This window comes from Chironomus tepperi, unplaced genomic scaffold (assembly GCF_022539635.2).
Source record: "Chironomus tepperi strain 1889 unplaced genomic scaffold, CSIRO-AGI_Ctep_v1 contig_199, whole genome shotgun sequence".
Classification (NCBI taxonomy): Eukaryota; Metazoa; Arthropoda; class Insecta; order Diptera; family Chironomidae; genus Chironomus; species Chironomus tepperi.
Window position 1 is genome coordinate 1 of NW_027226321.1, and position 277,535 is coordinate 277,535.

Consider the following 277,535-nt stretch of genomic DNA (forward strand, 5'->3'; position numbering starts at 1 on the left):
TAACAAAAGGGATGAGATGTGATTTTTTGGTTATGTAAGCACTGCTGCCATATTGACTGTTAATATTTAACAGATTGGATTTTTAATTATTTTGCTTAGTTTTTTTTGGGGATGGTTTAGAGATGACAATTGGAAGGAAGTTTTTGTGTTGGAACTAGAAGTTTGGTAGGAATTCTATTGTTGAAGCTGTTCATACTTTCTGGCAGGCAAAGAACGTAGTTTCGAGAGCAGAGTACTTGCTTAATTACTTGGCTGGTACTCACGATGATCCACTGCCGCATACTGTAGAGCAGGCAAACATCAAACTTTCAAGAGCAGAGTACTTACCTACTTTTATGGCTGGGGCGCTTATTGCTCCATCGCCGCGAATATATGACGACTAAAGCCGGCTGAATCCTTCGAGAACTTCTGCCTGCTAAAAACTTACGTCCATAACATTCACGTCCAATTCAGGGATTCTTTGGGTCTTCCTTGAGATCTCTTGCCATCTACAAAGACCGTTACTGTCACCCTATATACTGGGGCATCTTATGAGTGTCTGTATTCATGTCCAGCTCATCTTAAACGATTTACTCAGAGAACTCAATGAGCAGAGAAAGCTGAAAGCAGCACTCACGTTCATGCTCATTTAGTATAGCTCTTCGTCTGTAAGAGCAGTGATGGGCAGCTTTGAGTTTTTTGATTCACATCTTGGTGTTAAGTCTCGACTGAAATCACATACGGCATGCGGATCATAGCATTTTCAAAATTTTTTGGCGGCATAATAGAGCAGAGTTACAAAGCAGGCACCTATGACAGGCATAAACCGAAAAAATTGTTGAAAATTTATGTGATTTTTCTTACAAAACCATACAAATTATCAAGAATTTGTATGGTTTTTGCCTTTCACAGGTGCTATACTAGAGTGCCGTTACACTCAAGATACCCACCACTGTGTTAGGGACTAATATCCTGACTGCTTTCTTCTTTAATTTCCCAACCCTCTTAATACCCCCCAAAAAACAGAAAATCCCATTCAAACTTGCAATACATGACTCTTATTTGCGTCTATAAGCAGTTTTTATTTATAGAATATGCTGTGCTGTGCGACAAAAAAAGGGCGTTTTATAGCCCCAACAATTTTTTTTTTATTTTTTTTACGTTTCTGTGCTCATTGTGCACAAAATATCTATAAAAAGTATATATTTGCATTTTTTGGTGGAGATGATAATAATATTGGATGTATTTATATTTAAAAATAGGAACAACACACTTCATCCAAGTGGGTACTTTTGGGTATCCTTTTTTTTGTGTGCTGCATCTTGTTGTTCGTCCAATTTCTATCGATATTTCTTCTCAATAACTGAACAAAGCTATTTACCGCATTGTTTGTTGATTGAATTGCGATCTCTGGATTCGCGGAGCTATTTGTTGATTTATGGTGTTGTTTTTTTTAGGGGGATAAGATATAATATTGTTATGGTACAGTGTTAGGAACAAATAAAATAGACATTGAGAAGGCAATTTTGCTGTTATTTGCTATTATCGACATTTTCAGACAAAAACAAGAAAAGGGAAGAAAACGATTTCCATTTTCATTTCTATTGTACTTAACATATTGGGAAGGGTTGCTCAAACTAAGGGCTGCGACACGCTAATGCGTCATTTGAACATTCAGGTTTGTTGTAAAATGCATGACAAGATTCACTAGCCTGAGTAGATCAACTAATCATATAGCATTAACCAAGTTCTGGACAGGATACGTGTCGGCGTAAAAAAAAGTGTTCAGAAACACTGACAAAGATGACAAATTTATTTAAAATAGACAACAATACATTTGAATGTGAACTGAATAGAATTGAATGGGTCCTTTGTTCCTGAATTTAGAGCGATTGTGACGTTTGAAAAGCATTTGAAGACATTGCAATTGTGGACCGTTCACTTATTATGTGATGTTCTTCAAGGTGATGATTGCTATACGAATTCGGTTTTGCGTTGCTTTTGAAGTGTAGGCTACTAAATTTATTGTAGATGAGCTCGATTGTTTTGCAATTTCGTCTTTTGTGACTAAATGTATTATGACTTCTTAGAGCATTGTGCTGAAAATGAAGCTGTTATTTTGTAGATTAGAGAGTAATGCCAACAATTGAGTTGTAAGACCATTTGAGCATAGTTCCAAATTTAAGACTAGCTTCAAATGTGTTACTTACTTACTTCCATGGCAAAGGCGCACGAAGGCCCATTGGCGCTTTTAGAGTTAGTCGAGAGCTGGATCTGTATTTACATAACTTTTTACTTACTTATTTACTTACTGGAAAGTTTGGTTGCTACCTAGGTTGCTACCTAGGTTGCTACAAAATGCTTTCCATCTGACTCTGTTGCTGGATGTATTACAAAGCTTGTACAAATTCTCAGTTTTAAAATCTAACTGGCATTCCTTCTGGACATAACCTTACGTAACTTCTGCCATTTGCTAATTTCCGGAACTTTTTCATCGTTGCCCACTTTGTGATCTCATGAGCTATTCGGTCTTCCTCGTGATCACATTCATCCAGCAAGTCAGTACTTGTTAATTTAAATATTAAGGCATCATTTGGTCTTCTGTGTCATGATCTTCTGTGTCATGATTAGCGCATTTTGACCCATTTTTCACAGCACTTCTTCTATATCAGCATGATCCAACTCATAAACTGTTATTTCGGCTCAAACAAGTTATTTTTTTGAAATAGCTAATAATTGAGTACATTTAGTCTTAGTTTGGCAATAATTTGACAAGTTCTCAAGTTCATGCTTCTATCCCATATCCAAATCAGCTTATCCTAATTTCTTCCCATCCATCGCATCCTCATAAATCATAAACACAAGCAAAATTGTGTTAAACTAAAACAATTCTTGACAAAACCACGAAAATGATAAGGCATTCGTTAGCACAACCGCATTCAAAATATATTTTCCATCTCCAAACTAACGCCTAATCCTTTCTATTACATAGCATTATATTCAATATCGTGAATTGACAACAACGTGAACAAAATGAACAATATGAATTGCTTACTATCAGGCAGTTGTATTTATTTAACTAAATTGAATGGCATAAATGGGTAGTAAATTATCGAAAATTGCTGGATTATAACCATCAATTTTAGTATTATATGATGCATAGATGAAAAGTTTAGTCAGCAGCAACCAACAACAACAACAAAGGCATTCCCTTAACAATACAAATTTGAGTTTTATTGTTCTTTAAACATTCCGTCCTTTTTTTGGCTCCAGAGTTGCAAAACAGGCAAAAACCTTACAAATTCTTGATAATTTGTATGGTTTTGTAAGAAAAACAGGCAAAAACCGTACAAATTCTTGATAATTTGTATGGTTTTGTAAGAAAAACTGGCAAAAACAGTACAAATTCTTGATAATTTGTATGGTTTTGTAAGAAAAACAAGCAAAAACCGTACAAATTCTTGATAGTCTGTATGGTTTTGTAAGAAAAAACCGACAAAAACTGTACAAATTCTTGATAATTTTTATGGTTTTGTAAGAAAAACGGACAAAAACTGTACAAATTCTTGATAATTTGTTAGTTTTGTAAGAAAACAAGCAAAAGCCGTACAAATTCTTGATAATTTTTATGGTTTTGTAAGAAAAACAGGCAAAAAACCGTACAAATTCTTGATAATTTGTATCGTTTCTCTTACAAAACCATACAAATTATCAGGATTTTGTACGGTTTTTGCAACTCTGGCTCATGTCAGCGAACCTCACTCAACTTACACAATAATTTTCTCGGTGTGCTTCTTATAAGTAACTTATTCCATTCGTACATTTTTCGACAGTTTGAGCTTTTTTTTTTGTGAGATGTCACATGTGACGGTAGCAAGTGAATTTCAAGGAAAAACAACAAAAAAAGGAATTCCATCAGAAACAGATGTGGTTCCATATCAAATGGACTCATATCCCGTTAGGCATATTTTAAACCATTTTTGCCATTTCATTTTCTATGAATGTTAGTCGGAGGCTATTTACTTCATATGTGGAACATGTGACAGCTGAAATAAATACGGGAAGGAACAAAAAAGTATCTAAAAATAAATAGAGGGACTGTTCAGAATAAGTTTTGGGAATTGTATCATAGTGAATTAAGTTTTGATAGACCATTGGATTGTTAGGGGTTAATATTGAGGAATTGAGGATGCTATTGATGTTTAGGATGAAAATTGAAATTTGAATGAGAAGAATAAATTGATCGGAATTAAGGGGTCATCACTTTGTATTGGCAACTGTAACATAAGGGAATATACTCAATGAGCATCTTATCGCAAAATGGATATTAACTTGCCATAAGCTAGATATATGGTAGTCACTGGGTATGGTATTTAAGATCATGCTCACTAGGAATCGTAAGATGCTCATTGAGCAGATGCTCATATCGGGTCGACTTGAGACGTCGTTATGCTTCAAACTTTGCTTCAAACTTGAAAAAAATCAGGACACTTCTAAGTTTGGCACTTTTGGGGGGATTATTCTGAGTCTAAATATTCAAAGAATTAGTTAAATTACGTTAGATACTTGCAAAAAAGTGCAGAAAATAATTGATATGGAGTTTTCGATTTGTTGAAAAATCGGGACATTATGAGGCTTTATCGGGACACAGCAAGGTTGAAAAGTACAGCAGTCTTCTGGCAAAAATACAGCAGTACGGCTGCCCTAATTTAAACGTTTAGGATGGAGGGTTGTCAAAAAGTCGATTTTTTAAGGCCGTTAACTTGATACGTAATGTTCTTAAGATTTAAGAGAGGAAGAGGGTCGGGAGGCGCTGTGAGTCGAGATTTTGTTGCTCCTCAACAATGAATGCATACAAATTTTTATATGAAGGAAAGAGATGATCAAAAAGTAGATTATTTCGTGATACGCAATAATGGAGCTATTCACGTATTACATAACGCTCTTGGGGAGCAGGGGAGGAGCTAAAAGAGCGCTATAAAGGATCGATGATTCAAAGAATCAAGGAATCCTAAATGTTGCTTGGATAAATTTAAGAAGTTTCAAGCTAAATTAGAGACTTTGTATTAGCAATTTGTAAAGGGCAGCAGGCGATAGTGTAGTTTTCGATGTCAACTAAGAGTTGCCATGGATCACAGCTGATCTGTTTGATCAACACAGTACGCAATGAGTGCTAAGCTGCTTTTAAAGTTGTATTATAAATTGTCACAGTGGCACATGTATTTTGAACTTTAGCACATCATTGCTGTAGAACCAACACATTGCACCCATGTTCGAATCTCAATAATAACTGACACATTGACAATTTTTACATCCAAATTTCCCCTCCATCCATCGATATGCTCTTAAAAAAATCACAGCATTTTTTCAGTTGTTTTTATGTCTGTTGCCGTCTTATCGTTTGATACACACATGCATATAATACCAGCAGAATAAGAATAAGAATCGAAAATAAAAAGCATATATCCCCATTTTCTTTTCCATTTTATTTCGGGTCAAATCAAATGGCGAATATACACATGGAAGAGAGAGCGGATTGAATTCATGAATTTATATGAGGATGAATAAGATAGCAGCAGCAAAAAAAAATGGATACAGACAGAATGGGAAAGAAAGAGTAAAATGGAGAGTGACAGAAGAAAATCCACTTGTGAATTTATTACTGGTGATGAATTCTATTTTTATAGCATTTATGCTGGATTTTTTATTTTTTTTTTTTGGTTTATTAATTTAAATTAAGCATTTTTGGATGAATACGAATCGAGGGATGAAGACGTATTTTGTGAAGAATCATTGAATCTTGAAAAGCTTTTACGCATTTGAGACGATATTTTTTACATCGTCACATGATCACTCTCAAAGAGTTGAAGGACTTTTGAGATTTTTCTGTATATCCTCTGTAGATAGATGTGAGAGTGTCGTAGAGATATGAGATGTTGTGGATGAATGGAAGTGTGTGATGGGGATAATTGAGAAGTATTGAAAGGATTTGATGTTTGAAAAATTATGCTTGATTTATTTTGAATTGAGGAGTTGGATTCAAGAGTTTCCTGATTTATATCAATTTTATTGATACAAAGACTAACAGACTAGGATGAATGCAATTCTAGGTACCAAAGGAAAGGGCTCTATTTGACTAATTGCGTGTCTAGTTCTAAGCAGACCTTTAAGTCGACTCTGAATTTTGGTGAAGGAGAGTTGACTTTCCCAAACAAAATCAGATTTGGCTTTTAAATCTAATTCTAAGGATAATTTTAGCTGTTTCTAAGGATGACATCAGCTGCTTTGACCCCAAAATCCCTCGAGGTTGGTTAGACCCTCACCAACTCTCCTTTGTGGATAAATTTCTAAGTGTTTTGGATAAAACCCAAAAACTCCACTAAATCACTTCACAATCACAAATTACACTATGACATTAGGGTTAAGTAGGGATTTCAGTTTCGAAATTAATTTACTCTGAATCCTGAGATTAATTCCAGGATCACATGCAATTCCGGGATTAAAATTCCCAGTGTAATTGGAATTAAGGCAATTGAGATGCTTGTGCTGCTTTAAGGGTTGCAGATTATGACTTATTGAATATCTATCCAGGTTCGGCTATGCTTCTTTACCTTAACGGCATCAAACTTTCTAATACTGATTAAACATGTTTAAATTAATTTGATTCATTTTAGAATATTGAAATGCGTTCTAATATTTCGACCGAAAAAAACAAGAATCTTACAAGAATCTTACAATTCTCAGGTTTAAATGGAAAAGTTCAGTTCTCACAACATAGCCCAAGTAGGATTCGAACACAATAAGCTTCATAGTCGATTATATGCCTAGTGCTCTAATCTACTGAGCTATCGGAGGTTGTAAGGTAGCGTGGCAGAAAACACATTTGAACATTCTTCTCTATAACTCTTCAGTATTCATTGCTCATCTTTTATCGTTATGTTGAAAACAACTCCAATCTGGAAATCTAGCAATTAGTAAACCTCAATACTAAACATCCGATAGATGAGATCAAATTCTATCCAATTCAGAAGATATTGTAGAAATATTGAACTTTTTTCCTGTTTCTACAATATTCAATCGCCAAGGTCAATGTCGGCCTTTCGACCTTTCAGACAACATCCACTATTCCCATTCCACCTAGCAAATAAGAATTCAAATTCATGAAAAAGCTACTTAAGCTATAAATAGCTATCACAATATCATCAATAAAGCCCCATATTTAATACTAATCCAAACAACCTTCAAATTCATACCAACTTCCATAACTTTACTGATTACTTCCTTCTTTATATACTTGATACTACTTATAAATTTATGACCATCTGCAAGTATTGATTATTGCGCAATAAATTTCCTACCCCAAAAAAACCAATCATGAATATTATCTTCACGTTTGTGCCATAACTGACAGTCAACTGTCTTTAATTTATCTTACCATAAAATATATACATATGGACATATTTGGACTGTAATGATGTTGTCCAGTGATAAGAAGGAAATTTTGGTTGGAATATCTGAGTTTGTTGGGAGATGGGGTTGATATTGAAGGTAGGATAAGTGACTCACCTACCTTGTTAGGCAAGAAACTGTGAATTTTATAAGAAAGTCACACAATACTGATCTAGATCTATGATAAAAGGTTAACAGCTCTAATGTATCTTAGTAGCACATAATAGATGATCATGACAGAAGTGTATTCAGGGTGGGAAGGGGTTTGGGGTTTTATGGAGGTAGAAAAAAGTGGGGTTTTTGAGGTTATCCAACCCACAGCCATATTGATCTGGCTGTTCCTGCCATATTGATCTGACTAAAATGTTGCCATATTGATTTGGACAAGTTCTTGGTATATTTATCTGACTACATTCCTGCCATATTTATCTGGCTAAGTTCCTACCATATTGATCTGGCTACATTTCTGCCATATTGATCTGGCAATATTCTTGCCATATTGATCTGGCTATATTCCTGTCATATTGATCTGGCTAAGTTCCTGCCATATTTATCTGGCTAAGTTCCTGCCATATTGATCTGGCTACATTTCTGCCATATTGATCTGGCTATATTCTTGCCATATTTATCTGGCTAAGTTCCTGCCATATTGATCTGGCTATATTCATGCCACATTGATCTGGCTATATTCCAGCCATATTAATCTGGCTACATTCCTGCCACATTTATCTGGCTATATTCCTGCCACATTAATCTGACTACATTCCTGCCATATTTATCTGGCTAAGTTCCTACCATATTGATCTGGCTACATTTCTGCCATATTGATCTGGCAATATTCTTGCCATATTGATCTGACAACATTTCAGCCATATTGATCTGGCTACATTTCTGCCATATTGATCTGGCTATATTCTTGCCATATTTATCTGGCTAAGTTCCTGCCATATTGATCTGGCTATATTCATGCCACATTGATCTGGCTATATTCCTGCTATATTGATCTGCCTACATCCCTGCAATATTGATCTGGCTACATTCCTGCCATATTTATCTGGCTAAGTTCCTGCCATATTGATCTGGCTCCATTGCTGCCATATTGATCTGGCAATATTCTTGCCATATTGATCTGGCTACATTTCAGCCATATTGATCTGGCTACATTTCAGCCATATTGATCTGGCTACATTCCTGCCATATTAATCTGACTACATTCATGCCATATTTATCTGGCTAAGTTCCTGCCATATTGATCTGGCTATGCTTCTGGCATATCAATCTGGCTATGTTCATACCTACATCCCTGCAATATTGATTTTATAAAGGCATCAACTTTACTATACATCAAACTTTTACTACAGATTCTGTAGTTTGTCTCAAATTTCATCTCCAAATTGAGAGTGATCTAAAACATCTGCTTGAAAAGAGGATGTAAAATAAGGAATGGAACATGAAACCATCAATTTCAATGTTGGTATATGTGCTATTTATAAAAAATTAAAGCTCGCTTCTTTTAAGCACATTTTCTTGCTATTTTCATTCACAACCAACAGCATAACTCGATAAAAATGAAAATATTGTTTACTTAGCCATTTTTGTAAGTTGATTCCATTCTTATAATATCCTTTACGCTCTCTTCCCTTCAATAGCTTATTTTTTGCTCATTCTTTACTTTAGCCATTTTTTCTTGTGCCAAGTTTGTCGTGTTATTGACTGTATCGTGTAACAAGGCAAAGAAGAAAAAAATAGAAAAAAAAAATTATGGATGGATGGAATAATAAGAAGAAGTGAAGAAGACGCCGTTTCCTCTTCTTTTTATTGCATAGCTCATCTTCATCCATGATTAAGCATATTGGTTGCAAGTGGATGAAAGCGAGAAACAAATGAAAAATTGATGATATGGAATGAAATGTCCGAATGATGCGGAAGAGACTTTAAGGATGTGACTGGAATTTTAACGTTTTTTTTAGATATTTTTAAAAATCGCTTAAAGTTTAAAATTCCTTAAAAATAGAATTTATAACTCAATAATTCGCATTTAGAATATACAACTCAGGGACGTACCCAGGGGGTAGGGGTTCCTTGCTTACTTAGCTTGCCGTACAGATCAATTGTGGTTCACAATCTTCCTTAGATAACGCCTAATGCTGTCTGTATGGCTGGCTTTCGTCCCCAACCCAGGAGTGCAGCCAGAGGGTTGGGGTACTTAATTACTATGCTTGTTGTACAGATCAATTGTGATCCATGGTATCCATCGAATGACGCCCAAACCCATCAAATGGCTCCATGACTCTAAGACTGGCTTTTTCGCTTTATTGCTCCATCGCTTGCTCTATAGCTTTTGCCTGTCAATTGCCCATAATATAGCTTCTAAAAGTGGCTGTTTAGTTATATCGCTGACTCTATGGCTGTATTGCCTCTTTTCCGTCTGTTAATCGCCAAAACCACAGCTTCTTTCCAAGAGGAGCTGTATAACTCTATGACTGGCTATTTAACTCTATGGCTGGCAATTTAGCTATATCGTTGATTCTATGGCTCTAACGCTTCCGTCTGTTGATCACCAAAATCACAGCTTCCTTCCAAGAGTACTTTGGTGTATGTGGGAGGGGTATGCGGGTCACTTTTTAATGGATCACCAAAATTTACGGAATGTCTTGTGATTTTTGTCACAAAAAACCCTAAAAAATTGACGAGATTTCCCAAAAAATGGGGTCTTCCCCCTGAATACACCCCTGATAGCTCCAACCCCACTCAGACGACGCTCCACAGTCTATCTTCCTCTAAACGGCGACAAGACAAGACAGAACGTTTAGAATCTATGTAAATTGAGTAGTGCTGAGGCATGAATATTGTTGATTAATTATATCACATAGCAGTTAACAATTTATGTTCATAGATGTGTGTATGAAAAAAAAGGCAGCATGGAAACATTATCAAAAACAGATGCGATCTTATGTACATAATAATAATGTATTTAAAAATATTCCGGTTATAAAATCGTTCCATCATCAAAGTTTGTGTGGAAAATGGAAGTATCTCATTCTTATCAGTAAATATGTACGAGGAATGAAAAGGGTTTGAGTGTACGAAAAAAAAAGAAGATAAAATGAATAATTTGTACAATTCTAATTACTATCTGACACTCAATTACATTCATTTCGCTATCATCCATAAAATTCTTGCTTTCTCTCTTTTGTGCTTTGTTCTTTATGGAAGGCAGGGTTGATTTTTGGGTAGATTTGAGGGAATTTGGTAAGGTTTGTCAAAATTAGATGCGCATAGATGCACAGATGCAGAAAAATGCAGGCCTGCGCATCTGGGCGAACCCTAGAATTTTGTGTCATTGGAAGGTGAAACCAGAGTGTAAAGTCGACTCAGATTTTGGATGGAATGTCGAGTTGAGTTCATATAAGATTCAGATTGACTTGAATCTCAACTGAACCTCAATGTCCTATTCAATTAATTTCTTGATAATTTTCTTCAATCTTCACTTGAGTAGCTGTCAATCGAGGTTATTCCAATCGAATATTATAGAATCAATACCCTGAAGCTAGTTGTTCAGCATAGAGATATCTAGAGCATTTACATGGGTATAATCAAGAATTTATCAATCCATCGGCCCCTAAGTATGATTTCCTTGGATTGCGCTCTTATAGGGGTGTACCCAAAAGAAGACGATTTGGGGCAGACTCTCCATTTCCTTGGTGGACTAAATTCATTGATTTAATTGAGTTTTTCGACGCAAAAATCCTAAAACCCCTAAATTATTGCATTCCAAACCAACTCTCGACCTTAAAATATTTCTGGCTTCAACTTTGATCTCGAGCTTATCTTAGATGTTGACTAGAATCTAACCTCTGAGCACTTAATATAGTGTTTCTCATCTTATACTTTACGATTATACCGATTTATTGCATCTGCTTCTTATTGTCTCACTCGATCAACACAGCGTGTTCGCTCCATCGGCATATTAATGGTAAAACGCGATGTTGTTCTGAGTATCCATTCTCGAAATCCCGGTCCCGATAAATTTTCGGGATCGGAATCGGAATTGAGATTTTCAAAATTTCCCGGAATTTTTCGATCGGGAAATCTCGGGAATCCCAATCCCGATAGCGAGAAAGCATAGTTCTGACGGCAGCATGATAGCTGACTTTGACACATTTTTGTATGAAAAAATGCACTTTTTTTAGTTTCTAAAATCATAACACCCTAACAGACAAAGAGCATACTCTGAGTATACTCACTTTTGTGAGCATGCTCATTTGTATGAAAAAAGCATGCTTTGAGTATACTCATTAATGTGAGGATGATCTTTGTATGTTAGGGACAGCTGTTAATTAAGGTTTCCTAAAGTCTCGATTTCAAGACTACCCAAGGAGTCTCAGTCTTGGTCTCGGCATCAGGAACATATTCTGTCATTCTTATTGTCGACACATTCTAAACTGCTCTATTTGACATCTTCATCAACTTCATAATTATGTTGAATATTATGCCAACTCTGCTCATCTGTACACAAAGCAACGACAATGACGAAATACTGTAATATTTGCGTCAGACAGCAGACTCTCAAGCTCATTCGAGTAATAAATGTTTTATTCATTTTATATCATTTCTCCTATTGTCTATTTTTCTGCTTTAACGAATATATCTCCTCTTTTTTTTGTGTGTACATGTGCACAAGGGGCTGATGCTGTGAATTAGAGACTGAACCCTATCTCGTTACGACAGTAATTAATTGTTTCATATTCCATTGTGTATATTTCATTTCTATAGACTAAAAAATTCTTATTTTTAATCAAAGTTTTGGTTTTTTGGCTGTGCTTGGTGCGTTTAATTTTCTGTGTGACTGACTGTATAAAGCGTGATGTTTAATTCCATTTGTACATAATGTTTATTATTGATATGAAAAAGAGGCAGCTTCCGAGAATTTGGAATTGAGTTTTTGAAAATGAAAATTTTAATTGCCTTTTGGCAATAACCACAAATGGGATGCCTTGATGCTGTTTGCTGTTTTTCCATTGAAGTTTTTTGCTTTTTTTAGATGAAAATTGTGAAACATTTGTTGAGTTAATTAATTTTTTGTGGAACAAAATTTGCGGGGGGATGATTGTGATGGATTTTTGAATGAGTTTTGAGTTTACTATTTTTGGGGATAATTTAATGAATTTTGTGTTTTCGTCTAAGTAAAATGGAATTGGAGATTAATGTTGATTTTTAAAGAATATAACGACGTTGTATATTTAGAATATTGAAGACTATTGCTGAGTGGAGTGGATCAAACTCAAAATTTGTATGATTTGAGGTCGTTTAGCATAAGCAGTCTCCAAGGACTTATATTCTCCAATTATGTTGGTGATAAAGCATATAGGGAAGACAAACAAAATTAGGCGACTGTCTATGCTACAGCCATACACTTTTGCAAATGCGATGTCGTGAATTGCTGCTTTGAAGATTACTTACTTATTCTGACCATATGTGGAATCATGTCAAGTCTCGAAACCGATGATCACTGGGCCATTGTATAATAACTAAATCCATCCAGATGCGTAATGAAGCCATATTGCAACCTAGTCACTGCAATTCACTTATGAATGTGGTAACTTTTATCAAAGCAAATTGCTTGGTACAGTGGATTCCCTTACTAATACATTCTCACTGATATTCCATTCACTGTTGATGGAGTATTGCAGGAATACCATTCCAATATTAGGCTGACAACCTTTTATCACTGTTTTACTTCGTGTAACTTTTGCAGCTTCTAGAATGCATTCATAGCTTGCCAAAATTGCTAGAATATTAATATTAGATTTTTGAAAGTTCTGAACAGAATTTTTGGCATCATTATTGATGCGGCTTCACTAGGGAATAGTCTACAAAAGAGGTTGTCTCAGGGTAATAGAGCTAGTGGTTTTCACAAGTATGGGTATTTACGAATTTTCGAGACTGACACCGAGACTGAGACCAAGACCTAGTCTGGCTAAAAAATAATTTTTCGAAGTCTCAATCTCAAAATTTGTCAACTTCTCAGTCTCTAAGACTAAGCCACAGCCTCCAGAGCCCTTGAATGGAATATCCACGACTCCTATTTTGACATTTTTAAAGAATTATTAAATCATCTCAACCTTTTTTGACCCATCTTCTATAAAACAGGACATCATAATGTCCTACATGACCAAATTAAAACTTCAAGGTGCTAAATATACTCCAACACCACCAACTCAACTTCATTAATTTACTTTCACATTCCAAAGCCAACAATTATGTTCCGAAACTACAATAAATTAAAATTTTTACAGTACATCCACTTGGATAATTTAACCATAAAAATAAAAGTTTTTTTTTGTTACATTTTTCAACACTTTCCATGTTCAGTACATTTTTGAATGCCTGTGTAAAGCAACAAAAGTAAGTGCACTTAATTCTATATATCCAGAACATTCCTGAACATTCGTGACATTCATACAAACCTGAAAATATTTTTGGAGATATGTTTCTGAGGAACATAGGGAGTTCAATGGGGAATCCGCTATATCCCGTGAGATATACATGAAGAAGAATCTGAAATGGAGCTTCTAAGGCTTATTTTTGGCAGCCATATGGATGCTTAACGAAGCCGTTTGGCTTAACGGAGCCATTGGGCGTCCGTATGGCTGTCTATAATTAGCTTTAAAAGGAAGCTTAACGGAGCCATTGGACGTCTATATGGCTGTCAAAACAAGCCATAAAAGGAAGCTTAATGGCTCCGTTAAATGTCCATATGTTTGCCTAGAATTAGAACAGAGCCGTTGGAAGTCCTTATGTGGCTGCCTAAAAATAGCCTTAAAAGGAAGTTTTAACGGAAACGTAAATTTGGATGTTAAAAATAAGCCTTAAAAGCTCCGTGGCGGTGCCTTCTTCATTTGTGTCGCTCGGGTGTCGGTGCTTCTAATGGAAAGATGCTCCTTAATGGCATCATGCCGGCTGATTTTGACTCATCTTTACGGCATAAAATGCGGTTCACTGTATTATATTGCCAGGAGCTCACATCATTGTGTTGCTCGGGCTCAATACCCTTTGATCCACCTGCTATATTTTTTAAGCTGTAAATTTTTGAATTTTCCTCATCATAGCCGATTAGTTCACACTTCGATCCATCAGCCATCCATAATGATGTCACGAATATATTCACATAAGCATTGCTGCTCCCTCTTCCATTCATCTACACATGATGTAACGGAACAAAAAGGAAAGCAAATAAAATAAGAATTTTCAACAGCTTTGAACTTGTAACCATTAAAAGTAAATTTGAGGTTTCGTATATTGCATGACAATGTACACATATTCTAAGGTATAAAAAGGAGAATTGTAGCAGAAAATGACAGAAACTTTCTTTTTTCAATTTTTTCCTTTCATTTCCACACACAAAGCGAGAAGGAAAAGTTTTTCTATTTACTTCTCTTTTTTTTTCGCTTGTCTCGAGGCACTTTTCATTTGCCTAAAAATAGAACATTTTCTTGTTTTTTTACTCTGAACAGAACATTTTCTCGGTTCTTCTGCATAAGGCATTATGCTAATAAAAAAATATGTCACGTGTAGCAATGTTGTTCGTTAGGGGGCATCTGCAGGATGAACAAAATATACAGACTGTATATATCATTATGCGGGATAACAGGATGAATGTGTTGTAAGGTGAAAAAGTGGATGGAGTTGAAGGTATGATATGAGATGAAAGAGCAATGGCATCAGGGGGGCAGGCAGTGACGGATTATGGTGAAATTGTATTGCGTGGATGGAATTAAGGATGAGTTTTATCTTGAAAGGCAGTTGCTTGGTATACCTGAATAGCACAAGTCGGTTGATTGATCCAAAATTCGGCACCAGACCGACATGAATCTGGAATGGTGACGGATCTAAACTAAATATGATACCAAGTCAGAATTTTACGGGTTTGAGGCTGGATTTTTGATCAACTAGTCGATATGTGCTATTCGTGATCATTTTCTCTACTGAGTGAGACTCGAACTCATGCTTTCTTAATGCTCGGTAAGTGAGACATTAAACCCATGCTCCAGGTGCTCTTATCTACTGAGCTACTGGGGATGTTAGTGAGTGTGGCATAATCCTGACTTAAACTATATTTTTCTATGCAATCCTCATTGCTCAGCTCTAATTATTTTATTGGATCAAGGTCCAAAATCGATCAGATAACCCCAAAAAATTGGAATAAGTTTCAGGAATTCGATTTGACACCCCAATTTTATGGAAAACATTCGGATCGTTTCTAAAATTTGAATATACATTTTAATCTACATGCTCTTAGCTGATTCAATTCAATACACATTTGGGGAGTCGGTTTCCGACATGCTCTTAACCCAATATCTACTCCTACACCTACTCCTAAGCTCAACCATACGTTTACCCAACGCATACCTCTACACTTGCCTCTATCCAAGGTATGCACCTACTCTAATCCCTATCCTAAGGTATACCAAAGAATATGCATCACCTGTTTGTATAGGGGTACATGTAAGTGTAACTGTATACCTAAAATCCTTCCCCTTACCAGATTCCACACCTACCTTAATATCATCCCATAAAGTACACATTTTAATGCGACACATTTAGTACCGCGAAGGATATAAAAAAAATATATAAAATTCATTTCACATAAATAAAAAAAATTTAAAATATTATTTTTTTTCGTGTCCCCTTCTCATTTAGCTGGATTGCCATGCCAAGCTTATGAAGGCATCATGACATTTTTATATTATTATAAATTTACAAAGAACAGGATGAAAAGTTTATATTCATATCTGTTGTGCAGGCACGGTGCACATGACAATCCATATGCAAATTCATGAATATTTTACGTGAACTTTTAGCTTTTTTTTTGGGACATAACCTCACTTTTTGGGTTCAAGCAGCATGAAAATGACTAGAAAAATGTAAAGTACATCCACTAAAGTACATCCACAACAATCCCAAAACTTTAAATATTTTCGATCCAAATACCAAATAAATTCCTACTCAAAATATGATAATTGAACAAATCAACGCCTTCACACCTCCTGCTCATCCATCCTCACTCCCAAAAAACTCCACAAACTAGGTCACTTGTTCCACTGCCAATGACGTCATTGCATTTTCGCCATTTCAATTTTTGTTGTTGTTGGATTTTTTTTTATCACAGCTTGTCTGGCTGTTTATTCGACTGCCAAAAGTTCTGCAACTGCTCATTCTCATTCCATGGCTCTTTGTGTACAGTATTGTCTCTCCATTACCATTTCCGTTTTATGTACTTACTATCTACATTTATTTATTTTGTATTTTATTCAATTACTGCTTTTGTTTTTTTTGGATGTTTTTTGTAATGCTTTCTGTTTTTAAGGGAGGAATTCTTTTTTTTTTTGGGAGAATTAATTGAATTTGTTGTTTTTATTTGGAGATAGTTTGAATCACTTTGAAGGCTGGGTAGGATGGTGTTTAATTAGGTTTATTATCTGTTTGGTGAAAAGCAATTGAAAAGTTTTGAAGCTTTAACTATTTATTTTACTGATTGGCTTAAGATCCTGCTGTAAGGTCCATCAAATCGTGATCCATGACCTTACTTAGGTATCTCCTGAAGCTAGAGTGTTTACCTATCGATTTTCAATGAATTGTGAAAAGTCAAAAATCCAAAAATCTCTCTAGACATTCATAGAGAAAATCAGCGCCTAGATTCTTAAATAATTTCCTGATAATCCACCTCGCAAAATCAAACATGCTTACATAAAAGATTCTTCAGTCAAGGTTTGGTATCGAAGTACTATGAGAGTCAAAACCTACTCTCGAGGTTATTCTTAATTTATTCGGGATACACTGCTAGGGATATCCTAAGGCACCCACATAAAATACCTACCTAAGCTATCCTAGGATGTCCACCTGAACACCTACTTTGACTTTTCTAGGATATCAACATAAAATACCTACCTAGACTATTTAAGAAACCCATTTAGAATACCAACCAAGGTTGTCCTAGAATGCATGCTAAGAATACCTATCTAGGCTATCTTAGGATACCTTTCTGGATCCATTCTCAGGCTTTAATAGGACACACATCTAGAATACCTATCTAGGCAATTCTAGGATGCCTATCTAGAACACTTTTCTAAGCATCCTACGATACTTCACCTATCCTAAAATTGCTCCGTACTTAGAGTACCTAGGAAAGAGTTTAGTAGAGTAATTTAGGACATCTAGAGTAGGCGGAGTATCCTTATACAGCTCTGTCTATTCAGGTAAGATACGGTAGAGTAAAACATCCCGGGTAAGCTGAGAAATCGATCCACGATCAGCTTTTATTAGAATTTTGCCAACTACGATGACGAGTTGGCAGTACAGTTAGAATTAAGTTAGTTTCACATGACACAAATAGCTAAATTCGCCACTTAGCAGTCATTTGAATCTAAATTTACTCGTCGCCGTGTTTGCAACATTTCAATATGGGTCAACCGTAACTGTATCGAAATTTATTCAAATTTGAATAAAAGAATTTTCAACAACTTCTAAAATAAACATTCTGTTCTTGGCAGTTCCTTTCCTTTTTCTCAGTCAATTCATTTCCAATTCCCTTCAGTCGCATCCACAAAAAAAATAACAACATTCTTTTGCATCACTCTGTTGCAATATCGCTTAAAGCTATCGCTCTATAAAAGAGCACATTTGTACATAAGTTCATCTTGTTGTGTTTGTGCTTGTTGTTAATGTCACAGTTGGTTATTGTTGAAGTTGGCATGTATCGAATGATCTGATAATCTATTGTTCAATAAATTGAGAACATTTCGTATCAGCGTTGATTGATTCCATTTTTGTGAATGGATATAGTATTCAATAGAATTAACAGAATCGTGTATGTTGAGTATGAGGATGTTATGTCGTGCATATAAATAGACAAACACACAAATAAAAAAAGTTTTCATTTCCTTTTTTTTTGTGTGCTGCTTATTTACCGAGAGTTGCTGACCTAATTGATCCCATTTGGGAATATTTAATGTTATGACATTCATTTTTGGAGCCAAAATGTATCATAATTTGTCTAAGTTTTAGTTCCACTATAGCTTATGACCCTATGAGCATCATTAGTATTAATAATATTGTGGATTGTAGACAAAAATCTTCAGACATTCCAAATTAGTTTAATGATATGAAATATATTCTACTCTAAATAGTATCTAGGTTAAGGGATATAAATGCTTACTCATTGTCTTCGTTTGAGCTAATGGAAGTTATGCATTTTTTAAGATGATTTCTGGGAAGATGGGAAAAGCTTTTAAAGGATTATTTTGGATAGATTTTTATTAAATTTTAAGAAATTTTTGGGGGAAGTTCAGTTGTTAAGTAACGTAGAAAAATTGACTTTTTGACACTGCCCCCTCCCTCAAAATCTCCAATGGAAACAATTCATTGCTTGAAGTCTAACAGCATCTTAAAGCCCCTCTACTTCCCAGTGATTGACATCATATGTGTCGTTAAATTTCTTAGAAAATGTCATGATTGAAATGCCCCGATCGTGGCTTATCATCATAGATAACCTTGAAATATGAAAGGTTGCCCACCACTGCGCAAGGCATGCAGGATGGAATGAGTCAACGAGTCCATATCTTGTTTCTATGAAATTTGAATTTGGAAGATGTCAGTTTTGAGCTATTGTTAAGATATTGTTGCTTATTGGGCTGTTCACAAATAGTATTGAGATTTACTCAATAGGTCCAAAAATGACACAAACTCCTTATATAATGAACAATATCTTCAATACGTTATGATTATTGCATTACTAGACAATTAGCATACTCATCTAAATGAATATGTAAATGAGTATGCTCAATCAATAAAATGGAGTATACTCAATTTTACGAGCGTACTCTCAAACATGGTTCTTGTCTGTTTGGGTAACATAGCCACATTCGAATTGTCACTGTCAAAATGCGTAGTTCGGGGTTACAAAACCGACAGAAAATTACATTATAACTTGTTAATGGCAAGTTAATATCTAGTTCTAATATATGTTCTTGTCTACAAATTAATTGCGCATTGCAAGAATTCTCGGCATCTCCTGACTGTTTTGATTGAATATGTTCCTGATTCATGGAGAAAAAGAGAAAGAGAGAAGGAAGAATAGAATGGGGTACAAGGGGAAAAGAGCGGTCAAAAAACAGTGGAAGATATGGTTGGGAAGAGAAATAGAAGAGGGAGAGAGGTATTATGAGGAGGGGTAGGGAGATGGAGCAATGGGGTAGGGAGATGGAGCAATGGGGTAGGGAGAAGAGAGGGGAAGGAAAGGTTGGTTTGGCAGTCAAGGATCCCCTTCTTTTTTGAAAATAATCTTCCCAAATCCTTCTAAACTTTGGCAATTCACACAAAAAAGTATCAAAACTCCAGCTTAAGAAATTATTGGCTATATCTCCTGGATCTCGATCTCCAAAAATTGTCAAAACCGAAAATTTCAGAAACCCAATTTTTTAAATCCCTTTCAATCCCAGTAAGCCAAATGTTTCAACCTATCCCACATCATAGCAATCATAGTAATCAAAGTCAAACAACTCGTCCAAAAATATTCAACAGTTTTCAAAAAATTTTACTGTGCATCCTTTCGTGAATGTACTTCAATTTCCTCTATTGTTCCGAGCATTAAATGATTACAGTAGTAGATTAAAATTCCACGGACCATAAATTTCATGCATATAAGCATTCATACAAGTTAATTGTCTGTAAAACAATAATTGAAATGTGCTTCAAAATGAACAAAAAAAGGGCAATCCACAGCAGCAGCAACAACAACACGAGATGAGGTTTATAGGATCAAAAAAAAAAAAAATTGAGATGAATCAACAATCCGCGTAAATAAATATTGAGCATCACTGCGGTGCCTGTATTTGAATAATAAAATAAAGTTCCTGTTGATTAATTCAATTATGCTTTATATTTTGCAGTTAGCGCCATTATGTCAACAGCCAAAAGGCTGGTGTTATCATTAGCTGGTCGTAAAGATTCAAATCAAGCAACAGGCGCATCATCAACACGTCTTGTAGGCAATAGTCTTTCACCAGGACATGAATTAGATGAGATTGCAGTTGTATCAAATAGTGGCACAGAAGCGTGTGGTCGTGTATCATATGGAAGTCTATCGTTGAATGGTCCTCGCTATATACCTGGTAAGTGCAGACAATCAACAAATTCTCAAAAATAAGAAAATGCTAAGCATTACTCTGGCAAATGATTTATCTGTAAATTATCTTATAAGGAACTCACTCGTTCCTACATCTCTAGGCTTAAGTGTATATATCATCATTGTTGCAATGATTTTCGTGTTCATTGTAATGAATCATTCCTCCCTATGTTCTATTTCGATGTAATTTTACTTGCTTTTATCATGTCTGCGTGTGTGTGAATCTCTTCCTGATACAACCGAACAATTCTCTCTCATGTACAGTCTTGTGAATGATGAGGATGATGGAAACCATTAAATATGATTGCTGTTTTGTTTCATTTTATTCACATTTATCTTCTCTTTTTTTTTGATCCCTTCTTCCTTGCTGCTATTGTATCAACTCTACTTACGATTTTTCTTCTACTTTACATTTTGTTTTATTTGGTTTTTATCTCTTTCTTGCCATATATACTTACCTAGACTAGATTGAGGGTGATTCTGTAGATAGATCTACTTGTCATCTGTTAAGTGGAGGCTTTGGCCTTGGTGTGCTTTTATGTTGTTGTTTTGATGGAGAGTATTTCGTGGTTTGATGGATTTTGAATATTGAGACACTGTTTAGGGACATATGGAGGAAAAATCCTTTTTTTATAAGGGATACATCCTCGCTTTATAAGGGATCAAGTCTATCTTCAATTCAAATGTTGTATTGATTAATATTTACTACAAAGGCACTTCTAAGAGAGGGTATCCAAGAGGAGGGGGTCAAGGTGGAATATTAGGGTCAAGTCTTCGTCTTCCATCTTTCTAATTGAAACTCCAGGAAATCACACGCTGGAAAACGGACTCCAGGCCGACTTGAATTTAGTCTGAGGACAGATCACATCGAATGTGGCCAAGTGTCAGTGACATGGCAACATGGGGTTAGATTCTTGTTCATTTCTACAGTATCTTCCTAAATTCTTTAATTTACTAGGGCGTATTGGGTCAAAAATCTTAATTAAATTGTAAAATTGTCATGTGTTTTTCCACGGTTTGCTGAATTAGTAGCTACTAGCTAGAGTATCTTAGGTGCGTAATCAATAGCTCAAGGGTTCGATTCTCATTTAAGTACAGAATTATAAATTATTTTTATAACTGTAGCTACAACAATCTATATAAAATGGACATAATAGGAATCGAACCTATGCCTTTAAGAAAATGTATAAGACTCTGACTACGCCATTGCATGTATACACCTGTGGTGGACAACCTATCTATTACGGCACATTGGTGTAAAACTCAAGCGCTGGTTGAATTTATATGAAAATACAGTAAGTATAGTAAGGACAGTACTCTTTATTGTAGTGTCTGAAGTGTCAGTGTCACTGAGGTGTGTCGTGGCTAAAAAAAGTTGCCCTCTACTGCCATACACTATTGATTCACTATTGATAAATATCACTAAATAACCCAAGAATCGACTCTGCCAAATTTCTACATCATCCACAATTCATGAATTAATCTTGTCAATCATTCTTTCAAGTCTCCCCTCCAACAAAAAAACTTTTTCATCTCTTCCATCATCAAATCCAATCAGTTCCGCCCCATAAAAAACAAATACTCACTTTATCTCTAAAATCACCCAAAATGATAGACTAAACTAAGATGATGATATATGGAAAAGGTGTGAAGTTGCGTTGAATGGAACCAAAAGTTTATCTATGTGACAAATAGTTTTTTGATGTCATTTACTAAGTGAGAAAAATTGGATGGATGTATATCCCCATTGCCCTTCAATTTGCCAAAAAAAAAAAATCATCATTTTTCTTATACAGTTCCTTTGTTCTGTCTTTTCATTCCATGACGGAAGTTGAAGAAAGAAAATTTATTGAAGAAAAGTTTGCAGCTTTTTCGACACTGAATTTTTCATTCAGTTTCTGTTATTTCTATTTGTGGATTGAGATTAATTAGGGCACTCAATTTATCTTAAATGTTCTTTTTGTTCAAGCAAAAAAAGTTGGAAAAAAGTTGCAGACTTGAACAGAGAGAAGAAAAAAACAGAATGAAAGAGGTTAAAGCTTCAGAATAAAGTTTTGAATTGGGAAAATAAAACTTTGTAATTTTGCTGATCAGAGTTGGGGCTTATCGCTTGTCAGTCCACGTTCCACAGGTGGATGCCTACCTTAGATGATCACATTCGAAGGTGGCCTTTCAGAGCTTTTGCTGATGACATTTTAATTAACCTGTGAAATGGGGCAATTGGGGGAAGGTGACAACCACTCGAGCTGTCCATCGATGGAATGGCTGTCAGTGGAAGGTGGTACCTGTGGAAGGCGCCATCGACGAAAAATGCCAATCTGCGGAAGGATGTTTCCGAAGAAATGAAGAAACCGACAAAAGGGGCATGTTGATTGTGAAAACCTGAGGAAGGGGTCAACGGTGGTAGGGACAACTTCGTTTGGGATCATCTGCAGAAAATTGAAATCTGCAAAAGGGGACATCGGCGAAAGGTCTTTCCCAGCGAATATGGCCATCGAAGGGAGATGAGACCCTTCAAAAAGAGACCATTTTTGAAAAGTAACATCCAGTAGAAGGGGCAATCGGCAGAAGAAAGTTACCTGCAGATGACCTCTGTAGTGCCAATCTGAACGAAGGGGGGCCATAATCCAAGGTTACAAACTAGGGATGGGTTCATCGGCGGAAGGTGACAACCTACAAAAGGGTCATTGGCAGAATATGACAATCTGCATAAAGAGTCACTTGCAGAACCTTTGACTCCGAATCCTTCCACAGATCATTCCCACCTGCATCCCAACCCTTCTATAAATTGATGATACTAAATATCCCTCTATACATATTAGTATAAATTTGAATAGAAATGGAAATAAAATGACTTAAATCAGATTATTATGCTGAATTGTTCGTTTTTGGGTAAAAAGTTTTTGGGGATGTTGAATCATACTCAATCTTTAAATGTTGATACAAGTGATGAAACAATGCAGAAGTTTGTGTTTGCAGTTCTTCTATGTTTTGTACTGTATTTGCACCTACTATGCTTAATTAAAAGTGAATTAAAATTAGATTGAAATGCAGAACTTATCTGGAAAGCACGTGGCGTAAAAATGGCTGAAAATCTGGAATCAGGCTGACTTGTCGTTATGTTGAAGTCGAGTTTCATCGAGTCAGGCATGAGACAAGAGTCATTCTAGACTGAGATTCAATTTTTGACCATTTATACACCATGTGCCTTCTGGATTATACTGTTCATTAAAAAAGCATCTAAACACAATTCAAATTTCAAATTTCCGTTACAAAAACTCATCATTCCTAAACATCCAAAATCCAATTTTTAAGACAAATTCCAGCAATAATTCACAACAGAGTTGACAAATAAAATTCTTCATTACTTCCATTATGCCATGTTATTACAGACCCAATTTTTTGCCATTTCATATACAAATTGCCTCGTGTATGTGATTTCCGATAATACTACGTGCTATACAGCACAGTTTATGAGACATCTAAGACTTTGTGGCAGCATAAAAAGTAAAATCTATTTTTAAATACGATGAAGATTAACTACAAATAAAATGAAAGAAATTGAAAATTTTTACTTGAGGAAATGATTGATTATTTTAATTTAATTTTATTTAATGGATGACTTGATATTTTATGCTATTTAATGTAGATGAAAAAGGGAAATAATGTGGAGTAGTCGTAGTTAAATTATGTAAAGTTGTGCTTATTTTTGGAATTTTTATAGTTAGGAGTAGAGTTGGTAGGACTTTAGGAGTCCGGATTCCAAAAATCTAAAAAGTCCAGACTACATGGAGTCCAACTTCACTTTTTTGGGAATCCGGACTTTAATGGAGTCGACTGGACTTTGAAATCTTGCCAACTTTAGATTAGAGTCGATTCCTTCGATGGTGGTATGGTAGGGGATAGTATAGATTTCATTTGTGCCTCAATACTGTCCCATCGTCCCATTATTACTGTCCCGAACCAATGATGCACGAATACTTACTTACTTACTTCCTTGGCTGGGGCCCGCAGATTGCTGTGTTTAAAGAACGTCTGTAGGTAGCTCTATCTTTCGATAACTTCTGCTAATTAGGGATGTTGAGAAATCTAGCTGGTTTGATCATTTTAGTAGGGTTTGGCCAAGAATCGCAAGCTTGCATTTCCTGCATTTTAGATGCACAGGTCTCTAGTATTTGACTGTACATTATAGTTCGTCCAAAACTGCAAATCTTCATTTTTGTATGCAGCTCTGCAATTTTGCACAAATCATACATCTTAGTCGTTCATAAATGACGTCATATATTCATAAATACTCTAATAGACAATGAGCATACTCGCCAAAATGAGCATGCTGTTGAGTATATCAATCAATTTTATTGTATATGTTCAATTTTGAGAACATATTCTAGGGTGTGCTCCTTGACTGCTCAGGAATCCACACAATTTTAATACAAATTCCCAACATTATTTACTATAAATTTTTTTAAAATCCATCCATAAAATACCTTAACTTTATGACAATCAGGATTGTTTTTTTTTTTCATCGAATTATACATTGACATTATATTCTATTAAGCTTATCATTATTATTATCATACGATTATATTTAATTCCATAATTTTATTAATCGATGTTGAATATTCAATTTACAAGTCCTTTTTTTCATGTCCAATTGCGGACGTTCTGGATTTATGGATAATTAATTGAATTGAGGATGATAAAAAAAATAATTATTTATGAAAAAGTTTTCGATTAATTAATAACTGAAATTATGACAATGTATTATGGATATAATATTAATTATTTTTTTGGATAAATTTGAAATTTGACCAGACAATGATAATAATAATTCGAACTAAGGGGTCGGGGTGTAGCCAGAAACATTTTGAATGGATTGCAAAATTTTTGGGATATTATTCACGAAAAACCCTAAAAAATTGAAGAATTTTCTTCTAAAAATTCGGAACGGGTTTGGAGGTTGAACTCTACTAACTCCTTTGCTTTCCTGAAATCCCGGCCCAGGAAGATTTTCGAAAATAACATTAAAATATTGTCCTTTTCATCACATATTTTTTACCCAGTCCCAGTATCAAGAAAGCATACTAACCCCTGTTCCTCTTTCTTGAATACACTCCTGATGAATGTTGATAGTATAGCGGATACTTCAAAAGCACTATTAAAGCAATATTCCAAAAATCCGGCTACAGATCAGTATTACTCTGACTCCAAGCAAAATTAAAAGAAATCTGGCACCAGGTCAGAATTTATTTGGCCTTAGACTGGATTTTTAGGCTATTTTTGCACCGTGTATTGTAGAATTTGATTCGAAAAGGAAGATTCAATCCCTAGATATGTTCTAGAATGTGCAATAATAACATCGAAAATCTCATATTGTTGATTGTATCATGTATTCCAACTCCACTTGAGATATTCCAATTATTTCAAAGCATCCTCGTTCATTTTAGATACCCGATAGACATATGGTGTGAATAAGTCGGGATATTGTGTCCATAGGTTGGTCTGACACTGTCTTCGAGCATTTACTAGTAAAATTCGTTAAAATCCGGTACTAACTTAGAGTCATGTCGATCTGAGGACACTATTTTTAAACCTTTTCCCGTCGTCATGCCTTTCAGAATATTGCAATAGCTTTCAATCCTTGAATTCAATAATCCCTCCTTCTAAACTGCATACATTGTCCCAGTTATTCCCCATAAAACATCCACTCCATAATCTGATGATTCTATATTTGCTTAACTTATGCAGACTATATTTACTTATCTCCTCACAATCTTTAATACTTCGATAATAAAACTAACAAAAGATCTCAAAAGCAAAACTATTAATTTATGGCAGCACATACATCCTTTATATTCCATAGATAAACTTTTATTCTCACCAAAAAAAAGAATCATAAATTAAATTTATAAACTTTTTCAAGATCTTCTTTTTTGGACTTTTTTTTATTCGGTTCATAAAGCTTCTTGTGCCTTTCTTTTCTCCTTATCTATGTCTAAATAAATTTTTAAGCAATTCCGTATCAAGGAAACACGTCGAAGAAATTGGATAAAATGTGAAAATTTTATTTGCTATCTATTAACACTTTTTATTACTTGTTGTTGTAAAATACGATTTTTTTGGGAAGGTTAAGGCAGCGAAGATTCTTCTTTTGAGTCTTATGGTCCCTTTCAACCATTTTTCATCATCACTCACCATGATACGCAGTGAAACGTTGCCTTTTTTTCGAGTTAATAAAGATTTTTGTTGTTGGGGATGTGTGAAGGTTTAAACTTCCATGCTTGATATATAAATGATAAATTGATGGTCGTTACAGCTATTCATGAATGAAGTAAGACTAAGGATTGTGACAAACTAATGGTTATGAGATTGAGGGAAAGTTTTTTTTTGGGATTTTTTTAGGCATTTTTCTTCATTTGTCTTTTTTGGTGATATTTGGAGTGACATGGAAACTTTATGATGGAAATTTATGGGAATATTCTGTTGATTTGATGTGGTTGAAAGGAGATTTTGATGATTTGAGGAATTTTTGATGAATTTTGTTTGGTGATTTTGTAGCTGATTGAATTAGGTTGCTATTAATATCTCTTTTAAAGAAATTTAGTAAGGCTTGTCATTTATAAGAATTGTACAAAAAATACTTTCTTATATTTTCCCAAAATCTCGATCAGGAAGATATTCGAGATCGGGAACGGACGTCTGAAGTTGATTCGAAGTCGAAAAAATGAAGTGCCAAACTAATGCGAAACCGATGTAATGTCATATAAAATGTGCGTAGACCGTGCACCAAGTTCGTATAATACACTGTTGTAAGAATTTAGACAGGACTGACTTTTGATCTCCTAAAACCCTTGCAAATTGAAGAACTGTTTCCAAATTATGGTGGTTATTTGATTCCTAATCCGTCACCTTCCTGAATTTGTCCTTGCACTGTCTAAAGGCCACACATTCGGCTAATTTAGTACTGTGTTGCATTTGGAAGGTTCTGCAATCTAGATTGTCGATAGGGTCTATTGTAACATTTTGTCAGTTTGGGGAAAGAGCAGAGTTGCTGTGCATTTGGGAGGTTCTCGGTATTCCGTTCAGAATTATGTAACAATAATTACCCCAATAACAGCACAACGTATTCGCTAGGGCACCTAACCGATAAGGCTACATCGTTCTTTTAAGGAGATGACGTGATTTTGTCTTCTCGTTACGGCTGAGTCCGATCCAGCCGAATCCTGAGTTGTTAAAAACAGAATCTGGTGTGTTTTGAAAATGCCTCACATGTAAAAATGTGGATAAGTGTAGTTCGACCCATGTTTTGACAATAAAAATTGAGTTTCCCGCTTAGTGACGTTCGAGTACCTAGACTGTACTTGTAGTCATTCTAAAAATCGACTGTTAATATCTAATTATCCAGAACTTGAAGTTAACTCGAATTTTATAAGAAATCAAATCAACTTTCGAAACAAAATCCGAGTCGACTTCGAACTCTGAAATTATCTAATTTTTCATATTTTCGAAAAAGTAGAAATTAATTTTGAAGTAATTTCGAAATTTTCGAACTAAAATATCGATAATCTATACCATGATGATGCTTCCTTTTGCTTACAACCAAATAAATATTCTAAAAATACCATACACAACTAAGACACATCATTCACAACCCTCATTAAATAAATTATTCATCAACTTAATATTTCAACAATCAAAAACTAACAAGAATAAGGAGTACGCGGAAGTCAACAGCAAGCAAAGAAGTAAAAAAAAATCTGTTTTAAGCATCAGAAGGCGTGTGAAACACAAAATAAGAGCTTAACATCATGAAAGACTGAATGAAGTGAAGGAGATAAATATTCTTCTTTACATATTTAATCTCCATACATTCAACTTATGAACTTTCTCATCGCAAAAATACTTTGTTGTTGCTGCTTTTCTTTTAGTTATTTATTTCACTTCCTTTTTTTTTTTACATTTCTATCAAAAACATAATTTCACTTACTTAATTGACTTTCTTATAAAAAAAGACTTGAATACATAACCTTGGAGACGCGAAACATTAGAGGGCAACCTTGGTGCCGTTGCACATTAGTGGGAAATCTTGGTGCCGTTGCACATTAGTGGGAAATCTTGGAGGTGGGACACATTAGTGAACAACGTTGGTGCCACGGCACATCGACACATTAGAGTGGACAACCTTGATACCTCGGCACATTAGTGGGTAACCTTAGAGCTAAGGGAAATTAGTGGGCAACCTTGGTGTCGTGTTACATTAGTGGACAACCTTGTTACCATGGCACATTAGTGGACAACTTTAGTGTCGCGGCAAATTAGTGGACAACCTTGGTGCTACAGCACATTATAGGGCAACCTTGTCGCGGCACATTTTTCGGCAACGTTGGTGCTGCGACACATTACTGATCAACCTCATGTCTGCGACATCCTTGGTGCACATTAGTGCGCCGCCTACAATTTTTCGGAACAGCCTTATACAGTATGTCCTATACGGTTTCGATCGTGCCTCACCACCAAGGTGTGCCCTTTAAAAATCCAAGGTTGCCCACTCCTGATCTACAAAATTATAATAATATGTATATGTATACATACCAAACATTCAGTTATAATGTTTGTTTAATCTAAATATTGTACATGATTTTACTGAAAAATAAAATGTCGGCATTCGGTGATGAATGAGTATAAGGATTTTGGATGATATGTATAAAAATAAAAAGAATTATTGTAAACAATTTTATGCTCTAAAGAAGCGAAACATCCCTGCTAATCAAATATTTCGGGATGTCTTGATGAAATTTGGAGTGGTGGGGATTAAAAATTTGAAGAGTTGTAGGATATTGAGGAAGAGATGAGATTTTGGTGATTTATCTGAGCAGTACATTGGGGAGAATTGCATTGATTGCCATAAAAATGAGTAGAAATCAGACGTCATGGCAATTTTGTGTCTTATCGTTAATTGGTCGACTCGGTAGAGGTGCTTGAATGAATACGTTGTATTGTTCAGCTTAAGGAAGTAGTTGGAAAAAAGATTTAAACAAAATCTGTCTTAATTTCCAATTAATGACTCGAACAGCATGAGCCGGTTAATCAATCTAAAATCAGGCATCAGAGCTGCATAATTCTGCCATGGTGCCAGATTTTAATCGAATCTAAGTAAATAGGACCGCCAAAAAACAACACTTTTGCTTGCTATCGCTTACCAGTTCTCGATTCTTAGTGCAATATTGTCTCAATCGAAAGTCCATGGTCTATTGCAGAGGTCGAAGTTGGTGAAGTGAAGTCGACTTCACTTCACTTCACTTCACTTGACTCGGTTTCAAGTCGACTAAAGTGAACACGAAATAACGGATTCGGTTTCGCCTCGGTTAAAGTGAACACGTTTTTTTCGTGTTCACTCGAGCTGACTTGAAACCGATTGAAATTTTAGCGAAGTGAAGTGAACTTTTCGCAACGACTTCGACCTCTGGTCTATTGCCATGAGTTCCGGCTATGGTACCTAAGCATTAATTCGCAGAGCTCAAAATTGTCTCGGATTTTGGATAGAAAAGTTGACTTGAGTTCTGGCAATTTCTGCATAGTCTCCCAAACTATGAATCCAAGAATATCCAATTCCATACACTTAATAATCCACGTTTCAGCTATCATTATGAAAATTACATCCAAAACTACCACAAAATACCACAAAATTTTCCCCAAATGATTCATCCAAAACTGACTGCCAGGATACAATCCATTATGGAATAGGCGTATAAGAGCACTAAATGTATACATCCATTCATATTCTTATTTTTAGACATTTCTATAAAGCACATAGGAATTTTCAAGTAATTTGATGAACTTCTTCTATTTTTTTTGTGGATGTAGTTTTGTGCCTTCATCTTCATTCATATTTATGTTTTTATTATTAAAATTATTTTCACTCTATTTTATGTTCAGACATACATAAATCAACAAACTTATTATGGAAGCATAAAATTTCTGTCTTTCGCATCATCCTTCCGTCTTTCATCATTATCATGCATGTTCTGTGGATATATGTATGTACATACGCTCTTTGATACAAGATTGAATATATATATATATATATATAAATTATTTATTTAATAACTGTAGTTCATTTCTTGCTGAAATTCCATAAAGAAGAGTTACTGCCGCTTACTGTTTGTTTTCCTTTCATTATTTTCATTTCATCTGAGAGCTTTTTTAGCTCATTTTACAGGAAAAGTCGGTTTTGTCCACACTTTGTCTGACTGTCTGTCTGACTGTCTGTCTGACTGTCTGTCTGACTGTCTGTCTGACTGTCTGTCTGTCTGACTGTCTGTCTGTCTGACTGTCTGTCTATCTGACTGTCCGACTGTATGACTGTCTGTCTATCTGACTGTCCGACTGTCTGACTGTCCGACTGTCTGTCTGTCCGACTGTCTGTCTGTCTGACTGTCTGTCTATCTGACTGTCCGACTGTATGACTGTCTGTCTGACTGTCTGTACTGACTGTCTGTCTGACTGTCTGGTCTGACTGTCTGGTCTGACTGTCTGTCTGTCTGCCTGGGAAAAATGCTTCCGCCGGTCACGAGTCACAACATCCTTACTAGTTTTTAGTCGTTTGTAAGTTTTGTGCCTCATTCTCATCCTCAAGGGGACATAAAAATGTTCGTAATTTTCTCGCTAATTTTCCATCATCTTGTTGTTCTGTTTACCTTACCCTCCTGTACACCCAACCCACCCAATTTAACTAAAAGTCACGTAAAATTTTCGACTTCTTAAATGATGATTATTATCTTTCGTTGCCTAGTTTGTTGCCACTCGCAACATTGACTCACTTGACGGTTAAATGTATGGCAATTATGAACTCATAATTCAATTTAATCAAAATGATAATGAGATGAGTTTCAGTCTTAAGTGTCACACGACAGTTTTTGATTATTTCCCTTGAGATCGTTAAAAAATTTTTTGTTTATTTTTTTGTGTAGGAACTGACGGTTTTCCATGTTGGGGTTAGGAAAAAACTTTTATATCAGATAAATATGCAAATTTCTTCGTACCTTCTTCTGAACACTTCTATTATCATCTACTAAAAATAAATCTCGCTGTTCCTTTCATGACATAGTTTATTAGTCAACTTTATGTACCTTTGGTGTTGGAGTTGAGATAGTGTTACGAAGAGATTGGTCAACTGTCGATAAGATTGGAAATTATAGTGAAAGTTTGGAACTTGATATTGCTGATTCTTTGTTAATTATTGTGGTTTAAGTATGCTTTCTCGAAATCCAGATGCTGACTTTTGAAATTTTAGGGATTCCAGGATTTTTCGAGATATCTCGGGAAATTCCGATTCCGATAACAAGAAAGTATAAATTTAACTGGTGTTTATAATTCAAAGCTGAAAGCATCAGCAGTGGCGTAGTGGTTAGAGTGTCGGACAATCGATCCTAACAACCCGGGTTCAATTCCAGGGAAATTCAATTTTAATTGAGGATGCTCCTTCGCTTTGATATTTACCAATAGATCGGGTTCGAATCTCAGTAGGAAAACTTGTTCTTTTTCGAATTATATTGAGTCAAAACTTGGTGTAAAAACGGCTCTGAGCATTTTTGAGCTAGTGATGGTAATGTAATCAAAAGAGTGGTTTTGATCCTACATTTGAACACACAAAAAGCATTTATTAGTATAGTCACAAAATTGAATCTAAATAGACAAAAAATGCTTTATAATAGGATGAATGGCATGTTATAATGCCTAACTGATGACTGATTCTGATGAAGCACGCCTCGTTAAAAATGTCCAAGCAAAAAAAAACTTTTGGTTTAGTTTGTTACAAAATCATACACCCCCTTCCCTCCTAAAAAGCGAACGTAATAAGCGAATGGGCCGTTTAAGGTCTTAAAACACGCTTAATTAAGTGAGTATCGAACAATTCGAACTCAACCTGTTATGGCTTTTAAACTGTAAGTCTACTGAATAAGGAATGACAATCATTTTTGTTTAGACCAGATATAGACCAGATACAGCATAGCAACATGACATAAGCATGATTCTCAACTATATTTATGACCTAATTATGCATTTGAGTTAAAACACTAAAAAACTTCATCATTAAAACTTGCTAAGCTATTAAAAATGAAGCTATCAATTAAATTTTAGTAAAGAATTTTAAATGCAAATATTTAAAAAATTTATAAATTTACACATCATCATCATGATGCAGGAAGTAAAACTATTTATGCTCATAATATGAATTTCAATTAAGGACTCTCATAAACTATTCAATAAACAACAAGATTTATGAATCTCATTCCAAAAAAAGGAAGAAAAACTTTTACTTAATTTCATGCAATAATTTTTCACTTGCGGAAAGTTTTTCTTGTATAAATAGCTTTAAGCTTAATTGAATGAAAAATTCTCAGAAAAGCATGAAAAATCTTTTCATCTATCAAATTTCCCCCTCGATGCAGCACCAACTCAATGCCTGTAATTTCATAAAATATTTATCCAAAAAATCTCATTTCTCTTTGTACATCAGAAGCTGCTCATTTAACGGTAAAAAATTTGTACAAATTTTTCACCGTAAATGAGCAGATCAGAAGAGAAATGAGATTTTTTGGATAAATATTTTATGAAATTACAAACTTGAGTTTTGGTGCATCGAGGGGGAAATTTGATAGATCCTTTAAGATTTTTCATGCTTTTTTCGTGTCTACATTCTTTTTTTCATTTTAATTATACAAGAAAAACCATTTCCGCAAGTGAAAAATTATTGCATGAATATTCAACGTAAAAGTTTTTCCATTCTTTTTTCTTCCTGTTTTTGGAATGAGATTCATAAATCTTGTTGTTTATTGAATAGTTTATGAGAGTCCTTAATTGAAATTCATATTATGAGCATAAATAGTTTTACTTCCTGCATCATGATGATGATGATGGAAATTTATAAATTTTTTAAATATTTGCATTTAAAATTCTTTGCTGAAATTTAATTGATAGCTTCATTTTTAATAGCTTGGGAAGTTTTAATGATGAAGTTTTTTCAAAAATTTAAAATTCAATTTTTAGAAATTTTTAAGGTAAAATTTATTAAAAATTAAAAATTTAAAAAAAATTAATATTTTTAAAAGTTTTAAAATTGAAATTTCTAGTTTTAAAAATTAAATAGATTGCTAAAATAGAATTTTTTAAAACTTAAAAAATAAATTTTGAAGTTAAAAATTAAAACTTTCTAAGAGTTTTAAAATTGAAATTTTAAGAAGCTTTAAATTTAATTTTTTTAAAGGTTTTAAATTTAAATTTTTGAAAATTTTTGAAATGCTTTAAAATTGAATTTTTAAAAAGATTTAAAATTGAATTTTTTAATAGATTTAAAATTTAACTTTTTAATACTTTTAAATCAAATTTCCAAAAGTTTTTGAATTACATTTTTCAACAATTTTTAAAACTTTATTTTTTAAAAGTTTAGAAATTAAATTTTTTAAAACTTTTCAAATTGAAATTTTTAAAAATTAAATTTTTTAGGAATTTTAAAATTTAATTTTTGAAAAGTTTTAAGATTTAAGATTTTAAATTCCTTAAAAATTGAATTTTCCAAAATTCAATTCATTTTTAAGAGTTTTAAAATTGAATTTTGAAAAGTTTTAAGATTTAGTTTTTCAAAAAATTTAAAATTGAATTATTCAAAAAATATAAAATTGAATTTTTCAAAAAATTAAAAATTGAATTTTGAAAAGTTTTAAAATTTAGTTTTTCAAAAAAGTTTTAAGAGTGAATTTTGTAAAAAATTAAAATTGAATTTTAAAAAGATTTTCAATCTTTTCAATTTTTTCAAATTTTAAAATTGAATTTTTTTAAAGTTTTAATGAAAAAACTCAAAGGATATTCTTCCTACAAACCGAATTTTTATTCCAATTTCCTCAAAACTGACGAATTACTCTTTTTCTAATTTTCAAGAAAAATCACTTCCATCACACATAAATCCAAAAAATTGAAGCATTTTTCTTCCAACGACGATAAAAACTTTCTAGATATTTAGATTAAATGATTTAATGTAATTTCTCACTCACCATTCAACATCACCTTCCATTTTTCACTTAACTCATTTTCCTACATCCTACATCTTCTTTTTCCTCTCTCTTTTTTATCGTATTGCCTAATTCAATTAACCGAAAATAAATTAATTTTTGCGTTTGCTAAAAGTTGTTTGTTTGCTGAAGGTGGATAGATGTAAAGTGTAAGAAAATAGAAACGAAAGAGCAAAAACACAAAAAAAGAGGAAGAAATTGAGCAAGTTGGAAATAAGTTTGTGTGGCGCAATATCATTATGATATCATCTACTGTTTGTATACGTGAGTTTATGTGTATATTTATTGAATGTAAATTGAGGCAGTAAAGGAATATTTTTATGAATATTTTGTTGTTGTTGTGTGTTGCTGGCTGGCCTTGCGGTGTCCAAACTTTTTTGTGTTGAGGTGTTTGGAAGGAAAAAGTTTTTTTTTGTTAAAGTTTCGATGAGGTTGAATAAGTGGTTGGGATATAGTTTGTATGTGATCATGTAGGATTAAAGGATTTTTAATTTTGAAATAATTTGAAGCTTGAAAGCTTTGAAATTTGAAAGTTAAGAAAAAAAAGTTTTGACAAAATTATGAAAAAAGTTTTGAAAAAATTATGAAAAAAGTTTTGGAAAATTGAAATTTGATTGAAACCGTTCAGGTTTTTTTAAATTTAAAATTTTAACATTTTTTGAATTTTCCCACTTTTTTTTAATTTTCAAAAACTATAATTTTTAAAAAAGTTTAAATTTTTTTACTTTTTAAAGTAAAATCTATTTTCAAAATTTTGAACATTTCTCAAAAAATTAATTTTTAGAGTTTCTTTAAAAATTTAAATTCTAAATAGTTTTCTAAAATTTCAAATTTCAAATTTTTAAGAATTTTTGTTAATCTTCAAAATTACTAATTCAAAAATTTTAAATATTGCTTTAAATTCAAAATTTTAAATATTTCTTTTAAATTCAAAATTCTAAATATTTCCACAAAGTCTAAATTTTACCGATTTTTATAATTCAAATTTTATTTTCAAATTTTAAAAATTTATAATTTTAATGCTTTAAGAATTTAAACTTTTAAAATTTTGAATGTTTTAAAATCATTTAGTTGCTTTAAAAATTGGAATTCTCAACAGTTTTCAAAAATTTGAATTTTTTAAAATAAAAAGTTCATATTTTTTTTAAAATAGTTTTATAAATTTCAAAAATTTTCAAAAATCTCAATAATTTCAATAATGAAAGCAAAAACTATTATAATTTCAATTTCAAAATCAAATGTTTCACAAAATCCATCAAAATTAAATTTCAATATATTAATAATTTGTCTAAATATTTTCATTACAATATAATTCTTTATAAAATGTACACAAAACATCTCAATTTTGAGTAAACAAAGCACCCACATTCATGTAATTATGATAAGAGCCTTGTCATGTCTCAAAAATCAATTTATATTGAATAAAGTTTTCTTATCATGCAAAAAGCTCTTAATTATTAAACAGAAGTTATGACAAACAAGTCCTCATCTTCTTCATATTACATGAATTCCTTTCTACTCTTATTTCCTATCCTAAATCAATTAGTCATGTTTTGCACGACTATACATCCTTACATAATCACATAAACTTACATGCTCATAATGTAAATATAACCAACAAAAAAAAAAAAGAAAACAAAGAAGAAGAATGGAAGCTGTCACATGAGACATCATGAAAATTTTTGTCATGAGAAGAAAAGTTTCAATGAGACAACAAAAATAACAACAAACAAGACTTCCTTTCGGTCGTTCAAATATTTTCACTTTTTAGCGCATTTTTGAAATTTTTTTTCAAAAAGGTAGCTTAATAAGACACTTTGTTCGGTCGTTCGGTCGGCTGGAACGCGAGATCTCGAAAACTAGACATCGTAGAGAGCTCTGGTTTGTTTTAATAACTTCGTTCTATCAAGTTATTGGGTTATCGGTCATTTAGAAGTTTCAAATCAACGCATAAATACTATAATTAACAGTTTTTCATTTTCATTTACAACAACAACAAAAACAACAACACGTTTTTTCATTGTTTTACAGTGTTTTTCAATGTTTGTCGATGTTTTTACAGTGTTTACTGAACAATGTTTGAATTTTTTTTTGACCGTTATGAGATATGAATTATGAAAATCCGTTAAATGATGAAGTTCTTAAATTTGTGGAAGTTTTGTATAAATCTTGTTTTTAAGATCTGGAAGTGACTTGGATCTTACTGGATCTTATTTTAGGCCTGGAAGTGACCTGGATCTTACTGGATCTTGTGTTTTAGTTCTGGAAGTGACCTGGATCTTACTGGATCTTGTGTTTTACTTCTGGAAGTGACCTGGATCCTTCTGGATTTTGTTTTTGAGGTCTGGAAGTGACTTATTAATCAATTACTGATCGCTGGGACAAAAATGCGCTTAAGTCCCTCGATCAATAACACGAGGACTTTTGTAATTTTTTTCTTCTTCTTCTTCTTCTTCTTCTTCTTTATTTTGTCAAATAACAAAACTTAGTTTATGATTTTGGAATGTTGATGAGATTGTTTTTGGGTCATTTTAAGGACGATTTTAGAAATTTGAATTTTTAACGATTTTCAAAATTTAAAAATTTTTTTTATGGTTTTTTGAATCTCAAATATTCTAAAAAGTTTTTCAAATTCAGAAATTTTTCAAAAATAATTTGAAATTCTATTTTTAAATTTGTTTTGAACTTCAAAATTTAAATTTTTTTTAAGAATCTTAAAATTTTTTTGAATGTTTTTTCAATTATTAAATGCAGAACTATTAACAATTTTTTCAAGATTAGAAATTTAAATTGTTTAATATTGTTCAATGTTTAATCAATTTTTAATAAATTTAAAATTCAATCAAATTTTAAAACTTAAAAATTTTTTTGAATTTCTAAAAGTTTTGCTAAATTTTTAAAAACTGAATTTGGAAGTTTAATATGTAAAATTCTTTTTAAAAAATAACTTAATTCTTCAAATCTAATTTATTTTAAAAAACTGAAACAAAGTTTTAGAAATTTAAAGCTTTTCCAAAACTTTAAATTTGAAATTTTTAAAGAATGTTTCCAATTTAAAGTCATTGTTTTCCAAAATTTAAAATTTGTTTAGAATTTTATTTTCTTTTAATAATTCTCCAAACAATTTTCAAATTTTTAGGGTAAAAAATGTAATTTTTGGTCACTTTTTTTTTGGTCATTTTTGAAAAAGGCATTTCCAAGCATTTTCAGACCATAGTTTGTATAGAAGAGTCGTAAAAGATCAGAAAATAAGAACTTTTGCATTAAAACTTTTGACTTTTGGACTTCCTGTTACTTAAAATTTCCAAAAGAAAATATTGGAAAAATGACCAAAATTTGGCCATTTTTTGATACAGTTGCTTGCGCTAAAGGATTTGCTTTTCTTAAACTAATAAGTATCCAAAAAGTTGCCTTTTACATGTCTCTATTATTCCTCATATTAATCTTTTCAAATGAATCAAGCACTTCCTCAGATTTCTTCATAAAAAATGACCCATTTTCAAATGTAATTTTTGGTCAAAAAAAATGTTATTTTTGGTCACTTTTTTTTCGCAGGATGCATTGAAAAAGAAATTTTTGGATAAGTTTAATGAATGATTTAATGCCTTTCTACTGCAGCTACATCCATAAAATTTGAATCACACTTTATTTAGACCTAAATCTTTAAATTTGCATCAAAAAAGTTAAGATTAAGGGAAAAAAATTTTACAAATTTTAAACGCTTACTTTTGTAAAAAGTGACCAAAAATTACATTTTTTTTCCTTCCATACAAATTTTTCAATGCATCCTGCGAAAAAAAAGTGACCAAAAATTACATTTTTTTTGACCAAAAATTACATTTTTTTGACCAAAAATTACATTTGACTTTAAAGTTGGTATATCTCGGATATGACAAGTCCAAAAGTTCTGAATTTTTTTATGGTGAAAATATTCACAATATATGATAGTTTAAACCAGTATCAAATAATTTTAGACAAAACAGCGAAGAGAAATATGCATTTAAAGTGTCCAAAAATGAAAAATGACCAAAAATTACATTTTTTACCCTAATTCATTTCAAATTTAAAATGTTTAAAATTTTTCACAATAAAATTTAAATTTATGTCTTTTCAAATTATAATTAAATTTTTTTTTTTTTGAAATAAAAATTCACAATAAAATTTTTAATAAATTTTCAAATTTGAAATTTTTACTAAATTTTCAAATTTAAAATTTTTAATAAATTTTCAAATTTAAAATTTTTAATAAATTTTCAAATTTAAAATTTTCGATAAACTTTTAAATTTTAAATTTTTTTAAAATTTGTTTTAAATTTTTAATTAATTTTTTAAATGAAAAATTTCACAAATTTTCAAATGTAAAATGTTTTAAATTTTAATTCCCTAAGATCTTTATTAAATTCAAGCAATTATTTCCAAAATTATTTTAGTCTAAAAAAGAAAACTTTCTAAATCCTTCAAGTGAAAAGCACAAGCTTTAAGGCAAATGAAACAAGACAACTTGATAAGTAAAATAATTTTTCGTGACGTTAACCATTTCCAAAAATAAAGCACGAAAAACTTTTCCGCTTCCTTAAACCAAAAATTTTCTAATTCCAACATTGTGCATTTAGCTGTAGAATTTTAGTTATTATGTATATATGTATGTAACCACGCAACAGCCATCAAGAATAAGAAAAAGCTCCGGATATAACAGCAGTAAAGTGTTTAAAATAAACTTTCAACAACGAACTTCATCTCCGTGTTGTTTTATGCTGCTTTTAATAATTTATTTATTTATTAATTTGAATAGACAAACTTTTTGGTTCGCTTGGTGTCGAACATGGAAAAAAATATTATTTAAGCTTTTTGCACTCAAAAGTTTCAAATTTATTAATTTATATTTGCACAGGGAAAGTTATTTTGTGGTTAAATACATGCGCTGTTATGCTGGTTGTGGAAGAACATGAACTCTTATGTTAGTGGAAAATTTCAAAATTAACTGAATTTTTTTGTAGATTAAACTTAAGGAATCTGAGAATCAGGACTCAATTTGTATAAGAATTGTTCGGTTGGGAATTTTACCATCCCTAATCTGATTTAGGGGCTGTCACTCTTCAAATAAGGTGGTTTAGCTAGTCTTTTGCTCTATCCTATAATTTACTAATACAGGCACATATCTTGGATTACTAGAGCCTTGCTCCAACTTGGAGTCTTAGTTATTTGAAAAGGCTTTCCATTTGGCTCTATTGCTACCCACATCCCGAAGCTTGTATAAATTCTTTGTTTTGAAATAGCTCGGATGCCAACAATGTATGTAGTGAGAAAGAGTTATATCGTATCATTTGATCAGTTTCAGAGTCAGACTTGGACTTCCCGAATCTCCCCAAAAAAACGGACGTATTCGTTAAAAACGCACTCATTTGATTATCAGCTCTAACTCATTTAAAATGTTTGAAGGTTTCGATGCCATTTGTTGTATTATGACTCGAAAGAGGATATCAAAGATGAACGAGGAGCTGGTGATATCACGTATATCGATGAACCCCTTTCGTTATGGAAAAACGTTTTTAATTTTATATGGTTTTTCGTGAAAATATCCAAAAACCAGGTAATTTATGCCAATGGTGAGCAATCTGTGCGGCGAATAAAGTAAAAGGTTGACCACTATGCTTTCTCGAAATTCCGGTCCATATAAATTTTCTGGATCAGGATCAGGATAGGGATTGAAATTTTCAGGCTTTGCCGCCATTGCAATTTGCTACGGTTTTGGAAACAAAATCTAAATTTTTGGGTTCTATAACGCATTTATCCTCCTGGTTGCTATCCTAAAGATTCGTCTTGACAATCCGACCAAGACTTGACATCGTCTTGATGCTGAATTATTCTCACTTATGCTTCCCATATATCCTTGATTCTAGATTATTTCTTAATTCATTCAACTTAATCAAAGTTTTAATGTATTTTAATTCAACGTTTAATTTAATTTCGCATACATAATGCTTAGAGGCATTAATCAAATAACAATCTCTTCATCATTGTGTTTTTTTCTGATGGCAAACAGATGAATAAGAAGGAAAAAAAGTTTTCCTTCATTTATGAAGTTTAAACTTACATATGCAATGTCATCAACATCATCACAATTTTATAATTGCAGGAAAATAAGAAGCAAAAAAAAAAACTTAATTTTCACATCTTTCATAACGTAATTAAATTTTTTAAAATGAGTAAGAATAGAAATTTGTATGAAAAAATGATTGAAATATTCTTTGTATGGTATATGTTGAGTAGAAAGTTTTTCATATTTATGAAAAGGTATGAAGTTGGAAAAAATTGTTACAAAGAGAGTTTAATGGACTTTATTTTGCTGTATTTTATTGTACACCTCAATTTAAGTTCATAGTTCATTCAATTTACGGGTGAAATTTGCTTTTACTTTAGGAGTCGTTGACTTATTATGTATGCTTTTTATGGAGGAAGGTGCTTGATGGTTATCAATAAAATGAATTAATTCTAAGGACTTTTTAAAGGTAGAAATAGATGATTTGGTATAGTTGTCTCCAAAAACACTTGGAAGTTGGTGAATTTGGCCTCAACCTTCAGTTTTGGACTCATCTCTAGGGGTTCCAAATCTGATGATTTTGAGTATCGATAGTGCGATTTTTTGATTGTTTTAGTTCAGTTGTGGGCATCTTGTGTACCGCGTCATACTAGTGAATCATCAAAAAAATTTAGAAATGCCATGAACCGTACACCATGTGCAGTTTTGGTCAAGCCTTCCCGTCAAGGTATGCTGTGTAAAATAAAAGATTGGTAACTACTTCTTCAGTTGATGGTTTAAGTTAAAACCAAGCAACTCAAATGAGAAAAGCTTTATTCAGCTGCATTATTAATCTGCCAATGATACATTCCCGAAAGGAAGAGGCTGCGAAAGGCTGCTAACGTTTGTTTAGTTATTATTTGCATGTCAAGTTTAGAACAAGCTTTATGGTCGATTAACACACAGCTTGTTCTTTTAGTCACCATGTAGACTTCATACATACATAACTCGAATAGCACAATTCAAGTCTTTACTGTCGTGATTCTGATATAATCCTGGATTTATACCAAAAGCGATAAGTAGAGATACACAAAGAGATTTTGAAAATTATGAAGTGTTGAGACTTCTTTGGGATGTTAGTGAGTTTATACGTCTTGATGAGTGTCAAGACGAAGCTTTGCTGTACTTTTTGCTGTTTTGGGGAAAAGCCGGAGAGGCATAAAAATCAGAGCTCGAAATCGACTCGGATTATGTATGAAAAAGTCGACTTAAGGCTACCTGACTTCATATAAAGTTCAATTCGATTTCAAACTCTGATAAAAATTGATGCATTTTGTTCAATTTTTCCAAGAAATTTTGCAGTGAATATGCCAAGAATTAACTATGTAAAGCTCTATAAAATCAACTTAATTCCCGCAACCAAAAAAAATAGAATCATTCTTCATTTCACATCCAATCCACAAAAAGCACCAAAAATCTTTGCCAGAGACATTGAAAAATCCTTTATTTTGTTTATACATGCAACATAATAATACATCATCCATTCTACCTCCTTCTTTTTGTTCTTCTGCATCTATGAGTTTATAATATGTGATGCATATTAATGCCTTTCAAATCTTTCTGTTTATGCTGTTTGCATTGGGAAAATTATCCCATCTTCTGACTCCGCTCACTTTCCTATCAGACAAATAATTTATATTTCTTGCAAAAAAAGAAGGAGAATTTCCATTTTTCATACGTCGTCGTGTATATGTACTGAATATGCATCATAAGATATTTTTGTGTTCAAGCCAGAGTTGCAAAACAGGAAAAACCATACAAATTCTTGATAATTTATGATTTTTTTTCTCCAAAACCATACAAATTATCAAGAATTTGTACGGTTTTTGCCTGATTTTCCTACAAAACCACACAAATTATCAGGAATTTGTACAGTTTTTGCCTGATTTTCCTGCAAAACCACACAAATTATCAAGAATTTGTACGGTTTTAGTCTATGTGAAAAACCATACAAATTATCAAGAATTTGTACGGTTTTTGTCTAAATTCGAAAGAAAAAACCATACAAATTATCAAGAATTTGTACGGTTTTAACATGTCACAGTCACCTGTTCTACAACTCTGGTTCATGCAATCACGAACTACAGACTTTTTTATTTTTAGTACAACTTTTTTCATATTAAAATGCTCATTCAAGAGTTTGAAGGAGGAGAAGCAGCAGCAAAAAAAATGAATTCAATATTGTTCTTCCTTCCTGCACTTTTCATTGCTTATTTCTTTCTATTCTTTCTCCTTTTTTTTCAGCAGGAGTATATTTTGCATTGTTCATTTCTATTTATCTTCTTATTGCTGTTGCCTTGTTATAGTTTTCTTCATTTCATATAATATATTGCAGTAATATTTTTTTCAAATCTAATGTAGGATTCACATAAAGAAACTGATTAAAATAGATAAGTTCATTTGAAATGCTGAAATTGCATGATACATGCATGGTTGCTATGTTATACAATGAATTCTGAGATTATATGAGGAATATCTTGAATATCTTGAGGATTTTTATACATTTTTACAAAAATTTACTGGATGACCCTTTAATAAATATAGCCACTCTCGGAGATTTTCAAATTTCTGTGAGTTGCGATATCCCTATCGTTTTAGAATGAATTTAGAATGATTACATAGAATACAGTTCAGAATTCAATTATTCGAACACCCGAAATTCACAGCGTCTATCGCTAGTACCGTCCAGATGTATAGGTCGCCATAGTGTCAAAAAGGCGCGAAGTTCCCTAGACAGCACCGTTTTACCTGATTTCGATTCATTGCATTGTACTGCTTGGGAGGGACACTGTGATATTTACAATTAGTTGATCTCTTGCAATATACATCTATAATGTTTTATCAACGAAATATGATTGAATACTCATTGGAAGTAGTAATGGGGATACAGAAATTGTATAATAAAATGGCATTTTTCCATATAATAGCTCATGCCCCAATAGAACAGCAGTAGAAACATGCGACTGGAAAGCTTATGAACATGAGTTCAAATCTCACTCAATGTCTTCTATTTAGATTCATATTCACAATCAACATGATCTGTTGTATCATCATCATTTGTTCTTTTATTATATATAATTTTTGATGACCCTTGGGCTTATGAGTTTGAGACACTTTTTCCAATAATTTATTGAATTATACTCTTTAGATCATTCAGTTTATAGTGGGATCTAAATAGCTAGCTCTGCACATTACAAGAACAAAAGTACCATCCTATAAGACCAAATGTACCTTTTTATTTACTTAGTTAAAATTAGTAGTTTTCGCAGGATTCCTTTAAAAAATCATCCAGATAACTAGCATATCTTTATGGATAGCATATCCTTATATCAATAGGGACACATTATGTGTCAAAGATTTCATAACTGAATCCAACAATCAAACCAAATTTCATACCAAGATCGTCGTAATGGAAAAAGGGCTTCGAAAAATTAGATTTGATCTGGAATCGAACCCAGGACCTTTGATATGTAACGCCCTTTGTCACGTAAGGCCAACGATCTACCACTTAATTCATTGATACCATTTCCAAGTTTAAACTATTCTAAATTTTAGCACTAAACATTGAGAGTTTAGAAGCTCTTAAAATACCAGATTCTCTCTATGTGCAGCTCATTCTGCTGTATCTCATCTATTTTAGTGTGCGTTATTTAATTTTCCACTATTAAAAAATATTCAACTCATCTTACAAAAAAGTTATTCCCTCTTTTAGCACACACAAAAATTTAACTCGTGAGTGTTTCTCTGTGTGTGCATATACACAAAACAACAGTAAATGTAAACACACGAAACGTCATAAAATGTTGCAAACAAAGACTATATATATCTTTTATGTATACGTATGTAGATTTTTTGGCTTTTTTTAGTTTAACTCTATCATGCTTAGTCTCTCTACCCCCAAACTCATACATTTAAATTGAAATCCCTGCATGTCAGAATATTCAAGTAAACAATTCATCTCGTAAAATGCTTTTAATGCTACAATAATATAAACTTGCTTGGTATTCTTTAAGTGGCAAACAAAAAAACAAAAAAAAAAAGCGGCAAATGTTGTGTGCATGAAGTTTATGTACATAACATAATTTTTTTTTTTTTTTTGAGTGAGAATTTGCAAAATTGTTCAGATATTTTTTTATATTTTTTTGGTGCTGTTCTTTCTTTGTGTTTGTTTGCCTTTATGTGGATGTTAAAAAAATGAAATTTTTTGATTTTTTAGCAACAAAAAAGTTAGGTAAGTTTATTATTGGTTTGTGACGTGGAAGAATTGCAAATGAGAGAAAAAAAGTTTTTGTTTTTGTGCTTTTGTGATGTGCTCTAGAGTGCGGTGACTTTGGACTGTCTAGTGAATATTTCTCGATTCTTAGATACTAAATGATCATATTTCGGATTATGGAATCTTTTCTAAAGATCTGAGGTCCTAGGGTCGAATTTTTAACCTACCTTACGCTACCATATACTACTAAGGTAGGCAGGGTTGTCCTTGGGTACAGCACCTCCTCTAATTCAGCTGCCATTGGTTTTCCTATTCCACCTTGTTTTAAATACCCTTGGGCTGCTCAGATAGAGAAGATGCCTATCATAAGAGCATAAGGTATCCGGGGTAACCCGGGTAGGGTATTTTATGGTATCCTGGATAAGGTAGTATAAGGTATCTTGGTCCTCTCCGAGAAAGGTGTAATGTAAGATATCTCGAGCACAATCTAGTTAGAGTAGTGTAAAGTTTTCCGAGAACAACCCATATAGGGTAGTGTAAGGTATCCCGAATACAACCCGAGTAGGGAAGTGTTAGATATCCCGAGCCTAATCATGTAGGGTGGTTTAGAGTTATTCAGATCTGCATAGTCCGAGTAGTGCAAAATATCAAGAGTTTGGCCATTTAGGATAGTGTGGGGTATTTTGGGCAGATTGAGAAACCGGTCTTTAACTAAGTGATAATCCAGATATTCCATCTTGGTTACATCCCAGAACCAGAATCATCTTCCAAGTCTTCCTATTCTATCCTATTACTTCCAATTTCCTTCGAATTCCCAATTGATTTTTCCATATTTAATCGACTCAATTCCATGCAACACATTCAATCATCTACTAAATATGCCATAAAAAGTGATCAAATGGCACAAAGAAAAAAAAAACTTTTTTTGTTCCCTTTAGTCAATGACTTTTTAATGCGATTTTCGATCCAATGATGTTTTTTTTTCTTGCATCTACTCACCCATTTTTTTAATGCTACGGGATTCTCCAAAGAGAAATGTTTTTTTTCATCCATACATAAACTTGTCAGTGCGACAGCAAACAAAGAAACTTTTTTTTTTTTGTTACGTCTTAAATCCGCATTTTGCATTCATGGAAATGAAAATTATAGCACATTGAATTTGTGTTGGATGTACCGTTCACATATAACATATCGCGAGAGACAGACAAAGACAGCACAAGATTCTGTTTTTGGATCGTTATCGTAAATTCTTTCCATGTGAAAGCACTGTAAGCGATTTAAGTGTATGGAGATATGTACGCGGCATTTTATGTAACAAGAATAATGCCGTGATGCGGCTGTAAAATATTAATAAAATCAAATTGAATTCCCCTTTTCCTTTTTGCTTTGGATATCTTGTGATATATTCTTGTTGTCGTCGTAGGAAGGATTGGAGTAAATGTTGTAGAGATTGAGTTGAGGTTGTCTCGAGGAATAGTTAGGGTATATCAAATGGGGCAGATTGTTGGACTAGGAACGTAAATGAATTCAATCTAACTACACTGTTGCATGTTAAGCCTTAATATTGACACATTTATAACTTTACAGAATCGAATGACTCAAGGCATATAAATTCTACGTACCAAACCACAACTTGGGATTCGTGGAATCACTCAAACTGAGTGAACGTAGCTAGAAGAGCGGAAATGTATCCAAATTTTATTAGACTATTCCTGGGACCAAACACGGGTTGCTAGAGTTAGTTTGCCGATACTCTAATCAAAATGCTTTGCTTATACTTCCACTAAATGCTCCAACGCTAAGCACAACGTCACTACTGATTAAAAATTACTATTTTACCGGGTCTTGCCTTACAGTAATAAATGATAAGCTGCCAAATTAGCATGAACATAATTTTATAATTTTCTAATCAAGGTTCAAGTAACATCACTCAAGCTTTTAGAGATGTGCCTTATTAAAAGACTTTGGTTCAATTCCTACCTGCCTTAAAGGGATCATCAAAATCGATCTTGTAAAAAATGCATTTAAAGCATCTTGTAGGCTGATATTAGACTCATTTAGCTCTAAGGACAACTAATGTTGTTGTGTTGCGAGTTAAGAGCCCTAAAACTAGACTTATAGCAGTTCACATGAAACCTGTCCATTTTAGAACACCCATTTTGAATTCCGAATAACTCAATCAATGTCCTGAGAATCCAAATCAGAATCAAACTGACCTAAGACTAGATTTTGGATTGATTAACCGATTTGTGTGCTTTTGAGCTTTTTCAGCATAAAAATTACCATATGCGTACCAATAACCCCTTACTTACTTAATTCCTTGGCGAAGGCTCACGGGGGCTCATTGTCACATTTAGAATTCGTCAAAAGCTGGATAAGGGGACCAATAACCCCTACATACCAATAACCCCAAAAAAACCAAATTCACAACTCCCTTTTTTATTCATTCTTCATCTCACAAAAAGAAATCACAAGGAACGAATATGTACAAATAAAATAAACGATGGCATTCATCGTCTATACCATGTAAGGTAGAAAATGACATTTCACATGGGAGAAATTTTTGCTGAATTAACTCTATCAAATCTAGGGTTTCTGAGAGCGGTTTTCCGAAAACCGCATAACCGCACTTTTTGACCCTAAAATGCGGTTTTTAAAAAACCGCGGTTTTGAAAGAAAAAACCGCAGTTTTAGAACTTTGTATGGAAAAATTCACATAAATCCACAAAATGTAAATTTTTGAAGAAAATTTTTTAAAAATAAATTTAAATTTTCTATTAAATTAAATTAATTGGACTAAAATCTTACAATCTGGTAAGAACAACTTTAATTTTTAAAGTTTTTATAACAAATAATTTTTCGGACTATTTAATCAACCAATTTGAAACTGAATCTAAATAAAATGGCGGAAAATAGAAAAATTTAATACTTTTATGTATAAAACTCCAAATTTAAATTTTTTCAAAAAATTTCATACATTTGTATGGAAATTGAAAACCGCAAAAAAAACCGCATAACCGCGGTTTTTGCAATTTCGGAAAACCGCAAAACCGCGGTTTTCAAAAAACGCGGTTTTTCAGAAACCCTAATCACATCCCACGTTAAGGAATAAAATATGTATGCACATAGACGATGAAATAAACCTCTGACAATACACAAAAAAAGAGAAAGGAATCAGTGCGCTATTAACATCAAATGTCTTAGCTGCTACACACACAAAGAAGGAAGCATATAGAACGTTTAATGCTGCAATAAAAACAAAAAAAAAACTTTTTTATCTCATTTTAAGAAAAAAGATTTCTTTTGAGTTCATCCTCAACTCTGTTGCTTTACTTCCATTGATGTCGGATGGTGGATATAAAGGAACTTTGAGTGGGAAGGAACTGAATGAAATGAAATGAGAGTTTTTTTAATAATTTTGGCAATCACTAAAATGAGGGTAATAATCACGGCATTTTGCTTTAGTTGCCATTGTCGTTATTGTTTCTGTGCTTGCTTTTAAGTGCCTTTTTACCTAAATATTCTTAAAAGTTCCAACATTTTTTGAGAGCTTTTTAAGAATTTTAAAGTGAAAAGTTGATGGAAGTTTGAGATTGTTGAGCTTTTGTGTATGTCGCTGGTCTAGACGACTGTAGAATAAGAAGGAATCATTAATCTTACTGGAGATAATGCAGAATTTGTTAAGAATTTTTTTGGCAATATATCGTCTGGGAGTTGACATAGTTTAATTGGATATGAATATGGAGATTTATTTCTATAAATTTGTCTTAATTTATGTATTGAAAAATTTCAAATGACATCTGGAAGGCACATTGCGTAGAAATGGCTAGTAATCCAAATCAAGGCCGGCTTGACTCTTGCTTGAAGCTTAGGTATATAGATGCAGCATACCTAGCCACAATTTATGTGTCGCAAATACATAAACCGAGTTGGTGTGACTAGAACATCGAAAAAGCAGCCGAAATTATACTAAACTTTCCGTGGGATTGAACCTGGGACTTTGGAGTCAATTACCTGACTTCCTAAGCAACCAGATAATTCCCGATTTTAAGCTGATCTTGCCTGAAGCCACATTCCTTTAAATCTGGTCTGTAACTAGAGTCACGCTGAATTTTTGTTCATTTTTAGTCTAATTGAACAATTTTTGTGTGCTGATGCAAGATTATTGTAATCTAAAGCTGTTCTAAGGCATTATTAGGTTTCTGTCCTTCTATTAATTATTAATGAGATGACCTTAGGTTAAAGTAACGCTCATGAGTATGCTCACCTACTACATTTAAGAAGAGGAAGCTCTCGAGTGCTCGTTCATTGCCTGACATGATTGATTTAATAAATCTTTAATATTCAAATGGAAGCCAAATTTTGCAGATCAAGAAAACAGGATGTCAGCTAATGCAATAAGCAAGTGTTTAGTACCATTAATATCTACCAAACAAACCCCTCGTTTTTATCTCAATTCCTCCCTTGTTTCATCTACAAATATTTATTAAAGAAAATTTGCTTCCACTAAACTTCAGAGAAGTGAAATTCTTCATCTTCCTGTTTCCATACCTTCCGTTAATAAACATTAAAGCTCCCTGGTAATAAAGCATCATCCATTATCGTAGTCCTTAAATTTTTATCACATTAAATTTTGATCAAAGAAAGATTTTTTCTTAAAAAATGTTTAAGGCTCTTAATCTGCCTGCCACATTCCCATATTCTTTCAATTAGCATTTTCTGTGGAATTTTATTTCAATTTTTCCCGACCTTAAAAAAATGAATTTTTAATTTGAAAATGTTTGTTTGAACTTTTTCGGGAACATTCTCAAAATTGAGGATTTAAATTAATTTATGGAAATCCAAAAAAGTTCAAATTTGTTCAAATTTACCAATTAATTTCATGCATATTGGCAAAGCTATGCATAATAATTTTGTAATAAAATTTTAATCCTCTTTAGTTCATTGAGTTGGATTATTGACACTCCTTATAAGTAATTATTGACATAATAACCATTCAATATGATTAAATTCCTTACATCATTTGAATATTGAATGCTTTTTGCAAGTTTTTGTGGAATTTTTATTGGGGAATTATAAGTTTGGATTATATTTGCTTAGTAGATGTGAATCCAAGGAGGTAATCTGACATCCCACCCCATAATCCCTCATTAAAAGACCTCATAACCCCTATCCTTGCTCTCATGCCCTTAAACAGACAAAATTCGTGGCTTTGACTTAATACCAGATTCATACTTAAATCCAATATCATGCCAAGGATCTAAACCAATTTTACTACGCCAGAGTCACTTAAGATATTCAGGATTGAGCAAAAAAGTGAAAAATCATCATAATTGATCGAATACTGACCAGGGCAAAATATCAGAGGTCGAGTCGAGTCGAGTAGACTTCAACCATATTGACTTCGAGCTCTGAAAAATATCATTGAGTCAAATCTTAAATTTTGAGCTCTTCATGCTTTTTAATTGCAAAAAACCAGAGAAAATACTCTAAAATGTCGTCAGACATCCAGACTGTTCCAAATATTCCCAAATGACACTAAAAACAATTCTTACCATTGACAACTATTCAGAAGGCCTTACTCAATAACTTCACATACCCACAAATCCAACAAAATATAACATATAATTCCCAATTCCAAAAACAAGCACATAAAAGTAAAGCATGAAAAATCATTGATTGATATAAGCTTCCTATCTCCTTTTGTGCCACATACATGTGTGATAACAACAGATTAAATGGCAAAATGAAGGAATTCAAAAGCAAAAAAAAAAAAAAGTTGAATTGAATACGTAAATAAGGATGTATCAAAATAGCTGACATATGAGCATGATCAATAATAATAGATGGAATCAGTGTAAGTCTCACAAAAAGCGTTGCATAACGAATTAACCCGAAAGGTATATGGTGGGAATAAGTGGGGAAGAGTGTCGGTTGGGCGGTGTGACTTAGAAATTGGGTCGGATTTTGGTGAATTTGACTTGAAGCTTTAGTGGTCGTGGATAGGTCCAGTCCGATTCTTTGTTTTGGTATCTTAGCTTGTAGTTAAGATGGTGACTTGCTAGACTACGCACCCATCTTTCAGCCAACCATGATTGAACCTAGAGCCACAGCGACCTAAGAACCCTTAATCCCATCATTTCCCCACCATGTGCATCCCGGGAACAATCGAGCAAGTCAAGAGAAAAGGTAAAAAAGTCATAAAAAGTCTCATAAGAAATTCAATCGTTGTCGCAATTTTTTTTTTTGATTTAATGAGCAATTTGCAACAGCAGTGACATACATACAACAATAACTCACGCACATGTTGCCATGGAAATCCATATGAATGTTATAGATAGGGATGGAAAGATGAAATTTACATCACAATAATCAATTTTTTTTGTTGTTGTTGTTGATGCTGTTCTCACATATACAGGCAATTTATTTATTTTCATATTGAACGTAAATTTGATGTTGAAGGGGGTTGTTTGGATGTTAGGGGATGTTGGAAGTTGTAGATTTTGTCGTTGTTGGTGGGATTTTTGGTATTATTGATCCAAAGCAGCACAATGAGGCAAATAGCACATGTTGCCATGAAAATGGGTCTAAATTCGCAGTCACGGGGCTGTCAGGGCAACTTTCTGTCTTACCGTTAATACCCTAGCGGACACGGGGTCCCTACCAGGTAAAGACCGTGCTCTTAAGAACAGACCACCGTGCTCTTAAGAACAGACCACCGTGCTCTTTAAGAACAGACCACCGTGCTCTTTAAGAACAGACCACCGTGCTCTTTAAGAACAGACCACCGTGCTCTTTAAGAACAGACCACCGTGCTCTTTAAGAACAGACCACCGTGCTCTTAAGAACAGACCCGTGCTGCACCGAAGGGTGTTCTGGGGACAAAAGTGGTTTATGAGTCAATTTTCAACCCCTACCACTTATCTTTCAAGAAAAGTCTGGCTATACCCCTGATAATACCTGCATCATCCATATATCTCTCAATATACCATTCCCCTAACATCCACTCAACCCCCTTTTACGTCACTAAATGCTCCATAGAATTTCTACCATAGTTAACCTTTTGGATGAGATCCAAACTCTACGCAATAGTCTATGAATATTCAAACTAAATTAGTTTACTATGCATATATCCAGTAGAGATATGCACTCTTTCTAAAAAACTACTCAATAAATTTTTCTGTGGCAACTCCATTCATGACTCTATCATGTTACAATGTTTAATGTTAAAATTAAATGATTTAAAATTGAAATTGAATTTAATTACGTTTCAGCCACAAAATGAATTTTCAATTTTTGAGCTTATTCATTGATTTTTAAGCTAAATGAAAAGCTTTATTCAGGTGAAATTTTATTTCAAAAGACACTAATTGATAATAAATGTGCTCATTATATTTGAATTAATCCTTATTTTTATAAAATAGTAGAAATTTGGAGCTGAATTGCAGTAATTAGATTGATTTAAATAAAATTGGGTTTTGGGTGGTATAGGAGTGAGGGATGCAGGGGTGGGTAAGATTTTGCTGTTCGTGGGGCACTATTTACTTACTTCGATGGCTATAAAGATCAGCGGTGATCCATGGTCTCTCTCAGTTAACGTCTAAAACTGGATTTATTGCTGACTCCCTTTTGCCAACTGTCAATTGCTAATACCAAGTGCTACACTGTCTTAAGGTATCAACAGCCTTCTTCCAAGAGTCCTATCGCGGGACATCTTCTTGGGACGTCTTCTTGGGACACACCATCTTGGGGCACCTTCTTGGGACACAGCTTCTTGGGACACCTTCTTAGGACACCTTCTTGGGACACAGCTTCTTGGGACAACTTCTTGGGACACCTTCTTGGGACAGCTTCTTGGGACATCTTCTTGAGACTCCTTTTTGGGACGCCTTCTTGGGACAACTTCTTGGGACACCTTCTTGGGACAGCTTCTTGGGACATCTTCTTGAGACTCCTTTTTGGGACGCCTTCTTGGTAAATCTCAACTAAAACTCCACACAGCATACGGTTAATATCATTTCCAAACACAAGAGGCAACATATGCTTTCCTGATTTTCCGGTCCCAGAACGGGACTTTCCCGGGAATGTTCGCCTAAAATGTTTGGAAATTCCACTTTTCCCGGGAAAATCCCGATCTCTTTCTCGATATCTAGAAAGCATTTTAGCATCACACTAATGTCCCACATCACACAGGTTGCCCACCACAGCAGCAATGGCACATGACAGTATTCATTGATATTCAATTCGATTTCAAATTCCTCAATACATCTAAAAAGTTAATACCAACCCATTAAATTGCTTAAAAATTATTCATTTCAATGCCATTCAGTTCAAATTCCATCAAATTACTCAATTAATAAAATGATTCTGCAGTCAATTATGTGAAAAAAGAAGAAGTTACCATAGTAACACAATTAATGATAATTAGTATCTAATTTTTGATAAATATTTCTATTTTCACTTCCATGAGCACAATTAATATTAATAGGTATGCATGGAGACATGTCCAATGATGTAAACTTTTTTTCATATCATCATAATCGTCGTAATAGCTTGGAAAATGCTCAGATACTTGGTTGTAATTAATGAGCTAAAAATAAACTTAAATATGTGAATTAATTATGTCTAACGATGATTGGATGATTATTTATAAAATATATCATATGAAATTATGGGTAGTTTTATTATACGAGAAAAAAGGATGTAAGGCACAATCATTAAAATAGAGATGAAAACCAAAAAATTGCTTTCTGTTTTTATGAGGTATTTGATGTGGTTGAAGGGTGGCAAAGCTTGTATGGGATCTCTTTACATCTGACAAATTTAAGCGTCGTCCATCATCAAGGAGAAAGGGTTATTGAACTCTGTGGTATTCATTGAGTATCTTTTAACAGAGGAAAAGCATTCTTTGATGGTACAATAAGGATTACGGTACCTAAAAACCGTCTTTTTGCCTCTTAGAGATCGGAGCCGAGTTGAATATAGAGTATCTAGTCATATATAAGCGGATATGCCAGTTGCGAGAGGTGGCTCGAGTGGTTAGGCAACAGACCGAATATCTGTATTACAAATTTGTGAGGACATGGATTCGATTCAAACCAGAAACTGATTTATTTATCTTTAAGTAGATTGTTGTCGATATGACAAGGATTAGAACATTGCTCATGACATTACCAGAGCTCTTATAATTCCCATTAATCTTCAGAATACCCTGAGCAACACAAATTAAATAGGCTTTGTTACGAAGTCAGCTTCAGTGTGGTTTCAATATGTAGAGTTTCTGAAAAATCGCGTTTATTTCAAAATTTAATTTAATGGATTCGCAATCCATATAACAACGATTTTCATGGAAATAGATGCGCCTTCTTTGGTGTTTATCAAACTTGAAGTCGATTAAAAATATAATGCTTGAAAGGACCAGGCTTATAAGCTACAGGCAATACTGCGATTTAAATCTGTTGTTCTACACCCTTTAGACCAACAGTTTATAGTAGGATCCGAACCATTTGCCCTGTACACTCATACTTTGTATGGGGTCGACTTTTTCATACAAAATTCGAGTCAAATTTGAGCTCTAGTGCTAATAAAAGAGCTTTAGCAAAGTCTTGAAGCTTTGTGTAACGGAGACTTTTTACATTCTTGTCGCTAGAATACCCCCTAATTGTGCAACAGAATCATAGCACAAGCTTCCCACCCATAAACATCCAAAAAAGCCAGACACCGAGAACGCCATTAGGTCAAATATATTTCATATTATTAAATATAAATGAATTCATAAAAGTCATGATCTAGAATTATTAAGCAGGACCATAAATTATGCAACATACTTAACAATTCTTATATATTTTTTGCTGTTTTAATTTAAGTCAACTGTTGACGATAATTGTCACTCAAGGACTCGTTCAAAAATAAATAAACATTTAATATTGCTTTAAAAACTCCCTTAAAAAGTCATAAAATAAAAATAATGTTTAGCAATAGATCCCAAAGGCACATTGCTTGTTTGGTTGTAAATGAGAAACTGGTATGGTGTTATGGTAAGGCACATAAATGTCATAAATATAACAAATATACAATTTGTTTCATTTAATTGACCTTACAACAAGGCTTCTTAAATACAGTGCTGGATATTATTAATACTGACTTGACTGCAAAGGACATTAGCACATTATTGCTTTGAACTTTGCTTTTATAGCTTTATAAAAAAAGTGAAAGCATATGGCAATGTGCAAAAATTCACTACATCATGGAATACATAATATAGGAATATATAAACATGATATACATTATGCTGAGCACGATGATGAAAATGGAAAAAGACAGCCTATGCAAAAAAAAAATCAATATATAGTCATGCTTTCAATTTTTTTTCTTGGCATTTTCCAAGAGTTTAATAAATGTTACATATTTTTTTATATCTGGAAATCATCTATGAGTCTAGTATATGGATTATGAACACATAATGCGGTTCAATATTGCCAATAACGATGTTTTAATAAATATTTATTTTCTATGCATGAGAAAAGCTTGGATAGCTTTATTTTAAGAGATAGTAATGTTTGAGGATAATTTTTGAATGGAATTAGGATGGATTATGTTCAATTTATACCTCAATTGTCTAATTTTAAGTTTTTTTTCTTCAATTTATGAATAGATTTTTTAGTAGGCAATGTTTTCTCAAAACATTCATTTTATTGATTTTGCTTCAAAACATTATTTTATTTATTTTGCTTTGATGCAAAGTTTTTGCTTCAAAACATTTATGTTATTGATTTTTACTTCAACTTATGAAATGCTTTTGTTACAAAACATTGAAATTTGCCATATTTGACACGAAACATTTAAAATTTCAAAGTATGTTTCAACTAATGCAAAATGTTTGTCTAAAAACTGAATATAAACATTTAAAATTACAAATTTCGCTTCAATTGAAGCAAAGTTTCTACTTTAAAACATTCAAAATTACAATTTTTACTTGAATTGATGTGAAGCAATTGCTACAAAACATTCATATTTACAATTTTTCTTCAACTAATGTAATTTTTTAGCCTCAAAGCTTTCTTATTACTAATTTTTGCATCAATCGATGTGCAAATTTTGTTGCAACATTAAAATTTAGCAATATTTGCCTTGAAACAATCAAAATTTCAAAATTTCAAAATTTATTTCAATGAATGAGAAGTTGTTGCTTCAAAACATTCAAAATTTTAACGTTTGCTTCTAAGAACGCAAGGTTTTTGCCTCAAAACATTAAAAATCTCAAGTTTCGCTTCAATTTCGCAGTTTTGCTACAATGTTTTCATCTTGAAACATTTAAAATCCCATTTTCTGCTTCAATTGATTCTAAATTTTTGTCTCAAAACATTCAAATTGATTGTTTTTGGCTCTATTGATGCAAAGTTTTGTTAGAAAAACATAGAAATTTGATGTTTTAGCTTCTAACGATGCAACGTTTTTGCTACAAAATATTGTAATTTGCAATTTTTACTACAAAACATTCATATTTGCCATTTCTGTTTTAATTGATGCAAAGTTTATGTCCCAAACATTCTAATTGGTTGTTTCTGCTTCAAAAAGTGCAATGCTTTTGATAAAAAACATTTAAAATTGTTGTTTTGACTACAAAACATAGAAATTTACCATTTTTGCCTTTAACTACCTTTAATTGATGCAAAGTTTGGCTCAAAAAATTCAAATTTGCAGTTTTTTAAAATTGAATCTTCATGGCTACATCAAACCTAGCAAAAACTACAAATCCCTATTAAACTCATCAAAATCAGAACTAATTCATTCTCAGGAATCCACAAAATTTGCCATTTTCCAAAATCCCTAAAGTATTTCAAACGAAAACGAGCTTTAACAGCTTCGCATTCTAGCTGTTAAAACATCCCTTTTCTTGGAAATTTTCCTTTCATTTCTGTTCAATCAGTTTTCCTCTTAATTTCCTTATAGATACATATTTATTACAAAGAATTGAAAGGAAGCAGATTTATCCTCTCACTCACTTTATTCCACAAACCATTTTTATTCAGAAAGAAAACAAACTCTTTAGGAGGAAAAAGAAGAAGGAACAAGCATGCAAGATAATCTTAGATTAGAGGATTGCTCTATCGATTTATGAGAATTTCACTAGAATTTCTGTTCTCGTTATGCCTTTTTATTTTCAAGTGGGTGTTTGATATGATATGGGATTTATTTTGATTTGTCAATGGAATAAAAATCGTTACATTTACAGAATGAATGTTGAAGATTGTTAATTATTTCGCACGTACGGGGTAGAAATAACTGATTTTTGTTAATGAAAAACGAGAAATTGAGGAGGCGAGGTTGTGTGCTTGTGGGCTTTTGGGAACTTCTTAAAGCTTTCATTCATTGAATATATCTTTCATTGAATGATGTGGAAGAGATGCTTTAACGGGAATTTGAAATTTAAAATTTGTTGTGCTTAAAGCTTTGCTTTAAATGATGCGAAAAAGTATGATTCAAATGATGCAAAATAATTTGCTTCAACTGATGCAAAAATGCTTGCTTCTAGAAATATTAAAAAATTTATTTAAAATGATGCAAAAATGCTTGATTCAAATGATGCAGAAAAGTTTGCTTCAAAGTTCAAAAAATTTGGCTCAAATGATGTATAAAAGTTTTGTGTCATATGATGCGAATAAGCACAATTGATGATGCAAAATATGCAAAAAGGGTTATTTTAGTTAATGTGAATAAGTTTTTCCTTTAATGACGCGAGACAATTTGTCTCAACTGATGCGAAGAGTTTGTTTCAAATGATTCAAAGAAGATTTGCTTTTAATGATGTAAAAATGTTTGCTTTGAACGATGCTTCAAATGATGCGAAAATGTAAAGACAGCGAAAAGCAGTAGTGTCTTAATGGTTAGAGTGTCGGCTTAATATTCTAATGATCCGGGTTCAATCTCAGGAAAATTTAGTTGAATTTTGAGTGCTTTTTCGCTGTTTGTAGTCACACCAACTCAGTTTGTGTATTTGCGACACAAGTTGTATATCCTGAGTCATGCAATTATGCAGAGTTGGAATAACTCTAAAAAAAAAAAAGATGCAAAAATTTTAATTCAAATGATGCAAAATGGTTTGTTTAAATGATGCGAAAATGATTTTAATAAAATGATGCAAAGAAATTTGCCTCAAATGATGCAAAAGTTTTTTTAAATACGCTAAAAATTGGCTTGAAATGACGCTAAAAATTTATTGCCTCAAGTGATGCGAGATAGGTTTGCTTCAATTTGCAATTTTAATTTATCTTCAACTGATTCAAAACAGTCTGCTTCAATTAATGGTAAACATGGCTATTTTAAATGATGCGAAAGCTGTGCAAAAGATGCAAAAATTGAGTAAAGCCAACTGACAGACGGACAAAGAAGTATTGTTTGATCAAAATTAAATAAATACGTTACAAAAAGCTTCATTATTACTAATTAATAAGTTTGATTCAGCAAAAAGCAAGTAAAAAACTTCAGCAGACCCAAATCCAACATCCTTAAAGTGCGAAATAAGCAATAAATTTCCCAGAAAAAAGACATCATAAACTTAACAACCAAAACTTTTTTTATTTTATGTCTCTTGATATAAATAGAAAAATGAGAGACATAATAAATTAAAAAATAATCGAAAAAAAGAACTGAGCAGCTTCCTGACATAAATGAACAAAAATCCATTAAAATGATGATCACATAGAACCAAAAAAGAAACTTTTCAATCTACATTAATCTCATTCAATGCATCGTCATAAAAAAAAGGCAACAAATTGTAAATTGCCAAAACTTTTAACATTATTCATTGTCAATTATTATTAATATGAAAAAATTTTCCCACTCAAATGCAGAAGGAAATGAAAGGAAAAGAAAAAAATCAACAGATTTTTTGTGCCAATTACTCGGCAGAATATAAATTGAGTTTTTAATAGAAACAGAAGAAGAAAAATAAAAAATCTTAATAATGCCTATAAGCCAAAATTTGTTTCATGAAAATTCGATACGCCCTCAATTTTCCTTTGTAATTTTTTGGAAGCATTTGTATGAGGATAAAAGTCTCTAATCTGTGCATTTTGTTTCACTGTTCCATAAGTCCACTTATTCATTGTTATTTATCAATTTGTCCACTTATGAACCCATTGATCTGACTGTCCATTCTTACATCTTTGAATCTGTCTTGTGGACTGTCTGCTCGTTGGTCCACTTATAAGTTACCCAACTTCTCATTTAGCTGTGCACCTGGCCACTATTTATCAAATTATCTGTCAATGTGCCTACTGATCTCCATGTTCATCCATACATCTTTAGTTTGTCTCCCTGACTGTCTGTTCGTTAGTCTAACATTAAATTATCTCATTTTGGATATTATTTTATCACGTTTCGCTAAAAATCGATTTTTTGATTACCAACCCCGACTTCCTTCCATGTCCCTGATATATATTAATCATCCTCAGATAGTATTGTAATAATTGTCTTACTTACTGACTGCCACTATGTTTGCCGAGCTTAAGTTGCATTAACAAGCTTTCGATCTGAATCAGTTGTTTACTGACTTGCTTCTGTAGCAAGCTTCTCATTTAAATGCTAATCTTCTTGATTCATTCAATAAACCTTGAGAATCCTTCAGTAGCAGTGTAGCTTTTAGTGTAAACTTAAATGAGGATGCTTATTTGTCTGAGTCATGAGGATGCTCTTTGTCTGTTAGGTTCTATATTTAAGTCGAATTCAACACATTTACATATTACCATGCATAAGTGGCTTAAGAATTAAGAATGATTTGAACTATAAACTTCCTCAACCATTTGAGTAGGACTCTAGTAAATAATTGTTTGAAGAATAGCATAATCTTCCAAGTAGTCCTCTCTGGCTTTGCCGTCTACTTTTGACAATCCTCTCATACAAACCAGAGAAACTGTCGCTTGCAAAGTATAAGATTTCATACAAACATTCTGAAAATTTCAATTATTTTCTTAGGAATGAAAAGGTTTCGAACTTAGTCAAATTTTACTTTTTTAACTAATTCTTATGCAAGAGTTTCGTTACAAATCTCCGAGTGGACAAAATTGGCACAATTTCTAGTTAAAACGTTTTCTCAGATAAATTCCGTAAAATTAGCCAATAGTCGACCTTAGGTCTAGTTATTAACTCGACATTGTGTCAAATTGTCAACTAGGGATCGAAGCTAGTGAATAGAGTTCCCGAAGCCGTTAATGGTGTCCAAAATTGAAAACGCTGTTTTTCACAAGCAGTACTAGTGTAGGACGCTTTTTCCCTCATACTCACCATTTTCACAACTGGCATAATTCCTTTAATTCCATCTAAATCAAGACGAGATGAACATTTTTTTTTATTCGACACGCTAAGAAAGTCATTAGAGAGATAAATTTAAAGAAAAAAAGAAGAAAAAAACAAAAAAAAAAATTCTTTTATTTTTCTAAGCATAAATTATGATGAGTCATGAAGAAATATTAATGGTATTGGAAGTAGCGTAAGAAAAAAAAGTTTTCCTCTTTATTATTGTTATTTCTACGCCTCATCTTGTCGAACATCGAGAGATAAAAATGATGTAATAATTATTTCTGGAATTTATCTTTGAGATGTGAATTTTGCAAAATGAAGGAAATGCCTTAATGGCAATCGTAATGATTTGAGTAAATTAGGTATTTGTTTGTTTGAGTTTTGAAGATAAATTATAATTTTAGCCATCTTGTTTGGCAAATGAAGCATAATTATGAGAATTTTCCAATTTTGTAATTGGATGCTTGAAAGTTTAATGAGAGTTTATGGCTTGATTTTATGTGTAATTAGGGGGTGGTGTGTGATGGATTAAGACTTCAAAAATCATGATATAGGTCTGTGGTTCTCAAAGTTTTGGTAAGTGCAAGTGTAGAGGTGTGGGGTGAAAGTGGGGTCCAAGAGAACGTTCTGCCTATGTCTATTACACAAGCCATCTGGGAGGCTAGTTTTCGGCGATATCTGAGGGAGACTTTGGATCAAAATTGATCTGTACGGTCAGCAAAGTAAGTTAATTAGCTTCTCAAATTGTACTCTGTGATACACTTGATTAGGAATTCCTAGAGTCTCAGTCTTGACAAATTCTTGAGACCGAGGCTGAGACCGAGACCCTGGGAGTCATTAAGTGACATCGGGTACCCTTATCAATGGGGGCAACTAGACCAGTGTTGAGCAACCTTTTATTTTCCGCCTCGACTGAAACTGCACACGGACTACGGTTCATAAGCATTTCCAATAATTTTTGGGAACATACCAGCATGTCGTGGCACACTGGCTGCGTCCCACTGCACTAAACATTGCAAAAATAATGGAAATGCATCAAATTCACACTAGAAATGTGGTTTATACTGTGTTACACTCAGAGAAGTTTTGAAAAATGCTGACATAAGCAGACACTAAGCTACGACTTTTCTCCCTTCTGCTACAGATGACTTTCATCGACCATTTTAAATTCAAAGTTGTAAGCATTTTGCAAATAGTTCCTTGTCATATCGAGCAACAGTGTCTGTAATGGAAATGGGTTATTCCCAGGAAAACAGACAAAATGACACCTTTAAGTTCCTTCCTTCCATGAAAATCACCCTAAAAAAATCACATAATCCCCCCATCCACCATCCACCATCAATAGAAATATCTCAATTTATCCCAGACAGCCTATAGCATAATACAACACCTCAGGTGCAAGCCAAAACACTCATCACTTACAAATTCTAATCCAGTCTTAATAATATTCCAACATAAAACCGACAAAGACTGCAAATTATCAAAGCTTATCATTTATTATTCATCAATAATGTCAAATTATTGACTTTTATTATTCCCAATGACATACAAAAGTTCTATTCAATGATTTTCTATAAAATGCACAAAATGTCTCAAGCATAATTTTTTTTATTTATAATGCCTGAACCTTAACATTTTTCTCGTTTCATTTCTGCTCACGTTTGATTCTTTCTCATATTTTTGCATAAATATATTTATACATGACTAAATGTGTATGTGTGATTCAAACTTATTTATATTACAATCTATAGGTCGTGATGCATTGAAAAATCGGTTTTATGAAAAAAATATCTCAATGTCTATTGGTAACATGTCTGACGCTTATTATGATTGCACCCTGGGGGTGAATTTTGGATAGATTGTTCTTGGAGATCGTGTTGAGTTTTAAATATTGGAGTCTGGATTAATGTTTGTGGGAGAATGTTTGAGATGAATTATGGAAATTGTGCATGGATAATTGGATTTGGATGGGATTTTGATGGAGATTCTTGGGATGTAAAGGGGTAAGTGTTAATGGATCGTTCTGTTGTAAACTTGATTTTGACACTTAATTGCTGAAGTCTTGACTGTTAAGGTTGAGAAAAGTACATTTTTCCAACATCTTGTTTCAAATGGGAATCGAACCCAGATCCTTCACTTTCTCGTGTAATGCTCTTACCACTAAGCAATCCTGGGTTGTTTGAAGTCCTTGACAATATGCCAATTTGAACTATTGTTCTACTTTGATGACTAAGACAGTGTCCCGAATATCATAAGTCGGGTTATCGATTCAAAATCTGGCACCATACCATGCATAAATCCGGCATATTCCTGAAATTAAATTGGATCCGGCGCCAAGTAAGAAACATGCCTTTTTGGGGCAGGATTTTTGACCGATTAACCAATTTATGCTATTAGGGTCCATATTCCCGTTCATGACTCGTACCGACGTCTAACAATTTCCGGGTGCACGTTCCTTCCAATGAGCTAATAAAGGTTGTTAAGAACCACATCACAAAGCATACTTTAACCTTCTTTCTCAATCCAGTCCTCATTACACAGCTCTAATCGTTGTATTAGACCACAGCAACGTCCAAAAATAGTGGTAAGGGAGATCAGTAGCTGTATATTATCTTTCTTACTTCCTTGACTGGAGCTCATTCTATTTTCTAATAGAATATAATTTGGTAGACAATCTTGATATATTTGAGACTACAGCTTCTGTCAGTCTTTAAAATTCTTAAACATCTCCCAAAAAAATCCACAATTTTAAAGCTAAAAATCCCAAATTCACTAAAAAATCTGCTAAAATTTCTCTAAGGCGACACATTCTAAACGACAATCCACAAATTGAGGAAAAAATTAAATTTTCGCGGCACGAAAAGATGTATATACACATATATATATAGTATGAAGCAAAATAAAAAAACGACGCAGAAAAAAAGGAAGTTCAATTTACAAGTAAGGGATGAGAAGCTTTACATGACAGATTATTTCAATACATTTCAGCTTAAAATTTAATTATTTCTCGTCTTCTTCCTTACATTTCCTAGAAATTTTTATTTTCTGATGCCTACATTACCATACAGAATGAACTGAAATATTCCCTTTAATATACACGCATTTATACACATTCAGGGATGTAGAGCTGAGGGGAGGGAGGGGTGAGGATGTGGCCTTGAGTGTCGTGAACTGGAATCTTTGCTTACAGGGGTGTAGTTAAGGAGGTGCTTTTGCTAAATTCCAGCTTCCAGAGATTGGACCTTCCAAGTCTTCCACAGGTTGGCACCTTCCAGATTCCATAGATAAGCATCTTCCAGATTCCATAGGTTGGCACCTTGCAGTGTCCATAGGTTGGCACCTTCCAGATTCCATAGGTTGGCACCTTCTAGCTTCTTTAGGATGGCTCCTTCCAGCTTCTATAGGTTGGCACCTTCCAGCTTCCATAGGTTGGCACCTTCCAGATTCCATAGGTTGCCACCTTCCAGCTTCCACAGGTTGGCACCTTCCAGCTTCCATAGGTTGGCACCTTCCAGCTTCCATAGGTTGGCACCTTCCAGCTTCCACAGGTTGGCACCTTCCAGATTCCATAGATAAGCATCTTCCAGATTCCATAGGTTGGCACCTTGCAGTGTCCATAGGTTGAATCCTTCCAGCTTAACCAGTCTGGCACCTTCCAGCTTCCATAGGTTGGCCATCTTCCACCTCCCACAACCATGCCACATCTACCCGCATCTACTTATGCCTCCTACACCCCCAACATCCACCAAATCCGCCCCTGTACACATGTATATATGAGAATATTTAAGTTATGCTATGCTATAAACATACAAGCATGCAGGCACTCGAGCTTTCACTGAAAGCGAGAAAAAAAAATTTCATCCATTTGAATTACAATTTCATTTTGCTGTTCCTTAATACAACATTCTATGTTAGCAATAGGCAGAGCGTGGAGAAGAAGAAGAAAAAAATCTCCAAAGTAGCTGTTTCTGACGTGTTCCTTTTGAACAATTTGCGGTTTTTTTTCGGCATATTCATTTTGACTGACTGAATTGGGGTTTTTGGCTGGAAGTGATGTTTAGAAGCACAACAGCACAAAAAAAGGAGGAAACGAAAGCAATTATCTTAAGCTGTAAAGCGTATAACATGCTACTTTTTTCTGTGGCTATGTAATAGAAATAGGGTTTATGTTTAATTTGAAAATTGAAATGGATTGGGGAAGTTTAAGGGAGTTTGTTCGGGATTAAATGTTGTAAAGAAAGAGGAATTTAAGGAACATTTTAATTGGATTGTTGGATGATAGAATTTTGTTGGCTTTAAAGGTCAATATTGGATCATATCCGAATAGCACAAGTCGTTAACTAATCCAGAATCTGGACCAAACTGGAGTCACTTTGACTCTGGTGCCTGATTTGATTTATTATTAGATTATTAGATTTACACATACCAGAGTCACACCGGCCTGGAACTGGATTTTTGATGGATTAACCAATTTGTGCTATTTGGGATGGACTCTCAAAATTAGAAATTCTCTTTCTGATTTGCTCAGAAAATTAAGAATCATTAGAAATGAAGATGTGGAATTTTGGCATTCCTGGACATTATTGCAGGCAAAATCAGAATTGAGTTTGAGGATTTTATTGTAGAGTACCTTGGTAAAGATTCTGAACAACCCCGTAGGTTTTATGACTCTTTGAGCCAGAACTTCCTCAAAGTCCTGTTAAACTCATGATTTAAATGATATAAAACGCATTAAGTAATTGCTATTATGACGTACTCGTGTCCATGTTACAATGCCCAGAGCTTACAAGCGGATTGTGAGTCAAACTATAAACTACAGATCTAAAAGGCATGTGAAACAATTTTATATAAATCACAGTCCCTCTGACTCATTATGCCCTTCAAGCATTATAAACACTCTTATGATAATGACGGCATGAACTAGATTTCTCGGTTCTTAAGAATTGTAGTAATCAATCATAATAATGAGCTCAAGTTTTAATAAGCCAATACTGTCATATTTTGATAAAATAGCAGCTTCTTAACGTCATCTAATTAATGAAACACTTGGTAGTGACTCCCGAGCGTCATGGATATTTTTACTATGTTAACAAAAGTAAACAGGATTAGCCTTTTGGATCCATGCTGGACCAATGCTCATTTGTAGCGTTTATACTACATATATTTGCAAATTTTCCTCCTCTTAAAGCACTATGTAGTTCCGAACGTACCCTTAAAATTTTTCTATAAGATATAGGATCTACATTAGGATCCTAATTTTCTTGGTTATTGCGATTCCTTATTCAATCCAGAATGCGCCATAGAATTTCAATTATTGCCAAAAAAGCACTCCTTTATTCACTCATCTTCATCATTATATTACATATTTTTTCTTCTATGAAAGTGAGAAGGTAATAGAGGGTGGAAAATATCATAAGCAATAGCTAAAAGCCTATGATTTTTTTTTCTTAGGCAATTCTGTCATGTATTGTACATGTTATATACGTGTGTTGATATCATGGGATTTTTGTCAATTGTAAAGACGACTGTTGGATGTAATGAATATTTTTTTTGGTGCCGTTGTTAATGGAATGAGAAGCAAATAAATTGGATGATGATGATGATTGTTGTATATAAGCATGTAGCATGTAGACATGTATATAAAAAATGTTAGGTTTCTATTGGATGTTAAGGCATAAAGGGGATGGAAAATATAAATAAAATTCTTTCATTTTCCTTTACATTTCCTTTCTTATTATCATTATCGTACATGAACGTGTTTTAATCTACAATCATTTAAATATGTCTATATATACCCAGTCACTTGTCACATGAAGCACATCGACTACTTGTTTCTTGTTACATAAGCTGTCATGAATTCATTACATAACATTGAACAGCTTGAATGCAGCACATTTTCTTTAATTCATCCTTAGTCTACATCCATTGTTCATTGTACCAGAGTGTGGCTGTCTCAAAAACGACAGTTAATTTTTTTCAAAAAAAAATTTTTGTTAAAATTCAAATTTTTTTTGACCGTTTCTTATATTTTTCTTCGTAACGTAAATTTTTATTTTAAAATAAGTTGGGTTCGAAAAGTTCGAATTTTTCGACAATCTAATGTCGAATAACTCGATTTTGAGACGGCCACACTCTGCATTGTACATTTATTGACATGCTGCCTTTCTTCTGGTTCTCAATATTTTTTCATTGATACAAATTTTTTTACACACATTTCTTGATCATCTTCAATGTGTCACAATATGTTGCTGCTGTTTTAGATAAAGTCATAAATTTTCTCATCATCAATTACGTTTAAAGTGTTTGACATGCTACGGGATTCCTTTACGTGCTTTTTGTTTGCTTTTTAGATTATTTTTCGACATTTTTCTTCACTTCTTTTGTTGTTGAGAATCAAGATTGATGCAGGTGCTGTGAAAATATTTGCAGGAGATTTTTGATGAGATTTGCAAGTTTTCTTTTCACTGTTTCGTGTGCTTTTATTGATACTTAAATTTTATCGGATTTAAAAGAAGTTTTAGTCAATTTTGCTGAAATGTCATGATTTTTTTTATGGGAGAGTCAATTTGAATTTTGTTATGTTGTATAGCTTTGAAATTTGTAGGGAAATCATTATTTGGAGTTGTCCACTTATTAAGTAACGCTCTAAGGAAGGGAGGGTCTTCGTTAATCCAGTACAGTTTACCTCTTGTAGACTTCTTTGTATAATTAATTTCAGGAAAAGTAAGCTTGCTATTCCAATTCTGTTTGTGGGGCTGTTATCCCATGTAGCATATCTCTACATTCTCGTCCCTAATTCCTACACATACATAAGAGGTCCTTGAATACTCTTTTAATATATTCTTTAAGTACATATCCCGGCAATGCTCGGTTGAAAGCGGTATTTTCAGTGATAACAAGGAACACTACGTCAAAGTAAACACTTGACATTTGGTCCATTGACGAATCAGATTGATAGCTTCCATAACCATCCAGGAGGGGAGGGTAGTTGTGTCTCAAAGTCGATATACCGTGCTACATAATAAACCAGTAGTAAGTGAATGGTCCGGATTAGGAATAAGTCTAAAAATTATTGAAGCATGAACTCAGTGTGGAGAAGGGACTAAAAATTGTAGAGGAGAATCTATGAATTGCAAATTTTTGGATTTTTATCGAGAAAACTCCAAGAAAATTGAAAAACCAGGAATATGAGCATATTGAGAGTCAGAGTTGGTAGGGAGCTTGTGGGTCAACTCCCTTTTTACATCCGAATTGAACTATAATTTTTCCTGCGATGAAACCCTGGACCTTTTAGTCGATTGCCCGATTTCCTAACAAACTTGACCAGTTCTGCTTTTTCGCTGCTAAGGATTACATTCTTTAATTTGCTAGGATTTTTTGAGGAAAATTCAAAATTCTCCTAAAACTTTTGAATAATTCAAAAAATAATTTAACCCTCTTCAGTGACTAGAACTTCACTCATTATCCCTGCATCATCCCCTGCATCATGAATTTCTAAAACTTCCATTAACTTTCCATCAAAAAACACTTTTTTTTTCCTAACATTTCAGTGAACCTTAGTAAAATCTGTAAAATTCACATGAAAGAAGAAATGAATCCAAATATTTGCCTTGTGGAAACAACAGAATATAAAAAAAACATCGTTTTTATTTTAATTAAGGAATTGTAAAACATGAATATTTACATGAGTGATAATATGAGATAAAATTAATTATAATTTCAATGAATGTATATATGAATATCAATAATAATGAGATGCTGAAACGCTCTGCATAATGAGTGAACTGTTTTCAGAATGGAAATTGTAGCTTTAAAGGTGAGAAAGTTGATTTAATTGAGTGTCTGCATATACATAGGTTGTTTGTGCTTATCACGTGACTTGATAATGTGAATTTTACAAATTTAATGGATTCTGGGAAGGTGTACTTGCTTAATAACTTCACTGGCCGTGCAGATCAATTGCGATTTATGGCCTCCCTCAGATGGCGTATAAAGGTGACTCTGTTGCTTGCTTCCGAAGAAACACAACAAAGAAATATCCGTAAATCTGGTCCAGACTCTGGTTTTAAGCCAAATTAGATGAAATCCTGCCTCGAGCTAGAGTCAAGTCGGTCTAAACTTAGATTTTTAGATTTTAAATTCTCGATAAGACCGAGTTCGTGTTCATTATCCTTACTTACTTACTTCTATGTATCAATTACATATCAATTGTGACTAATGGCCTCCCTAAGAAGCAGATTAAAGCGGGTTCTATCGCCGGCTTCCGCTTGGCAATTGTGTTCATTATCCAGAATGATTAAAAGTTGGCTTTAATTTGGCAATAATCCAATATTATGCCGGATTATTGACTTTTAAACAAAGCAATCCTCTAGATCAGTAGTGGCCAACCCGTGTGCCACGAAACAAGTTGTCGAAGTGTGTCACGAAAGTTTTTCTAGGGTTGAGATCTGCGGTGACACAAAAAAGGGCTCTAGTAGCAATGGTGAGCAGCCTATATGCCGCGGTACTCTGGAAAATGCCATGAACCGTAAACCGTATGCGGTTATGGTCTAGGCTTATATCCAAAAAGGTGTCGTGACACAAAAAGGTTGGAAACCAATGCTCTTGATCAGTTATGGGTTATCTGAGCGCCACCGCACACTAGTGAGCCGTTGATTATTGTTTGAAATGCCAGAAATTATTAAACGTGCTCCGTTTTGGTCAAAGCTTACAACCAAGGTGTGCAGCAGAAAAAAAGGTTGCCAACCACTGCTCTTAATCCACCAATGTCTAAATATATCCCCCAAAAATCAAAAACTTTTCAATAACATTTCAATAACACTCGCATAAATTCATATAAAGACAAGAAGTCCTCTAAACATCCCCCAAAAATTTTAAACAACATCATTAATAATTTATGACGATTCTTCATTTATTTCACAAAATAAGAAAATAAAGTGAAGGCAGTAAGGATGCCAAGTAATTTTATTAATTACTGCTTTAATTTACATTCTTCGTAAGTACTGTTAAGGTAAATAAGATTAATGATTAATGATGAAAAGTAGTTAAATATTGTGAAATTGAAAAGTAACATCAAAATATTTAAATTTTTTTATTTCTTTTTGCAGGCATTGCCTTCATTAAAAATTTTGAAATAATTGAGTTATATTTTATTAATGACGTAGATTGCTATACACAGACAGGATACGGTAGATAATCATAATTAATTTATGTTAATTTAGTCATATAATATGAACACACAAGTTCTTCTTGATTTTGGATCAGTTTCGCATAATAATCAGTGAATGGAAGTTGTTACTGTGTAAAAATGACAAAATTTATATTTTTAAGCTTGTTGATGATTAAAGCTTATTACTAATTGGGGAATTGAGGTGGATTTTGTTAGAAATTTTTTGAAGGGGTAGACATTTGATGTTACTTAAATTTGACTTTGTTGTGGGATGCAAGTCAGAGTTGGTATGCAGGTAGATATATGTAATCAACGAAAGCCCTTCCATTCGGAATCCAAAGCTTCTATGGCTTCCTCAAGTCGACCTTTAAAAAGATTTAAAAAGATTCCACAGGTTGTCAAATTTTGATGTAGATGATCCCTGCGGGGCTTTCACTGATTTCAGAAAACCTGAAAAAGATAAACTGGTAAGCGACAAAACCTGACTTTTGATAATTCTGGTGGATGTAGAACTTGAGGCCGACTCGATTTCATACAAAATTCATGTCGACTTCGAGCTCTGTTTGAGCTTTGAGCAGTAGTTAATATGGTTTACTGAAGGTGGGCTCTATGGAGCTTCAGTTAATATAAGCCAACCTACGGAAGGTAGCAACCTGAAGACGGAACCTTAAGGCGGAAGATGAGTTGGGAAGCGACATAACCCGGCTTTTGCCAACTCTGGTGAAAGCAAGAAATGTGCTTTGGGATTAAAAAAGTCTATAAATGTCACATATATGTCAGTAATTGAAATATATAAGGATCGGTTCGGCAGCTTAATAGATTAGTACTTAGATATCTAATCATTGACAACATCGAACCTGCAATTATGAGTTCAAAACTCGTGTCTGTTCCTTTTCGAATCATATGCATTGGAAAGGAGGTTTACAGCTTCCTATTGTAAACTATAGGCAGGATTTCATATAAAGTGTGGTTTATGTCCCATTTAAACTGTTGATAATGGACGTTATGGAGGAAATTTGAGGGGAGGGTGTTGGTGTTTGGGACTAAAACCTTCAAAAACTTTTGGACGAATTTTATCCGAAAAGGAGGTAGGGTGTGGTTTGACCTATTAATTTTCTCCTGCCTTTCCTTTTTTCTGAATTAGTATTTGCAACAGGTCATGAAGGAATTAAAAAAATTAAAAATCCATTCCTCTTACAATACAAAATTCAAAAATTACCTCCCCAAAATGCCTTTTAATCTTTCAACATTTTCCATCTTATCTACCCTCAATTCCACTAACAACAGCACATCCTCCGCTCACAATAAATTGAATAGAACTTTCAAGAGGTATAACAGAGAAAATTGATTGTTTGAGATTATGTGAGGAAATGGAGGGCATCAACAACAGACAACACAATATAAATAAAGGCAACAACAGCACATGACTCACTTCTGACGGATGTTCTCATTTTTGTGCAACATTAGCCTCAATAGCATTAATTAAAATTAATTAATTATCATCACATTGGAGAGGAATGAATGTTGTATTACAATATGATGAGATTTTTTTGGCTTGTTATGCATGATGAGGCTAGTTAATATGGATAGACTTCGTTATGGACATAAAAAGTGATTTTTTTTTCTGTGGCTTCCATCAATTTTTTTTTTTGCGGTAAAATCCTCTAATTTAATACTGTGGTTTGGTGACGCTGTTGCGTTCGTGGATGTGATTGTGTTTGTTGATTCAGGCTTTGTAAAGAGGATTTAGATTGTAAAGGATTTACACGAGTCTTAAGCTTTTTTGTAAGATCTTGAACCAATGTGATAGGCTTTTAATGTTGATCATTAATTGCTTTTTTTTGGGATTTTACTTAATGTTGCTTGATGAAAATTGGAATTAGGCGTTAATTGAGTTTAAATCTTGTTAGATTTATTGAATTATGTACCCACCCTCCTCTCTCCTCATTAGTAGAATATTCATAATGAATAACAGGAATTTGACATAAATATCGATTTTATAGATTGCAATCTAATCTAATTAAAGTTTTGTCATTTGATTTAGATCAAAACCATGACAATTCATACGTAGCCAATACTATAATCCAAATCTAATATCACACACCAGTGGTTTGCAACCTTTTATTTTTCGTGGCATACCTCGGTGATAATCAGCAACTGAAACCGCACACAGCATACGGTTCATGACATTTCCAAAAGTTTCTTGGCACACTAGGTGTGCCGCGGCACACAAGTTGTCTACCACAGTCACACATGTTGCCCAATATTGTCACATAGGTTGCCCACTCCTGTTCCAATTTAATTCTAATTTTTAAATTCACATTCCTCAATTTGCCACCCCAATCAGTCCTCATTAAACGACTTTCCCATGTCTCACACATAACCAATTTAATGCGGCAATAGATATGACAAACTGATAAATTTGTTCCACTTTTTGTCTTCTTGCACAATTTACTGCGGTACAACTCAAATCTCAATTAACATTTTAAAACACAATTGTAATTTTGTACCTGGGCTTAGCCGCAAATAACGTTCCATTTTTTTTCAAAATTTCAACGGAAAAAAATAATTTTTTTCAAAAACAGATTGCTAATTATGTTAATTAAACTAATTTAAAGCATGATTTGCTTCCGTAGAGCAAACTTATTTTAAAAAGGAACATAAAATCTTTATGCTCCCACAATTTAAATTATAATAAATGCATGAATTAAGCGATTTTTATTAATTTTTCTGAAAAATTTTAAAAAATGTCACAAAAATTCACAATCAGTAATTGAGATATTTTTTTTTTTTGAATTTTTGCATTAATTACAGCACTAATCATATCAAGTTACATGCCAAAATGTTGGTTTTATAAATTTCTACAACAATCACTATCAAAAGTGATCCTAAAAAGTCAAATTAAAGAGAAAAATGCCTCTAACTTCAAATTACTGAGTGTGAATTTCTAAACGGCCATGCCCACTTAAATATTTACATTGATAGACCAAAATTTCAATTTCCTCTCATGCGGAAGCTTTTGGTTATGCAACATTTTGACTGTAACATATATATTAAAATTTGTTTTTAATAACCAGATTATTTGCAATTATTTATAATGGAATTGTCAACATAATATTTACATTTTTGATTTAGGCGATTTATTTGTGTATTTATGGCTGCTTTTTAATTAAAATTCAATAAATTTTGCGTCGGTAAGCATTACAAAAAAAAAGAGTTTCATTAAAATCCTCAAATTTACTATTTTGACGATGCATTTAAATGTATGTAAAGTTATGCTTAATGTCGGTATTGGTTTGATTTAATCTGATAACTTAATGGTGAATTTTGTCAATTTTTCTAATATTTTTTAATAATTTTTGAGTGCTTTACCTGAAACAGAAGCTTTAATCAGAGGGTTATTAAGGGAGAGCGAGGCAAGAGGAGGTTTAGGGATCAAGCTGGGGATTGGGAGGAGTCTGAACTCTCAGCGTCATGGCGAGAATGGGTCCGAGAAGGAAACCACCGAAATGGGAGAACGAAACCAAGACTGTGAATCGTGACAGAGATAGGAATCGAAACTGGAATCGATATAGAGACTAGAATGGAAACCAAAACTGGAATGGACACCGAGATGGGGATAGGAACCGAGACCGGGGTAGGAACTAATGGGAATGAAAACCGAGATGGGGTTGAGAACTGGGAACGGAAATGGAACTGAGAATGGAACGGGAATTGAGATCGGAATGGGAACCGAGACCTAAATGAGAACCGTTACTGGGATGAGAATCGAGACTGAAATGGGAATCGAGACCGAAATGAGAAACGAAACCTGGATAGAAACCTAGACTGGGATGGGAATCGAGAAACAGATTGGAATGGGAACCGTAACGAAGACTGAGACTTCAAGGGAATTTTTCGACAAATCTCAAAATTGAGAAAGGGAAGTCCTGGTACAGTCTTAATATCGATAACTCTTAAGCCTCATTTCTTTTGTTAATATGCTGCATACCATTACTAAACTCCTCTCGCTCTCAAATTGCCTCCATCTGATTCTGATACTTCATAATTTTTAAAAAGTACAAAAAGGCATCAAAAAAATGCCGCAAATGCAGTCTGCAGGAAGCAAATCAATCTTCAGTATTGATTACAGTTCATATTTTTCATGTATCGATGCGGAAAGAATGAAAAATTAATTATGAATTGAATAATTCAGCTTGATGACAGTGCTGAAATGAAAGGAACAGGAAGGGACAGAACAAAAAATATTGATGGATGTCAGGGATGGATTGGGGTTTAAGAAGGAAAAATCTTCAATTTTGAGTGAATTGCTACATTTTTCTGCGGATGGATACAAAAATATGGGGTTGGAAGTTTCATGTTGCATCAGTGGTGGACAACCTTTGTGTCACGGCACAATAGTGCTTCCAGTTCTATGGACAATGCCACAAAGCACATGCAGTGTGCGGTTTAGGTCGTGCCTTCCTACCAAAATGTCCCGTAGACCAAAAAAGGTTGTCCACCCCTGACCCACATGCTCTACATCCCTTAAAAAATACCCCAATATTTTTTACGACCGACTGTACATTTCTCATGAATAATCTGTTTAATTCATCAATTCGATTAATATCTGAAAAAAAGTAAGGTAAATGATCAACGAGAAGCGATAGGTCAAGAATTTTTGAAGAGTATGAAAAATGATGAGGGAACGTGAACTGTATCCCACATTAATCTTTTATAAGCATCATGAAAGATATGAGATATGGCAAATTGAAAGCATTTTTATGTATGAAGTTATGCGGATCAGAAACAGTGTATGGGAATGGGTCAGATTTTTTAAGGGAATTGATGGAAAGGATTCATATGTTTTTTGATGGAGAAGGTTGTGGAGGTTACCCGAGTGATACAAATGAAGATGGTAAAGGCATGAAGCTTTTAAGGTTTTGTTAAAGCTCTTTTGTTAAGACAAAAAGGATGTAGCGTCCATATGGCATTCAAATGGTTGCCAAATTCAGTAAGCTGCTTCCGTATGGCCTTTATCAAATCATGTGCCCTCCATGAGACGGTTTGTTATTCATATGGTCGCCAAATTCAAGAAGCTATCTGCTTGTGACTTTCATCAGGACGGTTGAGCTCCATGAGATGGATTGAGGACTCATTTGACCTCCATGAGACGTATTGAGGTCCCTATGACTTCCATGAGACAGATTGAGACCCTCATAGAGATCATACGGCCTGCTTAAGGCTACATGGATGCTGCTTCCTGAATTTGACAATTATTTGAATGCCAAATGAATGAGTCTTCCTCATTTGTGTCGCTCGGGGCTGAGATTAGAATCAAAATTTAGCCATTATGTCCAAAAATTCAGGATTTTGCCAATTTCGGTTCAAAATTTTATCAATTTTTAAGCTACTTCCTCCCCATATCTAATAATTCCTATCAAAAATCCACATTTTTTCATCGATTTCCATCCAAAATCTTATCAAAAAAGCCCCATCCGGTCATTGAGAATATAAAGATGTTATGGAAGCTGGAAAAAGGGAAGGAAATAAAGTTTTGCATTCAAAAAGAGCTTTTATTTATGTTGAAATCGAATTGGAATCTCGGGAGGTTTGGAGAATATGCTTGTTGTAGAATGATGACGGGTGTGAAAATGAAAAGGATTCGATTTGCTCTTTAAAATTCTCTATTCATATGCATGTACAAGTGTTTGCATCGAACAGATAATTTTTCATCCATATGGAGCAGGGGTGTCTAAACTGTTTTGAGGCATAGCACATGTTGGTGGGAATTTACGGTCGGGATTGCATACGACGTACGGTTTACGTCATCAACATCATACGCACACGAAATCCAGTCTTAAGTGAACTGCTATGTACACGTTGAGCATGGAAATGGTCGATTGTAAGCCTTACCGTCCCCAGTATGATTCCTTAGTCTGATCTCTAGACTACCACCCTTCAGACAAGGTGCATTGCCCTAACAGGCAATGATCATGATCACTAGTTTGTGATTGCAATCGCATTACAATCACAAAGTGTTTTTTCATGATCACAACTTGTGATCACAATCATTATCGTATCTGATCGTGATCACTCTGAAAAAATGTTATCATCACCGTATCATAATCACTGAACATAGTCACTGAGCGTAATCAGATGTCATCTGAGTACGATCACTCCAAAAATATCTGAGCATGTTCACTGATCGTGATCAATGAGCGCAATCAGATGTGACCTTATCATAATCACTACTGGAAATTTTCATTTTCAAATTATCATGTTCACTGATTGTAATTAGTGAGCGTAATCAGAGCATAATCACTTCCAAAAATTTTCGAAATTTTTCAAAGTCATATGACCATGTTCACTGATTGTAATCAATGAACATAATCAAATGTGTTCTGAGCATGATCACTTCAATCAGGGGAAGATTACTTGGCGTGAAACATATACGTAAAATTGGCGTGAATTCACGAAATTGGAAGTGACTTTGACCTTACTGGATCTTGGTATTTAGTTCGTGGAAGTGACTTTGACCTTACTGGATCTTGTTATTTAATCGGGAAAGTAACTTTTACCTTACTGGATCTTGATTTTAGTTCGTGGAAGTGACTTTGACCTTACTGGATCTTGGTATTTGATCGTAAAAGCTACTTAGATTCTACTGGATCTTGATTTTAGTTCGTGGAAATGACTTTGATTCTACTGGATCTGGAGTTTTGTTTTTAGAAATGACTTTGACCTGACTAGATCTTGTTTTTAGCTCGTTTAAGTAACTTTAAGATCCAGAAAGTCCAAAGTCATGTCCACGAACTAAAAACAAGATCCAGTAAGGTCAAAGTTACTTCCACGAACTAAAATCAAGATCCAGTAAGGAAAAAACTACTTTCTCAATCAAATAACATGATCCAGTAAGGTCATGCAAGATCCAGAAAGACATTAAAGCAAGATCCAGAAAGATTTAATTAATGAAAGTCATTTTCAAGGAACTATCATTAAAAAAAACTTGAAAAAATGTGATTTTTTGAAAAGATTTTCGCAAGATTTTCATTAGGATGAAAAACGATTGAAAATTCATTTTTGATATCGATTTTCCCAAGATTTTCCTATGTTTGGATAAAAACCCTTCGAAAAGTGATTTTTCGCCTTAATTTTCAGAAGTTCAAATGAAAACCCTATAAAATGTAATGTTTTGTAGTTTTTTTAAAAATTGGAATGAAAATCTTAATAAATCCATTTTCCGCGGAATTTTAATGAAATTAGGATGAAAAACTCAGGAAAATTTGATTTCCATCTTCAATTTTTTTTATCATATTGAATAATAATTTTTAACGAATCACAAATTTGTCGAAACCTACTTTTTTCATAATCACATGATTATGTTCACTGATCATGATCAGTGAGTATGAAAAGAAAAAAAGTTAATTAAGTTAATTAATAAAAACAAAATGGTGTCCGAAATGATAGAGTAACATTACTTCCTGAAGTTTGCATCATCAAAAAATATAATAATTTAAATATGTCTTTTGCCATATTTTTATTATTATATATTTACAGATGGTGGCTTCAAGGAAAAACGTGAGATCTCGAAAGTTAAGCAACGCAGCAATAAGATGGGTGACCGAAAAAAAATTCTAAGTTTAAAATTTTCAAAAAAAAAAATTAATAATTCCTACTAACACACATACAAAAAAATACTTTAAAAAATTCAACTAACACCAAAAAAAAATTTTTAACTTAATTAATTTTTTTGTTTTTTCATGATCACTAACCCGAAGTGATCATGATCACTGATCACGCTCAGTGATTGCAATCACTGATCATGATCATGATTGCGTCTGATTATGATCAGTGACTATGAAAGTGAAAAAATTGCATGCAAGTTTGCACTTGCATACAAGTTATGATCATAATCAGACGCAATAATGATCATGATCAGTGATCATAGTCACAAAAGCGCGATCGCGTCGGTACCGTACCGTCATCAAATAATGTATGGAGTGATGATGAAAATTCATCATGATCACAACTCCATTTCATCATCACAAATATCGTATCTGATCATGCTCATTGCCTGTTAGGGTTGCATACGCCTTGTTTACTCTATCCTTTATTGTACTTATCTAGGCACAAAGCTCGGTCGGCAGCGGTTTATTAAGTCAGTTATCAGGTAAAACCACGAGAAGCTATACACTTGACATTTGGACAGCTTATGATATAAGAGATCATTGATTGTAGTGCCGATTTTGCTATAAGCAACTCCAACATTTTATTCAGCTTCGGAGCCTCAATTCCTAGCATCAACAGTCATCGGCTTCCCCAATTCCCAATTAAACATACCGGTGTGGCTTCCCCACATACGGTTCATGGCATACAGCACACATTGCAGGGCCACGACACACAGTTTGGCCAACACTGCCACATAATGAAATATTTAGTTCCGAGTAGGATGTTCAATCCTCATTCTAATGCTGATGCTGGATAGAATTGAAGGATTGAGTTGCAAAAAGATCGAAAATTACATGATGTGAATTTTTACACATGATTATTTCAACATAAATTGATGTTAATAAATTCAAATAATTTTCGACCGTTATTTCCAACCCCTTATTTTTCTGTCAAATTTAATAATGAAAATGTCACCGAAATCTCATTCAGCATCCTACACACTTACTCATAAAATCAAGATAAATTGTTTTGTGTGAAATTCATAAGAAAAGGTTTTTTTTGTTGTCCTTGACATGAAATCACAGACCACCTGTTTACTACTCCCCATAGAACATTCCACCTCCTTCCCCACATCACTAAAGCCAGAAATCTGTGATGAGATTTTGTGTATCTAGAAGCAAAACTTACATTCTATCTGATTTTTTTGTTGTACATAGATTGTGTTAGGAACTGAAGCATGAGAAACCCGAAAAAAAAGGCTAGATGGCAGTCATAAATTAAATGAGATTTTTTTTTTTCTCCTTCATTTTCCTTTTACTACAGATCTCGCAGCATATAACTAAATAAAATGACGAAAATTCTCTTACTAGTTCTTGCTTACATGTTTATGCCTTACTTTTTTTTGTTGTTGTTTGAGTCAAATCCCCACAATACATTTGAGTATTAAGATATATACACAGAAATGAAGCACTAAATTTTTACGTAGAAGCGTATACAGCTCGGAAGCATTTATAACCTGATAACATCATAATAGTTTAGACCTTAAATTCTTCTTACTTATGTTCAGCCGTGAAAAGGTACAATTCACATATTGTTGGGCTGTGCTGTGGTGGGGTAGGGAGGATGGGTTTTGTGTTTAAAGCTACAAGAAATTACTGAGAAAATCTGGAAATTTGTACTAGATTTTTGAATGAATCTTGAATTTTGTACTAGAATTCTAATTAAATATGAAATTTTGTACTAGATTTATGAAAAAAAAAAAATAGAATTTTGTACTTGATTTTTTAATAAATCTGAAATTTTGTCCTAGATTTTTGAATAATTCTAAATTTTGTGCTAGATTTCTGAATAAATCTGGAATTTTGTACTAGATTTCTGAATAAATCTGGAATTTTGTACTAGATTTCTGAATAAATCTGGAATTTTGTACTTGATTTTTTAATAAATCTGAAATTTTGTCCTAGATTTTTAAATTAATCTCAAATTTTGAACTAGATTATTGAATATTTCTCGAATTTGGACTAGATTTCTGAATAAATTTGTAACTTTTCTCTATATTTCTGAAATAATTTGGAATTTTGAACTGGATTTTTGAAAAAAATCTTGAATTTTGTACTAGATTTTGGAATAACTGTAATATTTTGTACTAGATTTTTGAATGAATGTGAAATTTTTTAAGCTAACCTAGAATTTTGTACAAGATTTCAAAAAAATTCTAGAATTTTGTATCAGATTTCTGAATAATTCTAAAATTATGTACTAGATTTTTTCAACAAATCCATCAAATTCTCCACATTTCTCTCAAACTCATCACCAGGATCATTCCATCCACAAGTTCATTTCATCTCGCAAATGTTAAAGCGTATAAAGTCCATTAAATGTGATTGAATGCCTTTGTGCTACGGGGCGTCAATGCCTGCTCCCACCACCGCTCTTAAACTTCAATGTCATTCTCCATTTTAATTTAATCGTGTACGTTGTATGTATGTGGATGTTTGTGAGGAAAAAATTATTTGCGATAGTACGTGAAAAAAAAGGCAAAAGAAGGAGTGAAAAGTTTTGCGTGTGATGGCAATTATTGTATTGTTGTGGAAAATTTAATGTGTTATATGTCACCATTTCACTTTATCCACTGGGCTATAAAAAGATTGAAACGTATTTTTTTTTCACTCTCTGTGATATTGCTGCTGCTGCTGCTATTACGCTTTAGTATTTTTTTTTGTTTATTTATTTATGTATACGTATATGTGAATGTGCTTATATAAATGGCATTAAAGTGAAAATAAGGGAACGTTTGGATGTTGTGTAACGGTTCTTCTTTACCTGGGTAGATCAAAGATACTCAACTCTACCATACCTAGGTAGACCAGAGATACTCAACTCTACCATACCTAGCTAGACCAGAGATACTCAACTCTACCATACCCCAGAGATACTCAACTACCATATCTAGGTAGACCCGGGATGTTCTACTCTACTCAGCCGTGTAGACCCAAGGATGTTCTACTTTACCCTGCCCAGGTCAGCAGGACTATCCTAGGATACCCATCTCCTCTATCTTAGCTACCCTAAGGTATCTATGATAAGGTGGCACCAGGTTAACATTAGATAGGGGACATGGTGAGGCAGGGTAACCTGAGATAGTAACATAGTACCTCCACCTCCTTCTAATCGTTACTTCACATCCAAACCTTCCCTAAAATAAAGAATTTGATGAAAGTGGAACCGAAGAGATCTTGATAATCCAAAGGCACGACAATTTCTCGCATTTGTTTCATCCTTTGTTATCCATTGTGTAATTTTGTAAAGTATATTGTTCTGTAAAATGAACAGGCATGGAGATTTCATCCTTAAAAAGTCCTCCAAACAAATGGATTCAAAAATAATGAATATAAAAAATATGCAAATAAATATGCTCAAAATGTCGTAAATTATGTAAGATATTAAATTACATTCATTAAAATTTATTTGGGTTTTATCAACTTTTGAATCAGTTTTTATTCCACTTGAAAGAATTTTTTTTGTACATTTTGCAATCTCAATGATTTATAAATCGTGGGAAAAATTCTCATATTTATGCACATGAAGCTTTAATTCTTAGAACTACTTTAAACTAAATCAAATTTTAGCATGGGAAAGCATCTTATTTTCATTTGAATGGATATAATTCTTACGTTATTTGATGAAATTTATGTTCAAATTTTGAATAAGGAAGTACTTCGGGGGTGTACACCGTGACGATACATAGTCGACAACGTGACAATTACCCAATTGACACTGTCACAATTACCCAATTGACATTGTCACAATTGCCCAATTGACATTGTCACAATTGCCCAATTGACATTGTCACAATTGCCCAATTGACATTGTCACAATTGCCCAATTGACATTGACAATTACCCAATTGACATTGCCCAATTGTGACAATTACCCAATTGACATTGACAATTGCCCAATTGACATTGTCACAACAATTACCCAATTTACATTGTGACAATTGCCCACTGTGACAATTACCCAATTGACATGTGATAATTGCCCACTGTGACAATTGACATTACCCAATTGACACTGTGACAATTACCCAATTGACACTGTGACAATTACCCAATTGACACTGTGAAAATTACCCAATTGACACTGTGACAATTACCCAATCGACACCGTGACAATTGCCCAATTGACACTGTGACAATTACCCAATTGACACTGTGACAATTACCCAATTGACACTGTGACAATTACCAATTGACAATGTGACAATTACCCAATTGACATTGTGACAATTACCCAATTGACACTGTGACAATTACCCAATTGACACTGTGACAATTCCCCAATTGACACTGTGACAGTTACCCAATTTACATGGTGACAATTCCCCAATTGACACCGTGACAGTTACCCAATTGCACCGTGACAATATCCTATCGACACCCAAATTTGGCCAAAACCCTTCAAGATCCCCAAACCCCTTCTCTTTTATAAAATATTACAATCAGCACTCTCTTCCACCCCTAACTTCCACCCATTCAATGACATAATCAAATTATACAATTTATTTTTTTCTAATGCTCATCGGAAGAGTGATAAGTGAAGCTGCATAGCAAAAAATATTGTTGAAGAGCTTTTATCCTGATGGGAATTTTCCAAATTGAAATGAGAAGTTTTTTTTTTTTTGCTTTTCTCAAATGCACTTAACTATGCAGTATTCATCTGACCGTATCAATAAACATGCCAGAATGAATTTATAACAGAATTTGTAGTAATTTTTTTTGAATGGGATATGAAAGCATGAGCATCAATTTTTCGAGCATTAAAAAAATATCGAAAATTGGTAGACAAGTTGGTCGATGATGTATTTATGGGGTAGTAAAAATAGTAAAATTTGTGGTCCCGAGCCACATAAATGAAGAAGAGTCTGCCAGGGAGCTTTGAAAGCTCAGCAAAAGCTCATTATATGGGACACACAAATGACATTTTGTCACGTCGTCCAAATTTATGTGACTTCCATGTGGTCTTGATTAACGAGGTTCAGAGGAGCCTTATAGTGTCCGTAGCGAAGTCTCCTTCATTTGTGTCGCTCGGGTTACAATCACCAAATGGAACTTGTCCTCATGTAGCATCCATATGACAGCCATTTGGCCTCTATCTTGGCCTCGGGCTTCAACCCTATCCCAATCTACAAAACACACCCCTAGCATAATCCAATATCTATAAATATCAAAATACAAAGCTTCACATTTAACCCCCAATATAATCGCTTACACGAAAATCAATTTAAGCCAAAAAGTAAAGAGTACAAAAAGAAAAATTTAATGTGAATTTGCTTACATGATAGACATAAGATTGAAATGCTTAACGTCAATTGCTGGCAGTATGACAGACATCTGAAAATTAGAATTGAATGTATATATATGGATAGAATTGCGTAATCTTTTCAAATTGTGTTCGAGTATTTACAAATTTATATCGTGAAATGAGAACATGGATGTGATCCTTTGATGCAGGGGTTGGTAAACTGTGTAACGTGGGACAATTAATTATGTCACGGTAATCAGTGATTTGAGGTGTGCCGTGACATAAATGCAGTGTGGTGTGTGATATAATGAACTGTGTCATGTGGTGTATCGTGACATAAAGCAATGTGCCGTGTAGTATGCCGTGACATAATGCCATGTGGTGTGCCTTGACATGGTGCAGTGTGGCGTGCCGTGTGGTGCAGTGTACCGTGTGGTGTACCGTGTGGTGTACCTTGATATGGTGCAACATGCCGTGTGGTGTGTCTCGACATTAATACAGTGTTCTGTGTTTTGTGTCTTGACATAATGTAGCATACCATGTGGTGTATCTTGACATAAATGAAGTGTGTCGTGTAATGCACCTTGACATAATACAGTGTGCCGTGTGGTGTGCCTTTACATAATGTATTGTGCCTTGTAGTGTGACATGCCATAATTCACTGTTTCGTGTGGATTTCCTTGAAATAATGCAGTGTGTCGTGTAGTGTCTTGCCATAATGCAGTGTGTTGTGTGGTATGACTTGACCAAATGCAGTGAAACATGTGGTATTCCTTGACCTAAGGAAGTTCGCCGTGTTGTGTGTCATGTGGTGTGCTTTCATATAATGTATTATGCCGTGATATCTTGAAGTGTGTCGTGTGGTGTGCCTTGACATAATGCAATGTGTCGTGTGGTGTCTAACTAATGTAGTTGTCTTGACAAAATGCAGTATGTCGCATCACACAGGTTGTCTACCTCTGCTATAAGTATTACCAAAAGTTTATTTTAAATTTTAATCCTATATTGAAAACTATAATCCATTGATGCATCTCCATTAAAACAAGATGATGTTAAAATTAGAGCATACACGTACAATATCAAGTTTCTATAAACTTATACTACCTTTTAAAGCAATCTATAGACAAAACAAATACGATACATGTCACAAAAAAAAAAATCAGTTTAATGTTTAACTTTTCACCGACACATTTACCCATCAAGTAATGTCGGGATGATGTTAAAATAAATCCAGCAACAGAAGGGATGCAATGGAAAGAAAATCACTGTCTACATGTCCATAAAACTTGATAGTTTAAACAATTTCATTTCTTTATTTTCATGCAGTCATTAAAGTTTGAGGAAAGAAGAAAAGTTTTTTATTTCTATTTACAAAAAAATAGCAAATGGAAGTGGAAGAATTGAGGGGATGGAATAGATGACGATACGACTGTGAGCATTTAATATTAAATATTTGATGAGGTGTTTAATGCCATTCGACAATCATCACTTTAAGATACTTAATGTTTCTTATGTCTCGTGACATTTTATGGAGTTTTGAGTTTTGTTATGGGGTGGTCAGTGCCGTTGGGGGGTCGATCACTGTTTTGTTGTGGAATTTTGAGTTGATTTTGGAGGGAATTTAAGGTTTGAGGCCAGAGCCATTGGGGTCAGTGCCGTTGGGAAGTCTGAATTGTGGAATTTGAAGTCGATTTAGGGGAATTTGAGGTTTACTTACTTAAGCCAAAAGCAGGACAGGTCAATTATGGTCTATAGCCTCTTATAGATGGCCCATTAAATTGACTGTATCGCTGGTTACTTCTTGTCAATTGCAAGGCTTCGCGTCACTTGGAGACCACCGTACGGCTACTAAAAAGTCGTAAAATTGTCGCTTATGTCTCCTGACATTTTGTGGAATTTTCATTTAAATTTAGTTGTGGGGTGGTCAGAGCCATTGAGAGTCATTCACTGCTAAATAGTGGAATTTTGAGTCGATTTAGGAGGAATTTGAGGCTTTACTTACTTAATTCACTAGAGGTCAGGTCAATTATTGTCCATAGTCTCTCATAGCTGGCGTCCTATAGTTGGCTGCATCGCTGGCTGCCACTTGCCAATGACAAGGTTTTGCGTCACTTAAGGACCATTGTACGGCTATTAAGGATTTTTCAATATGTGAACATCCTCAAACTCATCAAGAGAAGCTGTTGATAGCGACAATATGGCATTTGGTTCGGCAATTGGCAGACGGAAGCCAACGAAAGAGTCAGCTTTAGGAGACGTCTAAAGAAGTCCTCTTACTTACTCTGGACGTTAGATCAATTGTGATCCTTGGCCTCCTCAGATTCCGTCTAAAACTAGCTTCATCACCGGCTACCGCTTGCCAATTTCCTAAACAGTCATGGACCCCAATCGACCTAAATGACCAATAAAGTAACTAAAAGTAAGAACATCCCATTGATTAATGTCATTTGTTAATGATCCTTCAAAAATTTCAAACATGCTGTTGATCCAAAAACGATACAGACACAGTACATTAATAGCCTCAACCCCCCATGAATCCATTATAAACTTTTTCGAAATTAATTTATCTCCAACACATTACAACAAACCACACAATTTCAAGCAATAAACTTCAAGATATTCATTCCATTTAATGCAGCTCGAAAACAGAAATATAGCCACTACTTTAATTAATTACACTATACTGAACTGTCACGATACATAAATAGAAGTGAAATTGACTGCAATAAAGTCAGTTGCCCTTTTTTTTTGTTGTGTAGTAGACTCTAGACTATTTATTGTGCGCAATGTGTCAGTGGGAAAGCTAATGTCATTTACTGTTGCCCATTTTCATTTATCTGTACATGTCCCGCTGCTTTACTTATAAAACTTTCTATTTAATGTGTCTTTTAGCTTGCTTTTATATGGAATGTTGATGATTGTTGGATGAGTGTCTGGGTGATGGTGTTGGATGGAATGTTTGTGGGGGTGTTGGTCAAGAATTTGATGAAAAAGTCTCGGGTGGACAAAATTGTTTTAGGACTAATTGATGACAAGTTTATAATGATGGGCAGGTCATGAGCTGAGACAAGAATGTGGGTGATAAGCGACACAAGCGACACACATCGTATGTCAACACATGTGACAGTCAACACATGTGACAGTCAACACATGTGACAGTCAACACATGTGACAGTCAACACATGTGACAGTCAACACATGTGACAGTCAACACATGTGACAGTCAACACATGTGACAGTCAACACATGTGACAGTCAATACATGTGACAGTCATCACATATGACAATCAACACATTTGACAGTCTACACATGTGACAGTCAATTCATGTAACAGTCAACACATGTGATAGTCCACACATGTGACAGTAGACACATGCGGCAGTTAACACATGTGACAGATGACACATATGAAATTCAACACATGTGACAAGCGACACATGTGACAGTCAATACATGTGACAGTCGATTAATGTGACATACGACTCGTATGACAGTCGACACATGTGACAGCCGAAACATTTTATAAGTGGCACATGTGACAGTCGATTCATCTACAAGAGACACATGTGACAGGTGACACTTGTGACCTGCAACACTTGTGACAAATCACATTTGACAGAATCTGTACCTTCATCGCAATTTAGCTCTCCATGTTAATGCGCCTCATTCATCCATTTCTAATAACTTCATATCATCCCTTTTTATGCACAGTCTCTGTGTACACTCACTGAACATCATGTCCTGTAATTGAATTTAAAATTTCATCCTTTTACTACAAAAACTCTAAAAACCATAAATGTGTGCTAAATAAATAAATGTGACTGTGCTCAATTTTTAATGATCCAAATCCTTTTCCCGTTCCCTTGTTTTTGTTCTTCCTATTCACGTTCACATTCTTATCTATCTTTTTAAACTGTCCATATATGTACAATAAAATAAAACTTTTTCCTATTCTCGACTATTCTCTATCGTATCTGTCACTGACCATTCACCATTGTCATTCTGCTTTTTTTATCATCATTTCGTTCGATTGTGAATGAATGTTGAACGACGAGAAGTTTGAAAATGATTCTAATGGAAGTGAACCTTTATTAATTATTAATCGTATTAAGTCAATGGAGAGTTTGTAAAGTTTTGATACTTTTGAGACAAAATCCTCAGATGAGGATGGCTTTGAAGTTTCGCAGTGTGTGAAATTTTATGGCATTTTTAGATCGAGCTGATTATTGTTGTGACTGGATATTCTTGGGTATGGTATGTGGTATCTGAGTAGAGCGCAATCTAGGGTATCGAGCTATACATAGGCAAATCTGCCAGTGTCAAGAGTAAGGTCTCTATGGTCGAGTGGCTAGGCAACAGACTGAATATTTTTATCACTTTGTGATGAAGACGTAGGTTCGATTCCCAATAGAGACCGATCTATCAATCATTATATAGAGTAGTGTTGTCAGGACGACAAGGATTTGCACAGTGCTAACGAAATTACAAAATTGTTTGTTTTCTGGGATTGATACTAGTATGTATATATGTACAGCTTACTATTGAGTCACCATGGTTGCTTACTTGGTGACTCTTTGAACAGCACAAATTTGTTGATCGATCATGTGTCAGATTTGGCTTGAGCCAACCACCATGCCAAGGTCATGCAGGTGTGTTGTCAGTTTCAACTTTAATCCAGCACTACGCTAGGGTTATGTCGATATGGTTCTAGATTCGGTTTAATCCAGTACCATGCAAGGGTCATGCTGGTTTAGTGCTAGATTCAGTTCAAGTCCAGCATCATGCCAAGGTCGTGCTGGTGTGGTACCAGATTCAGCTTTAGCCCAATACCATGTTTAGGTCATGCCAGCCTGGTGTCAGAATCATCTCAATCTCAACACCATCATGCCGGTTTGATTCCAGATTTAGAATCGATTATTAAACTAGTGCTATACAGATTAGTATGTGTATTTACGTACAGCATGTAGATAAATTAAAAAAATATTAAAAATAAATTCGTACTTTTTGAAAAATAACTGTCTAAAATATCATGCAAATTACATAGATACTATTAGCTCATAACCTGTCTATCTCATCTCAGAGATTGTGACAATTAAGTTTACATCCAAAAAACCACTCAAAAGCGCATATTTATGCTGTTATGCTAAAAGCAAATATGGGAATCAGTATCCATTAAGAAGCATTTCAAATGTTAAGGATAAATTAAACAAGATTATAATCATAAAGAGATTTCTATTTACCATTTCAAAAAATGGTAAGCATTAAGCTTTAAAATTATGTGCTTCATTAGTGAAGCTTTGCCATTTAATGATCACATTCCCACATTTAGATCTACCCCGAAAAAAAAAAAAAAATCAATTCTGTCTCTTCCTCATTCAGTGTTTTTTTATTTCCCGCAATGCCTCAATGGTTTTTTTTATTTTTAAATGCTGTGTGCTTTCTCTGTCTCTTATGCTTGTGCTCTATCTCTTCGTATGCAATTAAAAAATATATAATTCCACAGCATTCTTAATTCCATTCTCATTCTCATATAACAATTCTATTTTTGGTTCTTTCTGTCTTTTTTCTCTAAATCGTCCCGGGTTTTTTAATTTGTGCTACAATCACGTCCTATAGCATACAATTTCTGCGTTCCAAATGACAATAATAACCTTAGGTCAACACATGAATGTCATTTTATTGAGTCTAAGAGTCCATCGTTAATGCATTTACATCATAAACAGCAACAACAGCGGAAGCAACATCAACTTCAATTACGTAATCGTATTAAGTCAAGTGATTTTGATGATGCTAATACAATGCACTTTACTGCACCATCAAAGTGCAGCATCAATACAAATTTTACTAATATAAATATAACGAATGATACAAATTGTGAGACGACATTTAGTCGACAGAGCTTAATAGGTGAGTTGTTACGGATTCATCGTCACATGATTAATTATTAATGAATTAATTGTTTCTCAACTTACTCAATTTATTAATGTAACGCATTCTCTGCTTAAATTTGAATTGATGCATAATATTTTTAGTGTAAAACCCCTTTTCTTTACATATTTTTCATTCATTTTTTGAGACGACTCGAAATAACAAATTTTAAAAAGAAAATACTTAATAAATTAGCAGAGAAGCATTATTTGAATTAGAAACGGTCGAGTTTCGTTCTTAGTTAAGTTTATTTCTTTCAGAAAGTATTAAAGTCGTCACAAAAAAGTTTTAAAATTTGTTTTTGAATTTTCCACGTGAAAATTCTCTGTCTAAGCTTTTCACACTTTATGAAATTAAACTAAGATCGATTAGTTTAATTATATGTTCTTACGAATAGTTAGGTCGATAGCTATTCTAGAAACGGGATTGAGGTCGATCAATCCTGTAAAACTTATATTTCAGAAAACACATGTTTTTTCTGTTCAGAGAATTAGGGTCGACTAATTCTCAACTGATTAATTAGGCAAGTGCGATCGAGCAGCCTAAGCACTATAACGAGCTAGACAGTATAGAACTGTCAGTACTAGTCTAATAACTTCTTGAAGGAGATCCAGCTGAAATCTAGTGAAGATCCAGCGAAGAACGTACCATACAAGAGGTCGTCGGCAATTTTTCTACGCTATAGAAATTGTCGTATTCAGTTCCTTATAGCTAGACGGTCGAGTCTAGCTATCTTGCTTTCCGTTCGAGGAAAATCATTCGTGGAATTAGTATTTTAGCCATTTCAACATGTCAGATAGAGATCCGGATGTCTTCGCTAGCGATGGTAGCATAAACCCGCTATGGCTCCAGCACGTCAATAACAAGGATCCTGCTGTGTCGGAAATATCGGCTTATTTTATTCCTGGGGAAGATTTGAATCCTGAGACGAGGTGCTGCGTGCTGGAATGTGTGATGCCCAACAAATCTGGTAAAGTTACGACGCCTGCTGGAACAGAGCATAATCCAATGTTATTGTGCTACTTTTGCAACCGCCTGTGTCACGCTGGTTGTATGGATCTTGACGCTCATTTAATTCGAGAGGAACCAGTACCGTGGAAGTGTGCAGACTGCAAAAACGATCTAGCTAATCAGTTTTGCCAAACGTACTATAGACAGACTGGCTATAAAGCCAGCTTGATCGTCAGAAGAGCTACATTCCTGAGATCTAACGTCAAAGAAACTAATGAGAAGTTCCAGTCTGAATTGGAATTTAGAAAGAGTGATTTGGAATCGTTCAACAGACGAGCCAAACAAATATTGGTGGAAGAAGACCCGGAAATAGCCCAAAATCCAGCTTTCATCAACGCTTATGTGCTGAAACAAGTCATGCAATCAAGAGCTGACAAAAAACGCTCCCTAGAAGTCAGCGAACGCTTCAGAAAAGAACTTGAGATAGCTCAAGCCAAAATTCGTGAAGCCGAAATAAGTTTAAAACAACAACAGGGATCAGCTTTACAGGCCGTTAATGCTGATCATTCTATGAGCTTCAATGTCCCATCGTCGTCTACCTTTATGCAAAATACACCGACTAATCTAGCTACTAACGCCTTATCGAGCATTTATACTAGAGGCAATACTATGGCCGAGATAGAAATTAATCGGACTATAGCTAATACCTCATCTAGCAATAATCCAGAGGATTTAAATGTGCCAAATTTAGACGAAACAGTTCACAACAATGATACTCAGGCTTCAGTTAATGCAGCCGATTTCACCTCATTATTGCAAAGGCTTACATTCTCACAAGAAAGGGATGAAAGAAGGAATCTAGAGAATTTGAGACGAAGAGCATTGCCGAAAATTGCCGAGTTTAAAGGCGAAGAGAATAAATGGCTCGCCTTTAAACAAGACGTTGACCGATATCGTGAGCACCTAGGAGGTGATGAAGTGTCGCTAAAGTATTTCGTGAAAGGAGCATTAAAAGGAGAAGCGTTCGAAATTGTTCGGGATCTTTTTGAAGCCGAGTCGTTGGAAGTGATTATGGCTACTTTGAAAATAGCCTACGGCGATGAGATGAGAATGGTACGAAATAGAGGAGAGGAGTTGAGAAACTTTAAATTCAGCTCAAATCTATATAAAATGGAAGCTATTAAACTTCAGTCATCGATACAAGCCTATTTCGCTGCTTGCCGTTATGCAAACATAGGATATATAAATACTAATGCAATTGCCGAAGCTTTATTTAGTCAATTCAGTCATGAAGATAGGTTGAGGTGCAAAGATTTTTATCGTGAAAAATATCCAGCAGCTGCTACTATCGTTATGGATGTACAAACGATTTATGATTACCTGCTCAAACGAATTCCGCTACTAGACGATGCCCCTATGAAGAAAAAGGTCGTCGAACCCGAAAATAAATCTAAGCTTAAAGCATATCAGACTTACAATGTCTCAGTTACAAACCCGAAGTATAATGACAATTATAAGTTCGAGATTAGAGATAAATCCACCGCTCCTTACCTGGGATACGACTTGGAAAAAGTAGCTACTACCATAAAATTATGTTCCTTCTGCGATAGTCCTGAACATTATTCCATTCAATGCCCACGGTACAAAGAAAAGAACGAGTACGAAAGATTAAAGTGGGTTCTCGATAAAGGTTTATGTAAAAATTGTATCCTTACTTCCGCACATCGTGCTACCGAATGCGAAATGAAGGCTAATTGTGGCCTCAAAGTGGATAAGACGAGCAGATGCTGTTCGAAGCATCATGTCTCTATACACGATGCGTCTAATAAAGCAGAACGATCGAGTCGAGCTTCTAATTTTAGAAAAAGACGTTCCAACACTAGAAACAACACATTTAGAGCTAATCAAAGGGTGAATGAGGCTCGAAATTCGGTACAAAGAGCTGTTCCTCAAACTTCTGCTAACGCTAGCGCCGCTTTTCACACCATGGACCCAAGAGAAGTTAGGCTAACTTATAAATTAAACGTGGGCGCTATTACAGACGTGAAACACGAAGACGAAACACCTAAAACCGTGAAAGTTTTTAGAGTAAAACTTTGGGGACCCAAAGGATACATCAAAGCCTTAGTTATCGGCGACAGTGGCAGCGAAGTTACACTTGTACGTAATGACCTTCGTGAAGCATTAGGTATCAAAGGCGATCCACATACTCTTCATCTGCAGTGGGCGGATAAGTCAACAAGAACGTGTAACTCTCTACAATTCGATTTGCTGATCCAGAGTACTGACGACAATGCTAGGAAATTTGAATTGAACAACTGTTTCGCGCTGGATGATTTATATCTCCCTGAGAGGACGCTGGATATGTCGATTTTACGCAGAAACTTTCCGCATTTGCAAAATATTCCGTTCGAGGGATATTTTAATGAACATCCAGTTATGTTAATAGGAGCACCTCACGCACACCTGATCGAAGGATGTGAATTAGTTGAAGGTAAAGGAAACGGTCCTATCGCAGTAAGAACTCGCATTGGATGGTCGGTTTACGGAGGAACTACACATATTAGTACCTTGAAAGAGGAAAATAGCAATGTTAATTGTCTAGCACAAGCTGAAAATGAAATTGAAGATCTGGTCGAAGATCCGGAGAGCGAGAATAAATTCACCAATAAAAAGTTACATAATCTGTTAGTTGAACATTTTTCAGTAGAGTCCTTGGGCGTTCGAGCCACTCAGACTCAGTTAACTGAAAATGAACGCAGAGCCGTTGAAATCCTTGATGAGGAAGTAAAATTTGTGGAAGGAAATTACGTAGAAGCTCCTCTTGTATGGAATAGAGAAAATAAAATAATTCCTAGAATGCCCAATAATTATACAGCTGTATTGCAACGTCAATTAGCGGAGGAAAGAAAGTTACTGAAAAATCCGATACATCATGAAGCTTTTAACAATAACGTGAAGGAAATGCTAAATCTGAATTTTCTAAGAGAGGCTGACGAACAAGATATGAAAGGTGAATGGCCTAACGTTTGGTATCTTCCTATGTCTTTGGTCATTAACGAAAATAAACATCCGCCAAAGATGCGCAACGTTTACGACGCTTCTGCAATTTACAAAGGGACGTCATTAAATTCTAATTTATTAAAAGGTCCTGACTTATTGATTAACATCCTTAACCCTCTTATACGGATGAGAATGAATCAAATCGCCTTCACGGCTGACGTTAAGGCTATGTTTAACATGATCAAAATATGCCCTCGTGACCAGCAATGCCAACGTGTGTTATTCCGAGTATCTCCTACCGAACCGATGAAAACTTTTATAGCTACTGTAATGCTTTTTGGTCCTACTAGCAGCCCATTCACGTCCCAATACATAAAGAATAAAAACGCAGAGAAGTGGATAGCTAAATATCCTGATGCAGCGGATACCTTAATTAACTCTACATATATGGATGATGTATTAACGTCAGAACCTACTTTAGAAAAGGCAATAAATATAGCCAAGCAATGCATTGAAATTTGTGACTCTATTAAATGGAAACTGATAGCCTTTCAAAGTAACAGCAAGGAGCTATTGGACTATTAATAGTGCAATTAAACAATCGTCTATCCCGTTGATTGAAAGCGAGAATGAAAGTCAAATAGCTAAGGTACTGGGATGTCAGTGGAACACAACGGAAGATTGCTTTCAATTCAGATTAGAGAATAATCTGTTCGTCAAATTAGTAAACGATTTTAACCAGAAACCTACTAAAAGGGATCAAGCTAGCACTTTAGCTAGAATTTACGATATCCTCGGTTTAATATCGCACTTTACTATACGAGGAAAGATACTTCTTCAACGTAGCTGGGAGAGTAGAATCGGATGGGATGATCCTATTCCAGATAAAGCAGTAAAAGATTGGAAAATGTGGCTGGAACAAATCAAAGACATCGCTAAATTGAAGTTTCCCCGCAGATTCACTACTTTGAATGCTCTAAGTGAAGGTAAAGAAATTCACTTACATATCTTCGCAGATGCTGGTGCTGAAGCGTTCGGTACGGTCGCATATTTAACGATCAGTTCAGATACAGGAGTAGAATCATCAATCGTAATGGCGAAAGCTAAAGTAACACCTTTAAGATTAAAAACCGAAACAGCAATAAAGGAAATGCCTCGTCTGGAACTGATGGCCGCACTGTTAGCAGCGAGATTAAGTAGGACAATTACGGTCGCGTTAAAAGGTATCAATCTGCAACGTTCGTTTTGGTGTGACTCAGAAATAGTATTAAGATGGATATTGAACCCTAATCAAAAATTGGTCAAGTATGCAATAGGTCCGGTCGAGGAAATATTGGAGATTACCGAACGTAGAGAATGGAATTACGTTCCCACAGATTTAAATGTCGCTGACTTATGCACTAAAATGAAGAGGGTCGACTTTTCATGTAACAATTCTATCTGGATGAAAGGACCAAGCTTTATCTCTCTAGACAAAGAATATTGGCCGAAATTACCAGACAAACTATTAAGCGAAAATATTGTCTGTGCTCATAACATCTACTTACAAAAATATAAGTACGCTACTCACATCCTTCCTCCTGTCAACTGTCCTATAGCCAGCGATGATGCTATTGATCGCTTGAGTGCACCGATTAGAGCCAAATGGACTAAATTGACCAGAGCTGTAGCCAGAGCATTAAAATTATACATGGATATTTTCATTCCATTAATTCGTACTAAACAGTTTAATAATGTTTCTATTATTAAAGAGCTAAAGAAACTAACAAATAACGTTGAGTTGATTCAGGCTGGAGATATCGAACGTGCAGAACATTTCATCTTTAGAAAAATTCAACGTGAAGAATTCGCTATGGAATATAAAGCACTGGCTGAAGGTAAACCGGTTAGAAATCCCCTGATGCAGCAATTAAATGTATTTCTTGATCCACAAGGGATTATCAGAATTAATGCGAGAACCAACTTAAATAAGGAAAGTCATCCTCAACAGTTCGTGCCCTTGCTCCCCAGGAAAAATGTTTTAGTAACAAATTTACTAGCGTTTTATCATTACAAGTATGAACATGTAGCTACGGAAACTCAAATTGCAGAACTACGATCTAAAGTATGGATTCCACAACTGAGAACTGCCTTCAGGTCTATCAAATCTAGATGCAACTGGTGCATAATTAAAAGAGCTATTCCTTACTCGCCACAAATGGCACCATTACCTAACGACAGAGTTAATGCCGATTTAAAACCGTTCGAGGTTACAGGTATAGACATTGCAGGACCCTTAAGACCCACAGTTAATGGGAATATTAAGAAAGTCTACATTCTCATTTTTGTATGTACACTTACTCGGTACATACACTTACATATACTAGATTCTATGGAATCTCTGCGTGTTTTAGAAGCCATAGTGACATTCTGGACCGCGTACGGTCCAGTTAGAAAGTTCGTTAGTGATAACGGCTCCAACTTCAAAAGGACGGCAAAAACGTTAGAAGAGGATTATCAGCGAGAAAAGGTATTCAACTCGCAAATCAGTGCTATAGGACCTAAACTTTCTGAGCTATTCCGCGTTGAATGGCAATTTATTCCAGTGCACGCGCCCTGGTTCGGAGCTGTGTATGAAAGGCTGATTAAAGAAGTGAAAAGAGCATTGTCAACTACTTTGGAGAAAAGGAAAGTCAATCGTGTAGAGCTTAATATCGCAGTTCAAGAGGCGGCTCACCGCATCAACTGCCGTCCTCTAACCGAGAATGCCATCGACGCTACGGAGAGTGAAATACTTACTCCACATCACCTTGTCAAAAATAAGAGTGGATGGCCGCTTCTGCCCGGAATTCACAAAAACGTATATTCAGTCGTTCCCGACCGGTCGATTTATAGAAGAGGAAGAGCTGTTGCAGACGAATTGATGAGAAAATTTACATCACGATACCTACCGGAGTTAACTAAGCAAACTAAGTGGCATAAAAGGGAGCCTCCTCCTAAAGTGGGAGACTTAGTTTTAATTATTGAACCGAATCAAACGCGCAAAGAATGGAAAAGAGGAAGAATTAAACGCATTCATTTAGGCAAAGATGGAGTCGCTAGAGTCGCAGACGTTATATTGGCTAATGGAGTCATCAGGAAGAATCGTGCATTGCGAAATTTAGCAAAACTTTGCTTAACAGACGGCTTTCATGAGGAGAAACCTAAAAGTGATGGTAAGAACGATTCAACGGTCGCAAATATTTCAAAAGTAAACGTAAGTTCAATATTTGAACTTCGCAATTTTACAGCAAAAGGGGTAAGAAACTTTAGTTCGTCCATTATTCGCAAATTTTCACGCTGCTCGAAGCGAAATATTAAATTAAAAATTAATAATTGTTTCCTTAGCTGGTCGAAGCAGGAAATTGAGTTCTTTATAAGTAGCTGCTCGAAGCTCTTAATCCATTTTTTTAACATGAAAAGAAACTCTTCTTTTGTAGGAAATAATTCCTTAATTATCCAAGTAGACGGTGCATCAAAAAGTATGCCGTTAAGCAAGATCGTGGACCAACTGGAAGCTGAAATTAAGTCCATCGTAGGAATAGCGCGAGTGTACGATTATGTAGCTAAAGTTCCGTTCGACTGCATTTACTTGTTCCTTCTTGATCGTGACGAATATAACACACTATTAAAAAAGCATCGAAATGTGAAACTTCGCGAAAACATCGTGATTACCTTTCCTAATTTATCATTAGGTAATGCCTACTTTAAGCCTTCGTTCCTGACAGCAACTGAGGATAGCATCGGTAAGGTACCTAAACCCTTGGCCTTATTTAATCTACCCCAAATGAAGTTCAACACAACTAAATACGTCGCAACATTATTGAAAACATTCGAAGTTTTAACTGAGGTTAGGTGCTTCAGATGGTGTCTTTCTGAAAGTAGACAAATGACACGCTCTTTCGGATTTCTTCTACTGCCGACCCGTCAACAAGTACTGAAGCTAGCCGGTACTGATTTCTGCTGTGCTGACGGCTTATTGGAATCTAATATTAGTGATTCAGCCACTATACTTTATCACAATATCGATTCCAACCTAGTGAATGGCCGTCATAAAGCTATCCTCACTGACAGCATAGCCAATATTAATTTGCTTCATCGTAACAGTGTTCCTAAGTGGCAATTAGAGCCTCAAATCTCCGTCACGGTTCATCAGAAGCCTCTTCAATCAGTGATTATGCGTCCTATTGTTTCACAGGCCTCTAATTCCATTAAAAGCGTGGTAAGCCAAATCACGTCAGTTGAAGATGTTCCTGAGATTCCATCGCTTCCTGAACCTACCTTACAAGTTTCGGAGGTCCCTGATGATTGTATTACATTGACGTTGAATGAAAATGAGAAATTTGATGAGGAACCGTGCTGCTCTAAAACGTTATTAAATTCCGTTCCTGCTACTGATCAAGAATTAAAGGAATATCCGACAGTCGCTTTAAGTGATGACAACAAGCGGAAGAACAAGAAGGAAAAGAAGAAACTTACGCGCTTTGTTAAATTTAGAGTGGTCGGGTCGTATCCTTTCCGCGAATTCGGAACGAAGGTAATGTGCTACATCAAACATCATTTAAACATTCTTTTTATTCAAGGGGGACTAGGATCCACTGCGTTTATAGAATTTTCACTGGAGAAAGATGCCATCAAATTCAAGAAAATAGTTGATGGCATAAAGGAAGATGGACTATGTTCCGTTAAATTATCCGACGATTCCGTTCGCAGGAAGATTGAAAAGGCTAAAGCTAAGAAGCTTAAACCCATTCTGTCTGATGAAACCTTGTTCTTAATTGATAAGGATATGGATGTCGTTCAATGCAGCTATGGCAACGAATGGGGTAAAGTCACATTTGGGCCCCCGAAGATTGTTACGGATTCATCGTCACATGATTAATTATTAATGAATTAATTGTTTCTCAACTTACTCAATTTATTAATGTAACGCATTCTCTGCTTAAATTTGAATTGATGCATAATATTTTTAGTGTAAAACCCCTTTTCTTTACATATTTTTCATTCATTTTTTGAGACGACTCGAAATAACAAATTTTAAAAAGAAAATACTTAATAAATTAGCAGAGAAGCATTATTTGAATTAGAAACGGTCGAGTTTCGTTCTTAGTTAAGTTTATTTCTTTCAGAAAGTATTAAAGTCGTCACAGTGAGTAAAGTGGCTGTGGTTGATAAAAAAAAGGCCAACTTGATGGATATAAAAATGCTTTTGATTTACTTTCCAATGTGCATAATATGTCTTTGATGTTTATCCTCCCTTCTTCCTTTTTTTGATAAACTTCACACATGTTGATGACTTTGCGGTTTGTTGTTGTTCTTTTTACCACACTTTTTTATCCGACTTTTTCCTTTAGATTATATCATTTTTATGGTATTCGCAGTGTGAGATACTAATTTAATATGTGCAAAACATGGAGAGTGTATTGACATTTTTCATGGGCACATGCCTTTTTCTGTCAAAGCAGGAAATGAGTTGATGTAGATGTGATCAATATCAGCTGAAGCGCATTTTTCAGATAAACAGAGACAGATAGAGAACAGATACACAACAAATAGATGACAGACACGCGAAATATATATGACAAATAAACGAAAGATACATGACAGATACACGAAAGATTGACGACAGATACATGACAGATATATGACAGATACACGACAGATACACGAGAGATGTACTACAGAAACACTAAATATACACGACAGACACATGGCAGATGCAAAACAGATACATAACAAATGCACAACCGACACATGACAGATGCGCAACAGATACATGACATTTAAACGACTGATGCACAACAGATACATGACAGATAAATGACTGATACATAACAGATTTAAGTTACATACATGACAGATACATGACAGAAACATGATTGATAGAGACGACAGATACATGACAGATGCACAACAACTATATGACAGACACATGACGGATATCTGATAGATACACGACAGATACACTACAGATACGTAATAGATACATGACAGATTCATGAAAGATTCATGAAAAATCCACGACAGAGATTGATGACAGATCCGCGACAGCTAGTCCACAGGTAGACGACAAATACCTGACAAATACACAACAAATTGACAGACAGGTCAAGTGGACAAATTAATGACAATCACATCCAATATCTCCAACCATAAACCCCAAAAAGTATATTTGACATTTGAAATGATTTTATTGCATTTTTTTTCTATCCTAAATCTCCCATCTCAGTTGCGTGTGTCATTTGGATACACACAAATAACAAAAAAATTTCCATCAATTTCCTGTGAACTACTGTTTTATATCATGCTGGCTTGACTGCGCCCCTATGGCTGAAAGAAATAAGATTAAACTTTTTTTTTGTTTACTTTCATTCTTGTTGCTATTATTCCAGTTCCATTTGTGTGTGTTTTCATTCCTGCATATCCATATTCATTCATACATTCAGTTATTTGCTGTTTCCAGTTGAAATTGTAATTGAAAAAAAAATTCTAATGGGAAATTTTTGAAGGTAAAATCGATTGAAATTCATCACATTTTTGATTGAATTAAGCATCAAAATTCCTAAACTCGTTTGCTGAATCAATAAACTGTAGTGGTCAATGAGTGATGTCCTGTTGAATTGTTTGAAGTTATTTAAATGGAACAAATTGTTTTTTTTTGAAGGTTTAAAGGCTTGTTCAGTTTGACTGTTTAAATGGTGTTTAAAGGTGAACTGGTTTGAAAATTTAGTGGGTTTTTGGGGATTTTTGTCTCGAAAATCCTTAACAAAATGAAGAATCTTTAACAAAATGGAGGGCGGCTATATTGGTTGACCTACCCTAGCCCGTCCCTGAATAAGTTCAAAACCACCCCCTCATTACATCCAAGTTTATTATAAGGAATCAATGACATGTCCAAAAGTCATGTGCTATTCAGAATTGTACAAATCGAATAATTGATCCGAAATCCGGCACCGGGGTCGGCGTAACTCTGACATGGTGTCACATGGACCACATCAGAGTCATTCAGGTTGAGGACTAGATTTAAATCGAATCCATCATCAGGTCAAAGTCATCTCGGCCTGGGGCCAGAAATAAATCGAGTCTGGTTCCAAGTTAGAGTCATGTCGACCTTGAACTAGATTTAAAATCAAATCCAAACCCAAGTCAGAGTCATGCCTATCAGGGATTAGATTTAAATCGAGTCCGGCACTGAGTCATACCGACTTGGAACATTCAAAATTTAATCTGGCACTTAGTAAGATTCATGCCTACCTGAGGTCAAATTTAAAATTGAATCCGGTACTAAATAAGAGTCATGCCGGCCTTAAGCCAGGTTTAAATTGAATCCGGCACTTAGTCAGAGTCATGCTGTCTTGGCACCTGATTTAGAATCGAAACCGGCACCAAGTCAGAGTCATTTTATCCTGGAGTCAGATTTAAAATCAAATCTGGAACGAATTCAAAGTCATGCCTGCTTTGGAATCAAATTTTAATCAAAAGGGATTCAAGCCAGAGTCATGGCGGTCGGGAATAAGATTTAAGTCGAATTCGACACCAAGTCTGAATCATCTCGCCCTTGTGCCGTCCTGGTGTCGGATTTTTGATCGATTGTGCTATTACTTTTAATAGCCTTTAATTAAATATCAAGTAATTCCAAAAAAAAGCTACCAATTTTAAAAAGTTCAAAATACAGACCAATTAAAAATAATAAAAGTGAACTGCTGAATATTATTTTTATTTTTCAGAAAATAATTGAAGTCAAAGGCTTGTACAGTCATGATTCTAAGCTACTTATTTTCAGAAACTTATTTAAATTAATTTTGTAAAAATTTAATTGGCTTATGAACTTCCCAATAACAGTCATTTATGGAATTCCATTCCCATAGCAACATGAAAGTTCATAGTGCCTTCAACCTCCTGTCCATGATGTTTATTAACCTCAAATAATGCCTTATAACTTTATCTCACCAAAATTTCTTTTTTTATCCATTTACAGACATTGTTAATTCAAAGATTGGAATGCAAAGACCCCAAATTGGTCAAAGCATTAGTCAGCAAGGATTTTTTTCATCACGTGATAGCTTGTCAGTACCATGCGTATCACATCCATTACATTCCTATTCAGCAACAACGTCTGATATGGATTTATCGCGTAAGAATGAGAGCAAAAGTAGTAGTAAACTAAAAGCAGGTGAACAGCCATTACTTGGCTCATGGAATCCGTCAACAGGACAGCGTGAATCGCTTGCACATCCGACTGCCACATCAGCATCGACCAATCATTTAACTAGCAATAATGGAAATGGTGTCAATAGTAATAATAATGCAGATAGGTGAGTGTAAACTTGATTATTGTCGGACAGCATTTACATCCTACATATTAACTGTGTCTGTATGTGCTGCAGTGCGGTTAAAAAATGTAGCCATTCATGATGATAATCAAATTGGAATGGACAAAAGAAGAAACTTTTGTAAAAAAAAAAATATAATTGAATTTGCCGATTGGGCTTTCCATTCATTAGCTATTAAGGCATACATACGATGTACAACATGAATGGGTCATTGCTTGTTGAATATCTCGAATACACAACAAAGTTGTAACTTTTCTACAATGGACCAATGGTTAAATGAAAAGGATATGCTTGCGGCTAGTTTGCTGAACAGAACAAAAAAAAAAATGGAAGTAAATAAATATAAAAGCTCATGTTCGTGACATGTTCAATTTGCTACATTGAAGAAATTTTTAAGTAGTCTAATCAAATTTGTTTGGATATAAAAGGGTTTTATTGGTAATATAAATTTGTATTGTCAACAGTCGATTTGTGATATTTTTGGATAGAGCTTGTGTCTTGTTGGTCATTGCTGTTTCGATTGCAACTATGCAGATTCAATTTAATTTAGATTTTTGGGTTATTTTTTGAAATGTTCATTTGAGTAGATATTTGCATTAAGTTTAAAATAATTAAAATACAAGAAAAATTCAAATATGTCTTTACAAATGTTTTGGTCTGGGATCGTTATCCAGCCCTTCTCCTTAAGAGTTCTACGTAATAAATGAACGGTTCTCCTGAAGACTTTGACATTGTATTTCTTGATTCATAAATTGTAAGCAGAAAACTAACGATTTTCCAAAAATTCAGAAATTGTTAATTATTTCAAAATGTGTTCATATTCACAGACTTTGTTTCTCATTTAAAGTTTTAAACTCGTAATTTACTGATTACCGATGGGTTTTTAATTTCCGACCTACAATATTCGCTGAGCCGTTCAATAAGACGAACCGATTTTTTTGCAATAGAAACCGATTATTTGCCATAAAATTCGGTTAAAATAAGAATGATCAGAAGATTTACGCTAAATATCGGGACACTTTTGGAAAAAATTGATCATTTCTAAGTTTGGGCTTGAAATGGGCTTTGATTCCGATATTTAAAGGAAATGTGCATAATATCTTCGAATTTTTATTGAGTTCTCATTGTCTTGAAAAATTGGGACATTTTAAAGCTTTGTCAGGACACAGCAGCAAGGAAAATTACAGCGTACCGTCTAAAATATAGCAGATCACGTCTTTTCATTAAAATGGCAATGAATTTTTCGCTATAAAAATGGTGCCAATTCTCAGAAAGTAGAACGGAGCAGGTTTCCATGCTCCAAATGAAACCCACACAGTACCACTTAGCTACGCCTCCGTCACTGAGTAAGCTCAAAAAGAAGTAACAACGATTTTGTGTATTTCAAAATAATTTTTCAAATTTTTATTATTCACTCATCAAAAGTGCTATATCAAAAACCTTAAGAGCTGGAGACACTGCGATTTAAATTTCATTGTACCAATTCAGACATACAGACTGCATAGTGCGATCCGAAACTTAAAGATTGACAAAGTTTAAATTCATGTTCTTAAAAATTAAAATGCCTTGCAATTGACAGTAAATTTTAACATGATTAAGCATACTTATTAGGATTTCACAAAATTGAATAAACTCAAATAAATTGATTGCTGTTTTTATGTCATGGGATACATGCTCATTTAAGTGAGTAACTCACTGTCATTATAAATTTGCTTCCACTTAGTTCAAATTATTTCACAAACTGAATCACATACATCAAAAATGAATAAGCAGCTTGCATTACATCAGTAAATAATTCCATATTCACATTCCCGATAATCGGTACGGATATACAATTAGTACATTGACAGACGCAAAGGAACTGCAAAAATATTTTCTTTTGGACACTATCCAGCTCAAACCATGGAAATTCTTGAACTGAAGTCAATAGCTTCCCATTTTGAATAGACACTAATGTTCCTTCTACACAATGCATGAACACTTGAAGGGTAAAAACCATTCCAGCTGCAATTCCAAATGATATTGATGAGAACTTGATAATCACCAAAGAAAGTCCAATTCCAATGAAATTCAGGTATAATGTCGTGAACGTTATAAGTTCTCTAAACGACAGCATTTGCGATATGTAGTCATTGAAGCTGCTGTGCTCCTTTATTAAGCTTATAAATTCCCGATTTATCTGAATTTTCATGATTCTCAGCTTATTCAAATTGGAACTGATTGTCGACTTTAAAATATTTTGAGCTTCCTGTGGATAAAGCTGGTCAGATTTGGTCTTCATCTTTTTGGACAGTGACATATCATTTTGAATTTCCAGTTCCATTTCCCGAACTTTCATTAAATCTTTTCCAAGGAACTGCAGCTTAAGCATGAATATATCCACCATTGTGATTGTCTGTAGACTAAGATAAAGGTTGAGCGTATCTCCAGCTGCAATAATGAGGAATAATGTTGTGGACACTAGTGCTATAAATGCTTGATAGAATATATAGCCGAATATTGTATTGGAATCGATGTATGGAAACTTAATTGGCACCGGCAATACAAATTCTCCAGTCATTAAAGTCATTAGCCATCCTGATGTGACTGGCAAGTGATAAAATATGTAGCAGGCTATCAAATACGATATGATGACTTTCCTGAAATACCTGACATTCGATACCAAATTTGGACAAAATTTCTCATTTTTTTCATTTTCATTAAAAAATCTGTCAATAATTCCGAACATTTCCTTCAATGCCTTCTCATCATCTCTTGTGAATCTACTTATGCCTCGAATGACTGATTGAGTACTCAATAGATAAATAGCTGTTGATCTACATAATTCAGCTGGATTTGGCCATAAATGAACAAGTCCGTACACTTGACTTAAGAGTGCTATAAGTTGAATGATTGTTTCAACTATCTGTGGAACTGACAGGAGCGTTCCATCTGGTGAATATGCGCCAATGAGACGGAGCATTATGACAATTACTCCTTTGAGTGCTGGAATAGAGAAATATTTTTTAAATTTTGGAAAGTTTAAAATTAACGGTCAAATTAAATTCGAATTTCGGATATTGACCTAGACTTGAAATCGATTTGGTTCGTTTGAAACCGATTAAAATCTGAATAGAACTTTTTTCTGCTGGCCCTTGTGAAGTATAACATTTCCAGTTAGTCATCCTGCCAGTCAGTCAGCCAGTTGCAATGTCAGTCAGTCAGTCCGCCTCCCCGCCAGTCAGTCAGCCAACCACCCTGCTAGTCAGTCATTCAGTTAACCCTACCAGTTAGTCAGTCAGTCACACTGCAAGTCAGTCAGTCAGTCAGCCAGCCCTCTTCTCTGCCAGTCAGCCAGTCACTCTTCCAGTCAGCCAACAAGCCACACTACCAGTCAGTCAGCCAGCCACTTTACTAGTCAGCTAACCAGCCAGTCAGTTGCACTCCCAATCTGCCAGACAGCCAGCCACGCTTCCAGTCTGCCAGCAAGTCACCCTGTCAGTTAGTCAGTCAGGCCCCGTCAGTCATTCTAGATGCTGCTAAAATCTTCCGAAGCTAACAAATCCATGTCATATCCAAACTAGTCCAGCTTCAACTCCATATGAACTGTTCCTTAAAAATGCAATCAACACAAAACTTCAACTTACAGTCTTTCTCTATCGATGGCTGCCCCATTTTCAATGTCTTGCTTCCAAAAGACTCAATATTGAACTAATTTGACTAACAATGCCAATTCATTGAATTACTCAATATTACAAAATATGTTTATGTTCACAAGATAATTTACATTGAACAATAATAATACCTCATGGGCATGTAATCATGCATACAGAATAATTAGCAATTTTTGAACAAGATATTATTTTATGTTCTAAATTTTGTGTAACATGATATGTAATTAGTAATCAAATTAAAATGATGTTTTGTGAAATTCCTAGACAGCTCTAATAGGTCAGTGTTTTTATAGCTTTATTGTGGAACTGCACATCTTGGGAGTACAGAATGAAAGTTGCCATATAAAGCATAAGGTTCATGACATTTTGGAAAAATTTCGCTTACATTCTAGTGTACCGTGGCACAAAGATTTAGCAACACTGTAGTAGACAATGAAATTGAGCAGATTCGATATAAGTTCGGCAACATGTCGAGTAATATTCGGCACCAAAACAGAGTGGTTCCGGTCGATCGATTAATCAATCAACTCAGTATGATCCAAGCTGTGTGCCGCGGTACACTAGTGTGTCGTGAACCGCATGTGTGCTGTTTCAATTGTTGCTTACTACCTAGAATGTCGGAACAAAAGATTGGACAACACTGGATTAACTTGGGATTAACCAGTTTGTGCTATTCGGGATCAGTGTATTAAAAAGCATATGAATGGTGCCATACAGACATCAAAATATGGAATTATAACGATAAGGGGTCAAAGGTTGTAGGATAAAGGATCCATGACATAGCTGTCTCTAAATTCCCGAGTAGAACTGGCTTCGATTAGTCAACCATGTGTGACACAGGCTGTGTCTACTATAATTCTTGACATAAAATTCTAACCACAAGGATGAATACAGGGCCCGTTAAAATACGGCTTAAATTGTTCAACCAAATAATTTTTTGTAAAATTTTGAATAGTTCGTAAGTTAACTAGACTTTATGACTATTAATTGCAGTCTGTTCCATTTGAGCTTGTTTGGACAAACCCCCAAGATTAATTCTTCAACCCAAAAAGCCTTTCAGACAACAGATCTCGAAGACAACTCGGATATTGTATGCAATTGTCGACTCAAGTCAACTCGATGCTATAAAAAATCTAAGTCAACTTCAAGTTCTGCCTTAAAATAGTCTAACTTTTGATTATCATCGCCGCACACATTTAATTTAATTTCACATATATTTTAATGCATTCCCATTTTTTCCCTACAGACAAATACGTCGCTCAGTATGTGCCACAACAACATCACATCGAAAGTCTTCACCAAAATGGACATTTGTGTTCGATCCCGCGGGACGTCTTTGCTATTACTGGTCAATGGTTGTGTCATTAGCATTTTTATATAATTTTTGGGTCATCATCTTTCGTTTTGCATTTCAAGAGATTAACGGCGAAACGCTACTTATGTGGTTCTGTCTTGACTACTTTTCCGACTTTTTATATTTACTCGATATTCTATTTCACTTTCGTACGGGATATCTTGAGGATGGCGTACTACAAACGGATTCATCGAAAATGCGTCAACATTATATGAATTCGACGACCTTTTATATCGATTGTCTGTGCTTGTTACCATTAGATTTTTTATATTTGAGCATCGGATTCAATTCAATATTAAGGTCATTTCGATTAGTCAAAATTTATCGATTTTGGGCGTTCATGGATCGTACGGAACGTCATACAAATTATCCAAATCTTTTTCGTTCGACATCGCTCATACACTATTTACTGGTGATATTCCATTGGAATGGATGCTTGTATCATATAATTAATAAGAATAATGGATTCGGTTCAAAGAATTGGGTCTTTAGCGATTCAGAATCAGTTGATGTTGTTAAACAATATCTACAAAGTTATTACTGGTGTACGCTTGCTTTAACGACAATTGGTGATTTACCAAGACCCCGATCAAAAGCTGAATATGTTTACGTGATATGTCAATTATTGTTTGGATTGATGCTGTTTGCAACGGTTCTTGGGCATGTTGCTAATATTGTCACGTCGGTTAGTGCTGCTCGGAAGGAGTTTCAGGGTGAGTTGATGGTTTTTGACTTAATTTAAGCTTTTTGAAGAAAATTGAGCTTTTTGAAAATTATTAAGCTTTTTGATAATCATTGAGCTTTTTGAAAAAAGTTAAGCTTTTTGAAAAAAGTCAAGCTTTTTGAAGAAATTCTTTTTGAAGAAAGTTAAGCTTTTTGAAGCTTTTTGACGAAAGCTTTTTGAAGAAAGTCAAGCTTTTGAAGAAAATCAAGTTTTTTTCAAGCTTTTTGAAGAAATATAAGCTTTTTGAAGAAAGTCAAACTTTTTGAAGGAAGTCGAGCTTTTTGAAGAAAGTCAAGCTTTTTGAAGAAAATCAAGCTTTTTGAAGAAAGTCAAGCTTTTTGAAGAAAGTCGAGCTTATTGAAGAAAGTCAAGCTTTTTGAAGAAAGTCAAGCTTTTTGAAGAAAGTCGAGCTTTTTGAAGAAAGTCAAGCTTTTTGAAGAAAGTCAAACTTTTTGAAAAAAGTCAAGCTTTTTGAAGAATGTCAAGCTTTTTGACGAAAGCCGAGCTTTTTTAAGAAAGTGAAGATTTTTGAAGAAAGTCGAGCTTTTTGAAGAAAGTTAAGCTTTTTGAAGGAAGTTTTTTAAGAAAGTGAAGATTTTTGAAGAAAGTCGAGCTTTTTGAAGAAAGTTAAGCTTTTTGAAGAAAGTCAAACTTTTTGAAAAAAGCCAAGCTTTTTGAAGAAAGTCAAGCTTTTTGAAGAAAGTCGAGCTTTTTGAAGAAAGTCAAGCTTTTTGAAGAAAGTCGAGCTTTTTGAAGAAAGTCAAGCTTTTTGAAGAAAGTCGAACTTTTTGAAGAAAGTCGAACTTTTTGAAGAAAGTCGAACTTTTTGAAGAAAGTCGAGCTTTTTGAAGAAAGTCAAGCTTTTTGAAAGTTTAGCTTTTTGACGAAAGTCGAGATTTTTGAAGAAAGTCAAGCTTTTTGAAGCTTTTGAAAAAAGTCAAGCTTTTGAAGAAGTGAAGCTTTTTGAAGAAAATCTTTTTGAAGAAAGCTTTTTGAGCAAATTTAAGAATCAAATCTAATTCAAACTTATTTTAATTCCAGCAAAACTCGACGGCGTGAAAACCTACATGCGAATGCGTCGCGTTCCAAATCATTTACAAGTGAAAGTCATCAAGTGGTTTGATTATTTATGGCTCACCCAAAAATGTTCCGATGAAGAGAGAGCAGTCTCTTGTCTTCCTGATAAACTTAAGGTAAAATTACTCATCTAACCTTATCATCATGACATCAAATGACCCAAAAACCGCAATATGATAATATTTTGTTGTTGTTCCTCTCATTACAGGCTGAAATAGCTATAAATGTTCATTTAGATACACTCAAACGAGTGGAAATATTTCAAAATACCGAAGCTGGTTTCTTGTGTGAACTTGTGCTGAGGTTACGACCGGTGCTCTTTTCACCCGGTGACTATATATGTCGGAAGGGTAATAAATAATCACATACATTGAGTTATAAGCTCCTCATTTTTGCCATCTCATGATTTCTCAATTTTCCTCCTTTTTTTATACTTGATGCTGATTATGACATTTTTTTTTCTGTGCCTTTTTTTTTACATTCTCGTTCCTATATACTCGGCAATATGTCAACTCATACAGGTGAAGTGGGTAAGGAGATGTACATAGTAAATCGAGGACGTTTACAAGTGGTTGGTGATAATGGTAAAACAGTCATGGCATCACTTAAAGCTGGCTCGTATTTTGGCGAAATTAGTATACTGAATATGGGAACAGCAGGTAAAGCTCTTGGTAAATATCGCGGCCAAGCAAACATTAATGATATTAATCAGCATATTCTTTTTTTTATTCTATATATTTTATGTATAAAATCATGAAAAAAAAAAAAAAAAATCCATAAAATTCACATATTGCATCATCAATTGTATATACAACATATATATTTTGATTCAAATGTATGCAAGACTGCGCATATTGATTGACAGTAACATATATGATCAATCAGAATCGTTCTTTCTGTGTTTGTATTGCTGACAAAATGTGTAAAATCACCAAAAACAACTTGCAATAAAATTGTTGTGACTGACATGAGAGCACAGATATGAAAAAAATAAGGCAGTTCAAGATAACCTACAAATAAATTTTGAAATTGAACTTTCTATGTTATTAGATGTACTTTTTTGGTTATTGATTAATTTTTTTAAAGGTTTGAAATTTTTAAAGCTTTTTTAATTTTTTAAAGAATTTTTTTGAACTATTCTGGAGTTCTGATGGTTTGTAAATGTATGAACGTAGTTAGAACAGGAGGTTTTTTTAAGAAATGCTAACAAATAGCCAACTTAGGATCAGATACTATTGTAAAGATCGTAGAATTCGTGACTTACGAAAGTATCAAACCCTAGTTGCCAATCGCTTTTTATGGTCATGATATACTTTGACTCAAGGATGTCTTTGTATGGAATGGAAAATTTAGGGGAATTTAAGATAATTGTAACGAAAAACCCAAAAAAATTGAAGAATTTTGTCCAAAAACGGGCGTTTTCGGTCCCTAAATCAAACCTCCAATTCTCCTCACCCTCCTGGAGTAAAGTCTCCTCGTGTCACTAACACAATTTCCACTTGACTTTGAGCTCTTGATTTTAGTTTTGGTAAGAGTAAATGTTCAAGTTCGAGACAATCCAGAGTCTAAGCTTTTCCAAGACTTTTCATTAGGTCGGAGTCCCCAAAGTCCTGCCAACTCCGATTTTGGATACCTAATTGAGTTTGATAAGCTAAATAATTTTGATTTCTAATGTGAAAAACTGGCCATTTTGTCAATTTTTAAGTATTTAACCATGGCATACAAGAGCCTTTCCTTTAATAAGCTATGGCAAACATATTGCACACGAAATGCTCAAAACACCTCTAGTTACGCCCTTGGATAAATTAGAAGAAATAGTATAAATTCCGTAATTTTACAGTCCTTAACGTCCCTTTTTAAAACTTAATATGCTTGTTTAAAGAGTTGGCATGTCGGTCCTGTTGGGCGATGCTTTCCGTGGAGAATGGTCGCTGTTAGATATCGGTGACAGAAGGTAGCAATGGGCAGTTGTTTTTTTAACTCTGCTCTCTTGCTTGTAAAGTCAATGAATAATCACCGATCTCATTAAAAAGTAAATAATTAATGCAACAAATTATCAGAACCTCAGAATCAAACATTTCTATTCAGGCAAGAGCATGCTTTCATGGTTCAGAAATACAACTACGGTACCTAAAAGCTGTCTCAATGTTAGGATTTTCAGCTGCTTATAATTTTCTGTTCTACATGTGGCTTTAAGTAATTAAATTTGACATTTTGAGTGTAAATGAATCTAAAAATAAAAGCTTTTAATGATATAAAAATATACTTCCTACAAAGTTTGACATTTAATAAAATTGAATAGAACAGCGCTTAATTTTAATAAAGCAATAAACAGCTTGATTTTCAATTTTAAATATCAGCATGTCAAGATAGATTGAAAAATCAAAGTAGATTGATAAAAGTGTTTTATTAATATTTTGTAAATTGGATTTGAAAGAAAAAGTTTTCTATTTTTATATGAAATTAAAATTTAGCTAAACTTTTTTTTTATTAAATTTTTCTAATTTTAAATTTTCCTACTCAATTTGAGAATTTTTTAAAATTTATTTAAAAGTAAATTAAATGTCCGTAATTAGTTACAATTAATTGCTTATTAAAATTTTAAATTCAGATATTTTTTTATTAACTTTTTGATGTATTTGTGTAACAGTTGTTAAGGCCTTATAAAGAATAAATTAAAGTAATTAATGTTAGGCTGCCTCTTCGATATTTCAATAAATTCTACCTGCTGTCTACTTCCTTACTTCCTTCTTATATTCTTATTAATATATTATGTGTTTCAAATATTTAATGTTGTCGTATTTAATTTGTGATTTTTTGTGCATTCTTTGAGAATTAAGATTGAATATCATAAAAATTGAAATTACTAAAATTTCTAAAAAATTTAATTTTTGAATTTAAAAAAATTTGAAAAATTTAACTTTAAAAACTAGAAAATTTAACTTTTTAAATTTCAAAATTTATTTTTTTAAGATTTAAAATTCAATTTGCTGAAATTTAAATTTTTAAAATTTAATTTTTTTAATTTCTAAAATTCAACTTTCTAATTATTCAAAATTGAATTTTTTAATTTTTTGAAATTCAACTCTTAAATTTTCAAAATTCAGTTATTTAGTTTTTTAAATTCAATTTTTAATTTTTTTAAAATTACCTAATTTTTTTATTTTCAAAATTCAATTTTTCAATTTTTTAACTTTTTTTTTTTTTTAAAATTCATTTTTCAATTTTTTTTTTTTAAAATTTTGAAAATTCATTAAATAAATTATTTTTTTACTTTTAAAAATCAATTTTTTAATTTTGAAAATTAAATCATATACATTTTAAAATTCAATTTTTATTTTAAATTTAAAATCACTGAAATTTTAAATCAAATTCCTTAAAGAATGTACAAAAATTCACAAAATTTTCCATTATATTTCTCAATTTTTAATTAAAATTCAAATTTCTAATTCAGTGTCACAATTCAATATCACCTAGTAGATTAGAAAAATCATTACATTTTTCACCATACACACATCCTTTTTATTCCTCTATTCATTTATTTCATGTTATGAATGACATTTTCAACTAACAAAATCGCTTTGCTTGGCTCGATAATTATCCTATATAAAAATAAATCTATAAAATATATATTTAACATCTCTATCAATAAATCTATCCAAAAAAAAGAATCTAATATAAATCATCAACAAAAAAATATTCACACTGCCACAAAATGACTACTTGTGCTGATTGAACTTTCTGCACGAATGAATTGCAACATTTCTTTCTCATACTCGAGTCCGTACATCAATATTGTATGTTCAGATATGCGGAAAATTCTATCAGCAGAGAGCATAGCAGATAAATAAAAATTGAAAAAGAATTTTTCATCTTTTTTTTCACTTTTTTTGATCTGGTTACATAATGGATATCTGATGATGATTCAGTCATTCATGAGAATGGGGGGAGGAAATTGATATATAAAATTTAAACAGTTAGGAATAAAGCAGGGGTATAGCCATGGGGGGAGGGGGGTTTCCTCAATGACCTCTACTCCTCCAAGAAATGGATAGCCGATTATTTTATAACATTTTTTCAATTTTTAAAATTTTAAAAAAAAGACGGTTGGACCCCTATGGAGGGGAGGTAGGGGGACATTTCGACACGTCCCTCTCCGAAAAATGGATAGCCGATTATTTTATAAAATAAATAAAAAATAAACATTAGCTTTGCAGACCTTAAGGTCCATAGCTGCGCGTTTATATGCGTTTCATGGCTACTGGGAGTTTAACGAGGGAGGATTCGCCAGATCTCTCGCTCAAACCTAGACCTACAGTTTATAGTGGAATCCGAACCACTTCTTTGATGACATTACTGCCTGTAGCCTTCAAAGGGAGGCTGTGAGCCGCGTTTCCACTACATATGATTCGAAAAAGGGTCATTTTGCCGGCGAACCCATGATCGCTAGATCGGTGATGCAAAAAATGGATAGCCGATTACTTTTACGATTCTTTTATAACGTATTTTTATTTCTAAATTTTTTTGTTTTAATTATTACAAATTTCAAAAAAATTGGGGGTCATTTCGGAACGTCTCTTTCCAAAAAATGGATAGCCGATTATTTTGTAACGTTTTTTAATTTTTAAAATTTTTGTTTGCTTTTTTAAAAAAAAGTCAAAATAAAACAGTTGACCCTTTTGGACCCCTGGCTACCTCTCTGGAATAAAGACTTTTGTTAAAAATCTACAGGAATCTGAAAATATTATGACAAAAGAGAGCAAAAATAAAATAAATTTTTTTATGTCAACCACTTGAATTAATTCAATTTTATACGAGAATGTTTTATGACTTTTATGATTCATTGACGTTGCCAATTATTCTAAGAATTTTTTAATATAAATGCAACAATGTTTAAAGAAGAAGATGATTGTGACCTAAAATGTGTGTCTCAAATGCATTGACATAGAAATAAAGTGGTTGTGGAAATTGTTGAAAGACTTATGAGTTATGGGAGGGTGTAAAAATATTTTATTTTTTTATTGGGTAGGAATGGTGCATAAAAATGAGTTTTTATTTGGAAAAATATTGACATCAAAGTACGATGATGTGTATGAAATTGAGTCAGAATTGAGGTATTTATTTTGATGTGTAAATTTTGTATTTTCACATATTAAATTTAAATCATTAGAATTATTCGGAAATTTGAGTTTTCAACGTACGTATTTTGAATTAGTGAATTTTAAACACCACATGTTTTCCAATGATACGTGTGATAATAAACATTCATACATTTGTACGCATTTTCATATGTCACCCACAAAATATTTACGTACGTATTTTGATATGTACAAAATTTGGTGTACATATTTTGTATTATTTATTTATGTTTCAAGCCTAGATTTTTAAAAAATCGAAATTAAATTTTTGAGCCCTCAAGGGGAAGCCCTCAAGTAAAAAGTATGGCTGGATAAGTCATACGCTTCGTAAGTGGGATGGTCCTTATTCTTAAACTTATTTCCCATGCTTGGGTGGAAACAAGAAAAAAAATCAAAAACTAGGCGTATCGGTGGAATTTTTGGATACGTACATTTTTGATATGTAAAATATTTAACGTAATACGTATTTCGGAGTGTGTAAAACTTCATAGTACATTTTTTAATATGTAAATTCATTAGCGTACATATTTTAATATATACGAAAGATTTAGGAAATCGCATCTTTAAAACGTAATTCAATTAAGTTTATCTTTGAAACAATACATTATTAATCTCTATGTCAATGCAAAATAAGTCAAATCCATCTTAAAACTACATTTCATACCTTAAGTATCCATAAAAATCAGAGATTTTAACTACGAAAATCTATCAAATCTCAACATCAGGCTGCGATCAATGACCATAAAGTTGTTCATTTTACGATTCTCAACATTAAAGTAGAATCCCATATTAAAGATTCAGACGTTGAAAATTAAAGGGGACGATTACGTGTTATATAGCTCTCAAAAATACAGAAAGTGCTAAAATAGCAAGACAAAAAAATATATAAACTTGAATCTTTTCACACCTTTATTTTAAACTTAAGAAAAAAAAATTATTCGCATCCTTTTGTTGGCTCGTAAATCAAGTATTTTATTTCTACATCGGATACCCTTTTTCTCACACCTCTCCTATTATTTTATCTTCTTCTTCCATTTTTCGCTCTCTATAATTTTTGGAAATTTTTTTTAACTCTACAATAAATTAGATCGTAGCGCATAAAGTCTCTGGAAGGAAACTTTTTAATTAATTATACATTTTTTTCTCTCACTTTTCCTTTCCTTTCCCTTTTTTTAAAAAACCATTTCTATATATACTATTGAGTCGTGAGATATATAAAACATTTACACACATACGTACAGTTGAAATAATAAATTTTCCATTATTATAAAGTATTCTTAATGTATTATTAGAGCTTTAAATGTCAATAATTCTACGTGTACTTTTAACCTTCTTCAATTTTTTTCTTAGTGAGAACTTTTGTTTTAGCTTATTTAAATGATGCGCTTATTTGATTCAACTTTGGTTGTTCATTTTACGATTCTCAACATTAAAGTAGAATCCCATATTAAAGATTCAGACGTTGAAAATTATAGGGGACGATTGACGTGTTATATAGCTCTCAAAAATACAGAAAGTGCTAAAATAGCAAGACAAAAAAAATATATAAACTTGAATCTCTGTCACACCTTTATTTTAAACTTAAAAAAATTATTCGCATCCTTTTGTTGGCTCGTAAATCAAGTATCTGTATTTCTATCGGATACCCTTTTGTCTCACACCTCTCCTATTATTTTATCTTCTTCTTCCATTTTTCGCTCTCTATAATTTTTCCATTTTTTTTTAACTCAGTACAATAAAGTGATCGTAGCGCATATAGTCACTGGAAGGAAACTTTTTAATTAATTATACATTTTTTTTTCTTCTCACTTTTCCTTTCCTTTCCCTTTTTTTTAACCATTTCTATATATACTATTGAGTCGTGAGATATATATATACACATATACACACATACGAAGTTGAAATAATAAATTCGGCCATTATTATAACAGTATTCTTAATGTATGAGCTTTAAATGTCAATAATTCTACGTGTACTTTTACCTTCTTCCCTTTTTTTCTTAGATGAGAACTTTTTGTTTTCTAGTTTAAATGATGCGCTTATTTGATTCACTTTGGGTTTATTGGTTGTGTTGGCGGGGTAGAGTAGGATTTAGTTTCTATTGAAGCATTTAAAAATCAGGAAGAGCAAGAATGTCTATGGTCGAAGTTAGGCAACAGACCAGGATATCGGCATTGGCATAGAAAGTTACCAATATTTAAATGGTTTGCAAAAATGCTCAAAACATTCCCGAGAATACACAAAAAATGCTAAAACTATGGTTCGGCCGAGAACAGCCAGGCTTCGATTTCGTGAATTTTAGATGCGCATGTCTGCAATTTTAGACAATTTTCGTTAAAAAAGTTAAGGCAAGTCAATATCCAGTCGATGTCTAACTCTAACGAATCTATGTCTAGTCAGTATCAAACCAATTTACCAGATAGCGATAAGAAGTAATGAAGTGTTGGGTATAATAACACATGCAGCTGATAATCAGGCTTTACAGTGCCTGGCATCAATACCTGGCTCATTGCATCAAGTAGCATTGCATTATATTGTTAATAGAACCAGAGCTCAGAGTTGACCTCTATTTTAGATGAAAAATTTAATTGACTTGGAACCAACTTGGAACTCTGGTAAGAATTAAAGGTAGGAAAGACAGAAGTATAGAAGGGATAGAAGAAATAGGGGGACAATGGAATAGGAAAAGCAGTAAGTTTATCATAGTTTAGTTTGTGTTTCAAGAAAGCAGCAAAAAAGCGGCATTGGTCAAGTAGTGAGTCGTTTTTTTATGTACCAAGTAGTCCTATGGACAGAAATGAAAATGCTTCGTGGAACTTTTAGGGCCCACTAAAACTTTTTATTAACATCAAATTGATGTCTATTTCCTCTTGTATCCATATGAATGCCAAATTTAGCCGAATTTCGATGTCAATAGAAGAGCTTTAGTGGATCCTTAAATGCCATTGACGGAACCATCTTCATTCTCATAAAACTGACGTCTAAAATAAAATCGTGTATTTCCTATATAAATAAGATACATTTCTTCAATTTGATATCTACAGGTGGCTAACTGATTGACGAATTACCTGAGTCATTGAATCTTTCAATAATTCTATTGTTCATCCTAATTGCTGATCGGAAACAAATGCGCTTCAATAGATTGATCATAAAAATGAACAAACGACAGTTGTTTACTAGTTCCATTCTTCGTCCTATAAAGAAAAGAAAAGAAAATCCTTTTATTCTCCTTCATTGCTCGATTTCTCTTTTATATTTCCGATTTCAATTCCTTTTCCTTTATTTGCTTTCGGTGTGTATAATATCTAGATATATATATATATAGAACTCTAATATGACCCAATAAAAAATAAAGTATAATGTGGAGAGGTTTTTAAGCATGCGGTATACAATTTTTTTTAAACCATTACCATATATAGCAATTGTACAATATTTCCTTGTCAGATCCAGTAAACTGCAAAGAAATAAAATAGAAATTTTTTTTATACTTAATTTAGCTATCAAGAATTTTCCCCCTTAAGTGCATTTTTATGGCTTTTTTTAAAATGAAATGAAAAATTCTTTGCATCTTGAAAATAAATTGGATAATTTTTTTTATATATCCTTTAAATTTTTCTATATCCTCCTCTGTTTAAAAATTTAAAAAAATGAATTTTATATTAACAACAATTTTAAATAATTTATGCGAAATAATATCGATTGAATGAAGGTTTCTCAAGGCATTTTAGAATTTTATAAAATTTTTTTGTGATGAGGTTGATGAAGCCTGAATTTTGCAAGTGCGAGAGTAAGTGAAAATCTATTTTTTAAGGGTCATTCACGCCATTCAATATTTTGATCCACTATGGAGCCCGACTGATTTATTTGCCTCCAATGACCACTTCTGGCCATACCATAAATGAAACAATCTTCTACTTAGAGCATTTAAGGATGTTAAATATCAAAATGGCTGCCATGTGAATGTCACATCAAGGTGACTTCCATTTGGTGATGATTAAAGATATTTTGCGGAGCCTTACAATTCCGTGGTGGAGCTTAAAAGATCCGTGATGAACCCTTAAAAGCTTCATAACGTTGCCTTCATCATTTGTGTCACTTAGGCTCACTACAAAAAAAAATCCTTCAACCCTTTTTATCCCTAAAAAACGAACATAATAAGTGAACGTCCCCAAATAAGACGATTTTACAATTTGGGCATTGTTAAAGTTACAAACGAATAATAAGTAACTTTACTAGACAATTTATGTCATCTTTGTTCATATTAAGTACCTTTAAAGACGTTTTCGGCTTCTAGATTTGGATTCTCAAGTATCTAATATAACTCTTTATTGTCCCTATAGACCATGAAATACTCAACCAGAATTTTAAGAATCTATTCAGTTTTTTAAGAACAATTTAAGACTCTAAAGAACTCTTAACAACTCTTAAAATCTATAAGGTCAATTTCATTTTAGTGGATTATTCTCAAAATTGGATCATCTACTTCAGTTTTTCAAGGATATCTCGAGAGTCTAAAGATGATTCAAAAACATGATTTTTAATCTTTGTAGAATAAGTTGACATAACTTGAATTGTCTCATATTTGAACATTTTGTTTCTATGTTATTGATGAAAGTTCTCGAGAACGAGATCAAGACTTCTCGGTTCTCAATTTCAAGAATTGACAAGACTCAGAAGTTGATAAACTTTTCATGAATTCTCATTCTCGACCTTGATCTCGATCCAGAAAATTCTATCAAACCGAGACTTCGAGAAACACAAATTTATGAAGAATAATCAGCAATAATTGAAGCTAATCTACTAAATTAGACTATAAATCAATCAACTTTCATGAATTCTAAGAAAGTGCAAATAGATCGTTTTTAAATACTAATTGGTCTTTCTCTAACAGAAAGCTTTTTAAGGCACTACTTTCTGTAGCTTATTGAGGAAATTTTCACGTCTTTACACTTTTATAACCGAAAATCAGTAACATATTAGCTCTTAAAATGCTTGAGACATTTCCAAGAAGCTGCTAACTAAAATCGACCGATAAAGTTCCTACAAAGTCAATTGAAACAGAACTTTCAGTTCCAAACTTATCGTCAACAGCTCACATTGCAAATTCAAATGTCAAACTTTAAAATAATCCCCAATTCACCCCAAAAAAAATTATAAGCTTGCCAAATTAAAGTTTTTAAAATTGGCCCCAACAAAAACGGCAACGACTTGCAATACTATACGTCTGTCTAAATACTTTTTGACAAAAAAGCTCATGTCAAACTTTTTGTAAAATTGCTAAAAGTGCAATGAGAAACTTTTTCATTCATTCGAGGAACTAAAGAAAAACTAAAAAAAACTGCATTAAAAGACAAAAAAACCAACAAAAAAATATAAACTTGATTCCTTTATTTAAAGAACATGAATGATAGAAAAATAAGCTCGATACCATGATATTAAAAATTGGCAATTTTCCATTTATTTAATATTAATCCATCCTATTGCATGAATAAAAAATTGATTCCGCTTTACCCATTCTCTCTCTCTCACTCACTCTCTCTATTATAGTATAAATCTTTCTCACTTATATGATGATTCAGTATTCAGTGTTGTTAATTTGGTATTTGACTAGGTCAGACGATATTTGGGCATGAAGTAATTTATACATTTAAAAGTGAAATTTTATTGGAACCATCCCGAGTGGACAAAAATACGTTAGAACTAGCCATCAAATATTTATAACGTATTTTTGCCTACTCGAGCATACTAATTTAATGGGACCAATTTATGACTGATTTACCTAAGCATATAGAGAATCGAACAATCAGTTATTAAATAAGGCGAGAAAGGAAACACATATCCCTTTTATTTGGCTATCTCATTAAGGTTACAATACCGATGTTGCAAAAAAATTAATACCGATATTGGAATCCCTGTAAGCTATTGACCCTAAAACTCATAAATACTCAGAGGACAAGACAATGGAGCTTAGGTTACCACAAAAGGCTTTCCATTTGATTCCGTTAACTGACTCTGCCACCTAGATTGTACAAATTGTCTGCCCTTAGTTTAAACTGACAATCATTAATCACTGTTCTGTGTTATGTAGCTTTTGGAGTTCCCGGTAATCCTTTCCCTTAAGGATTCAAACCAAGTATGAAGTAGCAAACTTTCCAATACAGAATCAGATTCGATAAAATGGTTTGCAATTACTAATTTTCAGATTTTTCACGCCTTGTATGCATTATGCATTATGTGTCTCCTGAGTGAACAACTTGATAAAATGGCTTAATGAAAGTTCCCAGGCTGAGAAACTAGGCGGTATCGGCGGTATTTATATGAAATACCGCGGTATTTGGCGGTATTTCGCGGTATTTTGCGGTATTTCGCGGTATTTGGTTGTATGGTTTTTTCTAAGGTTTTATCTTTTTAATATGGGAAAACCGAGATGAAAAATAGTATTTTCCGGTAGTTTTTCACTCTTGTAAAAGAAAATCTATACGAAAATAGTCATTTCCGAGAGTTTTTAACCCTAATATTGGAAAATTGAAGCGAAATTTAGCTTTTTTGAGGAATTTCCATCATAATATTGCAAAATTGAGCGAAACTTTGGCAATTACAAATGTTTATCACCTTAATATTGGAAAATTGTGGTCAAACTTGGTTTTTCCAAGAGTTTTTGATCATAATTTAGGAAAATTGAGGTAAAACTTAGCTTTTCTGAGAGTTTTTGACCATATTTTGGGAAAATTGAGACAAAATTTGACATTTCCAATTGTTTTTCACCTTAATATAGGAAAATTGATGCAAAATTTAGCTTTTCCGAGAGTTTTTGATCATAATTTAGGAAAATTGAGGTAAAACTTAGCTTTTAGTTTTTGACCATATTTTGGGAAAATTGAGACAAAATTCGGCTTTTCCGGCAGATTTTTACCCAAAATTAAGATATGTGATCAAAAATTCGACTTTTCCGAGGTTTATTCACAAGGGATTGAGATTATTAATGTGAAATTTGATTTTTTTCGAAAATGAAAATTGAATTTTCACTATTTTCACAATTTTCTATTTGAGTTTTTGAGTCCTAAATAATAGGCGGTATTTCGCGGTATTTATATGGAATACCGCGGTATTTAGCGGTATTTTGCGGTATTTTGCGGTATTTGTATGGATACCGCGGTACTACCGCGGAGTTTCTCAGCCTGGGAAAGTTCCGTAAAATTTGTCAAATGGTCGGTCGTAGATCTAGCTCCTAAATAGACGTTATGTCAAGTTTTATAGTCGGAACCTCACACAAAAAGCAAAATTCGGTTAATCACTGATCTGGTGCCAGATATGATTTGAATCCAGAATCATGCCGGAGTCACGTCGTCTTGGTACTGGTATCTATTAATACATTTGATCCTAACCATACCCAAACATCCATGTTAGCAACACTGATATACAAGAATATATTCCAGAATATAATAAAATTCAGTTGTTTATCTTCTCTTTATGTAGCGGCACTTTTTGTGCTGCAAAAATTGATAAAAACTAATTAAAATTTTTATTTATATTTTTACTAACAAAAAGTTTTCATTATTTTCTCTCACAAAAACCACCAAAAAAAACAATTGCTTTCCAAATCCATCGATTCCAAAAAAATGTAAAGGCAATCGACGTACCGCAAGTGTTCGTTCAGTAGGTTACAGTGACCTATTCGTATTGAGCAAGAAGGACATGTGGGATGTATTAAAAGAATATCCAGCAGCACGAGTGCGACTCGAGGCAATTGCTGTAAAGCGATTAGAAAAATATAAGAAGGCACCGCTTGAAAAAGGTGAGTAAAAGTTTATTTTATGTATCTGGTCCCTTTCTATGCTATTCTCCAAAAAAATGAATCTACTCCTATAACCCAATTTCTGAGAAAAAAAATATTACAATAACAATAACATCAACAGCAGCAAGAATAAAAAAAAAATTACACTTCCATAAAGTTACGGACAAACTTTTATTTGCCTTGACTAAGTTTTTTTTTTCTTTTTGTGCTTGTTGGATGCGAAAAAATATCAAAATTTTAAGAAACACTTTTACTCCTTTCAATTTCTTTCTTTTCTTTTCTCCTTTGTGGGGTCTGTTCACTTGTTATGTAACGTGAGGAATTGACTTATTGAGATACCCCCACCCCTTTCTTTAAAGCAGTGGTGGATAACCTGTGTGTTGCGGCACACCAATGTGCTTTAATGTTCTCTATTATGCACTATAGTGCCCTAATGTGTCCTAATGTGCCCTAATGTGCCCTAAAGTACCCTAATGTGCCCTATAGTGCCCTAATGTGCCCTAATGTCCAAATTTCAAGGGTCAGACACTCCAATGTGTAGTATTGTACTTACTTTACTTACTGTACGTTACTGTACGCTACTGTACGTTACTGTACGTTACTGGACGTTACTGCAAGGGTCAGACACTCCAGTGGTACAGTACTGTACTTACTGTACTTACTGTACTTTTCATACAAGTACAGTAAGTACAGTAGGTACAGTACAATACTTACTGTACTTTCATACAAGTACAGTAAGTATTGTAAGTATTGTACTGTACTTACTGTACTTTCATATAAGTACAGTAAATATTTTACTGTACTTACTGTACTTATATGGAAAATCTTATAAGGATTATTTTGTTAAATTCTCTTGTGAAATATATTAAATTAATGTTAAAAATCTTAAAATTGTAATTTTTCACCTTAGTTTTTTTATAATAATGTAAAAATAACTACTACAAATCCGAATTCCGGCTAATTATTCTTATTTTTGCCTCAATTTTCTTTTTGAAATGAAAAATCTCTCGGAAAAGCCAAATTTGGCTTGGATTGTCTTAGTAGGGATGAAAAATCACTCGGGAAAGCCGAATTTGGTCTCGATTTCCATATTTGGAATGGAAAATTAGTCGGAAAAGCCAAATTTGGCTTCGATTTTCATATTTAGGTTGAAAAATCATTCAGAAAAGTCGAATTTGGTCTCGATTTCCATATTTGGGATGAAAAATTAGTCGGAAAAGCCAAATTTGGTTTCGATTTTCATGTTTAGGTTGAAAAATCTTTCAGAAAAGCCGAATTTGGCATTGATTTTCTTATTTGGGATGAAAAATCACTCGGAAAAGCCGAATTTTGCTTTGATTTTCATATTTAGGTTAAAAAGTCTTTCAAGAAAACCAAATTTTGTCTCAATTGGATGAAATTGATGTATGAAATTTTTGAAAATGTAAATTTGAACATCAGTTTTCTTATTTAAAGGTGAAAAACTTTGAAAAACAATATTTTCTATTAAATTTCCTTTAAAAATAGTGAAATTTAATAATTTCTATCACTTTTTCATTTTAAAAATGATAATACAAGTATTGTAAGTACAGTACAATACTTACTGTACTTTTCATACAAGTACAGTAAGTACAGTAGGTACAGTACTGTACTTACTGTACTTTCCATACAAGTACAGTAGGTATTGTAAGTATTGTACTGTACTTACTGTACTTTCATATAAATTCAACAAGTACAGTAAGTACAGTACTGTACTTTTGGAGTGTCTGACCCTTGACTTACTGTTCTTACTGTACTATCCTAAGTACTGTACTTTAGGAGTGTCTGATCCTTGACTAATGTGAAAAATGACTGGAAAAGCCATGAATTATATGAAATACCCGGTTTATGTTGAGGCTTATCATCAAGGTATTCCACAAATGATAAAAGGTTGTCCACAACTGCTCTAAAGGAAGACTCTCGAATCCCCTCAAATTTTGCATTTTTGACACCCCCCTCTGACCCCCCTTCTAAGTACGTTACCTAACATCTGAACAGCCCCCAATTTACACATTCTCCTCTCATTTTTGTGCTGAACTATGAAAAAAATTATATAAAAACTTTCCTCTCATGCTCGTTTCTGTCATGCCCGTTTGTTTAAGGACTATGGTGAATATTTTTTGTATTCTTTGTTATTTGTTTGGGATGTCCTCCAGGGTGTGCCAATAGAGAATTAATATTTCATCATTTTTAAAAGGAGGGAAAACATAAAAGTTTTATTTGAAAATGTATTAAGGTATGCAATTGGTTGTGTTAAGGACTGAATTTATAATGAGATAAATGCTTGAAACTATTGAGTGAGTTTTAAAAACTAATGAAATTGGATATCATGATGAATTATTAAGATATGAAGGTTTGGTGAATAAGTGAACACCCTCATTCGGTATAGCTGTCTCTAGTCTAACTGACTACTTACTTTGCTGGACGTAAAGATCAATTGTGAACCATGAACCACCTTAGACGTCTTATAAAGTTGGCTCTATTGCTGTCTTCCATCTGCAAATTACCGATACTAAATGCCCTGTTTAATCTATGAACAGCTTATTTTGGGCCTTCCTCGCGTTCTTTCGTCACTTGTCTTATGATGCATATTATGCGCAGCTATGATAACCTTGTCCCTCGTGTCACTCTCCTGAATAGCAAAAGTCGATTTGTTGATCCAAAATCCAGCACCAGACTGGCGTGACTCTGACATAATTCCGGAATCAAACCTATTATGGCCAACCTATCCACTATACTGACTTTACCAGTCTAACCTATCAAGTTAGAGTCAAGTCGATCTGGAGCCTCATTCTTGATCGATTAATCGATTTGTGCTATTCGGGTGAACTGTTCGGCATTATTTTAAATGATTTAATCTTACTTGCTTACGATATTGGCCGTATACTTCATTTGCAATCCATGGCCTCTCTTAGTTGAGGCTTTAAACTGTCTTCTGTGAAATTGAGAGTCTTGCTGACCTAGGGATCGTATTTAATGTATTTTTCACACCCAGCGCCTGTTTGAGAATGTTGAAGAATGTCCATAAATCATACATTAGCCAGAAAGTGAGTTAGAGTAGTTTTCTTGGATACAGACTATACTTTGGTTTCTCTAAGGCACCCCAAAGACACCAGCCGAAGAAAATACCTCAAAAATTTCAATTTTAAAAATCCAAAATTCTTTACAAATGACATACTAAATAATAATCATTCCGACAATAATACCTGGCACTAAAACTCAATTACCTAATCATTAAAATTCAAACCACTTAAAACTTTGTCCTACTTTCAAATGCAATATAATCCTGTTGGCAAACTCTAGAGATTATCCATTCTAATGGTTTGTGGGTCTCTTGAGAATTTTCCAGAACATTTCCCTTCTTTTTTTTTATTTTTGCTGAAACAGAGTAATTTAAGTTATTTTCTTGTTATGGTTTTCTGTAGCTTTTTTAATGGATGTAAATGAATTTATAATATTTTCACATCATTTTGGGGATTATTGCTTAGTTTTTTGTTGAGAATTTAAAAGGGATTAATAAAATAAATTTATTGATTTGGGATTTTTTGTAAGTTATTTGCACATCCTTTATGGGGTTGGTTATAAATGATGTCCATCAGAAGAATATTAGACAATTTTAAGTCCATGTCATAGTGGTGGAGCAATTTCTTTTTTTATTCTATTGAGAATAATCCCTAACAGAAATGAACATGAACATACTAATCGCATAGCTTAGTATGCTCAATTTTGTGAGCCTCATAATGAGCATGTTCCTAGTTTGTTCCGAAATTCGATCAATGTAGTCCAATTTTTATAATTTATGACAGTTTTATTAGCATCTATTAGTATCTCTGAAAGGTACACGACGCAGAAATGGCCAAAAAACTTTCAACAGGATATCGTGATTCTGAACCTTTGCCAGATTCGATGAAATCCGGTCTCTGATTAAAGTCAAGTCTCCTTATGATCAGGTTTTTGACCAATTCTATGCCCTGTGCTTTCCAGGACCCCTTAAACCAGTGGTAGGCAATCTGTTTAGTGAGTTGGCACTTCCCTTCCCTATTAATACATTGAGTATAAAGATCTTCTCTATTCACAAGCACTCAAAAAGAGAGCACTAAAATCACTAGATAAAGCACGAGCCAACACATAGATTGTCCATCACTGACATAAACCATGGCTACCAAATTCACTGACTAAATTCATCTGTCTATTAAGCATTCTCGAAATTTGTCAAAACTGAGACTTCCAAGAATTCCTTTGTAGTCTCGATCTCGATTTCGGTTTCGGTTTCAGTCTCGGCCTCAATCTTGATCTCGATTTCGGTCATATTCTCGGCATGGAAAATCCATCAAGACTAAAACTCTTCGAAACCCTACTGATTTGCTTTCTGGTGTACCCCAGTGTACCCTATTCATATTTTTGTAGACTAGACATCATTTGTGTTCACTCATTTTTGCCTACTTGACACTTTTTACTTTGAAACTTTAACTGAAAGACTATAAACTATCTTAATATATTGCAGTCTCGAGCATCATGCAGATCCCTAACTAAGTAAATCAAAATTACTGTAATTTAATATTATTTATTATAATTTCGAATCTATGCACTTATATCTAATGTTCCTCTTATATTTCTCTATTTCCTGACCTTAAACTCAAACAACTGTGCACATACACAAGTTCCACTCAATGTTCAATGTAAATACAGCATGAATTTTTCTTTTATTGTTATCTGATTTATATAATTTGTTCGACTTTATTTCCGTTCCTTAAATGTTTTGCTTGTTTGTGTCTCAAGAGACCATACCTTTGTACATGCACAACGAGAAACTTTTTTCCCGATCCTTAGTTTCTCTTTTTTTGGCTGTTTTCTTGTTGAAATAAAGTTATTCGTCCCGAAAAAAATTACATGACAGACAACAAATAAAACAATCCTTTTCCAAAACTAAAGTAGCACACGACAAGAATAATTTTCTTGTTCCATTCAATCCCTGAGTAAAGTCCCTAACAAAAAAAATACAAAAAAGTTCGGAGAAAATTGAAAAGAATAAAAATTTCGCTATCTTTTATCAAATATTCGTAATATAATTTAATTAAGTTGCTATGGGTCGCTGCCAATCGACTCCAGGTCTCGTGGAATCAAAGGATCGTACGACTGTTGAGGAAATGTGGATATCACCGCAACCGCTACCTTCTGTGGCACCATCATATGTTACACAACAAACGTGAGTATTATTTAATTATTTTAGTTGTTGGGTGTTGAATTTTTAATTTTAGCGCGTTTTTCTCAATTGGAAGGGATTTTAGGTAAGCGGTGAAAATGGCATCAGCGGTCTAAATGGTAGAGCATTGGCCTTACGTGCCAAAGGTCCTGGGTTCAATCCTTTTCTATTTCACCGTTCAAATTTCGAAGCTCAGTTTGGGTGTTTGGTGGAGTTTTGAGGTCTTTGGGATATAATTTGTTTCCAATGCTAGGTATTCAAAGATATACTAGTATTTGGATGACTTTTCTTACCAAATCTTCCATACACGAATTTTAACTAGGTAAATTGCAGGATAATTATATATATAATGATGGTTGTGGATATTGTGGGGTAGCAGCAAATAAGCAGCAGTGGCGTAGAAGTTAGAGTGTCGCCCTACCGATCCTAATGACCCGGGTTCAATCCCAGGAAGAGTTTAGTTGAATCTGGATACTTTTTTCGGTTAGTGATGTACCCTGGGTCATCCAATGTACAGAGTTGAGAATATATCGTCCCTGTTTTCATTGTAGGCGTTATAATCATTATCAGGTTAATTTAGAATCTTTACATCTTTGTGACATAACCTCAAAAAAATATCTCATGTAGAAAAACGCGCTCAAATTAATTTATTATGTCCATTTCGACACCAACATACCCTTTTTTTCTATTTCCAACTGTCACTAATTAATTAATTTCACATTCTCGTTTCTTTTCTCTCTGCCAACCCATACCCGAAACATACAATTGTAGTAATTTACATTATAGTCCGAAATCACATCGACGTGAAAGCAATGCGAATACGGAGAGAACGAGAATAACTGATTCACCGGGCTCTATGAGTCCATCTGTACATAGTTCCGAAGAACGTCCAAGAAGTAGAATTACGTCACATTCATCACGCCTTCATTCGCAGCCATGTCGAAATGGTAAGTGTTGATAATTGAAATGTGTAGTCAAATTTTTAGAGTCTCACTTACTGTTTCGGATGGAACTAAGGTTTAATTTTGTGAATTTGAATAATTAATTTCATCTTGTTCGGGCTCATACGGAGGAGGCTCTGCAATTAACATTGAATTTTTAAACAAATTGTTAATTAAGATTGCAATTTCTTTTGAATTATTGTTGATGAGGATATACATAGTGATATGATTATTAAGGTACAATGGTAATTGCGGTGATATAGAGAAAATTAAATTATGTTTGAGGATAATTAATGAATTTTGAGGTTGATTTTTCATGTAAATTTGGGGAATTGATTAAAGGGCTCTTGAACATTGTGGATTCAAGCTCATACAGAAGGGGTTGCAGAATGCTAGCTTACTTCCTAACCATCTGGTTACTAAGAATTTAATCGGGTATATTTAAATGTAGGGCTGGAAGTAGACATGGATATAATTCGATTCGACCTCGAGCTGTAATATACCAGAGTCAAGATGCTTCCTTAGTAAAGCGGAGATAAAGATAAAATGTGTCATTACCTCCCTTAGATGCAGAGCTCGAAGTCGATATGGTTGAAGTCGACACGACTCGACTCGAATGTACTCGACTTCAAGTCGACTCGTTTTTCCTGATCGACTAGAGTCGACTCGACTTCACTTCGAGCTCTGCTTTGATGGCATCTAAATCTAGATATTAAATGAATTAAAAGAAAAATTTTCATCTAATTGTGAGCTAAAGTGGCCTTCTTGCTTCAGTATGTAATTAATGCACATTATGCAGCTTTTAATTGATGTCCGATTGTGACTCTGTGACTGAATGGTTTACTCATTCGGTACTTAATCATTGTAACACCGAACTAGTCATCATGGGTTCGAAACTCAGCATGAGAAATTTCAAATCTGTCATTTTTTGAATCATCATACTGGCCACTGGCTCACAGCATATTCTATGTATCCAAAATGTTCCATAAGTATTACATTGATATTCCTCAAGAACGTTAATGTAAAACATATGGTACAATTTAGTTACATAGATCCTTTTGTAGGCTACAGACATTAATGTCGTTAAAAGAGGGATATGACAGATTACCAACTTAACCTGTAGATCTAAACTTGAGCAGGAATTAATGAATTGTCTCATTAATTGTTCCTAGGATTGCAATGTCTACAAATTGCAGCTATGAAACATACCCTAAAAGGTACACGACGTAAAAACGTCTGAAAATAGTGTTTGCATGCAACCATGACTACATGACTATTGTGCGACAGGATTTTGCCGAATATGACTCAAAATGATAGTCACTAAAGCATGATGCACTATTTTCTGAATTTTTCATGTCATGTGCCTATAGGGTCAAGGTCTTATCAATTGTTGTATACCATATACATTAAATAAATTAAATACCTCAAGTATACGCATTCACATTAGTTTCAAGAGCCCTTTTTTTCCTCCTAAAGATGAATTTATTCACAAAGTTTCCAACCTGGCCGTCGTTGACATAACTTTATTAAATTTATAGGAACCAAAAAAAAAAAAACTTTTAATGTTTTCCTTACTTATTCGATTTAAAATATTTACCCATAAAATTTATTCAATAAACTTTAAACATTAATTTCCTTTCGACTCTTTTTTTTACCCTCCAAAAAAAAAAAATATCCTTAACCCAAAAAAAAAAATTATATCCAATAAAAAAAAAATAAATAATTTTTGTAGTTGGTTCCCTAACACATCTGGAATCAGGCGCAACACCACTGCTTGGTTCACACGAAGCTTTAGAAGACGAGATAAAGCGATTACGTTCCCGTCTCCATACGGTTGAGTCAGAAAATATATCATTAAGTACGAAACTAACACAACAGCAATGGGAAGTTGAGCATCGATTAGCGGAAATTGAAATGCAAATTTGCGGTGCATCATCGCGCGGTTCTGTATCAAGTCAAGAGAATGAGCAAGAAGACACGGAACGTAATCGTGAAAGTATCATATAACACTCTGGAGACCAGCACCATATGTCCGTCAACAGTAAACATTTAGCCGCCTTAGTTTATGTACGATGTATGACATAAGATGAAACACAAAAAATGTTTAAAACAAAATGGAAAAATTCTCTCTTTCTATCTCTCTCTCTCTCACTCACTATACTGTATCTGTCTCTCAACACACAACATTCCACGACACTTAATTTTGCAAAAAAATATACACACGCTTAGATGGAGATAAAGAAAAACTTTTTAAATTTGTCACATTCCGCGGGTAAAATTCAAATAGACATTTTTTTAGATACACACACATACACAGACCCTAGCAGGCAATGAGCATGCTTTCAAGAGCAGAAGAAGCTATGAGCAACGCTTATATACATGCTCGCCTAGTCCCGAGTGATATAAATGAAGAATGCTGCACTTTAGAGCTTTTAAAGCTACACTAAACCTCTTTTACAAGTAACAAATGGAAGCAACCTCAGTTTGGCAGCCATTCGGACGCCATATGGACGCCATGTGGACCCAATTTGGACGCTATGTGGACCTCCATATGGACGCCATGTGGACCTCCATATGGACGCCATGTGGACATCCCATTTGGATGCCATGTGGACCTCATATGGGACGCCATGTGGACCTCCATATGGACGCCATGTGGACATCCCATTTGGATGCCATGTGGACCTCATATGGACGCCATGTGGAGCCCATATGGACTCCATATGGACGCCATGTGGACCCCTTATGGACCCCATATGAACGCCATGTGGACCCTCATATGGACGCCATGTGGACCCAATACAGACGCCATGTGGACTCCATGTGGATCCCATATGGGACGCAATGTGGACGTCATATGGGATGCCATGTGGACGTCATATAAATGCCATACGGACCCATTATGGACGCGATTTGACGATTTGGCATAATTAAAAGAGGTTTAATGGTGCCTTAAAAGCTCCATGGTGGATGCTTATTCATTAACGTCGCTCATCCAGTACATCAACCTCTCGACAGCATCCTCATTGCCTGTTAGAAAGATAAACACAAAAGATACACATTAACTTGTAAATTAAAAATGATGAAAAAAAAATTGTTGAATAACTAAGAAAAATTAGACAAAAAAAAAAAACGAATTAAACCCCATAAAAATGGATGTGAGAAAAATAATGTATGAGAAATGTGAAGGAACAAGTTTTAATGAAGAAAGAAATTTCAATTATATTCGAAAAGAATAAAAAAGATGTGAGTTCTTGATGATGCAAGTTATGAAGGTTGTCAGTGACTAGAGCGCATTTTTTGGGGGGGACGTGATTTTGTGAGTTTTTTTGGTTGTGGGGCTGATTGGAAGGAAGGGATGCAGTGTAAAAAGAGAATAATGTAGCCCTAGAGTGTCTTAGCCCTGGCGTGGGTCGAATTGAGTGAAATCTCCTTAATGGTGACATATAGGAAGGCAGGAAGAGGACGATCCCTTAATTATAGGTTAATGATCACAAAGAAGCTGCATCAGAGCTCTAAAAGCTCCAAAATGAATTTTTCACTCGGAATTGCTTTCAAATTTTAAAAAAGTCAAGCTTCAAAAAATCTAAAATTCCAATTTTTGCTCAAATATTTCCAGCATAAATTCTCAACACCAGGGCAACAAAACATTCTCAATCTGTTGACAATTTCCATCAACCATCAACTTTTGTTTGACAAAACTTGTGTTCATTAAAAATAAAATGAGCCAGAAAACCGCATTTTTGAATTAAAAAACTTTGTTTTTAAAACAAGTGCAGAATTACAAATTTTTTTTTGTGTGCTGGAAAAGAAAGGAAACGAGAATGACAAAAAGTGAATATCCAATCAAGGCTTTTGTGCTTTAAATGCTTTGGGTTTTTGGTGTTTTTAAAACTTTTTTTTAGGATTTTAATTAAAATTGCAATGTGAGAAATTGAATATTAATTGAGGATGACTTAGGAATGAATTTGGGGTGGATTTTGTGGAAAAGGAAATGAAAATTGAGGAAAAAGTCAATAAAATTGGAATTTTTTATCCTCGATTGATTTTTAATATGGCTTTATTAAGATTTGAAATTCTGAAAAAATAAGGAAATTCGGATTTTATTTAAAAAAAAAAAATACATTTTTTAAAAAATATTTGAAATTTCAAAAATTAAATTTTTAAGAAATATTTAAAAAATATTTAAATTTTTAAGATTTTTCATTTTTTTTGTAATTTTTGTATATTTTTCAATTATTTAAAATGTTTAATTTTAATTTTAACTTTTTCAATTTTTAATTTTTTTAATTTTCTTTTTATTTAAAATTTAAATTTTTTACAAGTTTTCAATTATTTTTTTGTTTTTTTAAATTTTTCAATTTTTTGAAACTTTTCAAATTTTTAAAATTTTTCAATTTTCTTTGCAAACATTTTAGTATTTTTTGAAATATTTAAATTTTTTATAAATATTTCATTCATTCTTTAAATATTTTTATATTTAAATTCTTATAAAACATCATCAAAACTTCCACATGCCAAACTCTCGTTTTGCTAAGGTTTTCCATCAAAAAGTTCATCCCCTGCTGATTTGAAGCCATAAACATATTCATGAGAATTTGATTCACGTAAATCCCTAATCTTAAGATCCAAAGCAGTAGGTTAAAGCACAAAGTTTGCACACATATTTCCAAGAAGGTAGAAAAAAATTTTCTTTAAGTTTAAATAAAAAAGAAGGAAAGAAAAAAACAAATCAATTTAGTCCAATAAAAATTCAATTCAAGTATTTCTGCCCGAAAATTTTCAATATGAAATCTAAATAAATTTTTTTTTTTGGATATTCTTTGGAAATTTGAAGGGTAAATTAGATTTGAATAGGTCATGTTGACCATGAAAATAAAAATGATTTTTGTCGGAATTATTCAAATGCTTTTTACAATTTTAAGAATAAATTAAAAAATTGAAAAATTTTGAATCAACAAAATTTAAAAGTTTTAAAAATTTTGAATCAACAAAATTTAAAAGTTTTAAAAAATTGTAATTTTAAAAATTTGAAATTTAGAGAATTTAAAATTTATAAAATTTAAAATTTCAAAAATTTGAATTTAAAAAATTTTTAAAGATTCTAAAATTTGAAATTTATGAAATTTAAAATTTATAAAATTTTAAAATTTCTAAAAATTAAATTTATCAAATTTGAAATATGGAAAATTTAAAACTTATAAAATTTTGAAAATTTCAGATTTTTTAAATTTGAATTTTTATAAATTTCTCAGTTTTTAAACTTTTAAAATTTAAAAATTTAAAAAATTATAAATTTTAAAAATTGTAAATTTGAAATTTAAAAAAATTCTATTTTTTTCCAAAATTCTAATTTTTTTCAATTTAATTTAACCTAACCTAAAATTTCCCAAAACAAATATTTTGGAATTGCCAAATCAAAAAAGTCAAGTCCAAAAATTTCTTTTCCTATTTTCTCTTTCATTTATTTATTCTCCAAATTACGAGGTTGACAAGGCAGCAAACTAACGACAACCACGAAAAAGAAGCAACAAAAAAAAAAAAAAAATAAGAAATTCAAATGAATGAAAATTTTCATTTCATGTAAATCTTTAATAGAAAGCCACAACCAATCTAAAGGTGAGGGTGGATGAGAAAGAGATTCAGTCTTATTTAACTTTATGCTGCATAAATCAGAAGTTGGTAAACGAAAATGAAATCACTTCTTTTTGCGTCCTTTCTCGGTTTGCATTTCCTTCATTTTCACTTTTTAATTTTGAGGACATAAAGTTGAGGATGAAGTTATATCCATGGAAGTGATGTTAATGGTGTTTTGTGGTGTATTTCATGTTTACTGACTTACTTGCTGTAGGCGTGTTGCTATTTTGAGTGACACAAGTGAAGTAGACTCCGACAAGGGACTCTGTGGCTGTTCCAACACGGGGTTCTATGGATGCTCCGACATGGGAATCCATGGATGTTCCGACATGGGGATTCGTGGATGTTCCGACAAGGGGATCCATGGATGGTCCGACATGGGGATCTGTGGATGCTTCGACATGAGGCTCCATGGATGTTCCGACATGGGGCTCCACGGCTCGTCAATAAGGAAATTAGTACAGGATCATACCTACTTGACTTCAATTCTTAAATGCCAAACAGCTTGTTCTTCCCATTTCCTTTAGGCCTCTACCCAAAAATCACATCAATCCCCATAAAAAGCGCGCTATAAAGTCATAATTTCTTTATGGCTAAAGGTCACTGACATCAATTGAATTGTAGATATAACAGGGACAACATAAACTTTTTAACATGGGCAGCTGAAAACATAACTTTTTGTTGACTTTTAGAACAAATATAAAAAAGTTTTTACTTTCCTTAAAGATGAGATGTATTTTATTTCGGGAGGAATTTATGAACTGAAATTGGAGGGAAGAAATTTTATAAAAATGTCAATAAAATAAGTTTGGCTTTAACAAGACATGGATTTTTTGGGGAAATTTTTGTAGCATTTTAACCTACATATTTATGAACGCGTCAATGATGATGAAATATGTTTTTGACAGTGGTGGCTGCAGGGGTGCAAATAGGGATGATATTTGTTCTTGTAGCTTTGATACCCTTTTGCACTGTAGATAAAGAAGAGAAACTTATTCAAAATGAGGGCTGCCTGGGGTCGAATCTTAAATTTTAAAATTTTTTATAACTATGCTAAATTGACTTTAAATTCAATCAAATCTTCAAGTCCCTTAAACTTTAAATTCATAAATTTCTCCCAAAAAACTAAAATTCTCATCAACTTCACATCATCCATAGTAAGGATTCCATACAAAAAATAAATTGCAAATAATTGAAATTTCTACAATAAAAAAATGACAAAAAAAAAACCCTTAAAAAATTACTTAAACTTAAAAAAAGAGAGAATCAATAATTACCAGTATCTGGTCAAAAGTAGGACCAAGTAAGCAGTTACATTACAAATCAAATAAAACAAAAAATAAATGTAAATAAAATATTGATGCTGTCAAAAATGAAAAAAAAAAAAAAACAAGAAAAACTCCGTAAAAAATAAAAAAAAAATCGATATTTAAATTTTTTTTCCTTTTTTATTTAAGTAAATTTATTGAAAAAAAAGGAAAAAAATTTCCAAAAAATGATGAAAATTTTAATAAAACTAATAAAGTATAGCAAAGGTTAGGTACGAAGAAAAATTTGTAAAGTAAATATCACAGCCACCATCCAAAGACGACGAAGATATAAAAAAAAGTTAAAATTGAATAAATAATAATAAAATTTTCAGTTTTTCTTTTTGCTTGAAGAGAAATAAAGAAAAATAAAAAATTAAAAAAAGTCGCTCCCAAAAAAAGAATGTCGAGTAAAAATAATATTTCAATGTTTTAATAATTCAATGTTTCATGAGAAATGAAAAGAAAAAAAAAGAAAAAGTTTTCGTCCCTTCAAATCGATTAATGCAAAAAAATGTTTTATTTTTCGCTTCCCTCGATTTCATTTCTGTTATTTTTAGGATGCAGGGTGTGTGCACTTGAATTAGTGATGAGTAAGGATTGACACTAGATCGATTTTTAAAGCATTCAAGCAGAGCTTGTATCTAATGCTGGCCATAAAAATCTGAGGATTGTTGTTCATAGAACCAACAGTATTCGGTTAAACAAAATTGAGCTCTATGAACAGCAAACCGACCAAATCTAATAACACGAGCCGGTTAATCGATCCGAAATTCAACACCGAGCCACGACAGCTTGTTGCTGAATTTTTGACTGATTAGCCGATTTGTGTTATTAGGACATTATTAGTTTCTCAAGATCTGACCATTGAGTCTAAGAAAAGTATCAATTTCTGATAATGAGATGTCTTAATCTTGTGAAATATGACATTATTGTAATCAACATGAATATTGTTTTAAGCCAGATCAACTTTGATGAAGCTTTTTATAATCTTGTGCGGCACACTAGAGCCAATCTTGTTGACTTGTCGTCAAATAGATTGATATAGATTAAACCATCGTGATGGCACCTCCACGGTTTTTTTTATGTTTTTCCATTAACAATATATTGTAGCATTGCAATAATGATTGTATGGTGCCTATGAATTGAGTTTCCCTTAAATGGCTTCTAATTCAATATCAAGTGCAATACTGTACGGTGATCCCTTCAGTGTGTCCGAATTGCTCAAGTCGGTTAATTAATCGAAAATCAGGCATCAGGCCGGCATAACCTTGATATGGAGTCGTATTTGGTTTAAATCCGGTATTATGTCAAAACAACGACATGTTAACGACAGATTTTCGATATATTAACTATTTTATGCAATTTGGGGTAGTTTAATAACTCCGTTACAAGGATATACGGCAGTATTCTTTCGCAATGCGCTATAATCGCTCTTGGTCATCACAATATTCTAGTAGAATTCTTGAAATTGATGCATAATGTTTCATAAATCTAAAAGCATCTTAATTGCCGACCAAGAGGAATCCTAACATTTAGTTTCCTTCTTAATATCAATATCTGAACAAGATTCACTAAATTCAAGAACACACTCACCTGCTGATGTTAAAAATCTCTTATGTTAACTTATGACATTTATGACAAGGAATTGCAGGGAAGTTACTTAAAAATTCTTAGAGAAACAAATGAAAAAAAGAATAATTCTTGAACACTTCATGACAATCTCCTGTTTGCACAAAAATACGAAAACGATTCGTGAAAAAATCCCAAAAAAAAAGTGTAAATATTTAAAATTAAGTTAAAATGGCAAAAAAAAAATCTCATTTATCTTTTAAGAAAAAAACAAAGAAAAAAGCAGTGAAATTATCATGAAGTATTCAAGTCTTGATTAAAATAAAATATTGCAAATAAAAAAAAAATGAAATTTTATAAATAGAAAATATATTTACCATAAATGGCAACGAAGAAATGTTTTTATTAAATTATTAAATTTTTAAGAGATTTTATCGTGAATTTTTTCTCGTTTTTTCCCTTCCCCAAAAAATATGTAAATTTTCTGCTTTTTATTTTCGGTTGAGTTTTTAAAAGTGCTTGTCGTAGAATTTTATTGATGACAATTTAGATGTGAATTGAAGCTGTGACGGATGTAGATGTTTGCGGTTGGGAATTATTCGAATATTGGAGAATTGAAAAAGGTCTTCTGAATGGAGTGTTGATTAAGGTTGTTATTAGTTGATGGTATGACTAGTCATGCTATGGCTAATTGTGAGCTTTACAAGGTCGAATAATCGTACTAGTACAGCACTAGTCGGTTGATCGATAAATAAAACTGAGATTATCTTCTCCTGGAGTGATTTGGTACTGTATAGGCTTACTGCAAGTATAGTACAATGCAGAGATCGAAGCCGTTGATAAAATAAGCTTGCATTTAGCCACTGACCTTAGTGACTTCGATCTCTGGTACAATGGTTCACCTGGTATGGCTAAGGTGTACCAATGGTAAGAGACAAGCATCAATGTAGTATCTCCCTGACTCCGAAGCCAACAAGAAGTCAGATTAATGAAAATCTGGGACTAGATAATTGATCAACTTGGCCAATTATTCAATTTGGGGTAATCTATTTCATTTAGGTCCCGAGAGACAAATCTAAAGTTCAATTACTTGTTTCAGTACAGCACATAGTGGGCGGTTATAAATAATCAACAAAATCCCGCCCAAATCAAGTCTTCAAGTAAAAAATTCCATAATTTTTACAAAGCGAAAGCCTTGCAGGTTTTTAAAAGTGCTTGTGCCATCGACATGCAGAAGTGACATCCTGCGGAAGGGACCATCTGCAGAAGATGGCCACCTTTGGAAGGAGAGCTGGTAAACGGGAAAGCCTGGCTTTTGCCAACTCTGATACGATAACGTAGCGATCACGTTGTGCAATTTAGGGTCAAAATAAGTCATTTCGGCAACCTAAATTGTACCAAAATCCATTGAAAATTATGAATTAATCAGAATACTTGGCGTACAACAGTAGAGAAGGAGGCAGAACAACAACAAAAGAAGTTCAAGCATGAAGTAGCCAATATAGCCCGGAACAGAGACCTATTCAATCGCTTTGAAATTAACGCCCTGCGATTCACAATGGATCAAATTTTAGGAGCCAATCATTAATCAGAACAATTGCCCAATATCTGTTAACATTTTAATTGCACAACCATCCACCCAGATCCTTATTTTAAGCATTCAAGCAATTCAAACAATGCTAATCGACAATGAAGCATTACATCAAATTCCCATTTTTCAACTATTTTAATAATGAATCAAAATTCTATAGAAATCACATGTTCAATAAGTATTTTAAAAAGATGGAAGAAAGAAGAATTTAATATTCATGATGTTGAATTAATTTTTATTGACAGCATTGTTACAGTTTCTCGAATATTTTATCGTAATATTTCATAAATTTTTTGCTGTCGATTTTATCTATTTTAAGTATAGTGAATGGAAGAAAATAATAGAATGAAAATTTTAAATGGATATCCCTATGATGGGTGTAAAATTGATGAAATTTTTGTCAGAATCTGGCGAAGTTTTAAGGCATTGCTTGAGGGATTGCTTGGGGCATTGCACGATGGTTTATTTAAGATTTTGGATGGAAGGATGATTGAAGTCTACTTGATTCTCTTCAAAATCCGAGTCGTTGTCGATTTTTGCTTTAAATTAAAGATCTAGTAATCAGTACTGAAATCTGCTGAAGTCTCAATCTAAACTATATTAATGCTATGGAAAAGAGCCCAAGAGAATGAAAATGACTCCTTCCTAAACTCGTTCTCAAGACCGTATTGGTACAGATGAACTCGTTCCAAGACTGAGTCGGAAAACTTGGACTTTTCCTGAAATAGACTGTAACATCTTAAACTCGTTCTTTAGACCGAGCCTAGGATGTCTTAAACTCGGGATCTAGAATGTGAGATCTTGGTCTCAGTCTTGAAGACTAGAACGGAAAGACTTAGCTCGGTCTCAAGACCAAAAATGGGATGTCTTGTACTCGGCCTTGAGATAGAGACTTTAATTGCTTAGACTCGGTCTTTAGACTGAGACTGGAACGTATTGAACTCATTCTCGAAACAGAGACTGGAATGTCTTAGACTCCAGACAGAGATTTGGTGGTCTTGATCTCAGTCGTAAGACCGAGATTGGGATGTTTTGATCTTGGTCTTGATCCCCAGAACTTTTTGTTCCTAACTCTAAATTCTAACAAAATCATCATAACATAATCCCTTAAAATGCTTCATATTGCACTCAAACTTTTTACCGCATTGGGTCTTATGCATTCACAAAAATATCCCAACAGAAAAAAAGGATGTAAGAAACTTTTTCATGCTGTCTTTTCAGCATTTTGAAAGCATCAACTTAAAGTCAAAAAAAAAACTTCCTTATTGGAAATAAATTTCGTTGCTTGATCAACAAAAAAAGGCAGCAAAAATCGATTCGCAAGTTGTTATCAATAAAATTTACAGCTTTAGTAAGGAACAATTCTGACATGACTTTCTATAATTTTTCATAGACAAATAACAAACTGAAAATCTGTGTTCATCTATACAAGGAAGTGCTTTTTTCATTCGTGCTATGAATTTTAAAGAAAATTGTCATGTTGGAAGTGAAAAATGCAAAGCTTTTAAAAATTGACAGTTTTTCTTTTGTTGTGCTTGATAGAAATTGATGATGCATAGTTTTTGATGAGATGCACAATAAGAAAAATGTTGACAAAGTTGTTATGAGATGAAAATTTTAGTTTATTTTGACGCGTTCTGTTTTGAGAATGGAAATGCCGGATGTAGAGTGAGAAAATTGATGAAAACTTCCGGGGAACTAGGAAGGGACTTTTTTTGTTTAATACAAGAATATAACAATTTGAATTAAAATTTTAAAGAAAATTTAAATTTTAAAATTTGAATTTTTAAAAAAAAAATAAAATTTTGAAATTTGAGTTTTTAAAATTTAATTTTAGAAAAATGAAAAAAAAAGGAATAAATTTGAAAATTAAAAAAATTTAATTTTGAATTTTTAGAAATTAAAAATTAATTAAAATTAAATTATTAAATTTAAAAATTTTAAGAAAATTAAATTTGAAAGTTTTAAAGAAATTAAGAAAATTAAATTTGAAATTTAAGAAAAAATTTAAAATTCAAGGAAATTAAATTTGAAATTTCAGAAAATTTAATTTTGAAATTCAATTTGAGAAAATTAAATTTGAAATTTAAGAAATTTAAAATTGAAAAAAATTAAATTTTGAAAAATTAGGTTCTAAATTTGAAATTTGAAATTCAATTTTTAAATTTAAATTTTATTTAATTTGCAATTAAAATGTGAATTTTTGACTCAAAAACTCACACTAATCCGGCATTTTCAAATTGATCAAAACTAAAATACAGGTTAGTGACCCAAAAAAAAAAACCATTTTATTTCTAGTCTTTAAATCAAAATTTTAAATCATTATTAAAATTTTATATTATAAATTGAGAAAAAAAATCACAAAAGACGAAAAATCAAATTTAAATTAGTTAAACAATTTGTTTAAAAAAATTCCTTTTAGATATTTAATATTATATAAATTTCGTTTTTAAAATTATAAAAAATCTTTATCTACTATTGAAAAAAAAAATGAAGAAAAATTGAAGAAAAAAATAAAACTAAGTAAAAAAATGTTGTAAAATTAAATTCAATAATTAAGTAAAAAAAAAGAAAAAAAAACTCGACACACGTAGATAGACAAATTAAAGATATAGAGTAAAATAATTGAATACAATAAAAAAATTAATTTAAAAATTTGAAGACAAAAAAAAATATGCGAAAAATTAAAAAAAAAAAATTCAATTTTAATGTCCAATTGATCCTTTTTTATGCACTCAATTTTTTCAGATCTGCCAACATTTTTTGTCGCTTTTCATTTGACTAATTTAAAATTCATTGATTGCACTGTTGTGTCTATTAAATTGGATGAATGAAGCTGAATTATTGATGATTTTATTGATTTAATGAACTGATTTAAATCATAATTTTTTAAAAATAAAGAAAGCATGATTCAAAAGGATTTGTCGCTGAGCAGCACATGATAGGAGTGAGACGCGAAGTTGTCATGACAGCATCATAAGGATGGGGTTTGGACTCATTTTTACGGGCCTGAATGTGATTTGCCTCAATCAAGGAAAGCAAATGGTGAAGAAATAGCCAAAATCCTTGTTTTAAGCCGACTTTATTCTGGCTTCAGGCCGGGTTTCATCAATCTGGTTTAGAGTCAAAGTCACGATTCCACCAAAAAATCCATGACCTGGTGTTGAATTTCCGGTCATTTAAGTCTTGTGCCTACCGAGATTGTGGGAAATCGCATTTTTAGGTAAAAATGGTAACAATTTTGTTCGAAATTCGCTGTCATCGTTTCGTCAGTGTCACATTGCGTTTTATCATCGATACTGTGACATAGCGATGCTCTGGTGAACAAGGTGTGCTGCATTAGCATAAGAATCACCTCCCAAACAGGAAAACGTATTGGGCAGTACGCAATAAGTCGTCATGTCGACGGCAATACGTAAAATTGCCCAGACGTCAACGTGATGCCTGATTTAAATGCGTATTGCTCGGGCCAAGTTTGATTATTTTCATATCGTTTCAAGTCTCCTGCATCCTTTTCATAGCTGACTCTTACCAAATCTACTAAAAATCCGTTTCAACTTCCTCCTACCTCCTATCTGACTTCGCTGGTCGTGCAGATCAAGTGTGATCCATGGCCTCCATTATATGAGGTCTGAAGCTGGCTTTATTTTGCTGGCTACTGCTTGCCAATTATTAATTCCAATGTGTCCAAGTGTGATACTATGGACAGCATTCCTATATCAAAGAAAAAACTCAAAATTCTAAATCAAATTGGAATGAATATAAAAATTCTTGATAAATTCATACCGATTAGTTCAAAAAAACAACCCCTCCGGTGCTCATAATTAAAACAGCAAGTATCTTCCAATTTCCTCTAAATCTTCAACTCATTCATTTCCTTTCATTACCATCCGCATCTCCTTTTTTTCATTCTCAATGTTAATGTTCTCTATATATCATTAAATGAAACTTAATAATCATTTTAATCAGCAATATGAAGGATAAAAATGTTCATAAAGTGAGCAGCTATAAATCCTAAGCTGCTGATATGAAGAGAGCATCTCCCGGGACCAAGCGCATAAAAAGAAATTAAAATGCTATGTGTAATTAAATCTTTAATTACCATTCAAGCATCGCACATTTACTTATTCAATGTCTCATCTTTTTGTGCTATTTTTCCCCATCATTATTAATGCTGTTGCTGCTTTTTTTTCGGCTTTTATTCCATTTAATTGCGATAACAAGAGAACATATTTTTCATTATTTTCTGCTTAATTTTATGCAATGGATTTGAGGAGATTTGTGGATTGAGTTTTTTTGTGAGTTTGATGAAGTCTATGTGAATTAATATTGGAGGGTGGAAGGATGAAAGAGGGAAGGGTGGGGTAGAGTTTGCCGGGACGCTGCTGTACTTTTCACCCTTGCTGCTGTGCCCCGACAAAGCCCCAAAATGTCTTGATTTTTCAAAAAGTCGAAAATTCCATAAAAATTGCGAAATTTTTACAAATTTTGAAGATTTTCCTTTTAAAGGTCCAGGTTCAAGCCCCGGACTGAAAATAATTTTTTCGGAATTGGAGTTTTGGAGTCCGGATTTTCATAATTCGACCAACTCTGGCGTGAAAGATCATAATTAAGATTGTATGCACCGAATTTTCACCAATAATTCAAATCATTCTTCTAATTAAAGGCCATAACAGTGCAAAAATCATCACGAGTGGACATATGGACAGTTTGCTGTAGTCAGATGTATAAGACAAATTTCATAAAGCATCATAAAACTGGGCTAAGAACAGTCAATAAGTTTTCTTGCTTACACCATAACGTAGTGAGAGCTGGTAGGCCATCATTAGAAGGAAGCCTCCACTGGAGGACGGGCCCTTATAGAGGCAGCCACCAGTGAAGGCCGGTCTTTAAGAAAAGTGAAGATCGGCCTCAAAAAACATCTTAAAGCTAAGTGTTGGGCATAATCGTATTCGAATATCGAACTTTGCATATGCGCACATTTATTCGAATATTTGACCAACCCTAAAGAAGGCTAGCTTCTCCACTGACTTGTCAATCCTAACGTAGCGTTCTCTAGCGACTATGTTCTGCTGCTCGGATAATTGTCCTTATCACTAGAAATCAAACTACCAAGCCAACATCCACATGTCCACTCTAGTATTTTATAATCTCCAAAATTTTTAAAATTTCTGAATTTCACAAGTCGGTTAATCGATCCAAAATCTAGAATCAGATTATAGTAACTCAACTAATATGCCCGATTTAAACTGAATCTGACATCAAGCTAGAGAAGGGTTGGAGAATTTGCATGCAAATATGTGCGTACTGTTTATAAGAATTGCAAACAAGTGCTTGAATTTATATGAAATTCAAGCTTAAATTTCATAAAATTCCAGCAATTAAAATACAATATTTGCATTAAATTTTCAGACCTTAAGCCATAGTCACGACAACCTAAGTCCAATTTTTTGATCAATTAACCGACTTAAGCTATTCAAAATTCTTGTACAGTTTTATAACTAAATTTCAATAAAAAAAAGAAAATCAAATTTAATTGTTAATTTTTAAAAATTTTAAGAGAGAAATTAAAAAGTTCAGTCAATTTAGTGTGCAATAGTTGTTATCTTAATTGTTAAAACTAGTTTAATAATAATAAAAAATTATAGAAATTGTGAGAATTAGCAGGTTAAGAAACTCATCTGAAAATTGTAAAAAATTTAATATTTTTCAATAGTTTATTTGGAATTTTCGTTAATAGAAGAAATTGTGATTGGCTCAGGTAGATGTACGAGCCTTGAAAATTAGTTTTGAATTTGAAATTTTAAAAATAGTTTTATTTAAAAAAATTAGTTTTAAATTTAAAATTTAAAAATTTGAAAAAAATAATTCCTAAATTGAAAATTTGAGAAATTTAAAAAATTGATTTTCAAATTTGAAATTTAAAAATTCAAAAAAATAATTTTAATTTTGAAAATTAACTTAAAAAATTTTAAATTTTTGAATTTTAAAAATTAGTTGAAAATTTTAAAAATTTAAAAATTTTAAACAATAATTTTAAAAATTTTATTAAATTATTTTAAACATTTTAATAAAAATTATTTTTAAACATTTTAAAAATTATTTTAAAATGAAGAATTTAATTTTTAAAAATCTTTTATTTTATTAAATCAAAAGTTTAATAATCACAATTTTATAATAAATAATGAGCCCCCAAATATCACATTTGCACACTCACTTGACATGAACAAAAAACCCAATTAATCATGATAAGAAAAAAAAAAAAATGAAAAAAATTTGAAACTGCCACAAACGTAAGAAAGTAAATCAATAAAAAATTTAATAGAGATTAAAAATTATATTAAATTAAAAGAAATCTTTTTAAAATGAAAAGAAATCTGTGAATTAGTCAAAAAGAAATAATAATAATAAAAATAATACACAAAGCAGTAAATTTAAAAGAAAAAAAAAATCATATTAAAAATGATAATAATGTCGACGATGAAAAATGAGAGATGAAAAAAAAAACTTTAGCATTTATAAAACTGAAGATTATAGAAAAAAAATGAGAAAAAAATATGAAGAAAAAATAAATAAAAGTAAAAATCTAGTTAAAAAAAATTGAGAGTTTTCAAAATTATTTTGAGTTTTTTTGGTTGTTTCAGGTTGATTACCAAAATTAGAATTCTCAATAAATACAGTTTTGGACTTTTTCTGACCCTCATCTCCCAATTGGCAGGGGCGTATTCAGCAATCTAGAAATATTTTGTATGGAATTTGAAAAATTTGTTCATTTAAAAAATTCTAACGAATATGAACAGTTTTTTTTTCAAACAAGGAGAAAGGTTTGACCTCTAGCCACACCCTCTGTCCATTTTTAATACATCCTTGCCTTCTGAATACATCCACGATCAAGCATTTTACCGTCTAACGTTTGCAACAAAGCTACACAAAATTCAAGTCGACTCTGAGCTCTGGTTTTCGATTATAGCAATTTATTTTATAATACTAAAAGGTCGGCGATCTAACTTTTCAAAAAATTGAAATTGTTCCGAAGAAAGGATACTTTTAGATAGGATTTAACTACTTAACAGAAAAACATTAAGACAAAATTGTAACTCTGGACAAAGGAAAGGTCAGAAACTTGAAGTCTAGCACAAAAAAATCGGATCGAGAGCTACAATATTACCTATTGATTGGAGTATGGATATAGCGAGGCTGAAAATCATGTTCTGGCAACTGAAGATCCCCTACATCACCTACATCACTTGCTCTGCATAATTACACGACTGGTTGCAATTGACGAATATCGGACAATTTTCTTGATGAATGTCTTAACATTGCATTTACCTAAATAGACAAGGAGCGTGCTCATGAGTATGCTCACGGGATTTAACATACTCAATTCTATTGAATTTATCGTCATGATTAAGTATAGTCATAGGTATGCTCATTTAGGTGAGTATCCCAATTGTCTATTAAGTCTAATGCATTATTTTGTCATCTTTCCACAAAACCACCAATTTTCAAAAAGTTCCCAATCTGTCGATCACATTCCATACTACAAACATCAAAAAAAGCTTTCTAATGTTTTCTTAACTTCCACTAAAACATTCTTATTGTTTCACATCTTCTCTTCTTCTCAACAGTCATCAACTGTTGTGCCATCATTAATGTTTACTTCCAGCACAACATTCAACAACAATTGTCATTAAAAATTCAACAGCTCTCGATTTCATTCCATATGATCCATCGCTCAATTTGCGTTCAACTTCGTTTCAGGTGCGACGTGTTTAACATTCGTCGTCCGCGACTTTAAATAAAATATTGTGTCTACCTACATATATTAAATATTTTAGTGCATGTGAGACAAGTGTTACAAAGAAATTAAAAATAGCCACAATGATGGCAAGGAACATGACAAATGTGAGATAATTTTTAATAATCAACCACCTTGTGACTTGTGCAATTGCATATTGGGTCTATAAAGAAGTGAAAAAATAAATAAAAAAAATTCCATTCGAGATGAGATGTTGAAGTGCAAAATTGGATATAAAAAATGAATATGTGTGTTTAAATGGATATATATGCCACAAAACAGTTGCTTAACTGTGTTGGTGTTATGTAATTTCGCGCGGCAGTGATCGGAGGTATTAGGTCGATTATTAGTGCTCTCGTTGTTGATTTATCTTATGAATGGAAGTTGATGCTTGTGAATGAATGAAAAATTTTGTAACAATGTGTATCGCAGCATTGAAATCGATGGGAATATTAAGCAGCTATGACAATTTTTTATAGCAGACACTTGTTGTCGATATGTTAAGCAATTCTCTATACTTTTTTAATTGAATTATTCTTTTTTTCTGATCATTGTCACAAATTCAAGGTCTTTAAATAGAAATTTATGTGGGAATTGTTGTTGGGTATTGATTTGGAAGTTTGATTGCTAATAAATTTGAATAATTTTCATACATATGGTGCAGAGTTAAAGCTAATATTTGCGGATTGATGGAGGAATTGTTGAATTTTGAGACTTTATTGCTTGAGTTTCAAAACTTGCAAGTGTGGTTTGTGTAAATGACGTTTATAAATGGCTTGGTGACTGCCTTACATGCTTATTTGCTTAGGGCTGGGGCGCTCTTTACGTTTCGTGGCTATTGATTGTTTAGCGATGGTGGGCTCACCAGACCTAGAACCTAAAATTAACATTCTTTGTTAATTTCTCACTGTTTGACGGTTTGGATATCAGAATGCATCTGGGGAGGTGGAGTAGTTGCTGAGTAAGAGAGGTTGAAGGGCAATGAACACCTGTATTGCAAATAACTACCCTTTGCATTCTTAGTGACTGTCTACTGGTTGAACATTATCAAGCTTTTAAACATTTTAGACAGAATTACATTTGATATTTCGTAAATTTGACTCATTACCTATGAGAATTTACAAATTTAAATAATAATTTGTTGTATCTTAGTATCTTAATTCATGTTCATCAATGCATGGATGTACACAGATGGGATACATTTAGAATCAATCCACAATTCCCCTTAAAATTCCCTAAATCCTCCCAATACTCTCCAGTGACAATATTCAGTCCAAGTTTCAAACAGATTGAACATGCCCTACTCACCTAATTACAAAATACTGGAGAATGAATAATTGCAGCTATTGCTGGTGCACTGAAGAGGACAGTCCAAAATGGATCCCAAGTAGGGTTCCCATACGACTATGTTAGAACTAGACATTAAAGTTTTCCGAATTAGTCGAGTTTATCTCAAAAAATTTTCACGATCGTGACCGAGCCCGTGAAGGACTACCCTATCGGTCTCGGCATAGGAACCCCTACTAGACATCAACTGAACATTGATGGCTAATCAACTAGTTATAACGTTATTTTGTCCATTCGAGGACAATAATTCACTTTAATGAAATCGACCACATGCATCTATGCCTTTTTTTAATTCAGACATTGAATTATTACATCCATATCACAGATATCTACCCCGACAGAAACTCTATTGTCGGCTTTTAATTGTTAAATAATTCAGTATTAATCCTTAACTAGAATCTAAAAATTCAAAACTTGAATAAATCAGTGTCAAGGTGTTTTCTTAAGTTTACTTTTCATTATAATACAATCTTATGTCTTCTTCACTTTCTTGATGTACAAAGCATCTGTATTAAGTTAATGATATTCATACCAAAAATATTCAATGTCCACATTCTTAATTTATTTTCATAAAGATTTGTCATATACTTAAAAATAAGGTGTTGATTCATTGAACAAATAGGAATGAAGCTTGAATGAAGCAATAAGGTTTGCTGTAGATGTGTCTTGAGTCATTCAAGTTTTAGTAAAATAATAGACAAATGCGTATATTCTTAACAGATAATGAGAATAGTCACTTAATGAGTGTGTCCGTGTGAATAAACGATCAATTTAATTAAGCATGTTCAATATTGTGATTTAAGGGACCTAAGCGAAGAAGTCTTCATCTAAAAGCTTTATAGGCTCTGTTAAATCTCTTTTGTTAACACCATGGAGCTGGACTCTGTTTGACGTCCATATGGCTGCAAAAAACAGACAGTTTCCATTTGATAATAGAAAAGAGGTTTTATGAAGCCTTACAAGCTCCTTGAAGGAGCCTCCTTCATTTGTGTGCTTGGGAGAGCATGCTAATGAGCATGCAACTTATCTGTTCGAGTTTACCAGCTATGAGCTTTGGTTTAGTTATCTCAAAACAAAATTGAAATCGAAAGTAATTCTTATTGATTTAAAAAATTTCTATTTGATATTAATTTTGATTCCCTTTTGTCATGGAGTTCACTTAATTGTACTGATTGTTGTCCATTTCAGCCAATTTCATTTTGCATTTCACTCATGGATACTTACAATTTTCCAAAATTTCTTCTATAAGCTCTGACTGTGTCAATGTCAATTTCTTTTAAATCCTCTTATCAATTTCAACTACTAACTACTTGAACAAGAAGAATTATCGCTTTAAACCTTAAAAAACCAAACCCTGAACAACACAACATGTTTTCAATGGCACCGTAACTTCGTCGTATTAACGTTAAAATGCAAAATGTGCCATTAAAGCATCGTGACGGCTGATTTTGACCAATTTTCACGACGAAAGGTGTGTTTGTCACATTGTACTGCCCTTAAAGGCAAAGAGCCTGCTCTCATGTCACAGTAAGACCACTACGGTACCTTAAAGCAGTCTATTTGCTCTATTAGCATGCTCGGGACCGTCACTTTCATGAATAAACATTTTTTCTTCAAACCAGCAGCCAATCATGTTAATTGTAAATCAGATATCAATTCCATTCAATAAACGTATTACAATATCAAAACTTTTACTTGCCTTTTAAATCCGAGACTCATTGCTGAGCAGCTCAATTTTTTACCTTAACATGAATTTCTTTTTATGAGACTTAACTTTTTCAAAACATGATGATGATGTTGCAATAGTTGGAGATCATGTGGAAATAACATCAGCAGCAGATAATACAGTCATTCATAAAACAATGCTTAATGATTAGGAATTTCATCAATTTAATTCACTGTGCATATTTGTTTACTTCCACTTAAAAAACATTGTGTACGCGCATCTCAAATATACACAAAGCCAAAAGACTTGGGTGTGACATAAGCTAGAAACCTTATTTTTTATATTTATTTTATTTTTATTCACATTCCATGTTTAGTGGAACTGCTTAGGCGAATGCGATGCAATAAAATAATAATTTTTTGAATTTTTATTTGTTCTTTTGAATGAAAATTGAAGCATTTTGTGATTTTGTAAGATTTTTAAATCGGTGCTACTGAAGTCTTTGGTGAGACAGATTCTGACAAATTCTGGGGTCGATTGCAAGTTATGTCCGGTGTTGACACATTAGAATTCAATTTTTGTTTGCGTCTAGATAGGGCTTACTTACTTTTATGGCCGAATAGATCAACTTTTGTCCATGGCCTCAGATTTCGCCTAAAGCTGTTGCTATCGCCGGATTCCGACTGCCAATTGCCAATACTCTTTGTCCAGTCAGGGCTGGGAATGGATGGAGGATTTGCTCCTAAACTAAGGGTTAGCAACCTGGGTGCTGCGGCATATTATTGGCAGTTTCGGTATAGACTTAAAATCTAAATGTGTTGCAAAAATTGAAGGTTGTCCACTATTGACCTAAACCCTTCTGGTACCAGATAATCATGACTTTGACCTATCTGACAAAGAATTTAATGAGATCTGGCCCCAAGCCAGAGTCAAAATCGGGCTGAAGCTGACCATTTCTGCGCCATGTTCCTTCTAGGCTCCCCCAAACCTGAAAATGCTAATTCGTCTGGCAATCTGAGAGTATATGAGCTTAATAAGCATTGCTTAAAAAGCATTTAAAAATTCAAATTTTGTCACCAAACCTTGAAATCTTACAAATTAAATATTATTGACGTCATTTATGCACGACTTCCCAATGCATATTCAACACAATAAATTGTCTGAATTTATGAATTCATTAAATGCCAAAAAAAGCTATTTTTAGAATTATAAAATTTATGTCCAAAAATGTGCAACAGTCGAGATGATCTTAGCATATTGATTGTCCTCAAAGATGATCATCTTTAAGTGCCAATAATAAAATATTAACATCATCGTATCTTCCGAACAACTGACCTCAATTTAAAAATATTTAATAAGCTCACATGTCAAGGAGACACAATAATTATGCAATAATAATTTTTTCGGCAAATATGGAATTCCAATATTTCAATTACCATAATAATTAACCGTGATCAAAATGAGCACTGAATAGCCATATCTAATTAATTGTGTACACTTATATTGACATTAAGTGCACATGTTTCACTAGTGATGAGTTTTGTTAGAGTGTAATACGATTTGTGATGATTCAGAGTTGATAGTTTGTTTCCGAAAGGCATATTGCGTGACAAAACTGAAAATTACATTCCCAGGCTTGCCTGACACTGACCTTTTTCCAGATTCAGCAATATTGGACCTTATGGAGTCACACTGGCCGGGAGACACTAATTTCCAACTTTTTTACGCTTTGCGAACTTTAGAATCAAAATCTTAACAATTTTTACTAGGACAAGTAATTTAATCCCTCACTGTCTTGACTTAATTAAGGCTTTTGACTGAACAGCCCAGATTTGGTCTTCAAACATTCTTGATTCTAGCTTTGAAAGACATGTTTGACACATAATGCTGGTGAGTTTCTGGATTAGTTAAGGGTCTTAAATCTTCAATTTATGTCCTAGGAACAATCTTGGTAAGACACCAGAGCTCTCAGATGTCCTTAAGATATGTATGTTAGGGCTATTTACTGAACACAGTATTCATTCTATTGTGAGTCATACAGTTTTCAGTTAGATTAGCCGAGTAATCAAATATTCGTTCACTAGTTCCTGTACATTAGTCACTAGGATGAATATTGTGTTCAGTCACTAGCCAAAATAGTCACAGCTTAGGTCACTAAGTTCACTAAATTTCATTTATTTACTGTTGCAAAAGTCCGCTTAAAAGCTGCTGATTCATATTAAACCCAAAAAATCTGATACGACACAATAAAACACACTGAATAACATGCTGCAACAGACACATGCTCGATTTATATTTGATCATTCAAAAAGGAATAAGGAAACTTCAATAAAATGATCAGTTTTGCCAATGCGTGGTCTTACATTTTGTTTGTGGATTGGCATAAATCAGATTCAAATGAATCAGATTAAAAACTGAACAATTTAAAATAACATCTGTTCCATTTACTACGTGTTGCTGTTGGTTTTGGATATCTTTCAATCCGAATCGATTTTTTTTTTTTGGGGTCAATGTCTAGTCAGGATCAGAAAGTCACAGCTGTTTGGATGAAAATCTGACAAAATTTATCAAAGAGCTGAAGCATATGATTAAGCCATGGAACCTGATTCATTAACATATGATCATAAATTGAGGATGAATAAAGTCACAGACTATCCATAAACAGCTTAGGATGACTTAAGTGATTTTTAATTATTTTTTGTTGACTATCCAATTTTACGAGATTAATTAGTTTAAAAATTATTACAATTTCAATGCCAACCGAGGCTGCTTACCTGCCTTATAAATTAAATTTAATTAACTTCACTCTCGATTAATGTCTTAATTCATCATACAAGCTATGCCAAGATAAGAATGACAATGACGATGATGACAAGCTACGGCACAACATGACATCTGCAGCTCTTTTGTCTGCATTATTAAAAACTTTTTTATGGCACCATTGAGTGAGAAATGTAAACAATTAAAAGAGATGAAAGATGATTGCGTAATTTGAGAAAAAAAAAGCTATAAAATTCCCTTCATTTTGGACTCTCACAATAGTTGGGGACGTTTGGAAGTTAGGTGACGGTTATGGGACCCTACAATCAGTTGATTTACTGGACGGACAGATTAAGTATGATATATTCAGATGGCGCCTAAAGCTGGTTCTATGACTGACTTTCGTCTGCAAATTTCAAATATTTACTTACTTTACTAGCCGGATGGATCGATTGTGATCCATGACCTCTTTCAGATGGCGCTTCATGCTTGTTCTATCACTGACATTCGTTTACCATTTTCCAATGCCAAGTGCAATACTGTCTCTATCGACCGATTGAGGTCTTTGATCACCCACAGAGTCACGTCAGTTACTGAGTTCCGTCAGTTACTGAGTCCCGTCAGTTACTGAGTCCCGTCAGTTACTGAGTCCCGTCAGTTACTGAGTCCCGTCAGTTACTGAGTCCCGTCAGTTACTGAGTCCCGTCAGTTACTTCAGTTACTAATCCCGTCAGTTAGGAGCGTCTAGTCTGTTTGAGTGGATTCCCGTCACAGTTACGGAATCTCGTCAGTTACGGAGTCCATGACTTCAATTCATGATTCTGCTATAAATCCTTATAATAGGGGTAGAGAGGGGGCCTTGGGTCTAAAAAATGCACTTTTTATCTCTACATAACTTCAAAACGTCCCCCTACAGCTTGGCTACTCACCTCAATTTTAACTTTTTTTTTCGTTACATAGTAAGCTTCGTCTATAGGTCGAATTTATTCAACGGCAAAGAAAAAGAAAATTATGCAATCTCACACAATATGAAATAATAATAAAAATTTAATGGAATTTCCATTTTTTTCTCGCTCTTTTTCTCTTCGACTTTATGCTGTTTTTTAGAGAGCAGCATAGTGAAATATTTTATACGCTTAACCAGCTCATATGTGCTTTAATCTTCATTGTTTTTTTAGTTTCTTCAGTCTTTTTTATTAGACATTCACAAGAGCATTAAAAGAAGGTATAACAATGACTGAATGTTTAAAGATGATCATAAAACATTGGACTTGTTACCATAGATGTGAGATTTTTTTTTTTGTGAAAATTTTGTGGACCGATTGTTTATGTTAAACATGTTTGCGTAATTGTGTATCGTCTATGATGGCTTAATTTTGGTTAATATTTATGAGGATTGAAGCTTTCTTTTTGGATAATTTTGCTATTTGTTCCGATTGAGTTAGGATTAATTTAGTTGCAAATTTCAATTTTAAATGCTATGGTTAAGGGCTTAGTCAGTAGGACATCACAAGAAGTCTTGGAATATCGACTGTCTTGGTGAAAAATCGAGCAAATTGGCCTGTCTAGGAGACTTTAACCTTAATGTAGTTGAAGACGATGGATTTCCTAACTCTGCACATTACATGACCCAGGGTATGTCAATACACACCTAATTGTGTGTCGTCACGAATCACATTAAATGGTAGTTGGCTCGGATCCCACTGTAAACTGTAGATCTAAATGGTACATCAGATTTAAATTGCAGTGCCTTCAGCTCATAAAAACTGGGCCCTTCAAGCGCTATATAACATTAATTGAGTTGGAGTTGCTAGGACAGCGGAAAAGCAGCAAAATTTAATAAGACCTTCTCTATGGTTAAACCTGGATCATTAGGATCGATTGACCGACACTCTAATCTCTACATCATTGCTGTTAGCCTTAGTGCAGTATTATGTATATATGGGCGGCGTTCTGCTGTATTTCTGTGTACTAATATGTCCTGACAAATCCCCAAAATGTAACACACATAAATATCAACAATAATTATTTTTTTGTAAAAATCTGATGATCACTTTACATGCACAGCCGATCTCTTTGTGGTTGCTTTAACATTTCAAATAGTACAAATCGGTTAATCGATCCAAATCCGACAACAGGTTTACGTGACTCTGATTTTTTTGGTTATAGAGCTTTGTGATATCCGAAATTCAATTATATAGTCTGGTGATTAGCTAGATCAACTTAGAAAATCACAAAATAGTCATTGAGTGCTGCTCTTTGTATCCTCATTGGACATCTCAAGAAGCGGACAACTCAGATGATATTTTGATGATTCTTGTCATTATTTTCTCAATTTTGTCACTATTAAGCTACTTGGTACCAGAATTGGCATCTGCAGAAGGCGGCAACGTACTGAAGAGGCCATCGGTGCATGGTGAACTTATAGACGGCCAAACTTGGCTTTTTTTTGTTCCAACTCTGTCTATCACCCAAGTTGTCCACTCCCCGGCACATCCTCAACAATTCTTGAATCCGGCTATGAGATTAGACACACATCTTTATTGCTGGTTAACATCAAAAGTTAACAACCTCTTCAATGACAAATATAAAAATAAAAATTTCTAATATGTTGAATTACTATTTTCATAATGTACAAAAAGATGTACAAGAGGCTATTAAAGCAGTTGGAGTGTCTATACAAGAATGTAAAGAGAAAAATTGCAGTAAAATTTCTCCAATTTTTCATTACATTTAAATCCGCACTTTCGATTCGATCAAAGCATCTTCTTCTTATCGTCTGTACATCCATTGGAATTCCATTATTGTCATTATTCGAAAAGATGTTTTAAATTATGCTTAATGAATGAAAATATTACTTTTTTTTAATGATGAGAAGAAAAAAAATCATGCAAAATAATTCGGAAGTTGAATTTTTTATTAGCTGCGCTTCTGTTGAAGCTGAAAACAAAAAAAAAAATTGTTGAAGGAAGGAAAAATATTTTTTTGTAATAATTTGTGACTACCGGATAGTTTTTGACAAATGTTTTGTGATTTAAATTGCAAAGTTGGAAATAATAAATTTTGTGTCGGAATTGCAAGGTCAAACATTAATTAATTGAATTACAGAAGAGTTGAATTGAGGATGGTTGTTGTGGTTGACGGTGGGGAAATCTTGTTATAGAGTCAGTGATGGGCAACCTGTGTGCCGAGGCATAATAGTTTTCTGTTAAAAAAAATGGGAAATGCCAAGAACTATATGCCATGTGTGACTTTGGTCAAGGTTTACTAACAGGGTATGGCATGACAAATAAAAGGTGGTCCAATATTGTTATAGAGTCTCGATAAGCAGATTGTTTGACTGTAGACTCTCTTTGTTTTCAAGCTGAAATAGTTGAGTGTGATGAACTTTATAGGGATTATTATATAATGACTCGATTTCGACCAATTCTTTAGATTTGAACAGAATTGACGAATTCTCGAGATTGACTATATTTCGATTTCAATTCCAGCTTGAGAAGCATGACACAGAGGTCTAGGTCTCAGTCTCAATCTCGGTCCCAATCTCAATATTCGTCTCAGTCTCAATAGCAGTTCCGATCTCGGTCTTAAACTGAGCCTCAGTATCAGTCTCAGTCACAGTCTTAGTCTCAGTCTCAGTCACAGTCTCAGTCTCAGTCTTAGTCTCAGACCTCAGTCCAGATCTCGATCTAAGTCTCAGTCTCGGATCTCGGTCCCAGTCTCGAATTCGGTCTCAGTCTCGACAGTATCGATTTCAGCCAGTCTCGTTCTCGGTCTTCAGTCTCAAAATCGATCTCAGTCTTGAATCTCGGTCTCAGTTTTCATTTCTATCTCGATTCGGATTTTAGTATTCGATTGGATCTCAATCTTGATCTCTGTCTCAGTCTCGGTCTCGGTCTCAGTCTCTGATTCGATGTCGACCCTGTTCTGGTCTCAGTCTCAGTTTCTCAATCTCGGTTTTAATCTAGATCTTGGTCTTAATCTCGGTTTTAGATCCGATTTTGGTATTTGTATCAGTTCCAGTCTCGATATCAATTCCGGTCTCGATCGCAATTTCAGTCTTGGACTCGGTCTCATTCATCGCCCCGATCTACTCCTCGAAAATTCGTCTAAACAGAGATTTTGAGAAACAATAAGTGTTGTCATAATTTAAAAAATGCTCTGAATGCCTAGATTAAAGTGCATCAATCAATAACCTACAGTAACTTTAACTTATCTCAATTCTGAGTTCTCATTAACTCTGACTACATCACAACTACATCAGCAAGACCTCAAATATGCATAAAATAAATTTTGTACACATTAAAAATATTTTCCATATTAGGTATTTTAATATTCATCAACAGTTTTTCATACTGAATGGAATGAATGTCAATTCAGATTTTTTTTGTATTCACCTTCATGTTGTCCATATTTTGATTGTACATGTCCCCCATTTACTGTAGAAAAAAAAATAACTTTTTATATATATATATATATATAAATAAAGAGCAACAGACGGTCAACATCAGATTTACATCGTATAAATGACTGAGGCACGAACCGCATTTTTTTCCCATCGCACATTGTAGTTTTTTGTTCATTGTGGATTTTTTTAATTTATTTCGAATGAAAATGAGTCAGTCAAGTTCATTGTAATTGAACAAAACAGATTCAAACTGTAATGACCGTGTTGACGATGACTTTTTACTGAATGTGTATGATCTAAGTGAGAATAAAATCTGATTCTTATTATTCAATGAGACTCATTTTGGGGACATTCATGTTTTCTTTTGAATATGCCCACAAATAGTTTTTTACAATGATAAATTTGAATGGCCATTATTAAAACAAACAATGATGAATGTGAAAAATTGTGTACAAAGATGTGAGGGTTAATTGGTATGATCATAGAAAAGAATTATACACATAAGTCATGTTATTGTCATTATCCAGACAGGTTTATTGACCGCAGAATTGATGGTTCTGTTGGGAAATTAAGAATTGACTGTAGAATTTATGAATAATGTCCTCAAGCAATATTGTTGCTTTGTATTGGCTTTGTAGTCGTCAGGGTACCGCTATGTTGCTTAGTTGACAGCATCCAATGGACACATGTTGGTGCTGAATTTGACGTAATTTTACTATGACAAATAGAATTCATAAAGTTTTTTTGGGGGCAGAGATGGCAATCTGTTACAGATCGAAGGTAACAGTCTATACTTATATAGGATACAATATATGCCCATAAATAGACACGATAATTCAGACGATTTTATCCTAAAATCGGGAATTCAGTTCTGGGCTTCAACCTAAAAACTACAGCAGATGGCCATATGCTTTCTCAAATTCTGACCCGATAAATTTTCGGGATCGGAATCGGGATTGAAATTTTCGGGATATCCCGGGAAATCCCGATCCCGATCCCGATAGCAAGAAAGCATATCTGCCACAGGTCGCCATTACTGTCCAGATATCAAGAATAGCCTTTTAGAGTCGTTCTCAGTCTCTGTCCCTTACAGACAATGAGCAACTCATCTAAATGAGCGCGCTCATGAGTATACTCACTCAAAAAATCTAGTATGCTCAATTTTGCGAGCATACTGAAGCATGATCCTTGTCATCCAATGTCTCCTGCTTTGGGAAACCAGAGTTGCAAAAAACACTTGACATATGCAAAAACTGTACAATTTCTTGATAATTTGAATGGTTAGATAACCCTATTTTCTAGAAGGAAATTCTTAGAACATTTTCAGTTCTGGGCTTCAACCTAAAAAGAGTTCAAAAATCTAATTTTAAAATTCACACCGAATTCCAATTCCACATCATTCATCCACAATTCGTCACTACCTCATCAGTACAAATATTTTGCAACAAACACTCGATTCCGTAACAAGTTCCACTTAAAATTATGTCAGATTTACTTTAAATCAACACTTTACTCTTCTTATTTTAATCATCATTTCCGTGGAATAGCAAAAAATAAGCTTTAAAACTGTTTATTCTTTGAGTTAAAATGTTAAGAAAGATGAATTGTTGTGATTGAATTACTTCACACTTTATTGGTTTGCAAAAAAATAAAACTGTTGTTTTCATAATTTTGTAAATGTGGTGAAGATGATTTTTCGGTAGAGTCGATTAAAATGTGTTCATTGGATGTGGAACTTGGCAAATCTTAAACACGAAAATCATTGAAATGTATATTCAAAAGCTAGTCATAGGCCATTTCCTGATAACACGTTAATCTTGACCCTTAGAAAATTCAAATTTTTGTATAATTGCGATATTTGTAATAAAAATGATTTTAAGATTGTGATTTAACATTCCTAATCAGAATAGACAGTGCACATGATTGACCTTATGTCTAGTAATTGTTATAAAATAGTTCGAATAGCACAAATCGGTTAACTTATCCAAAATTCAGAACTAAAGTGATATATCTATAGCATGACAGCGGATTTAAATTTAATCGATCCGGAAGGCAGACTTAACAAGCCTATATGTCTTTGGAATGTTGCCAAGATACACCAAATCCAGCACCAAGTTAGAATCATACCATATTTTCAATCAATTGCTTTCTAATTTGTTGCTCACACAGCAATTATTCGGGTAAATATGCAACTAAGTAATAACTAGTCGGACAGCCGATAATATACAGCCTGTTCCAATTAGGATTGACTGTGACTTTGTCGAATGAATTACAGTTTCATGTTAAAATCTATAAGCAAAAGACCTCATTACTCATTCATGTACTAGAAAATGCTAGAAGTTGTTCTGGATTGAGATTCTTTCTTATTCAAATAGACTCTCGAGTATCACTGATCACTGTACAGTAATTAGACTTGACGGATGGTCGAATTAGTAATGGACTGGGGACGCAATTGACGTTAGTCACGGGTGCTACAAATTGGTCCTTTTCAGTGCATCAAATAGAGCAAATTTCCTTTTTTTTTAGGATTTTTCCGAAATTTTACTTCAATTTTGACTCGATAGTGAAAGATTACATCCTACATATTGCTCATAAATTGACAAATTTTTTAAAAAAGCATAAGAAGCTTCTTAATCACCAAATCACAAAATTTCTAAGAAACTACAAATCTCTTCCCAAACAATTTCCTCAATCTCAAACTCCAACCAATACCTGATTAAACAATATTTTGTCAGAAATTCGGCGCTATAAACGCCCTACCAAATATAGCCATAATAACCAAAAAAGCAAGCAGCAACACTTAAAACTTAAAGAAAATAAAAACATATTCGCCCTCGTAAAAAAAAAAAAAATCTCACCAGTCTTTCAGATCAAATTCCATTAAATGACATCACCTCGCAAGCACGAATCTACCTTTATTCAAGCTACGCACGCTCATGTCAATGTTCAATTACACCTCATGACTTAACATTGAGAGAGAATTTTCATTGCTTTGCCTTTGCGGTTGTCTTACTTCCATTCATTTCCAATTCCATCATTAAAATCTCTCAATTTTTAAGTTTAGTTGTGCTTTGCAGTTGCTCGCGTGATGATCGCTCTTTTAACGCTTCGGTGCCTGTTGAGATATTAAAGAAATTCTCAGTCTTCATACCTTTATGTTTAATTTGAGTGATGTTGCTGATTGTCAGTTTAGATATTTTGGAGCATGAATACAGTTAGAATTAACAGCATCAAAAAAAAGGAATTAAGTTCTAAGTGAATTTTAAGTGAATATTAAAAATAAAATAATTGCGTCATTACATGCTCAACTGTTGTGTACACATTGAAAGCAAAAGTTTTGTATACGTGCGACAACATCGCGAGAGACATCCAACCTGTTTTTTTTTTTTTCATTCTTATTCGTTGTCCGCCAAAATAATAAAAAAAAAGAAGTGAGCACTTAAAGAATTCTATGTGGTATGTTGTTGATTATTACACGACCACATATGTGTGTGATACATGTGTAGGTGGGTGTAGAGTGTGATCACTGAGCTTAGTGTTGACGATTTGGGATATAAACAAGAATATAAAAAAAAGTGTTGATTTTTTTGCAACTTTTGTGGATGGCTGGCATATCAATTATTAATTTGGATAAATGTGTGACTGATTGATTGAGTGACTTGATGATTGATAATTTGATTTGAGTGGATTGGCATTTATTAGGATGACTTATTTTGTGGTATGTCAATGTCTTGGGTTATGATTGTGATGATTGAATTGGTGGGAAAGTGATTGGAATTATGTAATTTCTGAGATGGCTAAAATATTGTGATTGTCTGGATGAAACTTGTCATCTTGAGCAAACTTGTACTATCCTACATACTTGACAATTCCTAATGTCAGATGCATAGGGCGCTCATGTGATCTGTTGACTACTAGAAACTCAACTTTAAAGACCTTAATTAATGGAGCTTATACAGGTCTTATAAAAATATGTATGGTCTTATAAAAGATGTAGTCCATCGAAGCGTTACCGGGCATATGTATACTAGAGAATATAGCTTTATAGCACTCAATCTATGTCTGAATCTCTAAGGCCACATTACAAAGTATTGAAAGGATGCTAAAGAGCCACATTCTTGAGCATAGATGGATAACACCTTAAAATACACCGGAGAAACTAGCCCAAGATTTAGACATATTAACATTATTGTAAGATTGACTTTAAGTTTAACAATATGTACCGAACAATTCTTTATGAGCCTATGAACCTCATTTCTTTTAGACATATGGAACCCTAATAGACAAAGAGAATGCTAACATGATACAGTAATACCACTATGCAGAGCTCGAAGTGGAACTCAGAATTTGTATGGAAAAGTTGACTCGACTCCATATAGAACTTGAATCGACTTCGAACTCTGCCAATACGGTACTTGAAAGCTTTATTTTTGTCTGATAGGAGACTGTGAGAGTTATGAAAGGTGCTACAAAGAGAGTATTGTATCGAAATTGATTACATGCCTTAATGTATAGTTAATGACGAGACATATCAATGACTTTCGACAATTTTATGGAACTTTTCAAAAAAATTCAATATTTTACCCGAATATTATAAGTCGATTAATCAAATTAAAATCTGGCACCAGGCCGGTATGACTTTGTCTTCTCTTAAATCGAATCCGGTACGAAATCATGTTGTCCACTAAAGCTAGACGCACATTTCTTTCGAATTAATATTATATCACTGATCCAGACCTTAAGTTAGTATTGGGCAAGCTTTTTTTCGTGACATACCTTGGTGATAAGTTTTAACCAAAAACGCACATTGCATACGATCCTTGACATTGCCCACCACTGCGTTAAGTCGTCAATAAACCTCACAAATCTCAACAAATGCTCTCTATCCAACAATCACCAATACTTACCACAAAAATACTTTTTCAAATCCACATTGGCGTGTTCTGTTTGGGTTTAAAGAATGTTTTTTTTTTCGTCTTCTACATCCAATGTTGTGTTTTTTGTTTTCGCTCGCCTGAGACTTGAATGGAATTTTTAATCTCTTCTTTATGTCTTCAGCACACAAGAAGTCACAATATGTGGTGCTGTTTGCCGCTTATTTAAAGATTCTTTGTTATTTCTATTTTTTTTTTCATCATTTTCTTCATTCCAATAAAAAACAGCTATGAGCAACATCGCATACAACCTTTAGTGCAATCAGCAATTAAGTAATAAACATGAGAAAAGAAGTAAAAAAAATAAGATTATGATGATGCAGCAAATGATGAACTGTAATTAGTGTATAGTGGATAAAATTGAACTTGAAGTGGAACTAAGACCAAGAAAATCTAAGAGATCAAATCAATTAATTACAATTTAAGTGCAAAAAAAAGAATTATAAATTATTATTTAAAAAAATGGATTTACCAAAAGGAGCTAAAATTACACATGCCGGACTATTGCAACACAATACGGATGGCACAACAGAATTGCAGAAAATTACACAAGCTGGATTAGTTGCACGCTCACCAGAAGGTACGGCTGCAAAAGGAATGAACATTCGTGGTAATGAGGATTTGTGGGTGGAAATACAAGCAAATACATTTAGAAATTGGGTTAATGAACATTTACGTGATGTTGGACTGCAAGTGAGTATTGAGATTTATTAAAAAATTTATTTTGAATTTTTGGATGTTATGGAAGGGTTGGGGGGTTTGGGAATGGAATATGTTGATTGTTGGGTGCTGAGTTGAGGCATGAATAGTATCTCGAGTAACACAAATGAAGAAGGCACCGCAACAAATGCATGTCTTGCAACACAATTGCAATCCGGCTTTAAAACTCGGAGCATTCAAAACTCTATTTTGGGTGAGGCTCCAGGCCTCCTTCATTGTGTCGTTTGAGCATTAATCTAGCTATTAACACTTACTTACTTACTTACTTACTGGAACCAAAATGCTAGGACTTTTCCTAGTTATTACTCAAGGCCTTCCATCTGACTTTGTTTCTGATCCACATCACAATCTGGTTATTGCCGGATGGATACTTCGTCATAAGAGCATTCAAACGTCTCTACACCGACATAGAAATTAAGAGTTCTCGAGAGCAAAGCCAAGACTATGACTAAGTATTCTCTTGCAGTCTCAGCCTCGATTCCAGTTTTAGTCTTGATCCTGGTCTCCAAAATTCATCAAAAACTGCTAAATCTTTCAAAAAACTATAAATTTACCAGCCATAACTTGATAATTTAGCCAAATTTCGACCAATCCTGCATTTGCGTCACTAAAATATTCAGACAGACAATAAAAACATCAAACCATCTACTCTGCATCTATTACAATGCATTCTTCTGTCATAGTTGACTCTGTGCTAGTGTTATTTGATGATTACCACAGACAAGTAAAGTCCATTGTTTAATTATATGCAAATATATTTATTATGACCTAATTTACACGATTTTTCTGAATGTTATAAATAAATTATTGTACCGAGTGGCACATGATTTGGAAGGGGATTTGAAGTTGTTGCAAGTGGTAAATAACAGATTTGAATTTAGGTTCTATTTTGAGATTGTAAGCAACTGACCAGATCGACACACGGTTTTATGGCAACCAGATCTGGTCAGATGGCCTGCAAGTGGCAATTTTCAAGTCGCTAGGGCGACAATACATCGTAGTGTGGACGACAAGACGTAATGGTGTCCTAAAGTCTAAGTGACGGCTAATTTCGGCCCACTTATACAGCACAAAATGAATTTCTTTGCATTGTGCTATTCAGGCTCTGTCATTTGATCCACCATAATCCTAGTGTCTAGGCAACCTGTGTGCCGCGGTACACTAATCTGTGTAAACTTTTGTAAATGTCATGAACTGTATGCCGTGTGTGCTTCTTATCGAGGCTTTTCACAAAATTGTGCAGTGAAAAATAAAGGGTTGACCATCACTGCCTCAAACCCTTCTAAAGAACCAAACTCAATGACCTTCAACCTTACTTAAACCTGCAAAGCACATTCCCAGGATCATTCTGTGCCACTCGGTCTGACTGTATTCATTATAACTTCTTCTGTATTTATAAAATCATTTTAGTGCAAAAATAATAATAATAGCTTGCACACTAATGACTTAAGCTATTTCCATGACATTCAATTCAATTGAGTCATTATTGCCGAGAACACAATAATTATTTTATAATAAATTAAATATTATTCATTGCTGATTTAATAAGATCAGAGCTGATGTGTAGACAGTTGATCATTTAGCATTACACATTAGTAATTTAAATAAAATTCTGGTAAATCATGATCTGATGGACATGAAAGCCTACATGTGATGATTTAGGAACAATATTTGGATATCTCTTGATGAAAAACATCTAATCTTACCGAAAATTAAAGACTTTTTTGAATGTTAAATGTGTAAATATTGAATAACTTAAAACCGAGCAGATTAAGGTAGAGTCAACAGATTTTGTGTACCAGCACATTAGTAAGCAGAATTTCTGAATGAGTTCTTGGAAATATTTGTGTTCTGGCGGTTTTTGAGCTATTTTTATTGTTTTTTCGTCTGAAAATCACAAATTAGTGCATGCTAAAGAATTTGACCGTAAATTGACATTAAAAAATTCTTCGAATTAAATCAACAAAAGAGACTAACCCAGCACGTTAGAGTCATCAATTAGATTGGTTCTGAGAAAATTATGGGTCAAGAATTCTGATATTATTGTGTTAAAATCAAATGTTTACAAAGATCAGTAGTTGGTAACCTTTTATCCTTTGTGGAGCATCTTGTTGTTACGTCTCGACAAAAATGCACTCACAGGCATTTCAAAAAAAAAAAAAAAAAAATTGGGGGAACTATACTGCCGTAGCAGTTTCAAAATAATAATTATTTAGATTAAACTTATCTGTTTAAGCTTTTTGAGGATCAATTCCAGTCCATAACCTTCTGGTTATTCAGATCATTGAGATCCAGAGTTGCATTAGGGCATTTTGCTGCTAATGGTGATGTTTTGCAGCACTCAATAGAGCTACAGTTTATGGTGGGATCAGAACAGCTCTTTGGATGATACTTTTACTTTTGGTCTACAAAACAATGGCTGTAATCCGCATTTCCACTACATATGATTCGAAAAACAACATAAAAAGCGACAAAAGTAGAATTCTCCCGATGAGTTGCAAACCATGAACACAAGATGTTGTTGCAATAATTAGATACCAAAATGCTAAATCATTCTTACCGAATCACTTCAGCAGTCCAATAGCTTCTGCACACGCATAAGATTATTTGATTAATCAAAAGATAAAAGTCAATTAAATTTTTATGCTAACTAAGTTGAAGAATGCATAGATTAGATATAAAAATTGATGACAAAAAACTAAGAATCCGCATCAAAATAATAAGCATGTGATAATAACTTGTATGATAATTTACGAACTTTAGCCAGAAAACTTGTTCATTACAATAGATAACAATCAAGAATGGTTCCAGCGATGCGATGTATATATGATGCAAATTCTTTTACTTACTTTACATAGTATAGTTCTTTAGCTGAAGCGCATAAACTTGTTGTCGCAAGTATATACAGTACAAATCGGTTAATCGATTAAAAATTCGCTGACTTGACTCTGACTTAATACAAGATTCAGTTTAAATGCAGGACCAGAGCAACGCCTGCATAGGGGTGATTTGGCTGATTTGTGAAATAACTCCTTGTGATATACGATCAGGTTGGAAATTGGGAATTAAGCCATATAAAGGCGAATCTGCCAGTGTAAGAGTAAGGCCACTGTGGTTGACTTGTTGGTCAACAGACCAAATATAGATTTGTGAGTACACGAGGTCGTGTCCCATCAGACACCAGATCTCCCAATCGATCATATCGAGTACTGTCAATATGACAATGAATCCACATATACTCCACGACATTACACACTCCACTCCTGAATAATAATTACAATTTTTTTAAAAGAATTTACAGTATTTATTAGCAATAATTATCAAACATTCAATCATGCAAAAAACGCAAAATGACATAATTTTTGTGTTAGATACTAAAAATAACTGGAAATGTCGTGAGAAATAAAAATCATGTGGCATACTCGATTTGCTAGATTTTGTTTATCTTGTGGGTTGAAAAATATTTTGCAAATGGGTTTGAGCAACTATTGGCAGCTGATCTAATTCAGCATTGAATCTAGAATTTTTAAAACATATTTCGTTTTATTGGATCAGGTTTGGTGCCATATGACTGTGTATCTTGAATGTTTTGTAGTCAAAATTGATAAAATATTGTATAAAGTCAGACAAATATTAAAATAGGATGCAGTCATTAAAAAGCTCAGCATATGTCCATCCAAAGTCAAATTACGAAAATAGCTGTCAACCTTTCTGTCTTAATCTCGCGATTTTCATGTCTTAAAAACCCAAAAATCTTCCAAATTAAGCCTAAAACTATCAAACTCTTAATTAAAAACCCCAAAAAAATTAAATTAATAATCTGCAAAAAAACATCAGCACGACCACAGCAGCTGAGCAGCAAAAAAATCGCCAAATAACAAACACAGAGTGAGTCAAGGTTAATGGCAATTGGAAGTGAGTGAGAAAAATAAGAAAACCTACACAAATGAAAATAAAATTCATTCCACCTTTAAAAATTGTATCGAGAGCTGCGATACTAAAAATACAGATTCTAATGCAATGGTGATTGAATTGATTGAGATTGACTTTATTTTCTCTGGAAATTAATTTTATTGGAAGTGAATTCCTTGTGGGGAATTTTGTCAGATTTGGCGTCAATTTTTGTGATTTTTTAGGATCAAAATTTCAATTTTTTCGAGTAATTGTCCTCAATTTCAAGGATTTACGATGTCGAGACCAAAATTGAGACTTCTCGAGTCTAGTCTAGAGTATCGAGATCGGAATTCGTCGACCTTTTTGTATTCGTTCGTCACCATTTCTAAAGGTGGTGAACGCACAACATATTAGCCACACCTAGCTTAACTCCACCACGCCGCCAACCTCACTCTCTCGTGCTGAAGAGTGTCAATTCAAGGCATATGGTGAAGTGGAGTCGAATGAGGCTCTGATTAAGATAGAGTGCGTTGACCTAGCAAGTCGTGTTCCTTAATTACAAGCTGAGAAACTAATTGGAAGGACCGGAAACCTTAGTTCAGACAATATGTATCTGGAGTACAAGCTAGTCCAAGGGCGATTTTTCGGTTGGTTATATGGTACGGTACGGTTTAAGCACATCACTGATATTGTACAATGGTACATCTGGTATGCAAAGTGGTATTCCTGTCCAATACCAATGGATACACCCACATCGTACTACTATTCCATAAGACCAGTGTACCGTTGGTCCGGGACAGGACTACCACATTGAGAGAAATAGTTACCTGACGCGTATTCAGGAGGAGGTTTCAGAATGAGACACCTCTTTTTAAGAAATTCTCTAATTTGCTAGGGATTTTCGTGAAAAAATCCCAAAACCTCCCTCCGACACAACCTGACAAAATATATCTGGCTATGCCTCGGAATCAGCCTAAACGTCAACTTGTCTACAACAATTTTCCAACCAAAAACATCCAACCCTCCAAAAATTCCCACAAAATCATCCTAACATTCTAATTATCTCAATTCTACCTCTTTATTCATTAGGTAACCGATCTATCTGTCGATTTTTGCGATGGAACATCTCTATGTGCCTTAGTCGAACATTTACAGAAACGCAAATTAAAGCCATCATGGAATAAAAGACCACAAAATCAACATCATTACTTAGAAAATGCCACAACAGCATTAAATGCAATTGAAGCTGATCACGTAAAATTGGTCAATATTGGTAATGTTGATATCATAAATGGCAATCTTAAGCTGATTCTTGGCCTCATATGGTCATTAATTGTACGATATCAAATTGGACGTAGTAAATTCCCGCCAAGAAAATTAATGTTGGCATGGCTGCAAGCGGCTTTACCAGAATGTCGTGTTACGAATCTTACAACAGATTGGAATAGTGGAGTTTTACTGTCAGCATTATTGGATTATTGTGAGCCTGGTATGTATCACATGATATTGCAATAACTGTCCATGTCATACTTAATGTCAATTTTAATTTTTTTAGGTCTATTTCCACACTGGCGTTCACTTGATCCAAATCAAGCTGTCAGAAATTGTGAAAATGCCATGAATATTGCTCATCGTGAATTTGGTGTACCAAAGGTCTTAGAACCTGAATATTTAGCATCACCATGGCTTGATGAGCTTTCAGGAATGACTTATTTATCATATTTCATGAAGCCTGATGGACCTGGATATAATGCAACGAAACGTTGGGTTAATAGTCAAATTAAAGTGCCAGTTCACAATTTTACGGTAAGTTCCAGTACTTAATCCCTTAAAATACCCAATTTCAACCCCATTTCTTCTCTAAATTGTAGACTGACTGGAATGACGGTCGCGTATTTTGTGAAATCATCAAAGGTCTCGGCGGTAATGCACCGGCACCCGAAAAAATGAGCAGTGATCCAGCAATGTGGGAGAGTAACATGAAAAAGGCAGTCGATGCTGGCAATAGATTTGGCATCAAGCCTGTAATGTCACCAAAAGAGATGACAAGTCCTGAAGTTGAGCATCTTGTCATCATGGCTTATGCCACACACTTACAATGGGTCACACCAAGACCGCCATTAGCTGACATGGTTGCTGTACATCTACAAAGTACTAGTGGACGTGTAGCGGAACCAACTTACTTCCGTATTGAGGTTTTATCAAAGGATGTTGATCCATCAAAAATGAAAGTTTATGTTGTAGCTCCACATGACAAAGGTGTAGCTACGTTAATAAAATTGAATCAGCATGGCGAAGGTACATTCATACCTGATATTTATGGTATGCATGAGATTCTAATTGAAATTGGTGATGATCGACTTGGTGGACATTTCTTCCGAGTTATGCCACGATTAATTCAAGTCAAGCCACCAGGAATGGCACCATGTGCATTAGGTAGTTTAGTGGAAGTTCTTGTAAATGCAACTGGTGCACCACGATCAGAAGATATTCTTGTTACTGCATATTCTCCATCCGGTCGTCCTCTTAAATGTCCATTAAAGAAGGTTGATGAAGGACATAGTGCCATATTTAAACCAGACGAAGCTGGAATTTGGGAAATTGCAATAACATATCAAGGAAATCACATTCAAGGTAGTCCATATACATGCTCAGTATTTGATCCAAGTGGTGTCTCTGTACATGGATTGGACGGTGCCATGCCATTCAAAGCACATGCATTTGAGATTGATGCACGCGGTGTCGGTGTCAGTGGTGAACTTCATGTCGATATTGTTTGTGAAAAGCGATCCGTTGTCTGTGCTGTTGAGAAGCTGCTTGAAAATAAGTTCCGTGTCACTTTCATGCCAAGACAGAATGGTAAGCATCGTGTCTATGTCTATTTTAACGGCTATGATGTAAGAGGATCACCATTCATCATGCGAGTCGGTACAAAGGGACGTTCTGGAAAGACCAGAAGCAGTCCAAGTCATGAAAGTTCAAGACTTCGATCCGAAAGTCCATCAATGCATTTTAATACATCCATGCTGAAGAATGAACATGTCCGACGTGAACTTTACTCTCCACAAAATGCCCGAAAATCGTATTCACCGCAATTATCGCCAACATACAATGAGGACCGGTATGAAGTCAAGTCAAAGCCACAATTGTCACCAACATACGGTGAAGATCGCTACGAAATAAAAACAAGCAAAGAAATTTATTCATCGCCAAGGTTAACGTCACCCACGCGTCTTGGATCACCTGGACGTGATTTATATAGTCCGAAATTAGTTGATGATCAGCAACACGGATATTCGACAGTATTCAAAAGTGAATTTCGTAAAGAAATCAGAAAGAGTCAAAGTCCATCATTGGACTATGGTAGTCGAGATATAACTGATACTTATTCAAGGAAAAATGTATCAAAGACAAATTTGACGAAAGATGAAGGATTATACAGCACATCGTTTTATTCTAAATTGAAGAACGATAGCACTTATGGACGAAAAAGTGACTCGCCTACGCTCATGTCAAGTCCCATAAATGTAAGTTGCTTCTTTGAGGTGTTTTGGTTCTTTATTAATTAGCGTGTAGAATTGACTTATTAAGTATCAAGTCAAGATACTGCAAGACTGTTGTCCAAGCTTATTAGTGCTATGGCACATCTTGATGGTTAGCCTCGACCGAAACCGAACACGACATGCGATTCATGGCATTTCCAACATATTTAAATATCACATTAGTGTGCCGTGGCTTACTGTTTGGACAGCTCTGCTCTACACCAGTGCTGTCCAAGCTTATTGGTGCTACGGCACACTTGGATGGTAAGCCTCGATGGAAACTGTACACGGTGCAGTGCATGGTATTTCTAACACTAGTGTGCAGCGGCATTCAGTTTGAACAGAACTGCACTACACCTGTGTTGCCCAAACTTATTTATGTCATAGCATACCTAGATTGTAAGATCGAATGGTTACCAATCACTTGATGGCACAAAGACTGGTGTCTCGCAGCCAATAGTTTGAACAGCACTGCCTTATACACACCAATATTAACAATCCCTTCTATCAATTTTAGATGCGAGCAAGTCCAGTAGTCCGAAGTCCCCTAACAGTCAACACAACATACGATAGACGAGCAACTAGTCCGAGAAATTTTACATCATCGCCATCACCACGTCTGACAAGTGAATCACCAGTTCGCACTCTATTGAACACGTCAACATCGACTTTATCAAATTCTGCATCCAAACTTAATACTGAGACATATCGTGTTACACAACATTCATATCGATCAACGATCAATCAAAATGCTAGTCCAATTCCGCCTATTAAAATGACAACAACGGAAGGAATTGATTATTCATCAAATATATCGCCGATTAAAGTTGGAGCAGGACGTCGTGATAGTTGGGATGTGTTGAATAAGACCAAGCATATGTTTTCAAATAATTCACTTGAATCGTTGGCAAAATTAACGGAAGAACAACTGGACACAAATTTGTCATATGACAGATCAGCTGTTGACACTGAGACGCATACAAATACACAGTTTAATAAGTTTTCATTATCAGACTCGTCATATAAAGAACGTAATGAGAAGTATGTAACGAAAACCAGTTCAAATGATTATGGATATTCATCATCGGCTACCAAATTCATGCCAATTGATGAGGATGTTGAGGGTGCTAAGTCGATTCGTGTGAGTAACAAGCCTGACGGATATTTGGGGCAGCCATTTGAGTTTGAAAGTAAGGATGATTAGCAAAATGTGAACTGGAAGTGCAGTTACTAATTACTTGTATGTTTTACAGTCGATGGATCGCGTGCAGGCTCTGGAAATCTCGAAATTCTCGTTAATGGCGGTCGTGTGACTTCAAGTGTACGAGCACTTGGCGGACAACGATTTGTAGCTAGCTTTACGCCTCATGAAACCGGCATTCATACTGTTCAAATTACATTCAACGGCGAAACCGTACCCGGTAAGTTTTTTTTCTACCTGTAATTTAATGATCACTGACTGTATGTTCTCACATACACCTGTAGATATTTACTCATGTGTGAGAGAATTCAACTAGTTTTATTTCAATTGTTATTCTCTCTTTTTGCTCATATTTTTTGTTTACTCTGTTATTTTGAGCATTTTTTTTTGTCAATGATGTAGAGTGAACTTGTGTGCAGATTGTCTGGCTAGGAGATTTTTTGGAGTTGCTTAATATAATTACTGACTGTATAGACCAGTGGTGTACAAACTGTGTGTCGCTTAATTTTTAAAACTGTTATGAACCATATGCCATGTGGGGTAGTCACACACTGGTCTAGATTATAAATTGGATGTGATCTGTAGTTGGTTTTTAAATCCCACTATTTAAATGAGTTGAATCATGGGATTGATTTTAGAATTTTATTTAATTCAATCCTGTGATGGAAATTATCCTTACTAAAATGGCGCCTGAATTAGGCTCTATTGCTGGCCACTTCCGGTCAATTATTAATTGTTTTCCTTAACAACAGTGGTCAACCTGTGCGAGGCGTCACACTAGAAGCTGTCAAAATTTTTTGGAAATAACAAGAAGCAAGTGTCGTGTGGGATTTGAGTCGAAGCTTATCTCTATGCCCATCACTGTTTTGCAATTTGACTGTACATACATTTAAACGTAAACATAGAATTACTTGAACAACATGTTTTAGACACTAGAATACCGCTATGTCACTGTGTTGAAGAAAATATATTAAAATGTCCTAATGACACCATGATGGCTGTTTATGGTCAATTTTTAAAGCGAGGAATAGAATTTTTCTCATCTTACTGTCCAAGAGTAATTGTTTAACTATCTCAAATTTTACAAATCGGTCAATCGATCAAACATCCGCCACCAGGCTGTGTAGCGACCGGGAATAGTTGGAATATCTACGACAAACAGACGCTACACCAGAGTGTATCTAAAATAATTCCAGATTTGAACAGAATCCGGATTTTAGATGGATTAACCGACCTGTATTATTCGAGGAAATTAATAAATTGTGCAACATTTTACAGAGAGGGTTATCAACTCATTAGCGGCACAGATAAGTGACATTTTGATCAAATTTGATCATTTTTGATTTTGATCATTGGTTAATTTCTGATGCATTTTGTAGCTTATTCTCTCAAATTATTTGAATTAAATCCAATCTACTAAATTAATACTGTAATTTAGAACACTACATGGGTAAACACATACTATACCAAAATATGCGCTCTACCCACTACCAACTACCACAACCATCAATTCCATACTCTTTACCTTTTGGTATTTCCTTTCATTTCTTCTTTCGTACGATCGCTCACAACAACAACAACAAAAATTTCTCATTTTTTCTCGTTTTTTTTGTGCTGTTTGTTACTTCTTGCAAGAAGAAATTTTATTTCCATTTTTGAGTTGAGTTTACTTTTAGATTTCGTCGCGATCGGTTGAATTTTTTTTTAGTTGTTTATCGTTTAGTGTTTTAAAAAAAAATTAATAATTTTTTATAAAAAAAAAAGAAAAGAAAAAGTTTCTTGTGTGTGCACCGCGGAATTCATCCAGAAAAAATAAAAAATATAAAAAAATCTACAGCAGAGATTGTTGTGTAGGCAATAAAAAATATATTCAGAATAAAGAAGGTGTGTAGCCATCTTTAAAAGCGATGACGTGACAATTTCTGTGCAGATTTAAGGGCTGATAAAGAATTGAAAATTGTGAAATTTTTGTGTAACAAAAAATTATTTTTTAAGGAGAATAAAAAATAAAATTTTTTGAAAGCAAAGCTGTAGTGAACTTCTCATAAGTGTGTGAAAATTGTATTAACAAGCAACATCAAATAAGCAATTAACCTTGCCTGGAAAAATAATAAACTTTTTTTCATATAAAAAGGTAAAAAAAAAAGTTTAAAAAACAATGCAATATTTTTGTATATTTTCTCTCGATAAATGTTCACACAATTTGATCTGCTATATCCAGTGGTGTGCAACCTTTTGTGTTTTGTGGCACAGCTTGATGGTGGCTTGAATATAAACCGTATTTACTTGCTTGTAGAGCTAGAAGTTGACTCGGATTTTGTTTACTCATGACGACTCGACTTCATATGAATTACGAGCCGACTATGACTTCTCCTTACTTTTTTCTAACCATTCAAAGATCAATTATGATCCATGGCATCCTTCAGGTGTTGCCTGAAAACTGGTCCTATCGCTGGCTTTAGCTTGCCAAATGTCCAATAGCTCCAAAATGCAATACTGTCTCTCGACTCGATATCCTCCTTACAAGAGCTCTTTGAACGTTCATGTGATCTTTCACCAATTTCTAACACAAGTTACTAGAATTGGGAATTGCCAATTTGAAGCCCGAGCGATAGAGACAGCTCCAGGCGACTCCTTTTGGAGGTCATGGATCACAATTGATCTGTAAGACCAGCGTTGTAAATAAATAATAACAAACACGACATACAGCTCATGACATTCTCAAAACACAACTATACCGCATCACACAGGTTGCCCACCACTATTCTATACTGTATGCTGCTTTTTGGTACATTCACATTTGACACAAATTCCTTTCATTGAGAAAAAAAAGGCCCCAAATGAAACGAAATACACAACATAAAAAAAAATACAAAAAATTGAGAGAAAACAACTCAAAAAATTCATTGAAGAAAGTGAGCGCATTGTTGCTGCCTATATTTTTATTATTAATTTACATATGGACGGAATTTATTTTTGTTAAGCAGTCAATTATGTTAAAAAAATATGAAAGACGTCAAACGAGTTTAGTTCGATAAAAATTCGATGGAATTTTTTGCAAAAGAAAGAGAAAAGTGACAAAAGAGTTGGAATGAAAAAATATTTTGACAGTAAAGAATAAACATGACAAGTGCAGGAACTTTGGCGCCAATTCTTGATTCTATTGAGAATTATTTCTGGTTTGGTTTGGTTGATGAATTTGTTATTGTGGTGAGATAATGGACAGATGTGGGATGATTGGTTTAGAATGTTTTTGTGTATAGACATGAATGTGGTTAGGAATGTTGTGGATGAGGAAGTGAGTAGGGGGCTCAATATACAAGTTCTAGCGTCTAAAAATTAATAGTTGAATGGATTGCATTTTTATAACGAACCTTCAAGTGTCTTTTATAATAATTTTGAAAGTTTGCACCATTTTTTAGTGCGTTTTTGTCACTTATTCTACAATTTTCTGGCTACTCACCTATTCAGGAAGACATCTATCACTTGTGATCAGCCTATGTGCTGTGAGAAATCAATGTTGAAAGCAAGCTCGAAGTCGACACACTTGAAGTCGACTCAGCTCGTCTTTGAGCTCTGGAATAATAAGAAACTGAAGCTTAGTTGACAGCAAAAGCACTATTTGACTAGCTGAAAAAACTTGGGTTGGTTTTGTCTTTGTTATTTGGATGGATCCAAAAAAATCGGCTGGTTCCCCCCAAACACAATTTTGTATATGTTCATGTGCCTGTATTAACACTTCTAAATTGATAAAATAACGTATTTATCTGCTTAATTGATGCCATTGATTCCACGAGTTAATCCATAATTTCAATGGGTTCATTGATTCTGCCAAAGAATCCATAAATTCCATGATTTCCACAAATTCCAAGGATTTAATGGAATACATAGTTTCTGCCAGATGATCCGGACTCGCATTTTCATGACTTTTAGTGGGTGTGCTTCAGTTGATGAAGGTTGTCTACTGCTTGTCTATTTATATAAAATCACGAATTTATGAGTCAATAAGCCAGAATCAGGTATTTTGCATTACATGTCTCTTAAATCAGTAAATAATGTTATCCCCGGTAATTAGAACCGTTAAAACTTAGATGAAGAACCAGTTAAAAGCTAGACATAAAGTAATCCTTGCTATTAACTTACTTTAAACTAGATTTTGAATTATCTGGTTACTGGAATTCGAACATTAATATTGTTAAGTGGTCTAACTGTGCTTTTATAGGACCGGTAATGACTCAATCTGATTGATATTATTACATCTCAAAATTCAAAAGATTCTGAATTATTTTCTAAACTTACAGTATTTTCGCTAAGGCATAATTACGTTGCCGTATTAATACTAATACGCGAAGTTGACTTAATGGCATAAGTCATTTCGACCCATTTCCTTGCAGTTCCTCGCATTCTGTCGATCGGTATTTTCATCACATTTTCAAAATTCAAGTACAACAGACAATTCCTCAATACCAAAGGCCTATAATCAACCAGAGAATCTCCCATTTCCTCCCATAACTCAATCATCACATTAGAAATCTCAACTCAAAAAAATAGAGTTTCACACAAAAAATAGTTTTTAACATGATTATTTCCACTTATCATTCACCTCACATTTCTAATCGTGTTCTGTTAAATCCCCACGAAAAGGCACCATAACCAACAATTTCCCGTATTAATTTTTATATAAAACGCATGCATTCGGTCAAAGACTTGCAAAAAAAATTGTATTTTGCCAGTTCTCTCTCAATCTTCTTCTTCATCATGTCTGCAATTGCTGGTGAAAGTGTAAAAAAATTTCATTTTCATTATTCCACAATCGATGAGCTTTTTTATTCAACGCACAATGAGTAACATACTCACATTTATTACACGTTATGAGGTACAATGAGTATCAATGATATGTAATTTGATAGTAATGCATAAGAATATGAGTCTTTTCTCATCACTTGACGTTCGAGATGCATGTAATTATTTTCAGTACGACATGATAGCTATCGTGATTTTACTTACATGTTTTAATGACTAATTTGAGAGTTTGCGGTGGATATGTAAAGTGTTAGAAAACAGTTTTGGAATGTAAATGTGCATCAATTATTGATTACGATGCGGTTTTTGAGATTTAGTAATAGTAAATTATGTTGCATGATAGTTGGTGATTATTTGCTGATGTATGAAAGGTGGCTGGAGATTGGAATGAGAATTTATGGGATTTAGTAATGCGAAATGTTATCAGGGACTTGATTTTTAGGTTGGCATAGTCTAGACATTGAGGAGGTCTTTAGGCACTCTAGTGTCTTTTAGGCACTTTTAGTGTCTTTAGGCACTTTTAGTGTCTTTAGGCACTTTTAGTGTCTTTAGGCACTTTTAGTGTCTTTAGGCACTTTTAGTGTCTTTAGGCACTTTTAGTGTCTTTAGGCACTTTTAGTGTCTTTAGGCACTTTTAGTGTCTTTAGGCACTTTTAGTGTCTTTAGGCACTTTTAGTGTCTTTAGGCACTTTTAGTGTCTTTAGGCACTTTTAGTGTCTTTAGGCACTTTAAAAACATTTTTTGGAAATGCTAACAACCCCATGACGTGATCTGGGTCGTTACGTACTTCTAAGGCGTACCCTGGTATAAAGAAATTTGGACTACACTGTTATAAATGGTTGATATTCACATTAACTAGGATATACTCCCAAAATCCTAATTTCTTTCATTAAAAATTCTTCATATAACCCAAACACCCACTAGACCCTCATAACTACCATAACCCCTCCAAACCCTCACATTCACAATTCAAAAATTCCCCAACTTTCTCAATTTATTTAAATTAAATTTTCACTCATGTCAGTCATGTCCTCTTCTCAATCTCAACAGCACATCTGCATTCATCTTTATAAAATGCATAAATACCTCCACGTTGACGTTCAGATGAGAAGAGAAACAATTTAAAGAATGACAATAAATGCATGATAAGCTATGGTTCGCTCATACTTAATGAGCTTTTACCTCCGCCACACATGACTTGAAAAACAGGTTTTTTAATACAGTAAGAATTTGATAAATTTATTTGCTTTTTTTACTGTTTGAATTGTGGATTAGGATGGATGGTAGAATTAGTTGGGTAATGATAAGATGGAAATGGAATGTGAATGGTGGGGAAGATTGGAGTGGATAATTGCTGTTGAGAGTTTAGAGAACCTGAATAGCACAAGTTTGTTAATGGATTCAAAATTTAGCATTTAGGCTGACTTGATTCTGATTTGGTTTTGGATTCAAACCGAAACTGGCATAAATTCTGAGCGACGCATGCCTGGGATTGGAATTTTGAGACCCCGGATGACACGACATAGAAAAGACTGGAAATCTGGCTCCAGAACTGCGTGACTTTGATTCTTAGCTAGATTTCATGATATCCGGCTTCATATTAGACCCATGTCAGCCTGGGACTGAATTTTAAGCCATTTCTACACTGTCTGATTTTCAAGCTATTCAGAGAAGCTTCAAAATTCATTCATTTTACTTATATTTTCAATAACAATCCCCAGATACAAATTCACTGATATTTAATCACTCAAAATTGAACAAAATTGAAGGCTTGTTAGTTCACATGTACACACCTCTGAACTTAACCTTAGTGTACTTATCGTTAATGGCTTTTTAAACTATTTCAAAGCAAATAAAAACAAAACAATTATTGAACAATTCTCTCGTGTTTTGTAGCATATTTTATGGCAAATAGTAGTTAAGCTTTCATTTTGATGTACTTTTCTTTATTTGAAATGACTGTTGATTAGTATGGAGAATTGAAATTTAGATGATGTGATGAGATAATGACTTATTTGTTCTAAATTGAAGTCTTGAAGATAAAGTCATCCCAAATGTCGGTTATCCCTAACTAACAAAGAGCATCCTTTCATGGTACATAAATATCACTTCGGTACCCAAAAGCGGTCACTTTGTCTGTTCACAGCAGAGGTCGAAGACAATTATAATTTTTTATTGAGTCAATATGACTTGATCTGACTTTTTCATATAAAATCTGAGACAACTTTGAGCTCTGGGCTAGAGTGACACTAATTTAGAATAGCATTTGATTTGAATCCGACTTATGCTTTCTCGCTTATCATGGTCTAGATTGGAATTATCCGGGAAATCTGCGGTGACTCTGGGAGGGGCCAGTGTCAAGCTGGCTTGGTCCTTCTTGTGCTGATTGGGCAATTATATACTAATCTACTGCATTAAGATAATTTAGCATGAATTATGATTGTGTGATGTTTTGAGCTTTAATTTAATCGCGAGGTTTTTTTATTATTTTTTATTATTTTATTATTTTATTATTATTATATTTCTTTTCAAACAAAGGAAAAGCCGATTTAAGTGTCTAAGTTACACTTAAAAAGGCATAAAAACCTTTGATCAACGTTATAAATTACAGAAGTTTATATTACTTAAGTTTCAATGCCGTTGAAGAAACTTCAAAGTTCTTGGAAATTATTGGCTAATTAGTTTTTGGATTAGAATTTAGAAGTCATGAATTTAGAATTTAAAAATGCAGAACTAATAAATTTAGGGTTTGCCGAAAAACTGCATGATACTGCAAAACTGAACTGTTATTTGCCTGTGCATCTAATTTTTTCAGAAGATAAATAACATTTGATAGTTTCCGATAAATTTTCTGATCAGTTTTGATCATCTTGATCAGTTCCTCATTCTTGAAACTTGAAACTAATAGAGAAATCATGCAGTCATTATTGAATTTTTTGCAAAATTTTAATATCAATTTACTAGCTCTAAAATGTCAAAACTCGAATTTTTGAATGTCAAATGAGCATCAAGTCATTCTGTGCATTCAACAAAAAATTCCAAAAATAAATCCACAAAAAACCAAAAAAATATTTCTAAAATCATAAATCATTTACTTCCCAGAATATCTCATTCAAACAGCATAAATTCATTAAAATATGCAAAAATTCAGCACAAAATGCAAATAACCCTGCAAACATTTTTAATTACCATGCAAAATTTTAGCATACACACCCGAATGTGCCAAACCTTCTTCTCATTAAAATTGCTTAACAAAACATCTGACGGCTGTTCTTACATACAAAAAGTCTCAACAACCTACCATTACACTGTCAAGAATTATTTTAACATAAATATGTAGGCAGTCGACTACTCCCGTTAGGTCTAAAAGCAGGAAAAATGTTCTTGCGTGTTAAATTCATAATAGAATATCTTCATCGTAAAATGTCAAGCATGAAATCGATTCGGCTGTTTTTGCCTGCCAATCGCTAATGAAGAATCTGCCATGATCCATGAAAGAGACTCCATAAAAAAAAGAGTCAAAGGCCTCGCTGTTCTCGATCTACTTTTAACAATGAATTACAATTCAATTATGCCTTGTTTTTTTCTGCAGAACAACACAATAGAATTCAATGCGGGCATTAGCTACAAACCCATCATGTTTTTAATAAATATGAGATGAGGTATGAAATAATAGAAAGTTCAGATGTGTTGTGTTGGGCAATTAAAAAGAATCAAAGTTAAAAAAAATTAGGTCTCATTAAAACTTAATTATCTCTCACTCACTCATTTACGCGCGAAGTTATTTACTTACACATACATTTAAACAGATGTTTGAAATATCAGAGTTGGTGAACTTGTTGTCTTAAGAAGATTCTAATCATGGGAATCAATATTTCGCAGGACAACGAGCATCAAAATGACTATAGTCACAAAACTGAGCATGCTTAACTATGTTGATTGAGTATACTCATATGCAGGCTTATTTAGGTGACTATGCTCATTGTCTGTTAGAGTGTCGGCTTAAAATATGGTTCTAACTGCCTGTGGTGTCTGAACAGAGTGGAATCTTTTGTATCGAGTCATATAAAGGCAAATCTGTCAGTATGGGAGAAAGGTCTCTGTGATCAAATGATTAGACAACAGACAATATATCTGTATTACTCTTTCGTGAGTTTTTGGGTTCGATTCTCACCAGAGACCGATTTTTCAATCATTATATCCTTATTAAGACAACTCACCTTATTGAGCGTGATCGCTTGAGTATGAGCGAGTTTAAGTATACTCATTCAATCCATATAAGTGAGCATACTCAATTTTATGAGCATACTCAAGAATTTTTTCATTGTCTGTTCAAAGATAGAGCATTGAAAGTGCACTGTAGATGAGACAATTATTGAACAATGCTCAAGACATTACACTGCCATTCGACACTGCCTCTCTCATGTGTCCATGACATAGGTCATGATAATCAGACTTTTAGTTGCTAAGTTATAAGACGACTATTACATCCAGAGTTATTACATTACTGTTGAGTCATTGGATCAAATATAATACTTACTATGTATAAATGGGTAAGGTTCGTTCAAAAACCGCAGTCTTGAATTTCCTGCGTATTAGATGAACAGACCTACAAATTTTGGTTGCCCCTTTTTATTAATCCAAGACTACAGGTCTGTATCTTTATCCGTAGTCCAGAAGTTTAGGACGAATCCTATAAATGTCGCCTAGATATAAAGGTTGATCACTTTTCATCTATATTCCATATCTATTTCAAATCTCACTTACACTACCCCATCACCCAAAAGCACCAACACTGACGAAAAACTCACTAAAAATTGAGCTCATCATTATCATCATCATTGGCGTATTTAGTACGTAAATTTTTTTGTAGTTTTGTTTAGTTTTTTTCGGTGTGGCAATGAAAGAAAATTGCTTACTTGTTTAGTTATTGTGAAGTGACTGCCATTGTTGAATGTTAATGATGAATTTTTCACTTTTTTTTCTAAAAAACAATTTTGTTTGATCTGCATTTAAAATGTGCTTGCCTTCATTCTAATAAAGAGAAAAGAAGAAAAATGTTCGTGAGTTAAAAATTTTAACTTTTTTTGTGTAACTTCGTTTTGGGAGCTTCTGATTAAATAGGTGGCACAAATATTTTCTTTTGATATGAATTTGTGAATTGGGAATTAGACAACAATGGGCTAGTTTTAGGCATTTTTGGATGAAAATTTGGGTTTTGTGTAATTATATTTACAAGATGTACCATTGTGAGGTCTAATTAGTGCGGAAATTTTAGTCCAGAATTCCATTAGTAATTAAGTTGTAACATTCATAATGTTTGTGTCAGAATTTGCTATAGTAGATTAAGACCTTTAATTTAGGAATCTACAGTTTGTGCCTATCGTTTCAACAGCAAAATGGTAAAATTATTCCAAAAAGCCGTACGTTTATTGGTTTTTAATCACACATTTATCAGGAAATGAAGAATTTACTGATACACCTCTACTAAGTGGACTAAAAGCATTTTAAGACTTTTTAAAAAATCTAAATAAATTTGCAATTTTCATAAAAATTTCCATAATTGACTGTAACATCAACAAATGTGATTTTTCGACCAATTTTTGAATAGAAACTTTTAATGCTTTTTCAATCCCGGCAGCAATTTAAAATAAAAATGCAACAATTTCTAGTAAATTTCTTGGGAAACACCTGAAGCCAATTTTCTCAAACTGTCCATGAATTATAAAAAAAAAAACTTGAAATCACATTAGTAACAGTAAGTCTTACAATATTGACATAAAAGAAATTTATATTTTTTTGTACCCTTCTATGTACAGCCATTTAAAGCCGCTACACGCAATATATTTTATTTACAACTTTTAACTGTTTACTATTAGTTGATTTTACTTGAAAAGCTACACAAACTAATTTCGCACAATATGAAATGATAAAAAAAGTGTTTTTCTCTGTTATGAGACATAACGGCAATTTCACATCATTAGCAAATTCCGTAATAGACGGTATGGAAGAATTTTAAATTTGTTGCGTGATTAGAATTGCAATATTATGTAAGAGATAAGAGGAAGAGAAAATGCAGCAGATGTTTACTTTTTCATGGCTGAAAAAAGCAAGTTATTCCGTTAAAATGGAATGGATTCTTAAACTAAGTTTTTATATTTATAGATGTAATTCAATATAGTAAGAAGTTATGCAACAAAAGGAAGAAAAATGTTTATTCTGTTAAGTACGATTAGAAAGAAATCTGGTTAGAATAGTGATGGATTGGGGGCACTCCATATTTAGAGATGAATTGCTGGTTTCATGTTGAGTTCTGTAAGGAAATATTGTGGATTTTAATTGCTGGAATCTGGTTTTAACTGTAGAAACATTAAGATTAGCCCGAGTGTACATTACAGCTTGTCATTGTCCAGTTCATGGTTTCTTCTAATGCATTTCTGTAACTCTAGAACTGAATCTTAACTAGACATTGACTAATTGTAACAGGCAAATAGCATACTTTCAAGAGCTTACTCTACTTAAATATACTAGTTAAGAATGCTAATGAGAACGTCCTGCCGATCTGGTGCATGATTTTGGACGGATTGACCATCTTGTGCTCAACCTCAGATCGATCGTGCACACATTTGTAAACAACAATAAGCCGACAGTTTCATTTATAAGCCACATGGTGGCCACGTAAATATGTGTAATGTGATCCACAAAGTACTTAGCTCAGAACCTTTTTCATTTTTCTTATTCGGAAATGATTTGGCAAAATGATCCTTCCATGTGTCCCTTAATCAATTTTTCTCTTTAGTTGGTATTTTTATGAAAACAATCCATGAATCATTTTCATGTAATTAAGCATCTAATATGAGTTTTGTTCCACGAACATAAAAGTGTCATAACTATTATTATTGAAATTACACAGTAAATTTAACCCAAAATAATGTGAATTCAGAAATAATACTTAGCTTGTTACAATGAGTCTTCATGAGAATTTATGAGAGGGATGTTCATAAATGATGTGCATGAGAGGAATTGGGATCTTAAGACTGATGTTGAATTGTGTCGGCTTCAAAATTTGGTATGCATCGTACTAGCTTTTAGACACTTAAATTCATATTAAGCTACAAAACCTCCTCAATTCCCTATTTTGCTCCGCCTCAAGCATTCATCAGTTTTCACTTACTAAACATCATTACGTGACTAACCCCCAAACAAAACAGAAGCCTAAAATTACAATTGTCAAATTTAAATCATGAAGAGGTTCAAGGCCATCACGAAAGCATGAAGCGACATTTTCATTTCAAATTAAAAAGTGGAACTGAAATCAATTTGAGCTTTTATTCAAAGTCAAGTTGAAGGTATGCAAAAAAGAGAAACTTCATGATTATAAAGTGTGACAAAAAAAAAGTAAATTTGTCATTATCGTGCGCATTTGGATGTTATTGTTAGTCTTGAGTGCTGTTAATGGTATGTATGGAATGAATTCTGATTTTTGAATTGGAAATTGGTATTGTTGGGGTGATGGAGAAGCTGTGGGATAAAATTTTGATGGATTTAATTGATTTATATTGGGATTCTTAGCAAAAATGTCAAATTATGGACCAAATTTCGGTCAAAATTGATGACTAAACCTCAAATTGTTACTACCAACTTAATTAGGATCTAAAAATCAATCAGCATCGATTAGAAAACATGTCCAGATTTGGTGTCAATTTTTTGAATATATAATTTTTGTCAATACTCAATTCACACTGCCATTTAAAGATTATTTTCTCATTCAGCTTAAGACAATGCGTCCATCTATTTTTAAACAATTTTGATGAAAGTTTTTACTGCCTAAAAACAAAACATTTTGAATTTTAGCTGCAGAAAGTGACAAAATTTCAAAATCAACATGTCTAACATGACAGTAGAAATTTGAAACTTTAACTTTTGATTTGCCGAATAAGTCGCAACTTTCATGTTTATCTCAATATTAATGGACAAACTAAATGACAAATACAAAATAGCAATCAGCATATCAGCAAAACTTTCACTGAAATCGGGCATATAAAAATTGAGACTCAATTGATTTGACACAGGGAATATGAAGAATTGTGTGTAGTTGTATGCAATTAGATAGAGTTATAGTGATTAGCGTGCGGGATACACGTGCGAAACAAATTAGCAGGAGGTGTCTGTTTGTTGGAACTTCGTAGGGCCTCCAAATGCTCAAACAGACAAGGAGCATTCTCATGATGCTCGTATGCTTACGTATGCTTACGAAATTGAGATCTTTCTCATCTAAATGTGTTCATTGTCTATAAGGGATGGTTATTTAATGGAGACTTGTGTCGTTTGGGTACGAGCTTATAAGATCAATTTAATGCAGAAATACAACCAGAAATTTTATATGTGTAGCCCTGTCCTTCTTAGGATAAAATTCCTAATGACAAACCGAAATAGCCGGAAATTCATCCCAACTCGACTTAATACTAGCTTAAGGCAGAATTCCATCGAATCTAACCTGTAGTTAAAGTCACGCTGGCTTTGGGCTTGATATGTGGTCATTTCGCTGCCGTATGCCTTCCAGGAATATTGCTTGCGTATTGCTACTAATCCTCCGAGTCACGCACGTGACATAAAGTTAATTTATAAATATTAAACATAATTAAGTGCTCTTTACTCAAAATATTCGAATAAAATTAAGCTATCCAACCTTTAAAAACCAAATTTCGTTGATTAAAGCTCCTTTACTTGAAATATCGATGCCATTAAACTGCAAGAAAATAAAAATTTCCACCAACAGAATCCATGAGCATGATAAAGTAATTAAAATTATTGAATAATGGAACGTTGATGGCCAATAAAAAATATTTTATTTCCTCTTATACAATCTCAATCTATTCCATAAAAATTGCTTCCAATTACTCTCTATATCCAAAAATAGTATTTTTTTTAATATCTGCGATAATTCAGTAAGATTACCTTGAGCTTGAATGCAAAATGTGCGAAAAAAAAAATGAATTACGTCACAGAATGAAAATAAAATTTTTTATTTTTATTACGCTCAACTGCTGAAGCATATCTGAATCAATTTTTATAGCTTCCTCAAATTTCCTCCATCAATGAGTATTGTATGATGTTAATCTTAACGATATTAGATTTTCTGCTGCTGTATTTTTCAATTCATGAATGACGCAATGGAAGTTTGCTGTCGTGAACATTTTCCACGCTATGATGTATGTGAATGGCTGTGTTTTTTGATAATAAGCAACGATTGATGTCGACTTGGATTTTGCATGGAAAAGTTGATTGAAGTCGATTTGACTGCTTACTCTAAATAAGTAAGTGTAGTAAACATAGGCAGAACGCCACCCAGGAAAAAGGTTAGCACCTGAGAAATGCTCACTATGCAGTTTCTATTTGTGCTATGTTGAAGTGAATTGGCAGAAGGTTTCGAAGGATAAAGCTGCCTTCAGACATTCCCTACGCGCGGCAATGAGACCTTGTGCGCCAAAGCCAAGGAAGTAAGTAAGTAAGTTGAAGTGAGTCAAAGTGACTCGGTGGTCTAATGATTTCGTTCTTTGGGACTTAATCCCATCGTAGACCTTATCAATGAGCACGGGTTTGAGACTCAGTATGGGAAAGATCATGGTGCCCTGGTACAGGAAGAGTGTTAAGGTACCTAAAAGCGGTTTATTTCTCAGTTGCGGTATTTACTAGAAATACGGCTCAAAGTCTCTCTTTGTAAGCTACAGACATTAATGTCGTTAAGGAAATTGATCCAGATCCCATTAAAACCTGTGATCTTTAGGTTTGAGTGCCGTGAAGCCTCATTATTTAAATTGACATTAGCTCTGAGATGAATATAGTGCGGAGCTCTGAATCTTTAAAGATTTTAAGTATATTTGGCAATTTTAAAAATCCACCAAATATATTCGTGACATCAAACCCTAAAAAACTCTATATTTTCTCTGAAATCATATCACTAGCTTCATGTTACAACAAAGCAACAATAGTTTGTAGTTGTTAATTGTTATGCAATTTAATAAACAACAAATTGTACTCCGTACAATTGAAAAATGCTCGCATTTTTTGTTCAACTTTCTCGAACCATAACTGTTGTCGTTTGCTGTGAGTCATACAGAATTTTGCACGCTTGTAAACAAATTAAATTGGTTCAATTTTCGCTAAAGCTATATTTTTAAGCTCTTTAAATTGAATTGTTGAAATGAAAAGGAAATGGGTGTCGATAGTGAATTCAATTTTGAATTTTTTTTTTCGAACACTTTCAATGGAAAAATAAGAAAATTATTTAAAATTGGTGCTGTTATGCAAGAATTTAATCAATAATAATGGATATAATAAATGTACATTCATTAAAATTTGGATTACGTTAGGAAATAGCTCACTTATTGCTATTTGTAAATGTTTAATGAATTTATCGATTTATCCATATTGCACAAATTATATAGTTGATCAATATTTCGGTCCCGGGTCAATGTGACTGTGGTATACTTACTTACTTCCTTGGCTTGGGTGCACGGGAGCCAATTGCCGCGTTTTGAGAATGTCTGTTGACAGATCTGTCTTTCGATAACTTCTGCTAGTTTAGGACATTAAGAACTCTAGCGTCCTTATCAGCACATCCAATCCTTGAAATTTTCGGTCTTCCTCTCGATCTTTTGCCGTTCACAAAGTCTGCAAATGTTACTCTATATACTGAGGCATCCTGTGGTCGTCTGTTCATATGACCTGTCCATCCCTTGCAATTCACACGAAGAATAGTGACAATATCAGCATCCTGGAAAAGCTGTCGGAGTTCATAATTATGTCCACATGGTATAGTGTCCGTTTAAATGAGAATCTGAGGGCTATCGTGACTTTAACTTGATACCGAAGTCGGTTTAAATACTTTGCATGATACAGTTTAAAGAACATACTTTACATGATACAGAAAGGCCACTACGGTACCCAAAAGAGATATTTCTGCCTGCCAGAGCCATTTTCTTCTTTAATAATCAATACCATTTAAATCTTCACCAATTTGAACATCTCAATTATAATTAAATAGAACAATACTTTATAAAGTCATCATTCATTTAATTGTATATTTTGGATAAAACGTTTGAAAGTTTTACTACATTTTGATTGATTCAATTTTAATCTTTTTGATATAATTTCATTCATTCCAAAATCTAAATTATGTTAGTCTAATAACGGTTAAGTCAGTAGCCAAAAGAAAAGCATTTTTGTGAAGAGTAGCACAATAAAACAAAACAAAAATTGCTGAATAATTGAGTTGTACACATTATTTCAAAGTAAGTAAATTAGGTTGAGTGCGTCAGTCAATTTGAGATTGTAAATTTGCAGTTTTTTTTCCTATTGAGGTCAGAACAATGCAGAAGTAAATTAAAAATTCAATGAGTATGTTGATTAAGTGGAAGTTCTTCTTTGATTTTTTGTATGGAAATCTGCCAAATATTTTTTAAATTTATTGGATGAATAATGAAAGTTTGAATAGATGTGACTCAATTAGGTGATCAATGGAAATTATTGGAAGCATGTCTGGATACTGTTGTAACTATATGGCATTGCAGTAATGTAATATAAGCAATAGAACATGATTAAAGATTCAAAATAACGAAAATCTAACTACTAATTTTGCATTTTATTAAAAAACGTCAAATCCTAGTCGAAACCGAGACCGGAATCGAGATCGAGACCAACACTCCAACAAAATTCTTTAAAATCTCGATTTCCAGACTGAGACTGGGAAGTTCTGGTCCCATTCTCGATAAATTCTCAATTCTACGGCATATTGCTGTTTCTAGAAACCAAATCCATAACTTACCAGATCATCAAACTAAGCATGCTGTCAGTCATGTAATTATAAATTTACCTAGTCGGTTGTATCAAAGCGCATTACTCCTTACATCATTCCAACCCACAAACTAGTTCTCCCCAAAACATAAATGCATTTATAAATGATCATAAAGCAACAAAGAGCAAAATAATAACAATTGAGTGAACATAATAATTTACTTACCCCAAAACTGTATTTTAGTAAAGCTCAACGGCAGGGAAAGAGAAAGTAAAAAAATTATATACCAAAAAAGCAAGTTTGCATGCTGAATTTCCTGCCTCTATTATGTTTTGATTAAATAACTTTACTAATTACAAAAAAATATTAAATTTCAGGCTCACCCTGGCACATTGATATCATGCCATCATCACCTGGAGTAACAGCATTAGGAGAATCAACTCGTCTCGTACCTGCAAATCAGCCGGCGGTTTTTGAGATACTGCCGCCTCCTGGATCGTCCTTAAGGGCATCTGATTGTGTTGCAACTGTACTTTCACCAAGTAAAAGTAAGGTTAATGCACGTATCACCAACGAGGCGGCAAATGGTGCCATAAGAATTGAATTTACGCCAAAAGAAGTTGGAACACATATTATTGAAGCAGCTGTTGGTGGAACAAAGCTCATTGGTGGTCCATTAATTGCAAAAGTCTACGATTCAAGTCTCATTCAAGTTACGGACGTAAATAGTGGCATTGTTGGTCAGGCATGTCAATTTCGTGTTGATGCATCAGCAGCCGGCGAAGGTCAATTAGAAATTTCAATAAATGAAGGTGAAGTGCCAAATCATGTACAAGTTGTAGGCGGCGGTCGATGTCTTGTATCATTTACACCTGAACAAGCCAAGTCACATATGATTGATATCAAATTTAATGGCGAGACGGTACGTGGATGTCCATTTGTTTGTTCTGTTGCTGACACAAGTCGAGTTACTCTAAATTTATCAAATCTTGAGCTTATTCCTGTTAATCATCCTGCAACATTTTTAATTACTGTAAGTATTGACTTTATTATGGTTTTATGGCTAAAACCCTAAGCATGCATACACATCCGTTCCTATCACAAAATGAGAAATTAACACGAAAAAACTTTCACCTTAGGTCAATGGAGGCGGTGCAGCTGAATTGGCAGTAAGTGTTAGAAGTTCACAAGGTGAATTGCCTGTGCGCGTAACAGGCAACATTCACTCTGGTTTCACAGCCGAATTCACACCTTTTAGTGTTGGTGCACATACAATTAACGTCGATTACAATGGCTATCCAGTACATGTAAGTTGATGACTAATTGGCCCCTATAGTCATAATAAGCACATCATTGACACTTAACTGACATTTTGTCTATTCCACAGGGAACTCCATTCGTATCAAAATCGTATGACGCGCGTAAAGTCCAAGTCGGCGCCGTAACAAAGGGCTCGGTCGGTCGTCCCGTACAATTTACTGTTGATGCACATGAGGCAGGCGAAGGAAATTTAGAAATTACAATTTCGGCAAAGGGACATAATATCCCAACACAAGTACATCCGCAAGGAAATGCTAAGTAAGTTGGAACTGCCAATGGTACCCAAAACGTATTTTAATGGATTTTATACTATATTTTAGATTCGCCGTTTCCTTCGTACCTGCTGAAGCATGCGAGCATGTTATAAATGTGTCATTTAACAAAATGCCAGTACCTGGCTGTCCAATAAATGTCCAAGTCAGTGGTAATACGTCCGGTCCTCAGGTCTCATTAAACGGACCCGGACCAGTTCATATGGCCAATTCATTAATTATTAATAATCCCGGCGGACGACTTGATGACGTTGAAGTTAATGTTGAAGGTAAGAGTCACCATTGTCATGGAGTCAATCAATAGCTGGTTGCTGTCAATAAGTCGCATTGTCTATGTATATTATTTGTATAAAAAGAAATGATGTGTTACACAGTTGTATACCACATTAAGTATTCACCAATTCTTTCCACACTTCCTTCATCTTTCTATACACTTTTTTTTCTTACGACTCTTTTGATTCTCTTTCCTCTGTCTGCATATTGAATGTTTATAGGGTAATAATGAGTTATGAAATTGGATCTGTTCAATTATTATTTGGGAGATATTATAATTGGAAATTTTAAGTAATTATTGGTGTCGATGACTGTGAATTTTTAATGGAATTTACATTATTTTTTTGAATAATGGCTGTCGATAATGTAGAGGATTTGGACATGATCTGTGGGTTTTGATGATATTTGGTGCTGATTTCAGCATTAGAACACTAGGAAAGTTTAGCAGTAGGATTAGCAATTTTGAATGTTTTCTTAGATAGGGAAATTAGGGAATTTGAAGACGTTAGGCTACATACGAGCTAAATACAATTACGAACAGAATTAAGTGTAGGTAAACTAAGGTTAGATGACTCTAGCCTGCTTTTCACATGATGTCAAATCAGCAAATCTGTCAATAAGTCTCCTTTGTAATTAGCCTCTATCGAAACTGCATTCAGCTTAGGATTCATGGCATTTTCAAATAATTGTGGCAGCACACTCGATCGGCTTTCGTCAATTGGCTGCCACTTGGTTCTAAGTATATTGCCACCTCGTGACCGTGGTGGCAAAATTTCAATATGTGTCGATCGGGACACATTTTGGATAACACTGCAATAAGCAAACCTTAGTCACAAAATATTTTTAAAAATTCCCAGTCCATTATTACCTTGTAAACATTCTCCACATTCTTCACTTTGATTTTGGACATTCACAAATTTTGTAGATTTTTGAACAAATTTCTAACACAAAAAACACAAAAACAAATTGATTTGACCAAAAAAATTCTGACATTTTTACATAGAACTCATCACACTGTGCATATTGCAATTTTATAACTATAAAAACATGCATATAAATTATAAATTATTGTAAATTCATTATTACGTTAGGAGCTGTTCACTTATTATGTAACGCCAAAAATCAAAAAATTAAAACTCGCGTCACTTAAAATTTCATGGAACAGAGATCAAGACTTCCCAGTGTAGTTAACTAGTAAACTTGCGTCTCGAGTTATGTCAAGATCGAAATTTCGATGAACTTTATTGAAGTCTCGGTCTCGGGAATTTGTCAAAACCAAGGGTCAGACACTATTGAAAAATTTTATAAATCCAATTTTTACAATTTCTTCCATATAGAAATTGTAAAAATTGTAGAAATTGCAATTTACAATTTTTCTCCATATAAAAATTGTAAAAATTGTAAAAATCAAATTTCACAATTTCTTTTCATACAAAAATTGAGAAAAATTTTATTTTTACAATTTTTATGGAATTATTATGCTACACGTGTTTTCTATAATTAATAGAGATTAAAGCGTATAAATTCATATTTTTAGGGATTTTCACCTTAGTAACAGAAAATTGAGTCTAAATTTGGTTTTCCTGTGGATTTTTCAGTCTAATATAAGAAATTCAATAGAAAATTTGATTTTTCCGATGGGTTTTTCACTTCGATTAAGAAACCCGAGGCGAAATTTGGCTTCTCTGAGAAGTTCTTCGTCCTTAATGAGAAACCCGAGGTAAAATTTGGCTTTTTTGAGGAATTTTTCGCCCTTATTAAGAAACCCGATGCAAAATTCGGCTTTTTTGAGAGGTTTTTTGATCTTAACAAGAAACCCGAGGCAAAATTCGGCTTTTTTGAGAAGTTTTTCGGTCTTAACAAGAAACCCGAGGCAAAATTCGGCTTTTTTTGAGAAGTTTTTCGCCCTTAATGAGAAACCCGAGGCAAAATTCGGCTTTTTTTGAGAAGTTTTTCGCCCTTATTGAGAAACCTGAGGCAAAATTCAGCTTTTTTTGAGAAGTTTTTCGGTCTTAATAAGAAACCCGAGGCAAAATTTGGCTTTTCCGAGAAGTTTTTCGTCCTTAATGAGAAACCCGAGGCGAAATTCGGCTTTTTCGAGAGGTTTTTCGATCTTAACAAGAAACCCGAGGCAAAATTCGGCTTTTTTGAGAGGTTTTTCGATCTTAACAAGAAACCCGAGGCAAAATTTGGCTTTTCCGAGAAGTTTTTCGCCCTTAACGAGAATCCCGAAGCAAAATTCGGCTTTTTTGAGAGGTTTTTCGATCTTATTAAGAAGCCCGAGGCAAAATTCGGATTTTTTTGAGAAGTTTTTCGGTCTCAATAAGAAATCCGAGCCAAATTTTGCTTTTCCGAAAAGTTTTTCGCCCTTAATAAGAAACCCGAGGCAAAATTCAGCTTTTCCGCGAGATTTTTCGCCTCTAATAAGAAACCTGAGGCCAAAATTTGCTTTTCCGAGATGGATTTTAATCAATTCATTTTTCATTGCTTTGCAACAAATTTTTAGAGAAAAATAAATAGAAAATAGAATTTTTCAGAGTTCACGCTCTGTTTTAAGGATATCGACACAAAATCAAAACGAATAACTATGAATTTTAGTGTTTTTAACAGCACTTTCTAAGTGTGAATAATTAAAAATATATAAATTAAATGAAAAATATTATATTTTGTCATTATAGTCATTAATATTATCAAAAATTATAGAAAGCAATCTGAAAAAATATTTTTCACTTTTTAAAGACTTGAAAAAATTTTCAGTTAAAATCAAAAAGAATTACAATTTTTACAATTTTTCACAATTTTTTCCATACAAAAAATTGTAAAAATTGTAGAAATTGTAAAAATCCAATTTCACAATTTTTTTTCTAAGAGAAATTGTAAAAATTGTAGAAATAAAATTTTTTACAATTTCTTCATACAAATTTTAAGAAATTGCAATTTCTACAATTTTAAAAATAGTGTCTGACCCTTGGTCAAAACCGAGACTACTTTTTGACACAAATTTTCCATGAAAAAAATAATTACGACACTGTTTACAACACTTTTAACGTTACCATTAAGACTAAAACTATATTTTCCTATTCAAAACGTTACGTAATAAGTGAACGGCTCATAACATGGTCTTGCAAATGACGTTCTATACTTAATTTAGGTCAGAACACATTCCATATAAGACAAAAGATGAATACAACTCTAATGGACGTCATTTGCTAAAGATCAACAATTATTAATTATGAATTTTTGTGTTATATGACTCCAAGGACAATAATGAACCCTAGGAAAATTTTGTTAGATTTTTTGATTGTTAGCTAAGTATTTTTTTAATGATTTTCAATATAGATGAATTTGTTGTTTTCGTAAATTTTTATAATTTTTCTGTCAATTGGTACTGTGCATTATATAAATACTAAGGAAATGTGTCATACGTTGTTAAACTTCTAAATATAATGAGCTCCAAAAACTCAAATTTTTATATTCTTAGTCATGATTAGTATTGTGATTGATTTAGTACCTTTAATATTTTGGACCTAAATGCGGGCAAGGTTGAAATGTCTTTTAAAATTGAAGATTTTATCAACGTAGTACCTAGAACTTATTACTATTTTTACTATTGAATTGCATTAGAATTAGACATTAATTTCCCTTTAACTAGTTTAAATCATGTACTTTTGTCTATTTTATGTCTATTTATATTTGTACAATCGAGGGTTTGGTGTTAAAAATTCAATGAAATCATGAAAATTTGACTGCTAAGATTCCATAGAACAACCTCCAGTTATAGTTAGTTGTAGCTATCTGTCGAAAAATCTAACATTATTTTCCCAACACGAAAGAAAATCCTTGTAAATTTATAAAGAAAATTTCTCTCTTTTTTTTCGTTATTCTTTTGTAAATTTTATTTCAGGACGACGAAGACTTTTGTACTAGACTTGAGTTTTGGTTTTTCATTAAAAAAAAAATATTCAAAAATTAACTTTCTAATTTTTTTGTAATAATTAAAAACAAGACGGATGATCTAAAATGATTAATTAATTAACTTTAAAATGACATTTTTTAAGATTAAAGATCAGAATAAAAATTTTATGGAAGAATCGAGCTTAACACAGCAGCCTAACACAGTTTTTGGTGATTGGTCGTCAATTTTCTGCACTTTTTTCACTGTTCAGTTGATTACTGTTGCTAATTTAATGGAAATTCCATACAGTGAATTAATATTGACATTTCTGATTAATATTGATGCTAATTGAACTTTTTTTTTCCATTCTGTGGTACTTTATGCTGTTCTATCAATATAAAAATTACATTTTTATTTTTCCTTTCATGTCCTGTATCTGTTTACTGATGAAAATTAATTAAAAACTGCAATTAACTGCTTTTATGTGCATTTTTTGGTGAAGCTTGTTGAGTCTTTATGGTCATTTTTTACTGAGTATCCTTAACAGATAAAAGGGTTGCTCATGAGAGCTTGGTTATCTTAAATATGCTAGTTGAGCATGCTCATGAGCCTTCCCTGCTCTTAAAGCACGCTCTGCTTGCTAAATTATTTAATTGGTGCCATTGCAAATCGAAGATTGAAATGCTGTTTAAGTAACTTGATTTATTAATTGTGCATAGAATTTTAAAATTGAGCGCTGCATCTACTGTACTATGTTAATTTTGTGGCATTTCATTTGTATTTTTGTATTTTATGTGATGATGTGATCGTGGAATGTTTAGTACTTTCCCAAACAGCACAGTATGTTCACTTGAGCAAGGCTACGTCGCTGTTTTACGGTAACCTTAATATTCATAGAACATGCTCTCCTTAAATATGCTAGATGAGCATGCTCGTGAGCGTTGTTCTGACCTTGCTCTGTTCTTGAGGACAAGCTCGTTGCATGCAAGGGTAAAACACGAAGTTGCCTAAATGACACCATGGTGGCTGATTTTTATTCATTTTTATGGCACAGAATCCAATGCACCGCATTGTGTCACTCGGGTTTGTATCTTAATATTGCATAAATCAATACGTCCAAGATGACTTTACAAGGACATCTTGTCACATTTTGAATTAATTTAATTAACAATTCAGCCCGTAATTATATGAGTAGATTGCCAATATTGAAGCGCTTTAATACAGAGCTTAAAATTCCACTTTAAATAAAAAACGGAATTAAAGAACCCTAAAAATACAAAAGATTCTAATAGCCTAATAGGCAAAGATATCGCTTTTATATTCTGTAGTATGTACCATTGAAGCATGCTCTTTGCCAGTCAGGGTAGTCGATCGGTATCTAACTATTCCTTTGGAATTCTAACAGCGAATTTTAAGCTTACGTTCTAATTCAATCCTATATATACATAATGTGACACATAAATCAAGCAAAAACATCATTAATAAATAAGCCGTCAAGAACCCTATCTTAAACATTACCATAAAAATACCAATCAAAAAATCTTTACCAACAAGTGAACCCCCAAAAAAATGCGCATAACCGACTCAATCCCTAACAATCTCTTTTACATTTTTATTTTTTTTATTATTTAAACATTAAAAATTCGGTATACAACATTCTTATATAAATAAAAATGTATTAAAATTTTATGTATGTGTGCTTGTGTCTCAATGTGCAAATTTTTTTGCTTGCATGCAAGGATTGGACACTAATGTGTCAATTTTTTAAATAGTTGGGTATTAATTTACATATTTAGAAATATGACTAGCTGTTAATCAGTTATCATCATGTCTAGTAAATTACCTAGTCCAGTTAATTAACTATACAGTCATCTAATGACATATTTTATGGAATATTCCGGACAAAATGTCATAAATCGACTGTAAATCTAGTTATTAACTATAAATTGTGTCAAGCTGTCCATTTAGGAGGCAATGTCATAAAGTCGACTCTATTGCTGACTTCTGTCTGCCTGATTACATTATCAATTGCAATACAGTCTACTGCATGCCATTCAATAGCTATCTTTATAGAAACTGAGCATATTTACTTAAATGGACGTGTCAAGAGCATGTATGATGATGATTAGTTCCTATTGATCCACTGTGATTCATAGGACGATAATTGAACACTTGAACAGGTTTCTGTTCTTAGGTAAAGCTTAAAATTGTGAAACTGCTCAAAATCATGAAAATGCTCAATCCGTCTCTTCTCCACAGTGTCCATACCTTGCTTTTGCAAAAATGTATGTCATTAATAAAACGTGTGAATGAATGGAACTGAAAAAATATTTCATATGTGCCATTTTTTTTTGTAACCACATACTTTTTATTATTTGCTTACGGCTTATTGCTTTTTAATATCCGATAAATATTTTTTTTTGGCATTTAAAAAAAAGATTCTTAACTAATGCATTAATTTTTGACTTTTACTCACTTACGATAAAAAATCCAAACATTTGTTCATAAACACAAAAAAACCACACAAAAAAATACACAAAAAAATACACAACGTTAAAAATTAACAACCAACAAATAATTGGACTGACTGAAAAAAAATATCAACATTTAATGACATGTCCAAAGGGCCAACTGGTCATTCAGTACCAGCACAAGTGCTTCAAACAGCAGACGGTGTTTTTAAAGCTGAATTTGTTCCAAGAATGGTCGGTGAACATCGTGTAAGTGTAACAGTTGAAGGAAAAGAGACAGCTGGAAGTCCATATTCAGCAAAAGTATGTAGTTCTTGTTATACAAGGTCACGACTCAGTCACTTTTGGAATTTGTGCTTTATAATTTTTTTTTCTCCAAGTGCCTGAGTCTTTAAAGCCGTCAAAGACTAACAAAAAGCTTTATTTTGCCTTTTAAGGTTTACGACGTAAATGCAATTAAAGTTAAAAATGTTACAAGTGGAACCGTTGGACGTGCCGTGACATTTTTAGTTGAAACAGCACAAGCAGGTCCAGGAAATTTAGAAGTAACAGTTAATGATGGACGTGTACCGACATCAGCACAAGCACAAGGCTTGCATACGTATGCCATCTCATTTACACCAAGAGATCCACAAAATCATACCGTTGAGTTGAGGTTTAATGGACAGGATGTACCGGGTAGTCCATTTAATTGCAAGGTGTGTATTAAGAGTGTTTGAGACAGTGATGGGCAACCTGTGTGTTGCGGTACACTAATGTGCCGTCTTAAATCTTTAGAAAACCTTGAACCGTACGCTGTGTGTGGTTTTGACCGCGAATCATAAAAGGTTGCCCACCACTGGCTTAAGGAGTGATTGCTGTGAATCCAGCATGCATAAATTAACCTTGTGCCTTACATTCCATTCCAGATCATGTCAGCAGCTCGCATTCTCGGACTCGAAACATTAGACAAAGTCGCAGTTGACAAGTCATTTGAGTTCTTTGTCGAATCCAATGTTGAGCCAATTGCTGAAATTCTTGGACCAGCACGTCGTATTGTACCTGTTACAATTGAAGAAGTTCTGCACAGAAATGGATATTCCATAAATTTTAAGCCAATGGATGTTGGTGATCATTCAGTTGAAGTTCGATTACCAGGAAATGGCGGTCATGTTGAAGGAAGTCCATTTTTATTAAAGGCATATTCAGCTGAGAAAGTTGTTGTATCTGATATTAAAAATGGAACTGTCGGCAAGAGTGTTAGCTTCAGCATAAATGCATCACAAGCTGGTGCTGGAAATCTTGAAATTATTGTTGCTGTTGGCGGCAAGAATGTCCCAAATTTCGTCACATCCGAAGGCAATGCCAGATTCAAAGTGAATTTCAAGCCAACGGAAGCAGCAAAGCATTCATTGTCTGTTAGATTCAACGGTCAAGCTGTACCTGGAAGTCCATTTACTTGCAATATCACACAACAACCGATGATGTCACCAATGAAAGCTATGGCTAGTGGTGAAGCTTTAAGACAAGCACCAGTCAATGTTGACAATATTTTTGAAATTGAAGGTTTTGACAGTGTTGAGCCACAAATTTTCATAACAAGTCCAGCTGGTGACAATTTGCCGTGCAAATTAACATTAAGAGATGAAGTATGGCTTGCGGCTTTTAAGCCAATTATTGTCGGCAGGCATCTTATAAGGTGAGAATTGATTTGAATATTTTTTGAAGGTTGTTCCTTAATATTTTGACTTATATCCAGTGTATCAAGCGGAGAACAGCACATTGCAGGCTCACCATTCAGTTGCAATGTCTTTGATGTCTCACGTGTCACAATAAGTGGATTAGGACAAGCATCACAAGCCCAATTAGGCATACCAATTACATTCTCGGTTGATGCCGCTGGTGCTGGTGAAGGAACATTAGAACTTGTCGTATCCACTGCTAATAATACTGTCAAAGCTGAGGTAATCATCTAATTTCAATTGATTTGATCACATGTAATTTAAATTGACTATTCATAGGTTACTGCATGTGCTAGAGGATTATATGATGTCACATTTGTGCCACAAACCGCAGAACCACATTATGTTAACATCACATTCAACGATATACCGATTGATGGCAATCCATTTAAGGTAGGCGTTTGTTATTGATAATTTTAAGGCTGTGGGCATGTTATGCTGCATATTACTGTTTAGATTTCAATTTAATGATCTAAATTTCAGGTTGATATTCTTCAAAGCGTTCAAAACATCCAATCTGGTCATCCAGCAATGGTTGATCTCATTGGCGATGACTACATATTGGAAGTAATTGGACCAAGTCAAAAGGCAGTTCCATACACAACCGTCGGTAAACGTAAGGCAGAATTCAAGACACTCGAGACCGGAAGCTATACATTAAGATTTATTGATCGTGAAACGAGAAGCATTGTTAGCACAAGAAGCATGAATGTCTTTAATGCATCAATGGTTAAGATTGTTGAAGTCGGACAAGCACATTGCAATCAACCAGCAACAATTGTTGTATCGATTGCAGAAGCAGGCGTTGGAACATTATCAGCACTTGTTAAGTGTGGTGCAATGGAAGTGGCGCATTCAATTCGTCAGTCGAAAAATTCACAGTGGGAAGTCGTGTATCATCCGACGAGAATTGCACCACATAAAGTTACACTCATGTTTAATGGAATTCCAATTTCAAATAAGCCTATTGAAATTATTGTAATGCCAATGACGGTCGGTAAAGAGATTTGTGTACATGGATTGGGATTATATCAAGCACGTGTCGGTAAGACAACATCATTTGCAATTGATACAAATGGACGTCCAGCGAGAGAGTTTGATGTTGTTGTATCGGGTCCAGGTGGTCAAGCACTTCCAGTTCGTTGCTATCAAACTAAAGGTGGACACTTGCAGGCTGAATTTACAGTCCAAAAGCCTGGAAAGTGCAAGATTGATGTGCTACATAATGCAAAAGCACTTCCCGGAAGTCCGTACACATGTGAAGCTTACGATTCTGCTAAAGTTCAAGTTATGAGCATTCCAAAAGCTGGACTTGCTATAAATCATCCAATTTCCTTTATGATTAATACTCATGATGCTGGCGATGCCGATATTGATGTGACAATCTTGTCACCGACAGGACAGAATGTGCCTGTAACTGTCACACCCAAGCCAGATGACCAGAAAATGATTGAATTTACTCCAACAATTTCTGGTCACTATAAATGCATAATTATGTATGGCGGTGAGCAAGTCAAGATGCCAATAACATTTGCAGTCTCACAAAACAGTATGAAGTCTGATGCACGTGCAATTGGTAATGGTTTGGAAGTGTCACATCGTGGTAAGGAGACATCATTCAATGTCTTCTGTCCAGCACCGCCAAATGTTCAAATTGAGCATCTCGATGGTAAGGGAGAGAGAATTGAGCCCAAAATCAAGCTTCTCGGCAACAACGAATGGCGAATTACGTACACAATTTTGTCAGTCGGTCGATATGAGATTCGTGCCAGTTGTCCAAATCGTGGACCATTACCAGGCTCACCATGGAGTGTTGTGTGTGTTGACAACTCAAAAGTTGTTCCAACGACTGGATGGGCAATGTTCCTTGACAATGAAGGACGTCTCATACTTCCAGCAAAGATTATTTTTGATGCATCTGAAGCTGGTCCTGGTGAACTTATCTGTACAGTTGATGGAAATGAAGTTAATGTAGAGAAACAAGATGACAAATTTAAGGTTCATATCACAACTGATAACTTGTCAGCTGGTGAACATGATTTTGATTTGTCATGGAGTGGAATGTCTATTGATAAATGTCCAATAACTGCATATGTTACATCACAACAAGCTGCTGATAAAGTCAGTCTTACTGGACGTGGATTATCGACAGCACAAATTGGTGAATCTGCACACTTTACAATCGATGCCACACAAGTCATTCCAGTTGGTGGTAAGCCTGAAGTCAATGTGGCTTATCAGGATGGCTTCCAAATTCCAGTAACACTAAACCAGCCTCGAGCAGATGAGCCAATTTGGCTAGCTTCATACACACCACCGAAATCATCACAAGGTCCACTAAACCTTTATGTCAAGTGGGGCGGTCGAGTCATTAAAGGATGTCCATTTAGTATAACTGTTGGATCATCTGTTGATGCCAGTAAAGTTAAATGCTCAGGTGAAGGATTAAGACATGGAGTTGTTGGACAACAAATTAAATCATGGATTGATACAAGACGTGCAGGACCTGGTGAACTAACAGCACATTGTACTGGACCAAGAAAAGTTGCTTACTGTGAACTTTATGATCATGGTGATGCAACATTCACATTGAATATCAAGCCACAAGAGCCAGGACGACACTTATTAACAATCAAGTATGGCGGTCAGCATGTTGCAGGATCACCATTCGGTTTAAGAGTTGTCGGTGCACCAGATGCTAGTAAAGTACGAGTTTATGGACCTGGTATTGAGCATGGTGTGCTTGCGACTTTCCAATCTAGATTTATTTGTGACACACGTGGTGCCGGAGCTGGTCAGCTGACTGTTAGAGTTCGTGGACCAAAAGGAGCTTTTAGAGTTGAAATGCAACGAGAATCTCAAAAGGATAGGACTATTTTATGCAAGGTAAGGAAGCAGGTTCTTATTCTTAAAGGGGAGTCGAAGGGTGGCACGAGTCGGTTAATCGATCCTAAATCGGGTACCAGACTGACTTGACTCTAGCATAGTACAATCAAGCACCAGGTCTACTTGACTCTAGCATGGTGTAATCAAGCACCAGACTGGCTTGACTCTAGCATGCTGTAATCAAGTACCAGACTGGCTTGACTCTAACATGGCACAATCAGGCACCAGACTGGCTTGACTCTTGCAGGGTGTAATCAAGTACCAGGGCGGCTTGTCAAGTACTAGACTGGCTTGATTCTAGCATGCAGTAATCAAGCATGATCAGATTTGAACTTGATCTCTAGCATGATGCTAGATTTAAGCCGAATCCGACATGGTACCAAGTCAGAGTCATACCAGCCTGTGACTGGATATTTGATCGATTACCCAATTTTGAGCTACCCGGGATTCAGTTCTATTGCTAAATGCTTAAGTCTTTAGATAATTAACCTATAAATCCATTCCAGTATGACCCAACGGAACCCGGAGATTACAGAGTAGAAGTAAGATGGGCAGGCGAGTTAGTTCCAGGCTCACCATTCCCTGTTATGATCTTTGATACCCAAGAAGAATTGAGAAGATTTTTAGCCATTGCACCATAAGATGATATAGCCGATATATATATTTATGACATAGATGAACAAAGTAATATACTTAAAAAAATGAGCAATAATGAAAATAAAATCACAAACTTACCTTGTTCCTCAATCGATGGACATCGAAGTTATTTAACTAATCTTTTACTTCCGATTCTGAATCCTTAATTTTTTTTTAATTTAAAATTGCAATTTTTTGATATGCAAAAATTTATGAAAAAAAAAGAAATAAAATTATTAAAATATTATAATTATTATTATACCTAACATTACATGCTCATAAAAAAAGAATAAAAATGTTAATTATTTTTATAATTAATTGGAAAATTGTGAATTATTAACTGAGAAAAAAGTAAATTGTTTAATGAGAAATTTTTTAAATAAAACATTGTTAAATTAACAGAAAAAGTGATTGTTTTTGTCAATTTATAATGAATCCAGGGGTGGGCAACCTTTTGATTTCCGCGGCACATCTTGATGTTACCATCAAAATCTCGATCAAAACAGCACACGTATACGGTTCATTGCATTTTCCAAAATTCTTAACTGCACAATTTACTTCGCTGGCCATACAGATGGGAATCCTTGATCCATGACACTCAGTCGGCTCGTAGAAGCAGTGCCTTTTCGTTATCGACGCCAATTCCAAGTAACACTATCTCTATCGACAGCTTCTAACATGACACTTTGGCCTGTCGCGACACAAGTTGCTCACCACTGATACATCTTCATGTATGGACATAATGCTAAGGTCAATCTATCTCCGAGATTGTGAGAATACAACGGTTTTTCCAAAAGCATGTAGGAAGACACATATTAACTATTTCGGTAGAAACATCATACCTTGTAAATTCCACAATTTTAATAGAGCATTGACTTGAGTAAGTAAGTGGAAGTCTTCATTGATGAACTCATTGTGATGACGGTGATTATTATGATGATGATGATGACGATCACGATGAAGTGATGCTGAATTCCTCTTAATTCAGTATGAACTATTGAGGGTTAAGTACAGGGTCAAATCTTGAGGTACAGAAAGTCAATTTAACAGTAGCTTATAATTATTAAGTCTTAAAAACATTCCAAAAGCTCAATTGGGATAATCGATCCAAAATCCAGCATCAGGCCGGCACGACTATGACAAAGTGTCAGATTTAAACCGAATTCTACATCGAGTAAAAGTGGCGCTGATCAAGAGTAGGATTTCTGATCAATTAACTGATTTGCTCTATTCGTGCATCTTCCTGAAAAGCACACGATGTAAAACTGACCGAAAACACAATATGAAGACAGTATGACTTTTGATATCAGACCAAATTCCATGAAAACGGGCTTAATGTCAGATTCAAGTCAGCCTAAAGCCGAATTTTTATTTATTTCTTCATTGTGTACTCTCAGGACTAGCTTTCCGTCTTGATACCCATCCAAACGACACAAATCAGACAGATTCTGCCTTGAATTCTTTAAGACTCTTCCATTGATAATTTTATTGTTACTATGGCATCAATATAGCTGCCAAACTAAGTCAGTTTTCATTTCCCAAAATCCCAGAAAGCGCACGATATAGAAATTGCATAGAAATCCGACTCTCGGATCGTAAGACTTTGGCTTAAGGCCGGATTCCGTCGAATCTGGCCTTAGAGCAGGGACACGCAAGCCGAAGGTAGGGTTTTAGGCTATTTGGACATCGTGTGCCTTCCGAAAGAGGTTTAGCAGGGTCATTAAACTTATGTGGTGGAGCCTTTTTCACTTGTGTCACTCGAAATCTTCTGATTCAGTCGAAAAAATTCAGTTTCACTTTCTTGATTGAATTCCAAATAAATTAAAGATTCAACAATCTAAAATATTGTAAAATACTGAAAAATCTCTCAAAACTCACTACGATCATCAATTTCTCTGACTAATTAATCTAAATTAAGAATTAACTATTCATCAACTCCCACTACGATTATGTCACCGTCTAACAACTATGTAAAGATAAATTCTCAGATCCGCATTTAAAGCAGCTGTCATTTTTAGTTCCGGAGCAAGATTAACATCCATTGTTAAATATCAAATCTCTGAATCTTCATAATATATTCATTAAAACACTGGAATGTCTAGTCAAGCAAACAGCGTGGAACTTGTGCATCTTCTTTTTTCTGTTACGTCATTTTTCATCTCATACCAGTTTTTTTGGATGTAAATATTAATGGCACGAGTCTTTGTGGATCAACAAAAGTAAAAAATTGCTATGTGTCATAAATATTGGGAATGTAATGAGCAATCAGCCTTGATATTAACAGTTGTTGCCAAAAAAGATGTTTCCGCACGATATTGACCCTCAAATATTATTTTTCAGCATGTAGCCATTGAAATTCCATTCTTATCTTATCTAATTCCTTAAAATTTTCCCCAACAGTCAACCCCAACCTTCATCGTCCTTGAACAGTGTGTATATAAAAGCAGAATAGAAACTGCATTCTATTCAATCAAGCTTCATACTTTCGAACAATCGCATTAAAATTTCTTCACAATCTTCAAAGCATTAATCAAGTCTGACTCATTAAAATACAATTCAAGTCTGCGACTAGCTTTTTAGATCAAACAACAAATCAAACATGAAAGGCACATTCACTTTCATTATTGTTGCATTATACTTAATTCATGCAATTAATTCAACACCAATTGAGATGAGAAGAAAAGCTTGTAAGAATTTCTGTACGGATGATGACTTTGATCGAATGGTTTGTGCGTATGACGGAAGTGATTTGAGACTTTTTGCCGGAATATGTCGGATGAATTTACACAATAAATGCCATCAATCAAGTGAGTAGAATTAAAATACTTTTAAAGAAGATTAACATTGGATGTGATGAGTTTTTATGGATGTTGTTATGGATTTCTCGTGTTTTATGAGAGGCAGGGGATGGAAGTGTTGAGGATTTGACTTAAAATTTGAACACAACGAGTTAGTTATGGCATTAGTAAGTTGCCGAATTAACAGAATGACGCAAAGTTGTCCTGACGACATTGTGACTGTGGTTTTAGACTCATTTCTAATTCAAGACAGATTGTGCTGCTCGAGATATTTTGATGACTTCTTGACATGAGGAATGGATCACAAGAATCCATTTTTCCGAGAAGCGCAATTCAGTCTCTGGACAAACTTCAGAAGCGCAGATGGGATGGTGCTGGAAGCATGACTGCCATTTTTAAGACCAATCATCGCATGGTGATGGTTAAGAGTTGTCCTTAATCGATATTTGACAATGGATTTTCCTGTTGGCTTCTGAAGAAGCTATTGCTTGTTATGCTTTGACAATGGAGGTTCCAAACATGGGAATAAATAGGCATAGAAAATAGCCAATAGCTGATGAGAGAAAAATCATTTTTCTAGATTTAGGTAGGTGTATGTGGGTCTAGGTGAGTCTAGGAGGTCAAGGCAGGTCTAAGTGGGTCAAAGTGAGCAAAGGTAGATCTTGATAGGTCTAGGTAGGTCTAAGTAGTTCTCGATAGGTCTAGATAGGTCTAGTTAGGTCTTGGTTGGTCAAAATAAGTCCAGGTAGGTCTAGGTAGGTCTAGGTAGGTCTAAGTAAGTCTAGGTAGGTCTAGGTAGATCTAGATAGCTCTAGTTAAGTCTAGGTAGGTCTAAGTAGTTCTCGATAGGTCTTAGAAAGTCTAAGTCTGGCAGGTCTAGATAGGTCTAGGTAAGTCTAAGTCTATGGTCTATGTAGATCAAGATAATGGCTAATCAAGAAGAAATTACATTTTAAGAACATTTTCATCAAAAAATTTCAATGGAAATTTTGATTACTTTGGATCTTCTGCCTCCATATGAAGCCGTTCAATATTACGTTCAGTTAAAGGATGAGGGTCGAAGGTAGGAAATCTGATTTAAACAATGCTCAGCCCGCGAATTCCAAAGCGCAAACTTAATGAGTAAACTTACAGCAAATAAACCTCTCAAAAACATCAAAGCGCCCATCCATTGATTCCAAATGCAGCTATAAATATTTAATTATCACACACTCACACGAGAGCACATCCAATCCAAATAGTTCCCCTAAATCACACACAAAAAAAAAATATAAAATTAAACATCAAATAAGTCTCCGTAAGCTCCCACTCCCTGCGGTCGTCTCATATGTTTACCAGTTCTAAGTAATTTTCTATGTTTTATATCTCTTTTAGATTTCAAGGAAGTCGAATCGAGTTTATGTCGACAGAACTGATTAACACATCGAATTTAAGTGAAGCACGACGAAGTCATCTTGTTATAATCATTATAATACCTTACATAGTCCAATAAATCTTAAAATTATACAAAAAATAGTGTATTTAATTTAATTATCATACCGTGTCGTGAATGACTAAAAGTGACGATAAGGTCAAGGAGAATTTCTCAATTTAAACATCTTCATCAATTTTTAGTGAGCGAAGAAGCAATTTGTTGTGGATGAATGTAAATTAAAGCCAGTTTTGTGTCATCTTATCTGACGGTCAGATATCTTTTTGAGGCGTGTAACATTAAAGTTAGACAAATAATGAAAAGTTTGAGTGCCTTAGTGCTTTTACTTTTATTGACAATAATGACGTCAGATGTATCGTCGCAGCAGTATGATGACGACTTGTGTCCATTTCATTATTGTCCGAGTTTAAAGTTTATTTGTGCATATGATGGACGTAATTTTCAATATTTTCGTAATCGGTGTTTTATGTTGTGGCATAACTACTGTTTTGGAACCAGTGAGTTGATAAGAAGTTTTGAGGTGCTTAATGAATTTTGTTACATTTGGTTTTTGTTGAATATTTACAGAGTATAAAGAGACGAATTATATGAGAGGATGTGTGGAGTGAGGTGCTGGATATGATATTGTATATTTTGTCACATGTCACACTAAATTTAAGGAATAATTAAAGTAATAAAAATTATTTATTTATGAAGCAATATTAACGGTTGGAAAAATTTTAAATTGATTTTTTTGTTCAAAAATTTGAATTTGAATTTTCCGTTATTTTTATTTGACAATATTTTTTTATACTGTTAAATCATACAGATCAGTCTCTTTGGTGTTCAATATTTCATCGATAAACTCGCCGTTCTGATATTATGTAGCACAAAGGAGGGGGACGGAGGAGATGCAGTTCTACAGGTACTAATGCTCCATACTGAAATTTTAATTATCTCAATATTTTTTTTTACGAATAAAGGGGAAGGAGTTGCGACTTTTTTGGAGTACATAATAGGTCAGTCAATAAGCATGCCCTAGGTACCTTAAGATGCTCATTGAGCAAGTGCTTGAACAATAGTTTTTTGCGCTACGACACACCTTAATGGTAAGCCTCAATCAAAATCACACACGGCATACTTACTTACTTACTTCACTGGCCGTACAGATCAACTGTGATCCATGGCCTCCCTCAGATGTCGCCTAAAGCTGTTTCTATCGCCGGCTTCCGCCTGCCAATTGCCAATACCAAATGCAATGCTGTCTCTATCAACAACTTCCTTGCAGGAGTAAACGGCAGGAGCACACGGCGTACAAAAAAACCTTTAGCTATTCAGATCTTTAAGATCCAGAGCTGCGCTAGGGCGATTCGTGGCTAATGATTGTTTAACGAGTGAGGGTGCCCCAGACCAAAGTACTAAACCATTCCTCCACCGAGCCACTTCGACCTACCACACATCATACGGCTCATGGAATTTCATAAAAAATTTATCGTCACACAGTTTAGACAAAATTGTAATAAATGAACAGCTCACGATTGATTACGTTTTTAAAAACCGAACATGAGTAAATCCGAGGTAATCTAAACCGTTGTCAAAGACACATGAATGATTATCTCCGTATTGAAAAATTTACGTGATGAATATGACGTTGAGAAAATAACCAACAGCAACGTCAGTGGGAATCTAAATTGTAATATGTCGCTACTGACAATATAAAATCTACACAATTAAGTTTTAAAAATTGTGATCATCTTTGAGGTCATTAACAATCCGAGGGATACATTTTAATTAATTGACGGCAAATGAATGCCTGATTCTAACGTATTTTGGTCCACTTTTGGAAGGGGATGGCTCGAAGTACCGTTCTAACGACCCGGGATCAGACCCAGGGAAATTCTAGTTGGATTCGGATGCTTTTTCGCTGTTCTAGTCACACCAGCTCGGTTTGTGTGATTCGGACCACACAAATTGTGGCTAAATACGTTGTATTGATATACTCTGGGTCATGCAATGTGCAGAGTTGGGGAAAGCAAAAACGTCCATTGGACAAAAACCCTCATCACGACAAAAATTATCATCGGAAGGGTCAAAAATTCAATTTTTAGCGTTACCTAATAAGTGAATAGCTTCTTCTCTGACCTACTGTCATACTTAAAATCTCGATGATCCCTTGAATGTGTCACGGCCAATAAAAAAAAAAAAAAGCGGCAAAATTTTATTTCATCATTTTATTCTGTTTTTTTTTTTTCCATTTTTTGATCAAGGTTTTGAGAATTTATTCGAGGAATGAATGTAAGTAAGGAAGAATCAAAATCCTAAATTAAGCAAAATCTTGAGCAATGATTTAATTATATTATTTTTATTTACGCGATACTTTCAGGGAATTCCAACATTTTTATTAATCTTTCTTCTAAAGTCATAATTAGACCGGAAAAGGAGTGATTCATAAAAAACAATAGATGTACGTATGATCATTTAATGAATGAAACTTCAAGGCTGTTGACTTCCTGAATCTGTATTTGTCGCAATAAATGTAATTTAATTAAAATAAAACAAAGTTATACGATGAGTACTTAAACTACATTGAGTATGCTTATTGTTTTTAAATTTTATAAGATAAAGAAGACTAGACTAAGGGTTTTTGAGATCAAGACTTCCTGTTTCGGTCTCGATAATATCGAGATCAAGAGTCTGAAGGATTTCTTTATAGTGTCAGTCTCGGTTTCAGCCTCGGTCTCGGTTGCGGTCTTGGTCTTGAAAATTTGTCAAAATCTAGATTTCAGGAAATTATAGGATAGACATGCCTTGTTAATGCAATCCTTAAGGTAAAAATTGATTGCAAATTAAGATTCAGCCTGTGGCAAATCAATGGTGTTCCTTAAAATTCAAAAGACAACTTTTTATTTTTGCCAATTTTTTGTATGTTTTTGATAAAAAAAAAAGTCAACAAAACAAACTTGTGATTCCAGTTTATTAATACTTGAATCCAAAATAAAAAATAAAATGTTGAGGTAGACTCGGAAATATAAATATTCTTTCATAATACTTTGATATGACTTTGTAATGGACGCGTGTTGAAAATAAAGGAAAGATTTACAATATTCACATGAGTCTTGACTTTATTTTCTTGCAGAAAGTTAAAATTAAATTGTTTTCAAAGTCCGGGTATAGGCCCAGGACGGAACGCAACCCGAAAAATCGACTTTTTGATTCTTCCTGTTTTGTAACTGATTATATCGATTGAAGCATAGTAAGGCCTCCATCCTTCACACCCAAATAGTGTATGCAGTTAGGAGATGGCTCGTAATGGATGTTAGTTCCGATGTTTTCAAAATAATCTTCCTTTCGCCCTATATACCTTAATTTCTTAAATTCTTTGCTTGTCGTACAGATCAATTGTGATTCGTGGCTTCCTTTAGTTGGTGCCTTAAGCGTCCTTTCTTTTTTAGCCCTAGAATGCTCGCCTTCCATTCAGATACGTCAAGGACATTCTTATCTACCATAATCATATTCCACAGATCAGAACCATACAATGCTACCGGGCAAATAGGGGTCTTGCATATTACTAACTTGCCACATTTGTTATTCTCTCTATGTACCTAAATAGCTTAAAATCGACTGAACTCCAATTCCAACTCTGTTAAATACTTTTTTACAACTTTGGAATTTCTACAAATTTATCGTCTCACACTTTTTTGCAATTTCTCGGAAATTGCTTCATATGTTTTAAAATATTCAATACTTTTAAGGCATGACAATAAAAATGTTTATTTTGGTACCTGATTCGAGTGACCGAACAGTCTAGAAAAAATGAAACCAATGGATTTATTTATGATCTTATAAGATCTATTGTTTTACATTATCTATTGTGGCAAATTTTTTTGGTAAACTAAAAGAATTTGTTCATTTCGTATAGCACATCTAGGTCATTGAAAAATGAGTACTTTCAATAAAGTTTTGAATTAATTTAATCGAGACAAGTGCCAGGGATGTAAATATTATTTTGGTGAAAACCCCATCAAATAGAGGAGTTTTTAAATCCTCACAACATATCTTATCTGAATATGCTCTTGACAAGTGGAATGTCCGAGCGACACAAATGAGGTAGACTATAAAACGGAACTCTAAAGGCTTCTCTAAACCTCTGTTATTAATCCTAACAGCCAAAGAGCATGAGCTCAAGAACAGAGCAAGTTGAAAATAATGCTTAGGAGCAAGATCACCTAGTATATTTCAGGAAGACAAGTTCTCGTCACATGATGATCATATGGCTGCCATGAAAGATCTGTGACTAATCTTCTTCACTTGTGCTGCTCGGGTTGTAAATCTTCATAAATTTTCAATTAATTTGCTTCCCATAAAGTTCATAATATCACACCCACTAAAATAATAAGCATAAAGACCTCATTGTTTTTTTTTAAAAAAAACCCAAAAGATGAGTAAGATTCTAGCAAGCATGCTTTATTTTTGTTGCAGTTTCTCTTCTTAAATAGAGTATATTTTGCGCATGTATATTTCATTCAACAATAAGTCGTCAAACAAGAAACATCATGAGAAAAATTTTAGTATTTCAAAATCTTAAACTTAGCTTTGAGACTGATAATCCAAAGAAATTTTTGAAATCGCAGGTAATTAAAGACATAGTTATATTTTAAGTGACGAATGGCAAGAGAGCTGGCTGTGACTTTTTTGAGAGTGGATTGTAGGGGATGATTTCTTTGGTGGTGATAGGATAGGGTTTGGTACGGACCGTACAACACCACTGATGTAGCATTAGTAATGGAAAGTGTTATTTAAGGTATCAGGTCATATCCTATTCCAGCAATATCAGATATCAGTTACATTAGGTACCACTGTACTTTACCAATGGTTTATTTATTACGTTTCATGTCGTACTGTGCCGTATCGTGTAATACCATGCTCTACTGTGTCTTACCGTACTGTGCCACCACGGGAGACATCGGACCCATCGAGAATATCAAGTTTTATGTCCCAAAAATATATTTTTCCCAGCAAGTTTCATTAATCTCTCATTCTTGCTCTTCCGTACCTAAAATTACTCAAAAATACTAAAAACATTTTTTTTTTCATTCCAATTCAGTGGCAGAAAGAAGACAAAAGCACAACCTTTGTCATCTATCGTATACTCATTGCTATATTTTTCATCTTCTCATACACAAATGGACTCGTCGTCTCAGCAACCGGTAACCAGATATTATTGTCATTCATTTACCTTACAAGACTCAATATGCTTGCAACAGCTATAACGTGTACAATTGGAGCTTATTATGCTGTATCATTTTATTTTGAAAAAATTAATCCACAAAATCGCATGACATTAGGAATTAAATTTTACTGGTTTATGTACAACAATATTGTGCCATTTTCATGTGCTGTAAGCTTAGTTTATTGGATATTACTTTATGGAACTGACAAGGATGATACAATTAATTTGAATAATGTTCTGATGCACATGACAAACTCATTAGTGCTGCTGATTGATCTTATAATAGTTCATCATGAACATCGGATTTTGCATTTCGTGTATTTGCTAGTTTGTGGAACTGGCTACTTAGCATTCACATTAATCTATACATTCCTTGGTGGTGTTAATACTAAAGGACAAAATTACGTTTATTCAGTGCTGGATTGGAAGGAAAATCCTAAAAAAGCAGTTATTGTGACTTTTGGGGTTTATTTCCTGTTAATTGTGCTGCATATGATTGTTTGTGGAATTGCTAAGCTTAAACAAATGGTTCATGACTGTATATTAGTGACATCAAAGAATGAGAGTGAATTACAAGTTGTTCATGTTAATATTATGAATCCAGTGTAAAGCATGCCAAAAATTTAGATTTTTAAGATATATAAGATAGTTAGTTGATTATTGAGGATAGTTGGTGCTGCATAGGAGCCGTTGACTTATTATGTTACGCAAAATACCATCCTAAAGCCTAAAACTACTCCACTAAAGCCATATTATCAGTAAATGCCATTTCAGTTATGCAAGACAGCCATATTCCATGATTATTAGTTTTAAGAAATGTAGAACTGAACTAGAATGACTGAAAAATAAATAAAATTAATTAAGAATTACACAATACAAGGAATTCAACTAACTTTCATACGAAGCGACTCCAATGAAAATTCTAGCTAATAAATCGGGATTTATTACGAAAAATCCAGCAGCAGTAAACTCAAGTGGCTCTAAAGTGATTTGAAATTGAAAATCTCGTAAGTTGTCAAGCATTGAAGGTTTTAACTCAATTTCAGATTGAATTTTGTTGATTGTGGACAGAATTTTTGAAACCTAATAAAGAAAGAAGAGTTTAAAGTCGACTTATCGAGTGGATGGAGGTTATATGGAAAAGTTGACTTGAGTCGACTCAACTTCATACAAAATTTGAGTTAGGTCGACTCAAGTTGCTTGACTTGACTTGAATTTTGTATGAAGTTGAGTTGACTGATGTCGATTTTTTGAGTCAAGTCAATCAACTTCAGTGGATTTGACTCAAATTTTGTATGGAGACATATTGACTTCAGTCGACTTTTCCATACAAAATCTGGGTCGATTTCGAGTTCTAAAAACGATCTCGAATAGAACAAATAGATTAATCCAGTGTTGTCTAAACTTTTTTGCTTCACGGCACTTCTTCGTGGAAAACTTCAACTAAAACCGCATGGCTTCCGATTCATGGCTTTTACAGGCCTTTTGCGGCACATAGTTTGGACAACACTGACTTTAATCAATCAAAAACCCGGCCCAAGGCAGGCATGACATTGACTTGAAGCCTAATTCGGTTTGAATCTAGCTCCATGTAAGAATCCAACATACTAAGTGTCAGATTTTAAATCAATTAACTGACCAGCCACCACTAAACACATACATTCCTCAGAGTTTGATTACAAGCGCGAACCAAAGAATATAAAGATGATGCTGCAATTGCTATAGCAAATATAATAACTGAAAGTATACAAATAATCGCTAAAAATAATAAGAAAAAATTCAAAGACGTCATTCACTTATTATGTAACACGAAAAATTGTTTTTTGACCACCCCACTGCTTTCTATGTGTATCCTAAGAGACTATGAGCATCCTGACCTAAATGAGCGTGCTCATAATTGATGATTAGTTTCTATTGATCCACTGTGAATCATAAGATGTAAATGAAGTGGTTGAAGAGGTGTCTGTTCATCCTCAGAACGGCTCCCTCTCGTAGTTTCTAGCACTGTTGCCCTGCCTCGTTCTCTATGGTTGTACGGCAAGTAATTTTCCTTCTACTAACTCTCCTTTTACCTTTGGCGTTCCAAAACAATGCCAGTCTCGCAAGATCTGCTTCATCCTCCTTGTTATTTCGGAAAACAAAGTCTCAATCACTCTGATTACTTCCTATCCCCACAGGGAGTCCAAGAGTGTTACATAATAAGTAAACGACCCCCAACTACTTACTATGAATTTCATCCACAGTTTTACCTCCAGCAAATATCAAAAACATTTGATATACATCACATACAAGTGATACACATCCTAGTAAGATGTGCAGCAACATTGTAAGGCCTATGGATTGATTAATTAAGTTCACATTTTCTTGAAGCATGCAATAAATTTTTCGAAGTGATTTTAAGTTTCTATCCAAAGTAAAGTCTATTCCGGACTTGATTTCCCAATTTTTAATTGGACAGTTTAAATTGAATGATTTTTTCAATATTTTATTGAAATGACTCAAATTATAATTAATAAGCTTGACAAAAAAGACAAACTTGACTGTCAAATTTCCAAATAAAAATGTCGGAATCATTGAAAAAATAACGGCAATGAAGGCATAAGTATCCTGTTTATAAATCATAACTAAAAAGTGTAGAAATAAATTGAGTGCAGCCAAAAATATAGTGCTTTTAAAAAGCCAAATTTTGATGACTTTGCAGTCCATAACATGCTCAAAATTTTGTTCATAAATTTGAGAAATTAAAATGAAATTTTTTAAAATTTTCTTCATTTTTTCCACTGCCAAATAAGACTGAATAAATGAAAACATAATCATGAACATTAGTCCAGTAAATCGTAAGTATTGAATGATGTAATTGAATAATACGCTTGAATTTTCAGAATTTAGTAACGAATCCATGATCAAATACACAAAAAATCCGAAGTATATTGATAAAAACAATAAAATTATAATAAAGTAAATTGTGAAGAATTTTAATGAATCTTTCGATGAGAGTTTTTTAATTGATAAGTACATTAAACCCAAAATTTGAAAAACTGTGCAGCTTTGAGCTAAATTTTGTTCGGCTTGATTTTTCATGATTTTAGTTTAACTGAATGCTGACACTTTACTGAAAAATTCTATTCGATTAATGTTGAATGGCAAGAAATTATGCATATTGCAACAAATTGCAATGCAAACATTAAATTCCCTCGTGATCACAATAGTCGCTCAGTTGAACCAGTTCTGTTCATGCATGTAAGGTTCAATTTAGAACTATGAAACTTCTACTTTTTGCCAGAAGTACAACAACAACCTGTTAAAACCCTATTGCATAGTTTCTAGCTGAGTCATAAAGATCGTAGAAATGATAATAATCTGGATCTTGGAGTGCAATACCGAGCATTGAATATCCCACTTTAATTTAGAGAAATAGCCAACTTCTTACTTATTTGTTTCGCTTGGACAACACGAGGGCCTATTGCCGCGTCTGTAGACAGCTCTATCTTTCGATAACTTCTGCTAATTTAGGTCAAAATCCATAATGCTTGATAATTGAAAAGTACAATTTAACTAGCAAGCTAAACAATTTATTAGAATTATAAACTCAATTTATGAACATTTTATACAGCAAATGAATTTTAAGCAACAAGCATACAAAATACACAAAATTAGAAAAATCGGAAAATTATATCATCAAGCTGATATGACTCTGGCTTCAAGTTGGATTTGAGAAAATCATGCCTCTCGCTTCCCTCATGCTGACCTTTAGAAGAAACCATGGTCACGTCCTAGTTAGGTCCAAGTCACGTCCGCCTGAGACACTATTTCACCCCATGTACTTTTCAGGCGAACATCAATCCAATATAAATTTGACTAGTTTATTAATAATTTTAAGAAGTGTAGAATTGAACAAGAATGACTGCAAAAGTAAATATATATTTAATGTTATAAAGCAACACTTTTTGACAATATCCAAAATTATATCTCACCTTCATAAGAAGCGATCCCAGTAAAAATTCCAGCCAAAAACTGTAAGTTAATTGTATAATATCCAGCTGTTGTAAACTGAAGAGGTTGACTTGATATTTGCATATAAAAGTCTCTAATAATTTCCGATTCTGAATTTTTCAATTCACATTCAAATTGAATTTTACTAATAGTCCGAAGGAGCCTGGAAATCTATTGATTCCAAAATTAAAAAAAATTTAGAAGTTGGATATAAAATATGGATTTACATTATATTTAATGACTTACAAGCTTCTGTGTTTGGTCACATGAACGCACAAGCAGATAAAGAATTAAAGCAACAAAGAGCATGATGTTCGCAATTGCTGAAATATTGATATTCAAATGTTAATTAAGCTGGATTTGGTATAGACTCTCTAGTAAAAACCACATTAGGTGAGGGGTTGGTGTTCCTTTTTTGAATTTAATTCTATTTTTCAGAGTTTTTCGTGATAAAATCCAAAACTCTCGTAAAAGTTTCTGGTTGCGCCCCTGCACCACGCTAATATGACGATCAACGCCTTATTTTTGGTTATTTTGGCAACGTGGCCAAAGGCACGTAGTGTAAAAATTGCCAAAAATACTAATTTAGGCTAGTTCACTTCTGACTCGAGGTCAAATGCAATGAAATCCAGTCTCAGGTCAGATTCAAGTCGGTCTTGAGCCAGATTTTTGGTAACTTTTACATCGTGTTCTTTCTGGATCTGTGACATTCAGATTGATTACTACAACTCTTTTTTATTACTCACCACACATTTTCTCAATAGGAAATCGTCCAACAAACAACAAAAACAACCGATATCCACTACTAATTAAGGATAGAACAAGAATTCCAATTTTCACTAGAACAGTAAATCCCATGCTTTTATTTGTCAGTTCCACATTTTCCTGAATCATATGAAAAATTCTTCTCAAAGTTTTCAAGTTCCTTTCAGATTTTCTGTCAATCTTTTGCTTGACATTAATGATTCCTAGCTTATTTTGAGAACAAAACAGGTTTTCCATGACGATTGTTAAGTGATCCAAATTGTAGTTCACAAGATTCACTAAGGATGTAAACTTGAAGATGACCATACCCATGAATGTATTTGGAATAATTCCAATTGTTGACCGTATTAAGGAATTCTTGACTTCATAATGTGTTTCATAGAGAAATAGCACAACATGTGAAGCTATAAAATACAAAATGGTCCGCAAAATCATTTTGAACAGCTTAATTTTTATGAAACGATAATCCACGACGTGCTGGAAATCCTGCAGAAAAATGTGCGAAATTTCGATAAAATTAATGAAAATTTTCTTCATGTTTGGTGTGGCTGCATATGACTGAATGAAGGCAATCATTAATACCAGGGATATTCCGATGAACATCGAGTGCTGGATGAGGTAATTAAGTGCATTTTTAGCATTGACAGTGGATGTAAAGTCTGATGATACACTTATTGCCAAAAATATTGACTGTGATGTTAAAATGACCAGAATAACAACAAAGTAGATTGTGTAGAACATTGTTGGATATAGCTTGATTGTCTTTAGTGAAAGCTTCTTTATTGAAAAGTAAAGAAGTCCGAAAGTTTGAAAAATTGCACAACAACTCGCTAAATTGGCTTCTGCTTCCATTTTTATGCTGCTATATTAAGTGAATTCTAAAGTTTTACTGATGAATTTTCAATTTGATATACGATGGAAGTTATGCATTGTAACAACAGGGTAGTGAATGATATTATCAGAAATTATGCATTAAGTTGTAATTGTCCTTTAGAATATTGAATTGTTGACATTATTATTGACTTATAGATGGAAATTTAATATTCAATAGATAAGCATTTACATATGTTCATCCACATGTGATCGAATGTAGAAGGCTCTGCTATGAAGCTTTAAATATGACGTATGGGGCCATATGACAATATGGATGAAAAGGAGACGTCTCTCTAGTAAACATAATGTTCCATGCGTATTGATATTCCTTAGGATCGTTATTGTAACACGGTGTAATACATATGGAACATTTTGGTTCCGTGGGTTTCTATATGAAATCAATAAAAGAGATTTGACGGAGTCTACAAAGCTCCGTGATCAGGAATGCAGAATTATTTGTTTTATTAAGTAAATATGTATTTTAATATTTCATCACATTTTCATCAAAAACAATAAATTATACACATTTCGAGTTTGAATAAGTAATTACCAGTGCAGTTTACACATATTGATAAGCTTGCATAGCACATAATAATTTCCCTTATCCAGATTGATTTTGATTACATGATGCAGCAGGTTGTTGAGTAGTGAATTAAAATATGCATTTTTCCCTCAATCATTCCTATTAATATTTATGATATATAAAATTGGATGAGAATCACTGAAAATACAAAGAATAATTTTCAAATGACTCGGGATTGCAAAAGATTATACTTATGCATTTCCACTTAAGACTTGAACATTCTCACACAGCATTAATAGACAATGAGCACACTCACTTAAGTAACCATCCTAAATTAATATGATGCTCTCTGACTGTTTGGAAGACAAAAAATTACCTACCTTCATATGACACTACTCCAGTAAAGATTCCTGCTAAGAATTGTAAATTTATATTGTAATAACCAGCAGCTGTGAATTTAAGGGGCTGTAATGCAATTTGTAGACGAAAATCTGTCAGCTCTTGAATTGTTGAGATTTTAAGATCAGCTTGATATTGAATTTTATTTATAGTGAAGAGAAGCTTTGAAATCTGAAAGTATATCATAAAAATTACAATGTTCGATATCGACTAGGATTTTATCTGGAGTTCGAGTTGACTTTTCTATTCAAAATCCGAGTCGACTTCGAGCTTTAATCAATTATTTTCAATCAGCACAACTTTATCCCAAAGAGATGCTTTTATATACCGTTGTGGTATTTTTCTACTAATAAAGCTTTGCCTGTTCGAGATTATGAATATCCTAGCCTGTAAAAATGTGTTTTATATAATGCAAGAACTTACAATTCGTTTTGTCCTTTCACATATCTTTGCCAGAAAGAATAATATCAGAACTGACGAAAATACGACATAAAGTATACCTGAAAATATTTTAAAACTGATTATTTTTAGAAGTATTTCATATATTGTACTGTATTTTATACTTGATCAAGGCCGAATTCGTCTGGATCTGGGTTTAACGACAAAATATCATAGACTAGTCACAATTAGACCTTACTCACAGAAAGACTACACATTTTTCGAGAAGTTTAACTTACCGAATATTTTATCAATAGTATGCTGCTCCACAATGGCTAAGAATACTTTATAGGTATAATAAGTAGTTGTCAGTACATTGATTAAGATTTGCAATAAAACTGTGAATCCCATACATTGATTAATCAATTCCGCATTTTTATAAATTAATCGATACATTTTTCGTAGAATTTTTAACTTTCTGTCCAAATTTTTGTCGAATTTAGGTCTAACATTAATTATATCTGGTCCATGATTTGATTCAAATGATTTTGACATTAAAATGTTCAGATGCTCCAAATAATAATTCACAAGATTGACAAAAAATACAAATTTAATGATTAATAAGCAGTAGAAGTAGACCGAAATGGCACTAGTCAGGATCTTTATCATGGAACAATGATTATTGTATTTATATGCAAGCAGATTAAGAACAAGTTGTATAACTATAAATATTGCAATAAAAGTTCCTATAGTTTTATAAAGCCACACATTCAAGTCACGACAATCAATCTGGTGCTGGAAATTTTGACGACAAATTTGAGAAATTGACAAAAATTTTATAAAAATTTTCTTTGTTTTTTTAGCAGTTATAAAGCACTTAATTAAAGTCGTGTACAGCAGAAAGACCAAAGTGATGTAAAGTAAGAATTGAATCATATAATTTAAAGCACTTTTGGCATTAACTTGATCCTTGAGACTTTTAAGGAGGACATGAATCAAAACTACAGTTTGTCCTGTGATTATCAGCATGTATGAGATGAAAATGATCTTGTAAATATTCTTTGGATATGTGTTGACAGCTTCTTTACCGAGTTTTTTGACAGAAAAATACAAAAGTCCACAAATTTGAAAAATTGTACAACAATTTGCTAAGTTTTGTTTAGCGTCCATTTTAGTGCTTCCTATTAAGTTCAATACTGATATTTGAGTGAGATACTTTGATTTATTTTTTAAGTCTCGATTTTGCGATATATTGTGACTATCGAATAATATTAGTCATTATGTTTTGAGTATTTTAGTATCTTGGGAAATTGATTGAATAGCCAAGGGAGTGTCATCTTAACTTGCATAATCAATCACTGTCTTTTGTCACATAATAAACAGTTTTTTAACAATCACAAAGAGATCTGATTTGCATTGCAATCGGTACAATCGATCTGAAAAATCGTGCCCCAGGATGGTGTGCCAGTTGATACCTTTCCTATTATTTCTTCAAGTGCTAATGTGTAATTGAATCAAATTCCATGTTCATAGTCAGAATATTGCGACTGATATCAACAAATAGATAAATTCAAAGACCGAAATTTCGGTCGGTATGAACCAAGCGCAAGCCAAAGATGTTTTTTGCGATTGATCATGAATGCTCACATAAGCACCTAATTAAGGATTGAAAGCATTTTTGAGTTAAAGTCATTTGTCACTTTGGTGATATTTCAGCAATTAATTCAGTTAAATACTGCGCGTAAAAATGGAGGAAAAGTCTTTTAGTCAAACTGTCGATGGAGTTTTGTATCATATCAAATCTATTCCGAATAGCTAGACGAGTTCATTAGGGCATGCTATGGATCGACATCTTGACGGTAACGACCGAAGAACCGTAAAGTCTAAACATTTTATAAGGTAATGATCGTATTACGAATTAAAATACATACAAAAATCGACACAATTAAATTTCAAATGATTACAATTTTTATTGTCATATTCAAGCCGTATTTTAGTTTGGCTCTTCCAGTAGGTTTTCAATGAAATGGTTGTGATCGTGATTCCAGTCAGTTCACTATTATGTAATTAATTTTCCTACCCCTAATGGCACACATTTTGCATCTTATCATTTGCTTATAATTGAATATTCACTCAGTGTTGTAATTTTGGCTTAATTCTATAACTTTTTGACTATAAAATCTATTTTGAATAGCACAAATCGGTTAATCGATCAAAATTCGCTCTTAATTCCGACGTGTGACTGACTTTAGATCCGATTTGGATGTGAAGGTCGACTAGCCTCGGCTTGGGTCGAATTCAGGATCGATTAACCGAATTGTGCTGTTCGATTTCCTTAAACTTAACCTTAAATTAATCTTCTTTTCATTTATCATTTGTCATTAAATGTGCGTTCATGATTTTTCCTTAAAATATATCTCAACTTTTCACATTGCTTGGATCTATTTTGCCTCTCAGATGGGCACATGACAAAAAACTCTCGCCACAAACAATAAGCAAATTCAGCCATTCTTGTATTACACTGCAATCCGTACTTATCAAGCACACCTCCAGACATGCTTGAAACTTCTTGACCACATTTATCAACAGCATCATCAGACATTTCCTGTTGCCAACTTTCATGCACAAAATACTCTAAAATTACTGATTTTGTTCTGTTTGTATCAATGACGCCATCCGAGTCTACCTGTTGAGTCACAAATAATTCAAAATTGTAAACAATCATTAACTTTTTTACCGTCCATACCATTTCAAGTTTTTGTCCCATACAGTTCAATGTGCATGTTATCGTTGCCTTCCAACGATTTAGTCGATCACATGAAAATAAATTGTAAAGGCCACCTTCACTATCAGTCGTTGTGTTGTTTGAATCGAATGATCTTTTGTTCTTCTTCACTTCCCGAACGCATTGGGATTTAACAGACTGTAAATTTGTATTGACATTGGACGTCGCGTCCTCGGTATCAGAGCAACATTTGTTACTGAAAATAATAATTGTTGTGTCAATGATAGACATTAAAAATATACAATATTGAGTGTTTAGGTGGATTTAAGCATGAAAGGTATAATTTTTGTTAAAAAGCTTTGTTTTAGGTTTTGTCTGTGGCTACGCAATAACTGTGGCATATTCTAAATAAATTTATTATTTTAAAGGACAGCACATTTTTGGAATTGAGAATTGATGAATAGCGGAAATATTATTGCTAGAACAGAGTAATAAGTTGGTTACAATGCTCTTAATTGGAATCTTTGCAAGGGAAACGGCAGACAGGAGCTCCAAAAGCTACTTGATGCCGAACAGTGACGATAAGAATGTCAGCTCTAATTGCAGATAGAAAGCTTGTATAAACTAACTACAGAGTCAGGAACAGAGTTAGATAGATAGTAACCTCCACATAGGAGTATGGTAACAGTAAGTAAGATGAATAGAAGATGATTCACACTTAATTTAACTTAACTGTGTGTTATAGCCTTTGTTTTGGAACGGAATTATTACAGGACACTGAATGTCGAAGGATTCAAAAAACGTCGAAGCGAGTCGAAATTTCAAATTAATTTTGACCGTTATAAAAATTGATGTAAAGATCGGTAATTGATCGAATCTAACGAGTAGTAGATGCTCTCATGGATAGCAGTAAACATATAATTAAGGTAATTTAGGATCTTCGTCACTGATGCATTAATTAACATCAAATTGAAGCCGTCTTCATGGGGAAGTTAAATTGCGGCCAAATTCTGTCATTTGTGTCTTTCGCGAGAATTTTTGGTAACACTAAGGAGCCGTTTACTTATTATGTAGCTCAAAAATCGAATAATTTCATCAAAATAAATCACAATGAACTAAAAGAAAATTGCAAAAATGGACCATAGAATTATTGGAACTTCCTGTACACTGTTTATACTTCTTGCCACCACCAAATTCACTTCCCTATCCCATGAACATAATAATAAATCAGTCTTTAAATTGTGGAGCCAGACATGCCTCAAGAGCTTGCTTTCTAATCACATTCTTAGCACTTCTCAGATAAATCATAACTTTTTCCACAAACTCACTCACAATGTCTTCTTAAACTTGTAATCAAGCATCGGTTTCGGCAACTCAGATGTTGAATTTTGATGATCTCCAGTCAATGCTCCGTTTGTATCAACTCTTCTATTAATTTCCATTTCTCTTTTTTGTCTTACTATCTCAGAATTCACAGCATCCCTCCGCTTCCTTTTTCCCAACGAAAATCCATTATAGTCAGAATTTGGAACTTTATAATAAAATTCATCATAATTGTACGGAGGAGCAGTTGTGCGACTTCTGTGACCAAGTCTTGTCCAATAATGATCAGCTCGATTTTTTGTGTCTAGTTTTGATGTCAATGCAGCTGGTTTTGTGTCACTGCTAACAACAGATGCAGATTCTGAGCTTTCATCGTCCATAACATCCCCAAAAAATGCCAAAAGTTGACGTGTCAGGAAGAAATCTTCGGAAATACTCAATGCCGACACTGCTGGCAGCACAACCAGAATTAAACTGTATTTCATATTTATATATCACTTTATTTTAGAATTATTCAAATTATACTGAAATTTTCACACATGATGTCGTGTGCTTTTATACAAAATTGACTAAAATTGACAAAAAAAGTCAGTTTTAATGGACGGTCGATAACAGATCATAATATTACAACATTCACACGCTTTACACTTTTTACTGGCCATAGCCAAAAATTTGTCAGATTTTGTGGTAAACAGGAAATAAAGATTTAATAAAATGTAAATAAGCAGGTCATGGCTTCTGCATTAAAATGTCTATAAAAACAGCTAATTGAGTCTGACTGTTGACATCAGATAATCTCTGCATGTTATTGAACATATGCATTTTTACATGGACGGGCTAATCTATTGAAAGTAAAAGTATGTCAGACAAGCTAATTTCAGTATTGAATTTTAATGATATTTAGTAACATCAGCCGTTATGCACTGGAAAGTTGACAAGCTAATTGAATAAACTTTGGGTTCTTGTGTGCGAAAATTTGGTTGTAGACGCAATTTGGAGGGCAGATCGTTTACCTTTGGGAGGTTTGCTTATTGTGTAGCGTTGTCAGAAGGCATTGTGGAGGGAGATTGAGATTTTGTTGATTCTTAAGCAATGCTAAGGATAGGGGGTGAGAGATTCGGTATTCTACAGAGAAGTAGGGAGGAGGAAGAGCTGGTGGACTAAAGGGTCGATATGATGTTTTACGCAATAAGTTGGATGTTGACGGTAATTTGGAGAAATAACACATAATTCTTAAATGTTTCGAGACAAAAATCCATAAAATTTTACAATAAATTCGAAAATAATTATAAATCTTTAAACAGAGGCGTAGTGGGCGAAGTCAGGTAAAGCCTTTGGGTCAGAGCCCTTTTCTAGAATTCGAAAATAGCTTACACAATGTTTCTTATTAAAAATTTTGGTTTCTTTTGGTTCCTAAAATTTTGGTACTGGCACAAAAATCCATTCACAATAGACGTCATAATGTGTTCACCCCAATTTATATGAAAATCGGCATGTAGGCATGTGGTGTTGTTGATAATTTGGCGAATACATTTATTTCAATTTACAATATATAACAAAAAAGTTAATTTACAATGTTTGGATATCGCATATCAGCACATCACATAACAAAAAAACGCAAAAAAATTAGCCTCGTGAAATTGAAAAATTTTATTTACATATTCTGTTTTGATCAATTACATAAATTCAATAACAAATTAATTTTTAATGTAAAATTACTGTCAACAAATACTTTTTATGGTGAGTTCTGTGAATGATTCGACTATATTGAGTGTATTGAATGGATGGGTAAATAATGTTCAATAGCATAATTTTGAAAATATTTGTCCATGAAAGCATAAATCAGTAGATTATTACTATGATGGTCATGTATTAATGTACATAGTTTTAATTTAATTTGATAATGGATAAATTTTACTAGAAATGATTTAAAATTAAAATTCAGCGAATTTTATTCCGTAAAAAATATTTTTACGATGCTCCATTGCTTCAAAAATCGATCATTTATAGTCTTTTATAATTTCTTGCGCAATTTTTCGATTGATTTTGAGTTTATAAAATTTTTGAAATTTTTTCCAAATGGTTTTTTTTAAATTAAAAATAAAAATTTTATAAAATTACCAAAACAAAATTTTTTTTTTGGAAAAATTAAAAACCAATGTATTTTAAATTAAAATGAAAAGCATCCTCAAACCATTTAAAAACATTTAAATTTAAAAATTTCAAAAAATCGCCTAAAAGAAATTATTAGATTTAAAATTTAACAAAATTATTTAAATTTGTAAACCGAATTTGAAATCGTTTAAAAATTTTAAAAAATTTTGGTGAATTTGTTCGCGCAAGAAATTATATAACGCAAGAAAATATTTGAAAAAAAAAAAATTTAGAAAATTTTAGAAAAAAAAATTTTTTTTAAATTCAAGAAAAACTAAAAACTTTTAAATTTAAAAATTTAAAAAATAGAAAAATTTTAAAAATTTTGAAATTTAATAATTTAAAAAAACTAAAAAAAAAAAAAAATAAAATTAAAAAAAAAAATTTAAAAAATTACAATTTAAAAAAATTTAAGATTTTAAAAAAAACGAAAAATCCAAATTCAAATTATTTTAAAAATTTAAAAAAATCAAATTTTAAAATAAGTTTGTTAAAATTAAATTTCATCATAAAATTTTCAAACGGCCACAAAAATTTCCAAACTCAAATCAAGTTCAAAAGGAATTCAAATTTTTCCCAACCGTTACACAATTTTCTATATTTATTCAAACGCATCAATGATTTCTGTATAAATATTATCAAAATTTTATTGCATGCTTTAAGCCTTACTCAATAATTTCACTATCGAAATTAAATAATGTCATCAATAGCACATGCATGCATACCCGAGCAACACAAAAATGAAGAAGGTGCTCTGCTACAGACTTTTTAAGGCTCTGCTTGAACTCCTTTAGAGTTAGAACCCAAATAGAAGCTGCTTTTAGTTTAGCTGCCATAAGACAGCTTTGCAAAATCTTCTTTGACTGTGTCGCTCGGGATAGACAATGATCTATCCACAATGTTTATATTTTCTAAAATTCCCAAAAATCACTGCACTTATTCAATTTGAATATTTGATTATAATTCCGATATCAACAGTAGAATTAAGCGAAAAGTTTCAATTTTATTTCTACCTGCTTTATCTCTCAAAAACACACAAATGTGCGCGAATGTTAACACAATAAGTGTTATTTGCATGCATGTGAATCTATATTGCATACAATATTTGTATTGTTGTGAGGACATGAGAAACTTATATTCAGTAAAATGCTGTGCAATTTATGAGTTTTTAACTGGAATTGAAAGTAGCTGATTTGTTTATGGCAGTGGCGGACAACATGAGTGTTGTGGAGGACAAACTTAGTATTGTGGTGGCCAACATGTGTGCTGTCAGGTGGACAACATGTATGCAGTGATGAAGCAACCTGTGTGCATTTGTGGAGCAACCTGTGTGCAGCGGTGGAGCATTACGAGCTGTGGTAGAGCAACCTGTGTGCAACTGTGGGCAACATGTGTGGCAGTGGTGGAGCAACATGTGTGGCAGTGGTGGAGCAACCTGTGTAAAGTGGTGGAGCAACCTGTGTGCATTTGTGGAGCAACCTGTGTGCAGTGGTGGAGCAACCTGTGTGCCGTGGTGAGGCAACATGTGTGCTGTGGTAGAGCAACCTGTGTGCAGCGGTAGAGCAACCTGTGTGCAGTGGTGGAGCAACATGTGTAAAGTGGTGGAGCAACCTGTGTGGCGCGCACACAATACTGTTATCTCAGAAATGCGGTTTTGGTCAAAGCTTACCATCAGGATGAGCTGTCAAGCAATAATGCTTGTCCAGCACTGGTTTATGGTTTCATTCAAGCCAATTCTGGTTGTTTTGAGCAAGTTTTGACTGTTTCGATTCATTGACCTCATTCATGACTCCCCACACTCCTTCATACACCCATAAATCAGCTGCATATCCCCAATCCCCTCCATCCACTCTCAAATCAACTGCAGGCAGCATCCATGGTGTGAATACACAAACCCAACCACTCATAATTTCCCGAAAAAAACTTCCGAAAACATTTTACAACAATACAATGAATTCAAAAATGCAGCAGTTAATCTCTCACACTTTATTATTATTAACTTTTCATACACTAAAAATCACAAAAAGGTTTGAATAATTGTAGTTCATTCTCGGAACATGTTCAGAACAACTTTTAACTCTTTTTTTTGTGTATTTTGTTCACAGAAATTCAATTCTGATCGTGACTATACTAATGTGAATTATTGCGGATGTTGTCATTGTGTACATTCATGCTTGATAAATTATTCACAATTTTTTGTCTATTTGCTACAGGTTGTAAAATTGATAACAGATTAAAAGTCCACATGTGCATGCTTCAGATGTACAAAAAAAGGACTCTTTGCTATAGCAAACAAATAGATGGTTGGATAGTCTTTATGCATGTGCGAACCTGTCATTAAATCACCAACAAATTCGCATTTATTTACAGTAGGAAGAGAGTGGACGATTTGGATGGAACGTGATGTTGGTTTTTGTTGCTGTTTGGATGTGAATTGTTGAAATTGGAAATTGCAAGATGTTGCTATGGGGATTATCGACAATTTATTTCTGAGGTTTAAGAGTGGATCTCACAAATTGATGCATTATTCTTGTAAAATAGTAATTTGGATTGTTTATATAATCTGATTTTGTAAAAGCTTATTGAGAGAAGCTACAATATTCTATTACTTAATATTCCGAGGCATGGATCGGTTACTAGAAGGTAAGCACTTGACATTTTGTCAGCTTCAGAGCTTTAGATTGCGGTATCTCTCAATCTCCCTCAGCTTGCTTAACACTATTAGATGATGCTTGAGCCTGGGTCTTTTGATGAGCACTGCTTGTTAGAGGTAGTAGCCTGAGCCAGGCTCTTTCTCGGACACTTCTGACTCAGGCTCCTTTAACATCTACTGATTGTTGGAGCTACTGCTTGTTAGAGGTGCCTAAGACTGGCTTTTTAGAGGTACTTAAGTCTGGTTCTTTCTCAGATAAGATTATTGCTGTTTGAGGCACTGAGTACTGCTTGTTAGAGCCTGAGAAAGAGCCAGGCTCAAGGCACCTCTAACCAACAGTAGCCATCAAATGGAGCCATGGCCTAAGCCTTTCTATTTCTCAAAAAGCCAGTAGCAACAAGAGCCATGACTACTGGTTACTAGATTCCTGAGCCTAACTTTCTCATGAACCTCTGGCTACTGCTTTTTGGAATTCAAAGAGCTAAGCTCAGGTGTCATCTTAAGGAGACTAAGAGATGACTGTAAGGTTATCAAAAATGGACTATCTTTATTATCATCCAAACATCCTCACGCTTTGCTGTCAATGCGGCGACATAGTGCTCCAGCGACTAAATTGTGCTACTTGCTATTTTACACTTATTAGGTAATGCTGTTAGGGTAAATTGAGGGTGAGAGTTTCTATGGAGATTTGGTTACGAATGGAAGGCTTGGGATCAAAAAAGTCAATTTTTCCGTTACGTAATAAGTGAACAGCCCATGTGTAATGCAAATTGTTAGAATTCTGACTGTTTTATGATAATATGTAGCCAAATTTTTAAATTGCTTTAGCGACATTTTAATTGTATAGGCATTCATAAATTCATACTTTTGAAAATATTTCTATATTTTTGCACCTTTTATTTAAAATAATAGAGGATTTTTGTCAATAAAAACTATATTTCCACATTTTTATTCATTAAACTTTTATTTATAACAATATTCTCTAATTTATTTTATCAAAAAATATTTCATAATTTTTTGCACTAAACTGAAATATTTTTCAAAAAATTAAGCATCAACCAGTGCAAAATATTTGAAATTTTCATAAAACATTGAAACTTTTTATACTAAAACACCGCATAAAATGTGGCTTTGTGACTGAGTTTCTCGTGCCATTTATTTTTAACATTTTTTAGTTTTAGTTGATTATAGAACTTTGTCCTGCTTTAGATGAAAAGTGATATTTTATGAGGATTCAGTTGATAAACTGTGATGAATAGAAAGTAAATTTTTATTAAATTTGTGCTTGTTGCTGTGGTTTAATTTATGCAAAATTGTTTAATATTTTTCATTAGAATTGAATTAATTCATATTAAAGGGGTGTTCAGTAGTGACGTCTAAATTGGGTTAAAACATAGTTTTGGAATAAAATTCTATACTTAATAATTTTGCAGGCTGTCAGATCAATTAATCCATGGCATTTCCTAAATGTCTCCTAACCTAGTTCAAACCAATTGTCAATTACTAATGCACTGTCTGGGTTGTTTCTGGCATCCTCCAGAACCAGGTGTTTAAACTGCCGTGTTTAAACCAGATTTGGCATCAAGTCAAAGTGATGCTAACCTGGGTTGGAGTTTTGATCGATGAGCCATTTGTGATATTCGGACTTGATTTTGACAAATTTGACACTTGCCTCACAAAACAGTCATAAATCCCGAACATTCAACTTCAAGATTGATTTAACTTATGCACAATCCCTTTTTAAAAACCTTAACAAAACCATTAACTGAACTAAAACTTTCAATAAAAAAAATACATGAACGTCTGTAGGTTTTCGCATACTTTATCATATTTTATTACAAAATTATTATTATTATTACTATTTTTTAGGAATTTTTACTGCACTGTAAACATTTTCATTAAATTACATTTTTGTTTATACTGCAAAAGCAAATAACTTAAATGCTTTATGCAAATTATTCTACTCATAAGATAATACTGTTTGCATGTACTTTGAATTTAATAACATTAATGTAATAATCAAGGCAATGGAAATGAATGTGGATGTATTACACCCTTGTTATTATTTTGGTTGGGACTTTTTAGTGAGTGTTAGGCCGTATGTGATGGGTCTTGAAATGGTACAAATGAAGAAGGCTCAATAGGGAGGTTTTAAGGATCTGATGGACTCTTTCTGATACTAAATAGAAGTCAGCTCTATTTGGTAGCCTATACGAAGCTGCCTTTATTTATCAGCCATACGAAAGCCACATTTACACGACAAAAAAGGTCTCTTTTGGACCCTTAAAAGCTTGGTCAAGGAGAATGCTACAATTGTGTTGCTCAGGATCAAATAAGCACCATATTCTAAAGAAGGTAGTTGACAAAAAGTCTATCAAGAAATCTGATTCTAGGCTAGGCCATCTGCTGTATTTTTGCCGGAAGGCTGCTGTACTTTTCAGCCTTGCTGTTGTGTTCTAACCAAAGTGTCCCTCAAAATGTCCCGATTTTTTTGAATATCTTCTAATCTGGCCCTACACCGGTCTAAGTTTGTCTTCAAGCAGGATACTCCCTGAATCTGACAAAATGCTGATGTAAGTCTGTAAGTCTGAAGCATAATTTTCCCGAATTCAACTTTAAGCCAATGTCATGCAGTCTTAGGTCAAATTATTCGTCTTTTTTACTTCGAGTACCTTCCAGGTTGATACTGAAATCATCGCAATGTCCCTTAATATGATACCAGAACCTGAGAGGTACAATTTGGACAAATTGCATTATTTGCTGTCAAAATGAATCAAAATGAGCCTTCGTGATGCCAATAGGACAACTTGCATCTTATTTTCAATATGGTGACTTAGCGGTGCCCTAGAAGTAACGTTGTGCTGTTTGTGGAAGCAATTTAAAGGCAAACAATTCCGTTTACTTCACAAATGCATCAAACTCAATCCAGACAAAGACCATGCTCACAAGTAGGCTCACAAAATTGAGTAAGCTCAATTATTTTGATTGAGTTTACTCATGAGCATGCTCATTTATGTGAGTAATTGAAGTCTAAGAGAGAACATCACATAAAAGTCCCACAAAATTACCACAAGGACACATTAAACATACTAGAACTATAATAATATTTGCAAAATATTGAAGAAGCTCACCATGGTAATTTTAATAATTTCCACTGCTCATCCTACCGTTTGTTTCATGTTGTAAAACCATTAGTCAAAATTAAAAAGTCAGTAGAGCTGCAATAAAAGTATTCAATCTATAAAATGGAACTAAAAAATTTGTTGCAATTAATTTAATTTCACCATATATCCACAAGTCAACACCCACAATAAAGTTCTGATAATTTCCCGCATACATAAAAAAAATAAAGTTTTAAAAATTTTTCATCATTTACCATTTTGACTTGCCACAGACTACATCCATAATTTTTTTGTGTTTAATTCCAAAAAAGTAGGAAAAAAAAATAAAAAATTGCCATGGAATTTATCATAAAAGCTTCATTACTGCTCATCTCAATTTATTATGTTGCGGCCAGAGCAGTACCAGATGACGGCTGTTGGTATTCATGTCCGCAAGTTTACGATCCCATATGTGGTGCTGAAAATGATAAAAATTCAACTCAAGTATTTGGAAATGAGTGCATTATGGAAGTACATAACACATGCTTTGAAACAGGTATGAAATTTGTATGTAGACAGTCAGTGGTAGACAACCTGTGGGCCGCGGCACACTTCATAAAAATGACATGAACCATATGTCGTGTGTGGTTTTAGTCGAGGCTTATTACTGAGGTGTATCGTGTCATTTAGGTTGCCCATGTCTACATCAGTGATATGCAACCTATGTGCTGCGGTTCTAATTTTCTTGAAAATGCCACGAGCCACATGCCATGTGCTGATTCGATTGAGGCTTATTACTAAGATGTGACATGGCACATAGGTTGCTCACGTCTATATCAGTGGTGGACAACCTGTGGGCCGCGGGACACTTTAAAGAAATGCCAAGTATAGAATGCCGTGTGCTATTTTGTTCGAAGCTTATCACCAAGGTGTTTACATCATGGTGAACTGTCTACATCAGTGGTGGGTAACCTTTGTGCCGCGTTCCTAATTTTCTTTAAAATACCCTGAACCGTATGACTTGTCCGGTTTTAATCGAAGAATTATGGACCACAAAGTTGACCCATGACACACAGGTTACCCACCACTGACGCAGACAGTCAATGAACTTACAATAATTTCTTTAACTTCCAGCATTTACTCGAACTGACATATCAAACTGCGAAGAAATTGATGACGTCGAAACTATACCAAATCCTGAGGACTTTTACTTCAATCATTAATATTAAAACTAGTTCCTGTGACAGCACACATTTATGATTTATATCCATAAATTAATGATGACGTCAGATTATGCCACAAATATAATCATGTTACATGCAGTGAAACTGAAATAAATTTTATATTTTTTTGTTGTTCATGACATAAAACCAGAAAAAATCTGCCACAATAGTGCGGCTGAACATTGAAATCTGCTCTGCCTTTTTTGAGGATTAAAAGTTTTTTTTATTTTATTTTTGAATAAAATAAAAAATTTTTTTTCACATCAGTCTGAAATTAATGGGGAAATAGTTGTCCAAACTGACCATTTTCATTATTTTATGATCAAGCTGAAGAACTTTTCTTGAAAAGAACAAATAAAGCACAAATTGGTTAATAGATCAAAAATCCCTTCGAAGGTTGGCATGACTCTGACTTGGTGTCAATTTCGGCTTAAATCCCAAAGTCACGTCGGCCTGGTGACAAAATTTTGGATTGATTAAGTGTTTCAGCTATTTGATTTTCAAATGATGGTGCTGCATAATCATTCGATCTGTTACGGCAAATTAGCTTTGAAGTCTACGACGCTTTAAAAATATTTCGAAGAATTTTCTAAATACTCTTAGCTGATGAAAAATCAGATGATGGAAAGAATTGAATGTCATTTTAGTCAAAAACATATTTCAGTTTCACCGCACTGTAGAATCGCACAAGGGCCAGTGATAGCTCCTGAGCTTTAAGTGACATTTAGCTATTTGGCAAATTGATCAGAAATACTTTCCTTCTAAATCTAACGCCATGTGCTTTAACGTACAAGGTCAGAAGCTAAATCTAAACCATGGAATGTAAATTTTCAGGAAAGAGCCAAAATCCAGAATCTGAATCAGTGATACATACCAGAACTATGGATTCTTAAATACTGTTAACTCAAACACTTTCCATCATCGGATCTAACTACACTATTTCTTCCGGATCTTTATACGACTTGTAACTCAAATTCATAGTTTTCTATCAGAACCTATAAAGATCTTCATTTGTTCTCAATCAAAATGATTCTAGCTTGAAGAGCAAAATCCAGGCGTATAGAGTCCAATCCGAAGAATTATTGTCGACTAGGCAGACGTGATCTAGCTTTGAGTTAGCATTTCCACATTGAAATCATCATAGTCCATATACTCCAGCAATATATAGAAGGTTGCAGTCGCAGAACCCTATTGCCCGACTTCTTTAAGCCGTGTACCTTCCAGGATTCCATGACATCATATTCCATATACTTGAGCGACATAAAGTAGTCAATCACAGCCTTATCAACCAAGTTCATCTCTATCCTCGTATCATCCATAACATAAAGTTTCCTTCCCATGCACTTACACACATTCCAATTGTGTTGAGTGAGATAAACCATAAAAAATTGTCCAGAAAATAAGAGCAAATAACGGCATGAAGTACACTTGGTCCATTAAATTTCAGCTCATAATTCATCCAGCTTGGAATTTTTGCTTTTTTTATTATTTTAAAAAGCCAAACTTGAACAACAAAAAAAATGATTGCATGAAGCATCGTTGAGCTTCTTTTTTTGAAGGAATCTGAAATTAAATATTTATAAATAAATAAAGAACCAAAAAGTGATTGAGGAAATAAAGTGGAAAATTATGGTAAGTAATAACTTTATATCCACAATTTTTTTTATACATCCTGAACTTGACTTTATAATAAAAATGTTCATAGTCAGATCATCATGGCTGTATATTTGCCTATAAATTGAGAGTGAAAGACAAATGAACGTAAAAATTTTTTCATTGTGTGGATTTTATGCTCTAAGGCGCTCATTTGATGGTCTATATTATTTTTTCTTGGTTCTTAATTTTATTTTATGATTTCGGTTAAGATGAGGAAATAAGTTACATTCATAGCCATTTTGGAATTTGATTGATGAATAAAAGTCAGTGAATATCATGCAGAGAGTTTTTCATTTTTTCTTGGTCGTACTTGAAAATTTTCAGGAGCATCTCTTGAAGTATGGGCATGATTAAGAAATTTAGAGGGGCTGGAGCTGGTAGATTATTTGAGAATATTTAGATTTGTCAATGTTTTTAGCCTGGTTTTTAGACAGATCTTAAATGAAAAGTCAAACATCTGTATTCATGACTCGCGATTGCATTTCAGGGTAGTAATTGAAATTTTTGCTATCGGAAGTAAATTCAAGCAAATTGAAGAATTTTGTCGAAACTGGGTGAATAAGATTTGGAGGTCAACAATCTCTCTTTTTTCTCATACGCATCTGTTATAAATATTGCATTTTTGGATTCAATTAAATAGATTGTGAAAGGACTTGAATCTTGTATCTCGACTTGGCTGCATTTGTGCTGAATTGTAGGTTAAACTCCCATTCTACATAAAATGAAGCTTTAGTTATTCAATTCTGTAAGATCCAGAGCTTTGCATTATAGAGTCCTCATGTCTAATGACTTTAAAGAGTTAAGATTTGACAATCCAGCAATCAAACTTACATCTACAGACTATAGTGGGATCCAACACTAGTTTCATTGACAATAGACTGTATTCTAACAAAGGAAGGATGTGAGCCGCGTTTCAGATACATATTATTCGAAAAAGGACAAGTAGAAAATTCCATTTTAAGTGTCGCTGGGTTTACGAGTCATATCGCGGATTAGGTGCAATAATTAGATACAGAAACTCTAATAATTAAGGCACCGAGTTACTTAGAGCTCTCACAAGAGAGCATAATTAGATTAAACTCGCCAGTCCGGCATCAGCAAATACAACGCCTGACAAAGTGTAAAAATGCCACTAATTTGGTATGATGCTGTCTCGATGCAATATTTTTGGTATTTCTGATCTTCTATCATTCGGAATTACGCCTAACTAGTTTATGGTTGCTTACCAATATTCACATAAATCTATCTTTTTAGGCTAATTAACAAATTTGATTAATACCAGAACCCAACCGTTAATGAGCTCATTAACAAATTAGTCTTTGGTCTCAAATATTATTTTAGATTCTTTTTCAAAATGTTAACAACTTGACAGAAGTTTACATCAAATTATTCCATGCGTGGGATTGCTAAAGCTTTTCCTATCCCACACACAAAAATTCTACTCACAAACTAAAAGCTACGTTAACATTTTGATTGGTTGAGCATGAAACTGTTGACTGATTTTTCCAAGATTTTTCCATTAATTTCTATCCCAAAAAAAATAGAATTTTTTGACATAAAATTCAAACAAAAATGATGAAAAATCAAAAAGCTTTCATCAGCAGAAAATTCTCTAATTTCTTCTTCCATCTGAGTTGAGCAAAACGACTTGAGTCAGACAGAAAAAGCAGGAATTGCTTTTTTGATAGAAAAGGGTCGTAAAAAACAACAAAAAAAAGTTTTCATTCTCAAAAATACTACAAAAAAAACTAAACTTTATCTTTTACTCTTTTTACGCTTAAAATGCCTGGTTCAGGGGTGGGAAACCTGTATGTTGTGGCACACCAGGACACTGTGTCGCGGAACACTAGAACACTGTGTCGCGGCACATAAGTCGAATAGTGGGCAACATAGGTGTCGCAGCATACACGGCTAATGTTTAGTGGTACACAAAGCAAATGTGTCGCGGCACACAAGTTGTTCACCACTGCACGAGAGTACTGCCAAGAATTTTTGGAAATGCCATGAACTGTCAGTCGCATGCTTTTTTACTTGAGACTAACCATTAAGGTGTACCGCATAAATAAAAGGTTGTCTACCACTGCACTTACTTACTTACTTACTTACTGGAACCATGCTTGGTTGCTACATAAAGCCTTCCATCTGTCTCTATTGCTGGCCGAATCAGAGAGTATGGTCATCTGTGGATCACCTGTGACATGCGACACCTGTAACAGGTCAGGCCTGTGACAGGCCAAATTTGTCTGCCTGTCAACCGTTACCTGTGACAGATGAACTGTTTCTGATGACCTGTCAAAGATTTCAACTCTGGCTTGTACAAATTCTCAGTTTTGACATCTAACTGGCATTTCATCATTACCGTCCTACACCATGTTGCTCTGGAGCCTGGAAGCCCTATTCCTTGTGGATGCCAACGAATGGCAGTACAGCAAGTTTGTCTCTTTTCTAGCTGCAACATTATTGACCACTGGACTAACAATTTCATTAAATGAATTCCTATGTTACATTATATTTTATATTTAACGGTAAATTGAAATTCAAACTAACGGCTTTATTTTTTTATTTTACCGAACTTCATATTTTCAACCCCTTTTTGAACTTCGTGAATATTTTCACTCACTCTATTTTTGACGACGATTGAGTCGACAATTTATTTTAAAATTTATATCGAAATTAAATAAATTAAGTATAACTTACTTTGAATTGAAATTGTATCTCTTCATTTATTGTTCGAATATTTTCAGGAAAAATTGTCTCAAGTCGGCACAAGTGTGTCGCTAAATAGTTTTAAAAATGCCTTGAACCGTCGACCGTGTCTTGGCTCAGTCTAAGATAACCACCAAGAAATGTCAAAACCCACAGGTTGCCCACCCCTGCCTTAATCGCTAGATTGGAAAAAATATTCTTTCTTAGGTATTAAGCACAAATTTTTTCTTCCATTAAATCAGATACAAGAAAGTTTTCTTCGTTTCCATTTTATTTACCCTCTCAAATTGAGGAAGTGGCAGATTTAGTGAAACAAACATTTAGCCAATGAAAAAGTTTCTTGTTTACTTAAAATCTTTATGTTTAAATTCAAGACTTTTATCCCCTTGGAGCATTAATAGTAAGAAGATATATTTTTGTGTGTTATTTTTTTGTGTCTTATCCAGTTTGTGTAATAAAATAGAAATTCATTGATCAAGTTTTGTGGTGGGGTATTGGAGATACTTAAAGACATGTTTGGAAGAATAATAAATTGTTTTATGGTTATTTAATTTCTATTGATTACAATTTGATGGATTTTTTCTGGGGGATTCTTAGGGTTTTATGTGTGTGTGGAAGTTTTAATTGCAGTTACATTGATGATATGCTGGAGAAAGGATGTCAATTCATACTTTAAGGGCATTTGCTTCTAAATTTGGGGTCAAATTTACACGGAAAACAATTTTTTTGAGTTTACCTTAAAGTTGACTTAAATTTTGCATGTAAAAGTCGACTTGGGTCGACTTGACTCCTGATAAAATGGAAGTCGACTTTGAGCTCTGGTTTTAAGTTGATTTGGTTTTTAAAGCCCATGACAAGGGTTGGGCACTGATTAAAATGACCAGTGATTGATCAGCACACTTGAGTATTGATCAGCCTTATGATTTTGGAACAATATTGGGGACACTTTAGGATAAAATCGGGAAATTTCTTAAATTGGCACTTAAGAGGCTCATTAGGACTATTTTGAGCATTAATGTCCGAAAAATGAGCTAAATTAAGTCAGAAAATTGCCCAAAATGAACACAGCTTTGTCTGAACACAGCAGCAAGACTGAAAAGTCCAGCATCGTCCCGGCAAAACCATACCAGATAACCGCTCTATCTTAAAGCTTCATACAAAGCACACAAAAGCTCAAAATTCCACTTCAAAAAGATTATACTATTGCCATTCATTCAAGCATTTTTATTAACATCCCCAAATGCCACATTTTGACTATTTCAGTTCAACTTTTCATCGAGATAAAAAAAAAAAATATGCAGATTAAATTGAAAAGAGTTTCTAATGTTGTCTTTACATGCAGAAATTCTTTACATATTTAAATTAAGATCAAACAGATACTCATGAGAGGATATTAAGGATGAATGACATAGAATTCAAATAGAATCATGTACTGGAAAATACGGAAATGTAGTCTATTGGGATAGATTATTGATTTCAATTTTGATCATATAAATTGATATTTTTGATGGGGAATCAATTGTAATTTTGAACTTTACAACTTACTTCTTTGATGCCTGAGTAGAATGGGATCTGAGTGATATATTGACGAATCTACCAGTACGAGAGAGTAATGCCTTTGTGGTTGAGTGGTAAGGCAACAGACCAAATATCTGCACCATATTTTTTGGAATACGTAGGTTCGATTCCAACCAGAATCCGATCTTACCAGGGTTGTTACAACATATTCTGTTTTATAGAATGTGTACACATGTGTCACATATATCATGTGTGGAAAAGTCACATATTAACACGTATCCACACATTTTTGCATGTGACATATTTTCATTCTGCTTATAACAACCCTGGATCTTACAATCGCTATAAAGAGTATTGTTGATATGACAGAGATTCGATCAATGCTCACGAAATTACACTTTCCTATCCTATTCTTGAATGGGAAGCACGTCAGTCGATTGATTCGCATAATAGGGTGTCTGATGCTGGGCTCTATCCTTCAATGCTTTCTGTTAGTCACACACTTAATCCTAGAATCAGATGAATTATGTTGTAATCGCAAGGGTATTACTATGTCGCTGTATTGGCCGAAAGACGAAATGTTTCCCTGACAGAATTGTAACGTCTATTTCCAGCCTCCTTTTAAGGCGATAAATTGAAATATGCAGCATCATGCTGTTCCATTCCTAAAAAAATATGTAATTCTTCAAAGTAAATGAAATCGACAAGAAATCAAACTTTTATTTATAAATCAAATAAAATTTTTTGTAACATTTTGCAAATCAATAAAAAATAAATAAAAATACCTAAAAATTCTTTCATCCTATTTACATCGATTCCGAAAAAAATTTTGAAAATAAATTACAAAACTTTTCCAATTTCAGTAATTGATTGAGTTTTGCAAATTAATTTCCAATTGAATTAAAGTTTGATTACGTTTACATTTATTTGTCGAAAATTGAAAATGTTTCTATTTACTGTTTGATTTGAATTAGGATATTATTGAATGGGATGTGTGTCTATGTGTGAGTGTGTGGGGGGGCTGTTGACTAAGGATGTAGGCTTATTTGGATGTTATGTTACATAGTAATACGAATTGGGTGAGGTTGTACCTTTGTTATGCCCTAAAAAGCACTAAACGATCCTAAATCCAGCACTAGGCCGATGTGACTCTGACATGGTGTCATTTGTGGTTTAAATCAAAGCCTGGATTTAAATCCGAATCCGGTACCAAGTCATCAAGTTCCCTATTCGGAAAAACAACCTTTTTCCACGTTACTTAACTGAAAAATCTAGGAAAAATCATCAGAAATCAAAGAAAATACTCAAAAAGAATCACGACGAATTCCTAGAAATGTTCATGCCTTTTCGACTTCCTTTGATACTTTTCAAAGCATCAAACTTCTCAATATCAATAAAGTAGACTCAAATCACTTCTTTACTACTGGGAAAAAAAATCATAAATAAGTCTCAACAAAGCCAAAAAATTTCTCACAATATCGACGAGGAAAATACTATTACGTGAGATGATTGTGGGCGTTCTGTGATAAATGAGAAATGTCTTGATTTATGAGGAAATTTTTTTCTCATTACTGAATGAAATGAATGAAAAATGTACAGCGAACGTAGACATTACAGATATATAGTAAGAAGGCTGTACATTCTGCATGTAGCGCTTTCTGATTTTTCTCTGGTTTCCAATTTTCTAGGCTGAGAAACTCCGCGGTAGCACCGCGGTATTCATACAAATACTGCTAAATACCGCAAAATACCGCGGTTTTTCATATAAATACCGCCGATACCGCCTAGTTTCTCAGCCTGGGCAATTTTATAATAGATCAGTTAAATCTGATTCAATGCTTGAGCCACACCAGTCTGGGACTAGAGTTGGCATGACTTTGAAAGTCCAGATTTCCAAAAAGGCGCTTCCAATTCAAAATCCTCAATAAACTCTGCCTGAGACACTGTTTAAGCCTTTTCTAGGTTTCGCTATTGCGGGTAGGGTCTGATCTATGTGTAATAGGATTTAAGACCATCAAGATACACATTCAGACATCTGACAGACAAAAAAATCCTTTTAGATCAGATTAAGCTGAGACGGACGCTCTCCAACAAGTTAATTTGGATAAAACATGCTCTTTGTCTGTTAGAAGTCTTCTCTACTATATCCATCGAATATCCATAAATCCAATCAATTTCTAGCCTCCCAATCTGCTCACTTCTCCATATTTCTACAATCCTAAACGAAATAAATAGAAACATAGAAAATGATTGATTGATTGTTTTGTACAATTCGCCTTTGAATTGATTACCAACTCAATAATCAATGAAATATTGATACGATTGCTATATTTACTCCTACATTCATTTATGGTAATTATAGAAGTAAAACCTAATCTAATTTAGTTTTTGTTGTCATTCAAATGAGAATGTCAATGATTTTGGTAAATGTTAGTTGATTAATCACTGTGACTGAAAGGCATACGATGTATGAAAAGTGAGAAATACTGTCTTCTGACTGGCATGGCTGACATTAAGTCGAATTCTGTGAAATTCGGCCTAATGTCATGGTTTTGTCTGAGCTTATTAGTCGATACCCTTTGGCAGCTTTTGTCTACAACAGTGGTAAGCAACTTGAGTGCTGCAGCATACTAGTTTTCAGTCGAGGCTTACCACCAAGGTGTGCCGTGACACAAAAAAGGTTGCCTACCGCTGGTCTACCGTAAGCCATTCGGGATGTATGGCAAAAATTCCATAAAAAACTCGTCTATCCACTCTATCCTGTAAATCAGTTCAACACCTTTAATCCAATAAACATCCCTATCATTTACTTATCCATTGCTACACTTTCCAGCTTAGGTCAGCAAAAGATCTCAATTCCTTAAAATCATTTACCTTCCATTCACACAAAATCATTGAATTTATTTTCCGTATCTAAATTAAGACTGAAATTGAGCTGATTATTTTGCTTAAGAAAATAAGAAAATTTCTCGATTAAGGATTTTATCCTGTATATGACTTTTCTGATAGGTAACCTAAGAATAAAGTGGAATTATGAAGAAAATTGAAAAGGAGATGCAGGTGTGTAATTTTTATGATCTTATGTCATATAAAGTTTGTTATTTATTTTCATTGGAAGTAACAGTTAAGAATGAAATAAATGAAAAGGGTGCAAATTGGAATTAAATAACAATGACCAGAGTTGACAGAGCTTTGGAGTCAGGACTCCATTTTTTTCGGAGTCAGGACTTCAGTGGGGCGCCTCCAGTCCCGCCACTGGATTAGACAGTGTCGTTGATAAAGACAATATTGCACTTGGATTCAGAAATTTGCAAGGTAACCAGCTATAGAGCTAGTTTTAAGCGACATCAATGGGAAGCAATGAATCACAATTGATCTGTACGAACAGCGAATTAAATAAGTCTAGAACAGTTGTGTCCAAGCTGTGTACAGAGGCACACTTGTGGCAGTGGAACAACTTCAGTTGTGCTGATCTCAATTATTCCAGGTCTAATTGCAATATCTAACAAAATTTACAGCTGACAACTACATCCAGGAACATAAAACTGATCAACAGCTTCATTACGGGCTATAATTCACAATTAATCAATAGAAACTAGCCATCATCATTAAAGTTCTCCATGCTGATATTTACAGTTAAATTGCCATACAAATGAACTGTTGCTAACCTTCTTAGAAGACACACAGTGTAAAAATGGCTACAAATCCAACACCAAACCCAACACGACTCTCATCTGGGGTCAAATTCAATTGAAATAGCCTCTGTGCCCATTTCTGTATTATTTTTATATTTCACACTAAATCCTTACACCAAAGCTTTTCCATTCTTAATTACTACACGAGCATCAATAGCATCATTCATTCATCTAAAAATATTCAATCTTGTTAAAATAAATTAATTAAGCACAACAAAACAAATAAAGAAGAATAATTGCCAAGCTTAATAGAATACCTAAAATAAAATACCACGAAATTTATGTTTGATGTTGCAAAAATTAATTTTGAGGTACTTGTAAGTGTTTTTGAGACACCTACACAAAATGTTTTTGGAAGTCGGGGGTGGATGACTCAGGAGATAAGTGAAAAAAGGTATGAAAGTTACTAACTCGATGACCTGAGTTGTCCGTCTTTTGGGCACGCCAGGCACTCCCAGCACTTAAGGCACTCTTAGTATTCGGAGCGTCTCTTAACGCCCGAGGCACTTCTTAGTACCCGAGGCACTTCTTAGTACCCGAGGTGTCTCTTAGTACCCGAGGCACTTCTTAGTACCCGAGGCACTTCTTAGTACCCGAGGTGTCTCTTAGTACCCGAGGTGTCTCTTAGTACCCAAGGCACTTCTTAGTACCCGAGGCACTCTTAGTACCCGAGGCGTTTCTTAGTACCCGAGGCACTTCTTAGTACCCGAGGCACTCTTAGTACCCGAGGCACTTTTAAGACTCGGGTCACTCTTGACCCGAGGAACTGTACAGCTCAGATGACAAGTGCTACAGACTTGTTACGAAAATGATAAAAATTATCACCGGGAGTTGTCAGTCCCCTTGCTACCCACCAAAGACTTTAAAATATTTATTTTATCACTCAATGGCCGTACTTCACAAAGACTAGCCAATTTTTACAATCTACTACGTTTTACACTTCTTTCCATGATTGATGAACAAAAGATGCTTCAAAAAATTTACGACTGCACATTTTTGTTCCTGTAAAAGTTTTGATTCTGCCTGTTGAGCCATAAAATCTTCATCAAGCTGCCTTTTTTTGCCTCCAAAAATAAATATCTCTTTAATAAAGTATAAAGTTATTTTTACGATAAAAATCTTTTCCTATGACTGAGTTGTGTTTAGTTGAATAGAAAAAGAAGTGAAAATGGAAAGGAAATAAAAATGTTGAAGAGGAAAAATTGAAAATGAAAGGATTTTTTCTACCAGATTTGATTTCGATTCCATTTTTTTGACACTTTTATTTTTGGATACACTTACAGGATATTTTTAGATTGCAGCTTGCAAAGATTGAGACTTACGTATGTGTGTCAATATTGGGGTATTTTTAGTTTTGGACATTAAATGACGAACATCAATGGACTTTGGTCATCCCACTGATCTTTAGGCTAGTCTATCTGAGAAACCAATGTATTAAAATTGGCATCAGTTGCTGAGTTGTTGTTTAAATAGCTAAACTCCAGTGAAATGGAATAGGAAAAGAAATGTTGAAGTAAACCAAACAATTGAGAGCTTATTCGCAGTCTGTTAGGGTATAGTATACTTTATAGTCCACTCACTCAGTTCAGGCTTGTTAGGTTTTACTTCGCGGTATATTATCGATCTCAATTTCTCGTTAAGTTTTGACGACACAAAAAAGCTACAAAATTCCATCTGATTTTTTCCATACTGTGTCCAAAAATCAAACAAAATCATTTGATCAATTACTGAGCTGATAAAGCTCAAATGCTCACATTAAAATCAATTTTACCAAAATAACAATTTTATCCTTAGTCATGAAACTTTTCCACTAGTTGATGTCAACGTCGTTATAAATATTCATCATATATGCGTATAAAAGCGTTTTATATTTAGCATTGACGACATTTGATTCCCAATAAAAAGATATAAATTTCAATATGAAACAGGATATTTATTTTGTCTTCTATGAAAAGTCATCAACTTCCTATTTCCGTCATGCGTCATATTATTTAATATTTGAAGTGCTTTTATACCAGTGATGGGCAACCTGGGTGCCCTGGTACCCTTGTGTGTTTTGAAAATACCATGAATCGTATGCCATGTGAGGTTTCGATCGAAGCTTAAAACTAAGATGTGCCGCGAAAAATAAAAGGTTGTGCACCACTGTTTTAGACTAACATTTGAGTTCGAATATATATGAATGCTATAAAACAAAATTAATTAAAATGAAAAGACGGAAACTTATTTTGCTGCAAGTTATTAAATAGATTTTTGGAGTAATGTTCATGAGTAAGAGTACGAGTAAGAGTTCATGAATGTGACAATTATTGCGCTTTTGTTGACGTCAGAAATTGAGTAAGTACTTGAGATCAAATTGATTTCAAAAGAAATTGAGTAAGTTTTGCAGGAAGTGCTATTAGATGATCTATAGAAGCTCATGAAAGGAGTCTGCATATAGAAACAGTATTGAACTTGGTATTGGTGATTGGCAGGTGGAAGCCAGCGATAGACTCAGCTTTAGATGTCAGTTGAGAGAAGTCATGGTTCAATATTGATTTGCACAGTCAATGAAGTAAGTAGCCCTATAATGTAAATAGCGTATTGTCAAGAACAGAATAAGCTGGAAGAAACGCTCACGAGCATGTTTATCTAGCTCTCGAGAGCATCCTGTTAGATAAGTATGGTCTGATAGGGTAAACAAGGAAGAAGTAACAGACAATGATTACAAATTAGCAAGCTCCGATACAATTTCCAATAGAATTTTTCAATTTTAAAGAATCATCCCTAGAATCACCATTTTCTAATTATTTCATGATGTCTATAACGAAACTCATTACATATTCAATCAATGCATTGTACAAGCATTGTATTAGAAACAAATAATTTATCATGGCTGAAGGACATAATTAAAATACCGCAGAGTGAATAAACCACATATTTACATAGCACATAACATATCTCATTATACAGTCTGCAGACATGTGCATATATACACAAATATTTATTAAAATAATCAAATCAACTGCAATTTCATAAAATATTTTGTGGAACTAAATTTTTTTTTTGACATAATTATTCAAATTTAATGCGAAATATCTTATCAAATTTTCATAATCATATATATTGAGGAATGAACCATGAAGCACACGATGGTGTATAATAATAATAATCATAAAACAAAATCTAATTAAGTAAATTTCATTAGCAATGTCATTTATTAAATAATTAATTTCGTAAACAAAGCATTTTCACCTCGATCATCATAATTTATCATTATAAATAAATAATTAATTGTTGTTCGTGACTGCGTGCATCTGCTAACCAGACGGACGTTGATTTGATATGATTATAATGAGATTGAAGAGATTTAAGTGAGGGTTTTATTCATAAAGAGTCATTATTGTTCATGGATTGTCTGTCTGTCTATAAGTTTCAGGCTCATTTGTTGAACAGTCTTCTTGTCAATCTCAACTGACTGTCAATAATTGGCATTTATTAGTCAAGCATCGATTTCTAATTTCAATCTTCATTTAACATAACGAGATACTTTCAGGTAAAGTGCAACAAAATTTTATTTGGGAGGAAATCTCTTAGTTCTGGTTCCTATTTTACCTTCTACACAAGGGCGTATTCGGAAGAGATTCACTCAACCCTTTGTATTTTTGGATCAAATATTTCAATTTGACAGTGTTTTTAGGAGAAACTCGACAAAACCACAACTAACCTTCTTCTCTCTAGAAAACCCTCCCTGTTGCCACAGTTTCTAGCCTGTTCCTCAATCCAACGTTGTCCAGTTATCCTAATAAGTCTTGATCTCCTCCAGTAAGTAGTTGAAGTATCTAAACCTCTGATAAAGCTCAAATTTGGATAATGATTGCTCTCGAACCGATGACATTTGAGTTACCAAACCAAACACCTTGCCCATCACTCGACAGAGGTCACTTTTAGTGTCTTCCTTCCTAACCTGACAATCAACCAGATAGACACACAAACTGTCCGTTAGTTTCAATCTTTCCCGAGTACAATGTATTGTAATATTGTTATGTGCCATTTGGGTTGACGGCGGATGACAGCTGATTTAGGCCCAATTTTGAACATTCAACATTGTGTCATTCTGGTTTTCAACTGCGAACTCAATGTGGCGAAATTTTTAGTCGAAATTAGCCATCTCGGTGTCATCATGAGCAACTTTGGGGTGCTGTTCGGTTGTCCGTGCATCATTAGATTGCATTCATAAGTTAATCTGCATTCACCTAAATCCAGCTTTAATAATAATTAATCCAAAAAAAGCTATATCCTTTCACCTAAACTTAAAAAGCTTGTATCACATCAAATCATTAGTCGAATGAAAATATGTGAAATCAATACTGATGCTCAATGTCTCTCGAGGATATTGAAAGTGCAATAAAGAACTTTGTTATATATTGCTTCATGCTTCTTACTCTCATTTCTGTAGTTCTATTTTTTTAATTTATCTCAAGGGCATCATCCGTTCAATTCCTTTTTCTGCAATCACCATTTCATATAATTCGCTATATTAGTTTCGGTAGACAAAAAAAAAGAGAAAGCAGCACAGCTAAACCCCAACAAAAGAAGAAATCGTCTATCCTTTAATGGAATGCAATTTTGTTTTATGCTGTTTGATAAGAACAAAAACAGTCTTTTTGTTCCTTCTGCTTTCTCACACATCAAAATGGATTATTCTACACTCTTTATGCTTATCTTAATTCCGCAGTCGTATCACATCTTCTATCCGATGAAGTGGAAAAATCTAAATTGCAGCATAATTGAGATAATTAGCACAGATATCTTCGGGTGATTTGAAAATGAAACTTTTCCTCTTTTTTTTTGAGCTTTAAGATATATCTTGTGCTTAGTTCTTTGGTGATGGGGGATAAAAATAGAAAATTATGATGATCTTCATGATTGCTTCCTTCAATTATTTTTTGTTTCATAAGCTTCCTAATGGCTTTTTAACTTTTATTTGAGTTTTAATCTCAGAAATGTCTCAAAAGATGTGAATTGGTAAGGGGTACTTATTAGGTTACGCAAAAAAACGAATTTCTAGACCCCACCTCCTTTTTGTTTAGGCTGTTACAAAATCCTAGACTCCCCCTCCCCCCTAAATTTACTACATTTCTGACTGGCGTGACTCCGACTTGATGCCGGATTCAGTTTAAAGTCGGTATGAATTTGATTTGAATCAGGCACTGTGTCACGCTGACCAGGTGTCAAATTTTGGATCAATTAACTAACTTGTACTATTATTGAGTGTAATCAAAGAATCATAGGATGTTTTGTCCTCTATCTGTATGGAATGTCGATCATTGTGTGAATTCTTGGTAAATTGGGAACATTCTATGTAATGATTGAGTGATCGGTCTCTGGTGACAATCACGTATTCACAAAAGAGAGATATGGATATTTAGTCTGTACTCTAATCATTCGGACGCAGAGGATTTACCTCTTGCACTAACAGATTTGACTTTATATGGCTCGACACTTCAGATTCTACTCTGCTCACATAATACGCGGCCTATAAGAAAATCCTCGATTATTCTATAAATAGATAGATTTAAGAGTCATCTACCTGGAAGGCGCACAACGTAAAACTGCTCAGAAATCCGATTCAAGGTCAGCATGACCCTGGTGACAAGTCAGATTTGATGAAACCCAATATCAGCTCAGAGTTAAAATGACCTGGAACTGGATTTTCGACCATTTCTACGCAATCTACCATACAGCCTAGATATCATCTAAGAAATATGAAAAACAAAGATCCTGTACCCTAATTTCTGTTAATTTCCAAAAATCCAATCCACTTCCATTCATCAAAACAATGCTGGCTACACTTCCATGTTTGTAACAAAATATCTTTTACCTTGATGATGAAGCTTTTGTTTCCCATTCATAAATTTAAAACACAATTAGATAAACTTGCTTCAGGATATTTTTTTGGATTGTAATATGATATTATTATCAAATTGAATGTTATGAATGAAAATGCGAAGGTCGGGGTTATAATCCTTGGAGCCTGTTATGAATGATATTGTAAACATGTCGATGAATATGGAAATTTTTAGGTTATGAGTCTAGATGGTGGGGGTTTATGGTTGGGATACTTGGTTAAGATTCTTAAATTTTACTCTGGATATGATTAAAGTCCTGTTGCTTCTAGATATGTACCCGAGCGACACAAATGAAGAAGGTTCCACCACGGAGTTTTTTCTGGATACTCTTCTAGTCTTGGTGCTTCTAGATAAGGACTCGAGCAACACAAACGAAAAAGGCTTCACCATTGAGCTTTTAGGACTCCGTTTAACTTGATTTATTAATTCCAAATGGGTGCCGCTTCCTTTTGGAAGCCAAATTGCGTTTATAGGCTACTAAATGGAGGCAACTTCCATGTAGAGGCCAAATAACGTCCATATGACTGTCAAACGAAGGCAGCTTCCATGTAAAGGATAAACGACGTCCACATGGCTGCCAAATGAAGGCGGGTTTCATTTGGTATTAGTTTAAGAGGTTAAGGCTCCACTTAAGTGCTCTATGGCTGAGCTTTCTTCATTTGTGTCGCTCGAGGTATTAAATATTCATAATTTAATAATTAAATGCAATATTCAGATCGACATCAAACTCTGACTTAAGGCCAGAGCATCAAAATTCAAACCCACACGAATAAAAGCATCAAACCTTTATCAAAATACCCCCACATATCCATATATATACAAATCAAACAAAAAATAACTGATACAATCACAAATTCAAATAAAATATTTATCTTTTGAATTTTCATTCATCAAAAAAATATAAAAATTGTAAAAATAAATTTATGTTGAATCAAGTTACTGTCTACATATCCATGATCTTTTTGCCATTTTTTTTATCATATTTTGTCATTCTGAAATTTCACCCGCGGCACACATTCATCTTTATCATTTGACTTTTTTTTTGTGTATGCTCAATGTATATAGATACAAAAGAGATGTGGATGTAGATTGTCATAATCTTGAAAATTTCCTCTAGCTATCAATATATCAATAGCAATATTGTAAGCTGTTGGAGTAAAAAAGTCAATAAAGGATTATAAAGGAAATATATTCTTTATTTTTTGTAGATTTGTAGGGTTAGGAATTGAACTTAGAGGATGGGTAGAGTTCCTGAATAGCACAAGATTGGTAAATTGATCCAAAATCCGGATCTAGGCTGGCATGACACTGATTTGGTGTCGGATTCGGCTTAAATTCGGTACCATGCCAGAATTTCGATGTCCTGGTACCGGATTTTGGATTAATCGACCGACTTGTACCTGAGTGGACTGAAAAACGTCATGTCTATTTGATGATAGAAGGTTACGAAGGATAGAGCTGTCTATAGACATTCCCTACGCGCGGCAATGGTTCCTCGTGCGCCCTAGTCAAGGAAGTAACTAAGGAAGTTGATGGCAAGGTAATGTCCAGTTCATGCCTAGTTCTAACGTTTTTATGTCCACTCAGAGTGCTCATCAGGCTCCTCAGAACTTCAACAACCTCCTCTAAACACATCCCTGCCTAATTATGCAGCTTCTGCCTTACATATTTCAATAATATTAACGATAATCAATCCACCACCAAAAAAGATATAAATGCACAATACAGGATATCCTCAAGATTGCAAATTTATGAACTGATACGGAAATTATTCTTCAATTTTTGCCAACATTCATAATATTGTTGATCCAATTTGTTGCATGTCTCTTGTCCCCATTTTGTTGTTGCCATACTCAATGATGATTCAAACATGAATGATTGTGTTCCCTCAGCTATTTTTTGTGGTTCCAATTTTGCATTTGTTGCTTGATCAAAGCAATTAAAATCGGGTCCATGTGGTGTCATTATGGAATGTAATGTAGCACCACCTGGGAAAAATCCTCCCTCCTTAGCTTCATATCGTCCGAGAATGAGACCCATGAATTCACTCATGCAGTTACGGTGGTAATATGGTGGACGGAATGTGTGTTCTTGTACGGACCAGCGTGGTGGGAAGATGACGAAGTCACAGACTGCAGTTCCTGGACGGAGGGATGGGCATGTTAAGACAGTGAAGATGCTTGGATCCTGAAATGTGGGAATGCATGAATATAAAATTAGGGACTGTTGCAGTCAGAAATGTACAATGTCCTATAACAGGCAAAGAGACAGCTTTTAGGTACCGTAGTGGTTTCTGTACCATTAAATCATGCTCTATGCCTTTCAGGGCACGTAACTTACACAATGATCAAAGCTAACGGAATTGATGACCATAAAGTTAGCAAGATTATACTTATATGGGACATAATTGCCATGCCATGCAACAACATCAAAGCACGAATGATTTTGTGATGCAGAAAATAAAGCTCCTTGAAATTTCGAAATTACTTGGAAGTTCTCAACATCACGATCCTCAAACCATACTGTAGGTGTAAGGAAATCACGTGGAGCAGCTAATCCATTAGCTCTATGGAAACATAAAAAATATTAAAATTCATTATTCTCATCAGAAATGCTTAATAATTCTTACCCAATCGGTCCGAGATCAGGAATCTTAAAATGACCGTTATAAACCTCACAAATATATCCACGTGTTGGTCCCGTAACGTTGACAGCAAATCTCATACCTTGTTGAATGACGCAAATCTCATTTGGTTCGACATAAATTCGACCAAACTCAGTTATGATGTCAAGTGCACCTTCCTGTGGTACAATCAACATATCACCATCACTATTGTAAAATGCACGATTTTCCATCGAACTATTGCACATGTAAATATGAATAGCAATTCCATTACGACTTTTTGGATCGCCAGCACCACAAACTGTATGTAAACCATCAACAAAATCAATTTTATCGCTTGGAATGTCAAATGGATTCCATCGTAGTTGATTTGGATTTGGAGGAACTTCATCCCAATTGTTGCTCAAAAATTTGGCACCATTGTACGATTGGAATGGCTTATGAACAGCAGATGGACGAATGCGGTAGAACCATGAACGAAAATTATCATTTCTTGGGGCTGTAAAAGCTGCTCCATTCAATTGTTCAGCATATAAACCATATGCACATTTTTGTGGTGTATTTTGACCTTTTGGAAGTGCATCTGGATAGTTTGGATGTTCTGATACAAATTCTGAACCGAAACCTGAAAGATACTGAAGAGGATATTCGTTAGTTACAGATAATTTCATATTGAGCCTGCAAAACAGCAAAATTAAGTTAGCAACAAAATGCACAACTTGTTTACCACATAAAATTCCTTAACTATGCCTGCTGTTCAGTCATATGGATGAATTTGCATTCATTTAAATTTAATATTAAAAACTAGTTTTTTAAGATTCTCAAACTAGCTCCGCTTATATAGTCAATTTTGTTGTAAACAATTCGTTCTTTATGCCGGTTTAAAGAGAAATGTATATAAAATAACTGGATATATTTGCATATCTCGTGGAGATACTTTGTTTTTGATAGCGGCGCTGTGACATTTTCAAGGTTTTTGAGATAAAAATTTTAGTGATAAACGGAATCTTATTTGATTTGAGAGAGAGGTGACTTTAGGGAGATGTTGGATAATGATGTGCATTATTTGGTCAGGAATGTTGCTGGAACGGAGGTTACTTGAAGTAAGTCTCTAGAGGAAGATTACTCTTCTCCTCAAGATAGCCCCTTAACAGACAAGAGACAGCTTTTAGGTGCCTAATGGTCTTTGTGTTTGTTTCACCGCGCTTGGATGGACTCCACAAGGAAAGAGACGCACCGGTGCTCCAAAGGCAACTTGGCGTAGAATAGTAATGCGGGAATGTCAATTAGAGAAGTTGTCAAAACAGAAAATCTATACAAGCTTTGTGATGTTGCCAGCAACAGAGTCAGCATGATTCCTGTAAGTATGCAGTGGAACAGTAATCCATAAAATGGATCAAAATCAGCCGTTATTGTGCTGTTAGAGCAACTACAGGTCGAAGCGTTAATACAGCGACTTAATGGCTTCATCAGCGAACATGTTGTGCTGGTCTGGCGAGTAGACTCTAGCCCACGTCCTCCTAGTTGCATATCAAGTGCTCATAACTCCTGAGCTACCAAAGGGTTGTCATTGACCGTGGCACAAAGCTTATTTGAACGTTCTTTTTTTTATACAGTGCTCATTGCACAGTTTTTATCAATTTAATAGCCAAAGACACAAAATTCAACACTTTTTTGATGAGATTATGAATTTTTGGCTCGTTGTCTAGTCGACAAATTACTCAATTTTCAAGAATCCTGAATATTTACTTCCGGTCTCCTTCAATATTCATATAATTACAGGAGAGTATCAACTTTTGAGCATATAGATTGCATAATCAAATCTCTCTTTCCATTCCAACAACTTTAAGGACAAGTATCATCACACAGCTTATCCAATACAATTGTTAATTACACCACAATAGTGATTAAATCACAAAATTATGACAATTTTGTAAATTTCACAATTTATTGCTTCACAGTCCATAACTCACAATAAACTACTTAATCAAATACGTCAAGCTTATTAAAACTTACTTTATATTCTGGCATGACGCACAAAAACGTTGTAATTTAGTAATCAAAATCAGGAACACAATCTAAAATAGTAAATGATGATAAGATAAGCTTAAAATTTGATTATTTCCAAGGAATTGAACTTTTTGATCTCTTCGATGTAACAAACGATACTGACTGTTGACGATTGAATGAGGCAAAAATTGAAATCTGATGGAATTTATTAGTTTTTGTCGAGCATCCAGTTGAACAAGTTTTCCCAGCTTTTTAGAATTTTTAATTTCTTTATTTTTTTTATTTTGTTGATTCTAAGCAACAACAACATTTTTTTTCTCTGATTTTGTGTGTGAAATAAACAAACTAAAGATGATTGTGAGCAGTGCATATAGTCAGTCGCTCAAATGAAAATGTTTCTCGAATATGCTAATAATTTTGATTCTCTCCGGGAATTTCTAATGCTCTTAATTTTGAAATTGTTGATAATTTGCAGATGAATTTTGATTCTTTGTTTCAAATTTTGAGAAATTTTTGATTAAATGAAGCCATTCAGTTGCTACGAAACGTAGAATAAATCGACTTTTTTGCCGACCCTTCCCCTTTCTTCTTTAATATTCATTATTTGAGACGAAATAAAATCACAGTCTTCCTAGCTCTTATAAGAGAATTCATAATAATTAAACGACTCCTTACTTGCTTATTTGCATCGATAGCAATACAGATCAATTTTGATAAATAGCCTCCTTCTGATGGTGCTAAAAGCTTACTCAATTGCTGGCAATATGTGTAATTACCAAGTACAATACTTTCTTTATCAACATCCTCCTTCCAAGAGCTCTTTGTCCATTCACGAGATCTTTTAACATCTACAAAGTCGGATTGATTGATTGGTTTCCATAAAGTGTACAAGTTCATCTTCTCTTGGTAGAGACCGTCAATCTTAGCTACGAAAGAATCGGACTAGAAGTGAACCAACTTAGTTTTAAAATAGTTTTGGCTTCTAACTTAGTGTTTCTTTAATTTTTCCAGTCATATCAAAGTAAGTTAAATTACATCTTTATAAATTCGGTCTGTAGTCATTCTTTTTGTGATATACTTGACATAAACGGACAATGATCTAAAACACTAGTGAAAATGATTGGAATGATCGTGATACGTAATCATCAGCTCCTGAACGAAGGAATCGACACATTAAGACTTTTCTTGGCCCTAAAATATAATAAAACACAAAAATAAAGTTAGAAACTGTTTGTATATGTATTAATGAAGTGTGAGCGTCAAAATACAGACAGTTTATAATGTAATTATGTTCATGAAATTACTTACTGTTAGGAAAGAGCATAATTCTGAATTCCGGATCCCAAATGAGATCGAACTCACTTACTATGATTTCGGTCAAATTCTTACACCATTGAACTATTGATGATTATTCGACTATACCCAGTAGTGTCATAAATATTTTATACACCATGTGCTTCCTCCTTACAACTGAATTTTTACTAATCTCAATCTACACTGATCTAAACTAACATATTATTCCGAGCATATTTCTTCTTTATTATCAGCATAAAGCATAACAAAAACATCAGATTGCCTAATAAACCAAATCAAATAATGCGATTGGCTCAAATCAGAGGCTCGAGTGTTGACATTGATTTTGCATATAGTAAACAAAAAAAAATAAAAAAATACTAGTTTTATAGAATCATTAGTTCGATCAGTTATTTGTGAATATGTTAAGCTCTGTTGAAGCTCTACTCTCTGGTTAAGCTCTACTCTCACAAAATTAAACATTTAAAAATGAGAGAACTTTTTAAATAAAGAAGAGAACATTTCCTTACTATTCTTACTGTTAATAGCTGTCGAGTTTTCCAATTTAATTAAGGATTTTTAGAATAAAAAGAATATTTTGATAGAATTTTTGAATTATTTAAAGAGTTAAATTAATTTAAAATTGAAAAGTTTAAAAACTGTGTGACAAAGAGGTGTAAAGTGTAAAAATACTTATAAAGGCTTTTGAAAAAGGAATAATTTTTTTTTTAAATTTAAATTAAATTTGAATTTTTCATTTTAGGTCGGAAAATAAGATGAAAAATCAATTTTTAGCACTACAACAGTTGCAAGCTCAATACGATATAAATCTGTGAACAAGTTTCCCTGTTATACACAGCAATTTAAGTCATAATTTTAGATACAACTGTAAGGTTAAAGTGAATTTTTTAAACGTGGCATGACTGTTTAATTCTAAGGATAAGGATTAAATCTATTATTTTTTGAAAATCTCCTTTGAAAGCATATCCGCCAGGTCAGTGTGAGTCTAAATTTCACAAAATATGTCCAGCCTAGTCACGCTTGACAAGAACAGAAATTTTCGAAATTTCTAAACCACGTGCTACTTTAACTGATCATGCTTATGTCTAAACCTTTCGAGATTAAGCATGCAATAATTCGACCTTCATTATAAACTGAATCTGGCACTAAATCATTCATATCATAGAACTATATCATTTTTATCGACCAATAACCATCCAAAGAGAACCTGAATTTCATCGTGCAAAAGTTTCAAACTGCTTTTTTTTCGAAAAAAATATCTGGCAATTATCAAATTAATCGAATTTTTTTCTCTGCTGTCGAAAAATGAGCGGTAAACTGATTACTATTATTCAAAAGGCTTGGGTTCAATTCTCATTGAGAGCGCGTGTCTTAAAAATTTCTGATAATTCCTTAATTTCTTTTTTTTTGATAATATGAAATTCTTTTCTCACGTCCACATTTATTGCGTCAAATTTTAATTTTGTGCAATAGATGTATAAAAGTGATGGTAAATCATCGCGTGGAATATTCCTGATGCTCACGTCGCACTTAAATTGTGTTCATCATTAGGCACATTGTATTTACTATCGTATGTCCATTCTTTACTTGCTGCTGACTAGCGTTAGGACGCGTGGTGAAAACTCTTCTAGTAAATTGTAAGATAATGTTTCAAGTGCTTTATAAGCTCAACAATTTTATTCATAATAAATCTTAAATCTATTTTATGAATACATAAACTAAATGGAACGGGAATTTCTCTTACTGTATCGTCCCGCGTCCAGTGAATTATGTTGAATTGGGAATTTGCGAACCTAAATTCAGAAAAGCAGCACATAACCTTCTCAAAGGAATAAAGCGTACAACAGTCAATTTAAAACCCCTTTGTAAATCTTTGGATCATGAACATTGAACACTGTCAGTTCTCGTTTCAATTATTTAAGTTCCTATAAAAACCCTCTACCTTGAATTTAAAGCTCTAATATATTTTTAAGAAATGTTCTTGCATATTACGACATCTAATTCTTGATTTTCGTCATTAAACTGCACCACATTTAAGTAACCAATGCACTTGAAATCGGCAACCAGTTGACGATAGCAAGCAATAAAGCAAGCTTTATCCTTCATCTGCGAGAGACAATGGATCACAATTGATCTGTACAGACACCGAAGTAATTAAGATAGTATGGAATTAAAAGACCGAAGTTTATATAGGCTGATAGTGGGATAAGAACTCTGGAGTTCAAATTCAAGACCAATTTTTGTGACCCGTACCTAACTTAAAGAGCTATTAAAGCACTTTTCTTTATTTACTACCTTTAAGTGATGAGTAATATGATTATGATCTTCATTGAATTGTTCATGAAGTGTACAGCATTTAGGAAGCATTTAAATTTAATGCGTTTGTTAGTCGAAGCCGCAGTATCCACAGGTCTTCTAAAATTTCTTATATCCAATAGATACCAAATAACAGCTTTTTGCGTTATATCTGCAGGATGATTCCTAATCATGTGTTCAATCTAGCCTCATTCCCTATTACCTCATATCTTCAACTATAAGCTCCTGTTTCAAGAACAATGCCTAATAACAATGAAAAAAGCTTTAATTAACAATTCACGTGTCCGAGTGTCAGCGGCATGCCAAAATGTCAACATTAATTTTAATATAATTGACTTTACTACTTTGTTAGTGTACAGAAATGCGATAATTGTTATCAAAATTAAATAAAAATTCAGAATATATAAAAATTTGATTGAGAGGTGAAATGCATTCATTAAAGAGAAGGAGTTGTTGCATACAGCAAAAACACAGTAATTTTCGTATTTTTAAAAATATATAAAAATAAATGACATCAAAAGATCAACGTGAGCCTTACGATTGGTTCTATTATTGGAACAATCAACAAGAATATCCACAAGCACATTCTAAGCAAATTTGTCCTAATCGGGAACCATATGGAAAGCATAAACTAGAAGCACTACTAGTGGAATTTGAGAAATATAACTCGCCTGGATATAGTCGGAATTACTTAGAGAATACTAATGATCAGAATCCATCTGCAGCTGTTTATAAGAATATGCGGTACATAGACGATTGATGTTTTAGTTTTTAATTATTTTATCTATTTTCGGCACACATTGAAATGTTTACATCACGACGATTATTCAGAGCTTTACCTAGAACCCAGTAGCAAGCAATGAGCAACAACATAAGAATTTATCAATAGACTGCCACTTGATGCTTTGTACGTGCAATGACAAAACAAGTAAAAGGAGGTGGAGATGCATTGGCTACAATTTAAGGAAGCATGAAACAGACATTATGTGACAGGCATTGTTTTGGAACTTAAAAGGCAAAAGGAGTGTTGACAAAAGAAAAATCACTTGACGTTCAACCATAGAGAAGGAGGCAGAGCAACTACACAAGAAACTAGCAGAAATAGCCGTTCTAGCTAGGAACAGAAACCTGTTCAACCGCTTTATTAACGTCCTTCCTTACTTAATTCCTTGGTGAAGCCTCACGGAGCCCATTGCCGCATTTAGAGTTCGTCGAATGCTGGATCTGTCTTTAGATAGAATAGAATTTAATGTTGGGTTCGCTTATAGCAACGGCACTGCGATCGATGATCTGTTGTATCATCCCAAATTCTCTACAAAAGCCTATGTCCTAGATGAAGAAGTCCAAATAGCGTTGTTTTGGTATGTCCTCAACAGCCGAAAGTAAGAATCAAATAAGATTGTCTTTAGATAAGTTCTGCCAGTTTCTAATTCCCAGCACTTTTGCATCGTTACTCACACAGCAATCCCATGAGCTCTTTGGTTTACCTCGATGTTCTTCGAAGCATAGTGGATTAATAGGAACTAATCATTATCTGTCTCTGGATTCGAAGCATACTACCAAGCAGTCTGAGTGCCCATAATGCGGCGATCCTTATTTTTTTGCTGGCAAAATGGATCGAAATCAGCAGTCATTGTGCAACATTGTATCTTATCATTAACAAGTCGTCGGAGTGGTGTTCTAGCCAGGGACGTAACTAGCAATTTTTTGAAATGGATCGCTAAAATTTAGATGGGTTTTTTGGATGTTTTGATGAAAAATCCTAGCAAATAGAAGAATTTTTATAAAAAGGCTAGTGGGCTCCACCCTGAATACGACCCTGGCCCTAGTGATTACATTGTGCAGTTTGGGTGTCAACATTTCAATGTGTGCCGATTGGTTAAAAATATAATGAATCTCATTTTCATTTTCATAAAGCTACATATTTCCCGAATAGCACAAGTCAGTTAATTGATTCAAAATTGCGTTCAATGGTGTCACTCTGGCATGGTATCATATTCAAATCATATTCTCAGATTCAGTCAGAGTCATGCCGGTCTGGATCAAGGTTTTTTGATCGAATAACCGATTTGTGCTATTTAGGCTTTTCGGGTGAATTCGGTGAATTAAATAGAGCGAATAAATGTTACAATCTAAAATGCATTAGGCGTAGAAATGTCTGAAATCTGTCTCCAGGTTGACTGGACTCTAGCCTGACATCGGATTTCATCAAATCTGACCTCAAGCCAGAGTCATGTTAATCTGAGGCGAATTTTGTTCAAAAATCCGATTTGTGCTCTTCAGGTGTACTTCGTATTAAGTAATTAAAGACAAACAAATGTTACAATCCAAAAAGCAAAAGTCGAAAATTTGATCCAAAATCTGTCGTCGTCTGGCCGACGTCATTCTGACATGGTGCCATATGTATATTAAATCCAGGACCAAGTTAGAATCACGCTGGCCTCGAAATGATTTTCGATCAAATAACTGATTTGTGCTATTCAATGAAGTATATAGAGCAGATTTGCATGACAGGTACCTGTGACAGGCAAAAAGGATAGGAAGAACCATATAAATTATCAAGAATTTCCACAATTTTTTGTCTGTCACATGCATCTGTTTTGCAACTCTAAAATAGAGTGAGTAATACGCTACAGTCCAAAAAGCGCACGACGTAGAAATGCCCGAAAATCTGGCTCCAGACCTGCGTGACTCTAACTTGAGGCCAATTTTGATGAAATCCAGTCTCAACCCAGAGTCAAGTCGACCGAATTTTTGGTTATTTCTTCGCCACGTGCCTTATGGCTTAAAGGCTACAAACAGTTGATAATGTATAGTAAAAAATTTTTAATTCAAAAATATTCATTTAATGATGATATCTCTTTCAACTGGAACCAATCAAAAGCATTTTACTCAAAAAATTATTATAATAAAAAAAAAAAAGTGATGAGCATAAAAATAAACAAAAAAAAAAAAAAAAAAAATTATTGATAAGCATGAGAAAAATCACTTAATTCTTTTGTAATTAAATATGTTTATAAATTGCAGTTGATAAGAAAAGCTTGATTATGCCAGTTTTAATTAAGGCAGGTCAATCTCAGTAGGGGTTTTTTAATAAAAAAAATTTATAAACAAATGCACGCTTATCAGTTCCAGTACCAGTTTTGAGTTGATGTTTTATTGTTTCTAACTGAGTTTAATTGAACATTTTAAAATAGAATAAGCGATAAAGCATAGATAAGACATATAATCGACTTGAATCCAGTTATATATTTCTGAGTATTGTCCAGATTGTACACAAAAAAGTGATATGGGAATCATCGTTATGCGCACTTGAAGCGTGGATTATGATTAATTCATTTTTATGATGACTTGTGGATGGTCGGGTGCTGAATTTTTATTCATTGTTATCTCGTGTGGACAAAAATACGTTATAACTGATTGACATCAAGTATATATCTAGCTGATGATTAGTTCTAACGTATAATTGTCCACTCGTGTATTTTACGAGATTTTAAGTGGATCTACTGCAAAGTTTGAAATAAAATTGAGCCTATCACCGAATTTAACACACTGTGTAGACAAAAAGATGGAATTAAGAACCAAATTTACTGCATAGCAAAGAAGTAAAACTGATTACAATTTTTTTGGAAATTTTTATTAGAATTAATCATTTTATTTTATTTTTAGAAATAAGATGAATCATCTGTCGATTTGATGAGTAATCACAATCTGAAGATGCTACTCTAGAAAAAATATGAAAAAATTGTAAGAAAAAAAAGACACAAATAGGGCCATCTGTTGTATTTTTGACCGGGACGCTGCTATACTTTAATCATTTGCTGCTATGCAGAGTTGGTAGGACTTTGAGAGTCCGGAATAATATGGAGTTCCTGCACATTAAAGTCCTGTCAATTTTGCTGCTGTTCCAACAAAGCCTCAAAATATCCTGATTTTTCAAGAAGTCGAGAGTGTCAAATTTAGAAATGTTAACGTTTTTTTCCAAAAGGGGATCGAGACACTATATGATACTAACATTGGGACACTTTTATGTAAAAATCCTCTGGTCTCACCAACCATAAATTACTCTTTCCTGTACCACAAAGACGGTAAGATTTTTCTGACAAATTTTTCACTCAAAATTCAAACTTTTCAATTTTTAGAGCATTTTTAAATATAACTCGCAAATTGAAAGCATTTTTGTCAATTAATCCATCAAAAATCCAAACCTATGTATGATTCCCGAGCGACACAAATGAAGAGTTTCACCTTGGAGCTTTTAATGCTCCGCTAAATCTCTTTTATTAACACCAAATGGAAGCCTATTCCGTTTGACATCCATATGTCTCGTTTAGCGTCCATATGTTTCGTTTGGCACTCATATGACTGTCAAAAAAGCCGGCTACCATTAGGTGTTAATAAAAGAAGTCAAAAAGAACCTTGAATTTCTTTGCTGAGGTCTTCTTCAATTGTGTCGCTCAGAAAGTCAAAGTCACACCGGCATTATTCTCGATTTTGGAATTTTCAACCGATTTCTGCTATTTGGACAACTTCTAAGTGTGGGGGAAATCTGCAATATTTCTGGAACCTGCTGAATAAAACACTCGATTCTTCTTGATTATTAATCCCTTATTTTATTAATCTCAGATCTATAAAAAATAAAATGTAATTCATAAAAGAATCGCTCTTAATTTAATTAAAAAACTTACTTTTCGAAAATATTATCTTTTCCCGCACAAATTTCTTAAAATATAAACAACAAAGGGCAAAAACTATATTCGTTAAATTTAACGAATTCAAATTACTTAATATGAATTTAAAAAAGCCGTTAATATTGAAATTCATCGTTAATCCAGTAATAAAGATAAGATAAAAGTAAGTACGAAATCAGAGCTCAAATCAATAAAAGAAATACAAATAGAACATGTCATCAATTGCATGACATTCTGGGGGGAGGGCATTTAGTTAAGTCGACGACGCTTTGCTGGTGGTGGAACTGCCAATTCTCCGTCCTCTGTCAGGTCATAATTGTCCCCGATTGACAATGTCGGCGATTCCGACTGTAATACATTCGATTCCTTCGATTTTGGTTGTGTAACAGCTTTAATTGTTGTGACTGGTTGGTCGTTCTGTGGCTTTGATTTTTGATTGGATGTGGATGACGATGGCTGTGGCTCTTGAGTTGGTTCAGGATTTACAGGAGGAGGAACAAATTCCGGTAATGACACTTGTGGACGTAATGGTTCCCCGTTTCCTATGTTGGCCTTAAGCCAGTTTGCCCTCATAATTTCCTCATTCCACAAAAAGGCATTATTAATTGGGCCTCTACGAATAATCTCGTTTGCCGTAATCTCATGTATTAAGGCCGGGACTGCCTTTGCAGGTTTGATTCTTATTTGCTGTCCTTGGATAACAGGTGAGCTACCGAGAGCTTCAAGTATCTCAACTTGTGAGAGCATCATCATAAATCCAAAGTTCCTCGGGCGTTTGGTCTTTGTGTCGTATGGAATTATCATCCCGGTGACTGAATTTGTCAATTCAAACGCTTCTAAAGCCGCAATAACCATACTTGTCGGTGATCCAATGTTGATCTTTAAATTGAATAATCCCATTGATGGAGGACATTGCGTCATCAAGTGCGGTGGATAAGAGGATGATGGCATCGATAGTTTGGCATTAATTGGGACGATATGTGGTGCTGAAACTTTAACGAGCTGTCCGTCCACATAAAAGGTACCTAGATCGAAGAGAGTTAGATATTCATTACCGTCACATAAATATATGAAGCAGCTGTCGTCTCTTAATCCATATTGATAATCAGCTACACGTGCTATTCCATTAATTTGAGAAAATTCACCGACAAGAGCATGTAAGATTCGAGACAGATTGATTCTTGGTGCGACTCGTTCCAGCAATAATACGCGAACTTTAAACTGATCACGTCGAATCTCTATTCGTGCTTTGCAATTCATAATTAATTCACAAAGTATTAAATTTTTAATGATACATTTGATTGCAGAATTTTCGAAGATATAACCATAGAAATTAATAGACAAGTAAAGATGCGAAAAATTCAAAATTAAATAAACCGTTACTAGTCATGCAGCAATATTGATTTTTGCGAGATGTCTGGCAGCACATTTCTCTCGTATAGTTCCGTTTCCAAAAAGAATATCTGCTACTCGAACGACTCCGTCACGTCCTTTATAAACCTTTATAACCTTAGCGCGCATCCATTCCTTTCGTGTATTATTTGGTGTAATATAAAGCACTAGGTCGTTTTCTTCTAGAGACGGTTGTGGATTTATCCATTTGGCTCTTCTTGTTAATTCGGGTAAGTATAAAGATACAAATTTTTCCATTATTTGATCTGCTAATTTCCTTCCATTTTTGTAAATTGATTTATCATCAATCGGTGCATATTTATTTTTGTGTAATCCTGGAAGTAGGGGCCATCCGGAACGATGTTTCGCCAAAATGTGTGGCGTTAAGATGATATCATCGTCTGCCGATATAGAATTATGTGTTAATGGTCTTTGGTTGATTCTGTGACACGCCTCATGTATGGCGATATTCAATTCAATTTTCGATACAGCTTTACGTCGGCGAGTAAGAACTTCGGCTAATGATCTTTTTACTTCCTTAATCAGTCTTTCGTAACACCCACCAAACCATGGACTCCCAGGTGGAATAAATTCCCAGTCAACAGCGTACGATTCCGATAGCTTGGTTGCGAGCACGTTTCTTGGCTTCTTCAACTGTTTATTCGCATTATCATAGTCTTCCTTCAGTAAGCGTGCTGCCCCAGTAAAGTTCGTCCCGTTATCGCTCAAGAACTTTCTAACAGGTCCGTGAGCGGCCCAGAATTGTACAATGGCTTCTAAGACTCGGAGTGACTCTAAGGATTCCAGTATATGTAGATGTATGAATCTGGTTAACATACATGCAAAAATCATTATCCATATTTTTGCTCTTCCCTTAATGTGTAATGGTCCGAGACAGTCGACTCCAGTGACTTCAAACGGCTGTGCACCAGGTTCGATACGATACAAAGGCAATGGTGCCATTTTTGGTTGGCATCTTGTTGCCATTTTGAAATTACAAATATTACAGGCCGATCTTACTTTCTGAAGCTTTCTTCTCAAATGCCTAATCCAACATCTCGTTCTAGCTGCAGCGATTTGCGATTCTAAACAGACATGACGAAATTCTAAATGAACATCCCGCAACATAGCATGAACAATTTCGTTATTGCTCGGTAGGAGAGGAGCAAATTGCTGGGGAAATTCTAATCGATTCAAATTTGCTCTCGAATTAATACGTATGAGCCCTTCCTGATCCATAAAAACGTTCAACTGGAGCCAATCTTTTCTAGTCACCTGTCTCCCTTTTCGTAGCGACTCATATTCCGATGGAAATGAGTCCTTCTGGATCTTACGGAATAGAAAATGTTCAGCACGTTCCAAGTCATTCGCTGTAAGGTGTGTGAAGGCTTCAAATTTTCTTTTCAATTCTTTTCTTACAGCCATATTATTAAATTGCTTAGTTCTTATTAATGGAACAAACGCATCCATAAAGATCTTTAAGGCACGAGCAGTCGCACGAACTAATTTCTTCCATGTCGACCTAATGTGAGGGCTTAAGTTATCCAACTTTGCAGCATTTGTGAATGGACAGTCAATTTTGGGCAATTCGTGTGTAGCATAGTTTAATTTTTGTAGATAGATATTATTGACAATTAGGATCTCATCCAGCTTTAATTTTTCTGGAGCAATCTTCGGCCAAAATTCTTTTGGTTGTTTTAGGAATTCTGGGCCAGTGAACCATTGTGAGCTACTGTTACTAAAATCTACTTTTTTTAATTTGGTACATAAGTCCGCTGGATTTGTTTGTGTGGATACGTAATTCCATTGGGTTCTTTCCGTCAGCTCTAAAATTTCTTCTATCGGAGAAATTGCGAATTTGATCAATCTATGATTAGGATTTACGATCCATTTTAGGACAATTTCTGAGTCTGTCCAGAAAAAGGTATCCATATTCAGCATACTGTAAATGCCTTTGATTGTTTTGCTGAGTCGTGCGGCCAATAGAGCGGACATTAACTCTAATCTTGGTATTTCTTTTATTTCTGTACCCGTATTTAATCTCAAAGGGGTTACTTTGGCTTTGGACATAATTAGACTCGTGAAAATCTTTCCTTCAACATTAATGGCAAAGTAGGCGACACATCCAAAAGCCTCGGCCCCGGCATCACAAAAGACGTGTAACTGTATCGAGTCAGCGTTACTAAGTGAGTCTATGTCACAATACATTCTTGGAATTTTCAGTTTCGCAACATTTTCAATATCAGTAAGCCATTCTCGCCAATCTTTAAGCAAATCAGGTGGAATTCTATCATCCCAATCCAATTTTAGTTTCCAAGCCCGTTGCAGCAGTATTTTGCCTCTAACGACAAAATGCGCTATCAGCCCCATGACATCATATATGCGTGCTATTGTACTTGCTAAATCGCGTTTAGTTGGTTGGTAGGCTGGATTTTTAGTTAAATTGACGAAGATATTGCGATCAAGTTGGAATACAAAGCAGTCATTGGTAGTATTCCAGCTACATCCTAGAACTTTAGTCGTATATTCTTCCAACTTCGTTGATTCTATCGGAAATATTTCTTTTTTAACCGACTCCATTGGTAAGGCTTTCAAGAACTTCGTTGAGTTACTTTGAAATGAGATTAAGTTCCAATTTATATGTCTACAGATTGCGATGCATTGATTCGCTAACTCGATTGCTTCAGTTACGGACGATTCTGAAGCTATTAAGTCGTCCATGTACATCAAATTTTTAATTGCATGTGCAGCCTTTGGGTACTGATCAACAAATTTATCTGCATTCCAATTTTTCACAAATTGCGAGACAAAAGGACTACAAGAAGGACCAAAAGCCATGGCACTTAAAATTAATGTTTGCATCTGATCATCATGATTCTCTCTAAATAATATTCGTTGCACTTGTTGATCTCTAAGACATATTCTTATTCTATGAAACATATGTTGGATATCAGCGGTGAATGCTACTCTATTCATTCGCATTACGAGTAAAGGTTTCAATAGATCAATTAACAGATCGGGACCTTTCAATAATAAGTCATTCAGGCACATCCCTTTGTATCTGGCACTTGCGTCATAAACATTCCGGAATTTTGGTGGGATTTTATTCATGTTAACTACTAAGCTCATTGGCATGTACCATACGTTTTGCCATGAAGCATTCAAATCAGTAGAATCAGCCACGCGACAATAGTTGAGGTTTAGAAGCTCTCTGACATTTTTGTTATATGCTAGAAGATGTGTTGGATTCTTCCTTAGACGCGCTTCTTGACTTAATTGTCTCTTGTAAGCATATCCGAAATTGTTGATCAGTTGTGGAATCGACTTGTCTTTGTTTCTATTCCAAATCAAAGGAACTTCGATTGATCCGTCATCTAGAACTTTCATTTCCTCTGAAAGAAGCTCTAACGCTTCTTTTTCTTTTTCAGTCATATGTGTTTGATTGGCTCTAACGCCAATGGATTCAATGCTGTTAAAATGAACAAGCAGTTTACTCAGCTCTTCATTTGAGACAGTATTTTCATCTTCAACAAACTCGATGACGGCTTGAGAGTTCAGGCATGAGACTCCAAATTCATTATGCGATCCTCCATACACACTAATTCCAAGTTTCGACTCAATTGCTACAGGATTGCCTTCTCCGCCTTCAATTAGTGGTTTCACGCTTTCTATAATAAATGCATGAGGTGACCCAATAAGCATAACGGGCTGCTGATTCTCATAACTCTCGAAATTTACGTTTTTGAGATAAGGAAACCTTAATTTTAGTGATGTCATGTCTAGTGATCTATGTGGTAGATGCAGGTCCTCGATAGAGTAACAATTCTTTAAAGTAATTTTCTCTGAATACGGCAGGACCCCTTTCACTATCATATCAAATCTTATTGCTGGACATTCCTTAACAGAATTATCTGTCCATTGTAACGATAATGTACATGCAGTACCTTTAATACCTAATGCGGTTCTCAGATCATCTCGTACCAATGTGACTTCTGCTGCGCTGTCACCGATACTGTATTCAGTCACGACCCCGTTGGGTCCGATAAAGTTGTTTTTAAACATTTTTACTGTTCTTTGAAAGTCGGTGGCGTGATGGTTGAATTGAATGATCCCAGCAAGAGAGGAGGAATGAGGAGCCACAGAATAATTACGGGGAGGCAGAGCATGAAAAAAGGTTCCGGCGGATCTACCAATACCATTAGAAGAGTTGGGGGCATTAACATTAGCATTGGGTACGGCATTATCATTTGGATTGGACGACTGCGAATTTGTTTCAGCCATTATTTGTCGAGCTCTATTAGCATTATTATTCGTATTTGACCTACGATTCTGTCGGTGATTTACGAAGTTTCCACTTCTAAAGGCGACGTTATGAATGCACAAATGATGCTTTTGGGTGCAACGTTTGGATCGATCGGTCTTAAATCCACATCCAAGTTTCAAGTTACATTCCGATGATTGATGGTCAGTGGAAATTATACAATTTTTGCATAAATTTTTCTCCTTTACTATTTTCCATCGATCAATTTCCTTCATCAATTGAAATCTGGTACACTCTAACGTATAGTGATCTATTTGATTACAAATGAAGCATTTTTTTGGTATGAGATTAATCTTTGACATGTCGTATCCGATATAAGGAGCCGATGTTTTATCTTTGATCTCAAATTTATAGGCCTCGTTATTATGTGATGTTGACGCTGTTGATGTACTGAAGCATGAATAAGGTCTGCCCTTCTTATCCTCTTTATCATCATTACCTTTATCTCTTTTTGATGGTCTTTCATCAAGTAAAGGTAGGCGTTCGGTTAAATAGTCAAAGATCAAATTCAAATTTACTACGATCTGCTGACGCGGATACAATCTTACAAAGAGATCCTTACATCTTGCACGATCTTCAATATTAAATTGATCGTAAATATTTTCACCTAAGTCGTTCGAGTTCAAACACCCTGTTTTTGCGTAAGTGCATGCCGAAAAGTATCCTTGTATTGCAATTTTGATTTTTACAACGTCTTCTCGATACAGTGGCCCATTAAGTTTAAGCTCTTTTAGCTCCTTTGCCTTTCGTCTCACCATAATCATCGGATCTCCAAAAGTCTCTCTCAAAACTTGCATAATGTCATTCAATGAGTGTGATGACAAAATATCCTTTACGACGTTGAACGCATTTCCTTTCAATGACCCTCTGACATGAAGCTTTACTGTCAAATCGTCACGGGGATATAAGCTTTTGTATCGCTCCACATCCTGTTCAAAATCAAGCCACTTTGTCGGATCCCCATTAAATTCAGTTATTTTCGGCATTGCCTTCCTTCGATTTGCTAAATACCGATCTTCCTCTTGTCTTTCTTGGCTTATTGTCAATCTATTAACGATATGAGTTAAGTCAACGTCGTTTGTGTCATCAGTATTGTCAGCTCTCGGTGGCTGCGCGTATGACACTGACTCAAGATGATTTGATGAATTTTCTGAAGGTGCCAAGACATTATTTGAGGCATAAAATTGATTCAACGTTTGCGTGCTATTAAAGTTTTCACGTAGAGCATTTGGTTGTGAAACTGGCTGTTGTAATTGACATTGCACAAGTAAGGACAATTGATTTTGGAGTTGTGCCATTTTTTCACCATATTCAGCCAATTTTCGTTTTAGTTCCGCATTTTCTGACTCCAACTGAGTATTTCCATTACTTTGTTGGGAAATTGACTGTGTCGACGGGTGTTTTGTAGAATTTGCTGACGTACCAACACTAAAAACTGTCGAATTATCGATCAAAATGAACGATGCTGTGTCATTAGGATCATATTCGTTATCCGTCTCGAAATCATCATCCGACTCTGCAATATTTGTCTTGAGAAATTTCTTACGGCGTTCAATCATAGACAGTTTGTATCCTGATGCTTTGTAGTAAGCTTGTGCTGCTTGATTCATGCAATTTTCACGACATTCAGAGCACTGGTATGGAACTTTTTCTGTTTTTACTAATTCCAATGTTAAATTCAAACATTTAACATGAAATACCCGGTCGCAGAAATAGCAGAACAGCATCGGGTGAAAATCATCACTATTAGTTGCCGTATTGCGACAAACTGCTAATCTTGACGGAGCCACACAAGTTTTACTGCAACACTTGATTATTTTTTGATTAATTTTTGGTCCCGATAAAAAGAAGGCTCGAGGGTGTGTCACGTTCGGATCCTTGTTGCTTAATTCAACGATCCATTCCGGATTGACATATCCATCGATAAATGGATGCATTACTGCCATTTGCTTGCCACTGCACTGACCGAATCTCCCAACAGAGTCTATTTGTCTTGTTGATCGGCACTTGCAAGTCAGTTATTTGCTCAATTTCTATCAATCAAACAAATAAATGCGATTATCCTAATTTCAAGCAATTAGAATGCAATAATCGACTTAGAGGATTTCGCAAGCACCTAATCACTTCTGGACTTACTGGATTTTAACCTACAACGATACAAGAACAAAAGCAAAGTATAAATTTTATGTCTATTGTTTTAAAATTTTATCAAATTTAATTTTGTTGATAACGCTTTAAATCCTTCTGCTTGTATCGTATATCCTCTATTGTGCTTCAATCTTCCTCTAATCCGCTATTATATTTTAAAATATTTTCGAAAAACTTTCTGTGGGGGAAATCTGCAATATTTCTGGAACCTGCTGAATAAAACACTCGATTCTTCTTGATTATTAATCCCTTATTTTATTAATCTCAGATCTATAAAAAATAAAATGTAATTCATAAAAGAATCGCTCTTAATTTAATTAAAAAACTTACTTTTCGAAAATATTATCTTTTCCCGCACAAATTTCTTAAAATATAAACAACAAAGGGCAAAAACTATATTCGTTAAATTTAACGAATTCAAATTACTTAATATGAATTTAAAAAAGCCGTTAATATTGAAATTCATCGTTAATCCAGTAATAAAGATAAGATAAAAGTAAGTACGAAATCAGAGCTCAAATCAATAAAAGAAATACAAATAGAACATGTCATCAATTGCATGACATCTAAGCAACAACGATAAATGCTTCCCACAAGCTTCCTATTGTTCCCAAACATCAAAACTCAATTTTGCAATCTCAGCAATATTTTCTTTCATAACTTAACATTTATTTATTTTTTGTCCTGTTTCATATTTCAATTTAAGTATCCCCTTAAGCTATCATAAATTATTGTTTGCTTTAGAGCAATGTCAGAAGGACTTTGAGAGTTTGGATTCTAAAAGTCCCAAAAATTCATCTCCACTTTTTATGGGTCAAACTAAAGTCAAGCTAGAGTTGGCAGGACTCCAGTATGGAGAAGAGATGCAAAACAGGCACCTGTGACAGGCAAAATTTGTACAATTTGATAATTTGTATGGTTTTGCAAGAAAAACAATGCAAATTTTCACGAATTTGTAAGTTTTTTGCCTGTAACAGGTGCCTATTTTGCAATTTTGGTATGGAGGCGTCTCAAGGATTCCTGTATAGAGGCATTCTTACAGACCCCTAAATAGTGAAATCCGAATTCCAGGGCGAATCCCTAAATAGTGAAGTCCGGATTCCAGTAGAGACGCCTCAACATTGTAGTTCTGCTGTCGCTTATTCGACTTTTTATGAAATCAAACTCGACACATTATCTTGTCTATTTATATAATTGTTTCTGTGTGATTTAATCTCGAAAGGATTTATATAAAAAGCATATTGCACTTTCATATATATTGAAAAAAAAAAAATTGGAGATTGTTTTGTTTACTCGAGTAAAGTCTTTTAAATTTGTTTTTATTTGATCAATATACAACTGTCCTAAAAGTCAATAATCTTAAAATGTGACCTTTATTGACCAGAAGCACAAAAAAAATATAAAAATTGCTCTTATCATCCAATAAAAAATATTACCCACGGGCGAAAGGAATTCCGTAGTAAATGTTTACAATACCACACCTACTTCCATCAGCATTTTCTCAACAATTTGATGAACGACCTTTCGTAAAGACCTTAAATTCTATTTCGATTAAAGATGATAGATGTAGAATTTTGGTCGAATATACATGATGATCATCATTAGTGCTTTGTTCCTTAAAGAAAAAAACCTTTTCATGGCATTTATTTATCCATCAATTTATATCATTTCCACATCATTCATTCCCTCAATTCAAAGTCCATACAGTTTTCAAGTCTTTAATCATTTCATCATGAATGCAATAAAAGCAGAATAATGATAATAATCATCATGTTACTAAGTTCCCTTGTGGGGGATATTGAGAGAATCTTTGAATATATGCTAAAATTTAAGGATGATTTTGGTCGGGATCTTGCTACTGCTGAGGTTCTAGAGGACAAAGGACACTTCTTCACAACATATCCTAAGTGAGACTTGAAACTACGTCATATGACCTCAAGTTGCATGCTCCTACCACTGAGCTAACAAGGGGTTATTAGAGAGAGTGGCACGAAGCATACTTAAACCTTCATTCTCTATTCAGTGCTCAAAAGACAATTATTATCATTGCACTGAATCACTGCACAAATCCTACAGGATTCAGTAGTTCTTCAGGAAAAAAGGGCTAAGCTCTAGCCTGAGAAACTAGACGGTAATACCGCTATATCCATACATATCCCTAACAGACAAAGAAACCGTTTTTAGGTACTTACTTACTTAACATGGTTGCACTGATTGCACCATGTTTCTATGTGGAGCTTAGGTTACAACAGAAGGCTTTCCATCTGACTCTGTTACTGGCTCTGTCACCTAGTTTGTACAAATTCTCTGTCCGCACGTTGAGCTGACATTTTTTCATCACTGTTCTGCGCCAAGTAGCTTTAAGGTACAATAGTGCTATTTCAGTATCATGCAAGCATGCTTTATGCCTGTTAGGGAATAACTCTCGCCATTTTTCATTAAAACACCGCCGATACCGCCTAGTTTCTCAGCCTGGGCTGGACTTATACTCATTTTCTAACAGACAAGAAGCATACTTACCTAAATGAGCATGCACTTATTAGAACATGCTCAATTTTGTGAGCATCATAAGTAAGTTGTCTATCCTGGAATTTTCAAAAATATCCATCCATTAGCCTAAAAAAATCCACTCAAATTCCTCACATAAGCATCATCTATCCCATCTAAAAGAAGAAAAGAGAATCCCCCCTTGAAATTCATCTCATTGTAAAAAAAAATGATAACGAACTGATGGTATAGTAAGATAAGAAATACGTCCTGATGCTCAAGAGAGACATTTTTCATCATGATTGCTGCTGGAATTATAATGATTATTATTTGATCTTTTTAGCCAAGAAGAAAACTTTTTCATCTTTTTTTCTCTCGTTGTCATCTTTGTTGCTTTACGTTTGCTGTATGGATCATCGAGGCAGAAAAAAAGAAGCTTTAAGAGTGGGGGAAATGATTGATTTTTAAAGTTTAGAAGAAGAAGCTTTGGTGGATTTAAAGTTGATTTAGTTGATACTCGATGATTTTTTTGGGGAAGTTGGGGGAAATGGCACAAAGAGTCAATGATGAGGCACGGCATGCCTTATACAGATCTATTGTGATGCATGACCTCCCATAGGTGTCGCCTGAAGCTGGTTCTATGGCTGGTTTTCCAATTTCTGTCAATTTCCATTATCAAGCGCAACACAACCTTATCGACAGCTTAGTTCCAAGAGGTCTTTGGTCGTCCACGACGGCACACCTTAGTTTTCGAGACATACTGCACAAAGGAGTGACTCATAAGAATAAGGATTGTCCGTCCCAACCTGAATACGCATATTGACGCAGATAAGCCTTTCTTCGTTGACATACATGACATACATGCTGAAATAGAACCTTAATAGCCAAAACAATAACATCTCAATCTTCTACCTCCTTAAATCACAAAACAATCAGTCAGCAACACAACGAATCAGCCCACAACCTAGTAACTCAACCAGCAACTCACCCAGAATACAGAAAGTAAGCTTTAAGTATGTTAAAAGAATTTAAGACACCCACAAGTATCAAGTCTGCAAAATTTCCTAACCATAAAGAAGACTCTATAAGTGGATGAAGCTATAATATATGCAAATTTACGTATTTCCGAAAAGAAAGGAAAAAAAAAAAAGCTTGAAACTTTTTAAGTTCTTCTTTTTGTATTAAATGAATAAGCACATACAGAATAAGGGTTCTTGGATGCCGAGATGAAGACTTTCCGGTCTTGAAAGTTGCCGAGACTGAGACTTAGAGGAATTCCCTTATAGCTTTAGAGCCTTAGTGTCTTATTGTCTTAGTGTATCAATGTCACAGTATCTCAATGTCACAGTGTCTCAGTGTCACAGTGTCGTTTTAGTGTCTCAATGTCTCAGTGTGTCGCAGTGTCTCATTGTCTTAGTGTCACAGTGTCTTATTGTCTCAATGTCTTATTGTCCCCGTGTCTCAGTGTCTCATTGTCACAGTTTCTCAATGTCTCAGTGTCTTAGTGTCTCAGTGTCTCAATGTCACAGTGTCTCAGTGGCTCAGTGTCACAGTTTCTCAATGTCTCAGTGTCTCAGTGTCTCAGCCTCAATGTCTCTGTGTCTCAGTATCACGAATCCTCAGGAAACCCTAAACACACATCCGAAAAGAATAAAACTTCACATCCTATCCCATAATTTTCATAATAATCATTATTATACATTCATGTTCATACATTAAATGAATTTTATAATAAGTAATAATAATAAATGTAAAAGTTTTACATGATGAAAAAAAAAATTTCCATCAATTCAGGCACATGAAGTAGTTTTTGAATATGATATTATGTAGTTTGGATGAGAAGGCTTTTCAATCCATCCCTTCTTTTTCTTATATTTTTGTGTATTTTACATCATGTTAATTTTTTAAAACTTTCATATAATCAACTCTTGCGTAAAAGAGTATTAAGCTCTTCCATTTGTCCGCTTTTATGCTTTACAAAATAATTTAATCTTTTGTATCATGAATCATGATGATACACGTGGTGTTTGCGTAGCGTTGGATGTATTGTTGGGTTTATGTTTATTTTGGGAATTTGTTCGAGTTTTTTGAGAAAAAAGGGAACATGACGAGGATTGGTCTTTAATTTATGTCGAGTGTGTTTGACGAAGCAGCAATTGTTCTCATCTTAAATTCCACTTTTTGGTAGTAATTTGTTGTATTTGATTCGTTGACGATATCCATACATGGTCCAAGGAAAAATTGTGGTATACAAGGCAATGTGTCTTGTCACAATTTGTATGTCGCGAATACACAAATCGAGATGATGTGACTAGAAACAGCGAAAAAGTATTCAAAATTTAAATCCTCTAATTTGGATTCGAGCTCGGGCTCGAAAGAGTTTGTTGTAGATTTGGAAGATTGACATTCTTACACAGTGCTGTCCAAAATGTTCGACTGAGGATATGCTACGAACGAAACTATGCATGACACGATATTTTGTCACTTGTGTGTCTCGGCACACAATTTGGGCAACACTGCTCTAACCACTACGTGTAAGGCGCTAGGGCGTCAGACCTTTACATTCTGTTAACTAACAGCTTAAACTGAACCGTTCTGACACTGATTCATTTCGACTCCCGAGACTAAATTTGTTTGACCCTTGATTGACTATAAGCCCTTAGAACCTGAAAATGCGCTTAGACCACCCTTAAATCCTCAAATTCCTGTCAACTTTTTCCATAGAATATTTTTATTATGTATGAAAAGTCTTAACAGAGAGAGCGAAAAAAAAATCTTATTTCACATCACCGCGCTTCAAAATAGAACAATACACACAAAAAACTTGAATAATGAAAAATATGAACATGACTAAAGGCAGCGGCAGGAAAGAGAAACTTTTTCATTTTTCACTCATCATCGTAAATGAATAATTAAAATGTGATTTTGTTGTTTACAAAACTGCATATTATTCATTAACGTACATTATTCACATACACACGCCATGCAATTAAAACTTTATCGTTTGCATTACAATTGAAAATTATTAAAAGCATGTTTTGTAATTTGTCAAGTGAATTCTCTCCTATTTCAAACATATTAATCGAATTTGAAATATGAGTACCGAGCGACACAGTGTGAGGAATTGCGTTATTTGCAGTAAAATTGGTTCAAAATTTGGAGTCGATGAACCGTCGGAACAGCTGTGATTCTTAAAATTAATACGGCAGCACAGCACTGTCCTAGCAAACAAGCTGCCGATTTCTCCGGTACTATACGGTATGGTACGCTACAGTACGACTTGATACGGTACAGTACGACATGGTACGGTACAGAACGACATGGTACGATACAGTACGGCATGGTATGGTACAGTACGGCATGGTACGGTACAGTACGGCATGGTATGGTACTGCATGAAATGGTATGGTACAGTGGTATGCTCTAACCACTGCCGTACCATCGAACCACTATACCATACCACCAGTACCATTGGTACGATACATGCATACCACTCTGCCATACCAGGTGTACCACTGTCCAATTCCATTGGATTATCTATACTGTATTGTACAATACCGGACCGTATGATGCCGTACCGTCCCAACACCAGAGCAATCAGCCAAAGATGTGCTGTTCGGGATTGTTGTGCTTTAATAATTTCAAATTTATTACGTCAAAGTTTCTCTTATGAACATGCAATCATGAATGTGCCTTAAAATTTTCTCCAATTTTATACACTTTATAGTTTCATATGTGTGTACATAACATAGCACCATTGGCAATAATTCAAATTACATTCATTTGACTTATTTAAAAAAAAAAATTTTCTCTCGCTTGCTTCCTCTAACTCTATTTATAAATGTATATTTTTCCATTCAAGCACTTTGCTAGATTAAATTTCATAGTTAAACAACAAGTTAGCAAACAGCAGGCAAACATACATAGACAAGTAGAGCAAAAAATTATTCTTGTTCTTGTTCCTTTCGCTTTTGTGTGAAATACTAAAACTTTTAAGGAAATGAATTTATGCATGAGATGTAATATTTCTACATTTAGGTATTGAAAAGAGGAATAAAATTATTTTTTGGTATTGAAGAGGCATTAATAGTGATGTATGTGAGGAATCAAGGATTTTTAGTTTGAATAACGAACGTAATAAATATTCTTGGAATTTAGAAGGTGAATATCCATTGGGGATGGGATTTTAAAATGATTTTGTGGCATTTGATGTCATTAGTTTTGATTTTAACGAATTAGCGAGACAGAGACAGAGACTGAGATTGAGACAGAGACTGAGAATGAGATTAAGATTGAAACTGAGGCCAAGTAGACCAAGGACAATGAGATGACCATCATAAAGACAGAAAACACCAAGAACACTAAGAACACTGAGAAGGACCGAGAAGACCGACAAGACCGACAAGACCGAAGAAGACCAAAGAAGACCGAAGAAGACCGAAGAAGACCGAAGAAGACCGAAGAAGACCGAAGAAGACCGACAAGACCGAGAAGGACCGAGAACGACCGAGAACGATCGAGAACGACCGAGAAGGACCGAGAAGGACCGAAAAGGACCGAGAAGGACCGAAGACAAGCGACTGACTTTAAAAATAGCTGCACTTATAGAATAGACTCAGAAATTATGCAGCATACAAGCTCACACCCAATCCACCATAAGTATTATTAATGTGATTTGCATACACTATAAAATACCTCATTCTACACCTTATTTCATACGTCTTCTATTTCAATCAACTTATGCAAATAACCATAATTGTATCACATGTACTTGATCATCAAGGAACACAAGTGATAGTGCAAAATTTATAATTACATCGTAAATAAAATTTCTAGAATGTAATTTTACCCAAAGTTCATTATAAACACAAAAATGCAATTTAATAAATTACTAAAAATATCCTCAAAATGGCACATACATGAAAGAGCATAAATAAATGTGGTCATACATCGGATAATTCCATGTTCCACACAATACAGAGATTAAATTTAAATTGTGTATTTGTGGTACAAATTGGAAGTGGATTTTCGATGTTGTGTGAAAATTTAATCAAAATTCAATGCAATTAGTTGAAAATCCCAAAAGCATAAATTCTATGGCTTCATAGACAGTTTTTCAGTATCTAATAGAATTTTCAGCCCACAATTATAATTAACAGGCATATATACAGGCATAGACTACAAAATTCAATCGATGAAAATCTCAAAAGGCATGGGAGACATCCGCAATTAAGCAAATTAGTTTGTTGACTATTCTCAATTCACATTTCAGCATATCGATATGGTAATTTAACTTTCTTATTAAATGATACACAAAGGGCAACATAAGTACTTCCACATACGACAGATGCTTGTTTTTTGTTTTCTTAAGATAGTCTCTGTCTGTGTCACATTGATGGAAGAATATTTGAATGAAATTTGCATAAATAAATAAAGCATAGACAATTTTCTGTATCTTCAATTTTGCATGCATTTGAGTATCAATCGATTGCTTTTTTTGTGGGGTAAATTGGCATATCAGCAAATAAAATTGATGGAGTCAGAAAGGGTTTGGAATGGTTCAATCGGATTGAATGTGGAGGTTAGAATTGATTGCCTTATTTACTTACTTACTTTGTTGGTCGTACATATCAATTTTGATCCGTCAAGCCATTAAGCCTCCCTTCAGATGCCGCCTGATACTGGACCTATCGCTGGGTTCCGCTAGACAATTTCTAATACCAAATGCAACATTTTCGCTGTCAACGGCTTCCCCTACGCATTCTTTGGACGTCCTCGTGATCTTTTGTCATCTACAAAGTCAGATTTGAAGACCCTTTTTGAAGAGTTCCTACAGGCCTTCTTACGATTAAGATTTGATTTATTAAGTTTATTTTGATATTTACTTGGAATTGAGGAAGCTGAAGTCTGACTTCAAAACGGACCTAATGTCAAGTTTAACCTTCTTTTGGCTTTCCATTGATACCGCAAAATACACCACTGGTGATTCAGCAAAATGTCGAAATCAGTACTTTGAAGAATATAGTTAAAGCTTGTCCAAAGTTCCTCCTCAGAATCTTTACAATTCCTCAATCATACTAGCGGACGTTGTGATATTTACAACACACCATTTCCGAAATCAATTTGTACAAAAAAGCAACATAAGATGACACTCAAGTGGAGACGGGGTAAATTTTGTTAACTGGACTTCTAGAGAACAAAGTACACATTCCAATGCAGTAGACATTGGCAGAACGCCCCTATGCAGATAGGTAATTTCATTTACTTAATGAACAATGACTAAATGAACTGAGGAAATTGTTGTACTTATATAGCACTAGAGAACTGCTCACTATGCAGTTTCTGTTTGTGCTAAATAATGGAGTTCCCAATCTTCTAGGGGGCGTTCTTCCTATGTCTCCTACATCTACAATATAGCCTGAATGGGACTCGAACCCACGTCCTGAAGAGTGTGGCACAAAATACACTTAAACCTCCATTCTCTATACAATGCTCATTTTATTAGCACCAATTTCGAGTGCTTATCGTTCCCGAGTGGACAAAAATACGTTCGAGCTAGTCATCAATTGGAGATCAACAGGTAATAAAGCCTTTTTGTCCACTAAAGTTTGTATTAGACCACAGCCAAAAATCCATCATTTTTACTATAAACCAAATAAGCCTGAAAAATCCTGAAGTTCAAAATTTATTTCCAAACACATCAAGTCACCCCCAACTGACTTCCATATTTCAAATAAACCCCCATAAAATCTCCAGCCGCATCGGAAGTAATAAATATGTGTAATCCAATAAACACGACAATAACTTAAGATTTTTTTCTTTCTTATTGTATAGCTATCAACAGTCATAGCATTAAGTTCCATACAAGCAATTCATTCATATTAAGTCATTGTGACAATGATGAGATCAAATGTCATCAGATAATGTCAAATGAATTGAGCGGAAATTACCATCACTCAATAGACACAAGACACAAGACACAAGAGTAAAGATGAAGACTTTTTCATTTCCTTGAACGTAGAAAAGCTTTTTAATGTCAATTTTCAATGTCAATTCATTTAATGATATTGTTGTCAACGGGATCTTGTTGTGTTTTAGTTGTTCCTGGTGTGGAGTCAGATGATAAATGATGGCTTGTTTTTTGAGGGGATGGATGCTTTAAAATTATAAAGAATTATTGGAATTTTTGCAACTTCTTTGTGGGTTGTTGTTCGTTGTAGCCTTAACATACTCAGGATGTCATTCTTTAGCCTACCCTACACGGATTAGCATGACTTTTCTGGTTTACTCCCATCCACTCTATCCTAGGCACTCTTGAACTGAAGGAGAAGTCGGATAGCAGGGTACATTAAAATAGTTCTGCAGAGCCCTGCTTATCCGTGTAGGGTAGGGTAGAGCGAGATATCTCGAGTAGGGTAGAGTAGGACATCTCGGGTAGGTTATCAAGCCGGCCCCTGCAATACAAAATCGAAAGAACTTTTGACTTTCTGGATGGAACGAGATCTCGAGGTAGACCAAGGAGCTCATGGAATTACTGTGTGAGCAACGATTCAAAAATGCTGGGAACTAGAAACTGGTAGAAGTTAGTTAAAGACTGATCCAGCTTTCGACGAACTCCAAATGCGGGAACAGGCTTTCGTGCGCCTTGGTCAAGAATGTAAGTGAATAAGGAGGATGTAAGTCACGTCTCTGCCATCAACAAATTTTTTGGCATTGTCGGGACCTATCTTTATCTTGGTTTCAGTCTCGATAACCGACCTTTACTTACTTACTTTCCTACTTAAAATCACGAGCTTGTACAAATTCAATTTTGACATCTAATTGACATTTTCGCAACCCGGACCTAGGGACGCTTCCGAACCTATGACCGTCATTCCCTTGTTCTCTGACCCTAGTTCCTATAAACCCCAATCAAAACGCACCAAACCTATTTTTCATCACTTTATTTCACGGAAAGAAGAAATTTGGATTTTCCTTAAAAAAGCACTTTAAAATAGTATAAGCTGCATCACAATAATCCTTATTTCCAGCACCAAAATCTTTACAGACGCTAACAGCACGTTTTGTGTCCTCCCTCAGCTCGTCAGGCATCAATGTGTCAATATTCTTAATAACTGAATCGACATTCATCTTTCCTTTTTTAACCTGTTGATGGAAGTGAAGAGAGAGAGTTGAGGATTTTTAATGACTAAGTATACAGTTGATGGGTACGGAAATTAAGAATGATGTTTTAAGCATCTACTTTTAGATAGCAAAGTTGATGTATGATAAAGTCGACAAGGCACTGCTTGACTTCAAACAAACTGTTCGAGTTGACATCCCGAGCGACACAAATGAAGAAGGCTCTGGGATGGAGCCCTGCCAAGGAGCAGCCTCTGTATGGCTACTTGGATTGCTGCTTTCCCGATCGGCACATATTGAAATGATTCCACTAACCGCGACGAGGTGGCAACCAAGCCGCAGCCACTTGGTAACATTTCAACATGTGCAGATCGGGTTGCAACCTTAAATGCTCCTTGCGGACCCTTCATTGCATGTGTCACTCGGTCTTCAATCCCTTCTACATACCATATTCATCATCTCCAGTACACAACTTATATAGCACTTTAGTTCCTTTCCATCACCTAATTTACCAGCTCTCATACTCTCCAATGCATCCTGACTAACTTTCGATTTTTGTATGCAAACCATACGTACAGGTTCAGTTGCCTGTTGCATTTGCTCGATTGTAATTTTAGCACAGTTAAGATTGTGAACAGTAATGATAAAAGTTACAATGAATAATGTTCGTTTCATGCTTGTTACTTCCTATGAAAGTGATTAATTGTAAAATGAGACATTGTTATTGACTTTTTCACTTTTATATGCGGTGAAATTTTTTAGTTTTAGCTATTCATAAGATTTAATGCATGACTATTAATTATTAATATTGTTATTAAAGTAGTTAAGTGACGTACTGACTTGCTGATTTGTTAATTCCGTTTTTGGTTTTAATATGTTTTAGATGTGATTATAATAATGGAAATTTTACAGTTTTTAGGGCACATTCGGAAGTTAGGTAACTTACTTCCTTACTTCTGACCTTACGGATCATCTGCAATCCATCTGTTGGCCTCTAAAACTGACTCTATCACTGGGTATACTTTGTCAATTACCAATATCAAATGCTTCACTGTCTCTATCAATTTTCTCTTTCCAAAAGTTTTTTGACCGCCCTCCCGGCCAACACTAAGCGTTTCGTGATTTCCGAACGTTCTATTATCCTTAGGAGCTGACTACTTATTACGTAATGCTCTTATGAGAAGGAAAGAAGGTGGACTTGACATTTTGTTACACCTCACCTACTTGCCTGCATCGGTTCTCGGCTGTAATGGCTAAGATCAAAGTGTCGTATCTGTTCTTATGAGCTTAACATCTGGTAGTTTCTGCATTGCAGAACAAACTTCGCTGGCCGTACAGATCAACTGTGATCCATGACCTCCCTCAGGTGACGCCTAAAACTAATTCTATCGCCGGCTTCTGCCTGCCAATACCAAATTCATTTCTGTCTCTATCGACAGCGCCTTGGTTACGTCTTGGTTACATCTAAATTTGACACAAAGGGGAGATGACAATCACAAAGTCGAAAGTTTTTTGCGTTACGTAATAAGGGGCCGTTCACTTATTACGTTCGCTTTTTAGGGGGGGGGGTCTAGGATTTTGTAACAGCCTCAACCAAAAATTTTTTTTTTAACGACATTTTGTAACGAGGGAGAGGCGGTCTAGAAATTCGTTTTTTTGCGTAACGTAACGTAGTGAACGGCCCCTAAGCGAACGATCCCGTAGATAGATATTGTAATTATAGAATATACTTGGATTAAATGACATTATTAAAGTGTAGAGTCGATGACAGGTCAGACATACCAGGAACCTAAAGCAGTTCAGCTGCTTTATTAACGTCCGATCATTCACAGTGGATCAAAAGGAACTAATCATCATCAATTGACAAATCATGTAAGACACCAAAAAAGCAGCAATTGCATAATGGCTGGAACGTCAGACAAAGTTGACAGATCACCGTAGTGCAGACCATAGGACTACCAAAGAACAGGCAGTTTAACTTGAAGAATAGCACTTTCAAATGATTATCATTGTCTTAACCGCTTCCTTAACCATCTTCCAAAATGTTATTTTCAACTCATCAATCACTAAAGTCAGTTCCTTGCTTCTTAAAACATCATACTACCCAAATA

At 34.1% G+C, this 277,535-nt stretch overlaps 7 protein-coding genes, 1 long non-coding RNA gene and 1 other non-coding gene across 9 annotated transcripts; 5 read left to right on the forward strand and 4 right to left on the reverse strand.

Annotated features, from left to right (window-relative positions):
- The first annotated feature begins 20,389 nt into the window (after positions 1-20,389).
- Positions 20,390-128,797, forward strand: LOC139090055 (cyclic nucleotide-gated channel alpha-3). Its single transcript, XM_070639743.1, has 10 exons — positions 20,390-20,600; positions 100,278-100,614; positions 105,532-106,352; positions 107,405-107,556; positions 107,649-107,790; positions 107,962-108,099; positions 120,206-120,373; positions 125,471-125,597; positions 126,366-126,541; positions 128,268-128,797. Exons 1-10 carry the CDS (start codon positions 20,390-20,392, stop codon positions 128,540-128,542), a joined length of 2,547 nt encoding a protein of 848 aa, XP_070495844.1. The 3' UTR covers positions 128,543-128,797.
- Positions 128,798-157,942: 29,145 nt separating this feature from the next.
- Positions 157,943-199,317, forward strand: jbug (filamin-type immunoglobulin domains fbug). Its single transcript, XM_070639744.1, has 18 exons — positions 157,943-158,077; positions 159,784-160,248; positions 165,259-165,658; positions 165,725-165,975; positions 166,041-167,696; positions 168,229-168,901; positions 168,965-169,132; positions 185,890-186,545; positions 186,652-186,819; positions 186,900-187,090; positions 187,153-187,373; positions 193,898-194,046; positions 194,181-194,441; positions 194,652-195,421; positions 195,482-195,686; positions 195,744-195,857; positions 195,948-198,350; positions 198,857-199,317. Exons 2-18 carry the CDS (start codon positions 160,018-160,020, stop codon positions 198,989-198,991), a joined length of 8,652 nt encoding a protein of 2,883 aa, XP_070495845.1. The 5' UTR covers positions 157,943-158,077; positions 159,784-160,017; the 3' UTR covers positions 198,992-199,317.
- Positions 199,318-201,474: 2,157 nt separating this feature from the next.
- Positions 201,475-203,887, forward strand: LOC139090057 (uncharacterized). The gene is made up of 3 exons (XR_011544349.1): positions 201,475-201,793; positions 203,159-203,713; positions 203,784-203,887. It is a non-coding gene; the product is annotated as an uncharacterized lncRNA (long non-coding RNA).
- A 3,861-nt stretch (positions 203,888-207,748) lies between these two features.
- On the forward strand, positions 207,749-209,034 carry LOC139090058 (protein rolling stone-like). Its single transcript, XM_070639745.1, has 2 exons — positions 207,749-207,826; positions 208,300-209,034. Exons 1-2 carry the CDS (start codon positions 207,749-207,751, stop codon positions 209,032-209,034), a joined length of 813 nt encoding a protein of 270 aa, XP_070495846.1.
- Positions 209,035-217,721: 8,687 nt separating this feature from the next.
- On the reverse strand, positions 217,722-219,889 carry LOC139090060 (uncharacterized). Its single transcript, XM_070639746.1, has 3 exons — positions 219,414-219,889; positions 218,094-218,337; positions 217,722-218,042 (listed from the first exon to the last, which is right to left on the reverse strand). The coding sequence occupies exons 1-3, from the start codon at positions 219,887-219,889 to the stop codon at positions 217,728-217,730; spliced, it is 1,035 nt and encodes a 344-aa protein (XP_070495847.1). The 3' UTR covers positions 217,722-217,727.
- A 25,679-nt stretch (positions 219,890-245,568) lies between these two features.
- Positions 245,569-248,822, reverse strand: LOC139090054 (homogentisate 1,2-dioxygenase-like). Its single transcript, XM_070639742.1, has 4 exons — positions 248,641-248,822; positions 246,631-247,259; positions 246,342-246,567; positions 245,569-246,188 (listed from the first exon to the last, which is right to left on the reverse strand). Exons 1-4 carry the CDS (start codon positions 248,653-248,655, stop codon positions 245,751-245,753), a joined length of 1,308 nt encoding a protein of 435 aa, XP_070495843.1. The 5' UTR covers positions 248,656-248,822; the 3' UTR covers positions 245,569-245,750.
- A 9,519-nt stretch (positions 248,823-258,341) lies between these two features.
- Positions 258,342-264,605, reverse strand: LOC139090061 (uncharacterized). Its single transcript, XM_070639747.1, has one exon. The coding sequence runs from the start codon at positions 264,603-264,605 to the stop codon at positions 258,342-258,344; it is 6,264 nt and encodes a 2,087-aa protein (XP_070495848.1).
- A 10,645-nt stretch (positions 264,606-275,250) lies between these two features.
- On the reverse strand, positions 275,251-276,111 carry LOC139090062 (general odorant-binding protein 72-like; the record flags this gene model as incomplete). Its single annotated transcript, XM_070639748.1, has 2 exons — positions 275,251-275,448; positions 275,872-276,111. Coding segments are annotated over 2 exons (438 nt in total), but the record flags the coding sequence as incomplete, so codon positions are not given.
- Positions 276,112-276,656: 545 nt separating this feature from the next.
- LOC139090063 (U2 spliceosomal RNA) lies at positions 276,657-276,769 on the forward strand. The gene has a single exon (XR_011544350.1). It is a non-coding gene; the product is annotated as a U2 spliceosomal RNA (small nuclear RNA).
- The last annotated feature ends 766 nt before the right edge of the window (positions 276,770-277,535 follow it).

What these genes read in the sequence shown, in the direction of transcription:
- LOC139090061 (XM_070639747.1), bottom strand. Translation starts at nt 264,605, where the DNA reads ATGCATCCATTTATCGATGGATATGTCAATCCGGAATGGATCGTTGAA.
- LOC139090054 (XM_070639742.1), bottom strand. An exon ending in CCTGATCTCGGACCGATTGG is followed by an intron (nt 246,568 to 246,630) that starts GTAAGAATTATT and finishes ATGTTTCCATAG; the next exon opens with AGCTAATGGATTAGCTGCTC. An exon ending in CCGTTAGCTTTGATCATTGT is followed by an intron (nt 246,189 to 246,341) that starts GTAAGTTACGTG and finishes CCCACATTTCAG; the next exon opens with GATCCAAGCATCTTCACTGT.
- LOC139090058 (XM_070639745.1), top strand. Translation starts at nt 207,749, where the DNA reads ATGAGAAAAATTTTAGTATTTCAAAATCTTAAACTTAGCTTTGAGACT. An exon ending in AGAAATTTTTGAAATCGCAG is followed by an intron (nt 207,827 to 208,299) that starts GTAATTAAAGAC and finishes ATTCCAATTCAG; the next exon opens with TGGCAGAAAGAAGACAAAAG.
- LOC139090060 (XM_070639746.1), bottom strand. Translation starts at nt 219,889, where the DNA reads ATGAAATACAGTTTAATTCTGGTTGTGCTGCCAGCAGTGTCGGCATTG. An exon ending in TACAAGTTTAAGAAGACATT is followed by an intron (nt 218,338 to 219,413) that starts GTGAGTGAGTTT and finishes TATTATTTTCAG; the next exon opens with TAACAAATGTTGCTCTGATA. An exon ending in AACTTGAAATGGTATGGACG is followed by an intron (nt 218,043 to 218,093) that starts GTAAAAAAGTTA and finishes GTGACTCAACAG; the next exon opens with GTAGACTCGGATGGCGTCAT.
- jbug (XM_070639744.1), top strand. Translation starts at nt 160,018, where the DNA reads ATGGATTTACCAAAAGGAGCTAAAATTACACATGCCGGACTATTGCAA. An exon ending in TACGTGATGTTGGACTGCAA is followed by an intron (nt 160,249 to 165,258) that starts GTGAGTATTGAG and finishes TTTATTCATTAG; the next exon opens with GTAACCGATCTATCTGTCGA. An exon ending in CATCCGCAAGGAAATGCTAA is followed by an intron (nt 187,091 to 187,152) that starts GTAAGTTGGAAC and finishes ACTATATTTTAG; the next exon opens with ATTCGCCGTTTCCTTCGTAC.
- LOC139090055 (XM_070639743.1), top strand. Translation starts at nt 20,390, where the DNA reads ATGTCAACAGCCAAAAGGCTGGTGTTATCATTAGCTGGTCGTAAAGAT. An exon ending in TGGTCCTCGCTATATACCTG is followed by an intron (nt 20,601 to 100,277) that starts GTAAGTGCAGAC and finishes ATCCATTTACAG; the next exon opens with ACATTGTTAATTCAAAGATT. An exon ending in TGCTCGGAAGGAGTTTCAGG is followed by an intron (nt 106,353 to 107,404) that starts GTGAGTTGATGG and finishes TTTTAATTCCAG; the next exon opens with CAAAACTCGACGGCGTGAAA.